The 288,358-nt window shown below is 45.3% G+C and overlaps 1 protein-coding gene across 1 annotated transcript; it reads right to left on the reverse strand.

Annotated features, from left to right (window-relative positions):
- Nucleotides 1–37,853: 37,853 nt before the first annotated feature.
- On the reverse strand, nucleotides 37,854–240,974 carry LOC144828393 (uncharacterized). Its single transcript, XM_078686508.1, is given in 4 exon segments — nucleotides 37,854–38,989; nucleotides 38,992–39,732; nucleotides 201,895–203,154; nucleotides 240,917–240,974. Coding segments are annotated over 3 exon segments (2,310 nt in total). The 5' UTR covers nucleotides 202,901–203,154; nucleotides 240,917–240,974; the 3' UTR covers nucleotides 37,854–38,426.
- Nucleotides 240,975–288,358: the final 47,384 nt, after the last annotated feature.

Consider the following 288,358-nt stretch of genomic DNA (forward strand, 5'->3'; position numbering starts at 1 on the left):
TTAGCCCTTAGATCCTTAAGATGAAATTTAAGAGTCACGCGATTATCAAACACCACCCCTAGGTATCTGTATGTCTTAAAAGTATCAATTGTACCTGCTCTTGCCTTTCAGGGATTACATTTTTTGCTACACCAACTTTCATCACTTTAGTTTTTTTGACATTCAATTCAAGGCCATTCTTTTGGGAGAAGTCGTCAAAGGCGGTAATAAGTCTTTGTTAGCCTATAGGAGTATGACTCACAAGAATGGTATCATCGGCATACTGAAGATAACTAATTCCCCCTCCCCCATCCTAGGAACATGGCCTTTTTCCACATCCAAATATTGGGAAAGATCTGTTAAGAATAAATTGAATAGACAGGGGGCAAGAACATATCCCTGCTTTAGGCCATTATATGTTCTTATTTTCCTTGTTAAGGAATTGTCATCACCCAACTTGACTAGAACTCAAGTATCGGTATGCAAAAGAATGATAGCATTCAACAATTTCCTCAAGATGCCACGATCAACCAATTTTTTCCATAACAGGTTCCGTGGCACAGAGTCGAAGGCTGCCTTAAAGTCAATAAAAGCAATGTAAAGATGTTGCTTATTTAAGACAGCCCTCTCCGCAAGTAAAGTTAAAGCCAGCAAATTTGTAATAGTGGATTGACCTTACCAGAAACCAGTCTGATTAATGGAATTATGCCCTCCTGTGTAGCCCAATCTTCCAATTCTATCAAAAGAGTTGAGGCAAACACCGTTGCATCGACATCAGTAACCGAAATCAATCGATAGTTAGCAGGATTAGCCACCGGGCCGCTCTTATAAATAGGTTGCAATATGCTGTTATGTGGGAATCTAGGACCCTAGTGTAATTTTCCAGATTCATGCCCATATATAGGTATAATTCACCCAATCCTAATATAGGCATAGGAATCACTGCCTTATTTAGTCTTAGCTTGTGCAGCCCAAATACGGCAGAGCTACTTCCACTAAACTCCGAGAATCCACAATGATGTCTTGGAAAAACCAGCCTTCAGCAGTCAGGGACTTCCCCCTGCTTGAATATTAATTTATCCAAGACTCCTGGAGTTTTCAAGGAACTGAGGCTTCAATGATGTTAGTATGTCCAATCTTACGTCAAACTCAGCACTTTCAAAGTATAAATATGCCTACATTTGCCCAGTAAAACACACAGTGGTTTAGGAGCAGATCGACTAACTACTTGCCCGACGCCCTGCTGCTGCAAGTGCCGAAGGAAGCTGACCCTCCAACTGACGCACTGAGAAGACGCTGTCTTTTCTCTTGCCGAGAAATCGAGCTCCGGTGTTTCCAGGCTGCCCTTGCGGGTTGCTGGGAGATCGAGTCCTGAGAGAGAGATACAAGACCTCTATCATTCTAAAACCAAGGTACGGAGCTGATTAGACCCTTAGAGAATTCTTGGAACAGATTATTGGCCGAAAATTACTAGACTTAAGCTACACCACACTTACTCCTCCCTCGTACTAGACTTAGGTTAGGTACACCGGGGTTGGTGTATTTTAGAAGCACCAGTTGAGTACTTTTAACCACTATTTTATCACTGTATGTATTTTATGCATTTTATGTATTCTATGTTTATGGCTTAGAAACCATATCATGCTTTTACAGTACTATTCGTATTATATGCATTGTACTTCTTAACTAGCATTTCAATTGTAGCAGTGCATTTCTGGTGAAACGAAGCATGCATATCTGACTGAGTGAAATAGCCGTCTATTGTTTCCGCGACTCTAGAGATACGTTTCATTCTGGGGAAACAACGTTGTCATGTTATATGGTTGTCAGAGACTAATCCCTTCTTGTACTTTCGAGAAAGTTTCTAGTGACCTCTGAGCTAGCTGGCACTCACAATTAAGTCTAATATATTCGGCAGAGACCTAGTCGGCATAAGTCCTATGTCTAAGCTGCAGATATATTATTCCAATGCACAGAGACTATTGGGAATATAGGAACTACACTACAATGCTGTGTGGAAAAGTAAATTTTGCCATGTTCTGTGTCCCTACGCCTCCTCCATCATATGTTATGTGTGCATGATTAATATGCATATGTATTCCCCATGTTCGATTAAAGACGCAATTATAGTTGTGTCCACCTCTAGTATGCCAGTTTCCAGTCCTCGTGAATACTACGAATATCAGGCCTATGTAAAGCTACGTTGCCACGTTTCTCAGTGTGCACGTTTCTCAGTGTGCACGTTATTTCATTATAAAGTCCCCGTTTCCAGGCCTCAAAAGGGCCCGGACACCAGATTCAGCTCCTGTCTCCTGAGCTCTCGCTGAGGAGCGACACAGCCCCCACCTGTATCCTCGACCCTTCACTTACTTCTTGCCTTGCAGTGCCCAGTTCAGCCTGGCTCTGCCTCTGAGTCTGCCAAGAGTATGTTATAGTTCCAGTTATCAGTTCAGTCCTCCTTCTCTGCATTCCTAAGCTACTGAACTGCATCAATAGTTTCCGTCATTGTCTAGCCTTTACGTCTCCATGTAAGAGAAAATACTGTATTAATGGTCATTTAATATTCTTCATCACGCACTACATGTAGAATAATGCATGCTCCAGTCTTAGAGTTTGTTAGCCTCTCCCCTCCTGACTTCTAGTTTCTATCAACATGTTCCCTAAACATCAGATACTAGATAGGGTTTAGGTACATGTCGCCCTGACTCTCCAGACTTCAGTCTCTGCTCCTAGCACAGAGTTCATAGCCCCCAGCTTCTCCTAGTAACACGTCATTGCTAGTTTGCGCGCACCATCAGGTTAGAGGTCCCGGCTCCTTAGGTAGCCCCCTCCAATGTTTCCGCCCCATTCATGACATATTCTGTTACGTTTGCATCACATGTCTATGTATACGCCCTGTTACACCCATTTTCACCCTTATCTTTCGCGACTGCTACGCGTCACACCCTTTGCTCCACCCACTGCTACGCCTATTGCAATGTAATGCTATGTGTTTGCGTTATGTATATATGCCCATGTACTGTTATTAAAAAGTTATCCAGTCCCTTCCTTCCCCTTGTCCCGATCCTGACCCCGACAGCGCTGTCGGGCCCTGCCATCCTATTCCTGTGCAGGTTGTCCTGTTCCTGTCCTTATGCTGTAATAAACCTGAAAAAACTCCTACTACCTCGAATCTTGACTCTTATTTATTGAGCTATCTGTTAATCATTCAAAAAGAGAGGTATTATTTATTTATTTACCACATAATGGCGCCCGAATAGGGACTTGCCCTTTCCCCACGCGTCGGTGAAGCCACGCCGACCCCCTGACCCTCTGCAGTCGTGACGGAACTCTTCTGCGCACCGGCAGATATTTCTGCTTCAAGTATCCCTCAGGCCCACGGAGGAGACGGAGGAGGCGGTCCAGCATCCAGACGAGACGGTGGAGGAACGCGGCGAGTCCCGACCAGAGCCCAAGCCGAGAGTCCAAGGTCCGAGGTATCCGGAGGCCCACCCGTAACTGAAGTCCGAAGTTCGTCGTCCGTCGTCGTAGCAGTCCAGTCCGATCCGAGGCTTTCCGTTCTTGCTGCCCGGTGAGTACCGTCGCTGGGGTAGTATCTAGACAGGGTCAATCTAAATTGACTCTGGTCCGTGGGTTGGTGGTACACAGACCCACAAACGAAGTGTTCACCTAGGTGGACACGGGTCTTGATGCGTCCCTTTATGGGACCGGTATGTTCCGTACTGTTTCAGCAGTGCATCCAGTAACTCTAGTCTGTTCCGTTCTCGAGAAATTCTTGTGTTTCTGTTCTCAGTATTCCAGGTAATATTCTGTCCGAACTGTTATGTTATGATGTTGTTCAATGTATTTCCAATGTCGTGGTATGCCTGAATTGTTCTCCCAATTGTTATTGTTCCTCGTCTATTGTATTGTGTTCCGATTCAAGTTTACAATGTCTCTCTTTTCGAGATTACGTCAGTTAAAAACTAGAAAGGGTTTGTTAGAAGAAGCAGTTCCTGTCCCGCCTAGGGACAGTCCAGGTCATTTTATGTATCAGAAGCATGGCATAAGCGCCATATTGTATCTAGATTTATGGGTAGAGTATACCAAGGAGTTGGAAGAAAAGTATAGATGGCCCGTATCAGGTACGTGGGATGCCGAGTGCATCATGCGAGTAGAAGAGGCATTATGGAAAAAGAAAGCCAGACAATCACAGAAAGATGCCATCGAGTTATGGCGCAAAGAAGCTCATAAAAGAACCGAAAAAGAAATCAGAAAGTCTGAATTAAGTAGAGAATCCTTAGAACGAGCCCAAGAAAAAGAATTAATCGAGATAGGTGAACGAGTTAGAACTGAACAGTCAGACAGACAGAGGAATGCCCTCATTAAGGGTATGTATCCTCTCCTTGCCGAGGGCTTGCCAAAAGCGACCCCGGAGGCATCCAGTAATTATCCGCCACCATTAGTTCCGACCAAGCTACGTCACAAACCAACCGCAGCTGATATTTTCATTTCGTCCTATTTGGACGACACAGTCCCAGAATATGCAAATCCTGTTCCCGCCCCGCCAGTCCCTGTAAATCAGGCACTTCCCGTTCCTCCAGACACCGGAGTACCTGTTACGGTCCCCCAGGTCCAGCCCGCCACACAAGTTCAGCCCGCATTTCAATTTCCCGCCACACTAGTACGAAGAGTATCAGTTGACGATTCTAGTTTAGGGGCCGCAGGAGGAGGTCCTCCTCAGACCCCGCCGCCACACAAGCGTTTAATGTCAGCCGAATTACATGCACAGCGTCACAACGTACGCCCAGATATCAGTCTGTAGCAGAAATAAGAAAAGCCCTTAATGAATGCGGCTATGATCCAGTCCCAGGCGAGGATAATATGGTTTTATATTCATTACGCGTAAGAAAGGTGGCCGAGTATCTAGTCACCCTACCGAATATGAAAGAAGATCTAGACAGAATATATCGTTTCATCCGTACAGGGGATGATCCAGAAAGCATTGGCGAAGCCATGTCTCAAAGGAAAGCTGAGATCCAGCTTATGATATTAAAGTTTCTGATCAATTGCCTAATAAGAGAACAAGATTACCCGTCCAAAGATCCGGCTGAAATGAAAATCCTGACAAAGTGGAGTGATAATATAGCCGAGGGTAAGCACAAGACCATCAGTGGTATGGAGAGTATGTACAAGAAAATCCGTAAAGAAATAATAAGGTTACACGAACAACGTAAAGCAGCACAAGTAAGCGAGAAAGAAAGTAACTCTGATCCTGAAGAGTTAGACGACGAGAATCCCGCCAGAATAGCGTATGTAGGGAAATCTAGATTTCCAGATCGCCATTTACGCCTAGAACACAAGTCAGCTCTTCATCATCCAGCACCAGAACAAGGTTCTCTAGAACAAGTATTTCAAGCTACCGACCATATTCTGAAATCACGAATCGGTTACAGTGAGTTAAGTACTATGCATGAACAAGAACTAGTCCGATCAGCAGTCCGATGGATTACTGATTCTACCACTTTTCCAGACGAAATAGTGGCACAAATGTTTCTGAAATTGCCCCCAGCCGAGCAACGACTGGTGGGTATGTATATGATCCAGCACCTCATTACTCTGTATGAGGGTCAGCACTCTGATCCAGGTCCGTTACATGATATCCTGAACGAGTTACTCCAGTATAGATGGAAAGGTCTAGGTACCGATTTAATTAGTGTCATTCTAGAACAGCGCCACAAATATAGAACGTTTCTGAACCCGCATTTTGTTCATGTCTCACCCCCAGAAAGTAAACCCTTTTACATAGACAGACAGAACCCGTTACGAGAAGTCCACCCAGTTAGAGGAACGGGTGGCGAAATGCAACGAGTGTTTGTTTACACTCCGATCACAAAGATGGAACTCTTAGAGATGAAAAAATTAATTCCCTGTCATGATAAAGATCCAGCAGGGTTCCATAGAGAATTAAAAGACATGCTCCGTATGGGAGAATACACGTATCCAGATATAATTAAAATGTTAAAAGTTTTGTTGCCCGCAGGGGTGTATGAAAAGCTCAAGGAAAAAGAATGGGAGGTGGGAGAGAAAAAGATAGATTGGGCAGTTCTAGAAGCTGAAGATAAGATACGAGTACCAGGTACCGGTCTTGGAGATAAATGTAAAGAATTACCAGAATTATTGATTCAAGTTTTGCCTAGATTATTGACAACTAAAAAGGAAGACTGGGATGCAATCTCAGCCTGTAAACAGAAGCAAGATGAGGATATCAGTGATTTTTATTCTAGATTTGAGAAATGTTTTAGCATCAACAGTGGCCTCAAGACAAGTAGTGAGTCATACCCTCACCTTTTTGTTACTAAACTACTAGAGAATTCAAGTCCACCAATTAAAAACCGAGTTTTGAAAGTCGAAAGTACCTGGCAAGCTAATACCCCGTCCCAGATGTTACAGATGCTTCAATACCACCAGAATAGAATCAGAGAAGAACAAGAACACGAGAGAAAGCGTATGAAAGACACGAAAACGAAAGTACTAGTTGCACAATCTGTTCCTCAAGACAGCCAGAAGAGGGGTCCGAATCAAGCCAGTCATCCTGCAGCTCCCGTTAAAGGGAACTGCAATTATTGTAAACAGCCAGGTCATTTTATAAACGAGTGTGCAGTTCTGAAACACAACATAGCTACCGGTAAGACTAAAGAAAGACCACGTCCGCCGAGACCAGAACAAGTTTCACAGACTCCTCAGCCACAGAATGCACCACAGACAGTTACAGTACCACAGCCTATTGCTGCAACACAGCATGTTACACAGCAGATGTACCAGTATGCTCAGTCCGAGTACCCAGAGTATCAACCGTATTCATGAAACAGCCTAGAGAGGGAGGTAGGCTTGCCTCTCATCGAGATACCTGTAGATCAAGAAGGTCCCTATGTTCACAGTCAAGTATTAGGGAAAGATAGAAAATTTCTGATTGATACAGGGGCAAGTAGGACCACAATTAGTCACGCCGAAGTTCCAGGGGCTCCGCTCTCAGGCTCTAGAAATGTTTCCCTTGGATTTTCAGGAAAGCCTATCGTAAATGAAATATCAAAGCCAGTTACTCTAGAAGTAGGTCCATTGTCCCGCACTACTGATCTGTTACTTACTAAGTCATGTCCAGAAAATCTATTAGGCATTAAAACACTGAAAGAGTTAGGTGCAGTGTTACCACGAATCAGACAGTACAGATTGCCACCTGAGGCTGTAGCAGCCTTATCCAAAATTATTGACGAGCTTATAGCTCAAGGAGTAGTTGTAGAAACTGACTCCAACGTATGCAATTCTCCGATCATTCCTGTCATGAAACGTACTGATCCAAATGCACCCCCAGTATATCGATTAGTGATTGACCTACGAGAACTTAATAAATGTATTATTCCTCAGTACCCAGTTGTCCCTGATATCTCTTCCCTATTAACAGCCATTGATTCCGAAGCCACGTTCTTTACTGTCATAGACCTCAAGAATGCGTTTTTCAGTGTCCCCATTCATCCAGACAGCCAGTTTCTTTTCGGATTTTGTTTAAATGGAAGGAGCTATATGTTCACACGAGCTCCTCAAGGTTTCACAGAAAGTCCTAGTATTTACAGTCAAGCACTTAAGAGACAACTAGACAACATTCATATGCCAACTGACACTGCCCTGCTCCAGTATGTCGATGATCTACTGATCACAGCCCGTTCTGAACGTGACTGCGAACAAGCATCCCTTACAGTCTTGTATTTCCTAGCCGAGATGGGGCACAAGGTGTCCCCTTCGAAGCTTCAATTCTGTGTCCAGCAAGTGGTCTACTTAGGACACTTACTGTCCAAGAGGGGTAGGCAGTTGACACCAGACCGTATCCAGTTAATAGCGAGTCTTCCTCAGCCCAAGACCCAGAAGGAGGTACGTGCTTTTATTGGCCTCACTTCTTATTGTAGACAATGGATTCCTGAGTATGCATTTCTAGCCAAACCACTGATACAGTTAACGACACAGGAGGCAGCCGTATCGACTGTCCTCCCTTGGACATCTGAACATACACTTAGTTTCAATGAGTTAAAGAAAGCCATATGCCAAGCTCCAGTTCTAGCTACACCGAACTACAGTAAGCCTTTTACACTTTTCGTCACTGAACGTGAAGGTACAGCATTATCTGTTCTCACACAAGATCAAGCAGGACAATACAAGCCCTGTGCTTATTTTTCGAGCACATTAGATCCTGTAGCCCAGGCTCTGCCTGCGTGCCTCAAGTCAGTTGCAGCCACAGCACTAGCTATCAGACAAAGTGATTCCATAGTATTAGGACACTCCCTGACAGTACAAGTTCCACACTCCGTGGAAGTTCTTTTAAACCGAACACAAACTCAACACTTGACGATTGCACGTTTAACAGGTTATGAATTGACACTGTTCCAGCCACACATAGAAATCAGACGCTGCAATGTTCTCAATCCTGCTACACTGTTACCATCAGCTAATCCAAATCCTGCCACACACGATTGTGTGGAAGTAGTCAACATTATGACAAAACCAAGACAAGATCTGACAGATATTCCGTTACCAGATCCCGACCTGACACTTTATGTGGATGGTTCATGCATGAGAACAAGTACAGGAGATCTAGTAGCCGCGTATGCAGTGACTACTGACACTGAAGTTATAGAGACACACCGTATTGATACCCTGTCTGCTCAAGCAGCAGAGCTAGTTGCTCTGACACAAGCCTGCATACACGCCAAGAACCTGAAAGTTAATGTTTACACAGATTCACGCTACGCATTTGGAGTTGTACACGACTTCGGAGTGCTCTGGCAGGAGAGAGGTTTCATGACTTCTCATGGAACCAAGATTCAGCATGGTCTCCTTATTCAAGCTCTGTTAGACGCAATACATTTACCGACATCCATTGCCATCATGAAATGCAAAGCACATACGAAAGTTACTGACACTATTTCTCAAGGTAACGATCTAGCAGATCGCACAGCCAAGCTTACAGCACAGACCCCTGACATTCCAGTTAACCCGACACCGACACATACTCCAGATCCAACTACATGTATGACAGTTAAGGACCCTACACAAGATGTCATAGACATACAGTTACATGCTACTCCCGAAGAAATCAAGAAATGGTCCGAACAAGGAGGGGTCCAGACAGATCAGGGATGGTTAACGAAGGGTAGAGCCACATGGTTTCTCCCCGACTCTATGGTTCAAGTCATTATTAATACCGCACATAGTCCAGCACATTTAGGGGAAAAAGCTATGTTAGACAGTATCCAGAACATTTGGTTCAACAAGCATTTACGAGCTGCAGCCAAGCAGAAAGTCCGTACCTGTATGATATGTTGCCAGTTTAATCCAGGTAAAAGTGTCCCGGTGGAACAAGGTGGATTCCAACCTCCTGACCACCCTTTTGAAGTCCTCCAGATGGATTATATTCAGATGGAGCGATGTCGAGGTTTCAAGTATGTCCTTGTAGTTGTATGCGCTTTGTCCAGGTGGACAGAAGCATATCCAGTCCCAGATTACACAGCTGCGACCACTGCCAAGCAGTTGGTTCGTGAGTTCTTCCCCCGTTATGGACTCCCTAGAGTCGTCTATTCTGATAACGGCCAGCCATTCTCATCTGAGTTGATGAAACATGTTTCCCTTCTGTTAGGATACCAATGGAAGTTCCATTGTGTACGCCATCCTGAAGCAGCCGGTCTCGTAGAAAGACACAATCAGACTCTGAAAATTCGAATTGCAAAAGTTTGTCAAGAGAAAGGTGTAGACTGGCTAGTAGCTCTGCCAGTTGCTTTGTTTTACATGCGTATGGTCGCACATTCCAGATCAGGTCTGTCCCCGTATGAGGTCGTATTCGGCCGCCCCCCTAACATGTGGGGTACTCCCAGACCCCGAAGTATTACCGATGTTTCAAGTAATATGCTGACAGATTACCTAGCTTCCTTGATGTCTGCCCTCAACTCTTGTCGTTCACAGGTTGCCGCCGCATTTCCAGACAATACCGAGGTGGCACCGCATGAAATCGTTCCCGGATCCATGGTCCTAGTGCGTAATTTCGACCGATCAAGTCCGCTGGAGCCTCGCTGGAAGGAGCCCCGACAGGTCCTCCTCGCCACCCGTACAGCCGTGAAGTTGGAGGGACGCAAAGGCTGGGTGCATCTTTCGCATATAAAGAAGTTTTATGGACTGAAACCGGTCTCAAAGAACATTTCCCAGGATTTGAAGGATTGCCAAAGTACTATTCTTAAGGACTGTCCCGCGAAGAACAATGATACTGAACCCCCCCTGTTAGAGAAAACTCCGCAACAGGAGTATAAGTTGAAACTCCGGTCTAGTAAAATAAGTCAGCCAGTTTGATTGTCTAAGTCCTCCCCTAGGTGAAACGGTTAGACTGTTTCTGACATGTATAAAATAGACCCCCATAGTGAGAGAGTTAGTCAAAACTCAATCCGATGTATCGTTTTCCTAAGTTTTATATTGTTTCTCAGCATTATGATTTCCTGCACCAGTTATGCATTTTACCTGTATCTTCCAGTTCCTCATGTAAATAAGTCTTCTAATGTTACAGTAGAGCACACGTTTAGTGATCTGCCTCCTCATGAACTCTCTTACCGCCTCGCTATGCGTAATAATTCTTTCATCCGCATGTTACATTACTCACGCCGGACCAGCAATGCCACTAATTGTTGGGTATGTGGTCGACTCCCCCCTTTCCAGACACCGAAGGGAGTTCTGCCACTCTTTCCTTATCCTTTTTCACATAATGGTTCGTGTGGAGCATGGTCCACGTTAACGTCATCCTCAACAGATACGTCTTTTCTTAACAGTACATGTTTTCCAGACAAGCAAGGTCTCCCCCACAGAACCGGGTTAGATCTAGAAAATGAAGTGTATAATTTAGGTAACTATTCTTCGAATTTCATGGTCCTGAATGTTCAGTCTGATACTACTCCAGACTTACCTACTATATCAGTACTACCAGTCAAAGGCGAATTATGTGTCCGAAATAATGGTTCCGTACATGTAGGACATAGTGATTGTAGGTAAAGAAAAGGAGGCCCCCTTAACTGTCAACTTTGGGACAGGGGAGATAGCGTAGGAAACTTAAAAACGTCCCACAAGGTTACCGCAAAATGGGTAATAAATGGAGTAGTGAACTACAATGCGTTCTGCAATACCTTGCAATACCAGAAATATACTTCTATTGTGCTTCAGGACAAAGAGTACAGCATATACTTTTGAACTTCTACCTATAAAACCACCAGAAACTGTAAATATAATTGCATACATGCACACAAAAGGATCAAATGTCAAAAAACAGATCAAACGATAATGTTTTAGAAAAATATATATATATATTTGTCAAATTATACACAACAAGTACATTATCAAAACATCATCATAACAAATCATTAAAAAACATACATGTTGCATGTTATTACATTTATTAAAAAAGTTTTTATAAAAAACAACTCATAAGCATTCAGGTTAAAAAGGTTCAAAAGAACAGGGGTCGACGCGGCGTTTCGGTTACAGTTAGATAGACAACCTTCTTCAGGACCAAGTTCTAGAAGGAAACATACAATTACTAATCATTTCAAACTCAACATTTTCCAGAATCATTTTCTAAAACAAATACATTTTCATTCACTATAACATTTGAACAGGTACTACTAGGTTTTATGCAAAAAGACAAAAAACTTTTTTTAAAATTTTTAACAAAGGTGGTCAGGTATTGCTAGAAAGCATTGCACATTGGTACTAGTACCATTTCGTGGGTCACCATGTAAATTATCATAGTGAAGAAAGCCCATAATGTGGGTCAGTGGAGCTAATATGGCCCAATCTGAAGTTTTTTAATAGGAGTGCCAAATTACTGGTGTGGGGCACTTACTGGCAGGTTGCCCTTTATGTAGTGTGAAGGGTGTTTTTAAAAAAATTTCCACCCACTTAGGAAATTACCTTAATGGTTATAGTAGCCTCCAACTAAATCCAGGAGGGCAATTTTGTGGTTGTATAATCCGGTATAGGAACTGAGAGTAATTTCTGTTATGGTTCTATAGTTCTTCACGGTATCTGCAAATGGTAGTAAGATTATATTTTAAAATTGAGCACTTTAAGTATTTAGAGAATTGCATAACAAAATTGGAAGAAAACTACCTTAAGATTTTATGAGGATAAATCTTATGCGGGTAGTAGGAGCCACCGATAAATATTTCCTGTATTGCTGCAAATAAAAGCTCCTGTTAGTTTATTAGACATAGTGATTGTACTACTATTGTCAGTTATAGTGACAGTGGGAAATCTATTTTCAAAGCTTCACGTCATTCATATTTTATTTGTGGTCAAACTGCATATGTCCGTCTGCCCCTCGATTGGGAGGGAACCTGTTACATTGCCTTCCTACTGCCACCCGTTTTCCTAGCCCCATCTGATTACCATAGAAACACGCATCTAGTACACATTAGACATAGAAGGGAGATCGAGTCCCCAATTGTCGATTATACTGAAACTGCTCTAGAACAGTATACAGATTTCAATAGAGGTTTCTTCTTCTTTATAGGACCTATCCAGAATAGTAAGCTAATCCGTAGGTTAACAAGAACCCTTGAAGCTGTAGTAAATGAGACTGCCTCTGCTCTAGGTAACTTAACCGAAGAGCAATCTGCTATGAGATTTGTAGTTTTGCAAAATCGTCTCGTCCTTGACGTCATACTGGCCGATAGGGGCGGGGCCTGTAGAGTCATCGGATCTAGTTGCTGCATTTTCATTCCTAATAACGCGCCGTCTGTTTATTCAGCTTTAACCAGACTCCATAAAATTGCCCATCTGTTACACCAAGATCCAGGCACCTGGACATGGTCCGGTTGGTTGTGGAATATAATTTCCGCCTGGGGATGGAAAGTATTGTCCTTTCTAGGTATTGCAGTAGCGATCATATTCAGCTGCTGCCTCTGTATACAATGTGGCCCTGCGATTTGCGGCATTTGTGCTACCTCTTGTATTCCTAGTCCCAAGCCCCGTTCTAAATCCCGTTCCAAGAAGATTCGAGACGAGCAAATGATACTGTATGAAATGATAGATGGTATCATGAATATTGATGTTTCCTGATGGATACGTAGTGACAAGGAGGGAATGTGGAAAAGTAAATTTTGCCATGTTCTGTGTCCCTACGCCTCCTCATATGTTATGTGTGCATGATTAATATGCATATGTATTCCCCATGTTCGATTAAAGACGCAATTATAGTTGTGTCCACCTCTAGTATGCCAGTTTCCAGTCCTCGTGAATACTACGAATATCAGGCCTATGTAAAGCTACGTTGCCACGTTTCTCAGTGTGCACGTTATTTCATTATAAAGTCCCCGTTTCCAGGCCTCAAAAGGGCCCGGACACCAGATTCAGCTCCTGTCTCCTGAGCTCTCGCTGAGGAGCGACACAGCCCCCACCTGTATCCTCGACCCTTCACTTACTTCTTGCCTTGCAGTGCCCAGTTCAGCCTGGCTCTGCCTCTGAGTCTGCCAAGAGTATGTTATAGTTCCAGTTATCAGTTCAGTCCTCCTTCTCTGCATTCCTAAGCTACTGAACTGCATCAATAGTTTCCGTCATTGTCTAGCCTTTACGTCTCCATGTAAGAGAAAATACTGTATTAATGGTCATTTAATATTCTTCATCACGCACTACATGTAGAATAATGCATGCTCCAGTCTTAGAGTCTGTTAGCCTCTCCCCTCCTGACTTCTAGTTTCTATCAACATGTTCCCTAAACATCAGATACTAGATAGGGTTTAGGTACATGTCGCCCTGACTCTCCAGACTTCAGTCTCTGCTCCTAGCACAGAGTTCATAGCCCCCAGCTTCTCCTAGTAACACGTCATTGCTAGTTTGCGCGCACCATCAGGTTAGAGGTCCCGGCTCCTTAGGTAGCCCCCTCCAATGTTTCCGCCCCATTCATGACATATTCTGTTACGTTTGCATCACATGTCTATGTATACGCCCTGTTACACCCATTTTCACCCTTATCTTTCGCGACTGCTACGCGTCACACCCTTTGCTCCACCCACTGCTACGCCTATTGCAATGTAATGCTATGTGTTTGCGTTATGTATATATGCCCATGTACTGTTATTAAAAAGTTATCCAGTCCCTTCCTTCCCCTTGTCCCGATCCTGACCCCGACAGCGCTGTCGGGCCCTGCCATCCTATTCCTGTGCAGGTTGTCCTGTTCCTGTCCTTATGCTGTAATAAACCTGAAAAAACTCCTACTACCTCGAATCTTGACTCTTATTTATTGAGCTATCTGTTAATCATTCAAAAAGAGAGGTATTATTTATTTATTTACCACAGCTGCCTTGCCAGGATTCTGGGACCATTCCCATAGTCAAAACTTCCCTTAATAGAGATGTAAAATGCCTGCTCACATATCACCATTAGCACGAAACAGGGCATTTGGTAACCCATTGGGTCCAGGGGCAACATTTGCTCGAAGCCCTCTTAGCTGGGTCAATACTTGGTCACGACTAGGGGATTCTAAATCGAGATTTAAATCAAGACTGGAATCGATAAGATGGTCAATGGAGTTCAAACCCGGACACTCACCATTCCCCACATTTTTTAATAATATATTATTCCCAATACCTCCATCCAATGTATCAATAGGTTTTTCCCTCTGGCCCGACGTATCATACAAATTAATTATAAACATAACCCAGCTGGTTTCTGGTATATTTACAGCAAAAGCCCTACAACCTCCTCTTTCAAGCTTGTTAATACCTGCCCAGAATCTTTTTGCATTCTTTTGTTTTGAGGCGGATAATAAACTATTCCAGAACCCGGTTTGGTATTTAGGTTTAGCCTTCCAGACTTCTTGTTCATAGGTCTTTTTAAGTTCCTTCAGATTTTATTTATACACAGAATGGGATTGGCAAAATCTATGTGCATATGCCTCCCAAACAGCTCTTTTGAGTAGTGTCTTTAACTTTTGTATTTTGGCGGGGAACCTTTTTTTTTTTATATTCAAATAAGTATTCATTTTCTTAGTCTTACCGGCTACAAATTTTCCCACGAGGGACATTGTAATAAAATTCCTTTTTTTTTTTTGTGAAAACTTTTTATTAATTTTAAAACAAGAAAACAAAAGAACAATACAAAACAAGGCAGTACATTAAAACGTGTCATCACGTGGCCCGTGGGGGGGGTATATAGAGGAATCAAGCAGTAGTGCAATCAATAATTGGGGGGGGAGAGGGGGGGGGGGAAAGGAGACCAAAATATATACAAAACAACTATATTCCTGCGGAGGAAACGTCAGGTTGGGAGGAAGACAAATCAGCATCAAATTCCGACATTGGGGGAGTACATATATCTCCACGGTATGCGTTCCATTGGGTCCACACTTTCCCCCACTTGCCTGGTTTGCCACGGGAAACACACACAGTTTTTTCTCGAAACATGCACCAATCCATGTTTTGTGTCCACCCCAGAAGTGTCGGAGGCTTCTGAGCGCCCCACAATTGGGCAATATCACGCTTGGCAACCATGTTGCCCAAGGTCGCCCAGCGGAGCTGCGCTTGATTGTAGTCATTCGGCTCCCAGACATTCAACAAGCATCTTCGCGCTTCAGGCATTAATCGCACTCCCGTGACCTCACTCATTACTTCATGCACGCGGTTCCAATAACGTATCACAGCAGGGCATTCCCAGATAATATGAAGGAACGTAGCCACCATACCGCATCCGCGCCTGCACAATCCATCCATCGAAAATCCCATTCGAACCAGACGTGGGCCAGTCACATACACCCTATGCAAAATTTTTAGTTGGACGAACCGAAGATGTGCCGGGATAGCCACTTCCTTCGGGGAAGAAATCGCGGACTGCCAGTCCTCATCATCGAGTTCTAGACCATCTCTGGTCCACAACCCTTAAAATTCCATTTATTGATCATATCAGCCTGGACTTCCAAGACGCATTCATTTATTAATGCCTGAGCAGTTTGCATAATTTCCTCCTCTTTGGCTAAATGCCAAACTAACCTCTTCAGGTTATATGCAGAATATGACGTATTGGGAAGATCATACGTTTTAGAGTGATGCTTCAAAGGGAAATTACATTTTACAATCTGGGGGTTGTGATCACTTTCTGGCCGGCCAATTACCTTATAATCCGACACAGTTGGTCTCAGGATATCTGATACAACATTAAAGTAATTTGCAACATTAGGCAATAATCCCCCCCATTCCCATCCCTCCCTCTCCAACTTCAGCATCCCCATCATGCTAACGACAACCCATCCTTGCAGAAGACACAAAAACAAGTAACAAGACAAACTGAGACACACTCTAGTGAATGTGTTCAAACTTGACACTATGAGATAACATCAGGGTGCCCTTGGTGGGGCACCCAGAGTACCAGGGGAACCTCAAAGTAACATGGAGGCGGCCAAACTAGTTTAATGTCCACTTGAAAGAAGAAACTGTGTCATAGGGTGGACCACCACTGCCTCAGTTAACTGCTACAACCATATGGGAAACGGCGCCGTATGAACAATAGTCAGATCAAAACTTAAGACCTCTCTGCACGTACCAAATAATTTTTTTTAAGTCTTTGTTAACTAAAAACTTTGACCAGACCCGTCGAAGGAATTACTGCCCCAACTGTTCAAGTATCACTGGTGCTGTATTAATTGTTCTCTGGAGGACGCTTAGGAGGTGTGAGTTTTTTAATAAAGCGCATGGCTGTTTTAGGTGTTCCGAAGATCTTTGTCGCACCTGGCACTCCACTCTCAGTCGGGCAGGGTATAATATCAAGTACTGAATCTCTACCCCCTGGAGTTTTTTTTTACTGGAAGTAATTCTTAGCACGCTGCTTGTATCATTGTGGTGAAATCTGGGTAGAAGGCATTGGAATTGCCTTGGTAACTGATCTGTTTGTCGCTCGACAAATGCAGCACTGCATCCCGATCACCGTAGTTCAGTGGCTTTGCAATTATTGGTCAGGGGCCCCGGGTGGCAGTCTCGTCGCCAGCGACCTGTGTGCTTGTTCAACAATGAGTAAAGAGAAATGATCCCCTCCAAATATCTCCTTCAGTAAAGTTTCAATATTACTCTCCATCTTCTCTGTGTTTGTCGGCTCATGTCCCCCCATAATGCGTATGTTGTTTCTCTGTGACTGTGCCTCTAAATCCTCATTCTTATCTTGTATGACCGCAAACACATTTTTTATCTGGAAACACTTGGTTGTTACTGCACCTACATCCTCTTCTGCTGTAGAAATGCGATGTTCAGCATCATTCAGGCGGGTGGTGTGTTTTCCCAATGTGGTGGTCAGATGATCTGTGCGACAATTCCGGTTATCTATTTTCCCTGTCTATGGAGTTCAGACCGTGCTGCATCACCGGCTGGGTTGAATCAAGGGCAGAGGTCTCCAGCAGGGCCGTCGCCATTACTCTATCCTTCGAGAGGGCTCACTTGCCCTCTCCAGGTTTTCTGCTGGCTTCTAAGTCAAGGCTGAATCTTTTCTTCTCGTCCCATTTCTGTTTGGAACCCCTCTGCCTCTCTGTCAGGGGTTATCACAATTGCAGCAGTGGTAGCGCACTGTCTCTAAGCACCTAGACAGGGCCGCAGGGCAGTGATGGGTATCGGTATCCTCCCTCCCCTAGACTTTCATGAATTAGCAGGGTCTTTGATCAATCCAGCAGGTAGGGGGGTCACAAACTATTTACCTCTGCCTCACCAATGTACAGTGACGCACCCGCACTCTCAGTGTTTGTAGCGCTATGTCTTCCAACTTCAATTGTTAATGTTCATGAAGAGCGGCACACAGTTGCTCCAAGCTGCCACAGCCCAGCTCCCCCAACTCTTTTGGGTTCAGCGGGTGTATATGCCTCCCTGGTACTGTATGTGCTCATCAGTACTACAGCCAGAAAGGGGAAGGCAGGAGCCTCAGCCATGCACTAGGTCTCTTGCACAGTGTGTCAGCAGGGCTGTGACAATCCGAGTGAAGAGGCCTACCGCCCCCAGAGCCTCCCACTTTCATAGTGCTTAGCCACTGTGCATTTTGAAAGACTTATTTCTGGATAGGGTATGCAGGCGCAAGTTTCTCCAGAGGTACTCACACTTCGTTCACTCTATTTCTCTGTCTAGTAGCGTCCAGAGAGGTCCGGCCACCGCACTGCAAGCCAGAAGATCTCCACCCGCGCCACTCACTTCAACGATCTCCGGCAGACTCTGCCATCTTGGCGCCAGCCCGCTGTCACCATCAATCTCTGTATCGCGTCCGTTGGTCTTCGGCCCAATTACTCACATATAGCCGCATGGGACCACTTCAATACGGCTCAACATGCCCGACTCCAAACAAATCAAGTGGGGACCATGAAGTTCTCCAATATCGGCACAGCCCCACCTCGGCTCTGCATACGGTGCGGTCTCAGGCAGTCATAGTGCCCACACCGTCATCCGCTCCCACCCAAAATCATACACATTTTACCCATATAATGATTACACTGGACACATTGTTTATGCGTAAGAACTGCTGCAGGTTTATTTTCATACAACAAGCGTTTGACATTTGATGGGTTATCTTACGGGCGATCCAAGGCAGGCAGCCCCTCGCTGTCCCGCCTGCCTAATGAGCCAGCCAGCACGGTGAGTCGACGCTCGGACAGTGCAGCACCTTGTAGATCCTTATCTTATACTCTCGCCCCCCCTTTCAGGGCGGAGCGGTATGGCACACCCCCGGTCGGTTCAGGACCCCCGACCGCCCGAAGGACTAATGGGGCGCCGTCGTGGTTTCCCAGAACCTCCTGCGGCTCCAGGTCCTTGGCTCAGGCACCCTTACTTTGCCAGGCAGAGGTACCCTTACTGTACCAGTCCGCCGCAGAGGTACCCTTTCTGTACCCGTCTGCCTCCAGATCGCCCTGTAACTCCGCCTGCAACACAAGAAAAAACATTAAAATATTCAACATATCCGCGCGCCTGTCCAGCCGCTGGGTACTAGGATAGGGTGGGTGCAGCGCTCAGGCGGGCAGACAGGAACAGAAGCAGGAACAGAGGCAGAGCTAGAGGTGGCCGGAGCTTAAGTAACTGGCCCGCCCCACTGGTAAGCCCTCCCCTAGCCGCGCGTCATGGAGACCCTGGGGAGGGGCAGACAAGGCTCGCCGCGACTCCTTCGAAGCCCTGGACAGGGGGGGCTATGACTAGTGGCCACTAAGGTGGCTGCCCTGCCAATGTCCCCCCGCGTGGGACGCGGGCAGCGGCATTCCCGGGACAGCGCACGGCGTCTCCTTGCGCGATCCGACATGTTTTCTCAGATGCTGTCTCTGCTGCAAGGTATTTCTTCCCTATTGTGGTGGCTTGGGAAGGTTGCTGTACATGCAGGATTATGGTAGGATTATTCCGCCTGGCCCGCAGAGCCGCACTACGATGAGGCCATTGTGTGCTGGGCATGCTGGTGCACCCAGAACAAATTGTTTTAATTACCACTGCATCCCTGAACTAATTTTTTGGGACTGCTGATAAGTAACCTGAAAACAATGCCTGTGCAAAAGAATAGCTTGGTGTGCTGGTATTAGGGCTGGGGTCCTCTGGGCCTCTCTAATTCAGAATGTGCACTGAACTGAGTCCTTGCATCATGGGTTTGAAACCCCATCCCTGCAGTTAAGGAGCAAATCTACAAAATGCATACTGTCCTGTTCTGTAGAGACAATTACACGTTTAAATGACTGAAAGCACATGTACATGCAGCTGTTACCCTTTGTTCCTTTCACTGAGGTTGATGCCTCCGAGGAGCCCAGAAAATGTTTTTGTCTGAGAGTTTATAAGTCCAGATATCAGTACCAGAGGCCAGCTCTCTTAGTAACAGTCCAGTATCAGGGTTCACCAGTGCGCATAGTAGTTCTTATGGTGGGAGGCTTTATGTTGTAGTTCTATGCGAAGACTAAGCTACTATGCACAGCCCAGTACCATGCTTTAGTGCTGGCAGCAAACCATGAATTGCCAGCTCCAATTCAACAGGTATGTCCCAATTTCAGAAAGCTTGCTTTTACCACATGCTCTGGGAAGTTGAGATATGGGAGCCAGAATGCAGTTTTGGAGGCAGAGGATGAAGTGGATGCAGGGGAGCATGTCAGACAACTCTGGTCTAGCAGGAGGTCACTGCTCCCCGGTGCTCTTAGAAGGGGATATGCTGTGCTTAAGTCCACAGCCTCTGCCCAGAGATTCACACATTATACCAGTTGTGGAACAACACCTGGTAAAATTAAGTCTGGGGTTGCCAGGCCCAAACATTTTGGGTTCAGTAACCAGGCCTCTTGTGATCAGGCAAAAAGATATTCCCCGTAGGGATACCACCTTGCTAACCATATTACTGCAGTCTTTGATTGATATTTTTGGATATTACCTTTTCTAGAACTACTGGATTAATGTCTATTCAGTTTTGGGAAGAAAGAAAAGGTTACTTAACATTTATGACTATATTTCTGATGGATAGTCTACCTATAGATTCTCACCTCATAAATCCAAAGTAGAGTAGACTACTAAGGCAACCACACAAAGTAGCAAAACCACCCAGAAGGTAATAAAAAGAGATACATACCAGACTTAAACCTCCCTGAACCAGAAGAAGGTTAAAGCAAAAAAGTAACTAAAAGTAAGTGCTGCCTCTAAATAGAAAGAACAATGCTGAAAGGGTGCCTCACTGTATAGAGAAGGCAGCCACCACCTGTATCCTAGCCAGCCAATGATGGAAGGATATAGAACACCCAACAATACTTTGGCAGATAGAAGTAAGGCCAAAAGTACAGAAATGAAAACCTATCCAATCACCAGAAAAAAACTAAGTGTAAACCAAATAATCAAACGGAGGCCCTAGGAACAAGAGAATTACTAAATGTAAGCAGAGGTGTAAGACTTTCACAACCCGAGTAATCATCAGTACCAAGATAAACCCCCCTCTAAAAAACATGCAATAGATGGATTTTCAAATGTGGGCAGAAGCAGTGAAAGGAAGATGCACTAGATTGAAAACAATCCCAAAATAGTAGAAACATGGCAAAAAGCAGAATGGGAAAACAAATACAATGCCAAGAGAATGGGATACAACATGGGTATAGCTAGTGCACCAACAGTGATGAAATAGAGCTATGTGCAAGAGTGAAAGAGGGCAGAGGGGCCCCTACACACATACCACCAATCTGCCCAATTAAGCCTAAACAATTTAAATGTGCCCTCACCAAGCTCCATCTTAGTGTATAGTGCAGTGGCATTCTAGGACACAGTAAAAAAAAAGAAGTGAGTGTGAACTGGTGAGGTAACTCAGTTGCCCTCTGAAAGCCTCAAGAAACCTCCCATTTATACTGCTACGTGCACATGGCACCAACAGAAAACTTACATTGAGTCGGGGCTGTCCGCTACGACACATAAAATGTGTCACTGCAAGAAAGAGGTGAACAACAGAGATGGATGTTGGTAGCTCCCCCTGCTCTATGTGACAAATGGGGTCACTGGTTAACTGGGGTGTGAGCAGCAACCACAATCCTTGTGAGGGTAAGTCACAAGCAAACCCCAAATTTACCTATGCCCAACTCTCTGGTAGCTTGGCACAGAGCAGTCAGGCTTACTTAGAGACAATATGTAAAGTATTTGTGCAACAACATACAATTAGTAGTTACTGCCAACTGTGGATATCTGGTTATTCCAGACCGGGACAAAGTCGCATGCTCAGGCCTACCATGATGGAGTGTGAGCCTACTACAGGGACCCAGTTAGGCCCACTGAAGAAAGAACCTTAAATCCGAGTTTGCGGAGCTGTGTGAGGATTCAAGCCAAGTTGCGTTATTCAGCCGAAGTGATGTGTCGGTCAAAGGTACAGCAAGGCTGCGGTGAAAAGGCCTGTGTCATAGTTGAGGATCCTGTTGACGGGACTTGTGATTCGAATTCCAGCATCAAGGATGTGGTGCGCTGTCAGGGCGGTGCGTCGGTTCCGGGGAGCTGTGAGGCTGCGATGTGGGGTTCGGCATTGTCACTGAGCCTGCTGTCGACAAGAGATGCCTGTGCCAAAGATGCGTTGCACAGCGGCAGTTCCAAGAGGCTGTGATGCAATGCGGGTCTTTGTGACCGGTCCAATCAATGCAGCAGCAGGGATGTGCCAGGTGTGCCCGGGTTTGCGCTATAAAGCAGAGAAGATGCGTAGATTCCTCTGGATTAACAGGCTGGCAGAGTTCCTTTGGCCCACGTCTAAAGGTCCAGGACTGAGGTGGTACCGCTTGGCAGGGTAGACTCACAGATAGCGGAGTACAGGTACAGGTGTAAGGTTGTTGGAAGCCTGTTGTGTCACTGAGGCTTCAGATCAGGAGGCCAGGCAACCTCTCCATTGGAGCCACTCTGGCTTCAAGAGATGCAGGTCCTTCTCAACCAGGAAAGAGGGCTTCAGTCATTCAGAGCAGCAGTCCTTGCAGCAGCACAGCAGTCCTTCTGATGATGTCTGAGGCCTAGTATTTAAACCCAGTTGTGCCTATGAAGAGGGGGAGGAGTTTCTAGAGGCATGCCTTTGAAGTGCTTAGGTACACTTCCTTCCTGGTCCTGGCATCAGACTAACAACAGGGGATATACAGCCCTTTGTGTGGAGACAGGACATAACATAACGTGTATTAGTGAAGAGCATATTCACTCAAGGGTATCTTGGTGCTGAACAATAGATTTTTATTGTTACCCAACTCACTGGTACTCATTTTATTGATCTCAGAAGGATGAAAGGCTGAGTGGACCCGCTAGGATTTGAACCTATGACCAGGAGGTCAAACACATGCCCCTCCAGTGGATGCATTAATCCACTAAGCCATCAGACTTGGCTAGGACACAGCCTATTCAAGTCTAAGTGGGGCTGGGTTCAGCTTCTCCCTTCCATCCTGTCAGTGAGGGGCCTTTCAATCACACCTAACCTCCCTATTGTGTGTGGTTGTCTAGGAGGAATACTCAAAGCCCAACTGTCACCCGCACCCAGTCATGCAACTTAGAGATAAGCTTCAGGCACCGACTGTCTAAAGCAGGAAAAATGCCAACTTTCTTAAAGTGGCATTTTCAGGATTCCAATTTAAAATCCAATTTTACCATAAATTAGGATTTTGAAATGTGGTTTTGTGGGGCGTCGCCAAGATGGCGATTAGTGCGAATGTGTGCTGCTGAAGCTCCGCACCGGTGCCTAATTAATCCTACACAAACTAGCCCCCAAGGCTGGCATCATTTCAGACGCAGAGCCACCGAGGCTGTGGGAAGCCGGCAGATGGAGAAGAAAGCGTCCAACAGGCTGATTAAAAGATATGGTGCCTGACTCCACGATGGGGCCTACGGCGTGGCCAGTGGCCCATAGCAAGAGGCCTTCGAGGTCACCCAGTAGGCAGAGCTGAATTCTGTGCAGCGATGGTAAAAGACAGGTCAGGTTCTGACCGCAGTGGGCTGCGGAGCCAAGACCCAGTCCGAGCTGTAAGCAATTTCAGGGCCTGGGCTGCGCCTGGGCCCCCAACAGCGACTGCGGCCACAGGCCAGAAGAGATGGATGATGTCGCAGTGGGTGGCCCGAGGTGAGACCTCTGAAATAGCCCCATACATGGACCCACTTCTTGCTAAAGTGCTGTAATTACTAAGCTGTAATACTGGAGTCATCTGTTCTTGGCTGTGATGCTTGCTGAGCAGTGAAGCGAGATCCGCTTGCAGTCCTAGACCACATTGGGCCTGAGCTGTGCCCGGAGCCCCCTGGTGTTGGCCGCAACCACGAGGGAAAGCGAGACTGTGGATGCTAGTGACAATCTCCCCCCCTGTAGACAGTGGAGCAGAGTGTGGACTAGATTGGGGGCATTGGCACTGTGAGCAACAGTGAGAGAGACTTGAGCACAAAATCGATACCAGTGCTGAGAGGAAAGGCCCCTCAGCAGAATCCCAGCTGAGCGGCTGTCCCACAGGTGTCCTCCCGTATCCTTGTTGAGGGGGAGACGTTAAGCAGGGGACTGGGGGCCTGGCAGTGAGGGTGCTAGCTGAAATCATTGGGCCTCAGCATTCCCCGTCCACCGGTCCATGCAGATGACTGACTCTTACTCCAACTGGGTCAAGGTGTGACTGCTTGACGCTCGGAAGGTGGCCACCACATGTGACTTTGGTTCTACCCTATGCCCCCATTCTTGTTGTGACTGCACTGCAAGATGGTGAAGCCCAAGAGTAGTAGGCTGCCACTGGTGGCCTTGGATGAGGGACCGGCTAGCCCTACTACATCTGCACCAGGTCTAGGCATCAGGGCCCAACTGAAGGACACTCTGAGGCTACACTCAGAGCAGTTTGCCAAGATTTAGCAGGTTATCTAAGACACTAAATCCACACTGGAGGTCAAGATAGGCTCCGTCTCCTTGGAGTTGTCCCTCTTGCGAACTGACCAGTAGAAATTTTCCTCACCGGTGGAGGACATGGAGTTGGCCCTCATTATGATGCAACCACAGGTGCAACTACTGATGGCAGATGTGAAGCGCCTCTAGCTGCGAGTAGAGGATGCAGAGCGTACGTCACACCACAATAATGTTCACCAGAAAGGGTGGAAGGACCTAGGATAGAACTGTTCCTTAAACAATGGCTAACGCCAACCATACTGGCAAGGTGGATTCCCAATTTTTCTTTTCCATCAAATGGCCTGTCTGCTGAACTATTGTGACAGGCACATAATACTTCAAGAGTTTCGCTCTAAGGGCCCGTGACACTATGAGGGAGCGGTAGTAACAGCATACCACAACTACATGGTGGAGGACCAGAGCCGCCGCATCTCTTATGTGGGGGTTAAGCAGCAGCTCCATCAAATGGGCCTGAAATATGCATTGCTCTTCCTGTCTTGCTTGCGAGTGGTGGCAGGAGAAGCCACACATTTCTTCCAGACAACTGAAGAGGCAAGGGCTTGGATCCTCACCAAGAGGGTGGCTGACCTGCCAGAGGGGACTCAATTAATGGAGTACTGGGAGGTGCAACGACAGCAGAAGAAACACACTAGTTGCGCTAGATATCGTCCCACCATGGAGCAGGTTGCATCCGAGAGGGCGAGAGTGGTGGCTGATCTCCTGCTACAAAGCCAGAACTCATACACGGTAAACGACCTTTAGTGCACGGCTGCTAGTGCGCATACCATTACTTCGTAAGCGTTACTACGCTTGCGATGTTACAACGCATACCATTAGTACGCAAATTGTTACATCGCAAGCGTTGTTACAACGCATGTGTTGTAATGGTATGCTCTATCAACATCGTTGTTTGGAAGGCGCTTCCGTTTCCAAACAACGACGTGCAGATCTGAAGACGCTGGAAGCCGGAGAAGAGAGGAACCCTGGAGGAGAGAGAGGTAAGTATAGTTTTTTGGGGTTGTGCAGTGGTAGTCTTTTAGGTTTTAGGGTTTTGTTTGCGTAGTGTAGAGTAGTGTATTTGAGTTTAGGGTAGTGTTGGGGGTCGTGAAGGGTAGTGTTGGGGAGTAGTGATGTGGTGTTTGCGTAGTGTAGGGTAGTGTTTTAAAGTTTAGAATTGTGTCAGAGGGCCGTGCAGGGTAGTGTTTCAGTGTAGGGACCTGACTGGGGGTAGGGGCAGGGTCGTGCTAGGGCTAGTGTTTTAGGGTTTAGGGTAGTGATGTGGTGTTTGTGTAGTGTAGGGTTTTAGGGTTTGGGTAGTGTTGGTGGGGTCATGCAGGGTAGTGTTTTAGTGTAGTGAATAGACTGGGGGTAGGGGCAGGGTCGGGCTGGGGGTAGTGTTTTAGGGTTTAGGGTAGTGCTGTGGTGTTAGTATAGGGGAGTGTTTTAGGGTTTAGGGTAGTGTTGGGTGTCGTGCAGGGTAGTGTTTGGGTGTAGGGACAGAACTGGGTGTCGGGGGAGGGTTGTGCAGGGTGTAGTGTTTTAGGGTTTAGGGTAGTGTTGTGGTGTTTGTGTAGTGTAGGCTAGTGTTTTAGGGTTTAGGGTAGTGTTGGGGTGTAGGGACAGAACTGGGGGTCGGGGGAGGGTTGTGCAGGGTGTAGTGTTTTATGGTTTAGGGTAGTGTTGTGGTGTTTGTGTAGTGTAGGCTAGTGTTTTAGGGTTTAGGGTAGTGTTGGGGTGTCGTACAGGGTAGTGTTGTAGTGTAGGGAGCAGACTGGGGGAAGGGTGAGGGTCGTGCAGGGGGTAGTGGTTTAGGGTAGTGGTGTGGTGTTTGTGTAGGGTAGTGTTTTAGGGTTTAGAGTTTAGAGTAGTGTTGGGGGAGTCATGAAGTGTAGTGTTAGAGTGTAGGGTCCTGGAAGGGGAAGGGTGAAGGTCGTGTTTGGGGTAGTGTATTAGGATTTAGGGTAGTGTAGTGGTGTTTAAGTAGTGTAAGGTAGTGTAATGTAGTATAGTGTAAGCATGGTTTTAGTGCGATGTTTTTAATTAGCATAAACCATAGAACATTTATAACCATTTGCTTTATAAACGCATGCGCAGTTAAAACTTGCGAAGTAATGGTTTATGCTAAGTAAAAACATCGCGATAAATTCATGCGTAGTAATGGTGTACAAAGTATCGACATACATTCCTCATACACAGCCCTGACACCGGATCAGGATCAAGAAGTCAACTTTGATTCTAACGGCTCAGATGTGCTGGGCGAAGATGGGTCGTGCGGGCCTGTAATGCTGTATGAATTCATTTGCATTCTGAGATTGTGATGACCTTTGACTATGTGTTTTAGCTGACTCCATTTTGAATGTTCACCATCATTTTTGTGCTCTTGCATGATTTAATTTCATGTTTTCTTGCAGCTTCGGAGTGGGATGTTTTCTTTCTTCTCAGCACAGAACAAACCAGTCTTGCTGGAACAGGATGTGTGTTTGAAAGCGTGAGAGAGGAATATACTTCTCTGTCTTGGGGTCAAAACATGAACGTTCAGTCGGCTTCTGTCTTGACCTTGGCCCAGACCGATACGATCAGTCTTGGTTTTGCAATAGATGAAGGTAGGAGGAATTTCTAGAAGTCTCTCTGCCTGTTAGTAAAAGGTATTAGAGAAAGATGTTTTGGCGCACATACAGAAGCTTACTCGTGAGGTAGACACACCGTCACAGGGAATGTTTTGCTGTCCCATTAAGACTCCTGGACGACTGAAAGGGCTTCCCAGTCAAGCTGACCAGAATGTTGTATTTAACACAACTGGTGATGTTTCTGGCATTTGACAGTGCTTGCTTCTTGCATTGGATGTCCATTATATTTTGCTTATGTTTTGCTTCCTTGCATTCGACTTGTGAATGTTCCATTATTATCTGCTTATGGTTTGCTTCCTTACATTTGACTTGTGAATGTTCCATTATTATCTGCTTGTGTTTTATCTCATGCATTTGATTACATGTGAGTGTTTTTATTACCTGCTTGTGAACATATATAACTATATACATTTACATGTTGTTTTACCTGTTTCCTTTGACATATGGGAAATTCTTTCTGTTAGAGAGTGTTGCATTAATAAAACCCTACGCTTTATTTTAAAACTGCCTTTAGAGTTGCCTTATTTTGTGAGTGCTGAGTCTCCTTTCAGGTGTTTTCAGCTTTACTGAGTGCCTTATTATGGGAGTGCTGAATTTCTTTTATTTAGGAGTGTAAAGCAAGACATTTTTAGGTCTCGGCTAGTAACGCCAGAGAACTATAGCTGTCGTCTCAGCCCACAACAAGTTGGAATGTGGAGACAAGACCTGGCCGCGCGCGCAGCGTTGTCCCATAGGATAACGTTGCGCGCGTGAACTTCTGCTGTTTTCAGAAATGCAGAAGGAATCGGATCCCACTGCGCGCCTCGGGAAGAGGTCACGTGACTGACTATGGAATGCAGGGGGGAGTCTGCGGTATTTGACTTGTTACAATGGCGGCCGCCGCACACAGCATTCGCAGGACCATGCCTGTCTGTGAGTTTCTGCATAGCCGGTGACATTGCATGTTTAATTAAAGACTACACCTCTTTGAGAGACAATCGCGTTAGGAACATCTCTGCCCCGCTCTGACTACCTCCCTCTTTTTCCCCCTCTCCGTGATCTGGGAGCGCTGCTCGGAGTCATGGTTCGGTTACACTCACCGTGTCTTACAGCCGGAAAGTGAAACAGTGAGAGGTAAGCCGGGGACTTATAGACGAGAACGGGTTCATTCTTAAGTGTGAAATGGCAACGGGTAAACAGTTTCTTTACTAATCTTGTTTATGGGGGCGCACATGTGGAATGTATGCTGCTGTTATGCACACAATACCCGAGACAGTGCTTTGGTTGGCAGTGCGTTTGCCTGTCGCAGATGTCGGAATTTGTAATCTCGCGATACCAATCTGCATGTAGGAAGCAGGCTTCATTCCAGGAGTTGCTGTGAGCACGCTTCAGCTGCGAGGCAGCCAGTGTTTTTAATGGATTGCTTATTTGTTGCTCTTTGGCTTGCCTGCTCAAGGAGGTTACCTATGTTCAGTCAGACCGTGTGGAGAAATGTTGTGATTGTTGTGCAAGTACGCAATCCACATGGAGCACTGTTTCTGTTTTCTACGCTCGCACCGAGTGCATAGTAATGGATGGTATCTAGAATTGCCTGTCATTTAGTTCTTCTGTCCTCTTCTGCAAGTTAGATTTTACTTATTCCTGTTTTGTTCTGCTCCAGTGTGCTCATATCAGAATCCTAATGTCACTTTTTCCTCTGCACGCAGCAAATTGTGGATTCTGCTAGTAAGACCCTGCTTGCAGATAATCATGTGTGGTGAGCCGATCTGTTAGCAGCGGGGAGACCAAAATAATGTCATTTTTTGTCGAGCCCCAAGAGGTCCATGTTAAGCAAAATCTCGTTCTGAGATAATACCATCGGGAAATTGCTTATCCCACATCCAGTAAAATTATAATAACAGTATATGGCGATTATTTATTAATGTTGAGGTAAATTTAATAAAACGCCACACGGGATTGACACCAAATTTGACTGTTCACTTCTATAACATGTAGTGGCACAGTGATGAGATTCCTGAGTGCGATCTGAAAAAGACACAGTTACTGATCTCAATTTGCTTTTGAGTGATAGTGGCACAGAGGAGGAATTAAATTGTGCACCCAAGAGCACACAGAGTGTCAAGCATTGAGCTGTAACTTGACCTTTGTGCCAAACACATATTCATGTGAAATGCATTTTAATAGAGGTCGTTAAGGTCAGCAAGATGCATTCTGAGTAGGCCAACTAGAAGCTGCAGCAGCTGCAACGTCTTTCTGGGGGATGTTTATAGGACGCAGTTAATGCAGGGCACAGAAGCATGTTTCTTGAGCAAATAACTCTTATCTGGAGTTAGTGAAAACATATGAATATGTTTTGTGTGCAGCCCAAAAATAGGCTCATGAAGGGCATTTAAAGATTATAAAGGGGGCCGAAATCCCTTGTGGCTTTATGAACCTCATCATCCAGTGTTGGTTAAATGACCAGGTTGGAGCCCAACTATTAACCGACAACTTTGGCTGGGTTGCAGCAAACCTTACCCAAAAGAAAAATACCATAGACGCATAGAGCAGCAGAGCCGGACAGGAGCAGCCCGCGCCGCACTAGGGGCGAGGGACCCCACCACTGCTCCCCCCGGAGCAGAGCACTCCGGACAGAGCCGCAACCTCCAGGATCACATCGGCACACTGCCCACATCACGCAGAGATTAGCGTCTTCTGACCATTTACACAAAATCCGGTCAGCCTACTGCCACCTTTCACTTTTCACTGTGATACAAACTCGCAGCACCAGCGTCCACTCACCATAGTGCACTGCGAGCCTGCTCTCTCAGCATCACAGTTTGAGAGATAACTTAGTGTTCGCAATATCCCAGTCCCCACACGCTCGCTCTTTGTGGTTGTGCACTCTTTTCCACGCACGCTGACACATACTATCAGTGGTTAAAATTGAATTACAGAAGTGTAGATGCACACTGTCCCATGGTACCTGTGAGCTATTGAGGAGAGCATTGAACGCCCACTAAGAAGTTTAGGCACTCTCCGTTTCAAGTGCTGTAAGAAGTGCAGGCACTCACTTTAAATAAGCATGCTTACAACAAGAAAGACTAGCACTCTATATTACTCTATATTACTGCCAACTTAGATAAGCATAAGCAACAGCTAACCATTCACAAACAATGTTTATATACCAATTGCAAATAAAAAAAAAAATAATTGCAAAGCATTGTCATTTACAATGCCAGTAACTCAAACTTTAATGCTGCGAGACCTATTGCATTGCAAATGCTTGTTATACCAGGAGTGGGGTACGATTTTAAAAGGGAAAGGGGAAAAAAGTTTTTTTTTAAAGTCAAAGGCAGTTGCAGACTCCCAAATGCCAACTTAGGTAATTGGGTGGGAATATGCCCCCTATGCAAGTCGAGCAGATGAGGGGTCAACACAGATATTTAAATGCTTGCAGAAAGTCTCCTTTGAAGAGGAAAAAGAGCTGAGCACTTCAGGGAGAAAAGGTTGGATTCTTTTGAGTGCTTTTTGTAGCATATATGAAAAATGTGCGCAGTTAGAAAAAGAATGTGTTCAGACACAATAGCAGTTGGTTGAAGTTAAAACCAATTCTAATATGTTGATGTGTGAAAATAAATAGTTAAAAGATAAACTGGAACTATACCAGACAGCATGAGAGTGAGATGCTGTGTGTGTGACGCGGTATAAATTACCAGACTTCGCAGATAGCCAGAGGGAGTCAGAAGAAAGAAATGTTGTCCACTCACAGCCAGTGCTACTACGAAAGTTACAGGTCAATTCATTTCATTTCCAAGCTTTTATTCGACATTTTGTCATAAAGCCAATACATCAAAAATACATCGAAAATGCATTTAAACATAATTCTTAAAAACATCAACTAGGTTGCTAAAAAAGCTACAATTCACAATATCCACGGGAGGTTTTAATTAATTCTCTGGAGGACTTTACTCAGCTAGAGATTAATGGCATTTTAGACAGATTTCAATAGAAACCAGGGAAGAGTTTGCTAATGTGGACTGTGCAATAGTTTGATTTAGGAGCCTCTGAAGTGATGTTTTATTGAGGAAATGCAGGAAAGTTTTGTACGCTTAGCATCGACTCCACTGTCCAGGAACGTGTTAGGAATTATAAAGAACATTACCAGATCTGTCATTGTTATGTATTAGGAGAAACTTTAGAAGCATTGAATCTGAATTCCTGAACTGTTGATATATTTGTACTTGTACATTTTTTAAATATTTCATTAGTTTTTAGCTATTCAAAAGCATCTTTTGCAGTTTGAGACAGTACCCATACGTTAGAACGAGCCTGCCATTTTGGTCAGCATACTCATTGTTTTCTGGAGGGGGGCCATAAATAAGCAGTCTGACGCTACCGTGCAGCGATGCCATTCTTATGTACCTTTTTTAATATTTAATTTGTTTGCAGCTATTCAAATGCATCTTTTGCACTTCGAGACAGTACCTGTTAGAATGGGTCTGCCATTTTGGTCGGCATACTAATTGTTTTTCGGAGGGGGGCCATAAATGAGCAGCCTCATATCACTGCGCCAAAGGCGTGCCTAAGGCAAGCCCGCCTACACCCGGATCACACCAAGGGCCGGAACACCTGGCCCTTTTTGCCCCAGAAAAAAAGCCCAGTGTTATGATACTCCAGCCAAGAGCTTCTTGCACTAGACTAAAAGGTAAGATCTCGGGCTGTGTTGCATTAAAGCCAGATTAAGGGCTAAATTTGATGAAATGCCCCAACTGTACGCTGTCTCCTGCTCAATGTAAGAATACCGAGCTAGGTTATAAACTCACATTTATAATGGACAAAGTATAGCTTCCTGTCTGAGGCCAATGTTCTTATATATGCCATGTGCTTATGGAGGTACTTTTTTTTGTAAGTTGTTGCACTCAATAGGAGTGCATGTGTTTTTATGCCATCTCCATTGCTCTGTGTCCTTGCTTTCCCCATACCCTCACCCCAGCTGATCCTGATGTTGATTGCTCCCTCCTGCCCCTATCCGTGCTTGTCCTGTCTCGCTCTCACCATTCATTGTGTTTTGCTTAGCCCCTGCCGCATCCCTCGTGCAGATTTTCTAGGCGACAGCATGCCAGCACTACCATTCCTCAGATTTTTGTCCACACCTTTAATTTCTTCCGGTGTGACAGGTTGACAAAATGTTGTGGGCTAGTCTAGCTCCAGCCATGCTAATGTGGCTTTCTCTTAGTATTTCTTATTGATATTTGATGAATATGTCTAGAATATCTTGAGACGGTGTAGTAGCTATCCCTCACTGGAAGCTATCTGAACAATAAGAGAGAATGCTGACTGTGGTCTTATTCTCACCTCTGATAGCCTTGGGATTTCCCTTCCACATAGCTCTTACAGCCTTATATTACCACAGAAATGTAATGTCTCTGCCAGCTTCTTCTCTAAATTCTTTGAGTTTAGCATGCATGTCTACTAGTGTACAGCTTCTGGTATAATGTTGCAAGCGCCTTGATTACCCTTTTTAGTTTAGTGAGTCTATTTCGTACGATTTAAGTTATTTAATTACCCTTGCCGCATGCCACTGGTATGAAGGGTTCTCTTGATTTCAAAATAAGTCTTTATTATCTCTCAAATTTCATCGCTCAATACTGTGCATAAGAGGGTCATGGCTACAGATGCCATCATTTTTTGTATAACAGTCACATGAAATTGACACAGTGAGTATAACAGGAGAGTGTTCAGACAGTGTCTAGTATCGTGGTCAAAGGTAGGAGTGATTTGGTCCAGCCAATTACATCCATAGAACCGATTCAGAAGTTGATCCTAGAAGAGGAACCTTAAAAAGTTTAGTGAAAGGTTTATTTTCTGAGTTATGGATGTCTAACTCTTCACAGACTTATACAGTTGTGTTGTTACATAATGTCTAACAGTGGCAGTGCATCCATTGCCTTATTCTTTCATCAAGGTTCCCCTCCCCACGTTTTCAGAGGATGAGGTTATGGTTACCTCTGCACATAATCGTTTGTGATTGAGAGGGGAGCAAAGTGATATTATTCGGGTTAGTAATTCTGAGCAATAATAATTGAGGCATAAAAGTTAATGAATGTAGTGTGCATGGCTCCCAGAAAGCCTTAGCCCAGACAGTGTTAACAAGCATTTACAATGCAACGGTTTCGCCTTTGCAAAAGTTAGAGCTATTGGCATTGTAAATGACAACATTTTTATTTATGTGTTGGTTTTGAAAACAGATAAATAAATGGCATTGTCATTTACATTGCCAACAGCTTAATCTCTCGCAAATGCAAGACATATTGTACCCTACTGGACGAGCTCATCAGACAGCAATTACTATCACACACACACACCCAGAGCCAGCCACACACACACACACCCACACACCCACCCAGAGCCATACCCACCCAGAGCCACACACACACCCAGAGCCACACCCAGAGCCACACACACACACACCAACACACCCAGAGCCACACACACACACCAACACACCCAGAGCCACACACACACCAACACACCCAGAGCCACACACACACCCAGAGCCACACACACACACCCAGACACCCACAGACACAGCCACACCCACAGCCACACACACACCCAGAGCCACACACACCCAGAGCCACACACACACCCAGACCCCCTGCCCCACTAGGTATGCATATACTAATGGACGAGATAAATAAAGTGACACCTCTGCCTGTTGCTAAAAGTGAGGTAATGAGCGCCCATCTGCCTCCAGAAAGGCCACTCGGACACCCACGGGGCGCTGGCAGCATCCGAACAGTAACACCACCCAAATCTGCCCCCCTACCCGCTCCAAAAAGTAGCCCACAGTTGGAACTCGCTACCTGCCCCGTTACCAATCCGAAACTGGCAAAAAAGGAAGGGGAGGCCATAGGACAGTGGCGGTTTTACCATTAGGGCATTTGGGCGTTGCCCCACCTATAATTATCAGGCAATTTATTCGGCCGGCGCGTTAGTAAAAGTTTTTTAAATTAACGCGCCGCTCGAATAAATTGCCCGATAATTATTGCCCTGCGGCCGTGGTGTGTGTCATGGACATGGACAGTATGCACTGTCTGACACTGGGTGGCGCTGGACTGACTCTGTGCCGGCACAGTGCGCACTCACTGCGCATGTGGTGTTTGCCCGGCAGGGCTTCTCCAACTAGCAAACTATGTGGTTTTAAAAAAAACCACAGATTAGGGGTTTGCCTGCCTAATGCAACAGTACCCCAGTGCTGAAAAAAAGAACTACGTTTTTTCAAGGCTCAGCCCAATCCTGATGCTACTCTCTTTAGAGAGCAGCTCTCCTCTAAAGAGAGCAGCATCAGGATTGGCTACTAATGTGTCTCAGCAAGTTGGCAGCCATCAGTCTAGGCGCCAACGGGACCCCAGAGCAGAGATGGTGCGGACCCGGTCAAGCGAAGACAAGGTAAGTTTTTATTTTATTTATCCCCACCCCCTGGCCCCCACTGTGAGCGAGCCGTGACTGCAACTTAGCAGTATGAGCGCTTATCTTGGTAGGCCAGAAATAATATGAGGCTTAGGGATGAGTAAATGGTTAAAGATAACATCAGTCTACGTGACAGATCAAACCGCACTGTTATGGAAAAAAGGCAGGCAAACAAACAATTACGTTTTTAAATAGCCAACTACTACAGGTTAACCAGACGTATGGAAACATCTTGGTTGAAGTTTGTTAAAAAAAACTCTTGCCATACTTTACAAACACACACTGCGAGACCTTCCTTAATGTTACAAGGGGGAAGTCTACAGATTTTAACCATTGCGCTTGAAAAAGAAGAGGCTGGTAATTGCGCGAGTGACACGACATGGAAATAAATCACTTCCCTAAAAATTAAAATCATGACATGCAGGGAGGCCTCGCTGCAGCCAAATGGGAGACATACCGCTGTGCTGCTGGCAGGGCCGGTGAAGCTAAAACCGTGCTCTTGCTAAATACAGGGTTTAAATACTATGAACAAACGTTACGTGCACGTTATTCACCCTGGGCCATGACAGCCAGTTTTATGACCAAATTCTTTTGGGGCAATGACACGGAGGTTGAGATGAAAAAAATCCTCCTTGTAGCTAAAATGACAAAATTGTCTGCAAAAATGCAGTGCACATTGTAATTAGACAAAGTGGCTTCACAATAATAATTTATACATATGTAAACGCTCTAGTCTAGAGAGCAAGTTTAAGACATTTTTAAAGATTAAAATGTCTACAGAAGAAAGCCTGGATGTACGTCTTGTTACATTCATGAATGTAATATAGGGTACCTTGTAGGTTCTTTCTCAAAAGGGTATCACGCGCGCGCTACGCCCCGCCACTTTCAAATGTCACCAGCCACCACTGCCATAGGAGCAGCTCCCTTTACAGGGAATTCCATTTGTGTCCGCCACCCTGCGGCGTCGCTGGCCGCAGGTTCACGCTCATGTGACCGTTGTGCCCAAAACCGGACAGGCCCAGGTGAGTACGGGTACTCTCCTCAGGCCTGGAGAAGTTCCGGTACTCACTAAAAGAAAGAAAATGTGCCTGTACTCAGTACCCGTGAGTACCGACCCATTTGAACATCATGTTCTTGCAGCGGCACAATAGTAACCCCCCCCCCCTCCGCACCCCCGCCCCAGGAGGGGGTGCAGCTGAACAGAGGGGCTCTCCTACCTGGGCAGGGTGATCCAGGAACACCTTCCGCGGGAGGCACAGGCACCCACGCAGGCCGCTTCGCCCGCACAGGCAGGCCCCGAAGACAGCCATGGTGCGGGGCGAGCGGTCAGACCTCACAATGTCAGGCGAGTGCAGGAAACGGCGCCAGAGCACACGGCACGCAGGTGATCACAGGCCGGCACTCAGGGCCCGCAGGTGTGCTAAGGCGCGCGGCCTCGAAGACCCGGGCTTATAACACTTCCGTCAATTCAAGGGCATTTCTGGCGCTTTTACCAACAAGAGACCCGTGTTCTCGCACTGTAAGTTTTATGTACCACGGATTTACTACTTCAGATTTGTAGTTTTGGTGAAGCACAGTTTCAGTTTTTTAAGCCGTGGAGTGTTATTAGCCCCTACAGACTGTCATTAATGGGTATTTAAACTGGTCCCCTGCAGGTGCGCGATATATTGCCAGTTCTGCATTCTGGTACCTCTAGTGATGCTTTTGTAAAATGAAAGTAACCCCGTAGGACCGGATTGCAATGATAAGGGAAGTACATGCAGAGCTTGAAATGGAAACAGAAGTACAAGAGCCGGTACTCTCCAATGAAACGTATTTCGTCGCTCTTGACAACTGCCGGTACTCCCCCTCGCAAATAAAAACAAGTAACATCATAACTACAAGTCAGAACTATTGGCTTTGTCATTGGTTGTTAGCTGCACAAGATAAATAAGCAGCAACTATGGCTTGTATATGATATTTAAAAAGCTTCCACATAAAGCTCTGGTGACACCAGAACAGTGTTGCTGCTCCGGAGTTTCAAAAAGAGAAGGGAAATCCAGAGAAAAAATTACTCTCTTTAAAGGATTTCCCTTCACCTACAACGCTCACCTGGTATGACGTCATGCCGTGACATGTCCACTAGCAATAAGTGAGCAGTGTGAGCGCGTGCACATCGAGGTGCCTGTGCCAGGGCACAAAACAGAGCCCAATAGAGACCCGATTCGAGCCCCCCCTTTAACGAACTACCGGTGCTCAGCTCCGGTGAGACCCAGTCCATTTAAAGCCCTTGAAGCGGGAGAAGTATTTCCCGCACGGCACGTCCACTTTCCGGTTCCGGTGATCTCAGCACCCTGCACAATTTAGTAACTCAGGAACAGGTGGCAAATTGGCTACACCGAGAGGAAAAAAATGACCTGAAAACCTGGGAAACACTATAAACATACATCAAGAGATCCCATTTCCAAACAGAATATAAACCTGCTTCTGCTCTTCAAGACAAGAAAAACAGTACGGTGGATTCACACGCGACAAAAGTTATTTATTCCTCTGGGTATTTCTGCCCCGGCGTTATCACAATACATCATGCCAAACGCTGTACTCCTACAAAAGAAACACAAGAAACCAAGGCGCCTTTGATGGCTGTGCCAAACTGCAATGAAATACGTCAAATGGGGCGCCGAGGTTTAAAATACAACTAACTACACGCTGCTATGCCTCTAAGAGCAATGGCACGTATGGGAAGCAGAGAAAAATCCCCGCCCGAAGGCAAACACGCCTGTCACTTTAATCAAAAATACTCAAATTAAACAACAGCGTTATGAGTATTCAGCGTGAGATTAATCCCTCTACTCCCCCTGCGCGGCATTAAAGACTACATAAAAGAAAGAACATTGCAGCTCCAAAACTGTTCAATTAGCTTCAGAAATAAAGTTGGTCTTTTAACACACTGCGCACCGTACTCCATAAAGCATGGCGGCTGCTTGGGGAGGCTGTGGCATAATTCACGACTAGCAGCAACCATACATACATACCTCTTTATCTGCCACAAACTTGCATTTTCTCTGTCGCTGCTAAATTAGGAGAAAACCCCCATGAATATTTTAGCAAAGGAAAAAAAAACTTACATTAAATAAATACATAAATAAACAAGTCTGGAACTGAGCAACAGGCCGATTCGGGGGCGTGTTTGTGTGCTCTCCCCTTCCCATTGGCTGGAAGGTAAAATTCCAGCCAATGGGAAGAGGAGAGGGCGGGACTTAAAAAAAGACCCAGAAACGCCTCCGAATCGCGTTTTCGCAAGAAAGCGTGATTGACAGCCTCTGTCTCCCAATGGCTAGTCTCCATTTATGGAGCTAGCCAATTGGAAACAGAGGCGGTCCAAACATCCCTACTGAAGACAAAAGTTTTCGATCTGGGAGGGGCACTGCCCCTCGCCAGGTCGAAACCTAAAAATGACAACATTATTAGGTAATACTATCATAAAATGTGCCTTTAAGATGATTAATTTGTTTTTTCTTGTAGCATAATTTACTCAACTGTGCTGCATAATTATGACCTCCCATGCGGCATAATTCAAGTGGCCCTGAATATAGTTATAAGTGGCTTTAGTCTTTGTAAATGTATCAGTGATCATACAGACATCTTACTCAAAGGAAAAAAAATCTTGCACATTGATAGAGATATCTCCCTATGGGTAGGAGGGACATTTTTGAATAGGGCACTGTTGTGTTCATATTCTGCTTTACTAACCTCTTAGGCTAAATTTAGGTTGCAGTTGGTCTTTTTAAAACATGATTAATGCCCCAAATCCATCCTCTGATCTCATCTTGGGGCCGACAACTGCATAAGCCCTTCCCAAATTTGAAACAACAAGGTGATTCACAGAATTATGAAGGGAGTAATGTTTTTATAAAACTGTTCTCCTAGTGAAGCTGATTTTGCAATCCGTACACCAGTGTGAAGATGGATTCTCAAATGACAATCCACAGCTGATGTCCGAGTGAAGCTTTTCTCGCACACACCACATTAGTGTGACTTCTCCCCAGTATGGATTCTTTGATGCCTATAAAGACTGGAGAGTAGACTGAAGCTTTGAGTGCACTCAGCACACTGGTATGGTTTTTCCCCAGTATGCATTCTCTGATGCCTATAAAGACTAGAGCGTAGACTGAAGTTTTTCGTGCACTCAGTACACTGGTATGGTTTCTCCCCAGTATGGATTCTCTGATGATGAACCAGTTGTGACCTTCGAACAAAAGTTCTCTCACACTCTGAACACTGATGAGGTGTCTTCCTAACATGAGTCATTTGATGTTTACAGAGTTCAGAGTTTTGACTGAAGCTTTTCGGGCACTCTGTACACTGGTATGGTTGCTCACCAGTATGAATCCTCTGATGCGATTGGAGATGAGAGAGTAGACTGAAGCTTTTGTCACTCTCTGTGCATTTGTTTGATTTCACCCCCGTATGAATTTTCAAATGACTTATTAAACTTGATTGATTAGTGAAGCATTTCTCACACTCCGTACATTGGTACGGTTTCTCCCCAGTATGGATTCTGTGATGTAGTACCAGATTTGACAGCATAGGAAGCTTTTTTGGCACTCCGGACATTGATATGGTTTTTCCCCCGTATGGATCCTCAGATGAGAGCATAGATTACTGCGTTGACTGAAGCTTTTTTCACACACTGAACATTTGTATGGTTTCTCTCCAGTATGAATTCTACGATGCCGGGAAAGATGTGAGGGTTGACTGAAGCTCTTATCACACATTTTACATTTGTATGGTTTCTCCTCAGAATGGATCCTTTGATGATATATCAAAACATGTTGATTAGTGAAGCTTTTTGGGCACTCTGTGCATTTGTATGGTTTCTCCCCTGTATGGATTCTTTGATGCCTCCCCAGATATGCCTTTTCAGAGAAGCATTTCCCACAGTCCGTACACTGGTATGGTTTCTCCCCAGAATGGACTCTTTGATGCTTCACCAGACCAGACTTTTCAGTGAAGGTTTTCTGGCACTCTATGCACTGGTACGGTTTCTCCCCAGTATGGATTCTTTGATGCTTCCCTAAATCTGACTTGTGAGTAAAGCTTTTCCCACAGTCCGTACACTGGTACGGTTTCTCCCCTGTATGGATTCTTTGATGCTTCCCCAGATCTGACTTTTGAGTGAAGCTTTTCCCACAGACCGAACACTGGTGCGGTTTCTCCCCTGTATGGATTCTTTGATGATTTAATAAAGAGGACTTGTTATTGAAGCTTTTCCCACAGTCCGTACACTGGTACGGTTTTTCCCCAGTATGGATTCTTTGATGCTTCCCCAGATCTGATTTTTGAATGAAGCTCTGCCCACAGTCCGTACACTGGTACGGTTTCTCACGTGTGGATTCTTTGATGATTTAATAAAGAGGACTTGCGAGTGAAGTTTTTCTCACACTCTGGACACTGAAACTGTCTCTTTGGAGTCTGGATCCTTTGGTGCTTGAATAGGTTTGGACTGTGAGTGAGACTCTCCATGCAAGCCATTTGAGTTTTCTCCCCAGCATAGATGTTTTGATATCACAAAGTCATCAACTGTGATTGTTTTCCATTGCAAAAGTATTTGGAGATAATTCTCTAACTTGTGAACTTTTTCAAGCTGGGGGTACAGGTTAACAGGCACTCTGTGCAGTGGCATGGGATTTCTCCACAACAGATCTTATGTGTATACAGATGTGATCTTGAAGTGTTTCCTCACACTCCTTGCTGTGGTACGATTTTCTTTTACCACAGTTGCTGCGGATGGTGGGCTGCATTGTTAGTGCATCATATTGTACAGCAGGTCTCTTCACCAGCAACCTTTCAGGCTGTTAAAGAGAAGAACATCATATGTAAATGAGTGGTTAAAAGGCATCTAGTGTTCACTTATGCACGAAAATATTAATGTTGCAATTTTTTAAAAAGAGTGTACGAGTATGCATCTCTGCATTGGTCAGGAGTGCTGAGACTTGTGTAAGTTTTCACCAACTGGTACGCAAAGAGAGAAGAACAACATGTCTAACTAATGATGTACCATGTCATATATGGAAGCAGGTGCAGGCATTTACCAAGAATTCAAGGTCATTGATTTAGCTCAGTTTGACGAAGTTGTTTGCACCATTCTCATGTACATGAATGGAAGACGATTGGGGGGTTGGGCCAAGGGAGAACAGCACGCCGGAGTGCAGGGCTGAGAGTGTTCTTTATATGATGGGGCTGTGAGTCCTCACAGTTTGCTTCACTTTTTATTGTTCAAATATTTCATTGATTTTATTTATTGCAAACCCCTATCATCATAGATACATTAAAGGGCAGCAGTGCAGTTAAGCCTCACACTTTATTGCAAGCGAGCGGCTTAAATCACAGTCACATTAAAAATGTATCCCACATTATTCCATATGCCATATCTGATCTTTAAGAGATCAAACTAGAAACTGTATACAGCAAAAACATTTACAAACCACCACTCCACCTTACCTCCGAGTGGCCCACGTAATTAATCAGGATTAGCACGAGAAAATATTTCATAATCTATTCAATAGATTTTCTCAGGGGATTGACTTACGCATACTCACTGTATATGTACACCAATTTACCATTTATTTTGATATGTATCCCACTCCGAAGATATATATAGTTTACTTATACAAACATTAGGCTTTCATTTATGACACTTGTGTTTGTAAAGAAGGGACATCTATGGATCATCTTTATTATTATCTTGAATAACTGTAACATTTTATTCCAGCGCTGTACTCTAGGCCGCTCCCTCAATCCCAGTCTTTTCTTTCTGTGTAGTGTAAGACTATCTGCATCTACCAAATGAATCACAATTTTCCTCCAACTAGTAGCGAGGAAGGTTTGAGGGTCTTTCATGCAAGGGTGATAGCTCTCTTACCCATTATGAAAGTCAAAACAAATTTCAAAGCCACTTCCTGAAGGGCAGTCCTATAGGATGGGTCTGAAGCCTGTGTGCATCTCACAGCAATGTGTGTTTCCTGAAGAGGGGTTAGAATTAGCTTGTTCCTTTTCTGCTGGGTGAGGGAAGTCCTCCATAACATGTTAAATTGTATAAATGTATTTATCAAGCTTGAATTATAGACCTTTAGGTAAGGCTCAATGCCCGCTCCCTCTGCAAACACCCATGGAAATCTGACACATTCACCACCCTTTCCCCCAACGTCGCCTTCATAACTGAAACGTGGCTCAGCCTTTCATCGAACCCCACCTCCCTCGATGGCTACAAGATGATATACCGAGACAGCACCAACAAAACGGTGGAGGCATCGTTCTCATCTTCAAGGAAACCATTCGATGCATCGTCACCACCGATCATGGAACACCTCAACCTCCAACTAAGACGCTAAGACCACGAAACGAGGCTCCCTCGCTTACAGTCCCTCAGAGGTCCAACCACTCCTAAAGATACCCACTGTGACCCCAGTGACCTAAAAAATTACCAAACAAGCTCCCTGTTCTCCTACCCAGCCAAAGTCCTTGAGAAAGCCATCAACCAATAGCTCACCAAATAGTTGGAACAAAACCACCTTCTCGATGCCTCACAATCAGGATTCCGTGCCAGCCACAGAACTGAGACCACGCCAACCACACCAACCTCAGCATCATCCTCGACAGCCAACTGACCATGAAGCAACAGGTCAATGCAATCGCCTCCTCCTGCTTCTACACCCTCCACATGCTCTGCAGAATTTCCAGGTGGATCCCTGCTAGCACCAGAAAGACTGTTACACACGCCCTTGTCGCCAGTCGCCTCGACTATGGCAACACTCTCTATGCCGGAATTTCCACCTAGTTCCGCAGAAACCTCCAGACCATTCAGAACACTGCAGCCATACTCATCCTGAACCTACCCACACGGGCCAACATCACTCCTCATCATAGAAACCTCCACTGGCTACCCATCCAGAAGAGGTGACAGTTTAAGTTGCTCATGCACCCATACAAAGCTCTACACAACCAAAGACCATCCTAAATCAACCTTTGACTAAGTTTCCACCTACCCCGCAAGTCAGGTGCGCTCGGCCTCACTCGCCCTTGGGAACACACGCCACATCCACCACAGCTTCTGCGGGGCCCGCTCCTTTTCCTACATCACCTTCCGGCCCTAGAACAACCTGCCCCTCTACCTCTGAATAGCATCCACGCTGGCAGACATCAAGACCTGGTCTTCACTGCCCCACCCCCCAGCACCCAGAAACCATTAGGGTTCACAGTGATACGCTATACAAATGCTGATTGATATACATTGCCATTCATGTCACTGAACCTACGCTCTAGGGCTGTTTCCCATGAGCCCCTAAGTGGGAGGAGAGGTATGCCCAAAGTTCTACTACTGCTTTATAGAACCAGACCAGAGGTCTGCCATTTCCCCTAGTCATGCCCACTGGATTTATGAAATTCAATGCCAGCTGCCCTTTTCACTTAACTATATATTTGCTGCATTTGCCACATAATTAATCTACGGCAAATCTGCAGGTTTAAAACAAAGTTACCAAAAACATGGTGATGTGTTCGTGCTCCATAGAAGGTCATTCACAAAGGTTAACTGCCCATCTTTCAGCTGCTTATTTTTGGGTTTCGCCAAGGCAGCGCATGCACTGCATGCGCAGTCTCGGAGAGATATGCTGTATCTAGGATATGGGCTTCAAAAAACACATCTTTTTCATTGGTTCCTCTTGCTGTCCTTTAGAAATGCTGGCTTTTCATTGTTGAAAACACTTTTGTAGTCCATCCTTTTGGAATTTTATATCCTCCTTTGAGGACTGTCCCCGTTACATGAATTCTTACAGTTCAGGTTATTTATACGTTGAGAGAACTCCTTTTTAGTTGGCCAGCGTCTTCGCTGGTTGTGTTCAGTTTACTTGTCCAATGAAACTTCAGTCACTTCATTTGCTTGCCATCCCTTAATCACCCTGTGCCTCTCCTCAACCCTCCCACAACACTGCTTGCAGACCCCCACCACCCTTCTGAAGCCAATACTCTAATTTTATAATTTGGTTAACTTTCACATTATTTGCAGTGCAATGCCCTCATTTAATCACTTCCTCCTCAGCCCCATCACACAACACTGTTTGCCCGCCTCCACCTCAGAGATCGCTGCATTGATTTCTTATCCTTATTTTAAATTATTTGCTTTGAATTCTTATCCTTATTTTAAATTAATAGCTTTCATTTATCTAGCACAGCTCTCCAGGCGCTTGGGGGAAATTAAAGAACCAGTCCATTATCATAGGATGTTGAGCTGACACCAGACTCGAACACAGATCCCCAGCTTCCCAGTCGGCAGCTCTCACCGCTGCACCATTTCCTTTCCCTATCCATGTTTCAGGGATCAGTACCTTATGTGAGACTTATTGATCAGTCTCCAAGTACAAGCCTGTCGCCAAGGGTGCATATGCTGTTTGCCAAGTCTTATTATATGGTGGCGAAGATGCACAGTATACATGTGAACTTATACGTAGGCATGCAAAATCAAGCGGATTGGCAGTAACAGGTCGTTTACAACTGAATTTTGCGATGAGCATTTCTTTCTAGAAAGCAGAGCATATGCACACATATATTATATTACCCAGTTCCAAGGATTTGCCAGAAAGTGCACATTCACAATCTTCTTTGAAAGCCAATGAGATCCTGCAAAGCTTTTCTTTTACAGCTCGTTTTTTGTCTACCCCGCGTTTTTCAGTTTTGACAGGGGTATATAGCTTATGGGATTTTCAGCGGTGTTTAGACCAAGCACACAAGGGTTTCAGTTATAAGAAAATAACCTGCCTGGGCTGCTCTGTGGCATCAGATGAAGCAGGCTTTAGCTGGAGAGCAGTTTGTGGCCAAATCACGGATGTCTTTTTCCCAAAATGCCAGTGGTGGTGGAAGTGACATCACATATTCTTTGACCTTAATTACATCACAAGAAGTGGCATCATATAACATTTGCTCCTGTTTTCTTCCAAGAAGGGACGTCGCATGACCCTCACATAACACTCACACTCTCTTACTCTCCTTTGCCCTCATTCTTATTCATTCTCACTCGCTTTCACTATTAATCCCACTCCTGCTCACTCATACATACTGACATGCAGGCACAGGTTTACCCTTGATTTTCACTATGTTGACGGAAGCAGTTACAAAGGTTTAGGGCGGAATTTCCTATCCAATGCAAACCCTGATTTGCGTTGGATAGTATCCTAAAGTAATGAATTATTGCGCTATGCACTGCTTTCCTTTCTTTTGGGTCAAGTGCGCGTTGGGTGTTCCCATGCAACCACCCATGGGTTTTGATGCAAATCCCGAGCTACAAACAGTGGTACAGAGGAATTTGCACCCAAATGTTACGACTTTCTCAAGACAGGCATTTCTTCTCTTTTTCCAACTTTTCATGTGTGCTGCATTGAACAGCATGCTACAAAGTACGTAAAGCCTTGAACCATAGTTTGTGTATTGGTAGTTGAGCGCCATGAAACCGTTGGTGAACGTGCGCGGTACAAATATTTTTAACGTAACGTAGTGGCCCCTCCCTGTACAAAACCTACTCTTCAGAGAATGTACGCATCCTTGCAATATGGCGCAGGCATGTGTGCATTGGCGCACGGCTGACCAAAGTGCACCAGCACACAGAGAAACAATGCACCATATTGTAAATGATAAGGTGCATAGTTTCCCTCTTCCTTTGATGCAAGACAGCGCAGGATCTTTGGTGAAGCATTGCCTTGCGTGTAAATCTGGGCAACAGCCCCGCACAATCTCACTCACTACCTGGCACACACACTCTCCTCTGCAAACAACACAGCATACATTTGAAAATATGTTTACTTACCACGACAGGAGTGCCCCATTTTTTTACAACACGAATAGTGAATAACAGAATTTTGTTCACTATTAGTATAAAGGAAAACAGGCTGAAATTAATTAATGCAGAGTTTCCCCATGTGTTTTTGGCACTGAATTTGCAATCCCTGAGGCCATGGGTCGCAAAGGCAGTGTCGGCGGATGCACGGGGCAAGCCAGGGGTGACTCCTAAATGACATCCATGGGCCAACTAGGTGGCAGTTTGCCTTCCTTATCTGTGCAAGCAGTTCAAAGATGGTGGCCATAGGGCTCAGTTTAGCTCACACCAGGCTTGGGGTACACACAGAACGTACCAAGATACTACAAGGGATATATATGCATGCATGCTCTCACTGCAGCCTGGCCTCCTATTGGGTCTATGTTCGGAACTTGGGTAACTTCCTTTTCAGGCTGCTTTAACTTAACGCTGATGACCTCAGTGGATCCGTGCTACGTAACATGGTGTGTTCCCAGCTACAAGTATCAAATGTGTCCAGCAGTCTCACAACTTTTTGAAGTTAATCTGCTTCTCAAACGCCCTGATAAGCAGCTCCTTCTTGGATCAAAACTAAACAGTGTCTTCCTAGACTACAGCAGGCCATGAGTGCAAGTTAGTATCGCTATCAGCAAGTTTTTTTAAGGTATTTCCTACCTCTTACTGTTTATTTAGGTTTTAAATTGGCCAAATTACTGTATTGCGCGCCTGTACTGTGAATATTTCATGCGTCCACAAATCTTACTATGCTCTCAAAACTGTCCGAACGTGCTGCCTCCATCTCCAGAAGTTGTAGCGTTGCCATTTCAAACTACTACTTTAAATTGTAAAACGCGTGACTCCAACTCTATTCTACCCCTTTACATACAGTTCATGGTCCGATGGTGAAATTAATAAAAAATTTGCGTCTGCTATGTTCCACCTAACACTCCATCTAGGGACCAGCAGTGGTATTGCAGGCTTTACAGCAGCTTTTAGAAGGGGCATCTATCAGTGCATTAATGCCATTACAGACTTTTCGAAGGGACATCTTCGTACCCTGAGCACACTTCGTCAGCTCCAGTATTTTAGCAATACTCCATCTACAGTGCACCTCCCAATCTGTGGGTGTGTGTGTGTGCACATCATCATATACAATGCCAATAGCTCTAACTCTCCCAAATGCGAGACCCATTGCACTGCAAATGCTCGTTATATTTGGTGGTTAAACTGGTACTACTGAGATCAAATCTTTGCCCAGACAGTACTACCATGTATAAAATAAATTAAGTAACACTATCACAAAATGTGCCGCATTATTCTCCTTGAGTTAGTCAACCCTGTCCCGTAATTTGGTGCTCCACTGCCATATAATTCCAGGGACCCTGCCCATAGTGTATTGGGCATGTGCCTGTGACTCCTCCAGTGTGGGGCCTCATTGCTGTTTTTTTGCACTAGTTCTTCTCCTATTCACTAGGAATTGGCCACAGCGCAGCCCACTTCCTGCTTCTGATAGATGGAAAGTGGAGCAACACCAAGTCTCTGTACAGATCCCTATTTGTGCAATACCTGCCATCTCCCACTGCCAACTTATGCCTTAAAAGGAATCCCATATGGCTTAACTGTACAGGTTTTGTTCAGACTTTGCTTCAAACAACCCAGCGCGGTGCACATTTGGATACGGAGGCCTATGGCAGTTAAGAATGTACAAGGAAAAAAACAGGTAGTGGCCTGTTATTGTGCAAGAGTATACCCAAACTCATCCGAGTCCGTTTTGATTGTGGATTCCTCCAAGAGATGCTTCTCCATGGATACATTGTTGGTTTAAGGAACCCTATCTATGGGAGTAGTGGGACTGCTCTCCTCTTTATAGATAATGATGTTTTAGGACATTCCATAGTGCTCTGTGCTCAGTTAGCCATGTTGAATTACATTATATAAAGAAAATTCGTATTTTTTGCACCCAGGTGGAATCATACAAAAACCCAAGCAGCCTCTAACGGAGCGCTGCCTTAAATCTGAATTAGTTTGAAATCACAGTTTTGCAGCAAATTTCGATTCAGCCACTGCTTTGCCACCTCAATTCTCTTCAATCAAAATCTGTCATAATTTGAATAGGCAGAAGAACGCAGTTGGAGAATGTTGTGCACTAAAACTGGCCTCGAAGATCATTACCGCATATTATTCCTAGTTGTCAGTCGGGAAGCTTTGAAGGTAGAGTGCGTGTACGGTATTTTCATAGGAGGGTAGAGATAAAGTCGTTGAGAGCAATATTAACTCACCAACTGGGATTAGACTTGTATTTTGCACTTTCATCACATATACACATAACTGAGCTTCACACAATGCCAGTAAATTCAATGAGAGTTCAATTTGCTAAATCGAGGGTTCAAATTGTACAACTGGAGCCCTGTTCCAAGACCCCAAAGGACATAATTGTTTCTCCTGCTGTTTTCCCCCCACATTAATCTTTGAAGACTCTGTTTAACTTACTATGTCCAATACCTACTCTTTCCTCTCCCATCCATCACCGCTCCTATGTGATAGCTCGCTTGGCATAATCGCCCAAGAAGCCGCTCATCGCAACTTACTCTTCATGCTATACTCAAGCAATAAACGTGTCCACGCTACCAGACTGTTGCCACACACTAAGAAAAATAATTAGAGGAAACTTTAATTATGACCAGTGTTTAGCTTTACTATTGATATATGGACCACCAGAGCACTCTTAGGCTAAGTTTCAAATGCTACACACACACATGAGTCACCTCGTGTCTTTCTAGAGCTTTTTTTGTGACTATTGATACTGAATGGTTGCGATCTCTCTACAAACTACAAATTAACAGCCAATATGGGGAATCATCCCTTAAGGATTAGAACCCTCACTCATCCAAGGGTGACATGCTTCATCATATGGGTCCTCCTTACCAGTGGTGAAAACCTAGTCAGCACTGGGAGCTACGACTTCTCGCTGTTTAAGGAAGGAGCTCAGAGATGTTTTGTTGGAAGGATGGAAACTAACTCCCATATGTGAGAATGGTGGGTGTCGTGAGGTAGCAGCGCTGTATAGAAAAATAAAGATAAAGTGATATTAAAACTGTCTAGAGTAGATACACTAACATTATATTTATTAAGGTGTTCTACCTGACACCACTGGTAAGGAGGACCCATATGATGAAGCATGTCACCCTTGGTGAGTGAGGGTTCTAATCCTTAAGGGATGATTCCCCCTATTGGCTGTTAATTTGTAGTTTGTAGAGAGATCGCAACCATTCAGTATCAATAGTCACAAAAAAAGCTCTAGAAAGACTCGAGGTGACTCATGTGTGTGTGGTATTTAGAACAGGGGAATTCTCACTTTGTGGTCTTTAAACTTATTCCCTTGGACCCTTAATCCACGGTAGTTTTATATACGTTTCAAATGCTTTCAAACAGTTTAAATGACTGCAAAACTGTACAGCTCCAGTCATGCGGCTCTTCATGACACCCTTACTTTTACTGTCAATACAACAAAAAGGGAAAAGAAATTCAATTAATGTTGCTTGTGGGTGACATGTACGCCAAGGTTATCTCAAGAGGCAATGCCCCAACTCTGAGAAGGTACTGATCTTATATTTCTCATTATTGAAAATCTAGACAACTTGTGACTACCCCACAACACCAAAGTGTTTGAGGGGTGGTCACCCCCGACCGCTCCGATCACTTCACACAGGTGTGAACTTGCTCCTCTACTCACCTCTGTCCTGCTACTACAGATGTTCCTCCAACAATACCCTAGATTTAACAATACCTACCCAATCCTAATCACCACCATCGCTCAAACTAGCCTTCACCTCTACCAGTGTACAAGTCTACATAAAGAGGTTCCACCTTTGGCATGTCTGCACCAGTCCACTTAAATGCAACGAGGTAGATGGAGTTCAAGGAAGTCTCTAAACTCATTTAAGTAATATTTGTTGACAAATTCAAGCGTAGCTAGTTCTTGACATCTTCTAAAATACAAATGTTTTATACTTCTGTTACTTGTCAGAGGATAGCAGTCTTATGGGGGCTGCACACTAGTAGTTTTAAACTTCCTATGGTCAAATACTTAGCAAAATGAATACCATTGACTCAGACAACCTTCATGAGGTCTTTTAGAAGGTAGAAGCTTGAATGAAATTCAAACAGAAGGACCTCATGCCTATACCAGTCACCACAAATGAATTCTGAAAGATGTAGTTCAAAGCAACCTGTTAGCTAAAATATTTTGCAGTACTCATTGACAAATTCAAGACAAGATTGAGCTGCATATCTCCCGAAATGGAGTGACGTGGAATCCAACCAGTGGTAGGTAGTGGGCGACTCTAAGACCATTTTAAGTTCCCATATTAACAATTCTCTTGTTGCTCTTATTTGTAAATTAGAGCAATTCATGGGCAGCAAGCAAGGATCACAGTAAATCGATTCAGTTATCACTTACATGAATAAATAGTACAAGTAATTGGGAGCAGCATGTGCAGAGTGACACAATCGGAGGCACCACTTAAATACACTGGCTAATCAATTCAGAAATAGCAGTCAAACACAAAATAAAATAAAACTGCACAGAGCAGCAAGAAGCCGTGTAAAGAGATACCAAGAGTTCACAGGTGGCACCTGGTGCAAAAGGAGCATTTCCCAAGTAGCAATATAAAGGACCACATAACATAATTGACGCCACTGGACTTTAGGAGAAGGAGAGCAGGGCCGAGGAGGGATCCCAAGGCTGGAGCAGGCTCAACGGACCGGGGGCTGCAGAGGTGCGCAAGGGTGAGGAGGACCGAGGCTGGGTGGATCCATGGCGTACAGAGAGGGCGCGGGAGCGACGATGGTGCGGTTAGAGAGGCCACAGAGGGAGGAGTATGGAGGTCGGACCCTGGTGCTGCCGGTTCATGAGTGAATTCGGAGCACCACTAAAGCTCTTGGAGGGGGAGTGTAGACAGGCCCGGGGGTGAAGGGGGGCGGGGGCGGGTGCGGGTAGGGGTAGTCAGGGACTGAAATACGAGCCATAAACTGACCAGAACCGGGGGCCGCGCACTGTAACTTCAACTTTTCCTCGTGTGCCTGAAGCGACTGATGGTAAACACAGTCATGGACATAGAAATGGGACTCTCTACCGAATGAAAGTGACTATTCCAAGATGGCGGCGAGCTCGCCTGCACATTCTCCCTGCGGTGCCATCTTGGAAAAGTGCTGGTCTCACGAAGAGGCCAGACCTACACAGTTAACTGACCCACTCTTCTTTCCCGAGGCCATTAGAGCCGTTGGTTTGGGTCTTTTGGACAGTTTTGCAGACGATTATGCATGCTTCGTTTGACACTGCCACTTCTTGTGATCGGCCCTGCCAAGTGGTTTCCCTTGTCCTGGCGTGATGTGCCCCTCTGGTCCTGTTTTGTCTTTGAATTTTGGGACTTGTAGTCGTGCTTATTCGATTATAAAAATAGGCCCACAATTCATAGGAAACCCCCTGGACTGGAGCACCACATAGGGTAACTTGCCACCTTTCCAAATGTAAAATACCATAAATGTATTTATGCATTTTTGTATAGCACGGACTTTACTCCCAGACTCCTGAGGCGTGAGCCGGGAGCTAATACTTGCTTGTGTAATGCATAAGGTTTTTGTGTTCTATGCAGAATATTGCTTTTGCTTACAATCACTTTTTTAATTGTCGTATTTTATCGCTATTGTAAATACCTACTCCCCACTTGCTGTTGTGTCCCTGATTGCAGTCGGGTGTATTCTGAGGGGCTTAGAGGCGGCTTGACGGACGAATAGACTCTGTCTCTATCGGGACAGGCGGAGCGAGTCCGCCGTCTTGGGGGGTGAAAGGAAGACAGGTCACACAGTCTTGAAGAGGACTTCCTTTAATCGTGTCCAGACACCAGCTCTCCCGGCAGCAACTGCCATCCAGGAGTTCTACATCTACAAGCACTGCATACATCACGAGCGCGCTCGTGCAACATCATTAAAGAGACAGTGTACATCCCAACACATCCCCCTTCCCTCAATTGATTACAATAAATAAAATGAATAATCACACAAACCCTCCCCCTCCCTAAAACAAATAAAATACATGTTTGATTAATGTCCATATAGAAACAGCCACATGACAAAATTTTAAAGTGTAAGACTAATGGTAGTCTAGTAAGTGATAAAATCTCGAAATTTACCAGGAACTACTTTGCTCCTGGTAGAACGTCTTTTAGCAACTGTGCTATTTGGTTCAGTCTTAGAGTTAGAGACAGGCAAAACTCGAAGACTGGTACTAGGAGATGATAAACTTGAGTCAGGGATGGACAATTCACTAGGCTTTGAGCCAAATTTGCTCTTAACAAACTCCACCTTGCTCTTAGGAACAATAGAAACACGAGATTTATTCAAAATTTTACCATTCTCCAGAATAACTACATGGTCCTTGACTTCCTTGACCAGAAGAGGAGGGGAAAAACGAGCCAAACCTTTGCTCAAAAGTACAGGTTTCCTGATCCTCACCCAGTCCCCCGCTCGCACTGGAGTTGACCTAAAACTGCTCTGAGCATACTTAGCTTGAGTACATGCTCTAACGTCCGCCACCCTGCCTAGTTTGACTACATCAACATCTTTCCTTGACATCCAATCCTTGTTTAACTCCGAACCTGCCACTCTACCTCTGAGTAATGTAAAAGGTGAGACACCAGTGCTAGCATTAGGGGTAACTCTCAACGCCCACAACATGTCAGAAATTACCTTCCTCCAATTCAAACCATTGATGTCGGCTGATTGTAACTGATCTTTGATTACACGGTTCAATCGTTCCACTAATCCATTACTTGAAGGATGATACAAAGAGGTGAGAATGTGTTTGATCCCATGGATTTTAAAGAAACTTTCCATTTCGCTCGACACCAATTGAGTGCCATTATCGGACACTAATTCCTCTGGCCACCCTTCCCGCAAAAAAATGTCTTTGAAGAAATTAATAACAGTAGCAGAATTCATGCATTCAACAAATTTAATCTCCGGCCACTTTGACATGTAATCAATTAAAACAAGTGCATACTTGGGAGTTGCTCCTAGATTATAGAATGGACCAGCCACATCAAACGCTAACTTATGCCAAGGTAATTCCTTAACTTGTATCGGAGTCACAGGAGAAGGGCTGGTAACTTGGGACTTGTCACTAAGAACACAAGCACTACAATCACGAACACAGTGCTCGATCGCTTTGTCTACTCCAGGCCACCAAAAATCTTCACGAACCCTTCTTTTCATTGCACGAATGCCCAAATGGCCAACATGAGCCAAATCTAAAACTTTTTTACATAGAGCATCCGGAACCACTAATAAACCACCCCTACGTAAAACACCATCAATTAAGGATAGTTCATCACAAATCCTCCTGAAAGGTACAAAATCTGAAGGCAAGGACTTGTCGTCAGGCCAACCATTGATTGAGTAGTCCATTACACAGCACAAATTCGTATCTTCAGATACAGCCAATTTCCAATCAGTTTCTGACAGTGTAATACCAGCATCAGATATAGAACTCACCGCACACACCATTTCTAAATCCTCCCTACCCTGCTCCAAATTATCATGAGGGAGAGGCAACCTGGACAAACAGTCAGCCACATTGTGGCTGTTTGGCGAGCGCTCACTCTCTTGTGCTCGTGTGCTGAGTATTTTAAATCTCCCGTTTTTGTCTTTATTTTTATTTTAATTTGAGCAGCGTTTTTCCCTGTTTTTAAAATTCCCCTGCACGCATACTTGCACAATAATTTGTGTCCCTCTCCGCTACTTTGGCGGGCCGGTCCCTCGCGCTTTAGATTTTCGGAGCGCCATCTTGGGTAGGTTGCAGGAAACGCTGGACACTCCCGCGCTCTAGCAGTCAGGAGGACTGGCTAGAGCTCCTCTTAATTGAGGGCGATGACGCGCAGCGTGTTAGCGCAGCGTGTTTGCCGCAGCCACGCCGGAGTCACGCCAGAGTCTGCGCCCGTCCGCGCTGAGGCCGGGCTGGACGGCTGGACTACTGGCCAATACAAGGTAGGCGCCCCTGTCCTGAAATATACTTCAAAGGAGGTACTGCGGCTTAAGCCCGCTCCTGCCCCATGCTCACACCGGTACAGACCTGAGGATTTTTTGACACGTCCTGGCTGTGCGTGCTTTCTGAGGGATGCGGATGAGCCTCAGCGCTCTCCCTTTTCTGCTCCCCCGGAGCCCCGCCCTTCAGTAACACCCAAAAATCCCAGCGAGTCTTGTCTTCTTCTCAATGCTCGCTCGCTCGTAAAGTATAATATTGTATTTAAGGAACTGGTTTTAGATAAAACACCTTCTTGGGTTTTTATTACGGAGACCTGGGCTAAAGATTCTTCAGGCCCTGATTTGGTCGAAGCGGTTCCTGAGGGCTACTGCCTAACTCGATATGACAGATTAGGCCGTGTTGGCGGTGGTTTGGCTATTTTGTATCAGGACAAATTCCACTGCCATACTATACCCCTTTCTGACCCCAAGGATACATTCCAGGTCTTATATTTTTCCCTCTCTGATTCTGTTAATCTTGCATTTAATGGCATCTTGGTTTATCGCCCCCCAGGCCCAAGAGCAGGATTTGGGCTGAAATTGATGCAGGTTTTGGAACCCTATTTTGGCCGACAAAATCTGACCATTTTAGGTGATTTCAATTTCCACCTTGAGCTATTGGAGGCTCACGATACTATCTCCCTGGTAGAAACAATGTCAGCCTGCGGACTCACCCAACTGGTGAACGGCCCTACCCATCGAGCGGGGCACACGCTCGATGGCATCTTTTCTAACGACCCTAGGCTGACTGTTGCCAACCCCTTCCATCTTTCTTGGTCGGACCATCTGGCCGTTCCCTTCAATATGATGTATCCCACACAGGGCTCTATTAGAAGGGTCTCGAGCACTATGGAAGTGCGAAGGAACCTCAAAAAGATCAGGGAAGACTCCTTCCATCCATGGACATCTAGTCTGTCCATTCCTCGGGAGGCAGATACCCCCACAGCGGTCTCTATATTTGAAAACACCATTGCGGAGGCCTTAGAGGAGTTGGCTCCTGCAAGGTCTTGTTATTCTGCTAGGAAACGACCTTCAGCTCCCTGGTTCTCTGAACAGCTCCGGCTTCGGAGACAGGAAGTAAGAAGGCAGGAACGCTCGTGGCATTCTAGCTGGGCCCCTAGGGACAGAGAAGCCCATAGGGTCCTGCTTAAAAATTACAAACTGGAAGTCATTAAAACCAAGCAGGAATATTTCACGGCACTCACTTCCTCACTGTCCTCTCCTAGAGAACTCTTTAGGATTGTCGATTCCCTTACGGCCCTTCAGACACCGGATCCTGTGGTTGCCTCCCAGGACCTGTGTAACAAGATAGCTGCTTTCTTTCAGTCAAAGATCGCCGATATCTATGCTGCCCTGGAGGTCCAAAAATCTCTGACCGCCGTTCCTTTGCTACCGGCTCTTCCTGAGCCTGGTGTTGTTGAATCTTCTCAACATCAGGATCTGATTTCTTTTCCTCCTCTTTCTTGTCAGGATCTTGATATCCTGCTTGATAATACCAAATCTGGCTCTCCGCTGGATGTCTGCCCGCTAAAGATCCTCAAGCAGTGCAGAGAATCTCTCCTTCCTCCTCTGGTTGACATCATGAACAGAGTGATGAAGGAAGGCATTTTTCCCCAGCAGTGGAAGAATGCTGTGGTAAAACCGTTGCTTAAAAAGCCTTCTCTGGACCCTGGGGTGTTAAAAAATTTTCGCCCCATCTCACTGCTCCCGGCTCCCGCAAAGATGCTCGAAGCCCACCTGAATAAACATCTGGCTGCATTTGTGGAGAGCTCGGGCTGTTTGGATCTCTCCCAGCATGGTTTCAGGAGGGAACATAGCACCGAGTCTGCCCTCACCATGGTGCTGGATACCATCCGCACTAGAGTTGACGAGGGTCAGACCTCCCTCCTGATCCTTTTAGATCTCACAGCGGCCTTCGATACCCTGTCTCCCGTGGTGTTAACATCTCGCCTGAGGGAGATTGGGGTCCGCGGGCCTGCTCTGGGACTTCTGTCCTCTTTTCTCGACCATAGAGAACAAAGGATAATGCTGGGATCGTTTCTATCTCCATCCCTGTCTGTGCAATGTGGGGTCCCTCAAGGGTCAGCGCTTAGTCCTACCCTTTTTAATATCTATGTGACCCCCCTTGCCAGACTCATTAGATCTTTTGGGATGGAGGTAGTTTCTTATGCGGACGACACCCAGATCCTAGTCTCTCTCTCCCAGCAAGTTACGTCAACTGCTGCCAATTTTAGATCTTGCATGGAGGCAGTTGGCCAGTGGATGATCCACAATTCACTAAAACTGAATGGGGCGAAGACAGAGGTGATGGTCTTTGGTGGAAAGGAAACGATCTGGTCGGCGGAGTGGTGGCCGAACTCGCTAGGCTTATGTCCCGAGCCCACCTCGTCAGCAAAAAACCTGGGAGTTATGATCGACCCCAACCTTAGTATGTGCCAACAGGTCAACAGGACTGTTTCGACCTGCTGGGGGATTATCCACATTCTAAGGAAAATTAGGCACTTTTTGTCACCCCAGGCAAGAAAGCAACTTGCTGTCGCTCTCTTGGGCTCGCGACTGGATTACTGCAACGCGCTGTATGCAGGACTGAACAAGAGCGATCTACAGCGCTTGCAGGTGGTCCAGAACGCGGCAGCGAGATTTGCTCTTGACCTACCGAAACGTGCCTCTGCCACCGAAGCCCGAAAACAACTCCATTGGCTTCCCGTTGAGTACCGGATCCTTTTTAAATCCATGTGCCTGGTGTATAAAGCTTTAGCTAAATCCTGCCTTACAAGCATGGGATCCATTCTTTCTCAGCATAACCCCAGTAGGAATCTTCGTTCCAGCCATAAACTTCTTCTTTCTGTACCTCGTGTCAGAAAAGCAAGATGGGGAGGTAAGGCCTTTTCCTCCCTGGCACCTAAATGGTGGAATGCCCTTCCCTTGGAAGTGAGATCCCGTCCCTCTCTGCAAACTTTTAGATCCGCGCTAAAAACTCACCTTTTCACACGTGCATACCCGTAGTGGTGCTCTGCAAATTTTGCTGATTGATTTTGATAGGCGCCTTGATACCTTCGGGTTTAGTCTGCGCGTTATAAATTGCAAAATAATAATAATTGTTCCTTATCCCCGGGACATATTCTAAATGATAATCAAATTCACTAAGTCTGTATTGCCATTTAGCAATGCGAGGAGAAGCCCTCCCGCCACCTTTTGTGGTGAAAAGATCAACAAGAGGCTTGTGGTCAGTCTTGAGTATAATGTGATTTCCCCAAAGAAAATTCCTGAAATGTTGTACACCCCACCATAAGGCCAATGCCTCTTTTTCAATGGTTGAATATGTGCTTACTGCGCCACGCAGAGTTCTGGAAGCAAAAGCAATAACTTCTACATTACCATCCAACCTTTTCTGAGACAATACTGCCCCAAGACCCACATTACTGGCATCGGTAATTACAATACATTGGTCATTGATATTGAATAATTTGAGAGGACGTGCTTGTACAATAGCATTTTTCAGTAATGAAAAATCATCAGCACATTCTTGTGACCAATCATACTTGACATTTTTCTTTAACAAATTTCTTAAAGACACAGTCCTGTCAGAAAAATTTCGAACAAACTTGGCGTAATATTCAACTAGCCCCAAAAAGGAACGCAACTGATCCTTGTTCGATGGTTCTGGTGCATTTTGAATGGCATCTAACAATTTCATTTTGGGTTCTACGCCTTTAGCTGAGATGTGACCCAAATAATCCACACTATCCTTGAGAAATTTGCACTTATCTTTTCTTAACGTTAAACCAAATTTTCTTAAAATTTCTAAAACTGTTCTCACTCTGTTGTTATGTTCGTCTATGGACTTTCCATAAATGAGAATGTCATCCTGAAAGAAGACGACTCCCGCAGTGTTTTTGAAAAGATTACCCATAAGGCGTTGAAAAACTGCGGAAGCCGACGCCAGTCCGAACGGCATTCTCAAATAACGATATGCACCCTCTGGAGTCACAAAAGATGTAAGATGTCTTGAATCCTTGCTTAACACCACTTGGTGATACGCTGAAAATATGTCCAAGGTGGTAAAATACTTGGCGCCTTCCAACGTGGATAGCATCTCATTTATGTTAGGTAATGGTTGCCTATCAACCCAAATGCAAGCATTTAAGTCACGCAAATCCACACACATCCTAAGGGACTTGTCAGCCTTACGCGCTAAGACTACAGGAGACAACCATTCTGATGCTTCAATCGGTTCAATCACACCCAAAAGACACAATCTCTCCAGTTCGTTCTTTAATTCATTTCGCATGCTCAGTGGTACTTTGCGAACCTTGTGTGCTACTGCTTTAGCTCCCTCTTTCAAAATAATTTGATGCTGGAAACCCTTGAGTTTACCCAATTTGTCGCAAAAAACTTCCGGAAATTCTTGCACCCATTCGCCATTGTAGGAAACACTCAGGGAATGCACAGGGTCTATATCAGGTAAAGAAGCATAATATTGCTTAGCTTCACGTCTAGACAAAACCATGTCTTCATGGTTAGGATCAAGAATCATACTGAGTTCACCTTGTTCATGCCAACCTAACAAATTGGTGCCATCTTTAACAACATAAATTATGGAAGATGTAACGTCACCCTTAAACTCGAGCTCACGTCTAAATTTTCCTAGTACTTCCACCCTTTTGCCCCCGTAAGCAAACATTTTGATGAAGGATTGGGACAAAGGAATATTTCCTAACATATCTAAGTTTTTGACATTTACAATGGAAAAAGGAGAACCTGAATCCGCTAAAAATCTGATACATACACCATTCACATTAATGGAACAAATCGGAGATTTTCTTCTTCGAGATCCATCAATAGATGCTATCTCAACAACTCCATTAGCATCTATGGGGGAAGAAGATAACATTAATAATTCATAACGCTCATCTTCATCATCAACATACAGGCGTTCGTTTATGCTTTTCACCACGTGTGAAGATCCTTTCTGCACTACCGTGGCCTTGCACAAACGTGCCAGATGACCCTTTTTGCCACACTTGAAACAAGATTGGTTAATTGCAAAGCAAAATTTAAAGTTTCCTAAGTGAGATCTACTACCACAGCGATAGCAAGACAATCCTTGTGCATCATTCCTGGGCCTGTTAGCAGGCACAGGAGAACGAAAGGCATTGGAATTTGATGTCTTGCGTTCAGAAGTTTTGACTGCTGCTTTGGTGGTGATGACATTGACGTCAGAAAGTTCAGCTGGAGTCACAACATTTGACGCAGGGGTACTCATTTCTTTTAAGCAGAACTGAGAATGTTCAACAGATTTGGCTAACGTCAACGCAGTCTCCAAATCAGGGTCACCAGAAGATAAAAGTTTTTCACGCACTTTTTTGTCATTAGTGCGTTCGATGAGTTGATCTCTGATAATTTCGTCTCTAAACTCTCTGTAGTTACAATTGACTGCCAATATTCTCAAAGCAGCAACAAAATCATCGATGGACTCTCCAGGCATCTGCGCACGTTGTAAAAATTTGTGACGTTCCAAAACGGTATTGCGTTTGGGACTAAATCTTTTGTCGAGAGTTTTGACAAGTGAAGCATACTCATCTAAAACTTGTGCATCACCATCATCGCTTGAAATTGATATCCTCACTTCTTCAAGGGGTAAGGTTTCCAGAATGGACCTTCCTTCAGGTCCCAAATTGTATACTAATAGCGCTTTCTTTTTTTTTGAAGTGAAAACATCGCCATCAATGGCTTCAATATAGGCGTCAAATGTAGATTTCCATTGCTTCCAGGGCATAGGAGGAGGCCCTGGAGACTGTAAAAAGGGAGGTGGCGAGGCTACCTTTTCCATTTGCGTGGGGAGTTGCTGCCACTAAATTCTTATTGAGAAAGAAAAATATTTGTGCTTTCTTCTTCCTTTTTTTTTTTTTTTTTTTTTTTGTGTCCTTAGAAATATTCACCTGCTTCCACTGATAAATTGTTGAGAAATACAAAATACTTGGTGAATTATTGTGGTTTCTCAGCTGTGCTTTGTGATGTCACAGTGGTGAAATTCTGAAGTGTGCCCAGGATGGTGATTAGACGTCACAATATAATGGAATAGTCTGCATGAGCTGAGAATTCTTGTGCGTGTTGTACAGATTCTAAAATGCGCTCAGGATGATGATTAGACGTCACAATGCCATGTAATAGCCAGCATTCTACATGTGCTGAGAATTCATGCGCGCGTTTAAAGAACGTGGATGCTGACGCGCATCAGAATTGCCAAGAAATGTCAAATCGCGCACTGAGCTCGAGCAAGAGCAAGCGCCTGCCGTTTAAATTTTCCAGGTTCGCCGTAGGCGATAATCTGTTAGGGCAAGTAGAGAGAAGGAAGCAGGGAATAATAAATCATAGAATGACTCACGGTCAATGCTACATTGTTGCCGTCTCAATGACGTGCCGTTCCGCTTTTCTTTTCTTTGGTTTCAAGTCTTTACTGAGGCTTTAGAAGAAAGGAGACGTGCTCTTTGTGCAGCACAACACAGAGCACAACACTGGGGAGGAGCGGAGCGCTGGACCTCGTCGCCAGTGAAAGGAAGACAGGTCACACAGTCTTGAAGAGGACTTCCTTTAATCGTGTCCAGACACCAGCTCTCCCGGCAGCAACTGCCATCCAGGAGTTCTACATCTACAAGCACTGCATACATCACGAGCGCGCTCGTGCAATATCATTAAAGAGACAGTGTACATCCCAACAGGGGGTAATCAGGTTAGCGGGGCAGCTGTTTCTCTGCTCTACCGGAAGCTTTAAAAGACGGTACTGTAGTAGCGTCCGTGTAGACCCCAGACTTCTGAGGCGTGAGCCGGGAGCTAATACTTGCTTGTGTAATGCACAAGGTTTTTGTGTTCTATGCAGAATATTGCTTTTGCTTACAATCACTTTTTTAATCGTCGTATTTTATCGCTGTTTTAAATACCTATTCCTCACTTGCTGCTGTGTCCCTGATTGCAGTCGGGTGTATTCCGAGGGGCTGAGAGGTGGCTTGACGGAGGAATAGGCTCTGTCTCTATCAGGACTGGCGGAGCGAGTCCGCCATCTTGGGGGTTATCAGGTTAGCGGGGCTGCTGTTTCTCTGCTATACCGGAAGCTTGAAATGACGGCACAGCAGTGTCCGCGCGCAGCGGGCACACCTAAGGCAAGCACGTCTGCGCCCGTCCGCGCCGGCTCGCAGCCAGCTGCCAGGACCCCTGCCCATTTCACGATAGATTACATCAGATGTACGCGTGAAGAGCTCTTGACCCTGGAAACTAACTGTTCTCCATTAGAACGGGCCCCACAGGAAGGCTCCTTTAAATGTGAGTATTGTACTTTCCAACTTCCCTCAAAGGAAACTGTTGTCCGTTGCGTAAACTCCTCTGACCGTAAGTTTCTCAGTCTCAACTGTCGATCACTTGTTAAACATCATGCTGAGGTCTTTGATCTTATAATGGAGGAGGCACCGGATGTTTTATTCCTGACAGAGACCTGGCTTACGCCTGACTCGGTGGCAGGGTCTTGGCTGGCCCTCCTCCAATGCTACGTGATGGAAAGTGTCAGTACAGGGGATTGAGAGGGGGCGGTATTGCTATTATTGCTAAGGATATCTTCAATTGTAGTTTTAGGAAGGAGAATATAGCAGGATGCGAAAGTGCGCTGTTTTAAATTACACTGAACTCCAACTTTACTATGACTGGCTTGCTCATTTATCGTCCCCCTGGCCCTTCCAGTCTTTGTAGGGAGGACTTACTGAACAAAGTTGCGCTTTATGCGTGCAGGGCAGCACATTTTGCCATCTTAGGGGACCTTAATCTCCACTTGGAGAACAGTGGGAAGGCCGAGATCACCAGTTTTCTGGCGGATCTGGAGGCCTAGCAGCTGGCCCAGCAGGTTTGTGCATCCACGCATGTGGCCGGCCACTTGCTCGACCCCTTATTCTCAAATCTAAGCTCCCTAACTGTCTTTCCACCGACCCCACAGGCTTTGACTGACCATTTCTTGGTTACATTCTCGCTGCGAATGCTGGGGAAAATTGATCCGATTCGCCCTACTCCTATCCTGAAACGCCCCTAGCATAAATTAGACTCGGGTCTCTTTTCAGCTTGGTTGGCTAATCACAGGCCCCTATTACCACCGGACTTTGAGGCTCCAAACTCTTGTTTTGATGAGTGGATAACGTCTAGCTTGGACAGTTGCATCCCGGCGAAACTGGGCGGGAAGATGCGCAGGCCTTCCAACCCCTGGTTCAGTGACTCTCTAATCACAGCCAAAAAGAACTGCAAGCAGCTGGAACGTGCTTGGAGATGTTCCTATGATGAGGTTGCTAAAAAAGAATATTGTGTAGCCATCAAACAGTACCACAAGCTCATTCGAAGAGCTCGAGCGGAGTTTGTGGCCGATAAGATTCTGGCTAGTTTTAACCCTGCTAAGACTATCTTTTCCTTGCTGAAGGGGATAAAGAGCAGCAGTACTACGGGGTCCTCATCGATCTCTTCAACACAGCAGTGTAACGAGCTGGCCAGGTATTTTGTTAACAAGGTCGAAAAGATTTATCTTGAGCCACCTACACCGGTTTTGTCAGCTGAGGTGGCATTTCCGGCCGCCCTGTGCTCCAATAGGGGAAACATTCTATGTTCTCTCCCTCCGTTGACATTTACGGAGTTCGAGGCCCTTTGCTCAAAGATAAAATCGGGCTTGCCAGCGGACCCTTTGACACCGGCCCATTTTCGTCAGTTTCACTCTCTGCTCTCCCCGCTGAGCATTGACTTTGTCAATCTTTCTTTGGAGACTGCTGATGTTCCGGAGCCAGGCAACTATCGCCCTATTTCCCTACTACCTTTTTTTGGAGAAGTTGACTGAATCCCATGTGAACTCCATTCTTACTAAGTTTGTTGAGCAGAACACCATCTTGGATCCATCACAGCATAGCTTCCGAGCTCGCCACAGCACTGAGTCTGCTTTGTTGGTAGTCACGGAAGCCGTCCGGGCGAAGCTGGATGTCGATGACTCAGCGGCCCTGGTCCTTTTGGACTTAAGCGCCGCTTTCTATACTATCCCCCATGCGATACTCCTTAGGCACCTTTGGGATATCGGCATTAAGGATTTGGCGCTGAAATGGTTTCGGTCATTTTTGGAGGGGAGGTCTTTCCAAGTTTTGGTACCTCCTTTCCATTCTCAGGAGTTTGCTTTGCACCAGGGGGTACCGCAGGGCTCAGTGCTGAGCCCCTTACTGTTCAATATCTATGTCCAGCCCCTAGCGGCACTAGCCAAAGAGAGGGGTCTGTCATTGGTGTCGTATGCTGACGACACCCAACTGGTGATCACTTTCTCCAAAAAATGCTGCACTAACCTGGACAAGTTTAAAGAAGATCTCTCAGCGATTGCGGACTGGATGGCGCTAAACTGCTTGCAGTTGAAGGCTAGTAAGTCCGAGATCCTTTTGTTCGGGAAGGACCAGAGTCTGTGGTCCGATCATTGTTGGCCTGACTGCCTTCAACCTGCCCCCATGCCCAAGGCGACAGTCAAAAACTTGGGCGTGTAGTTTGATAGTGGCTTGACATTTGATTCCCAATCAAAGGTAGTTGCCGGTGCATGTTTTGGGCTCCTGCGAGGCCTGAAGGCGTGTCTGGGTTTCTTTCCTCCAAAGGTACGCCAAACCATCATCCAGGCTGTTATTTTATCCAGACTGGATTATGGCAATTGCATATATTTGGGAGCCAATAAGGCCAGTGTTAAGCGTTTACAGAGAGTACAGAATGCAGCAGCTTGCATCCTGGTGGCTCTCCCGAAAGCCTGCTCAGTTGCACATGTGCTCCGCAAACTCCATTGGCTGCCAGTTGAGAAGCGTATTCAATTCAAGTCGCTGTGTGTGTCACACAAGATTTTGACGTCACAAGCGCCTCCGGGGTTTTGCTGGGGCTCTATGTGCCACGGCGTCCTTTAAGATCAGCGGATTCTGTGCTGGTATGCACTCCTCGTGTTCTGAAAGCCAGAACGGGTGGCTGTTCTTTTCGCAGCTTGGCTGCGCAACTCTGGAATTCGCTTCCGGTGTCCATCCGCTTCATCCAGGACCATCTTGCCTTTCGAAAAGCAATAAAGACCTGGCTTTTCCCTGTGTGATCGTTAGCCTATCTGGTCCTCGATTTAGAGTCTGTGGTTGCGCTGGGACGCCTCGTCGCTGGGGCAGCTATGCGCATTACAAATCCTACAAATAAATAAATAAATACCCAAACGTGTCCCCTGGTAAAAAAGGAAGATCATTCTGGTGTCATTCTGAAGTAATCTGATAACTCTGGCTGGGCTATTCCTGTAGTTATCTAGGGAAGTCATCCCAAACCATCCTGAAGTATGTCTATAGGGAGACATATTTAAATGAGATGACTCTAGAGTCATCACAAAAACTACTCTAGGATAGGATGATGTTCTTATGACTTCCACTGGCAGAGAGTGATTACCTTTTACAACTCCACGAATACCAATTGACAACTTCAGGATGAGTGAGAATTACTCCAGGATGGGCTAAGACAATTTAGGAATTACTGTGGATTACTCTAGGATGACCCTACAACAATTTCCGGATGACTGTCGATTATTCCTGGATGATCCTATTACCGCTACAGGATGGAAGTTGATTACTCTGGAATGATTGTGGGACAATTTCAGGATGAGTGTGGATTACTCTAGGATGATTTAATGACAACTCAAAAATTAGCATGGATTACTCAGGGTTATGTTAGGACAACTACTAAAGGAATGTGGATTACTAAACAATGACTACATAAGGACTTTCATATGATTGTGAAATGCTTTTGGAGGATTTTATGCTAACTTCAGGCCAAATGCAGATAACTCCCAGCTGATTTAATGAATAAATTAGAGTGGCTGTGGATCACTAGTAAATCATTAAGGATTGGATTACAACTTGACAATTCCATGTTGCAGGCACATTTGTTGAATGCCAGTATTCACTTGCAGGGTCCCACTTTTAGTTTAGGAATATGGATTTGCTGGTAGAGAAATATTTAAAGGACCACCTCCTCAATGTACTGTCCTGTCAAAAACAGGCCATTTGGATGTAATATATAATTGGGGAGAGGACTTGGCTTAACGGGTAGGTCGTCCGACCTTGAATCTGGGGAAATGGGTTCGAGTCTCAGCAATGACGCGGAACATCCTGCGATTCTGGGCAAATCACTTAATCTCCTCGAAGCCCAACAAAAATGAATGTGACCTCCTGTAATGCAACTAGTGCTATGTAAAGCGCTCTGATACCCGATTCGGGTCAAGTTCACACTATATAACACGCTGTAAAAAAAAATATTTTTAAAACATGACTTCGTTACACAATGCCATTCATTTTTTTGCAATGCCATGAGTTCTAAAGTAAAGTCCAGATTTACAAAAGTGTCAATGAATGTAGTGCACACCCAAATTTGCTGCATTGCGTAACAGAGAGAGAGAAGGAAAGTGCCATGTCTACTCCCTTGCATCACTGCACCATTAGGCAGTTGAGCACCATACACACACATTTGCACTATTGTGCAAAGGTGTCTGCGAGAGTCCTGCTTTGGTTTTGTACTGGAAGGATCAACCTTCTAGTATAAAAAATACTATGTAGAGACAAACTTGAAAACTTTTCCCATTTTGTGTGAGTGTTGTACCAAATAACAATTTGCTTTGGTTCGTAAATCCTGAAACAGATTTTGCGTCAAGTTTGCATTATAAAACTTAAGCAACCCAAACATAAAACTTCAATGGTTGTAATTATCAGATCACTATTCTCCTGCTTTGGAAAGATAACTTTTTAAAGTCTACTCTGAGAAGCGGGCACCTGTATAAAATAAATCTGAGAAATGTTCCATTTGGCTAGCTTTGTGCTGTAGAAATACTAATATGAATACAAAAGTAATGGCCTGCAACAATGTTATACTTTGCATTCAGTTCAGCTTAACAACTTGTGCTGCTACTCCCATACTCCTGACTCACTGGGACTTGCCTTACTTGGAGGTACATAGCATTATCTAAAGCTTTATTACATGGTGATCAGTGGCAAAAGACTGAACAAAACAGTGTTTAAAGGAAAAAGCATCAAAAGGGATGTGTCAACATGTAATTTTATTTATCTAAATCACAAGTACGTTACATGAGAAGATTTACATACTTACACATTACAGATACAAACTGAATAGTTAAAGAAGTAAAATCAATCACAAAAAAAACCACAAGGGTTAGGTTAGTCCTGGCATAAAATACATATTTACAACATTGTATTAAATCTGGAAGTGTCTTTGGAAAAGAAGAAATTTGAGGTCCGTTTTAAAAGTCTGGGTAGAAGTGGTGGTACGGAGTGATAGAGGAAGCGAGTTCCAGATTCTAACCGCATTGTCTGAGAAGGATTGAACCATCGATCTTTCCCTTTTGAAGGTAGGGGGCTCAAGCAGTACATTTTCAGCATTACGTGTAGGTCTAGAGACTCATGCCAACAATTTGAAACTAATAGTCGTGTACTGAGTGACGATTTACAGAGAGGGCTATGCATGACCAGAACATATGTTGCAGATCTGCTGTCGGCGAGTGACAACGGGTACATGCAGGTGTGCATCTGGAAAGTAACAATTGAGCTATTCCCCTGTTTAATAAGTGCAATCTAATATGGAAAATTGAATGTTCTGAAATATGATGTTACAGAAGCCAGCGGAGGAAATTCCAAGGCTACCTGCACTTTTGATCATGTAGTGACGCCAAATATCATCTTCCCACTTGTATCACAGTGCAGTTAGTAGAGGCCCAGTGTGTTACCTGATTGCCTTGTAGATCCATTTGATTAGGTGAAACTCTTCCCCCATGTGGAGTAACACTTGCAGAACACTATGAGTTTGAGGCTCTTCATCTTGTGTGGACCAGAGGGTCTGACAAGAACTGCATAATTGTCTGCACGAAAGGAATCGGCTCAGTGTCCTAGCATAATCAGAGATTAATTGATAATAGGTAAGTAGGTGGCCATGTAAGAGTGCGTTGATCGTATAAAATGAATGCTTGTGCCAGCACCTCAGATCCACAGTGGGGTAGGTGCCAGGGGGCCACGGGAGGCCCCACAGGAGGAGCACTAGAGCGTAGGTGGGAACATGACGGGTGATGAAATGGACTATAGCCATGCACTTTTGAGCGACCGTTGTCTGTAGGGCACATGGGGAAGCGAGTATTATTCTGGGGAGTAAAAAGCCTCTAATCATGTCCGGTATGAGGGGACCTGTTCTCTGACAAGTTTCACCCAGGTTACGTCCGGCCAGCCAGTGAAATACCCATTGCAGCTAGGCTGCTAGGTAGTATGCCTCTAAAAAATGAGCTCTCTTAGGAAGGAATCTAGTTCTTGAAAAAAGGCGCAGAAGGATGATGGGGAGGTGAGAAAAGTAGTACTGGAGTTGGGTTAGGATACCCCTTTTTTACAAGGCTAACCTTCCCGTTACTGCTAATGGAAGATGCTTCCAAAATTGTATTATTGGCTTCGGCAAGGATATGACTCTCTTTTGATTGCCATCCAAAAGATCTTCTGGCAAGTTATCGAAGTGTACGCCTAGATAGCGGACTGGGATGCCCTGCCAGCTGAGTATGGTACTCCAAGTTGGATCTCCTACATGGGGGCACTTGAGCTCAATGGATATACAAAGGATTTGGTCCAGGCGATGCGGAATCCCGTGGAGTGCGCAAACACATCCAACGTGGCATGAATGGGTGCAGAGTGTCGCGCAAATCGCAAAGGTTGAAAAGCAAGTCATCAGCATATAAGGATACTGAATGTGTCTTATCATCTAGGGGGATTCCCCAGTCTTGAGCCACTGTTCAAAATCAGATGGCGAGGGGCTCCATCTCGATTGCGAAGTGCAAGGGGAACAGTGAGCAGCTCTGTCGGGTCCCTCTTTCTACTGCAAATGACGACGAGATAAAGGATCCCAGGCGGACCTGGGAGAAGAGTTTCATTTAAAGCTGTTTAGTATATTGAAGGAGGTGGTTGGCCAGCCCATGCGGGACAGAACCTGGAAGAGGAAGCCCCAGAAGAGTTTGTCAAATGCTTTCCTCGAGGTTCAGGATCATGCAAGCTGCGTGGCAAAACTATTTTGATGGCTGGTCCTGTACGTGGAAGAGGCATTGCTGTTTGCTTCCTGCGTGGTTCATTGTCATTTTTCCTATGTTAGCATAGTTCTACACATTGTAGGCCCCTTTTGCTTTGCACACGTTACTAAGTATCACAATTGCTTTTGCAACATTGTATTTTTGCACATAGTCAGCACATGTTTGTATTATGTTCTTTTCTTAGGATTTAGGCTGAACAGCTAAGGCAAAGGTCAAACAACATCTCTCCTTGTTATTCATTGTGGTCAGACACTGGCACCCAGACATAATAGAGAATTCAGCTGCTGTTTCTGGAGCAGGCAGGTTTTGTTATATAACTCAGGACACAGGGTGAAACACAGAGGCATGAGCAAAGGTTCTGAGACGAGACACTGCACCGCCTGTGATGTAGAACAGCCGTCTACGTATACGAAGGTATGAGCTCCGCCACTAAGCCCAGAGATCTATAACCTATATTCATATAGGTTACATAGTAACAGTGGGTTTAGGCAAAACTGACAGATAATATGATAGGGCTTTTCATCATCACATACTTTATTCAGGCTTTTCGCCCATAATAGCGCAGAGACAAATACAATACAAACATATTTTTAAGAAGCACAAGGATAAAGCACATTATTCTTATGTCATTTCATAAAACAACCACTACCTAGTAATCAATGCTCTTAAGAAATAAATATCCAAATATCCCTTTAAAATTACTCAATAAAAATATGTTAACAGTTATATAAATAAAAGTGAATCAATAGAATTCCTGAAGTTCCGAGTATCGTGTTTCCAACCCAGGAATGCAGAGGCTAGAATGGGAAGCAGCAAAGTGGAGAGAAGAAAAAACAACCTTATCTGTCACTTTAAAGCCTTCCCTCTAATAGACCAACTACAATGAAGGAACTTGGATATTGCACATACAACTGCCTGCTTAGATTCTGTACAGAGGAGCCTCATGGCAACCTCAACCGGGGCAAAAAAAAAACCTATCTAAGTGCACTAATGATTCTTCTGACTGTCCTTTGACTTTGTAACTTGCAGCGTAGTAAAATCCATAAAAGGCTCCCACTAGAATTTAGGTTTAAAATTTAGGAAGAAAGAATTTAAAGACCCTTCAGAAACATTCTGGAATTCACTGTGGTGGGCATGAGCATGTGGACTTAGATAAATAAGGCATACAAGCTAAAGAAGACCAGTATTCCCCTAAACCAATTTGTGCCAACAGCTTTTTGACATATTATAGCCAAGGAATTTTGGCATAACTATCTACTAATTCCACCTCCTCCAGCGTGTGACAATAATCATCAAGATTTTGAGAATACTTCAGTCTTCTCCAATAGAGTAACAGCCTAACTTGGGCCTTATGTGATATTAAATTAAGACCTATATCTCTTCTTAGATGTTATAGTGGGGTATTATTTGGGAGATTTGTTAGAGCTCTCAAAAAATGATTCTCTGCTACTCCCAAGCTGGTCAGATTCAAAGTGCCCCACATTTCGGCCCCATACAGGGCGCTACCCCCAGCGTTATAAACCTTAAGTGCTGGAGAGATGGTCTTAGCCCTTGTTGCTCTATATCATCTCAATAGTACGCAGACTGTTGGATTAAATTTAAGCTACTCTTTCTCACCTGTGGGGCCCATGCTATAGAATTATTTAGCCTAATTCCCAGATAATCGAACTCCCTGACCCTTTCTAAGGGCAATCCCCCAGTAATATCAAACCCCTAAATGATTAACGAGGCCCAATAGTCATGAAATTGGTTTTAGCATGATTTATTAAAAGTCCACGTTTGGTGCAAAAATCTTTGAATTTGTTCACCAAACGCTATAGACCTCTAGGTATTTTTTTAATTTTTTTTTAAAAACTGGATATTTGTGTTGCGTCTTTTGAACCTCTAGGTATCTTTAAAATCAAAAGGGTATCATCGGCAAATAGCAGAAGAGAGGTTTTATGACCACCTAAGGAAGGGGCATGATTTAAGACATCCTCCACATGAACTGTCACATTGTTAAGATACAGAGAGAAGAGGGTTGGCACAAGAACACTGCCTTGTTGGACTCCGTTTTAATCCCGATCAGTTGAGCCAGCTCCCCTCCCCGACCCCATCTCACTTGGGCATACGTATCCTGTTGGAGATGAGCCAATATATCAACAATGCTGTTTGGAACCCCAGAATTCCTCAACACAGCCCACAGTTTAGTTCTAGGGACTAAGTCGAAAGCTGACTTTAGGTCAACAAAAGCCTATGCTTTCTGCATAGTAACAATTTTTCAATAAATTAATAAAAATCGACAAATCTGATCAATAGGGCTGAGCCCTTTTCCTGAAACCAGCCTGAAGTGGGGAAAGGGCTTGGTGGTCCTCTATCCAGGAGTCCAATGTTTTAAGTATTTGTCTAGTAAAAACTTTCAGCAACATCTATAAGGCCAATAGGTCTATAATTCAATGGAGAATACTGCAAGCCTTTTTGTAAATGAGAACAATTTAAGTGGCCTTCCAGCTTACTGGAATGGTTGCCCCTTCCAAAATATGGTTGGTCAATTTGTTGAGATATACGGCCCATGACTCCATATCAGCCAGAAATAGATAACCTAGAAACCATTCTGGTCCGGCTGCTTTCCCAGGGACAATGGCCTTAATCGCCTCTATTGTGCCACTCCGCTCTAACACTAGAGGGCTTAAGGAGGGGTTAGTTATATCTTATTGTTGCATGGCGTCGTCATCAGTAAGCCTTGTTGTAGACTATATATGTATGTGAAGTGGGTGTGCCAAATCTCAGCGGATATGTTAATTGACAAAAAACATAATGGGCTCTCGTTGCCATTTGCAATCAACTTCCAGAAGGATTTAGTATCTTTCAATACAGCTGCTTCATACATATTGTCCCAAAGTGTTTCATCCCAATCCCTAAGTGCTTTGAATTGGGCTGTTTTATACTCTTTTCTTGTAGATCTAATCCGAAATATATCTCCCAATTTAATGGCCTTTCGAAGTTCATTCTTTTTATAATTACAGTTTGTTGTACCAGGTATACTTGGTTCTATGATGGGCCCTATTAGACCTTAAGATTCTTGTGAAGCACCTGCCTAGAATATTAAATAAGCCTTCGTTTATCATAGATACCCTAGATGACCAAGAAGGGTCCTTAGAAAAATATAGACTTAGCCTGTCCAGCTCTAATGTTGTGTAAAAGGGCTCCATTCATACAATCTCTGGTGTTCTGATCGTGAGCAACATGACCCCATTTGATCCTACGCCTATCGTTAGAGGGGATTAAGTTAGATGTTGGAGTGATATGGGCACTTCTGATAAGTGACAAAAAAAGTGATTCAACATACAATCAAGGGCATTGTTGGACTTGGCCCTTCTGCAGGTTCACCCCTAATCTTTCTGCTTTTAATATGTGATCTGTGCTAGTGATTTTTGGGTCTCTGCGCACTTTTTCCCTGTGTCCCAGGGTAAAGTGCGTGCGTGTAGTGAGGCTGGCCTGCCCTCCCATAGGAAGCATGGGGAATGTGTGTGTCCATGTTAGTTCCTGATGTGTAGGTAGTACAGGCTCGAGTTTGGTATGTGCGAACTCGTGAGAGTGAATGCTGCGCATTGGTATGCGCGGCTTGTATGTGTCTAGTGGGGAAGTGCCACTTCTAGACATTGCTGTGTGTGTGCAGTGAGGGTGCTGGAGCGTGATTGGCTGGAGCTGGCTGGCAAGCCTGGCTCCAGGAAGTCTGTATGGGTCTGCCCAGGAGTGAGTGGAGAGATCAGCCTGAGTGATGTGAGGGAGGGCTGCACCTAGTTCCTGATGGGGCTGGGCTTTCCCGACACAATGCTGGCTCCGCCCCCTGTAGTGCGTCTAACGACCCTAGCCTCCCTAGTGAATGAAAGGGGTGGTTGGGCCATCAAGGGTGCTCCAAAACCAGCTGCAACTGGTTTCCCCCCACCCTGAACCCTGAGACAAAGGATTTAGTAGTATAAGAAGGGGCTGTGTCCCCTTACAATTGGTTCTGTTCTGTTCCAGGATCCTGCCAGAGGGGGCTGCTGCTGTTGCTGGGGCCAGGAGGACCGCCACTTGGATTGTCTCCCTGCCTGGAGACCCAGTGAGCTGGCTCTGGGCCCAGCCTTGCCCCCCTGCCTGCCTAAGGACTTTGCTGGACTTTTTGGTGCCCTTAGCGCTGGGAGCGCTTTACTTTCCCTGCTAGCGCTGAGGAGCGCTTTACTTTCCCCCTAGCGCTTGGGAGCGCTTTATTCTGCTGCTAGCGCTTACGAGCGCTTTGGGTACTTTGGCCGGTGCCCACCCGGCATCCGTGTGGTGACCGAGCAGCGCGGGTGCCACCCCGCTCATTTGCCGCCTTTAATTGCCCCGTTCTTATTATTTAATCAAGAGGGAGCCTACCCCTCGTTTGCCCGAGATCACCGCCGCAGCCCAGGAGTGTGTGCAGCCCCCGCCGGGCCGCCGCGCTGCCTGCGACGACCCGGAAGCAGCTTGCGGGCCGGCCAATCGCTGCGCGGCCCGGGAGAGGCGGCCGCAAGTCCCGCCCCCGCAGCCGGGCAGCGAGGAGAGAAGCGCCGCCAGTGAGGCCCCGAGGAGAGGAGCAGCGCGAGGAGAGCCGGCAGTGTTCCTGCCCCCGCAGCACCAGCGAGGTCCCGGTGAGTGCGGGGACAGGGTCCTTTGTGTTTATTTAGAGCGGCCCCGGTTGGCAGCGGGCCGCTCCAAGGACCCTTGGCATTTGTTCCGAGTCCTCCGTGAGGGACTCCAACAACCCCGCAGTTGTAATTAGAGCCCAGAGAGGCTCTGGGGCCATTTCCTTGCTTTGCAAGCCCAGAGAGGCTCGAGGGCCGGCACCATTGTTCACGAGCCCACGAGGCTCCCAGCCCATCATTGTTTAGAGCGCAGAAGCTCTTTAGTGCCAGTCTATTTGTTCTGCGAGCCCTGAGAGGCTCTTGGGGGACACAGGCAGTTGCTAGAGCCCCGTGGCTCCCACGCTGTGTTTCGCCCCACCTGTGTTCTTGAGCCCACAAGGCTCCAACGTTGGCCCATCAGTATTTACAACTGCCCAGCACTTTGTGGGCAGTTGCCACGTTTAGGTTTGTTCTTGGTTGCCTGCGCAGCCTGCCCTGACATTTTGGACTAAAGGCATTTCAGCCCTTGCGAGGCCAGTTGGCCTGGGGGACCTTTCTAGTGTTGTGCCATGTGCACCCTGCACATTTATGGTTTACTTGCTAATGTGATTCCTGCGCAAATGTTCTACCTGCACCTCTGAATGTGTTTTAATGCCTCATGTGCAATGTGTTTATGTTTTATTACCTTTGCTAAAAGTGACCTGCTTAGGTGATTGTTTTATGTTTCTTCCCCTTTGCTAAAAGTGACCTGCTTAGAGGATTGTTGATGTCCCATTACCTTTGACTAAATGTGACTTGCTTAGGTGATTGTTTTATGTTTCTTCCCCTTTGCTAAAAGTGACCTGCTTGGAGGATTGTTGATATCCCATTACCTTTGCTAAATGTGACCTGCTTAGGTGATTGTTTATGTTCCTATAGGTCCTGAGAATAAGGTCCTAGTTCCCTGCGTGACTTTCCTACAGTGTTTAGGGTTGCGTAGGTGGTATTTACCCTTTACCAGTAATTACTGGTTGTGTGCTACATTTACTATTTTTAATGCTACAGTCATTATATGTCTATGTGCTAAGTGTTATACCTACAAGTGCTAATTCTAAAAGTGCATACCCCTGACAGTGGACCAGGTGGCCCTGTCCTGTACATAATCCCTTGTAAATTCTGCCCGTGCCTGTTGGCACATTGTAAAGTGTGTGTTGTTATCTAATGTGTTTTTATTATAATACAAAGGCTATTTTTGATATAACCTTGTGTGGAGTTTCCTTTGTGGTGGGCCTTGGGTGTTGTTGCTGGGTGCGCTCGCAAACGCTTTGCATAACTTCTCCGAGATTAGCCTTGCTGCTCGCGCCACGTTACCTAGAGGGTGAGCAGGGGTTATCTTGGTGTGTAACTCCCTTGCCCTGACTTAGAAATGGTGATCCCTGACTGACCTTGGCGTGAGCCTTAGCCGGCCGGGGGTCCCGTTTCTAACAGGCATTATGATAATTATCATCCCTAGTTACTATCTTAAAATCGGCCAGAAACCCCCAAGTGGTATAGGAATTAAGATGTAATTGATCCTACTGGAATAACCTGGGCGATTGAAAGTATGTAATGCTTTGGAATCTGAAGGCGAAGGTGCCTTCAAAACATAAAGAGTAAAGGACAAGAGTTGATATGCGGCTCCAGTCAGCGCTTTACTGGGGTGGCATTAAGGGCTGGAATGCCCCACGCTTCATACTCTGCACCTGACAGAGATTGATCATCCGTAGCTCAAGGCTCATATGTGGTATTAAATTCGCCCACAAAAATTGCAGCATCATGGGAGTCCAACAGAGCTCTATGCTGGGCAAGAGTCCCCCTCATTACTGTGGTTTCCCCCCACCTTTGACAATCCTATTATAGACATTATACAGGTAATACGTGTCAGAGCTCAGAACAGAACTAGCCATGATCAGAGGCGTAGCAAGAGCTTGTGTTGCCCGAGGCTATCCCTCAGATTGCCGCCCCTGGAGGGGAGGGGTGCTGGGGAAAAAGGACGATGAGCACTTGAAAGAGGTTTGAGAGACACGTAGTATTGCCGCTAATAGTTACCTCAATCATGCAAGTTACATGCACATACATGATGACACGGTCCAATGCTACACAGTTTAATACACCGGTGACTGGCAGTACAAAAGAGAACACACAGACTGCATGATCTATCTGGGGACTCAGAAAAACCTCATGTGACATCCATCAGAGAGCTGCATGAACGATTACCTGGTAATCCCCTCAGCACAATGCACATACATGCACATACATGACACTGTTTAGGGATCCATCCTCTACAGCTGAAATTAAATGGCCATACCTCATGGTCCCCCCATTAAAGCAGTGGGGACCTGCACAAACGTGATGTGCTCATTTTTAAATGCACATGATTTTTCTTGCGCAAATGGGAGCCAACCCATGAACCACGGCGGCTGCTGGAGCCCGGAGCAGCAGTCTCAGCACTGACTGTGTGCAGCTGCTGCTGTTTGGTGAGCCTGAATCTCTAGAAATAAAGCCCAAGCACAGAGTTTGCGGCGGGATGATTTGCTGCGGCCACTCCACTGCCAGGGCTGCAGGTGGCCCAAAAAATGAAATGTCTAGGCTGGCGCACCCTCCACCTTGCTGCAAATATAAGTAAGTGAGACTGAGTGTGAGAGGGCACTAATCATGTCACTGATTGTAATTAAAACTGCTTAATAAATTTAGCTTGCAGTCTGCATCAGCTGCCTACCCTTCTGTTATACACTGAAGTTCTCTGCAGTCAGACACAGTGAGACAGCGAGAGTCTAATTCTGTCTGGACTCAGGTCACACACTGTGTAGTTCAGGGACGAGCCATGCAAAGACATACTTTTTGAAATATTACAGCATTTGCTGCGCTGTAGTGCCTTAGCATGAGACTTGCACAATCAATGCAGCCCGATGGTGCTGCTGTCGATTCAGTCAGCGGGTAGTTCCGACTCTGTGTGCTGACAGCTAGAGTCTTAAAACTTTCTATACTTAGGCAGCTAAGCTGAGAGCTCATCTGTGTTGCTGACTGCATGGCTGGAGCCAGACGGTGGCACACCGACCGTAACCACTTCATGTTAATAATTTGGTTGAGAGCACTACATCGCCCTGGCTGCCGGCTGTGAGCTATGTGACATGACTGTATGGCTTAGCCTAAGGTTTGCCCAATGCTCATTGTCCCCGACTAGTCAGCTGACTGTGTTGACCAACTTGGAATTTTAATTAGGCACTGCAGCTTTGAAGACAGAGAGATCCGTGCTGTTGGGGGCTCACATCCTGGGCTGCGTCCCACTTGGGACAGAGAGTGGCATGGAGTCCACTGAGTGATGCTCTGCAGCATCTGAGTTGATTGATTGATTGATTGCCACTAGGAGGATCCAGGGGCCCAGTAGGCAAAGGCAGGAATCAATGTTATTGTTTTTCTGCCAGCCTGCCCTGCAACACTACTAGAAGGCTGACACAAAAATGTTGTTGGGGCCTCAAATACTGTTTGGGCTGGGTCCCACTTGGGACAGAGAGGCCCTGGACTCCACACTGTCGCCGTGATGCTCTGCAGTTTTAAGAGTTTCTTGTTTCACAAATGGGTGTAATTTCGGATATTTGTATGTTTCCCTCGTCTTCAGTGCTTGATTTTGCTTGCGAGAAAGTATCACTCACAGTCGTTGTCACTCATAATTACACAGTTATGAAAATGTCACACATAGCAACCTGAATACTGGGCAGCTATGCTGCCACTCTGCCACTCACTAAATATCCCCTTTGAAAACATTTAGCTCTAAGCTCTTACCTCACTCAGCCTGAGTCGAGCAGCACAGCACTCCACAGTGGTGGTAGCCAGCCTGCCAGGGTCTCTATGGCAGGGTTGGTTCACGTCTGCTGCAGTAGCCAGCAAATCACCCAGCCTTGCCACTGCAGGCCTAGAATCGACTCCTCACAAGAGAGGGTATTGGTGAAGTGCGTGATGCGTCACTGCTATGTTCTCCTCCCGGGGCTGGCCAAAATGATGCCAGGGCCGTCATTGGTAGCACTCGCGCGCTACATGATTGACGGCCCTGGGACCGACCAACAACAAGCAAGCACAAACGCGACAATTGGCAGCACTGCAGGCGCACAACAAGCAGGTCAGGTGCGCTTGCACTTTCAAACAGAAATGGGGCCGCGCACTAGTGGCCCGTTGCGGCTGCCTTTATTATTTATTTGGGGACACTGACACTACTGTAATGTCAGTGACTGTCCCCAAAGAAATTATAAAGGCTGCCGCAACCGGCCACCAGTGTAGCGCGGCCTCCCCCAAAATAGTGCAGCCTGGGGCAGACCGCCCCCACTTCCCCCCCTAGCTATGCCGCTGGCCATGATGTAGAGGGAAATTGACGGAAGGGGTAGAATTTTTGCCTTAATGGTAGATTTAGCCTAGATAAGAAGGCCACCTGACGGGCGACCCTTTCCGGCTCTTTGAGCAGGTACATGGTTGGTCATAAATCCTGATCTATGAGGTGGTTCAATGGCCCAAGTTTCTTGGAAGAAACAGAGGTAAATTGATCAATGGAATCCCCCAAGGACAGGTCATCCAAATTACCCGTAATATTCCAAGAAACCATGTTAAAAGTGACTGTAAAGCAAAAAATTGAATCGGAGAGTGTGGGATTTTGATAAAGGGGAGTGTTTCGAATAGCTGTAAATCCTAGTTCTTAATCAGGGTGGTAATCCCTACTACTAGGGTTAATAATTATAGATGCTTCATTCAGTCAGTCTACCATCAATGTACTTAGTGTTGAATAATATATATGTATATCCATATAAATTCATGTTTATGCACTTCAAAAGATATCATGCTTAAATATACCACACTAACATGAGGCCTGGAGCTCCAATGGGCTTCCTTTATGACCTTGACTGGAAAAGCTTCAGCAGCATTCTGAACACCCTTAGAGGTCACTTTGCTTGTCCTTACTTCATGATAGTTCTTTATCTAGTTGTGCAAGTTGCTTACACTGTGTCGAGCCAGCCTTTCTGGTCTGCCCATATCTAGCTGTTTATAATTGGCATGGTGTGGATCTTGCACATCCCTGTTAGCCATATTTGGCTTGATATCTTATTCTAGTTCTGCTGACATGACATTTCTTAAATGCATATAGTACCCAGAAATCAGTCATTCTGGGAAGAAGCAGTCAGAGAGCCCCGAAGGCAGTAGAACTGATTTCTTCCTTGCTAATTAGCAATGATGCTTGCATTTGGAACCAATAAAATAAATTTCGCTGTGTTTCTGAGAAAACCTGCTATGTCTGGTGAGTTTCATTCATTTGCTCCTGGAAAGGTGCCAGTATTTCCCCATCAGAAGAAGGTCAACTTGATCACAAGTTTCTCATAGTTGATCATAGTTTCTCTTACCCAGAAGCAATGGGCCACAATATTCCGGTGGATTAAACTGAAACTGGATCCTGGGCACCACTGCCAAGTGTTGCCGCAATTTCATACTTACCAAACCCTCAACCAAGGCTCTGGACTTTAACTCAAGTCTAATATAGTTAAAAGAACCTGAGGAGTCAGATGGATCATGAAATCATTTTTAATCAAAGATATCAGAACGGACAATCGAGTGACATTGATGTATGGATCATATCTGATCAATCAGACCCTCCAGCTTATCGCGATTTCGCGATTTGCAAAAAAATCGCGAAATCGCGCGATCTCTGCAAATGCCGCGATATTTGGCATAAAGCCCGCGAAATTTGCTGTTTCCGCCCGTCGCCCGTTTCCGCCTTAAAAGAAGGCGCGAGGCACCCATTTTCCCATTCCCCCCAGGATTCCAGGATTCATTTGCGGGCGGTGAGAGAAGAGAAAGGACGGCGGCCGACCGAAGGGAGAAGACCAGCACCACACCAAGAGGGGGAGAGAGCACGAAGCGGCAGCGACACGAAGACTCTTCGACTCTTCCTCAGAGACCGAGACCGGGGCTCGGAGCAGGAGGAAAGCCGGCCGGCAAACAGAAGACAGGTACGTCCGTCCTACGCTGGTGGGGGCCCGCCGCACACATAGGGGAGAGAGCTGCCCTGGTGGGAGGGGTAATACTCTTCTTTGGGTTAAGTTCTGCATTATGTAGTCGTACTGCTGTACCCAAGAATTCTTTTTGATTTTGATTTGCATGCTGATTTATACAGTGTTGTTTTCTTGCGCTTCATAGATGTCAAAGCCTAACCATCTCAGGGCATCATTACCTTTTAAAACTAAATCTGCCACTACTCTTGAATAAAAGTGTACCGTAGTATTTGAGATGGTTATCGTTGGACATACATACAAAGGCAATGTCACTCGATTAAACTTTTCCACCAAGATCGCATTGGAATTTTGTCAATTCAAGATGATTTGGCTGTTCGCCTTGAATCTCTACCGGTTGTCTGCTTGGTCATTTTTTCTTTATATGAAGCCTCGTCGTTACCTGTTTCTGTTCCTTTCATTGCTTAACCGTTTACACAAGAAGTAAACATGTACTTTGTCTGGCTTTAACTTATTAACTTTTAAGTTAACACCTTAGGAGCTTCGTAAATAAACCTCCCCAGTGCTGCGCTGTCCATTATCCAGTGCTGAACTGGACGTCCAGCGGTCGCACGCAGCACTGGGGAGGTAGTGCCCGTGACGACCGTTGGCCGACGGCAGCACTTAAGGTGTTAAAGCCAGACAAAGTACATTTTTACTTTTTGTGTAAACGGAGGGAAAATGAATGTTGTGAGTGGACAGGAAAGACAGTAAAACATTAAGTGTCTAAGGCTAAATACATTTTTACATGTATTCTTAGAGTAATTATACAGGATTTTTACATGTTTCACCACGCAGCTTCCCGACTATGGCTTTCTATTTATGTTACTGTTCAATTTAAGACTTGTACTCCCACGCATTTGGCTATTCATCTTCTCTGCTAGCAAACTTTCAATCAAACATAAAACATTATTAAACCTGCTGCCAGTTCCTTACCATTTCTTTTAAAGTTACAATATAAATTCTGAATGCTTATTAAAATATGCAATGATGCAGCGACTGTTTCTGCTGTTTCAGGGACTCGAATTGCTGGGGCACTTGACTTGTGAGTTTTGAAATGAGATTTTTATTGATGTTTTATAATTGAATTATACAAAGGATTGATGTATGCTGTTAATGAAATGACCCAAGAGCATGTCTGCCTATCCTTCTAAATTTAGCACACATTTCTTTGGAACTCGAAAAGTATAAAACATTGTGATGTATGTCATTCCATTATTAAAAAAATGGGTACCTAAAAAATGAAGGCATTTGTTCATGACAAAATAGAATAAACGGGCAGCTCGAGGGGAGCCGCCCGTAAGTCTCTACAGTATACATAAACCCCAGTTCAGAGATCTGGTCCAAAATCCATCGTTTTTATTTTTGCTCACATGCCATTTCAGTTTGAACCCAGCCATATGCAAATCAGTCTTGACCCTGTGCCCCATGGGTACAGTCCAGCCCGAACTGCCAAGCCAAGTCCTCCCTGGACTGGAAACAAGCATCCAAGGACATGTTTCGGGCTTTCAGCCCTCATCAGCCTGGATAGCTTGATTCCAGTGCCATGGAGAGCACGGAACTCACGTCTGAGCATACCCGTCCCACTCGCTCAGAGACCTGTCTCTGCCTCCAGCAGTCTGAAACCTGTGGGGGCCGGGGGGCCGTACATAGTTTTGTTTATGCTTTTTGTCACAGGGTTGACCACAGATGAATGCACTATTTTACCTGTGCAGTTTTTATCTGCATTCTCCACCACTTGGAAAGTCTTGTCCTGAATCTTGACCCTTTTTCATGATTTTTTACTTGCGCTGTACTTCAGTTTCAAGAGCCATTTGGCCCAGCTGCCGCAGCGCACTGGTAAGTTTGGTGTCCTGGGCACCTGGTGAGTATCCTAACTCTTTACTTGTGTTCTTTTGCAGAGCATCACAGGGGAGAATCCGCTGTTGCAAGAGCCAGAATTGGGTCAGCTGCCGCAGCGCACTGGTAAGTTTGAGGTTGTGGGCACCTGGTGAGTTTCCTAACTCTTTACTTGGTTTCTTTTACAGAGCATCACAGGGGAGAATCCGCTGTTGCAAGAGCCAGAATTGGGTCAGCTGCTGCAGCGCACTGGTAAGTTTGGGGTTGTGGGCACCTCTGGTCTGGTTGTTTGTTTTGGTTCTGGGGAATTGTGTTCTCTTGACTATACTGCATTTTTTTCCTGAATCTTGACCCTTTGGCCTGATTTTTTACTGTCACTGTTACTGATTTTTTGTCCTGAATCTTGACCCTTTGGCATTCATTTTCACTTGCCATTGGGCCAGGTGCCGCAGCGCACTGGTGAGTTTGGGGTTGTGGGCACCTCTGGGGAATTTCATAATTGTTTGTTTTTGGTTTGGGGCAATTGCTGTTTTCTCTGTGGGGAAAGGGACTGCAGTTTCAAGACTCATTGGCCCAGTTGCCGCAGCGCACTGGTAAGTCTGGGGTTGTGGGCACCTGGTGAGTTTCCTAACTCTTTACTTGGTTTCTTTTACAGAGCATCACAGGGGAGAATCCGCTGTTGCAAGAGCCAGAATTGGGTCAGCTGCTGCAGCGCACTGGTAAGTTTGGGGTTGTGGCACCTCTGGTCTGGTTGTTTGTTTTGGTTCTGGGGAATTGTGTTCTCTTGACTGTACTGCATTTTTTTTCCTGAATCTTGACCCTTTGGCCTGATTTTTTAATGTCACTGTTACTGATTTTTTGTCCTGAATCTTGACCCTTTGGCATTAATTTTCACTTGCCATTGGGCCAGGTGCCGCAGCGCACTGGTGAGTTTGGGGTTGTGGGCACCTCTGGGGAATTTCATAATTGTTTGTTTTTGGTTTGGGGCAATTGCTGTTTTCTCTGTGGGGAAAGGGACTGCAGTTTCAAGACTCATTGGCCCAGCTGCCGCAGCGCACTGGTAAGTTTGGGGTTGTGGGCACCTGGTGAGTTTCCTAACTCTTTACTTGGTTTCTTTTACAGAGCATCACAGGGGAGAATCCGCTGTTGCAAGAGCCAGAATTGGGTCAGCTGCTGCAGCGCACTGGTAAGTTTGGGGTTGTGGCACCTCTGGTCTGGTTGTTTGTTTTGGTTCTGGGGAATTGTGTTCTCTTGACTGTACTGCATTTTTTTCCTGAATCTTGACCCTTTGGCCTGATTTTTATACTGTCACTGTTACTGATTTTTTGTCCTGAATCTTGACCCTTTGGCATTAATTTTTACTTGCCATTGGGCCAGGTGCCGCAGCGCACTGGTAAGTTTGGGGTTGTGGGCACCTGGTGAGTTTCCTAACTCTTTACTTGGTTTCTTTTACAGAGCATCACAGGGGAGAATCCGCTGTTGCAAGAGCCAGAATTGGGTCAGCTGCCGCAGCGCACTGGTAAGTTTGGGGTTGTGGGCACCTCTGGGGAATTTCATAATTGTTTGTTTTGGTTTGGGGCAATGGGGAATTTCATATTTGTTTATTTTGGGGCAATTCTTTCACTTTCCTTGCACGTGGCTTTGACATTTTACATTTTCAGGCACTTGGAGCTTTTCAACAATTTGCATGGCTTTTTCCCCCTGCGCTTTTCTCTCTGTCTGTTTGCTCAACACCGTTCGGAGACTGGCATTTACCATTGCAGTTATGGCCCAACACGTTTGTCACTTTACTTGTGCTTCAGGGTTGCATGCATTTCTTATCGTTGAGCATCGGCGCTTTATGAACTTTCCATTCAACAATTGCCTTTCCCCCCTTCCCTATCTTTGTAGGTGAGGTAACTGACAGCGCCACAACAGCGAGTTCTTCTGTCTTACAAGGGAGCAACAAGCCACCACATGAAAAGCAGAATGGATAAGTTTGTGCTGCACCCTGCAAAGGGTGTGAAGCACAGATCACATCTGCCCACCCAGATAACTGCAGCAGACCGGGCCAGAGACTACAGCACCGTGATGCACGCTGACGGTGGGGTGCTGTTTTGCAGTGTGTGCAATGTGGCGGTGGACCACATCCGGAAACACACTGTGGATATGCATGTGCGGTCCCAAAAACATTTGAAGCGCTGTTCAGATGATCCTGACCTTCAATCGTCTCCAAAACGTGCACGGCAGATGACAGTGAACTCGCTATTCACAAAGAGTACAGCTGCCGGTGCCGCAAACCATGAAATGATAAGTGAGTGGGTTAACGTCTGCACTGCATTGAACATTCCGCTCAGCAAAACCGACCACCCTGTGTTGCGCAAGTTCCTACACGAGCGAGTACGGAATGGTGGAGCGATACCTGGGAGTCATCAGCTGCAAGAACGTTATCTCCCTGAGAGATATACAAGTGCCAAGAACGAGCTGAAAGAGCTATTGAAAGATCAGAAGATCAGCGTTATCTTTGACGAAACACCAGATGTCGAAGGGCGGTGTGTTTTGAATGTGCTAGTTGCAGTAGTCTCTCCGCAGGGTGCCCGTCAGATCCATACCTACCTGGTGGACACAGTCTTCCTATCCCAGTGCAACCATGGGACTGTAGCGCAAGCTGTTGTAAAGGTGCTCACAGAGTACAGCATAGACTTCCAGAACGTTGTTTCCTTCAACACTGACAACGCGGCATACATGCTCAAGGCATTCAACACAGTGTTGAGGAATCTGTACCCAAACTCCATCCCCATCACCTGCTTGGCACACATCATGAATCTTGTTGGAGAGTCATTTAGGTAGCATTTTGTGGAGCTGAATGCTTTCCTGCTGTACTTCTCCCGCATCTTTTATATGGCCGGCAGCAGAAAGAGAAGGTACCTGCACCATCTTGCAGAGAACCATGGGATGAAGGCCCGGGTGGCACCTGACCCTTGCAGTACCCGCTGGAATTCTTGGTTCGCCGCAGTCCAGTACCACTGCAAGCACTTTGAGGCCTATGCTGGGTTTGTGGAGTCAGAGATGCAACTCAGCAAGTCTCCCCCAGATTCCCTTGAAAATCTACCGAAGATTTTTAACACCGACCAAAGGGAGTGCATTAAAGTCCAATTGGACATTGTGGCAGAAAAATGCCAAAGCATTTTAAACCTGATGGAGCTATTCCAGAGTCAGACACCAGTGACCATGAAGGTATACGATTATTTGGACATGAACTTAACCAACAATTCAGTCCTCACTGTGGAGTCACTTCAGCCGTTTGTACAGACCACTGCAGGGGCAAAATTAAGCCTGGCACAGAAAAAAAAAATTACAGCCCAGCTTAATGAAGCTTTTGAACATTCACTAGAAAAGGTGGCCAAATACATGGGGGAGGCCCAGCCAGGCATACAATTCTTGAAACAAGTGCGCCTCTTCAACCCTGCGCGACTCAGCATCCTGCCTAATGAGAAGAGTGCCTATTCAGCAATCCCTGGTTTCAGCGAAGTTCCCGATCAGGAGCTTCGCCTCTACTTTGACAATGTAGGGCCAGAAGCAGTGCAGGCGTCTGTTTCTGGACTTATTGACACCGACCTCTTTTGGCGTGGGCTGGCTGACCGCCTTCCAGCTCTTTCCCAACTTGCAGCTGTGTATAAGGACTGCGTCACAAGCTCTGCAGATGCTGAAAGGAGCAACAGTATATACAAAATTATTCTCTCTTCCAAACGACGGTCCCTTTCAGAGCAATCAATCCGGGCATTATTGTTTTTACATTACAACCAGCAGCACAATACTGGTCTTGATTTGGAGTGCTCAGAAGAACTTACCGTACGTGGCCAAGACTAACATGCCTTTTAACTAAAACAAATGGGCTGAATTGTAAATAAACAAAATGTACATAGCTCCATGTTGTCAAATAACTCAAACAGTAAGATATCTGTGTTTGGTGTTGCAAAAACCCCAAAATAAAATGCCGCTAAATGCCGCTAAATTTCCATTTTTGTGCCGCTAAATTTTCATTTTTGTGCCGCTAAATTTGCCAATCCATGCCGCTATATCCTGGGGGGTCTGCAATGCACTTATTTATAAGTGACTGTATCTTCATGGGCATATTTAGGCAGAATGGGGACGTTGGTCATATAAATCGGACCTTATGACAAATGCCTTGTATGAGCCACTCTAGATGCACTACAGGAACAACCAGAGCTGGCTCTTGGGGGAACATGAGTATGGGATTGCATCCGTCCATTCTTGATATCATTATCACCATTAAAATGCTTTCAACTAATGACTTGGTCTGGGATTTAGACAGGGCGTGCGCCATGGAATGCAGTTTTAGAAGCCAGTTTTCAGCTAGTAGATGGACAAGACTCAACAGAAGACGTAAAACAGTTTATATCTCTATTATTTTATACACTAATCTTCTCATTGATTATTGGGGTGTAGATAGCAAACAGTACAAGTTGATTAATTATAGGCTGTGTCTGTCCCATAGCTGCTCTTAGCTCTTCGTGTTGTGCAGTAAAGATACTAGTGTAGCACTTCAAATCACTCACCTCCGACTGCAAACTAAAAATGAATTCAAAAGTTTGACCATCCTCCCTACTGGTGTATGTACTAGGCTCAATATATGATGGATCTAAAATGCCATTGCATCCCTTGTTTCAGTTGTAATCGTGGGCAGACCTACGTCAGAAGTAGGGGATGCCAAAGGTGCAAATCTATTAGTACATACAGTTAGAGGGGACAGTGCTATTAATATTTTGTCACCAATAAGCACTGTAGGTCGAGAAGATGATAAGACATCTCTGGAATCACCCAGAGTACCACCGTCTAGAGTCTTAGTGGGGTTCAAACACACCTGCTGAGCTACTGGTGTTTTAAATTTTGTTCTCCGTTTCTTAAAAAATAGAAGGAACTTTCTTCAGGTTCAGGTTCATAGAAGAACACGTATCAAACCTTTTACCCTCCCCCAAAAGGGTATCGACCTCCTCAATAAGTGAATCAATATCTTTTAATGTTACATAGTTTACTAGGTCAGTGGTTCCCAAACTGTGCCGTGGCTTCTCGGGGATCCGTCAAACCTAGTCAAGGGAGACGCGAACCAAGCACTTTCTTCAGTTAAACTAATTAGACTTAAACGCATGATGTTGAGGATTTGTAAGTGATAGTATATATCAAAAGGAGAGTGAGGAACACAGGTAGCTAGCTTACTTCCCTGTAGGATATTAGTAATAATCAAAAAGAGCTAGCTGTACTAGTAATGCTCATGTAGTGCGTGACACGCACTACATGATCCTTACTAGTACAGCTAGCTCTTTTTTATTATTACTGATGATTTATAAGTGACATGCCTAAAGCTGTAAATGTATGCTTAACTGATGGCATGTGGAGAGTGATGACCTCCATATTTCACTGGATCCCCACATTCCACCACTCCCAAAGTAATCAGAAGATGCCTGATTTATTTTGTTAGACTTGTTAATAGTTTTGTTTTTTTCCAATGCAAGTTATCAGGAAAGTGCAGCCGATAAGTCTAAACAACAACAAAAAGGTAAGCTCATGGAGGTTTGCCGCCCCCGGAGTCGTCTGAGAGGAGGTATGATTTTCGTGATCACTCTAAAATCAAGACTCCAGACAGGTATCAGGTTACTGATACACACTCTCCTTGTCCCTTTCAGAAATCATCTGACCAGCAGTACGACAGAGGAGGGCGATCAGAACGCAGACAAGAAGAGTAAGTGAGGCTGAAGAGGGAGCCATCATGGTCGTCTGACGTAAAGATAAAGAAGGAGGAGAAATCTCCTTAATATAAAGAAACACTTAAGAAGAAGAAGGTTGCGGCTATAACCAGTAAATATGCCACAGACCTTGATAACCTCCTCCTGGACAGGAGTTGGGCAGTGACTCTCCCTGACAGCGTGGCAGAGGTCACGATAGTGCGCCAGAATCTCCCGGAGTTTCTGGTAGCGAAAGCAACTGATACTGTGGCTACAGTTGAAACTGCAGATAGACACTTGGCCCCTCAAGATAGATATATTTTTTTTATGTTTTTATTAGAAGGGTCTTATAAAGCGCGAACATGACAAATACGAGCTGTACACAAAGCATGCAAGATGAACAGGAAAATGTAGCACATTCAATATGTAGGTAGTCAGGTAAGTAGTAACACAAGAAGAAACAAAATAGGAAATAGAAGGTATTAAGAATTACAAATGCATAATTGAACGTTGGAAACAAAGCTGTAGCCTGGGAGTAAAAGTTTGTTTGGTGGAGTCAGGTCTATCTTTGCAGGTAATTATGTAGTTTCAGCAGCAGTTTATTAGAACTTCTTAGGGTCGGATTCAAACAAATAGCTCAAGGTTTTTTGCCAGATACACTGGGGTGTTGTAGTGAAGTGTTTTGTGCGTCAAACAGGCTATGTTGAACAAATCCTTGCTTCGAAGGGGAGCCACTTGAGTTGAATTAAGTCTGGTGTGATGTGATCTAATTTCCTTGAACCCATGATGAGTCTGGCAGCAGAGTTCAGAGTAGCCCATAGCCAGTAAGTGTTGAGCTCTGCGTTCTATTCTAGCGATGGCATGAGGATTTTATCTCCATGTCAATAGTTCTACAGACCTCCGTCACCTCCTGTAAGCAGACCATCTTGAAAGCGTCCCACTCAATGCTCGAGTGGACGCCGAGTTGTGGTTCTCATTAAAGAGTTGCTGAATGTGCAACTTCTGGGAGTTGCAGAAGACTCGGTCCCCTAAGTGGTCCCTGGGGAGGTGCCATGTGGGAGTCAGGGGAGGGGGGCCATTCACTGCATGTCCAAAACATATACATCATGGTCAGACAACATCCCCCCCAAGATAATCCACATGGTGAAAGCAGTCAAGCACAGAAGGAGATCAGAGAATGTGGTCTAGGTTCACATACAGGTTGTGAGGTGCAAAGCCGAATGAGTAGACCCTGAAGTGTGGTTGATTAGCCCTCCAGACATCTACTACTGCCCACTGTCAATCTAATCCTGCAAAGCGTACTACCTAGATATGTGGGGGAGGCCAGGGAGAGGCCAATGAGAGCTGTCTAGATGCATGTCAGGCACACAAATATAGTCCCCGCCTAGCCCCCATGGCGTATGGGTCCGGTGGACTAGGACATTTGAGAGCATCATCCCGAAGGACCCCCTGATCTGTGTCCGGAGCATACACACTTCCTCAAAGAGCTACTGCTCGAAGAGCCAGGTCTTGAGGAGTCTCTTGAAGGACTTTTGCTGGGAAGGGGAGCAGGGAGATGGGGCGGAAGTTTTTGAGGTCCTTGGGGTCCGCCTTGGGTTTCTTCAGGAGGGCGCTGATTTTGGCGTGTTTCCAGCTCTCCGGGAAAGTGGCCATCTCCAGGGAGATGTTGATGAGTTGGGGGGGCGATGGTAGTGTCAGCTTTGTTGAAGATGTGGTGTCGGTAGTGGTCTGATGTGATCCTGAGTGGATGGGGTTCATTATCTTGCGCGTTTCTTCATTGTTGACGCTGGTCCAAGAGGTCAAGCAGTTGCCGAGGGTGGTGGATGCTGGGGCAGTGGAGTCCAGTGTGCTTGGGGTGGCCGTGGTGTCAAAGCTGGCGTGGATGTCAGCGATTTTCTGGTAAAAGAAGGTGGCCAGTGAGTCGTTCAGATGTCGTTGGTGTTGGCACTGGGGTTGAGAGTTCCTTCACGATGCTGAAGAGCTCTTTGCTGTTGTGTGCGTTGTTTTCTAGGTGGCTTTTGAAGGATGATCTCTTGGCTAATCTGATGAGGTGGTGGTGTCTGCGGGAGGCGTCCTTGTGGGCTGCGTGGCTGTCTGGTGTGCGTAGCAATTTCTTCTCCAGTTTTCGGCACGCCGGTTGGAGGTCTGGAATTCTTTGGTGAACCAGCTGGCTTTCTTGTTGGTGCGACTGTTGGGTGGTTTCTTGATTGGGGCAAGGGTGTTGGCGCAGTCGTTAATCCATTGACTGAGGTTGCGTGCTGCGGTGTCTGGGTCCGTGGTGTTGATGGGTGGGTTCTGGGCAAGTGTGGTGGTCAGCTGGTCCTTGGTAACTTTGCTCCAGCACCGGCAGGCCAGCTGTTGGGTGCGGTGGTGCGAGATGGGCTTCTTATAGGTGAAGTGGACCCATCGGTGGTCGGTCCAGTGGAGTTCGGTGCTGTGGTTGAAGGTGATGTGTGGGCTTGTGGAGCAGATAGGGTCAAGCGTGTGGCTGGCGGCGTGGGTTGGGGCGGTGACGAGTTGTCTGAGGCCGAGGTTGGTGAGGTTGTCGATCAGGGTGGTGAAGTTGGTGTCGTTGTTGTTCTCGAGGTGGAAGTTAAGGTCCCCGAGGAGGATGTAGTCCGTGGAGGCGAGTGCGTGGGTGCTGGCGAGGTCGGCGATGGAGTCGGGGTCCGGGTGGTCTGTAGATGATTGTTCCTCTGAGGATGGTGTTGGGGTTGGTGTGGATCTGGAAGTGCAGGTGTTCAGCGGTACTGAGGGTGTTGTCTGAGTGGGAGGAGAGCTTGAGTGTGGACTTGTGGCTATTCCTCCTCCAGTCTTGTTGGTGTGGTCTCTGCGGGTGATCTTGTAGCCATCAGGGATAGGTATGACGATGTCGGGTGCCGAGGAGTCATTCCACCAGGTCTCTGTCAGGAAGGCGACATCTGGGGCGAAGGTGTCGAGCAGGTCCCAGAGTTCGATGGCGTGTTTGCGTGCGGAGTGGGTATTGAGGAGTATGCAGCACAAGTGGTTGGCTCTGGTCCTAGGAGGTTTGGTGGCTCTGTCGCAGGTGAAGCTGCAGGTGTGGCAGGAAAAAGGTCCGTGGCTGCGTTTTGGGGTGGCCTGGGATCAGTGGTGGTCTCGGCCGGTGTCAAGGGCGTGGAGGGTGTTGCCATCGTATCGGTGTCTGGCGTTGTGGAGTGCGCGGGTCCAGGGGTCCTGGCGCGGGGCGCGGTCCAGGCACGGATGGGCGCAGACAGGCTTGCCTCTGGTGTGCCTCCGGCCGCCATAAGTAGGGAGGAGGTAGGAAGGAGCAGCTGGGAGGAGGGTGGGAAGCAGCCAATGTGGTCGGGGGCAGGACCGCAGGGGATGCAGCAGTGGGAAACCAGGAAGGGAACAGAGGGCAAGGGGGTGGGCTGTGGGGGGGGGGCGGCAGCAGGAGGGGGATGGCGAGGGTGCCGGGAGTGGGGCAGAGTTAAAGATAAAGAAGGACACTACTGTGAGGAAATAAGAACAGCAGTAATCACAGTGAATACAGAACGGCACATTCGACAACAGTAGTAATTACAGTAAAAATACAAACGGCACTCTTGATCACCCAGGAGACAGGCAGCAGCCCAGGGGGCCTCGAACACGGGGCTAACGGGGCTCTCAGCAGCAGCAGGGACGGGCGCACTCAGGTGGAGCTGCGCAGTGTGGGGAGCGACTGGCCTGAACAATTACGCGAGGATCCATGTGATTATGAAGCAGAGGTAGAAGGAGAAGAGTTGGCAACCTAAATCCTGGAGGTTGGTTGATCAGAAACAGAAGGATTGTCAGATAAAGTACCTAGGGGGAAATGTGAACAGTCATCGTCATTTTCTGGGGAACGCTTGCAGGCAAGAATCCTGTTGCCTAGTTGCAAAATTTTTACAACAGCTCTTTTATTCCACCACCCCTTTTTCTCCATGAAAATCGAACCTTTTGAGATTTTGATAACCTGAGATGGCAAAGAAAATTTTGAGTCGCCTTTCTTACCCTTGATGGGGTTTTTGATCAAAACCCAATCTCCAATTTGAAAATCAACAATACCAGAAGATTAAGCAGAATTAAGATGTTTTTGCTGTACATTCTGTTTTGTAAGAACATTTTTCTTGAGTAACGTTTTGTCTTGACAGGCTAAGCAGGAGTTATCATTTTTCTTGAGAAGTTTAATCCAATTAGGACATATGTTACCATTTGGATCTCTTTTCGAATCTCTTTTCTTGAGAAGTCTGAAAGAAGAGATACCTGTAATAGAATGAGGAGTGACGAGATACGACCATATTTGCTTCCTTAAGAAAGGTTCAACAGGAAGATTGCAAGCTAGAGCTGACTGTATACCTTTGTTAAAAAATCTGTTCATTCTTTCAATTAATCCATTTGATGAAGAAGAATATAAACCAACTTGAGATGTTTAATATCATGTGCATTAAAAAAGTCTTGCATGGAAGAAGAACAAAAATGTGAGCCATTGTCGGTGACAATTTCTTTGGGTGATCCTTCTGATTGGAAAACTCTGCTAAGAAAATTGAGGACTGCAACGGTATTTGGTGAAATGCAGAAATCAAAATCAACCCACTTTGAATGGCAGTCAATAAGAGCAACAATGTAATATTTATCATTAGAAAGTAGGTCAAATGGACCAGCAAAGTTGATTGCAAGTTTAAACTAGGCTTCCTCAGGTACCTGTACAGAATGAAGTGGAAGTCTGCTTGTTTTCCAATGTTAATCAGAGAGTAAACAGGTATCACATGTGTCAATCCAATGTGTGACGTCTCTGTCTAAGCCAGGCCACCAAAAATGTTCCTTCTTGAAGTGGCTCTCTCCCCTAAATGTCCTTCATGTGAACTCCGAAAAAGTTTGATGCGAAGAGATGTAGGAGGAACACATTGATCTCCACGCATAATAACATTTTTAACAATTGAAAGATCACCTGATACTTGAGCAAATTACTTAATTGGAGCGGGAAGTGAATGCTCTTTTGGCCAACCAAAAATTATCATGTTTTTGACAGCTTCAAGAATGTGATCATCATGGTATGCCTGCAGGCAATCAGATTGTGAAAGGGTGAGGGATGTAATGGAGGGGTCATTAATGAATGCAACAACACATTCTATTTCGTCAAAATTTGAATTAGAAAGATTATCCTTTAATTGTAGTCTAGAAAGACAATCTGCTCTGACATTGCGTCCACCAGCGATATGGCGAATCGTAAAATTGTATTCATGTAATCTGGAAAGAATGCGTACTAGTCTTGTCGAAGCCTTGCCAGTGCCATTGCCATTAAGAAGATGCAACAGTGGTTTGTGGTCACTTAATAATATGAAGGGAGAACCCCATTTAAAACTCTTAAATGTTTCCACTGCCCAAGAACAGGCAAGGGCCTCTCTCTTTATAGTACTGTAGTTCATGTCCGCACTAGAGAGAGACATGGAGGCAAACCCTATGGTATGTTCTTTTACACCAAACCACTGACAAAGTACTGCCCCTAAACCCAATTGACAGGCATCAACAGAAATGGTACATTGAACACAAGGAAGAAACGAAGACAAAGCTGGAGCTTCAATAATTACTTTTTTTTATAAGATTAAATGAAATATCAAGTTCTGAGGACCAGACATATTTTACATTTTTTTTTAAAAGATTGCGTAACGGTTGAAAAATTTGAGAATAACCTTGGATGAATCTTGAGTAGTACTCAGTCGTTCCTAAAAAAGATTTTAGGGAGTCTTTATCCTTGGAAATTTGAACATTGGAGATTGCTTGGGTGAGAGAAAATTAGGCTTTGATACCAGATGCAGAAAAAGAGTGCCCTAAATAGTCAACTTCTATTTTGAAGAATTTACATTTATCTCTGCCCAAGGTGATACCTACATTTTTAAAACATGTAAGAACTTCCTTTAAAGTATGGATGTGTTCATTTTTGTTTCTAGAAAAAATAAAAAAATCATCTTGATAAGCTTGAACAGACTGAATATCTGCTAACAAGCATTGCATACATTTTCGGAAAACGCTGGCCGCAAAGGCCAGGCCAAATGGCAATCTTAAATATTTGAACGCTCCAAACGGAGTAATGAAAGCGGTTAGATCAGTAGATTGGGGAGATAGGGGAATTTGATGGTATGCACTGCGAAGATTGAAGGTGAAGTATGTTGAACCATTAATACCTGTGAGTAAGTCCTGTATCTTGGGGAGGGGATGCCAGTCAATTAGTATATTCTGATTTAGGGAGCGAAGATCAGCACAGAGACGGATACTAGAATCCTTTTTTCTTACAATCACAATGTGACTAACCCATTGGGATGAATCTGTGGGTTAAATGATACCTTCAGAGACCATGTTGTCTAATAGCTTTTTTAGATCTTCTCTGACACTCAATGGAGTGGATCTGAGTTTATGTGTAACAGGTACTGCATCTGGTTTGAGTTTGATCAAATGCTCGAATTTTTTGATTTTTCCTATGTTGGTACTAAAAACTTCAGGAAATTGTGAAGTTATGTCATTAATGACTAACTCAGAATTCTCTGATAAAGATGAGATTTTGACATCATTAAGTTGAACACGATTCTCAGACCCAGGAACGAATTTTAAGCCCATCTTTGCAAGATCTTGCCAACCAATGATGTTTTTACCTTTTATTGCAACATACACTTTTGTGTTGATGCATCTGCCTAGACAAGTGATATCAGTTAAAAAAGAAAACCTAGCATATCTATGTCTTTATTTCCATATGCTTTGGGGAGAATGTCTAACTTTAGGAGAGATACACAAGAAGACCAGAATTTTTCATAAATTATTTCAGAGATAATGGTCACATTAGCACCAGAGTCCGCCATCATGTCAAGTAATTTGTCACCAATTAAAACTTCACGTGTACGATCTTTGGCACGGTCATGGTTAGTCAAATCCTCACAAGAATCAAATGACAAAATTACTTTTCTGTAATATTTTTTGGAATCAACTCCACTGTATTAATGTTGAGAAGCAACATTAACGTCAGGATGTTGATGTTCATGTGAGGAGATTGAACTAACTTGAACAAAACGTTTTTACCTGCAAACTGAATTAAAATGTCCTATCTTATTACAATTCTTACATTTCTTACCCATAGCAAAACAAATGGGACTATTTCCAAGATGCGACTTTGTTCCACATATATAACAGACTGTGTTAGGTTTTCTGTGAAAAGGTTTTGCAAATTTGTTTTTAACAGCAATAGAATTAATTGCAGAATCATTTTCTATTAAATTCACAGTTGAAGTATTTTCATTTGAAATACGTCTTGAAGAGATGATGCTCCTCTCAATACTCTTTGCCTTGTCTATGACTTCAGACAAGGTGGGATCTCTACAACTGAGAATACGCTCTTGATTTTTTTTAATGAAAACAAGTATAAACAAACTGATCTCTGATGGACATGTCAAGCGAAGCACCAAAATTGCAATCCGCTGCTAAATTCCTGAGTGCTGAAATAAATTCCTCAACAGTCTCGTTCGGATCTTGTTTACATTTCATGAATTTAAATCGCTCTAGCATTACATTTGGTTGTTCCAAAAACTTCTTATTAAGTCTCTGGACAGCATCAGTATAAACGTTCCAACCATCACCATTTCCAGGAGGAAGAATAGAGTTCGGTAAGTTATCATTTCATTTCATTTCTCTATTCCATCAAGTTAAAATGATCATAAAAGTACAAATGAATACTTCATCATAAAATTGCGCAGATTTTGTTTGTAAAAAATTACGGATACTTCAACATAATTCTAGAATACAAAGATAAATGCATTAAAATCTTTAAAACAACAGAACGCATTTCATATACACGCAATCCTTTTCCTCTTCCTCATACAGGCCCATAAGAATAACTCTACTGAGTAGCACCCAAAGGGTCAGGTAATGATTTTAAACAGAGAGTGCCACCTGACACTGCGTATAATTTCTTTTCTTTAAAATTGGTTGTAAGTATTGATTTCTTTCATTCTTATATAGCCTGCAGAATAAAACTAAATGCAATTCGGTTTGGGACGACAGGTTATCACAAGGGCATGCACTAAGCTCGGAATGATTATATGTTTTTTCCAGATACCCTAGCATAAGAGGGATCAAGTAAGTACGGAACCTGAGTAATAGGAATCTATGTTAGGTCTTGTTTACATTTGATAGATAGGAGAATCCCCCTTCTATTAATGGTAGATTAAGGATGTATATACGGACGGTGTATTTCTCTTTTTGCTGTTCTCTGCGCTTCTAGTCAGACATTAGCAGGAACATGTTGGCAACCTGCTGCTTGCAGACCTTCTCACAGGTCACTGGATCTTTAAATAATTCATGGAGGCCAATCTCCCTTAGCACTGCCTCTACATAACTAAGCCCCCCAGACCTTTTCCACTTATCCATAGTTATTATTGATTGAGTAAGTGGCACTGAATCTCTTCTCCATATTGAGTGCCAAAGGAGGAGTGGGGCTAGTTGTATGTAATCTGAAATATAGGGCAAACCTAGTTCTGTGTGGATGATGCTTTTGCATTAGACGAAGTGAGGCCCACTATGGATTTAAATTTTTTATTTTCAATAGTGGTGTTGATGCCACCACAACCCAAACTCCACCTCCATAGGTCGCTGCTGACTTTACTCTTGCCCGGTATATATTTTTTTTATCTGTAATAGGGGTTTAGCACCCAGTTTTTTAGCTAAGGATTTTACAGCATTTATACCCCTCTCCATCACCATCTTCCTCCCTTCCATCAGTTTTGCCCATGTCAGATTTTTATCAAAAAGAATCCCCAGATATGGGAAAGAATCCACTACCTCTATTTTTTCCGCTTCTGCATAAAATTGCGGTATTTTTTCTCTTTTTGTTGTCCCGGATGCTATAATGAACGACTTTGTTTGATTCGCTTTCAAACAGAGTGAGTCCATAAATCTGGCATACGCGGTTATCAGCCTTTGTAACCCGAGGCCTGTTCTGGCAATTGGCACTGCATCGTCCGCATAAGCCACTATTGGTAGCATATGGTTATCTAAAAGAAGGGCATCCCGCGTGGCCATGGTGAGTGCTTCCTCAACTCCATTTGTGTATATGGAGAAGAGAAATAGGGCCAATACGCATCTCTGCCTTACTCCTTTGGAGATTTTAAAAGAACGAGTACAGCCTCCATTTTTGGTGTAGCACACTGATGTAGTCGCTTTTGCATACGACTGCCTGATGAAATGTAATATAGCTAGTTCTACCCCCACCATCTCCATTATGTTCCAAAGCTTATCCTGGACCACGCAATCAAATGTAGCGCTTAGGTCCATGAATGCCATGTAGAGTTCCCATCCTTCATTCTGGTATACTTTTCTATGGTCAATGCTAAATGCAAGCATTAATCCACAGTGCCCCTTCCCTGCTGGAATCCATATTGGGCCTGGATTAAGATGTTATTCTCCTTTGCCCATCCCTCTAATCTAGATTAGAGAAGGGGGCCCATAAGCTTTGATGTTGTATCCAGCAAGGTGATTGGTCTATAGCTCTTTGGGTTGGCCCTATCACCTTTTTTGTGAGTGGGTACAATGACCCCTGATGACCATGAGGGAGGCGGGCCTACCAGGGCTATACTGTTCAGGACGTTCGTCAGGAGTGGTATCCACAAGTCTGGGTTTTCATGTAAAAAGTCAATTGGGACACCGTCTGGTCCCGGGGCCTTTTCCAGACTACATGAATCCAGCCCTGCTTTAACTTCTAAAAAAGAGAACAATAAAGACTCTGGGCATTTTTCCTGCACTGCCACCTGTTGGGATGGGATATCATAATTAGAGGAAAAAATATTCTCAAAATGGGAGACCCAAGCCTCCTCTTCTACATTTGTATCTGTAGTTGGGTCACTAGTGGCTTTGAAAAAAGGTGCATAACTAGCTTCCAGAATTCACGGCTATTGCCTGAGATAGCTGCCTTGTCTAAGTCGGCTCATAAATCCTCCCTGATTTCCTTTTCTCTTCTTTTGCGCGTTAATTTATATGAGGCCCGCAATGTTCTTATCTGATCCTGACTTCCAGGTCTGGCCTTTAGGGCCAGACCTTTTGTGCTTTTGTGCATGGTGAGTCAAACCAGCCTCTACCTTTTTCTTTATTTTGCGTTTTTGATCTGGTAAGGGCTGATTTTATATTTCCTAGGATGTCGCAGAAAGCTCTGACAACCTCCCCTGCATCCAACTCTGGATCTAAACACAATTGTATATTATCTTGTGTATTTGATATGATTTCTGGAATCATCTTGATTTTGTCTATATGTGCCCATTTGAACTGAACCCCATTTTTCCTTACCACAATTGGTGTTTCAACAGTAATGCACCTTTGTTTCTCCCATGTTGATATTTTCAACTCTATTGAAACTATAGCATGGCTGCTAAAAGTCGTAAGGGAGTTCCTTATCTTGGTGATCCTTGCGCTAAGAGGAGGGGTTAAAAGTATGTAATCAAACCTGGACTCAGCCCCATTTCTGTAAAAGGTGTTCGGCAAAATATCTGTTGTGGGGACTGGGTCACAAATTATTTCCATGTTTGAAGGGGCCATTAGCTTATTTAAGCCATTGCCATACTCACTGTGTGTGAAATGGTGTATTGGGTTTCCCGTCATATTCTCAATTCCACAGACAGGCAGTGTGTTATGTTTGCACGGGTGAATATTAAAATCACCTAGCCATATAAAGTTTATGTTCTCATTCTTAATGTTGCAGACTGTGTCAGCAATTGCTTTATCGACCTCCCCCACGATTGAGTGCATATTTGAACCAAATCTGTTGTTACAGTAGTTTATTAATATCCATGTCCCTTCCTATTGTACCTCCAGCGTCATGATGTGAAAGTTTAAATTTAATTGGGCATTCATCTTTGTTTTTACAGGTAGGTAATTCCGGATTAATGTCAGTATGCCCCCCTTTGCCCTCCGCGAGGTATATGGATTAGCTTGGGTATGAAAAGATCGATAGCCATTAATGAATACTGGTTCCGTGGCCCATGTCTCCTGAAAACATACTATTTCATAGCCCTCCCATGTCTTTATCCAATTAAGATAATTCAGTTTGAGGGATATGCCAGCCACATTCCGGTAAATTATCAAAAACTTGACGACCAGCACTCCCTAAATGGCTATAGAAGATAGCCAATTTACGTTTAGGTGAATATTCTTCTGCATCATTGGCAATCAAGTAGCTTTCAAAGCTCCGAAACCATATCTTCCAAGATTCATTGGGTTTACCATTAACAGGAAGAAAATTATTTAGATGTACAATTTGTTGATTAGATGCCATATTGAATGATAAAACAAGTTGTTTTAAATTAGTCACTTGAAATTTATGTAAAGTTGAAAAGCACATTCAAGAAATAAATAATGATGTTTTCAAATGTTACAGAAAAGTGCTGCTTTGCTTATTCTTTTCTTTTGTTTATAAATAAATTCATTTGATGCTTTAAATTATTAGCATTTTAAATTTTACATACCGGTGAAAAATAAAGGTGATGAACAGCTGATTTCTCGATTGTAAGTTGAAACAATAGTTTTTGACTCGAAAATAAAATTAAGATGGCTGCCGAAACGTGGCAACGCGATGATGTCACTTGTAAGCTAGACCTATACAAGATTTATTGTAATTCACGGTATTAATACCTTAAAGATGGCGGCCTACTTTGCATGATGACATCATCACGTTCTTGTACATGGAGGCATGCGATTGGCTTCCACTGAAGAAATTGACCAAAACCTTCAAAATTCACTGCTGAATGAAGTGAACATCGTATTCTTTTCCGCAAAGCAGGAAACTGCATGAAGGCAAAGGGTGATAAATTCGAGACAATAGCAACACACTTAACGATGATTTATGAGATGTAAAGGCGCTTCCAACAGGGTCCAATACAGAAATCTCTTCAAAATGGTGAAATGCTGACCCACTAGTCGCCAGACGTAAAGATGGAGATGAAGCAATCTCAATCCAAGAAACAGGTCAACAAAGAAGGTAACTTTGGAATGAAGATTTAATCAGTTCACAGCATTACACAGGAGTGCTGCTGCTCTCGATGAAGTACAACTGCCGAATGGCTATTCTACAGTTGTTGGCTTCATGAGAGAACAGAACCTCGAGTGATGCACCGTCAAACATAAACATGTCTGAAGTTGCGCACGCTGAAGGTTTACAGAATGGAATTAGAACATACTGAAAAGATGCAATGAAAATAAAAGATGTACAACATAACCAGGATAAGCTCTTTACATAGCCTCCATTGTTTGTACTAGCCAATGCAGCCTTTCTCTGATTGTCAGCCCTGAGGAGGGGTCATGACGTCACTGACATGCGCAGGAGCGCCATAAAGACAGGTCAGGTGAGGGGGATAATTTCCTTGACCATACCTAAGTGCTCTATCCAGGAGACGACCTACGTTGATTGTGTGTCCCCACCTTCTTGATCGATTTTTGAACTGTGTAGGTTCCTTGTCCAACGGCTGCATTTGCCCTGTTCGCAGCTACCGATGAAAATATCTGAATGTAATAATTGTAACTGTAACTTGCTGTTCTTTTGTGCCATGCTACTGTTGTAAAGCGCTCTGTGCCTTCGGGCCATTTCCAGGCTATAAAAGATTGAAAAAAGAAATAAAATATATTAAATAGGACATTTGGAGCCTTTTCATTGGAGGATAGGCCGTCCAATCACGGTGTCCTTTCAATGGTTCCCTGTCTCCTCCGAGTATTGGGGAAACATTATATTATGTTGTGACCAAACACTTTTGAGTTGGGAGACATGGATTGAAAAGGGAATGGAAAATTTGCTAACATTCGTGCCAAGAATTTTCAATTCTATTAAGGACAGGAGGCGAGGATTATGCTTACTCAAATTTCTTTACTGACAAACAGCAGCCAATCAAAATGCAGTAAAGAAAACAACTACATTACCCAGAAACACAGGGTAACCATAGAGTATGATAAGGTATAAATAGGGTCATAGAGGTGAACACTTCCTCTTTCTTTGTCCATAGTCAATAATAAGTAAAGCAACATAAAGGTAAACAGTCCATCAAAGGAGTCCCCCGGAGAGGTCTTCGTCCGGCTGACGTGGAGAAGGAACTTCAAAGAACCAAAGGAACAGCAAGAGACCAATCAGGAGAAGAAAATCCCGGCATACCTCATTTAAGGTCGGAGCCTGAGGAAAAAAGACAGAGGCCGTAAAAACTGTTCCCCAAAAGTTGAACATAATAACCAGTACAGGGAGGGAAACATTTCATAAAGAACTAGAATTGTACAGTATAAAAAGCAATATGCATCATATAAAGACAAGCATGAAATAAGGGTGGGATAATCCTCGCCTCCTGTCCTTAATAGAATTGAAAATTCTTGGCACGAATGTTAGCAAATTTTCCATTCTATGGCAGGACGGAGGCTCCGATTATGCTTGTTTAAAGCTTCGCCACCACAACCGATGCAACATCTAGAAAGTAATAAGTCTTAAACACAGTTTCAGATGACCAATACGCAGCCTTCATGATATCCTGAAGGCTGGCACCCATGGAAAAAGCTTTAGAAGCCATGGCTCCTCTAGCAAAATGAGCACCAAACAGAGAAATGTCAATGCCTGCTTCATGCATGAGCCAACGTAACCAACGTGCCAAAGTAGCCGGAGTTACCGGTTTGAAAGGTTTCTGCAATGCAATAAGCAATTGGCCCTGTAAATCATGCCGAAAAGGCGCCGTACTTACCTCATAATCTTTAATACACTGAACCACACACAACTGAGGATTGTGGGGAAAAGAAGGGTGAGAGACTGAGGGCGTATTACACTTAGTCCTCCTTGAAATAATAAAGGTAACACCATCAGGAGAGAAAGATCGACCAGCGAGATCCAAGGCCCGCACATCAGAAACCCTTTTGCAAGAGACCAAGCACAAAAGCATAGTGAGCTTGGCTGACAGTTGTTTGCGTGTCAAAAGAGAGTTAGAAGGCCAGGCTGACAGGAAACGCAAAACAACTGAGACATCCCAAAGGGCTACATACTTGGGACAAGGAGGTTTTACCATCCGGATGCCCCTCAACAATTTAGATATCAGGGGATGTTCTCCCGCTGGTTTACCATCAAGAGGCACATGGCCTGCAGAAATTGCAGAACGAAAGTTATTAACTGTTCTGTAGGCTAGCCCAGAGGATGCTAGGGACGCCAGAAAATTAAGAATTAAAGAAAGATCCGCTGAAACGGGATCCACCGACCGCTGTGAGCACCAATCACACCAGCGCTTCGAACTTGATGCATAACGCTTGTGTGTGTTGGGTGCCCAAGCCTCATTGATAAATCTGGTAGCGTCGCCCGATAAGCCCTGGATTTGCCAGCATCCCCCGAAATTCTCCATGCTACCAGAAGGAGTTGACCGGACAGCACCAGTGGGTGAGGCTCGCAAAGCGGATCCAACAGTAGGTTCCACATGTGAGGAAGTAGAAGCGGCGTCGAGCAGCTCATCTCCAGAAGAACTGGAAACCACGCTTGAGCCCTCCAAAGAGGGGAGATTAGAATCAATTCCGACAAGAATAGACGTGCTCGGGCCAGCACCCGGGGAATCATGAGGAACGGCGGGAAGGCATAGCATAGATGGCGAGGCCAGGTCTGGAGAAATGCGTCCGTGGCTAGCGCCTCCGGATCCGGACGCCAGCTGTAGAATCGGGGAAGCTGGGTGTTGAGCCGGGAGGCAAAGAGATCCAGATGACAAGTCCCCCAAAAGCGGGACAGCTTGCGGAACACACGAGGATGGAGCCTCCAATCGCTGAAATCTCTCAGGTGACGAGAGTTCCAGTCCGCGATCAGATTGCGAGAACCCGGCAGGTCTCCGGTCCGCACATCAGTGTACATTACAGTTTATTATGACCAACATTTTTTGAGTGGGGTAGATATGGATTGGATCGAGAATTAGACGCTCAAAATCTAGAGTACACGTAAAGGGTCTTTTTATTTGGATGGAACATCTTCCAATTACAAGTAACAGAATTACACGCTCCTCCCTCAGGTTCACACTGTTTGTGAATTCGAGCAGGTATAATGGAGTGTGATTGGATAGATAATCAACCTCTGAACATACCTAAATGCTCTATCCAGGAGAGTAGCTACCTTCATTGTGTGTCCCCACCTTCCTGATCGATGTTTGAACCGTGTAGGTTCCTTGTCCAAGGGCAGCCTTTGCCCTGGTCGCACCTACCGATACAAATGTCTGAACGTAATTATTGTAACGTACTGCACCCTTATATCATGCTACTGTTGTAAATAGCGCTGAAGCTTCTAATGTATAAACTTAGGCAGTTACTATGGGAATGCCTACATGGACATTTGGAACCTTTCATTGGATGATAAACTGTCCAATCAAATGTACGTTAATGGTTACCTCTCTGGTCCGTGCTGCCGGTGAACTCTATATTCTATTATGACTAAAGATTTTTTAATGTGATCGTGCACGGAAAAGTTAACATTAGCTTTCTAGGATCTTTTTCATTTGATGGTTTGTTACCCAATCACAATGTGTATCAGCTGGTGCTCTCTCTGGTCGGTTTAAAGATGCGAACGCTGTTCCTTTTTTCTGACTGAATGTCTACGACCAGAGGTTTACAGAATGGAATTAGAACATACTGAAAAGATGCAATGAAAATAAAAGATGTACAACATAACCAGGATAAGCTCTTTACATAGCCTCCATTGTTTGTACTAGCCAATGCAGCATTTCTCTGATTGTCAGCCCTGAGGAGGGGTCATGACGTCACTGACATGCGCAGGAGCACCATAAAGACAGGTTAGGTGAGGGGGATCATTTCCTTGACCATACCTAAGTGCACTATCCAGGAGACGACCTTTGCCCTGGTCACAGCTACCGATACAAATGTCAAATGTCATAGACATTTGGAACCTTTCATTGGATGATAGACTGTCCAATCAAATGTACGTTAATGGTTCCCTCTCTGGTCCGCGCCGCCGGCGAACTCTATATTCTATTATGACTAAAAAATTTTAATTTGATCGTGCACGGAAAAGTTAACATTAGCTTTCTAGGATCTTTTTCATTTGATGATTTGTTACCCAATCATCAGCTGGTGCTCTCTCTGGTCAGCTTAAAGATGCGAACGCTGTTCCTTTTTTCTGACTGAATGTCTACAACCAGAGGACGTTGATGGATATCATAGATTAGAAATTAATAGCAACCAATGGCACACATTCTTTTTTTTAAACTTATTTCCACAAGTTGATTGTTAAACATTAGAGGTTTTCTTCATCAAATCGGATTCTCTAATTTCGTGGTCTGAAAGGAACAGATAGATCTCAAGTGGTAGATTGGGAGTGATTGCCTAATGTCACAATTTGATTTTTGGAATAATATAAATGGTGGTCAGATTTTTACTCGAATGGGAGATGGGGTTCTGGGGATATTGAACGGTACAAGAGAAGGCTCCACCGCGTGAAAGGAATATCACCGCTCTCTGTGCGCAGGTCAGTGGAGATTGGGTCTGAATGTTGTTGTAGTTGCGACCACGAGATAGTGGCTCAGGCCCTAACTGTGTTTATGGAGTAGAAAGGATGTGAGATGCTGACAAAGCATCACTCCAGTCTGTGTCTTGTTTTCGGCTGTCACGTGCCTTCGACAGTGGTGATTTTTGGGTACCGAGGCGGTAGCCTTATTAGTCCATATTCATTTTGAGTTTTTTAGTCGCTCTTTAGGTTGTCTTATTGATGTGTGACGCTTTGTCACAGTTGAAGTTGGATCACAAGGTCAGCGCTGTGATAGGCCATGGGTTGCGGTCAATTGGGTTTGCAGAAGTGTCAGCAAGTTTTATTGCAGAGTCTTGTTTTCGTCTGTCAAATTTCTTCTGACGGTGATGAGCTTTTGATGGCTGCCGCGGTGGTTGCCTTCTGACAGTGCTGAGTTTTGGGTGCATGCCGGGGCAGTTGCCGTCTGGCAGTGATGAGCTTTGGATGCCTGCCGAGATGGTTGCCTTCTGGCAGTGATGAGTTTTTGGATGCTATGTTGCTGTTTCAGTTTCACAAGGTTAGCACTTCGATGGGCCACGGAAAGCGGTCAAATGGGTTTGTAGAAATATCTGCAAGTTTCCTGATCAGTGGATTTTCATTTTGTCAGTCATAAGCTTTTATTCGATATGCAAGATATCTTATAAGCACATTTACAATATAATCATTACAGTGTACAAAAAAACATTGCTTTAAGAAGTCAGTATAAAACACATTTAAAAGGGATAAAAGGACATGAAGTGCCCATAGATAAATTAGCTAAAAAAGAGAATTAAACCGCTACTGACAATCTCTTACAACGAATGAGCCAAAACTGTTTTAAAAATTTTGCTGTTCCACACACAATAGGGGGGGAAGTGTCCGTAATTAGGATGCGCAAGGCTACTAGGTGGCTACGTGTACCCATATTTCGGAAGAGAGGTTTCAACCAGAAGCTCCTGGGCCTTGCATAGTCCGGGCATTCAAATAGGACGTGAGCAATGGATTCAACCTTGTGCGGACAACAAGCACAGTTAGGGGAAGATCGGGCCGCTGATGTCCACTTCGATACCACAGCACCTAGCGGGAGAGATCCAACTCTAAATTTAAAATAAAGAGCTCGGTCAAGGGGGAGGGTGATCAGGTCCAGGTAGGGTTCAAAGGCCACAAAGTCTTTAATTTGTAGGAAGGAGACAGTGGACTTACAGTGGTTCGAGTTTGTAATTAGGCGCTCCGCCGTCCATTTCCAGTAAAGCGTCTTGACCACTTCTTTTGGAGGGGCTGAACGCGATGACCAACAGTCCCCTAGTCCGATCTTCTCCAAGAGCTTTTTAGTTTCCCTTAACCATCTGATCTTAGCCCAACCCCCCAGACTCATTATTTCCCCCATGATTTTCATTTTGATCCAATCCTTCGTAGAATGTCCTGTTGAGTTTGCGGAGATGGTCGTCCAACATCTCCACGCCTAGGTCTCTGTGGAGGTCTGCTGTTCTCGTGAAGATAAGAGCACCTGCTGCAATCCGTAAGGCCTTGCTCTGTAGTCGCTGTAGGTGATACCGATGCTGCGGGTGGCAGCCACTCCAAACTGGTGAAGCGTACGTTATTGTTGGTCGAATTATTGCAGTGATTGCTCGCACCTTGCTCTGCATGGGCATCGACCTGGTCTTCAGTAGTGGGTACACGTTTTGTTGCTGCTTTCTGGCAGGTCTTCTCTATGTGGTTTCTCCAGCTGAGTTTAGAGTCCAGAGTCACCCCCAGGTAGGAGCGGCTGTTTTCCCATTTGATCTCCTCTCCATTGAGGAGGATCTATGGATGTTTCCTATTCAGCTTTCTGGTGAATAATGTTGCTGTGGTTTTGCTTGTGTTCAGGGTGATCTGCCAGTCGCTGTACCATTCGGAGAGTCTGCTGAGCGATGTCTCAAGGTTCTTAGCCTCTTCTTTGTCGCTGAAGGATTGTGAGAGGACTGCAACATCGGCGTAAAGGGCAAGATCAGTCTTCTTTAGGTCCATGGGGATGTCGTTTGTGAATATATTAAAGAGGAATGGTCCTAGGATTGATCCCTGAGGCACTCCAGCAAGAATTGGGCTTGACGTTGAGCATTCTTCTCGTACCGCCACATGAAAGGTCAGTCTTGACAAGTGGATGGACAGCAGCCGAACCAGGTAGCTTGGAAACTTGAGCTTGATGAGTTTGTAAAGCAGTCCCTCGTGCCATACTCGGTCAAATGCTTTGGCTACATCCAGAAAGAGTACTCCAGTAGACTTGTTGATGTTGAATCCATGGCTAATGATGTCCACAACTCTGATGAGTTGGTGATTGGTTGAGTGGTCTTTCCGGATCCCAAACTCTTCTTTGGCGATGAGGTTTTCGCTTGTCGCAAAGTCCACGAGACGGGCAAGGATAGCTTTTTAGGAGAGCTTCGTTAGGCCAGATAGCAGACTTATGGGGTGGTAATTTGCAGGATCTCGTAGTACTTTCCCAGCCTTGGGGAATACGACGACTCTTGCATCTTTCCAGACGTTAGGGAAATACTGGTGCTTCATAAACATGTTGAAAATCTCATCAAGATGACCCACTGCGGCATCTGGGAGCATCTTGATGGCTTGGTTGGCTATTCTGTCCTTTCCTGGTGCCTTGCCATTATTCAGTGTCTTTACCAGGGCCAGTACTTTGCCCGTTGAACATTCCTCAATGATTGCCAGTTCTGTTTCTGGTGGGTGCTTCCGGTGGCGCTTAGCAACCTCTTGCTCGACTTCTCCTGCCAGTTTCCTTGCCTGGTTAGGCCTGAAGGATGCCTCCAATGTGTCAACGAAGACCTCAGCCTTGTCCCTTTTGCTGCATGCCATGTGAGTCTTCCCTTGTATTGTTGGGCTTGGTTCCTTCTTCCCAGTCAAGCGTAGGGTCATTCTCCAGAGAGAGTTGTCCGAGTCCTTCAAGTCAGCTGAAGCTGCTTCCCATTTTTCACCTCTGTGCTGGCTTATTTGCATCTTCAGCTGTCTTGTCTGTTTGTTGTACTTCTTCAGCAGGTCGGGGGTGCGGTTGCTTTGCCACTCTCTCCTGTAGTGTGTTTATCTAGGTACCTGAATCGATATTCCTATTCTCTGCCCTTGTCCGGTTATAAATCAATAATATCCCTACAACGGCATAGAAACCCTTTTCATAATTCAGTCATAGCGCATGCTGTCACATTAAGCAAGCACTATTCCTCCAGCCGCCTAGAGAGCACACCGAGTTCTTAAACAAATCCAAGCCATCAGCAACCTGGGAAATCCCCGCCTGCTATTGTTTTGATTTCGTCCGAGAACTCCTGTAAAGCACTGTAAGAACGACCAGTTGTTAGTGACATCTTTATTGACGTCTTATGTCCATCCTTACGTCAAACCCGGCACCTTTCAGGTATAAATATACCAACGCTGCCTTAAGCAAACACACGGTGGTGGTGAATCTGGAGCAGCGACTACTTGCCCGAGAGCCCAGCTGATGCGAGAGCCCACGGACGCTGCCCCTCCCTTTTGACGTGCTGAGAAAGACGCTGTCTTTTCTCTTGCCGAGAAATCCAGCCTCCGGCGTTTCCAGCTTACCCTTGCAGGTGACTCGGATACCGAGTCCTGAGAGAGAGATACCAGCCCTCCTGCCTTCTATTACCCAGGTACTGAACTGACTAAACCCTTACAGAGAATTCTTGAGTCAGATTCTTGGCAAAACAAACTTAACTTAAACTGCTACTTACTTACTCCTTCCCACGTATTAGGCTTAGGTCAGGTACACCGGGGTAGGTGTAGTTAGAAGCACCAGTTGAGTACGATTAGTCAATGTATATATGTATGTATCTATTTTATCCATTTTAAAGTATCATATGGCTAAGAAACCATATCCATGCTTTTACAGTATTATTTCATAATCCTGCTTTTACTGTATGCACTTTACTTTACTACAAGTATTGCAATTGTAGCAATTCATTTCTCTTGTATGAGGAAAGAGACTGCTCAATAAATAACACCTTTTATTGAAAACGCCCGTCTCTCTTTTTCTCTGCAAATCTGGTGAAACTAAGTACGCACCTTTGACTGAGTGAAATAGCTGTCTTTTGTTTTCACACAACTCTAGAGAAACACTCTTATTCAGGGAGAGCAAAGTTGTCATGTTTTATGGTTGTCAGAAACTAAATCCCTTCTTGTCTATCCAGGGAGGTTCAACTCCTCCTCGCCTATTCGAGAAAGTTTCTAGTGAACTCTGAGCTAGCTGGCAAAAACTTAAGTCTAATATAGTCAGTAGAGACCTAGTTAACCTCTGTCCTACGTCTACACTACTGAAGATATTATTCCAATGCGCAGAGCCTATTAGGACTATAGGAACTACACTACATGGTGCCCAAACGTTTGGTAAGGCGATAAATCTAACGCAAGACATTAGAGTAACTCAGTCGTGCTTTTTCACACAGACCCTTTCTCCCGTAAATACTCCAAAGACGTCTGGAGTGGGTCAAAGGTTAAAATCCGCCGAAACTTAGTAGGAGGAGACTTCTATGTATAGTTTTTGGTTTATTCAACGTTGAAGGATACAGTGTTCCAAAATATTGTGCACCTAATCTTTGTTTCCTTGAAACTTGACATGCAACAAAAACCTTCCTGTCAGAAAAATGTCAGACGGTGAAGAAGAAAGGGAGGCAGCTAGAATAGCAGCTCAACTCCTAGCGGATGACACAACTCTGCTACAGAATGACCCGGATGCAATACTCATCCCGGTCAACATAAGAAAAACTATAACTCTTAAACTCATAGAAAATGGACTGACATCTAGAGGTGGTACAGTCATATTCGTAATTGAGGCACATGAATATCGGCAGACAGAGGTATTCTATTCATGGATAAACTTTCCAGCAGCAAACGCTGTCACACATGAGTTCCACTATTACAAAATAGAGGAACCTCCGGATGACTACACTCCTTTCGAGGAGGTGGAAATCCCATTAAAATACCAAGAGCACCTGCTCTGGTTTAAAGGCGCCATAAAACATAATAATCACATCACCAGGCTCGGTCCACTAGGTAGACCAGGAGCAACATGGCCGGTTCTAGCCAGCTACACACCACATCCTGACATTAATAAAATGTCAAGCAGAAGACTCATAGTTAAAATAAAAGAATTAACACAGGCATATAGAGACTTGGTTCAATTTGCAACTGAGGATATAACTTTCCTCCAGAAACTGAAAGAAACAGATATAGCAGAACAACCATTTGAACTTGCCAGAATCATAGAAAAATCCTATGAAGAGCTAGGAAGAGATAGTTTGGGTGGGAAACCAGTAAAACCCCAACTAACTGAAAATCCTGAAAAAATATTTATTAAAAATAATTTAAACACTCCAAAAAAGAGCTGGGATGGAAATAAACAATCCACTCCCAAAGAAAAAAGATTCCAGTCCAGAGGAATGTCTCCTCGGCGGAGAGAAAGATCTCCGGACCAAGGACACAAGTCTCCCCAGAGGGAGCCCTCTGAGAAAAGATACAATCTTAGAAATAGGGATAATTTGAAGAAACCTGATAGATATCAAGACATTGATACACGTCCCTCTCGATCTTTTCAGACTTCCTCGCAGAAATCGGAAAGAAGAGGACGGTCAGAACACAGGGAAGAGCACACCAAGTCCAAAGACAAGGAACCTGCTCATCAAAGTAAAAAATTACAATTTCCAAAAAAGAAGGTAGCCAGTATTAAAGTAATCAAACATGCCGAGGATCCTGAGGACACAGCTGAAAAACGGAGAGTGGGCTCAGACAATGCTAGACAGCGCAGCAGAAGTGAGCATAGCTCGCAAGATCCTGATGAATCATCTGGAGACAGTGGACACGAATGAATACATTCAGGTGGAAACTGCAGATACCAGAGTTAGCAAACCTCATAACATATACGAAATAACATTACGTATAGAGGGAGATAAGACTAGGAAAATAAGGGGTCTATTTTGGGATAACCTCTCCAAAGGCTATGACATCCTTTTAGCTGAAAAAGACTGGCCACCAGAGTTTGTCAGGGAGTGCCCTCATGGCGAAGAAATGATTATGCCTGCCTTCTCAAATCACATTTCAATTCATAAAAAATATACACTTGCAAGAAAGTGGGCAGTAGCCCAAGCTCCTGCATTATATAAAAACCATGTCGGATAGGATGAGGACTCTCCTCCTCACAAAATCCAGTTAAAATCTCAACCAACTGCACAGAGGCAGTACCCAATTAAGCAAGAAGCAAAAAAACAGGTCAGGGAGATCTTAGATCAACTTGAATACCAGGGGGTGATTGAAACATGCACCTCACAAATGAACAATCCTTTGTTTCCTGTCTCCAAACCAGACGAGTCATATCGTCTAGTTTTGGACTACAGACACCTTAACTCATGTTGTAAGACATTTGCAGTACAAAACTCACATAGTGCAGCACTAATGAATAACATCGTGCGCAAAAAAATACAAAACAACATTAGACATCTCTAATGGATTCTTTTGTCAAAACATAGCACCTGAAAGCAGGTATTTGACCGCTTTCTCAATAATGGGCTCGCAAGAAAAAATTCTGTCGACTCCCACAGGGGTTCAAGAACAGCCCAGGATTATTCTCAGCAAGAGTAACAGAGTTACTACAAATTTATGATGATGAGGCATTATCTTATGTCGATGACATCTATCTAACAGATGATGACTTGGATACTCACTTGAAAAGAGTGAACACCATAATACTTGGGTTCGCAGCAGAGGGTTACAAATTCAACTTTAAAAAGTCACGAATTGCCCATCTAACTGTCCTGTTTTTAGGATATGAATTATCAAGTGAAGGCAAAAGCCTGGCAGACAATTTCTTAGAGAAATGTGCTGTAATCCAAGCACCAAGAACGCTGAAAAACTTACAATCAATTCTAGATTTCCTGAATTTCGGAAGAACTTACATTCTAAATTATGCAGAGAGGGTTAAACCTCTCTATAAACTAATAAAACCAGATTTTAAAACAATCAATTGGACTCAAAAACACACAGAAATTTTGAGATCATTGCAAACAGACATGTTAGCTAAAACAAAATTGCAAACACGCGATAACACACGCAACCTTGTGATCCGGGTCATCCCAGGAAGATGCGGATTCACATACCTAACCTCTAATGAGGGAGGAACGGTACCAATAGCATACAAATCACATTTGTACACAGAAGCTGAAAAAACATTCAGTATTAAGGAAAACATTGTACATGCGGTTCAAACAGCTGTAGCAAAAGAAAGAGACCAAGCCGAAGGCAGACGGATTACTGTTATAACAGCAGAATCAGCCTTTGAGGCATTAACAAGCCATGTAATTTAACTACCGTGGCATTAAATCCAAAATGGATACAATGGGAAAATTCTCTTGCTACAGACAAAGTGAAATACTATTTTGGTCCAAATTTGAAAAGATTAAAAAATCTTTAATATGAAAGAGAATATCCTCTGCCAATCGACATTCTGCCCATACGACAGTACGCCTGTGTAATATATACAGACGGATATGCACAACCCTCAGTTTGGGGAGAACAAGCCTATAACACCACATGCGAAATTGTTAAAAACGTGTGGCGCGGAGGTAAATTGAGACCTCTGGAAACAATATCACACTCTGTAGAGAACAATTCAGAACAACAAACTGAAATAATAGCGTTAAAAATGGCGCTAGATAATGGCGATCGTGAATTCCCGACACTAATAGTGTGCGATTCGTATTACTGCGTCAAATCATACAATAACGACTTGCAGAAATGGGTTCAAAACGGTTACAAAGATGACACAGGTGCCACAATACAGCAAAAATCGCTTTGGGAACAAGTAGTTCTCTCACAGAAAGAACTACCAAAGACTCACGTGATACATTCATTGAGTCATGAACGTGATGGCGTTCACGTTTCAGGGAATTCATTGGCTGAGACAGCCACAGCGGAAGCAACTAAACCGGCTTCCGTAGCTACAAAAAAGCGTTCCGAAAATTACATAGACGGGGAAACTATGCTGGCGGTGAAAACGTCATCAAAAGGCGACTGTGCAGCGCTACCCGTCAACTATCCACTCAATTATACATACGTAATCGATGCAATCTCCGTTCCTTTTGCTCAAATCCCTGGAGTGGGTGATAGGGTAATTCCAAACACGAACAGGGGAAACTTGTTAATAGAAGACGCACATATGGGTGAGGGTCTAGGGCATCGAGGGATCTTGAAATCTCTGAAAGAATTACAATCAATATACTGGTGGCCGGGAATGAGCCTGCAAAACTACGAATTTGCATTTTACTGTCAAAACTGCAACAGAGACCGCAGTGGCGAAATGCCCGGAGTAGTACCAATGCCCTTCTTTTAGATATCATAAGAATAACAATGAAAAATACCCAGGAAAAATGCGCCCCTTTAATAACTATTTAAGACTAGATTCACTTAAAATGTAGACCCCAGCTCTCGGCTGACGCCAGAACTGTTATAAAAAGATTTGCGAGTCTATATCAGCATATACGCAATTGGCTTGCTATATTCTGACCAGGGTCCTGCTTTCAGCTTTCAAGCTTATAAGGAGGCCATGACCTGCATGGGCATTGCATTGCAGTAATCTTGTCACTTCCTTCCTGAGGGAAACGGGATGGTGGAAAGAAAAAACTGAGACATATAGCAATCTATAACGGAAAAGGTATTAGGTTCGGTGGTTGGGTGGGTCAAACATTTAACAAGTGTCCAACGTAGTCTTAATAATCTGCCAAGAAATTCTCTAAAAGGTTTCAGTCCGTACGAACTATTGTTTGGGACTAGAATGCATATCCAGGACCTCGATAGTCAAACTTCAGTGGTAGAAGGAAAATGCTTTGATATCAAAGATCGTTTGGCTATTTTACAGGACTTAAATGAAACAAGAAAAGACCTGGGCAACATAAAGTTGAAACAACAGCCAACAGCCACTGAAGAGAAACCACCTGTCCCAGCAAGGCCTGTCTGGATTCCAAAAATTGGGGATCTGGTCAGAGAAAAAATCGCGGTGAAGAAGGAATTTGGGCCTTCTTACAGAAAAGCAGTACCTGTCTTAGCTGTCAACGGAACAAGATCAGTTGTACTACCGCCCCTTGCTGGTAAAAAGGAGAACCGAGTTGTATCCATCGACCTGGTTAAACCACAATCATGTGGCCAATAATAAGTAGTAGGCCAAGTGGACTCCCAAGAAATAGCAGAACACCAAAGTTTGCTACAAATCAAGAGGTTCAAACTGAGAGACTAAACACATTTGATAAACCTACAGTGATTCAACAAGGACTATGCAACAATGCCATGGAACTTATGCCTCTTAAAACCCAAATTGCAACAATTTGTCAAGAAACACCTGTCTACAACGATGTAGCCACAAACTATGCTAATGAAACAAAGAAAAATCCAGAAGCAATTCCAACAATTGACAGAACTGCATCAGGCTACTTCATCAATTTCGATGACTTTTCTGAGGATCCGAGCGAACCTGAAGAACAGCCAACAACAAAAACTTTTAAAGACAAAGCTAAAGAACTCTTTTATCAACTACAAGAAACCTATCTTATTTCCCCATGGATTGAATTTTGGGTGGTGCTAGGTGTACTTTTCCTCCTGCTTTGGCTCATCATGGTACTATGCTTGGGACACTTCATTGAAGGAAAATACGTTACAATGGACACAGCAAGTCAGAATATCAACTTGGTCCTAAAGCCACACAAGTCTTCACACATCGAGAAAAGAGAACTTTCTTCAGTAAACTTCACAGCCAATCCGATACCCGGTGGGGTAGCTTGGGACAAAACAGATTACGATATATATGGCCCGGTCGAGCTCTTGAAATATCCTCACCAATTTAAGGTTTCATTAAGTGACTTTGTAAAACCGAGTACATTCTCTAAAGATTGGGACTTTGAAAGTATTAATGATATGATGTCAGACTTAGTTATGTCAGCAAAATTTAAAGAACATGATTATTTACAAGGTTCATCAAATTATGAACAGATGTACTGCTACAACCACTATGCTAACCATTATTTGCATAAATCTGCTCAACCTAGAAATGTTTTAAATTATAATCAATGGGAACATTGTGCAACTCCACCAAAAGGCAGTTCAAAAACATTTTATGAGAATTTCCCATAGTTCTCAGGGTTTAACACAAGTGAAGCAGAAACATTTTATTTCAAACTGCTAAATAAGACAGGAATGAAAACCATGCTGACAAATACAAAATTAATCTATTCAGAAACATTTTTGAAAACATGAACACATTTGGTTTTGATTTTTGGAACAAAAACATTGAAACAAAACCGATCTGGGGTACCAGAGACTGGCAGGTACAAGGTATAGAATCATTATTCAGAGCCTGCATGATCCAAGAACAAATTATATTTTTGAATGACACAATTCAGCAAACATCCTGTTTTGGCCTAGCCAAAATTAAAGACTTAAACAAACCGTCTATTCCAAAGCCAACACCTGACAGTAATAGCACTAAAGAGGCTGAGATAGACGTATCCCATATTTTAAACCAAATCAGAACACATCCTGATTGGAAAGAATGGTTGATCTGGCCCACAGACACAAATAACTGTCAAGATAGATTACTGAACAAAATACAGGGATTCAAATTGACCAGGCCAGACCCTAGATACTCCCAGAGACAACATCCAGGGATTGTAACAACATACAGTGTAGGAAAACTCTGCCTCAAATGGCTACATACATCCACACTGGCAGAAATTAAGCAACACTTGACTTTACTTAAAGAAGGTGCTGACTTGCGTGTTTTCCTAATGGGACCGCGCAAACAGCGTCAAAAACGTTTCATAGCGGCCTCTATATATGCAGCTTATAACGAAGCTTGGAAAGAAACACAAATTGAAACAGCAGAGAAAATACGGGAAATTGACCGTATTAATTTGGAAAAATTACTTTCTGTCGTGGACAATGGGTTAATGACTCTGTCTTCCAGAATATATTCACTGGACAGTATTGTATCATCTGCAATCGATATAATAGAGCAGGACTTGCTAATGTTACAACATGGTCAGTCCCAATTGCGTTCTATTGTACAGCTTGGCTAGACGTTCCAAAATCTGCGTTCAGGCTACGTGCCTTGGCGTTTAATCAACACAACGTCATTATTCTCTATCTTTAACCTTACTGATATACAAATCAGCTTGGCACAAAAAGGAGCAGAGTATACAATTCTGAGCATTGAAAAACTTGAGAGATTACCATTGACAATGTCAGAACAACCTGTCATTGAATGGATAATACACGGAATCATAACTATTCCGATAACAACTTTCCAATTCAGATACTGCCAAAAGTATATACAGGCAGGCCAGTATGAAAGGTTGGGTAAAGGATACATAAAGTCATCATGGAAATTACCTTACACACACACATGTTATAGTGAAAAAGGACAGAATGTATTTCTTAGTGGTAATAATTGTGAAAAATCACTAAGTGGTATACTTCTGTGTCAGGGTATAAATTTACATGGGGCCTGTGAGGGGACTTCAAATAACCTTTCATGTCACCAGCTTGGCACACCTGCAACTCGAATAGAGCCATTCTTTAGACGGCTTTCTAACGGGAGCTACATTCTAATTGTGGACCACAGATGTTGTGGCTTAGTGCCAGGAAAAGCTTATCTCGTAAGCGTTTCGTCCATGGTCACTTGTTGTATGCAAGTATTGTATCCGAACGACGCTCCAGACAGGGAGGGTAGAATTTGGCCCAGTCTGAAAATCTCTTCTATTCGAATTGATACTTTAAGCAGAATGAAGTCTGTTCTTCTACAGACGCCTGTGCCCTTGACGTCATCGAAAGAAACGTATGATCTCCAAGTTGCAAGGACAACGACAGAGATACATGCATTATTATCAACAAATTGCCCCCTACACTTCGCAGAAATGCTAAACGAAATCTTAAACATTTCTGATACGAATGGTATCGCGAGTGTATTTAAGTCAATTTTTTCGGGACTGTTGACACCCTTCAAAGCAGTCCTGGGCATTTTTCCTAATTTTGTTCATTCGATCTTTGGTGGCCTTCCACTCCTGTTAGGACTCGTAGCAGGCATTTTATTTTTGATTCTCCTGCTTCGTTATGGCAAGCCAAAACGCAGACAAGACTCCAGCAACAATGGAAGAAACGATCCTAGCTATACGCTATCGGGACCGCATAACTAAAGTCCTTGGATTAGCCCGGCTAAGAGATCTGAATATGACCTGGTTTCTTTCATTCAGACCCATCTGGCAGAATTGTATCTTACCTGTGTTAAGATGTATGCTGTACGGAGAATAATGCGTGTTAGAGGTCTGTCTCACACTACAAGCAGAAGTACCATTGGATACAGATACTTTGCTAAGTCCATTAAAGGCTCATGCATCGTGTTGTCCCCAGCGGTTACCTATCCTGATGACGGCATTCGTGGAAACTTCACCACTGCGATTAAAGGGTAGTGAAGTACAAGATGAGAGCAGCATCAACCAGGTATGACCTTCTGTAAGCAATGCTGATCAAAACATCATTGAAAGCAATCATGCTCAAGACTGCATGGTAGCGACATTTTCCAACTTGGTCGAACTCTCACCTGAAGCGGTAAACTGCTTTTTTGAAAGTCTGTCTGAAATGATGTTTTCCCCCGAACAAAAAGAATAACTTTAAGCAAACGAGCACACAGCGTTCCCTTAACTCTGAATTTGGCCTTCAGCTTTGAAAAACAAAAGCTTCTGGAAATATTTGGAACTGTTTTGGTTTTTTCCCCTGAAAAACAAAATTATTTTTTCGCCCGATTCCAAAATATTGAAATTTTTTTTTGGCACTCATCCTCTGCTTAAAGTAGAACTGTTCTTAGAGAACAGAGCTTCTATTTTTAGGAACTCTAGAGACAATATTTTACCTCAGCCTCTAGCATATTTACAAATAACTGTATTTATATGTGATGAAATGATCTCGCACTTTTCTTTTCTGTATTAAGAGACATTTCATGTGTAATTTCGCAAATCATTCATGCTAATATATATGTGCATCCTTTTAATGAATGATTACACTGCTTGAAAGCATACAGTACCTATACTCATTTTTCGTGTATTTCGCATATACCATTTCAAATGCAAAAAAAGTATTTTGGGGTGGATCGTTATACACATGCTCCGTTAGATATGTTTACTATTGCTTAGTTTAGTAATTATGGACATGAATTCGTGGAGTGGGTGTAGTGTGTTTATCTAGGTACCTGAATCGATATTCCTATTCTCTGCCCTTGTCCGGTTATAAATCAATAATATCCCTACAACGGCATAGAAACCCTTTTCATAATTCAGTCATAGCGCATGCTGTCACATTAAGCAAGCACTATTCCTCCAGCCCCCTAGAGAGCACACCGAGTTCTTAAACAAATCCAAGCAATCAGCAACCTGGGAAATCCCCGCCTGCTATTGTTTTGATTTCGTCCGAGAACTCCTGTAAAGCACTGTAAGAACGACCAGTTCTTAGTGACATCTTTATTGACGTCTTATGTCCATCCTTACGTCAAACCCGGCACCTTTCAGGTATAAATATACCAACGCTGCCTTAAGCAAACACATGGTGGTGGTGAATCTGGAGCAGCGACAACTTGCCCGAGAGCCCAGCTGATGCGAGAGCCCACGGACGCTGTTCCTCCCTTTTGACGCGCTGAGAAAGATGCTGTCTTTTCTCTTGCCGAGAAATCCAGCCTCCGGCGTTTCCAGCTTACCCTTGCGGGTGACTGGGATACCGAGTCCTGAGAGAGAGATACCAGCCCTCCTGCCTTCTATTACCCAGGTACTGAACTGACTAAACCCTTACAGAGAATTCTTGAGTCAGATTCTTGGCAAAACAAACTTAACTTAAACTGCTACTTACTTACTCCTTCCCACGTATTAGGCTTAGGTCAGGTACACCGGGGTAGGTGTAGTTAGAAGCACCAGTTGAGTACGATTAGTCAATGTATATATGTATGTATCTATTTTATCCATTTTAAAGTATCATATGGCTAAGAAACCATATCCATGCTTTTACAGTATTATTTCATAATCCTACTTTTACTGTATGCACTTTACTTTACTACAAGTATTGCAATTGTAGCAATTCATTTCTCTTGTATGAGGAAAGAGACTGCTCAATAAATAACACCTTTTATTGAAAACGCTGTCTCTCTTTTTCTCTGCAAATCTGGTGAAACTAAGTACGCACCTTTGACTGAGTGAAATAGCTGTCTTTTGTTTTCACACGACTCTAGAGATACACTCTTATTCAGGGAGAGTAAAGTTGTCATGTTTTATGGTTGTGAGAAACTAAATCCCTTCTTGTCTATCCAGGGAGGTTCAACTCCTCCTCGCCTATTCGAGAAAGTTTCTAGTGAACTCTGAGCTAGCTGGCAAAAACTTAAGTCTAATATAGTCAGTAGAGACCTAGTTAACCTCTTTCCTACGTCTACACTACTGAAGATATTATTCCAATGCGCAGAGCCTATTGGGACTATAGGAACTACACTACACTCCGAGATCTGTTCTTGTCAGCTATCGACTGCTTGATGCCCTTCGGGAGGTCGTAGATAGAGCAGCGTTGGAGTTTCTTCTCTGGAAAGCTGAGCTCAATAGCAATGTGGACTGCAGCTGTGAAGTGGTGAACCGCCTGGTCAATGTCTTCAATGCAGCGTAGGGGGCCAGGGACCAGTGTCTCCTCCAGGCTTCTCTTGTATAGGCTCCAGTCTGCCTTCTTGTAGTTGTGCATGCTGCCTTGTTGCTGGTCTTCAAGCACGTCTCCAACTGTGATCAACACTGGGTTGTGGTCGGACGTCAGCGCTATTAAGGTTTCCAGCTCCATAGACTGGGAGAGATTTTTCATGACGACGATGTCCAGAACGTCCGGTTTATGCAATGCAGAACTTGGATAGTGTGTTGGTTGAGTTGGGCCGGCCACTACAAAGTCCTCCTTCTTTGAGTGGGCAAGTAGAGCGTGTCCTTTGCTGTTTACCATCTGAGAGTTCCAGCACTGGTGCTTGGCATTAAGGTCGCCTCCAATTAACGTTGGGGTGCTGGGGTCCAATAAGGCATCCAAGTCCTTTGGGTTTAATTAACTTGCCTGGGGGTGAGTAGGTGGCAATCAGTCATAGAGGGCCTGCAGGTGTCTGGATCTGTATGCCAGTTGCTTCAATACTCCCCACTGGTGGTAGTGAGATCTCGCAGTGCTTCACTTTAGTGCTGACACTCACCGCTGTTCCTCCACCCTTGGCTCCGGTGGTGTGATCTGTGCGGTACACCCTGTGGTTTGCTAAGTTGAACTTCTGGCTTCCTTTGAGATGGGTCTCGGACTTTAGCGATATACTCACATCCATGGTTTCCATCAGGAGTTCTGCGGTTTTCCTCTGACTGCTGTTAGCATTCCACATCAAGAAGAGGGAGTTTCCTTTAGATTTTGCTGCCATTGCGGGTGTTTTCTTCATCCTGGACAGGTCCGGCGATGAGATTTGCCACCATTGTCACCACAGGGTGGATGTTCATGTCTGCAACTGTTTTCGCAATCTTTGTGATGAGTTCCTGCCAGTTGATGGCTGTACCTATGTCACAGGATGGTGCTGGGGCAGTTGTTGGTGGTGGGCTGTCCTGTTTGGGTCCTGTTGCTTCTGCGTATGTCCTTCCATCCACGCGCGTTGCTATGGCTGTTGATTTGATTGCAAGTTGGGATGCTATGTGTGAATGCGGGTTTGTAAGTCTTCCTTTGACCCTGATCTGTTGCCGTTGAGTGTAGGGAAGCCTTTTGTGCACTGGGGTAAGGAAAATTGAGGGGGCCTCCCTGCCAGGTATGTAGAGGGGCCCCCTCAGGGCTCAATTAGGAGCTCTCCGGACAGAGTGCAGTGCCGCGGGGGCCCCCTGGAGCTTCGCCCCCCCGCATCACGTGGGCTGCGGGGACCTGTGTTACGCCCCTGCTTTTGTGGTTGGGGGGTTTGCACGGTCCGGTTTTCTTTGCCTTCTGCAGGTAGGGACAGCTGCGATAGCTTGCTGGGTGGGGTCCTGTGCAGTTAGCACATATTGATGGTTCGGTTTCTCGGTTCCTTGTGCATTGGTTTGAGATATGTGCTCTCCTCCACAGCGCACGCACTTTGGCTTCTGATGGCAGAAAGCAGAGGTGTGCCCCAAGCGCTGGCAGGTGTAGCACATGACCAGTCCCCGTTTCCCTCTAGGCGCTTCTGTGGTGCCGGTGCAGCTGCAGAGCCATGTGACTGCTGAGAGGTCTGCTGGCTTCCCATCCTGGCTTGCCGACAGGCTTACAACAAAGAGGGGACATTTCTTGTTCTTGCCTGCTGGAGAGGCAATCTGTGTATGTTTTAACTGGAAGTCCAAGTTCTGATAAGTCCTGAGTGATGTGCCCAAGGGATGCGTTTTCTGGGAGTCCCCGTATTACAAAGCACTGGGCTTTTGCAGCGGTCAATGAAAAGGTGTGGTACTCCATTTTCTGATCATGAGCATGCTGGTCACACTCCTGTAGTCCTCTGGTGTTGTGAGCATGATCTTGGCGTGGTCCTGCCGGGGCTTGATTGTGAAGGTGGAGGTGCAGTGCTCCTCCAGTAGCTCCACGAGGACCTTGTGGATGGCTAAGTTCTTCAGTATAATGGGAGGGATCCGTAGTCACTTTGTGGGACCTGAAGAGGTCTCGGGTTCAGATGCCTTGTGATCCTGAGGGTGGGCGTCACTGTCCTGGGTAATTTGGAGAAGCAAAAAGCGGTTTGTGGTTGCAATTGCAGTGCTTGTGGGGGGTGCGCGGGCAAGCTTTGCTGCTTTTTCTGGTAAGTTATGGCATGATTTGCGTCCTCTCTTTGTCTTAGTGTGCCATCCCATGTCATCTTCGGTGTTGATGGATTGAGCCATGACGTCTGCCTCCATGGTTGACACTGCTTGGTGGGGGTGCAGTGTGGCGCCTTGGGGAGATATAATATAATCACTCAGGTGCTTTTACAGATACAATAGCTCAAATGCTGCTGCTATGGTCGCTGTCCCTTTAGCCGTCCCGGTCCTATAGCTGGCCGTAGCATCAACTGGAGGCCCTTCCCCTGAGGTTCCTTCCCCCTCAGCGCAGCCTTGCTCCGGGTGAGCCAGAGGACAAAGGCCCAGCTTTAGGGTTCAGTCGCACAGGGTATGGACTCTCAGCCCTTCTCCACTGCGATGCGCAGCCTGGCCCTAGTCAAGCCAGGGAGGCGCAGGTCTAGCACCTTAGAGGAGAGGGGAGAGAGAGGAGAGCGGAAGAAAAGCTCTGGTCGGAGCACGAGTCTCCTGCGAAAATCGGGGAATTAATCAATCAATTGATGCAGCTGGTTAGGGGGTTAAAGGATTAAAGCCCTTTTCCTTTCCCTCTTTGGCACACAGCCTGGCCCCGGTCAAGCCAGTGAGATGCAGACCCAGCACCTTAGAGGAGTGGGAGAGAGGGCAGAGCGGGTTGGACCGCAGGTCTCCCGGCAAAAATCGAAATGCAAAATAAATAAATCAATCAAGCAGAGCGCATCAATGATGAATTGAAATCGGAATACAAAATGAATCAAGTAGAGCGGAGGAAATACATCAAGCAATCAAGCAGAGCGGAAGGAGAGCTCCTATCAGGGTGCAAGTCTCCTGCCGAAAATCGGAATGCTTAATGAATCAAGCAGAGCGCATCAATGATGAATCGGAATACAAAATGAATCAAGCAGAGCGGAGGAAATGAATCAAGCAATCATGCAGAGCGGACAGAGAGCTCCGATCCTGGCACAAGTCTCCCGCTGAAAATTGGAATACAAAATGAATCAAGCAATGAAGCAGAGCGCATCAATGACGAAGGATAGAAAATGGCGTTTACCAGATCGACTTGCGGACTGTTTGCTTGGCACGAGCCATGGTGGGAGCGGTCTCTATCAGCAACGGTTCAATCATCGATGCCGAGCCTCTCCCCTTCTTTCCCCTGTCCAGACATGTTCTTCTCTCGGTGCTGCGAGCAGAGTTCCAAAATGAAAAATCATGTGAAAATATCATGTCAAAATGTGAAATGTACCTCTTGGCCCGAGCCCCATGCATATATAGAGAAGAGCCAGCCTCTGATTGGTCCTGAGGAGAGAGGGCTGTTCGAAACACACTCAGCCCTCTGCTCCGAACTGACTTTTGCGTTTCCTACCATCGGATTATCTATGTTTTAAAACAGAATCAGTTAAACACACGCTTCCATGTATACATTAAAAGAAGCCCAGCTTTAGCCCTCTCCCACACATATGCCTGTTTCATTTGAACCCGTCATCACTGGCTTGTAATCGGCAGTGAAACGCTGCTCTCCCCGATGGCTGACGCCTCCATGCCTGAAATCCTGAGCTCCGGGCCCCTTTTCCCCAGTCCAATCTCGCGCTCTGCGGCTGGGAGCGGCGGCCCGTGGGCGGGAGGGGGCTCCTGCAGGGAGCGGGACCAGTGGCGTCACATTGGGGCTCCGTGGGCCGCAGGGAGCACGTTCTGGAAAGGGCCGAAGTAACACAGGGTTCCACCAGCCGAGCAGGGGGGTGGAAACATCGCCAGGGAGCCCTCACTGTGCGCCTGGACCCTCGGCTATCGCACCCGTGACTCAGGGGTAGCCGGGGGACTTTTGCAAGCAGCGGGGCACGGTCCGGTCTCAAGCCTCACATACATCACAAGGGGGCTGCGTGCTGGTAGCTTCACATGCAGGCAAAGGGCATTCACTGCCAAGCGCCGAGCTAGAGGAGACGGGTGCAGAATAAATATAATAAATCCACAGTGACACAAAGAAGGCAGGCAGTCGAGTTAGGCATACATGTTTAAAGGCACCCGAAGTGAGAGCAGAGGGTGTGAATGCACCTGAAATGATGACCCCTGTACCGGCATGGTGGCACTCTGCTGAGCTGATTTTCACAGCTGGAGTTAGGTTTATATCTCAGGTGACATCTATAGACAGAGTGAGTTGCGGTATGTCAGGTGCTGAGCCTTTGACCGGAAGGAGGTCTACTGCTGAACTGAATGGCACGGTACAGAGTGAGGCCTGTGACTACCACTGTTGTATTGAGCCCGATTGCTGGAGTGGGGACCGCTCCTGAATCAAATGGTATGTCAAGAGTGCGACCTGCGACCACAAATCCGATTCTGCGCCCTGTATACTGATTGAGGTCTACTGCTAATTTTAGGTTTTCGCCTTGGATGAGGTAGGGGGAAAAATAAGACACTTCACATAGTCCAAAACCTAAATGGACAACCATTCAAGGTTTCAGATCTTACCCTTCAGGTTCTCTGGCCCATCCATAGGGTCCAGGAACCTGTTTTAGTAATATTTGTGACACTATGAGGTTTCCAGGATCAAGGGGACAAAGTCAGTCCTTCTACTTCGGGATATGGAGCTTCGCACAGGGAAAGATTTCACGTCTTCGCCTGGGATGGAGGTGTAAGAATAAAATACTTCAGATGGCCCAAAGCTTCACAAAAACTCAACCACCATATCAGAATAGAGCCTTCAGGGCACTGGGGCATTTCTAGCATCCAGGGACCTGCTTTAGTGATATTTGTGACATTATGAGGTGTTCAGATCCATGGGCACAGTCACTCCTTCTACCGAGGGATATAGAGCTCCACGCAGGGTAAGATTCAAGATTTCCCTCATGGGTTGAGGTGAAGAAAAGAAAACACTTCACCTAGCCTAAAAGGTACATAAACCCCTTTGAAGTATCAGGCCTTGGCCTGCAGAGACATGGGCACATTTCTACCCCCAAAAACCTGTTTTAGTGATAATTGTGAAATGATGACGTGCTCAGCTTCAAAGGGACAAAGGCACTCCTTCTACACAGAACTACGGAGCTCGGCATAGGGTAAGAATTCAGCCTTTCCTCTTGGATGGAGGGAAGTGTTTTATTTTTCCACCTCCTTCTAAGGGGAAAACCTGAAATCTCCCCCTGTGCGAAGCTCCATAGCCTTGGGTAGAAGGTTCAACTGTATCCCTCTGAAGAGTAACACCTCTAAATGTTACATGTGTCACAAAAACTGGTGCCCAGAGGTTAGAAATAGGCCCAAGGCCTTGCAGGCCTAGGTCTGATACTGTAAAAGGGCGTCAATACACTTTTGAATTATGTGAAGTGCTTTGTTTCCACACATCCCACCAGGGGTGAAACCTGAAATCTTACCCTGCGCGGACCTCCATAGCCCTTCGTAGAGGGAGTGACTTTGCTCCCTTTTATGCTTAACACGTCCAAATGTTGCAAATATCACTAAACCTAGTGACTGGAGAGTAGAAATGGGCCCACGGCCTTGCAGGGCTAGGTCTGATAATGTAAAGGGGTTGAATTCACTTTGGGATTGCATAAAGTGTTTAGAATTCACACCTCCAGCCAGGGGTGAAACCTGAACTTTTACACTGCGCGGAGCTCCAAAGCCCTGGTGACTTTGTCCCCTTGAAGCTGTAGGCATCAGAATGTCACAACTATCACAAAAACAGGTGCCCGGAGGCTGTAAATAGGCTCAAAAGCCTTGCAGGCCTTGTTCTGATAATGTAAAGAGGGTAAATACACGTTGTTGAGTATGTGAAGTGTTTTGTTTTCACAGTTCCAGCCAGGGGTGCAACCTGAAATCTTACCTTGCGTGGAACTCCATAACCCTGGGTAGAAGGTGCGACTTCATCCCCTTGAAGCTAAGCACTTACAAATGTCACAAGCATCAGTAAAACTGTGGCCTAGAGACTAGAAATGCACCCAAGGCCTTACAGGCCTAGGTCTGATACTGTAAAGGAGTTAAATACACTTTACTGAGTATGTGAAGGGTTTTGTTTTCACACCTCCAGCCAGGAGTGAAAACTGAAATCTTACCCTGTGCGGAGCTCCATAGCCCTGGATAGAAGGTGCAGCTTCATCCCCTTGAAGCTTAACACCTCCAAATGTCACAAGCATCAGTAAACTGGTGCCTGGAGGTTGATAGTAGGCCCAAGGCCTTGCAGGTCTTGTTCTGATACCGTAAAGGAGATAAATACACTTTGTTGAGTATGAAGTGTTTTGTTTTCACACCTCCAGCCAGGGATAAAACCTGAAATCTTACTGTGCACAAAGCACCATAACTCTGGGTAGAAGGTGCAGCTTCATCCCCTTGAAGCTTAACACCTCCAAATGTCACAAGTATCACTAAAACATGTGCCTGGAGCCTGGAAGTAGGCCCAAGGCTTTGCAGCCCTTGTTCTGATATTGTAAAGGGGTGGAATACACTTTATTGGGCATGTGCGATGTTTTATTTTCACACCTCAAGCCAGTGATGAAACCTGAACTCTAACCTTGCACGGAGCTACATAACCCTGGGAAGAAGGTGCGACTTTGTTCCCTTGAAGCTTAACACCTCCAAATGTCACAAAGTATCAGTAAAACTGGTGCCTGGGGGATGGGAACACACCCAAGGCCTAGCAGGTTTGTTCTGAATTGGACGTGACGTTGAGCATTCTTCTAGTACCGCCACGTGAAAGGTCCGTTTTGACAAGTAGCTAGACAGCAGCTTAACCAGGTAGCTTGGAAGTTTGAGCTTGATAGGTTTGTAAAACAGTCTCTCGTGCCATACTCGGTCGAATGCTTTTTGGCTACATCCAGAAAGACTACTCCAGTAGACTTGTTGACGATGAATCCATGGCTAATGATGTCCACAACTATCAGGAGTTGGTGATTGGTTGAGTGGTCTTTCCAGAACCCAAACTGTTCTTTGGCTAGGAGGTTTTCGCTTGTCGCAAAGTCCAAAAGACGGGCAAGGATAACTTTTTCGAAGAGCTTCGATAGGCCACATAGCAGACTTATGAGGCTGTAATTTTCAGGATCTTGTAGTGGTTTCCCAGGATTGGGGAATACGACGACTCTTGCTTCTTTCTAGGCATTCGGGAAATACTGGTGCTGCATACACGTGTTGAATATCTCAGCAAGATGATCCACTGCGGCATCTGGGAGCATCTTGATGGCTTTGTTGGCTATTCTGTCCTTTCCTGGTGCCTTGCCGTTTTTCAGTGTCTTTACCAGGGCCAGTACTTTGCCTGTTGAGCATTCCTAAATGATTGCCAGTTCTGTTTCTGGTGGGTGCTCCTGGTGGTGCTTAGTGACCTCTTGCTCGACTTCTGCTGCCAGTTTGCCTGCCTGGTTAGGCCTGAAGGATGCCTCCAATGTGTCAACGAAGACCTCAGCCTTGTCCCTTTTGCTGCATGTCAAGTGAGTCTTCCCTTGTATTGTTGGACTTGGTTCCTTCTTCCCAGTCAAGCGTCGGGTCATTCTCCAGAGAGAGTTGTCCGAGTCCTTCAAGTCAGCTGAAGCTGCTTCCCATTTTCACCTCTGTGCTGGCTTATTTGCATCTTCAGCTGTCTTCAGGGCCGGACTGAGAACAGAAACCGGCTCTGGCAAACTGCTTAGCTGACCCCCCTGGGGTCAGGGGGAGTGCAGTTGAGCAGTTTGCGACGGCCAGTTTCGGCTGATTTGGTTACCGGGGGCCGACATTGCTGACCCCCGGTAACAAAAACGGCCCCCCAGGGGCCCAAAACCGGCCCCCACCCTAGCGGCCTACCGGGGAAACGCCCGGTGCCCGCTATGGCCAGTCCGGCCCTGGCTGTCTTGTCAGTTCGTTGTACTTCTTCAGCAGGTCTCGGGAGCGATTCCTTTGCCACTCTCTCCGGGCTCTGTTCTTGTCAACTATCGACTGCTTGATGCCCTTCGGGAGGTCATAGCAGCGTTACAGTTTCGGCTCGGGAACGCTGCTCTCAATAACAGTGTGGACTGCAGTTGTGAAGTGGCAAAGGCCTGATAAATGTCTTCAATGCAGCGTGGGGGGCCAGGGAGCAGTGTCTCCTCCAGGCTTCTCTTGTATAGTCTCCAGTCTGCCTTCTTGTAGTTGTGCCTGGTGCCCTGTTGCTGGTCTTCAGGCACGTCTCCAAATGTGATCAACACTGGGTTGTGGTCGGACGTCAGCGCTATTAAGGTTTCCAGCTCCATAGACTGGGAGAGATTCTTCATGGCGACGTTGTCCAGAACGTCCAGTTTATGCAGTGCACAGCCTGGATAGTGTGTTGGGCCAGCCACTACAAAGTCCTCCTTCTTTGAGTGGGCAAGTAGAGCGTGTCCTTTGCTGTTCACCATCTGAGAGTTCCAGCACTGGTGCTTGGCATTAAGGTCACCTCCAATTAATGTTGGGATGCTGGGGTCCAGTAAAGTCCTTTGGGCTTAGCTTGCCTAAGGGTGAGTAGACAGCAATCAGCATTAGAGGGCCTGCAGGTGTCTGGATCTGTATGCCAGTTGCTTCAATACTCCCCGCTGGTGGTAGTGAGATCTCGTGGTGCTTCACTTTTGTGCTGACAATCACTGCTGTTTCTCCGCCCTTGGCTCCTGTGGTGCTTTCTGTGCGGTACACCCTGTAGTTTGCTAAGTTGAGCTTCCAGCTTCCTTGGAGATGGGTCTCGGAGATAAGCGCTATACTCACATCCATGGTTTCCATCAGGTGCAGGAGTTCTGCGGTTTTCTTCTGAATGCTGTTAGCATTCTACATCAAGAAGAGGGAGTGTCCTTTAGATTTTGCTGCCATTGCGGGTGTTTTCTTCACCATGGAAAAGTCCGGCGATGAGATTCGCCATAATTGTCACCACAGGGTGGATGTTCATGTCTGCAACTGTTTGTTAATCTTCGTGATGAGCTCCTGCCAGTTGATGGCTGTGCCTATTTCACAGGATGGTGCTGGGGCAGTTGTTGCTGGTGGGCTGTCCTGTTTGGGTCCTGTTGCTTCTGCGTATGTCCTTCCATCCACACACGCGTTGCTATGGCTGTTGATTGGATTGCAAGTTGGGATCATGTGTGCCAATGCGGGTTTGTATGTCTTCCTTGATCTGTTGTTGTTGAGTGTAGGGAAGCCTTTTGTGGTTGGGGGGTTTGCATGGTCCATCCTCCTTTGCCTTCTTCAGGTAGGGACTTCCGCAATAGTTTGGTGGGTGGGGTCCTGTACAGTTAGCACATATTGCTGGTTCTGTTTCTCAGTTACTTGTGCATTGGTTAGAGGTTTGCTCGCCTCCACAGCGCACGTACTTTGGCTTCTGATGGCAGTTGTAGCACATGACCGGTCCTTATTTCTCTCTAGGCGCTTCTGTGGTGACGGTGCAGCTGCAGGGCAGTATGACTGCTGAGAGGTCTGCTGACTTCCCATCCTGGCTTGCCAACAGGGTTACAACAAAGAGGGGAAATTTCTTGTTCTGAGTGTTGTGCCCAAGGGATGCGTTTGCTGGGAGTCCCCTTATTACAAAGCGTTGGGCTTTTGCAGCGGTCAATAAAAAGGTGTGGTACTCCATTTTCTGTTCTGTGAGCACGCTGATCACACTCCTGTAGTCCTCTGATGTGGTGAGTATGATCTTGGCGTGGTCCTGCCAGGGCTTGATTGTGAAGGTGGAGGTTCAGTGTTCCTCCAGTAGCTCCACAAGGACCTTGTGGGTGGATAAGTTCTTCAGAATGATGGGAGGGATCTGTAGTCACTTTGTGGGACCTGAAGAGGTCTCGGGTTCAGATGCCTTGTGGTCCTGAGGGTGGGCGTCACTGTCCTGGATACTTTGGAGAACCAGACAGCGGTTTGTGGTTAAGATTGCAATGCTTGTGGGGGGTGCGCAGGCAAGCTTTGCTGCTTTTTCTGGTGAGTTCTGGCACGAGTCGCATTCTATATTTGTCTTAGTGCGCCATTCCACGTCGTCTTCAGTGTTGCTGGATTGAGCCATGAGGTCTGCCTCCATGGTTGATGCTGCTCGGTGGGGATGCAGTGGAGCGCCTTGAGCAGATATAATATAATCGCTCAGGTGCTTCTACAGATACAATAGCTCAGATGCTGCTGCTACGGTTGCTGTCCCTTTAGACGGTCCGGTCCTATAGCTGGCCGTAGCGTCTACTGGAGGCCTTTCCCCTGAGGTTCCTTCCCCCTGAGTGCAGCCTTGCTCCGGGCGAGCCAGATGACGAAGGCCAAGCTTTGTGGTTCAGCCGCACAGTGTATGGACTCTCAGCAATTCTCCACTGCGATGCGCAGCCTGGCCCCAGTCAAGCCGGGGAGGTGCAGGCCCAGCACCATAGAGGAGCGGGGAGAGAGAGCAGAGCAGAAGAAGAGCTCTGGTCAGAGCACGAGTCCCCAGCGAAAATCAGGGAATTAATCCATCAATTGATGCAGTTGGTTAAAGGGTTTAAGCTCTTCTCCTTTCCCGCTTTGGCACGCAGCCTGTCCCCGGTCAGGCCAGGGAGACGCACGGCCATCACCTTAGTGGAGTGGGAGAGAGGGCAGAGAGGGTCGGACCACGAGTCTCCCGCTGAAAATCGGAATGCAAAATGAATCAAGCAATCAAGCAGAGCGCATCAATGATGAATCGGAATACAAAATGAATCAAGCAGAGGAACTGAATCAAGCAATCAAGCAGAGCGGAGGGAGAGCCCAGATCGGGGCGCGAGTCTCCCGCCGAAAATCGGAATACAAAATGAATCAAGCAATGGAGCAGTCAATGACAAAGTATAGAAAATGGCGTTTACCTGGTAAACTTGTGGGCTGTCTGCTTGGCACGGGTCATGGCGGGAGCGGTCTCTGTCTCAGCGACGGGTCAATCATTGATGCCGAGCCTCTCCCCTCCTTTGCCGCGTCGAGCCATGTCCTTCTCTCGGTGCTGCGATCAAGAATCAAATCCTCACCATGGCGGTCATCCGAAGAACAGGCAAAAATCAGAATCACTCCAGACGGGGCCCTGTGAACGTATAGGGAGGAGCCAGCCTCTGATTGGTCCCGAGGAGAGAGGCCTGTTCGATGCACACTCAGCTCTCTGCTCTGAGCTGACTCTGTGTTTCCTACCATTGGATTATCTACGTTTTAAAACAGAATCAGTTAAAACACGCTTCCATGTATACATTAAAAGAAGCACAGCTTCAGCCCTTTCCTATACTTGCGCCCGTTTCAGTTAAACCCATTATAATAGGCTTGTAATCAGTTGGGAAGCTCTGCACTCCCCCAATGCCTGACGACTCCATGTCAGAAAACCTTGTCTCCAAGCCCCTTTTCTCCGTTACATGCTTGCGGTCAGGGTCGGTCCTAGGATTTTCGGGGTCCTGGGCAAAAGGGAATGTGTGAGGCCCCTGAAATAAATTTACATAAGTGACACATTCTGATTTCGGGGAAGCTGCTTTATGCAGACTCCCTCTGGGCTGCAGTTCTTCCTCTCAGCCACCCATGCACCTCTTGTACAGCCCATTTCGGACTAAAGGTGTGAGAATTGCTTGGGGGCTGAGTTAAAACTGTGTTTGCTAAAGTGCTGGCAATGGGCGTCCTGCGGAGTCTCTGAATGGTCAGACTGAGAGGTGCCCCCCTTCCCTGGGCATTCAGAAACCATAACTTAGAGGCCCAGCAGGGGGGCCCCCTCCCATGAGCCCAATTGTAAGGAGACGCATTTCTTTCACTTTGATCAGCAGAGGTACACGAGGACTGGTGGGGTGTTGCCATTGTGCGGGCCCCATCCTGGTAGGCAGAGTGCGAGGCCCTGGGCAGCTGCACACACTGCCCATGCCTAGCGCCGGCCCTGCTTGTGGTTTGTAGCCAGAAAAGATGGCATATCAATGGGAGTGTGCTTCTGCCATGAAGGAGTCGTGGGGCTTCATAATGGGGCTGCGCACCTCTGATAAAACATCTTGGAACATGCAGAAATAACACAAGTCTTCGTGTGCCGAGCGAGTGGGCAAACAATGCCAGGGAACATAGGCGTCTGTGCATGAAGTTCTCATTGTGTCTGTACTTTTGCAACTCTTTGGCAGGGTCGGATTTGGATCACATTTTGGCCCGGGCACTCCCAAAAAAGTGGCCCACATTCCTGGATCACGAAACGGTATTTGGCTAGTCTCATCTGTGTCATTTTTAGAGAAATGTTTGATAAATTATGTATTTTAAAGCGCATAGAGCCAGAAACATTGGTGAAAACTAGAAGCACTACATTTTGGCTGGGCGGACGCGGTGATTTAAAGTGGCCCAATGGCCACAACTCCTTATATGGCTATGTTTGACACCTGGCTGTTTTGTTTAATCAGCATTAGCAGTATTTTAATGCCCTTTCCCGTACGAAAATGAAGAAAATCACCTAAAGCTGGTATTTTCTTCCCCGATCGATATGTACTTTAAAAGTTTGACCAGTAAACGTAAGGTGAAAGCAGTTTAAAATGAGGTCCAAAGCTTCTTAAATGACCCGTGACTGATAGTTAAAACTAAACAAAGGAAGTAAAGCCATGTTAAGAAGGAATACAGACTTTTTATTATTGAATAAAGAATCCTCTCTCATTATTAAGTTCCAGCCTTTGCAGATTCTTAAAAAATGAGCAAACAGAAGGTTATGCTTTTTATTGTAGTTTTATATAGCGTAAACCTGGCCAAAGGGCGCAATTATATGAGAACCAGTTACATTACAGAAGATCAAATTCATTTTTATTTTAGGCCTTTGCACAATTACGTCATTTGCCCAGAATCACAGGATGTTGCAGTGAGGCTGGGACTCAAACCTATGTCCATAGTTTCACATTCAGCAGCACTGACCCAAACATTACAATATCTCAATTTTCAGCTCTGGGAAAGGTGCTTCACAGCTAGGTGTATGCAAACATACACCCCCCGCCCACCACCACCACCACCACCACCATCATCAAGGCCTGAAAGACACTGTACCCAAGATGTCAACAACAGGCCCTCAGCAAGGCGATTCACTTACTCACCCCAGCCCAGCCACCTGAGCCTCAGGGTGATGGCCTGGCAGGGGAGGGGTGAACAAAAGCAGGGGAGCCGAGGTGATGATGGCTCACAACAGGGGAGTGGGACATTGCTTCTGGGTGTCTGTGCCGACCCCAAGGGAGGCCAAGATGAAGCCTGCAGCGGGCAGAACAATATTGGCCTATCGACGCTGCTGTAAGCAACCCCCTCAGAGCCTCCTTGCTGATGATGCTGCCTCCATAGCCTTGCAGTGGCCTGTTGGGGAAGACAATAAGTCTCCGTGGGCCGTTTGTCAAAAACCGGCCCACTTGTGACCCTCAGGCACCGGCCCATCGGTCAATGCCCGACTGCCCACGTTACCAATCCGATTCTGCTTTTTGGTGCAAAGTGACAACGTAGAAACGTCAATGGGATTTTTCCAAACAACCGTCCACAATCCGGGTTCAAGTCTCACATTTATAACACATTGGCTTTGTTCTGATAGCTTCAAATATTGGCAAATTGCTGAGCTGGAGAAGATGGGTGCAGATTAAATATAATAAATAAATTGTGACACAATGAAGGCAGGCGGTCGTGTAGGCCAACATGTTTAAAGACACCTGATGTGAGAGCAGAGTGTGTGAATGCACCTGAAATGGTGATGCCTGTGATCCAGCAGAGTTCTCCAACAACCCTCAATACTCATCCCACTTAACCCAGGAGCAACTTTTTTCTACTCATCGATGGGGCCCACAGCACCACGAGTCACACACACACACACTACTCCTGAATCAGCGAGTAAGAAGGCGAGCTGCTGGTTAGCGGGGTAACTAAACTCTATACTTTATACATTAGATACATTTCAAGATTTTCCGATATCAATGCCGACCTGTTATCTGTAAAACAATACATCAAGGTACTTCGCTATTTGGTCGATGGACCAACTAGTAGAAGTCAGTTGATGGCAATTAAGACCAGCTCAATCATAGTAATCCTATAACTTTTAGCATTTATTCAGTCATGACATTTATATAAAATAAAATAAACAGACTCGAGTTTACATTTTAAATAATTTTATCTACTTCATTTGAGAAAGGAAATTTAGCATTTATTTAGACAAGCAAACTTTAAGCATTGTAATTAGTACATGTTAAAGAAAATGAGAATTTAGAAAAGTATATGACCCAAAAGCTTATGACTCATCTGTCATAAGCAAATGACAGAGTCGCATAGGTTCTCAAACTGTCTCTCTATTTCTCCTCAATGCCTCGCTTCTAAAATAAAAACTCTGCATTTGATCATCTTCATTGCTCCATCAAAAGTTAAAGTCCAAAAATATTTCAAAGTCTCTGGCACCAATAAATTGTCCAAACCGACAGCATGTCATGGTGCAAAATAAAATCTGTGGAGCAACTTTTTTCTCTCTTTCGCACAGACTCTTTTATACCCTTTTTCTCCAACTATATACCTTAAAATTGAAACTTTTAGGGTCCACAGTTCTTTCTGATTGGTCCATTGGAGGAGTGGTGATGATTACCTCATGCACTCCTTGTCCAAACCAGTTTGCATTTTAGCAATGTCATCCTCAAAATCTTTCCCATGGCATTCATCTCAGATTTGTGCTTGTCATTCCCGTTTTGTAACACTTTTTGTTATTTATGTTTCAATGCAGTTCCTTTCACACGATTTTAGATGCAGGCATCCTTTGGCATGCTTCCTCACTGTAGGCCACGCTGACCATGACATCGCTCACTCCGTGTACAGGCCATTCTATTCACATAATCTACCAAACGCGCATGCGTGGAGGCCATCTTATCTCGAAGTGTTGTCAACGATTCAGTAAACAGCCATTTTCCACAGTCAGGCCGCGCAGGCCTCAATGAGAACTAATGCGAAAACAAACACAACAGAAATTAGATTTAGAATTATAGCCCTTCTGTTTACCTCCCTCCATGCTAATTTTCCCAGTTAGTTGTTACCTAGCATAAGCAAAGAGATTGCATCATTTTATTTACCAATTGTATTTTTATCCTGCCACAAAATAATTTTCTCTACTTTTACGCACAAATACACACGCTTATTTGATTAAATATATATTATTACAGCTCTATATTAATATGACTCATTTACAATTATTAATATATTATTTTTGCAAACAGCAATTAGTTTCCCACGTGTTATGTAAAAAGTTTAGGTGTATTTAGTTGATCAGTTTACATGCTTCATTCTGTTAATTCCGTTATAGTTATGAGACTTTAACTTTACAAGGGGTACACAAAGGTTCAAAAGGTTCAAAATAAGCTTAATTCGATATTCCAAAAGAAGTATCATATAAGCATACATTACAATAATTATAAAAACCAAGAAATGTCAATAATTTTTTTTTTAAATAATAAAAGAAATTTTTCACACAATCACAAACAAAGAAAGAAGTACAGATAAAACTTCGGTGTCGCCTAGATCATTAAAACAATTTTCTAAGTTTAAGCAGCAGTTTTAAAAAATGTTCCATGATGCATATCACATCTCTGTCTTCTAGCTCTAGTAAGCGTTCAAAAGCGTCTTTACAGACCCTTACACCCCATCTCTTAAGTAAGGGTCTCAATAGAGATTTCCTAGGAGACTCATAGTATCTACAGAATAAAATAATATGTATATTAGATTGTGCTGAAATTTCATTACATGGACAAGGAGGCAAATTCCGGGACCAGTCATTACAATTGGGAAATGTAACTAATCGAAAGAAGGAGCCCAATCTAAGTTTGGTGAGCATCATTCTAGTATAGCAGGAGAAGTCTGTTGAGAGGTATAGTTGAAGACCTTTGTGGGGTGTCACCCTTTGATATGCCTGGATTGTTTTATTTGATTTTTGTTTATTCCATCTTTTAAGTTCCAGGTGATCCATTAGGAGCTTTCTCAGATTTTTCCTCGAGATGTGTTCCAGTAGCGATGGATCTGTGAACAGCTCCGGACGACCGATGTCGTCTAAGAAGTTTTTGACATAGGTCATCCATTTTGAATTTTTCACAGGTTTTAACCCCTCCTTATTTAAAATATCTGATAATACTTCCCTGTTTAAACCAGACTCGGGGGTGGTCCAGATTTTATGCCAGAGAAGCGGAGGCTCCACTTTGATCAGATCTGATATGAACGGTAGATCTAATTCAATATGCATCATAAATACAGAAGTTGCTTTAGATGTAGCCAGTAGGTACCTTAGGAAGCTGTTTTCCACTTTTTGTATCAAAGAGATATTATTATCGATACCCCACAGCCCAGCTCCATAGATAGCTGTTGAGGTGCATTTAGCTTTATATATTGTGATAAGCTGTTTTACCGGCCTCCCCCCTATTTTTCCAGCAAAGTCCCGAAGGCCACCAGTTGCTCTGACAAAGGCGAGTTTCCTCTTTTCAACTGCCGACTGCCAGGATATTTTCCGATGCAGACATATACCTAGATAGGTAAAGTTCTCCACTGTCTCCAGTCTTTTGTCCTCAATAAATATAGGGCAGGGGGTTCTTTTGTTCTTTTTACTACATACCATTGAGTACGTTTTCCCTATGTTCACTTTAAGGCCCCTTTCGTTCATGAAGGCAGTGAATGCCGTAACAGCTTTTTGAAGCCCCACTCTTGTTTGGGAGAGGATAGCCGCATCATCTGCATATAGCAGGATCGGGATGGATTTACCTCCTACCTTTGGATAATCGCATTCAATGTTTTTCAGATGCTCGCCTATAGCATTTATATAGAGCGAAAAAAGCAGAGGGACTAAGATACACCCCTGCCTGACTCCTTTGTTGATGGTAAATCTAGGGGAGCATTCACCCTTTGTGCCAAATCTGACTCTGGCTCCAGCATCTTTGTACAGAGACTTGATGAAAAGGAGGATTGATGGGTCTATCCCCAGATGTTCAAGAATGTCCCAAAGCTGATCATGGAGGACACAGTCAAATGCTGAGGTTAAGTCTATGTACGTGACATACAGGCTGCCCTTCTTCATGTCCACATATTTGGTCATAATAAGATACAGGTTCAGGGTTTGTTCTACTGTACCTCTCCCGGATCGGAAACCATATTGGAGGTTTGAGAGAATGTCCTCTTCTTTGATCCACTGAGTTAATCGTTTCAGAATGATGCGGCCGGCGATCTTCATTAAAGTGTCAAGCAGGGAGATAGGCCTATAACATGATGGAGATTGCCTATCTCCCTTTTTGTAGATAGGTATTACTATTGCCTCGGCCCAAGATGGAATGTGGCCAGAGATATTTACAGAGTTTAGAGCGGAAGTCAATAAAGGGGCCCAGAAGGCTAACTCTGCTTTGTAAACATCCGCTGGGATGGCATCCGGGCCCGGTGCCTTTCCAGTAGGGCTCTCCCTAATAGCCAACTCGACCTCCTCATAGGAGAAAACGATGTTAAAATGACTATCGTCGAGAGGTCTTATACTTGGTGGAGGGATTCGCTCTGGTAAGAGGTTTTTTGAAGATGTTGGTTTGCTATAAAGCTGTTGAAAGTGAGCAGCCCAGGTCTCACCATCAATCGCAAGGTCCAATCTCCTCTCAGGGATTTTTACCCAAGGAAGCGGGGTGTTAATACATTTCCAAAACGCTGAGAGGTCCCGTTTTTCGGACGTTATCACCAAATTCTGCCAAGCTTCCACTTTTAGTGCTTTTTTCCTGTTTTTAGTAGCTAAACGATATCGGAGTCTAGCCTGGCGTATCTCCGTGAAAGGTTGTGGTGTCATGTGCAACAGGTTCTTTAGTGACTTTAAAGCCCTGGAACAGTTTTTGTCAAACCACCCTTTGGCGGCCATAGGTCTTGTCTTAAACTGACGTGTTAAAAGTTCTTTCAAACTAGCCTGTATTTTCAAGAAAGCTTCACGAATGGCATGGGCCTGTTCGGTCGTGGACAAACAGATGTTGACCTCCTTCCCCCTCAGCTTCAGTAGATTTTTGAGGAGAGTGGTTGGATTGATTTTGTCCCATTTGATGGTATAACCATTTGTAGCCCCCACTTTGATGGGTTGTTCGTACTTGACTTTAAGGTTATTTTGAAAGGTTGTTGAGGGCGGAAGCATTAAAGATAAAGACAAGAGATAATGGTCTCCGTATAGATGATCAAGAGTGTCCCACGAGGATATTAGCATGGCATGGTTCTTTGTGAAGAGTATAAAGTCTATGATGGAATTTATTTCTCTACCATGAAAAGTTGGTTTAAAAGTTTTTAAAGTGGGGGGTAAATCATTTGCAAAGTGTAAGTTGAAAGAAGCCATGAAATTATTTAGTAACTCCCCTGTTTTCGAGTGTTGAAAGTGGTTGGGTATAGCTTAATCACAATCAAACTCCTGTGTGTGGAAAATATCACACTTATCCTTCGGTGAGTTTGGGCAGATATGACAATTGAAATCGCCCATAAATGCTAAAGCGCACTCGCTCCCAGATGTTTCTTTGATAGTTATCAGAGCATGGTGTAGGTCGCCCATGATCTTTTCCAACTGCTCTAGGGGCATATTGTTGTAAAAATTTATGATTAATAATAGCAGGGAAGGGCCAATCTTCATAACAATTATTTGATATGAAACCCTAAGTACCGTTTTTATAATCCTATGCCCAACAGAAACACTGATATACGTACAAAGCCCCCCCTTGTGTCTGCCCTGCTTGCTCACTATCGCCGGTGAGTGAAAGGTCTGGTAACCAAGCAGGTGAATAGGAGAAGTCACCCACGTTTCCTGGAAGCACAGGACTGAGTAGTGGTTTATCACGTCTAACCAGTCCTGTTGTGTCACTTTCGAGGAAAGGCCTGCTAAGTTCCAGGTAAGAATCTGCAAGTTGGCTGAGGTGTTCATGTTTTCCACCTGGGTGGAAATTGTATTTAAGGTGGAATGTGACTTCAAGGGGAGTGTTGTATTCCTAATATTCATTCTATCAGTTTTTTCTGCCCCGTTTTCTAAGCCCTTTTTAATAGTCCTTTTGTGAGGATTGCCCTGTATTGGGGGTAACTTAGTGTTTATACTAGGTGATTTCTCGCTACCCCGATAATCTACTTTCTTTGGAGTGAGTCATTCTACGTCGTCTAGACCGTAGAGTGGCTCATAATAATTGTAACAGGGATAATTCCATTGTGGGGTTGAAGGTGGAAAAAGATGGCCATAACCCACAGGGTCATATCTATAGGTCGTAGGATATCTACTTTGCTGAATATATTTACCATTTTGATAGCTGTTATGAAAAGAAAAGGAAGGGAATGTATAGGGCTTTGCTACGTCCCCTAAGGGGTAATTATTTTGGGCTGGTCTTCTAGGCTGTTGGTAATGGAGCTTATCAGCATAGGGTTTTAGTTGGTGTGGCTTCAAGGGCATTAAAGCTTCAGGGTAAAAGTATGAGACTGGTTTAGGTATTATGGATCCCCTGTTTGGGTCTGAGAACCAATCAGTTATATGCGTGATAACTCTAGGGTCTTTAAATGTGACAATTATTACATCGCCCTCTATATCTTTGGGGCGAATGCCCACCCAGTTTGTTCTTCTCACCGTAATAATTTCACCATTTATATGGGAAGGTAAAGGCCTGTTATTTTTAAACCAGAAAATCGCCTTATTTTTAAGACTGGAGTGGTTTTCATAGCCCCCTGTAGCCGGTAATGATGGTACCCCCGTTAGAACAATAACGTTCTGAGATGCCGCTGGGGGTAAGTCTACATTTCTTTCAAGTGGGCGTTTTCCAGATGTAGAAACAGTTTTGATCACGTCTGTTTTGGTTTTTGTAGTGCCCATTCTTGCGGAGGCCATGAGGGAGTTTATTTGTGGGGAGTATACCCGTGTTATAGGCGGTGCTTTGGGTGGGGGTACTAGAGCTTTATTTGATGGCCTTAACGTAGTAGTACTAGTTTGCTGAATTGAACTACTCGGGTTCTTCCTAATGTTTGGATCCATGATTATTTCTCCTGAGTCTAACTTTTTCTCTCCCTCTTTAGAGCTGAGTGCCTTTGCTAGGACCTTGTTGCTAGAAAGATGGGTTTGGGTCGAGCTTCCTATAAGGGTATCCAACTGACTTCCTATACTCCTCAATCTCTCAACTATTGGTATTAGTAGAGCTTTCATTAAATGTTCCATAGCATCTATAAAGTCTTTAATAGAAGGTGGGACACTGGAGGTCAGTATATCTCTAGGTAAAGAGAGTGACCCTTCTGATGTTTGTGGCAAGTCTTTGGTAAATAAATCCTTAGCAGGTTTTTGTGCTAAGGAGTTTACTTTGGCCGGGCCTCTTTTTCTGCGCTTTTTTGGAGGTGATCGGATAATGACCTGTTTCTTTTTTGGTTGGTTTTTGTTAGACACGGGTTTGTCTACTGGTTTATCTGGTGTTTGTATAGGGGGTACTGGAAGAACCAGTGTTTGCTGGTTGGCCCCCACAGATGGTGACACTTCTGCAATTTCTGGGGTAAGATCCTCAGCAACCTTCGGTGAATTGGGAGTACGCCTATTAGGTCAATACTTGAGATATTAGTATTGATAGGGAAATCCAATTGAGGTGAGCCAGTTTTATTATTTTTTGGAGACGAATAAGATTGAAAAAGTAAGGGAATATTATCCGTGTTTAATGTATCATTGTCTATGTTATCCTGGGTAGGGTTTAAGGAATAGTCCTCAGGCGTTACTATGAGGCAAGGGTCACATATGGTGTTCTTAAGGTGCTCAATGGATAATCGGCGAGCAATGCGACGCTCAGCCAATGCCAGATCTTTGTCTATTTCAACAGTAGCTTTAAAAAAGAATTTGTCCAGAGGGCCGAGGATAGAACCCCCATCTGTTGGAGTATGAACATCTGTGGCACGCTTAGCCATGAGTAAATAAAAATATACTGGCGTTCAGATGATCGTGGCTGAGAAAAAAAGTATGCTGCTACTCACGTTGGGGGGGTTGGCCAAGCCAAGCCTTGTCTGGCCTTGGAGGGCCGTAGAGGGCCCGCCCTTTGCCCGGGCTTCGCCCCGTGCTCCGCCCTGCGCGCGTCCCGCGTCGCGGAAGGGTTGATGGTGTTTATATACGTATCGCCGGTGGGCGTGTCCGTGGGCGTGGCGCCTGGGGGAAGAGGAACCAGCTGGTCGGTGCAGGGGCCGCTGGTCCTCGCAGTCCCCCGGGCTGCGCGTGTGGTCTTTCCCTGGCCTCTCACCCTGAGGACTCCAGCTGGGAGCGCTGGACTGAGCCTGCTGACTGCAGGTCTCGCTCACACCAGCGAGTCCTCGGGGGGGCAGCACCTGGAAACACGGAGAGGGAGTTGGTCCGTCCTCCCGCGGCACCAGCAACAACTGGCTAACAGGAAACAGCCAAAGCAAAGTGAGTGGCGCCCGCGAAGCGGGTGTCACGAATTATTAACCAAATCGCCGGTGGGCGTGTCCGTGGGTGTGGCGCCTGGGGGAAGAGGAACCAGCTGGTCGGTGCAGGGGCCGCTGGTCCTCGCAGTCCCCCGGGCTGCGCGTGTGGTCTTTCCCTGGCCTCTCACCCTGAGGACTCCAGCTGGGAGCGCTGGACTGAGCCTGCCGACTGCAGGTCTCGCTCACACCAGCGAGTCCTCGGGGGGGCAGCACCTGGAAACACGGAGAGGGAGTTGGTCCGTCCTCCCGCGGCACCAGCAACAACTGGCTAACAGGAAACAGCCAAAGCAAAGTGAGTGGCGCCCGCGAAGCGGGTGTCACGAATTATTAACCAAATTGCCGGTGGGCGTGTCCGTGGGCGTGGCGCCTGGGGGAAGAGGAACCAGCTGGTCGGTGCAGGGGCCGCTGGTCCTCGCAGTCCCCTGGGCTGCGCGTGTGGTCTTTCCCTGGCCTCTCACCCTGAGGACTCCAGCTGGGAGCGCTGGACTGAGCCTGCCGACTGCAGGTCTCCCTCACACCAGCGAGTCCTCGGGGGGGCAGCACCTGGAAACACGGAGAGGGAGTTGGTCCGTCCTCCCGCGGCACCAGCAACAACTGGCTAACAGGAAACAGCCAAAGCAAAGTGAGTGGCGCCCGCGAAGCGGGTGTCACGAATTATTAACCAAATCGCCGGTGGGCGTGTCCGTGGGCGTGGCGCCTGGGGGAAGAGGAACCAGCTGGTCGGTGCAGGGGCCGCTGGTCCTCGCAGTCCCCCGGGCTGCGCGTGTGGTCTTTCCCTGGCCTCACACCCTGAGGACTCCAGCTGGGAGCGCTGGACTGAGCCTGCCGACTGCAGGTCTCGCTCACACCAGCGAGTCCTCGGGGGGGCAGCACCTGGAAACATGGAGAGGGAGTTGGTCCGTCCTCCCGCGGCACCAGCAACAACTGGCTAACAGGAAACAGCCAAAGCAAAGTGAGTGGCGCCCGCGAAGCGGGTGTCACGAATTATTAACCAAATCGCCGGTGGGCGTGTCCGTGGGCGTGGCGCCTGGGGGAAGAGGAACCAGCTGGTCGGTGCAGGGGCCGCTGGTCCTCGCAGTCCCCCGGGCTGCGCGTGTGGTCTTTCCCTGGCCTCACACCCTGAGGACTCCAGCTGGGAGCGCTGGACTGAGCCTGCCGACTGCAGGTCTCGCTCACACCAGCGAGTCCTCGGGGGGGCAGCACCTGGAAACACGGAGAGGGAGTTGGTCCGTCCTCCCGCGGCACCAGCAACAACTGGCTAACAGGAAACAGCCAAAGCAAAGTGAGTGGCCAAAAATACACAAGTACACAAAAATTGTTGTCTCTCCCCTGCTCCATCAACTCCCAAATTTGGTGATTTTATCACCACACAATCATCCCTCCTAAATTTTTCTAAGAACATGTTTCAGGTTCTTCAGTTTAGACTTTAGTATATTTAATAATTTGACCTCTTGAATGTTCATACATTTTCTTTTTTAGCTCTTCTAGCTCAATTTCACCCATTTCATGTTCTCTTTGGTTATTCTTTTCTATATTCATTTTTCTTTTTCTTTCATCTCTTCTTTTCTTAATACTAACACATCCTAGTCTTAACATTAATGCTATGATTATTACTATTGTTACTGGTACTAGTATTTTTCTAATTAATGAGCTATCTATCTCTGCGAACCATTTCTTTACATTAGAAAAACTCTTACCAAGTTTCTCTAAAACACCACCAACCTCCAGTGGAATAATTTCATTATGCAATTCAGTAATATTTTTAATATACCTTTGAATATTCTGGCTTTTATCGGGAATATAAGTACAACAATGTTGCTCTATCAATATTCCCCGCAGACTCCTCCCTCTTTTGCCAATAAAATATCAAGAGCAAGTCTATTTTGCATAGCTCTCATGGCCACCATTTCAGTATTTACCATTAAAAATCCTCCAGCTGTACTTGTTGATCAAACGATCTACAATCGTTGACAATTTTTTAATTTTGTTTGCATTAAACCATATACCCACTGCTGGTATCAATGCTCCAAAAATATCACCTACTATTTCTAGAAAACTTTCTCTTCTCCTACGCGTTAATAGTTTACTTATCTCATTCCATTAGTACCTCTATCTACATGAACATTTTGGGGAAAGACCAGACCCACGTAGCAGGTCCCGTACCAGTGATCAGGCAATCTATAGTAAGCTTTATTACCAAATAAAAAATAAAGTCCAGGAAAAAAATATAATTTCTCCCTTTAAATCCCCATCCCCCAATAATTTTGTAAGTGTCTTTGCAATCACTTGCTCCCACAAAATAATTATCATACACTGTATTATCTTCTTGAATACACAATTTGCAACATTAGTATCACCCTTTACATAATATTCTTCATTAAAATTCAATGAGGATGGTTTCAATTTACTTGCAGTAGCTTTTCTTTGATAAACTAATCCCCTGTCTTCTGCCATTTCTAAAAATTCTTTCTCTGTCTTCTTTAATTTACATGTCAAGTTATTCTTAAATGCATAATCTATAGTCAATTCATTAATTCTAAGACAAATTCACCTAAAACTTTAGCAGGTTTCACTTTATTCATTCTATGTATTACAGAAACTTTAGCAAAAATGTAATCAACATCAGAAGAGTAATATTCTAATTTACCAGTTTTGTAAAACAAACTAGCTATTACACTACAAGTCATTCCATAAGTCAAATGTAGATGGTGATAGGTTACCTACCTCCTCGGATACAGACGCAGGTAACTTCATACAGACATAGCAGTCTTGGGCATCCATAGTTTCTACATACTCTCTTAACAGTCTAGAAAATACATACTTCGAAAAGTCATTAATAGACCTATCTTTGTGTAGTTCAGTTTTATTTACCAATTCTACATTACCCTTTACATCATGTATCTTTTCACTCTTATTCTCACTCTGTTTTCCATATGGATGTTCAAAGCTTGAATGTAACGGAATTAATATTGCTAAAATGATATATATAAGCATTAATGAACCAGTGCAAATTAACCACATTCAACACCATTTGTGTAATATCCCGCATCTTGATGTATCATTTGCAGGCATTTTTTTTGTTTTAGTCTTCTCTCTATAATGTCTCTTTATTACTTTGCACATGGAAAATACGTGTCCTTTAAATCTGTTATTTAATTATGTCTCTTGCTCTTTTGTCTCATTGACTTTTCTATCAAGTTGCCATCCTTAATTTCTTAATTTAAACACAGTTCCTTTCCTTTCTTTGCCTTTTTCACTCACCAGAGTCACTTTAGTTTTCTTGGCTACTTTCAACTTCCTGTATGTCAGGCAACGAAATATATATCCAGTCAGGTGATTTGTATTTTTGATTTGGTCTCCTCACTCTTTTAGGTCTTTGCAAAATGTCTTTATTTCTTTCTTTTTGACCTTCTTGACTTGTTATTTCGTTCACTTGTTCTTTTAGATCTCCATTTACATTTATCAACTTGAATTTCAGTCCTTTAATTTCTGTAGGCCAGTTGTCTCCCTTTCTGGGCTTTTTAATCACAGGCTCTATTATTTCACGTTCAATTTTCCATGGCCTCTTTCTAGGACTCTTTCTCAAAGTTGTTTCTCCTTCACTTTCATCAGACTCAGTCTCAGATTTCTTTTCACTTCCTCTTATTTTGAACTTTATGATTTCTGGTTCAGCTTCCGAGTCTTGTTTTTCTCTTGTCAGTTCAGTTCTTTTAGAAGGAATTTCTCCATAACTGGTACTTAGATTGTGAGTTACTTCCTTTTCTCCAGTTTCAAGATCAATATTCCTTTTCTCTGAACTCTCTGCTTGATATTCAGGGTTTCCACTTTAACCAGTTCTAGCCTGTTCTTTTTCAGTGTCCAAACTGGTTTTTGCTGCTTCCAGATGTCGACTTACAGGTCGATCTTCATGATCTGGAATTTCAATTATTTCAGTCTCTGTCTCTGATGGTGAACTGTGTCTGATATCTCCAGATGTCGCCTCACAGGTTGATCTTTCTTAGCTTTGTCTGTTGTCTCTTCTGCATCAGAGTCTGAACTTGTATCTACTTCTTCCAAATGCAGATTCTTAGGTTCTGGTGCATGGATTGTGTGGCTTGCATGAACCCACCTTTTCACACCTGCACATTTTACTGCAGTAGTGCTGACCAGGATTACTTGTATTTGTTTGTCCCAGCGAGGAACCAGGCAATTTCTCCTTCTGTGTACTTTTATTTGGACCCAGTCTCTAGGACTCAAGGCATGAGTTGGATGTTTTTACCTGAGTACACGCATCAGTTCCAACCTGGTGAAACACAGAAGTGATGGTGTCAGACAGGCCTTTACAGTAATCCAATATGATGTCATCATTTATAGCTAGCAGTTTGTTGACAGGTTACAAATTCTTGTCTCATTATTCGTTCCATCAGTATCTCATGTGCACTTAAGCCTGTTCTTCTATCAGGAATGCTCCTTAAGGTCATTAGAACAAGTGGTAAAGCATCAGGCCATTTTAGTCCAGTAGCCAAACACATTTTTCCGAGTCTGTTTTTGATTGTTCCATTAACTTGCTCAACTACGCCAAACGCCTCTGGTCTGTAGGCACAATGCAATTTTTGACGAAAATCCAGTGCTTCACAAATCAACTGTATTAGTTCATTTTGGAAATGACTTCCTCTGTCTGTTTCGATTGTTACTAGAAATCCAAAATGTGGAATCACTTCTCTCAACAAGAGATTTGCTACAGTTACTCCATCACTTCTCCTGGTTGGAAACACCTCTACCCATCGTGAAAATAAACAAATGATCACAAGGACATATCTCAAATTATTACAGGGTGGCATCTCAATGAAATTCAACTGTATTCTGGTAAAAGGACCTCCCTCCCGTCCTATGGTTCCCAAACTCACAACAGTTTTTCATCCTGGATTCAATTGTTGGCAAATCAGACATCGTCGACACAAACGCCTGGAATTTACACAAAACTTGGGATTATACCAAGTCTGTCTGAAAAGTCTAATCATTGCATCCCTGCCAATATGTGCCTGTCCATGATACATTCGGTCCGTACTTGAGATCATGCTATCGGGCATAACTGGTCTTTCATCTTTATATACCCAAATTTCATCTTCCTCTATTTGTCTGCAACCTGATTTTATCCATCTATCCTTTTCCTCATCACTTGCCTCTTCCTGCAACTGTTTCACTTCTTGCCAAGTCTCAACTATGTTAGTAAGCATTTAAGGACTTGAAACATGTTCTTTTTCTCTGTCCCGATTGATAGAAGCTAAATTTATTGCACAATATTGAGCTATTGCGTCCGCAAATCGATTACCTTCAGGACATAATCATTTCCATTTTTGGAATGTAATATCACGGCTGGATTTGGTACAATTGGACAACATGGGCCAACTATTTTATTCACTTTTTGTAAATCCTGTAATATTCTAAAAGTGCCATTTGGCTTTGTCAGCCCCATAATTGGTGAATTACAATTATTTCTGGAGTCAATTTATATTGTGGGACATTTGGATATATGGCATCTTCTTTTACAGTGATTTTTAAGGGACTTACTCCTTTCATTAACCTTATTTCTTCACCTGTAAGTCCCACACCTTCTCTTTAATGGTTTCTTTTAATTCAATTGGGATCTTTTCTTTGTGAAACACAGGGCATGTTTCACTTCTTTCTGAATCAATTATTGACATGGTCATTTTATACAAAATCATCATCTACTGTTTGGAAAGCTATGCCATCTGGTGAACAATAAATGGCACAGTTCATTTTACAGAGTATGTCACGTCCAAGTAAATTTACGGGACAGCTGTCACATACCACAAATCAATGCATTTCTTTGAAAGTACCAATTTCCACTTCTACAGGTTCTGTTAGTGAAGTTTTAATCTGCCTGTTTGTCACACCTACAACTTGGATTATGTCTCCAGAGAGAGGAAAGTTTAGGGAATTTCTACTGATCGGACTGTAGAATGGGTAGCACCTGTGTCCACTAGGAATGTAACATTTACACCATTCACTTTTCCATTCACGAAAGGACCAGATTGATCTACTTCCAGAGTTGTGCCAAGCACACACTCCACTTACTCTCCCAGGCACCGTCAGAAACTCTCATCTGACTCATCTTCATCCGATCTTAGCCAATACTGCGAAACAGCAGTCACACGCGGCGATCTTTTTATCTGCTCTCCTTCGTAGAATCCTGTCTCTGCACTGTATTTCTGAAGATTAACAATCTGTGGGAGAGGTGGTAGTGGCAGGTGGTAGTGGCACCTGAATCTGCTGTGTGACTACCAGTTGCTGTGGTGGAGACGGTTGATTTACCTAATTCGGCTAATGATTTATTTTCCTGATTAACTTTTGGGGGCAATTTACACTCGTTCCTCCAATGCCCTATCTTTTCGCAACTATACATGACCATTTTATTTTAGCCTCATCTATATTCAGTTGTCCTTTTCCATTACTCATATTATTCTTAAATTTCGTTTGACTCCCATTATTAGTCTGATTAGTAAATTGTGCCTCTTGTTGTTCCGCGACCTTTACTTGTGCCCACATTGCTTTTTCTTTCAACTTACGCTGCCTAGCTTCAATATCATCACTGCAATATTTCGCATATTTCAACACATCATCTACTGAGCTGGACTGTCAGCACATCATATGTCTTATCATATCTCCTATTTCGGATCTCAAACCAAATACAAACCTGTATAGAAAATGACTCATATCTTTTTCACTTGGGTTTTCATACCCACTACATTGCTTGAAAACTAGAAGCAATCTTTCATAATACGCATGTACAGATTCCTTTGACTCTCGTATAGTTCTAGTGATTGTTAACCAATCCGTTCCTTTCTGCGGAATTTTGTTTTTCAAAAAGGTTATGACTTGGTCATATTTTCTCATTACTTCTGGACCTGGAGCACCTTTTTTTGCATCTCTTGGATATTCTTCTTTTGGCCAATCAATTGTAATATTACAATCAGCCCATAAATCCGCTGGTACATATATGTCAAATAATCCATCTAAATCTTCCCACAATACTTTTGAAACTTTTACAAACCTGCCTACTTGCCTATACCATTCTACTGGTTTTTCCCGCAATCTTGGAAAATCATATGGAAATGATAATATATCCTGTCTACTCCAGGGCACCTGTACATATCCTCCTCCTGGTATTTCTCTCATAGGGTATTCTGTTGCTACTACTGGTTCTTTTTCTTTACCAGGAAAAGCTAACGATATTTTTCCATTGGCTTCTTCCTTTTTCTTTGTCCACCTATTTCTCCATCGATCTACATCTCCCCATTTTCTCAGTAAAACAATTAATTCCTATATTTGGGTCAATCTTCCGACTGTGTTCAAATTATCTATGTCTTTCTCTGTGAAATCAACTCGGTAAGGTTTCTGCAGCATTTTTATTTTCGCAAAATCAACCCCTAGTTCATTTGCTGTTTCTTCTAATCTGTCATGTAGATTTTTAGCTCTCCATGTTATACTTTTACTCATAAATATCAACCCTTCATCTGGGTATGTTTTTAATTTTTCTGTTCCAATTGTTCCAATTATCAGTTCTTTCACATCTATGTTTAATCTGACTACATCTAAAAGTTTTGGTTCTGAATCTTTCTTTTGTAACAATTTAATCCAATCGCTTAATTCCTCAGCTGATGGTCCTACTGGTGTTTTAGTCAAATCTATGTCAGCTATACTTTTCCCGGGAGTTTCAGTTGCTGATTCTGCTCCCATAGGTATCCTATATATTGAACTCTGATTCATAGTTAAATCTGGGGGTGTTATTCTAATTGTACTCTTAGTTTCATTCAAATCTGGGTAAATCTTTTTCCTGACTTTTTGCATACTCGAGTTTAAAGGAATAGTTAATAAAAGTTCATCTATTTTCTGGTTTTCAAAAAACTGGTATTATAGGACCTATAGTTACTGGTACCGTTAATTCCTTAATTTTCGCAGCTAATTCTTTTGTTGATCTCTCTAATTCTGAGGTACTTGATTTCTCAATCTGTACTAAATCTTGCTTTTCCAAGGTATTTTTTACTTCTAAATGTCTCTTTGGGTTTTCTGTTACTCCAATCTCTATTGGCGGTGCATTTGGAGTCACCACTGCAGAAGTTGACTGAAATGGCGGAGTCTCCTGTTCAAAATGCTTTCCAGCACCTCGTCCTGGATCACTGACATAATATCGACGGACAGAATATCGACTAGCAAAAATATCGATGCCAAAATATCGACAGACAGAATATCGAGTTTGTATCTACAAAAAGGTAAGTACAAAAATATCGAGTCCAAAATATCGTTTACAAAAATATGGTTTATAAAAATATCGACTTTATTAAAAACAGTGTTAAATTAAATTAATAGTAAAAATTAATTACTAAAATATACTTTAAAATACTTAAATTAACTTATAATAATTAAATAATTAATGAAAGTTATAAAAAAAAAATTTTTACAATCATATTTGTTAAAACATATATATATAGTAACATAATATAATTAAATATTATCCAATATTATTACCGTACGATAGCAGAAGTGTAAAAAATACTATTCCCACTCCAGAGAGTGCAACAGTAGGGAAAGCGTTGGATAGCGTAGGGTTAAAAATTACTATTCCCACTCCAGTGAGTGCAACAGTAGGGAAAGCGTTGGATAGCGTAGAGGTAAAAATTACTATTTCCACTCCAGTGGGTGCAACAGTGGGGAAAGCGTTGGATAGTGTAGGGGTAAAAATTACTATTCCAACTCCAAAGAGTGCAACAGTAGGGAAAGCGTTGGATAGCGTAGGGGTAAAAATTACTATTCCCACTCCAAATAGTGCAACAGTAGGGAAAGCGTTGGATAGCGTAGGGGTTAAAATTACTATTCCCACTCCAGTGAGTGCAGCAGTAGGGAAAGCGTTGGATAGCGTAGGGGTAAAAATTACTATTCCCACTCCAAATAGTGCAACAGTAGGGAAAGCGTTGGATAGCGTAGGGGTTAAAATTACTATTCCCACTCCAAAGAGTGCAACAGTAGAGAAAGCGTTGGATAGCGTAGGGGGAAAAATTACTATTCCCACTCCAGTGGGTGCAACAGTAGGGAAAGCCTTGGATAGCGTAGGGGTAAAAATTACTATTCCCACTCCAGTGGGTGCAACAGTAGGGAATGCGTTGGATAGCGTAGGGGTAAAAATTACTATTCGAACTCCAAATAGTGCAACAGTAGGGAAAGCGTTGGATAGCGTAGGGGTAAAAATTACTATTCCCACTCCAGTGGGTGCAACAGTAGGGAAAGCGTTGGATAGCGTAGGGGTAAAAATTACTATTACAACTCCAAAGAGTGCAACAGTAGGGAAAGCGTTGGATAGCGTAGGGGTTAAAATTACTATTCCCACTCCAGAGAGTGCAATAGTAGGGAAATTAAATACTTCATATATTATTTCAATAAATATAAATTAATATCTATAAAAAATTCATTAAGAGTAATTACCAATTTATTATAATATAATAATTGATAAATTAAATTTACAAATTAAAATTAATTATTACAATTATTTACCTATTAATACAAATTAATTACAAATTAACATTTAATAATTTAACATTTAAAAATTAATTAACAATTAATTCAAATTAAATACAATTAAATACATTTATTTATTTAATTAATTATAAATAAATAACTTCCCACCCAATTCCCCTATACACCCACAACCCGCTACAGAAAATAAATTCGTAAAATTAACATAATTAGCAATTAATCAATTAATTAAAATTAATTGCCAATTACAATTTAATTAATTACCAAATATAAATTAATTAACAATGAATTAAAAATCAATACCAATAAATAAATTTACATATTTAATTAATTATAATTAAATTACTTCCCACCCTATTTCCCTATACACCCACAACCCACTACAGAAAATAATTTAGTAAAATTAACATAATTAACAATTAATCAATTGATTAAAATTAATTGCCAATTAAAATGTAAATAATTACCAAATATAAATTAATTGACAATTAATTAAAAATGAATACCAATAAATACATTTTCATATTTAATTAATTAAAATTAAATTACTTCCCACCCTATTCCCCTATAAACCCACAACCCGCTACAGAATGAAATTACGCAAAAATTAAAAAAACAAATTTCATTAATTAAAATAAATTATAACATAAATACACACTTTTCACACATATAATAACATAAAAAACACTATAAAAAATTCGATATTATTAAAAATTGGATAATTTTAATAACCTATATTATATACTTCGATATTTTAACTGTCTATATTTTTAACATTCGATATTGCATTACTTACCTTAAAAACGATATTTTTGATATCTATATTCTGTCCAGTCGATATTTTGTCCATTCTATATTTAAAACTTGATATTATGTCCATTCGATATTTTGTAATCGATATTTTGACTGTTTACCCCTCGTCCTCTGTATCACTCCTTCCACATCCACTCCTTTCCGAAACCTGATTATTTCTCTTCTCTGTGCATTTTCTTCCTACAGTTTCATCTACCAACCCACATATCAGCACACCTCCATCTTTTCATTCTACTCTCATTCGTAGTTCCTCAATATCCTTTAAAATTCCCTCGTCCTTCATTTACATCTCTGAACCTTTCTTCCTCCTTTGCGTACATTTCATCCTACAATTCCATTAGAGCCAAAAATAGAGTTGGTCTAGGTCTAGGTTCAAGTTTCATCATTTTTCTCTCAAATTTCTTAACACTGCTGTGCTAAATGAATCCGTTTCTGGGAATGCCAATATTCCATCATTTTTGGTGTATTTCGCCCAGTTTTCCAACCATATGCAAGTATGATAGCCATATTTTGTCATCTAGTATGATGCTGGCATTTTCGGTGGAGGAACCAATTTTCCCTCTCTTGTAACTGTTTGTTTCCTTGTTCTTTTTAAACAGATTCTTGATTTTCTCAAACCATGAAGGTTTCTCCCTGTCTTGTTCATAATAATAATCAATTTTTCACAAATGTTTCATTTCAAAATGATCGTTCACTTCCTTTCAATTCGTACCTCTATTCTGACCTATTCCAGTGCGTCTCACACTAACGCACCAATCAGAACTGCAAATGTCACAGTCACTTGGACCTATCCCAGCGCGACTCTTGCTTATGTTAGCTTTGCTCCTGCTGACCCCTTCTTTAAAAAATGTATCGACACAATATTTATATATTTTACAATACGTAAACTAGTTATTTACTACCTAAACACATTTCTATTGTCTGTTTCACTAAAACCAAAGAGATAGTTCATTCAAACTCACAAGAATTCTGTATTTCCAGTAGACAGCGCTTACCTCTTCTCTACCACAGAACTAAGCTTCGCCAATAAAGCAGCACTTCCCTCTACTTTACCCATATCACAAGTTGAGGGGACAAACCTGCTACTTTCCCATGAATAAGCGTAATTCCGAATACATATGACTCCTATTCTTAATGTTGAGATTTTACAAGTGGCTTTGGCTATTCATTCATCACTTTCATACGGAAAATGTCCCTAACTATAACACACGACGATGTTACCTCTTTGAAATCAGACAATGTACTGCGCAACTTCTCTTGCCACACATTTCCCCCTACCTACATAGAGGGCAACCAACTTCCTGCTTCCCGGAAGCTTCAAAATTCCGACTACATATAACGTAATACAAACTCAACATATAGTGTTAAACATAAAACATCAATAATCTCCAATCTGATTTATAGTAACCAGACCTCTGCTACCAAGAAATCTCATCCAGCGGAGCTCTCCAACAACCGTCAATACTCATCCCACTTAACCCAGGAGCAACTTATTTCTACTCATCGCTGGGGCCCACAGCACCACGAGTCACACACACACACACACACACACACACTACTCCTGAATCAGTGAGAAAGAACGCGAGCTGCTGGTTAGCGGGGTACCTAAACTATATACTTTATACATTATATACATTTCAAGATTTTCCTATATCAATGCTGACCTGTTATCTGGTAAATAATACATCAAGGTAGTCCGCTATTTGGTCGATGGACCAACTAGTAGAAGTCAGTTGATGGTGATTAAGACCAGCTCAATCATTGTAATCCTATAACTTTTAGCATTTATTCAGCCAGCAGCTGACTGCATGGACTCTTTATTCTTTTGGGGTCGCTTTATAGGCGATGTCCTTATTAAATGGACTGGTACCAAAGAAAGTTTAGATCAGTATGTGAATCATTAGAATAATAATGAGTACCATGTCCAGTTTACCATGAGTTGTGATATTCTCAGAGCAGATAGTGCTCACCCTCGGTTGGTCATTAAGGGAATATCATTTGTTGAGATGAGGAGATTACGTAGGAACTACAGCCAACATGGAGACTTTAAAAATGGATTGAGTGACTTGAAGAATAGATTGTGCAGATGGGGTTATGTAAGAGAGTTATTGGAACAAGCAGAGAAGAGAGCTCTTGGAACTGACAGATCTGTCACTCTATTCCGAAAAAATAAGAGAAAGGGAGATAATAGCAGACTAGCCCTAGTAACTACAAATAACAGTGACCATGACAAGATTTACAACATTTTATATGCAAACTGATCTTTACTCACTGCTGTACTTGGTACATTTTTATTGCTCTTTATACTGAGAGTACGGAGTACTAAATGCCAAACAGTTGTAACAAATACACAGTTGCACCAATCACCTGTACAATTACATTTTGCCAAAAGGTTTTTATACCAGTGGTGATTCTAACATCACTCCAAATGGATTGAATAGGACACAAGAATTTGGTAAAATACAAAGAATAAACACCAGATTCAGCAATTTATCAATTGTAACAGTCAGCTGGTGGTCTGTGCGACTGTATGCAATGGCTCTAAAATATATGTGGCAGCACTAAAAGAAAATTGAAATCCAGTATATTAGAACATGGGAGGGCAGTGAAACATTGTAATGTTTAATCCTCCCTGACAGAACTTATCAGAGATTGTCACCCAACAACAACAACATTTAAATTTTGTAGGTACAAAGAATAGAAAAGGATCTAGGTGGGGGCGGGGGGTGACTAGTCTTGAGACTTCACCAAGTAGAAGCAAGATGGATCAGCAAGCTAAGGGCGTTAGAGATGGGAGTGAATGTGGAAAATGAGATGCAATACATTCTGTAGATCTGCTTTCGATACAGCCCTTTGGGTGTTAACTTGATGACATATATATAGACTTTACTGTATGAATGGAAAAAGACTTTGTCCTTTTCTATCTCGGCGTGGATAGCACCGTGCTAATCCTATGCTTAAAAACTTTGAGAGAAAAACAAACATTTGATGTGAGCAGATCTAGAGTGTCACTGGTGTTGAGAGTGCTCTAACAGGAGTGAGCTGCTTTCCACCTAAACTTGAGAACTACCCAGAGTTCTCTCCTTCTTTTTTGCATAATTTATGTGTCACTCCATGCCTGAAAGGGTTTTGTTTTGACTTATACTGGGTGCTCCCTTGTGTCTGGACAAAGCTACACCTCTCTGAAGAGCTCTAATTAGAGTGAAACACAGTGTCAGGGGTTGCTTTTACTCATTTCAGGTTGGCTTGAGTTGGTATTTTACCAATTCAAAGCTGTGATACTGTTGACCCAACAAATCTCACCTCATGTTTTCTCGTGACTCCCCAGATACAGGAACAGCGAGGAAGCATTCATCCCAACAATGGCTAGAAGATCATGCGTTGTAAATTTGTATTTGTCCACCGCCTTCCGCTTCAACTCTTATTAAATTTTAACCCCTAGGCAATCTGCAACTTGTATATATGTAAATGTAACCACTAACATGTACTAACTACCACTCTTATGTGATTTTAGAGCTTATCTTTTTGTATCTTTCCTCAAGTGAATATGCAACTTGTATATATGTAACTCTAACCACTAGAATCTGTAGTAAAGTTTTCTACTTACTACCATTCTTCTGTGAATTTTGAGTTTTTCCATTTGTATCTTTTATGTAACTCATGTGCTCTAAAGTCTTTATGTAGTGTAGCTGGTCCTTCTGTAAAGCCTCTGACATCTTCCAGTAAAGTTCACACTACATAAAATCACGTTAAATAAATAAATAAAAGTATGAGGAAGTGTGCTTGGCTAGAATAAGCAGTAAGTGCGGGAATGCTGGCATGGACATTTAGAGCCTTTTAATTCGATGATAGACTATCCAATCACAGTGTAGCAATAGTATGATGGCCCCACCCCTCCCACGTCTCGAAACCCGCAGGGCAAAAACAAAGTGATAATAAAAATGTTTTATCGTTTTATTACTATTTTATTATGTCATTTGTCTCTGCTGGCTTTCACCATTGGGGGACGGGGGTGATGGTCCACTACCATAAAGTAGGAGCTGCCCCTGCTGTTTAGTGCGTATGATGGATTGGCTGGCCGTCTGGGGCTGGGCAAACTGTCATGCACACTGTAGGAGGCTGACAGTCTATAGTGCACACTTATTTAAGTGAAGCAACCTGCACTAACCCAGACAACCCTTATAGTGATTTTAGTGGTCCTAGAGAACCTTCGAAACTTAAGTGGTAGCAGGGGAGAGAAGCCTTCAGGCTTAGTCCAGAAGGAGTATTCAGCAGCTTGTTTTACTTATATTAATCATATAGTGTAGGTTAAACTAAAAAGAACCACATAGTGTAGTTATAAAAATAGTGGTATTTATTATGCACACTCAATCAATCAATCAGGGAATTGTAAGCGCGCTACTCACCCGTGAGGGTCTCAAGGTGCTGGGGGGGGGGGGAGGTCTGCAGATCTGTTTAGCCAAAGAGCCAGGTCTTGAGTGTCTTCCTGAAGGTGTTCAGGGAGGGGGCGCGTCTGATGTCTGCCAGTAGCTCGTTCCAGGTCTTGGCTGCAATGTGAGAGAAGGATCTTCCACCTGCTCTTGCTCTGTGGATGTGTGGGGTTTTGGCCAGAGCGAGGTTGGAAGATCGGAGGTTTCTTTTGGGTACGTGGAAGTTGATTCTGTTGTTGAGGTATTTGGGACCATTGTTGTATAGGCATTTGTAGGCATGAGTGAGGATTTTGAAAGTGACTCTTTTCTCCACGGGGAGCCAGTGGAGACTTCGTAGGTGTTGACAGATGGTGTTCTGTATTGTCTGGAGTTTGCTGAGTAGAGACTTGTTGATGCCGGCATAGAGTGCGTTTCCATAGTCCAGTTCGCTGGTGATGAGTGTGTGGGTGACTGTCTTCCTTGACTCAGATGGGATCCACTTGAAGGTCTTGTGGAGGATGCAGAGGGAGTGAAAGCAGCTGGAGGTGACAGCATTGACCTGTCGATTCATTGTGAGTGATTAGCTGAGTACGATGCTGAGGTTCTTGGTGTGGTTTGAGGGGTAGGTGGGCTTCCGAGGGTGGTCGGCCATCAGGTGCTGTCCCCTGCAGAAGGTGTGATCCCGAGGACTTCTGTCTTCTCGGCGTTGAGCTTCAGGCAGCTGTTGGTCATCCAGACTGCAACATCTTGCATTCTTTTCTGGAAGTTGAGTTTGGAAGTGGTGGGGTCTTTGGTGAGGGAGAGGATGAGCTGGGTGTTGTTGGAGTAGGATACAATTTTGAGGCTGTGTTGTCGGACGAAGGCTGCGAGGGGGGCCATGTAGATGTTGAAGAGGGGGGCTCATGGAGGATTTTGGTGGGGTCGGAGAGGAGGGTGGGAGTTTGATCCTTTGGCTTCTTCCAGTGAGGAATGATCGGAACCAGTCCAGGACTGTTCCTTGTATGCATGCGTCTTGTAGTCTGGTGACTAGTGTGCTGTGGGCGACGGTGTCGAAGGCCGCTGATAGGTCGAGTAGGATGAGGGCTGCGTAGTGGCCTTGGTCGAGGAGGGTGCGGATGTCATCTGTGGCAGCCAGTAGAGGGGTGTCTTTGCTGTGGTTGCGTCGGAATTCGGATTGGGATGGGTCAAGGACGGCGTTCTCTTCAATGAATTGTGTCAGTTTCCTGTTGACTGTTTTCTCTGCAACTTTGGCTGCGAAGGGGAGAAGCGAGATGGGCCGATAGTTCTTGAGGTCGGTGGGGTCAGCTGTGGGCTTCTTGTGCAGAGGTCTGACTTCTGCGCACTTCCAGTCATCTGGGAAGGTGCCTGTTATGAAGATGGTGTTTATGGTGCAGTGTAGTTCGGGTGCATTGGTGGCCGCGGCTCTGCTGAAGATATGAGGGGGCAGGGGTCGGTGGGGGCCCCCGAGTGGATGCTTTTCATGGTCGAGGCGGTGTCTTCGGCCATGATCGGTGTCCAGTTGGAGATGGTGGGCTGGCTGGTGTTTCTGGGGGGCTGTGACACCTGGTAGATGGTCAATAAAGTTGTCATAGAGGTTTTTGATCTTGAGGTGGAAGTAGGTTCCAAGCTTGTCACAGAGGTCTTGGGATGAGGTGATGTCTGTGGCTGCGCTGCGTGGGCTGGTGAATTCTTGAATGACACTGAAAAGTTCCTTGGAGTTGGTGGAGTTGGCCAGGATTTTATTGTGGATGAAGTTCCTCTTGGTGGCTCTGTTCTGGTTGTGGTAGTCCGTCATTGCGCCCTTGTAGGTGGTGTGGTTTCAGTTGTCTTAGTGTTTCTCCAGTTCTTCTCCAGGCATCTGCTGCTGCGTCAGGCTTCTGGAAGAGCGGTGGTGAACCAGGCGGCTTTCCTGGGGCGTTGTCTGTCAGGGTTGCGCAGCGGGGATCCAGGTGTGAAGTGCTCTGGCTGCATCGTTTGCCCAGGTGTGGTTGTCTCGGGTGAGGGTGGAGTTAAGTTGCTAATTGGTATCCTTGCTCCAGTTCCTTCGTGGGGGACGTGGGGCTGGTTTGGGTGCCTTGGGTTTGTTAATGGTGAAGTGTACACAGTGGTGGTCGTTCCATGACGGCTGCGTTGTGTGGCTGAATTGGGTGCTGTTTCCTGCTGTGGAGATGGGGTTGAGAGTGTGTCCTGCTCTGTGGGTCGGTGTGTTGACGAGTTGTTTAAGTCCAATGCTGGCAAGGTTGTCACGAAGGATAGTGGAGTTGGGGTTGCTGGGGTTGTCGAGGTGGAAGTTCAGGTCTACAATGAGTATGTAGTTTGTTGAGGCGATGGCGTGGGGTGTGATGAAGCCGGTGTTGGTGGTGGCGAAGGGTGTTCAGGGCCAGGGGTCTGTAGACAAGGGTTCCTCAGAGAGTGGCTTTGGGGGTGGTCTGGATCTGGAAGTGCAGGTGTTTGGCAGAGGGGAAGGTTTTGCTGGAGGTGATGAGGCGGAGGGTGCTCTTGTGGGCGGTGGCGAGGCCCCCTCCTGGGTGGTTGGGCGGTCTTTCTCTGGATCTTGTATCCATCTGGGATGGTGGTGCTGATGTCAGGTGCGGAGGATGCGTTGGTTCAGGTCTCTGTCTGTGAAGAAGGTGATGTTGGGCGAGAGAGATTCGAGTAGGTTTCTATGGTGTGTTTGTGTACGGGGCGTACATTGAGGAGGATGCATTTTAGGGTGGTGCCAGTGCTGGCGTCGGCGGGGTTGGATCCGGGGGTGGCAATGAGGGTCTGGCGGCAGTGGAGGCAGGAGAACTGGTCGTGGGTCATGTTCAGCTAGGCCTGTTGGCATTCTCTAAGTCTTCCAGGGTTGAGTGCGAGAAGGGTGGTGGTTTCGTAGCGATGGGTAATGGGAGGTCCAGGGTTCCTGGTGCTGGCCGCAGTTGGGCCGTGGACTGCCTCAGACGGGCTTGCCTTTGGCGCGCCAGCAGCGCGACCGCGCAGCGGCCACCATTAAGTAGGGGAGGCGAGAGGGAGGAGAGGCTGGGAAGCCGGAGCGGGTGAATTCCGGAGGGGGAATTCCAGGGGGAGGAGACACAGGGGCAGCAGCCGAGAAAGGCGAAAGGCGAAAGGAACAGGCAGGCATGAGAAAATAAAAACAGTGGTGGAATTAGGGCAAGACACAGATGGTCACAATAACAGTGGCACAACAGGGAACAATTCAGTAGAAAAATGGCTGAGAAAGATTACGGTGGTTGCAGGCGGTCTGGTCCCTGTTGGAGCGGGCAGTAGGCACAGGAGCGGGCAGCAGCCTCGAACCTCCCAAGGAGGAGGTTGGGTCTAGAGGCAAGGGACGGCACAGCAGATCTGCAGGGAGTGAGTGGACATCGACCAAAGGTCGGAGGTCTTACTCGCGCTCCCCTACAGCGGGGGGGGGGAGGGGTCGCAGGGGCAGCAGCGGCGAAAAGTGAAAAGAACAGGTAGGCACAAGAAAATTAAAACAGTGGTGGAATTAGAGCAAGACACAAATGGACACAATAACAGTGGCACAGTAGGGAAAAGTTAAGAAAAAAAGACGTCTGAGAAAGGTTACAGTGGTTGCAGGCAGTCTGGTCTCAGTTGGGGCGGGCAGCAGGCGCAGGAGTGGGTGGCAGTCTCGAACCTTCCAAGGAGGAGGTCGGGGTCTGGAGGCAAGAGACAGCACAGCAGAGCTGCGGGGAGAGAGCGGACCTAGACAAACTCACTAACATATTGGCATATATCTCCTACCCAGAAATATAAACACAATACACACAATATTTTAAAAAGAGAACAGGAAATAAGCACAAATACACAGTAGCCTCAGGGGTACACCAAACCATATGCTAATAAAGTGGTATGTGAACTGTGACTAAAATAGAGCCTTGATGCAGAAGATTTAGAAGAGCTGGACACCCAAGGAACAACCCAAGGTAAGTACCCAGGAACCCCAGAAAGGAGGTTTGCAGAGTGAAAACAAAGTTGTGTACTCTATGCAAGTCAATGGAGATGTCACAGTTGCAGTTTTGCAGAAGGAGGACCCTTCCCAGCGGGCCCTGAATAAACCCTATGTAAGATGGAAGGTTGGAGAGTCTCACCCCCACCCCTGTGAATACCCCAGGAACCAAGATACCTATGCCAGGCAAGCCGGGTGCATAGGTGCGAAGTGACGTCAGAAACTGCTGTAGACCACAATGGAGGACTTAAGTGAAGATGCAGCTGGCAAAGTAGTTTAAAGAGTCTGGTGGAGTCCAAGGGTGAATTCTTGAAGAGGAGTACCTGCACGCGGAGGAACAGAGTCTATGCCACTTGGGAGTGGCCAGGAGGCATGAAAGACCAATGCCCATCAATGAAGGGAGATGCAGGAGGGTTGACAGTGAAATTGTTGCTGCTGCTGTGAGGATAGGGCAATGCTCAACCCATTTACAAGCACATCAGAAGTAAAGAACCAGGGGGTCAGTGTCCGTCAGGAGCACCAATAATCCTTGGCAGCAGCAACAAATGTGGAAAACAAGGAAGGTGTAGTGTGAGACCAGCAAGGTCCAAGGTACTCACTAAGTGAAGAAAAATCTCAGAGCAGGCACTGAGCAAGCAGGGGATCCCAATGGAGCCAAAGAAGCCCACCAAAAGGACCCACAGGCTGAAAGCACAAGAGTCGCAAGTGAACTTCAAACAGCTCACCAAAAATGCAAGCCCACAGTGCAGAGGATGTGGTGAGGACAAAGATCATGGCAGGAAGAGATGCTGGAGGCTTAAGCTTTTTGGAGTCTGAAGATCTCTGGAGAAGTGAGTCTACAAGCCTTGACAAAAGCAAGTCAAGGCTACTCATAAGGGTGCCCTTGCAGCAGTTCCAACAATGGATACTAGCCTCAAACTCAGTGAGAATACTGTGTAGGCCTTGAGGGAGTTGCAGAATCACCAACTGTATTGCTGGGCCTTTCAAAGTCCGGAGGACACCAGGAGCAGCAGAACGGTCAGCTTTGTTGCCATCCCTGCACATACACTGAAGTGAAATTCCTTCGGTGTCTTTGATGCCCACAGGCCTGTTATGTTATGTTATGTTATATTGATTTATTGTGCGCACAGCTACTCCAGCCAAGGAGCGTCCCGGCGCATAGACAAGGAGAAACATAACACAACAAGGAAAAGGTAGGACAAATTGGGGACTGGAGAAGAACCTGAATGAAGCACGGGCACAGACCATGCAGTGGATGTTTTGTAGTAATCAGGACTTTACAGAATGAGAGCAGTGCACAAAGCCTGCTTCAGGTCATCAAATGCCCTTTAATATGTAACTGTTCATCAAACTTTCTTAGGCATCTTTTTGGAGATGAGATCATTAAGGGGAGTCACAATGGATCCATACCCCTTAACAAACCTGGTTAGTACCCAGTCAGACCCAAGAAAGCTCTGACCTGAGTCTATGTAGCTGGAGCAATCCAGTCCTTGATGGTCTGGATTTTGCTCTCCAGAGGTTGAACTTGGCCTCCACCTACCAGGTGACCCAAGTATACAACCTTACTGTGCCCTATCTGGCACTTTGTGGCCCTGATAGTGAGGCCTGCCAATGCAATGCCTCTAGAACATTTCTGAGGTGGATCAGGTAATCCTCCCAGGTGGAGCTAAAGACATCTAGATATGCTGCACCATAAGCTTCCAGACCTGTTAGAACTTTGTTCACCAGCCTCTGAAATGTGACAGGTCAATTTTCCAGACCAAATACATTACAATACATTGATAGCCCCCACTAGGAGTTGAAAATGCTGTTTTAGGCTTGCCATCCTTAGAGATTCTGATTTGCCAATAGCCAGCAGTCAGGTCAAATTTACTCAGATACTTGGCTGAGACCATATTATCAATAAGCTCATCTGCCTTTGGAATTGGATGGGCATCAGTCCTAGTGACTGTATTGAGGCCCCTGTAATCTACACAAAACCTCATCTCTCTCTTACCATCTTTGGTGTGAGGTTTTGCTACCAGAAGTACTGGACTAGCCCAAGGGATATCCGAAGGCTCAATGACCCGCATATCTAGAATCTTTTGGACCTCGGTCCTGATGCAATCTCTGACATGGCCAGGCTGTCGGTAAATTTTGTTTTTCACGGGCAGACTGTCACCTATGTCCACTTCATGGGTACACCAGGTGGCTTGATTGTGAGTCAGAGAAAACATGTGGGCAAATTGATTGAGGTTTTTCCTGCAATCAGCTTGCTGCTGGTCAGTGAGGATGCCTAACCAAGGCTACTACATCAGCAGACCCATCAACAGTCTCCTGAGAGAGGACATCAATGAAAGGGTCACTCTCTTCCTCCTGTTCCTCATCAGTGGCCATGATCAAGCTCTTGTCAGCCCTGTCAACAAAAGGCTTTAGGTAATTCACTTGAAGTACCCTGGGGGACTTCTAGGAGTATCTAGGTCAACCAACCTGTTTGCTCAAGAATTATGTGGGGCCACTCCACTTGTCTTGGAGAGCTGCTGGGGCCACAGGCTACAACACCTACGCTTCCTGTCCTGGCTGGTAAACAGTCAGTATAGCCTTTTGGTCATGCCAAGCATTCTTAAGCCCCTGGCTCGCCTCAAGGTTTTTGCTTGCATTCTTCGTATACTCCGCCATATGTAAACGCAGGCCAAGGACATAGTCCAGAATATCCTGTTTAAGAGGTTTGAGAGGCTGCTCCCAGCCCACCTTAACAAGATACAATGGACCCCTAACTGGATGCCCACACAAAAGTTCAAATGGGCTGTGACCAACCCCTTCTGTGGGACGTCACTGTAGGCAAAGAGAAGTCAGAGTAGTAAGACATCCCATTTTTACCTAAGCTTTTGTGGGAGCCCCTTGTTCATACCCTTGAGGATCTTGTTGAATCTTTCAACAAGCCCATTGCACTGTGCATAGTAGGGTGTGGTGAACTTGTAGTTCACTCCACACTCTTTACACATTGCAGTGATATAACTAGACATGCGTATCCCTGTCTGTTACCATAAAATGTCCAAGAATCCTATTAATAAAGCCACATCTATAATATTTGAAAAATTATATGCATGGAAGTAAATTAGACTCTTGTACGAAGCGAAATATAAGTATCTGAAAGTAACAGACCCTCAATAACCTTTCATCAATATACTGACTAAAATGTGGAAGTCTAGTAGTTCGCCACCAGATAAACCAATAATTTCAGGAATTGGAAGTTTAATAGAACAATTGTCTGAATTTGTTGATCTGTATTTCAATCAATCAAACATTTCTAAAGTGCACTACTCACCCCAGAGGGTCTCAAGATGCTGGGGGGAAGGTGGGGGGAGGGGGGGTTAGCTGCTATCTGGTACCATCAGGTCACTTTATAGGTGATGTCCTTATCATATGGACTGGTACAAGGGAAAGTCTAGATCAGTTTGTGAATCATTTGAATATTAATGTGTACCATGTCTATTTTACCATGGGTTGTGACTCCAAGAGGATACATTGTTTTATGTGAAACTGTACATAGCTAATGGAACCATTCAAAGTAAATTATTTTGGGAGGCTTCTGCCACAAATAATAATTTCAGAGCAGACAGCGCTCACTTTATCTCGCTCATAAAGGGAATACAATTTGGTTAGATGACGAGATTGCTTAGGAACTACAGCCAACATGGAGACTTCAAAAAGGGATTGAGTGACTTGGAGAATAGATTGTGCAGATGGGGTTATGAGAGAGAGTTATTGGCACAAGTAGAGAAGAGAGCTATTGGAACTGACAGATCTATCACTCTAGTCCTAAAAAATAAGAGAAAGGGAGATATTAGCAGGCACGCCCTGGTAACTATATATAACAGTGACCATGACAAGATTTACAACATTTTATATACAAACTGATCTTTACTCACTGCTGTACTTGGTTATATAGGAATCACAGATACACCGACTATTACCTGTCAAAGGAACCATACAGTAAGGGTTATGGTTACTGAACATTTTCTTGAACCCATTACAGAGAATAGTGGTACTTAGCTACAAGGGCTGCCAGAAGGTTTTTATACCTGCAGTGATTGTAGTACCTGTCCAAATGGATTGAATAGGACACGAGAACTTTGCTATTATACAAAGAATAAACACCACATTTATCAGTTTATCAATCGAGTCAGTCAGCTGGTGGTCTGTGCGATTGTATGCAGCTGCTCTAAAATATATGAGGCAGCACTAAGAGAACATTGAAATCCAGGATATTCGAACATAGTTGGGCAGTGAAACATTGTAATGTTAAATCCCCACTGACAGAACTAATCAGATAATGTTACCTAACACCACCAGAACGTAAATGTCATGGGTTACAAATAATAAAAAAGGATCCATGTCTGCTGGTGGGGGCGGGGGGGGGTCTAATATTGAGACTTCACCAAGTAGAAGCAAGATGGATCAGCAAGCTAAGGGCATTAGAGATTGGAGTGAATGTGTAAAATGAAATGCAATACATTCTGTGGATCTGCTTTAAATACCGACCTTTTGGTGTTAAATTGATGACATGTAAGTAATTCAGATTGGCACAGCGTGATAGTTTAGGGAATTATAACCGTATGCCTTGCAAGTTTATTCTCTGGGCCTGAATGGGCTTTTAATACAGGGTAATTAGAAAAAGAATATGGGGCCTTTGATCGGATAGTACGGTAGTACCCCATTATAACTTCATTTTTTATATTTCCCCGTATGTGTGCATGACAGGTGAGTTCATTTTCACCTGAATACTTTATATCAACATATACAATCAATCAATCAATCAGAGTACTTTTAAAACGCGTTACTTACCCGTGATAGTCTCAAGGCCTGAGGGGAGGGGTTGCCGCTACTGCTCAAAGAGCCAGGTCTTGAGGAGTCTTCTGAAGGCAAGTATGTCTAGGAGAACTTACTAGTATGTTTGTGTATTTGGACTCACTCAACTCCATCTTTTGGTGAGAGGTGGTGGATGAATATGGTTGTATCAATAGGAAGCCTGCAGTGCTTCTCTGTTTGCAATTGTCACAATTTGGGAATTTGTGCTATTTTATCGCATGGTGCTGGGTCTGAATTTAAAGCAAACGCGGGAAAGACAGCATTGATATTTAGCGCCGTTTCATTGGATGGTGGGTTATTCTATCAGGGCGCTCTTGTAACTATGTTCTGTCTGGTCGGCAGAACGTGTGCACACTAAATTTGTTTTATGACCTAACGTTTATGTTTTTGTGATGTTTGGAGCTGTTACAGACTAGAAAAAAATAAACAGATATAGATTGACTAGGGAATTTGAAGTTAGCACGGACGTACAGGGTCTTTTTTATTGGATGGTAGGTCTTCAATTACAAGTGAAACGATTGTACGGTCCTCCCTCTGGTCCGCACTATTTGTGAATTCGAGCAAGTATGTCGAAGTGTGCTTGTGTGGAATAGCAATGAGTACGGAAATGCCGGTATGATTAGAACGCTGGCTTCGACGTTTAGAACCTTTTCATTGGAGGACAGACTATCCAAGCACGCTGTACTGTAATGGTTCCCTCTCTGGTCCACAGATGAAGCGAACTGTACATTTTATTGTGCCCGAATACTTTTGAATGTGGGAGATATGAGTTGAACAGTGATGCTCAAAGTTAGCATACTCCTAAAGTGTCTTTTTATTGGATGGTAGGTCTTGAATTACGAGGTGACACGATCACGGTCCTCCCTCACTTCCGCACCATTTGTGATTTCGAACAGGTATAATGATGTGTGCTTCGATAAGCAGTGAGCCGACATTGACATTTGGAGCCTTTTCATTGGAAGGTAGACTACCCAATCACGATGTACTTTGTGGGGGCCCTCTCTGGTCCGCACAGAGAGTGAATATTGTATTTGATTGTGATTAAATACTTTTGAATTAGATCGCTACGGACAAGCTGGCGAGTCGCATTTAGAGTCGTTTTAATTGGATAGTTTGTTCTCCAATAAGATTATGAATCAGATGTTGCTCTATCTGGTAGGCTGAAGATGAGAACGTTTGCAAGAGGAAGGAATAGCGCGGGTCTCTTTGCAACATTCACTGGTCCGTGGAGAGTGGTTCTGAATATTGCCAGGCTGAAGTATCTTAAAGTCTAGAATCAGGGCGGGCTAGTGAGGAGCTTGATTATCTATGCATATATTATTTAATATTTTGAGGTTGAGTGCAGTTAGTTCCTCCGTTATGCCGCAGGAGCGTTGCCCCCCTTGCCGAGAGACCGAAGAGGCAAACAAGAAAAATAAACTGATAATAAAACAATTTTATTATAATTTTATTTTTTGTCCAGTGGGCTGCTAGGCTGCGAGGGGTGGTGCGCTCCATACTGACACTGCAGCTGCAGCAACGAGGTGGAGGGGGGAGTGGTGGGCACTGCTAAGCAGTCGTGGTCTGTTGTATTGCGAAGTGGTGGGATGATACAAACAAAAAAAAACTATAAATATCTAAAATTGAAGTTCCCTGCTCCGTCAGCTGTCCCCTTATTCATGATCCTGGCCTCCCAGATGTCGGGAAACTGCTACAAGCTCCAAAGGTTCTCAGCTGCCAATCCCAGTGATTATCTTATGCTGGAAACATGGGCGTCCGCAGGGGGGGGCAAGGAGGGGCGCTTGCCCCCCCCCCCCGGAGCACCCCTCATTGCCCCCCTGCCAGGGCCAGCTCTAGGACGGTGTGACAGGTGCCATCGCACCGGGTCCTGGCTTCCTGGGGGCGCCGTCTTTACATCTTAATTATGATTTTAAAAGCACCTGCTGCACGGTCCTTTCCTCCTGCAATTAAGGGGCCCCACAAAAATGTCAAGATAACTCCTGTGATTAATGTTCTTCTTGGCCAGATATCAGAGTTTTGTGTAGTTGAGGTTTTTGACTTATGTGAAGGTAGTACAGAGGGTTAATATGCCTGCTGCAAAGAACGTGTACCAAGTAGATTAAAGAGTGCATTTAATGTAAATAGATCAGCAGGTTACTGCTTTTAAAGGAGCTATCCTTTTCTTGCAATTTATAACTTAAAGTCCTAATATAGAATAGTGAGGTATTACCTTTCATCATAGAAGTGCATACACTCTGCTCAGTATAGAATATTGATTAATGTTGCAAAAAGGGTTAATTTAGGTAGAAATGGATTCTTATTATTAAAGAAAACTCCCAACTATACTGTTTCTTTTTCGACTCTGAGTTTGTGCTTCTCCACACCAAGCACTCCTAAACTATACTGCCTACCAGTATGGATGACATGTGACTCCTACACTTTTAGGGGCATATCATCAACGGCCAGCGATAATTATCGCTGGCCGTGGGTAGCGTGCAAAAAATTAACTCACATATCGCATTATTCTATCGCCTGGTGAGCGCACTATCAGCAATGCGCATCGCCCAGGCGATAGAAATCCAGGCAAAAGAGGCGGAAAGAGTCGAAATTGCCGGAATTCCAGCGATAGAGAACCGCGTTAGGGAAAACCTAATCCATAATGGGAAACATGGACTCAGCATAACAATCCATATCCCATTATAGATATGGCTTAGTAGGGAAAATAGCAGGCATTACAAACCGGCGAAAAACCCGGTTAGCGATGATTATAATATCGCTATGTGTGTTAGCGATACACTTGAAAATAGAGATAATCAGGGTTAGTGATGATATCCCATGTTGTTTCACGGGACACGCCTCCCTTGCATCTCATTAGCGATGCAAGGCGATGCGATGTTGAAACCAGCACTAATGGGTGTGAGAAAAGGAGGTATCCCCAAACTAGAGTTCCTAAATTGGGATCAATGGATGTGTGAAAGGACGATTATTTAGGAACTAGGATTTAAAAATGGGTGGACTTTGTCAGTCCACCCATTTTTAAATCCTAGTTCCTAAATAATCGTCCTTTCACACACACAGAAACCAGCACTAATCCCATTGAACACGCGTTAGCGTGCTCTTGTAAATAAAGCGATATTTTTATTGTCGCATTTCGTCCGAAAACGGACGCAAACGCGGCGATACAAATATCGCTAGGCCTTGATAATATGCCCCTTTGCCCTTTGGCTTATGTAAAATTTCCTATACACTGATTTACACAAGTATGATTGATTGTCAGTGTAATGTGTGTGTAATGCAAAGTGCTCTGACATACTTTAATGGTATGAGGAGCGCTATATAACCAATTCAATGCATCTGAGAGAGAGTGGTTATGGAGACTTGGTCACTGCTAAAGGGTGCTAGTGAGAGAATCCGTGGTGGAGGTGGTCATTTGGGGCGCCATCTAACATTGTTGCGCTGGGTACCACCAGCGCTAAAGCCGGCCCTGCCCCCTGCAGACGCCCCTGCCACTATGCATTACACATGGTGCTCCAGCCACGGTTCCTCTCCAGCTCGCACTGTCTGTTCTATTCTGAAGCTCCTCTGCATTTGAGGGCTCAGTAGGACATGATGCGGGCTTCATTTTCCTGCACCGTCCCTTTGGCACTCTCTTTTAAGTGAACTCCTGTGCATCTCATCGCATGTCACATCTAGACAACACCTGGGGACTCTGCTCTTTTCTAGATCCTTCTGAGTACCCTCTGCTCCCCCTCCATCTTATAATTTAGTCAGAAGCGCCAGGAGACCTCGGACTTTATAGCGCGCTCTGACACAATACCAAGATAGAGGCAAAGTATTTTCAAATAATTATTGGATTATAGTGATTGACTGCCTAGAACAGTTGGTGTGAAGTATATTACTAAGCAGAAAGAATAGTCACATTTGAATAAAAGAGTAGTGTCTGCCTCTTGCTCTGGTGTTGTTTTTGTCCTCTGGCTGCTACCCGCCCCGTCTCACCTCTCTGAGAGCCAGTGCCCCCTTTAACCCTCTACCTGCCGCCCACCCCCTGCCCCGCCTCTTCTCCTGGTTCACACCTTGGTGCTTTCACACTTAACGTCACCTCCAGCTACCAATTTCAGAGAGGGCCCCGGGCTCCCTATCACCGACGTGAGGAGGAGGAAGAGAGAGGCAGGACAGAGGAAGACTTGGTGGGGTCGGGGAGAAATATACGGTGGGGGTGAGAGTGAACGAAGAGAGGGGAGAGAAAGAGAGAGAGAGAAGCAGTGGGGAAAGAGAGACCGAGAATTAGGGAGGAAGGAAGATGAGAGAGCATGTGGAGGGGGAGTGGGGGGTCTGGTTGAGGGAGAGCAGTCTCAGAGAAGTGAGACCTGTGTCCTAACTCCGCCAGTGAAGACAGCAGGTCCAAAGGAGAAAGAACCAGGCCAGACAGAGTAGGTCCAGGCAGTGCACGGAAGCAGGCGCAGTGGGTCCGGAAGAGGGACAGGGCAGGCAGAACAGCTCCAGAGAAGGGCAAGCAGAACTGGACCAGGGCGAGCCGATCCAGACCAGCAGATCCTCCTTGAGCAGGGAGACGGCGCGATACACAATCAGAATGTAGTGTTCAGCTTTTGTGGTGCCAGGGTGTAACTTGCGGGTTCAGGGTGAGTGTGGGTTTTAAGGTGCCAGGGAGTAATTTTAAGGTTCACGGTGGGTTAGGGATTGGGGTGCCAGGGGGATAATTTTAGGGTTGAGGGTGGGTATGGGTTTTGGGGTACCAGGGGGAGTAATTTTAGGGTTCAGGGTGGGTACGGGTTTTGGGGTGCAAGGGGGGGGAATTTTAGGGTTCAGGGCGGGTATGGGTTTTGGGGTGCCAGGGGGACAATGTTAGGGGTCAGGGCGGTATGGGTTATGGGGTGCCAGGGGGGCAATTTTAGGGTTCAGGGTGGGTATGAGTTTTGGGGTGCCAGGGGGAAAATTTTAGGGGTCAGTGTGAGTATGGGTTATGGATGCCAGGGGGGTAATTTTAGGGTTTGGGGCAGGTATGAGTTTTGGGGGGGCAGGGGTAATTTTAAGGTTCAGGGTGGGTATGGGTTTTGGGGTGTTAGGGGGTAATTTTAGGGTTCAGGGTGGGTATGGGTTTTGGGGTACCAGGGGCGTAATTTTCGGATTCAGGGAGGGTATGAGTTTAGGGGGGTGGGGTAATTTTAGGGTTCAGGGTGGGTATGGGTTTTGGGGTGCGAGGGGGTAATTTTCGGGACCAGGGCAGGTATGGATTTTGGGGTGCCACAAAAGAAATAGATGGCTGTGGCACAACAACCCTATGGTGTATGAGATCATATGCGGCCTGCTTCCTGCCCCCCATGGCTCCTCCTGCGCCCCAGTGTTTCTTGTGCCACACCTGGCACACATGATGTTGGAGGATGGTGATGATGTTAACATTCCCCCCCCCCCCTCCCCCTGGAAAAAGTTCTGCGGACGCCCATGGCTGGAAATACTATTGGATTGGGAATGGTTTGAGTGCAGTGGTTTGGTGCTCAGACATGGACTGGGAGGAATGTATGGCATTACTCCGCAGCAAAACACTCCGCATACAATCACAACACAATTTTTTTCTCCGCAGATACAATGACTTCCCATGTTTTTATAACGATGCAAAGATAACAAAAAATGCATGTAAACATGAAAAAGTACATTTACAACGCTGTTTTTAACGTTTCCTTTTGCCACGAAAATAATACGCATTGTAAATAAATGTTACCATTAAATACAGAAATGTTAAAAATGTATTAATTGAACAATGAATACAAGTATAATCCACTCTACTTTTAAATGTTCAATAAAGTAATTTAAAAAAATATATATTTCCATTATTTGATACCTTACTCTTTTACTTTCTATCTCTCTATATCAATTAGTTAAAAGAAAATCAAACTTACCTTCCAGCAGATCTCTCCTGCATCTGTTCCCATTTAACTCACTTTGTATAGTAAAAGTATTAAAAAATGGATTCCCGCTTTCGTCAAAAAGAATACTAAAGATAAAAAAGAGACTCATTTTAGCGTCAATAGCCTACGCTTACCTTCTAAACCGCTTCATCATGGGTAATATTCTGCAGCCTCTCTACATCCTTTGAGCATTGCGCCATCAATTTTTTAAAATAAAGTATGTTTCTACAATTTAATTCTGCATGGAGAGGGACATCAACATTTTCATTGTCTCGTGTACACCTACACGCTCGAGTGTTGTGTTTCGAGTATGTAGTGCAGGTCAGCAATTGATAGTAAGTCTGTTTTTTTATTTTCAAATGCTTTAATTTTCCACCTTTCTTTTCGCACTGTTGTTTTTTAATAAATATATCTCTCCTTAATATAAATGCAATGTTTAAATCACTGTGCCTTTATTTTCTTGCTTTGTCATATTTACTCTGCTTTCCATCTCATTTTCGTTGTCATAGTATTTGCGGAATGAAAGTATTTGCGGAATGAAAGTATTTGCTGAATGAAAGTATTTGCGGGATGAAAGTACGCAAAGTGAAAATATTTGCGGAGTGAAAGTAAGCGGGGTTAAAGTCTTTGTTATAACAAATTCGTTGTGAAGGAGGTTTACCGACGGGGAGTAGTACAGTTGGGTGGGCAATGGATAAGTGCACATGACGGTTTGGTCGGCCCCTGAGGGCCATCCAAACTGTCCTGGCACTTATCAGTGCCCGCCACTCCCCCCCTCCTCCCTGGTACTGCAGCATTAGTATGGATGGCCCCACCCCTCCTTAGGCTCACAGCCTGCAGGGCAAAAATTAAGTGATAAAATAAAAATGTTTTATCATTTTATTATCATTTTATTTTCGTCATTTGCCTGTGCAGGCTTTCAGCAGTGCGAGGTGATTCTACTCCGCCATAATGGAGGAGCCGCACCTGCTGCTAAGTGCACATGATGGTTTGGCTAGCCTAGTATATGGTGCACACTTATTTAAGCAGAGCACCCTGCACTAATCCAGACAACCCTTATGGTGATTTTAGTAGTCTTAGACAACTATAGAAACGTCTCTAAGTGGTAGCAGTGGAGTGCAGCCTTCAGGCTTAGCCCAGAAGGAGTGTTAAGTGGCTTGTTTTAACAGTACTAATCATATAGTGTAGGTTAAACAAGAAAGAACCACACAGTGTAGTTATCAAAATTGCAATATTTATTGTACACACTCACAAAGAATTGGTATATCTCCTACCCGGAGATATAAACACAATATACAGAATATTTCAAAAGGAGGACAGGTCAGTAGCACAAATACACAGTGGTCTCCAGGGGGAGACCAAACCAAATACTAATAAAGTGGAATGCAAACCTCAACTAAAGTCAAGACATGACCCAGAAGACGTAGAAGAGCTGGGGACCCAAGGAGGCACCCAAGGTAAGTACCCAGGAACCCCAGTAAGGCCATGTTCAGAGTGGAAGCAAAGCAGTGTACTCAATACAAGTCAACGGGTAAGTTGCGGTTACAGTTTTGTAGAAGGAGGACCCGTCCCAGAGGAACCTGAAGAAACACTGTGGAAAATGGAAGGTTGGAGAGTCACCCCACACATGGATACCCCAGGAACCAGGATACCTACTCCAGGCAAGCTGGGTGCATAGGTGTAATGTGTCATCGGAAACTTCTGTATACCACAATGGAAGACTTCACTGAAGAAGCCGCTGGCGAAGAAGGTGAAAGAGTCTGCTGGAATCCAAAGGTGCATTCCTGAAGAGGAGTACCTTCAATGAGAGGAACAGACTCTATGCTACTGGGGAGTAACCAGGAGGCACAGAAGACCAATGCCCACCGATGAGGGACGATGCAGGAGGGTGGATGATGGCCTTGTTGCTGCAGCTGTGAGGACAAGGCTATGCTTTGAAATACCAGGAGCCTTTCACAACCTGTACTATGTCAGATATCAAGAACCTGGGGACAGTGTCTGGCGGTAGCACCAACAATCCTTAGCAGCAGCAACAAACGTGGAAAATAAAAGTATGTCTAGTGTCGGAACCAACAAGGTCAAAGGGACTCACCAAGTGCAGTAGAGTCAGAGTAGGCACCAAGCAAGCAGGGGAGCACACTAGAGCCAAACGGAACCCATAGTTTGAAGGCACAGGAGTCGCAAGAGGACCTGAAGCAGCTAGCCAAAGATGCAGGCCCAAGGTGCAGAGGATGTGGTCAGGACAAAGATCTTGGCAGGAAAATATCCTGTCACGTTCAGCTTCTTGGAGCACGAAGATCTCTGGAGAAGAGTCAACAACCTTGGCAATGGCAAGTTGATGCGGTGCTTAGAGGTGCTGTTCCAGTTGTTCGTAGGAGGGCTTCAAACTCGGTGAGAAGACAGTGCAGGCTTCGAGAGTTGCAGAACCACCACCTGTATTGCTGACCCTTTCAAAGTCCAGAGGACACCTGGAGCTGCAGACCGGTCAGCTTAGTTGAGGTGCCTGCAGATGCAGTGAAGTGACTCCTTCACTCCAAGGGAGATTCCTTCAGGTGTTTATGATGCCCACAGGCCTGGAGAAGAACCTGAATGAAGCACGGGCACAGATTATGCAAAGGATATTTTGGAGTAATCCGGACTTTTCAGATTGGGAGCAGTGCACATGGCCTGTTTCAAGACATCAAATGCCTTTTGAGAGCTAACTGTCCACTAAACTTTCTTAGGCATCCTTTTGATGATGAGATCATTAAGGGAAGTTACAAAGGACCAATACCCCTTAACAAACCTGTAATACCCAGGCAGGCCCAAGAAAGCTCTGACCGGAGTCTGGGTAGTTGGAGCAATTCAGTCCTCAATGGTCTGGATTTTGCTTTCCAATGGTTGAACTTGACCTCCACCTACCAGGAAACCCAAGTATACAACCTTAGTCTGCCCTATCTGGCACTTTGTGGCCTTTACAGTGAGGCCTGCCTTTTGCAGGGCCTCTAGAACATTTCTGAGGTGGATCAGGTGATCCTCCCAGGTGGAACTAAAGACAGCAATACCATCAAGATATGCTGCACTGTATGCTTCCAGATCTGTTAGGACTTTGTTCACCAGCCTCTGAAATGTGATAGTTGCATTTTTCAGACCAAAGGCATCACAATAAATTGATAATGCCCACTAGGGGTTGAAAATGTTGTTTTAGGCTTGCATCCCTTAGAGAGTCTGATTTGCCAGCAGTCAGGTAAAATGTACTCAGATACTTGGCTGACTCTAGAGTATCAATAAGCTTGGAATTGGTTGGGTGTCAGTTCTAGTGACTGCATTGAGGCCCCTGTAATCCAGACAAAACATCACCTCTCTTACCATATTTGGTGTGAGGTTTTGCTACCAGGAGCATTGGACTGACTAAAGGGCCATTTGAAGGCTAAATGACCCCCAAATCGAGCATTTTTGGACCTCGGTCATGATGGAGTCTCTGACATGGTCAGGCTGACTGTAAATTGTGTTATTCACAGGCAGACTGTACCCTGTGTCCACTTCATGGGTACACCAGGTGGTTTGACTGGGAGTGAAAGAAAACTTGTGGGCAAACTGAGGACAATTGGCTTGCTGGTCATCAGCAAGACTGCCCGCCAAGGCTACTCCATCAACAGACCCATCAACAGGTTCCTAAGAGAGTAGATCAGGGAGAGGCTCACTTTCTTCCTCCTGTTCCTCATCAGTGGCCCTGAGCAAGCTAATGCCAGCCCTGTCAACAAAAGGCTTTAGGTGATTCACAGGAAGTACCCAGTGGGGACTTGTAGGAGTACCTAGGTCAACCAAATAGGTACCTCACCTTTTTTCTCAAGAATGGTGTGGGACTACTCCACTTGTCTTGGAGAGCTGCTGGGGCCACAGGCTCCAACACCCACACTTTGTGTCCTGGCTGGTAAACAGTCAGTACAGACTTTTGCCTATGCCAAGCTTTCTAATGCTCCTGGCTGGCCTCAAGGTGTTTGCTTGCATTCTTGATGTACTCTGCCAGACGTGAATGCAGTCCAAGGACATAGTCCACAATAACACTACCGTGGATTGGGGGTCTAAAGGGAATGTTTATAGACATGTGGGTGTATTTTCCCTCATAAATACTCTGAAAAACCACTATATACACCTACAGTCTCTTGCATGTGTGTACAATGTTTGAAGAATAGCCCTTGTTTCTCTCTCAACTATCAAAATGTGTTATAACACAGGGGAGAGCATCCCTTAAGGATAAGACCCCTCACTCACCCGAAGGTGACATGCTTCATCATATGGGTCCTCCTTACCAGTGGGGAAAACCTAGTCACCACTGGGAGCTACTACTTCAGGGTTTAAGGAAGGAGCTCAGAGATGTTTTGAGTTTCTAGGGAGTAGGATGGTAATCCCATATGTGTGATGATGGGTTGTAGTGAGGTTTTTTGCAGCGCTGTGTGAAGGAAGGGTGCGAGTTAAAACTGCCTAGATAGAATCATCAATTGACTTTATTAATGTGTTCTACCTGAAAGGATTAAAATGTAACAGCACAGTGGTATGGATATAAACCACTGTTAATAATAGGTCGACATGTTTCAGCCTGTTGATCAATTTATGTATCAGCGGCTTTCTTCAGGACCAGATATTTTACAATGCTGCTGCAGTTAGTGTGAAAATAATAATAGAAATGAATTTTAATACACCACCAGTATTCCTGCTCAATTCTTTTGCTTGTGTCAGGCCATACTCTGGGTATCTGTGGAAAAAACACAAGAGGCAGAGGCGGTTTTTAGGAGAGAAGGAGAGAAGAGAGAATGAAGGATAGGGCAGTTCAAACCATTTGTAATTTGATCACATGTTAAACTGTACATTGTGCGTTGTCACTATGTCACAATTATGTATTTCCTTATAACTGTTTATAAGCATTATGGACTTACCCACAATAGTTGGATAACCCAGCCTCACCTCTACCTGTCAGGCTGCTCAGGAGGGAGGCCCCGCTCTGCGGGAAGAAAGAAGGCACAGTAGTAATTTCTAACTACCCTGCCTTTTATCCAAAAATCTAAATTCTCTATTTCACAGAAGGACATATACACCATAAGGCTATGAAAAAGCGAGGTCTCTGTATACATTCAGGGCAGGGAGTATTCTTAAGATGACAGTTTGTACAAATAAAGAGAATTCTTTCTGCCAAAGGTTTGGAAAAAGTTAGCTTGATTCTGGTCTTTGTGGCAATAAAGCAAGGCTATGCTCCATTTGAGTTGAGTTACTGTTAAGCCCATGTTTATCTAAAAGAAGTAATCAAGGAGGCAGACTTTCCTGGGCTAAGTGACTTAAGTCACTTAGCCCAGGAAAGTCTGCCTCCTTGATTAAGTCACTTAGCCCAGGAAAGTCTGCCTCCTTGATTACTTCTTTTAGATAAACATGGGCTTAACAGTAGCTCAACTCAAATGGAGCATAACCTTGCTTTATTGCCACAAAGACCAGAATCAAGCTAACTTTTTCCAAACCTTTGGCAGAAAGAATTCTCTTTATTTTTACAAACTGTCATCTTAAGAATACTCCCTGCCCTGAATGTATACGCAGACCTCGCTTTTTTCATAGCCTTATGGTGTATATGTCCTTCTGTGAAATACAGAATTTAGATTTTTAGATAAAAGGCAGTGTAGTTAGAAATTACTACTGTGCCTTCTTTCTTCCCGCAGAGCGGGGCCTCCCTCCTGAGCAGCCTGACAGGTAGAGGTGAGGCTGGGTTATCCAACTATTGTGGGTAAGTCCATAATGCTTATAAACAGTTATAAGGAAATACATAATTGTGACATAGTGACAACGCACAATGTACAGTTTAACATGTGATCAAATTACAAATGGTTTGAACTGCCCTATCCTTCATTCTCTCTTCTCTCCTTCTCTCCTAAAAACCGCCTCTGCCTCTTGTGTTTTTTCCACAGATACCCAGAGTATGGCCTGACACAAGCAAAAGAATTGAGCAGGAATACTGGTGGTGTATTAAAATTAATTTCTATTATTATTTTCACACTAACTGCAGCAGCATTGTAAAATATCTGGTCCTGAAGAAAGCCGCTGATACATAAATTGATCAACAGGCTGAAACATGTCGACCTATTATTAACAGTGGTTTATATCCATACCACTGTGCTGTTACATTTTAATCCTGTCAGGTAGAACACATTAATAAAGTCAATTGGTGATTCTATCTAGGCAGTTTTAACTCACACCCTTCCTTCACACAGCGCTGCAAAAAACCTCACTGCAACCCATCATCACACATATGGGATTACCATCCTACTCCCTAGAAACTCAAAACATCTCTGAGCTCCTTCCTTAAACCCTGAAGTAGTAGCTCCCAGTGGCGACTAGGTTTTCCCCACTGGTAAGGAGGACCCATATGATGAAGCATGTCACCTTCGGGTGAGTGAGGAGTCTTATCCTTAAGGGATGCTCTCCCCTGTGTTATAACACATTTTGATAGTTGAGAGAGAAACAAGGGCTATTCTTCAAACATTGTACACACATGCAAGAGACTGTAGGTGTATATAGTGGTTTTTCATAGTCCACAATAACCTGTTTAGGAGGCTGCTCCAAGCCCTCCTTAATCAGACACAAAAGATCCCTAACTGGATACCCAAACAGAAGTTCAAATATGCTGTAACCAACCCCCTTCTGCAGAACCTCTCTGTAGGCATAGAGAAGTCAGGGTAGTAAGAAATCCCATTTTTGCCTGAGATTTTCTGGGAGCCCCATGATCATACCTGTGAGTGTGTTGTTGAATCTTTCAACAAGCCTGTTGCACTAAAGCTAGTAGGGTGTGGTTAACTTGTATTTCACACCACACTCTTTCCACATTGCAGTGATATAACTAGGCATGAAGTTTGTACCTCTGTCTTTTTCCATAAAATGTCTAAGAATTCTAATTATAATGCCTCATCTATATTATTTGAGAAATGATATGCATGGAAGAAAATTGGACTCTTGGACGAGGTGGAATATAAGTATCTGAAAGTCACCGGCCATCAATAACCTTTGATCTATATACTGACTAAAATTCATAAGTCTAGTAGTTCACCACCAGAGAAACCAATAATTTCAGTAATTGTAAGTTTAACAAAACATTTGTCTGAATTTGTTGGTTTATTTTTGAAACCTTCAGAAATCTACTGTCATACATAAGGGACACCATGGATGTATCAAACTCACTGAATGATGTATTTTGGGATTAAGGTATGATGCTTGTTTCACTGGATGTAGTTGGATTATTTACATGTATGAGTATGAGTTTGGAATCAGAGCTATAGACTATTTTCTTTCAAGTAGAAGTGTGAGCTTCAGTGAGAATCCCGTAATGCTTGTGGATGTGACTAATAACTATTTCTTGTTGGAAATGACTTGTACCATCACGTGCAGGGAACAGTGATGTAGTCCAGGGTTGCTGCCTATTATGCCAATCGGTATGCTGTTGGTTTGAGAGGATGCATGCCTGGGACCAGCAGCAGGTGACTGCATGGACTTGATTTTTTTTTAAAGTCGCTTTATAGGCGATGTCCTTATCATATGGACTGGTACCAGAGAAAGTCTAGATCAGTATGTGAATCATTTGAATAATATTGAGTACCATGTCCGGTTTACCACGAGTTGTGATTTCAAGAGTATACGTTTTTTGGATGTTGAACTGTACATAGATAATGGAACCATTCAAAGTGAATTATTTAGGAAGGCTACTGCCACAAATAATATTCTCAGAGCAGATAGTGCTCATTAAGGGAATACCATTTGGTGAGATGATGAGATTAAGTAGGAACTACAGCCAACATGGAGACTTTAAAGAGGGATTGAGTGACTTGAAGAATAGATTGTGCAGAAAGGGTTATGAACGAGTTATTGGAACAAGCAGAGAGGAGAGTTCTTGGAACCGACAGATCTAACACTATTCCTAAAGAATAAGAAGGGAGATAATAGCAGACTAGCCCTGGTAACTACATACAACAGTGACCATTACAAGATTTAGAACATTTTACATACAAACTGGTCTTCACTTACTGCTGTTCCTGATTTGATAGAAAACATCACTGATAAACGACTATTACCTGTCAAAGAAACCATACAATAAGGTATATGGTTACTAAACCTGTTCTTGAACCCATTACAGAGAATAGTGGTCCTTGGCAGCCAGGGCTGGCAAAAGATGTGTTATACCTGTAGTGATTGTAGCATCTGTCCAAAGGGATTGAATAGGACATGAGAATTTTGCTATGATACAAAGAATAAATACCAGATTCGCCAGATTCAGCAATTTATTAATTGTAGCAGTCAGCTGGTGGTCTGTGCGATTGTATGCAACTACTCTAAAATATATGTGCAGCACTTAGAGAACATTGAAATCTAGGATATTAGAACTTAGATAGGCAGTGACACATTGTAATGTTAAATCCCCACAGGCAGAACTTATCAGAAAATGTCACCCAACAACAACGGAATTTGAATTTCATGGGGTACAAAGAATAGAAAAGGATCGGGGGTGTAGCTAGTCTTGAGACTTCACCGAGTAGAAGCAAGATGGATCAGCAAGCTAAGGGCGGTAGAGATGGGACAGAATGTGAAAAATGAGATGCAATACTTTCTGTAGATCTGCTTTAGATACAGACCTTTTGGTGTTAACTTGATGACACATATGTAACTCAGTTTGGCACAGCTTGAAAGTTTAGCTAATTATTACCTTTTGCCTTATAAGTTTACGGCCTGGGTCTGATTTGGCTTTGAATGCAGGGTGATTAGAAAAAGAATATCGGGCCTTTGATCGGACAGTACCCCATTATGACTTCATGTTTTATATTTTCCCCATATGCACATGGCAGGTGAGTTCATTTTCACCTGAATGTTTGTATCAATTCAATTCAATAAACTTTATTTGGTATATTTGAAACAACCACAAAAGTATGCATAAAAACAAATACGTTCAAATGATTAGTAGTGGATAAAAACATGTTGAATGGCACTAGTTAGACAACACAGGATCAATGTTAATCACATCATAAGAAGAACATAAAATATCAATTTATAAAAGCAATTCAGTTTCATCAAATCATCATGGGCTCAGTGCTATATTGGGATATTATTCTTTTTATGTATATCAAGTGCATTTATAATTAAAAGCGCCACGTTGAGACAGACCTTGGCATCAGAGCACAGTGCTCTGTTCACTCCGCCCATCGCATGGCCAAGGGAACCCGTCCGAAGGACAGGTTTTCATTGTGGGAAAGGCAACTAAATGATGGACAATTTCCAATATGAATCTGACTAGGACAAAACGATGCATAAGGTTTGTCATATAAATTAGATAATCCTGACAGCCGGCTGCTAAAGTAAGTGTTAAATAAAACATGACCCAACATAGCCCCTGGCATATGGCAGGAGCATTACCAATCCCTATACGCAATGGATGATGCATTCCAGAGCATCCCCCATTGCACCTCTCCGAGTAACCAGGAGGGTGAACCCTTCACGGAAAAAGAAGTCCGTGCTGCAATGGCGGGGTTGGCAGGAGGAAAAGCACCAGGGCTGGACGTGGTCCCAGGAGACCTTTATAAACAGGAACCAGGGATATGGGCCCCGTACCTCCTGTTGATATTTAACGCAGTTCTCAAGGGTATGGAGGTCCCCGATACTTGGCTGGGCGCAGAGGTGGTCCCAATTTTTAAAAAGGGATCCCCTCTGCTCCCAGCCAACTATCGTCCAATAAGCCTTATCGATGTTTCTCAGAAGCTCTTCGGCAGGCTAATATTGGATTGTTGCAGTGTTGGTTGGAGGAGACAGACACTCTGTGTCCATACCAGGCAGGATTTAGGAGGGGGGTCTCCACAATCGACCAAATCCTTAGATTAAACCTTATGTACTGGAGGACTGCACTTATCGAGGGCGGCACGCTTTACACGGTTTTCGTGGACTTACATGCCGCCTTCGATTTAGTACCAAGATCAAAACTGTGGGAGGTAATGGCAGAGCTAGGCGTCCCAAAAGACATCCTTGCAATTCTGATCAAATTACATCACAACAACTTTGCAAGGGTCAGGTGTGGGAGAAGTGGCAAACTAACCGAAAGATTCCCCGTCTGCAGAGGGGTGAGGCAGGGATGCGTGCTTGCACCAACCCTGTTCTGCCTCTTTGTGAACGGGTAATCGCACACCTGACCGGGATTGCCAATACTGATGCCCCAAAACTGACTGGCAGCAGGGTGCCCGCAATTATGTTTGCGGATGACACCCTGCTGCGGTCCAAAACCCCGATGGGCATACAGAGGGTCCTCGATGGCTTCCTGGAGTTCTGCACAGAAAGGGGTCTTGAAATTAACCCACACAAAACAAAATTCATGATCTTAAATCCCAAGTCCCCAAAGCGCCCAAATCCCTTGCTTGGCACAGTACGATTAGAAAGGGTTCTTACAATAGAGTATCTGGGGATAACTCTAAACCAAAACCATACGTGGGGGGCTCACCAGACCAAAGCGAATATAAAGTTGGCCCAGAGGTGGGTGGCATCATGAGAATTGCGACTAAGTCTACTTACCGCCCTCTGACCCCCGCCATTCAGATATATAAAGCCCAGGCGAGTGCGGGAGTAACTTATGGGGGAGAGATGTGGGGCTACACCTCATCCTCCACCTTGCAGACTACGGAAAACAAATTCCTAAGGCAGTTGACCGCTCTCCCGCCAAGCACCCCACTCCTGCCTCTGAGATTGGACCTGGGTCTGAGGCCCATCACGGAGGAATTAGGGCTCAAGCCCTTATTATTCTGGCGTCGCATTTGGAGTAGCCAAGATCTTACCTCCTATCGATCAGAGCTACAGGAATTTTTATTGCTACCTAATGCGACTAAGACTCCTTGGTTAAAATACATCAAGAGAACATGCGAGACTGTTAGAAATGGGATCCCTGGTTGGCCGAGGCTTGTGCCAAGGCCAGGCAGAAATCACCACTTCCAGTTAGGGTAGGGAAGTCACCCGCCAAGACAACCCCTGCTCACCCCCCTTGGTAGCTTGGCACGAGCAGTCAGGCCTATCTCGGAGGTCATGTGTAAAGCATTTGCGCACGCACCCCCAGCAACAACCTTCCGGGCCCCCCACAAAAGGACTCCACACAAGATATATATGAAAATAGCTTTTGTATTAAAAAGGACACATAGGAACACATACCTTACAGGGTGCCAGAGGCACGGGCAGGATTTACAAGGGAAAATATACAGGACAGGGCCATGGGACCACTGCCAGGGATATGCACATGATGGAGTTGGCATTTAGAACATATCACACCTGGGAGTTTCCTCGAACTAGGACTAGAACACATAATCACCAGGAGCTTAGCATTAGAATACGTCACGCCCCGGGGTTTCATGGGACTAGCAATAGAACTCACTCTAACCAGTATCAACATACATGAGGCAAGGTTATACAGGAGGGAAGGAATGGCACTGTACATAACACCACAGACGTACCTGTAGGAAGGAAACACAGAATAACTCTCAAGAAGCAAAGTTAACATTAGCCAATACTTTCAACAGGCCAGCTGGCCTCCTGGGGCTAGGACGCCCAGAGTCTCAATGTTCAGGACAGGCTGTAAGCAGCCCAGCGCACACCTACACGTAGCAGCTGCCCACGAAGTGCTGGGCAGCTGGGGACCAAGGATGGGGCCAACACGTGGGAGCCTCACAGACTCGGAACAATGGGCTAGGGTGGAGCCTCTCAGGCTCAGGAGGAATGCGCCAAATGGGGGAGCCTCTTTGGGCTCGAGAAGCAAGGGCCACGTGGGAGCCATCTCGGGGCTCGAGAACAAAATGGTGGGCGGAGCCTTGCAGGCTCATAGGGACAAGGGCCACGTGGTGGAGCCTCTCGGGGCTCTGGACGTTGGGACGCGGTGGAGCCTCCTCGGGGCTCAGGGGCTGAGATACAGATGGAGCCTCTCGGGGCTCAGGGGCTGAGATACCGATGGAGCCTCTCGGGGCTCAGGGGCGGAAATACAGGTGGAGCCTCTCGGGCTCGAGAAATGATGCAGGGGGGCGAGCCTCTCAGGCTCGCTAGGACACTGCCCTGGGGGGAGCCTCTCGGGGCTCAGGAGGCAAGGTATGGGCAGGCGGGATCCCCCTCGGGGGACCCGGCATCACTGGGGGCCCCACGGGCCTCGGGGCACAACAGAAGGATCATTGGAGGGGAGGGGCGGGCACCGGCAATGTGCCCTGACGCCCCTCCCCTTCGCTGCACTCACCGGCCGGTGGACGTGCCGGTCTCTCCTCGCTCTCCGGGGCTCCCTCTGACTCCTGGGGGCCCTGGGCGGGAAGCGGCAGTCGTCTTGGGGGACGCAGGGGTGCGGAGTCGGCTCCCGCCGCTCCCTGCATTCTCGGCTCTCCTCTCGTCCCCCTCCTCAGTTCCTTGGGCCGCCGGCCAATCAGAGCGCGGCCCGGGGAGACGTCATCCGCCCAGCCCGGGCCGGCAGCCAATCCCAGGCGGGCCGGGGGAGGGCCTCACGAGGGTCCCGGGCGGCGGCGGTGAGCTCAAGGGAAATTGACGAGGGCCAGGCTCCCTCGATAAATATAGCGATGACGGAGGCAAGCGAGGTAGGCACTCGCTGGGGGCTCGGGCCCTTCACACGAACGGGCAAATGCCGGGTGGGCACCGGCTGGAGAATATAGCGCTCCCAGTGCTAGAAACACGAGTGAGCGCCCCAAGGCGCTAGGACAGCAGGAAAGCGCTCCCAGGCGCTAGGGCCATAGAAAGCAGGGTCCAGAGGAAGTCCAGGACTTCAGGGGGAGCACAGCAGCTCCTAGAAGGGGAAAAGGGCCATCAGCAGTCCAGGAGCAGGGCAGGGCCCAGGGAGGCAAGCCAACCCTGAGCCCACACAGCAGCACGCCCCTGGCAGGGTTCCAGTCAGGACAAGCAGGAAAAGAGAGAGAGAAGAGGGCACACCCTCCTTTTATACAGGAGACCCCTTTGTCTAAAAAGGGGCAGGCAGGATGAGAACCAGCTAGAACTGGTTATAAGGAATTTCTTGTTACTGGCCAGGCTAGGACACCAGACGCACCCCAGGTGGGTGGAGCCAGCATTGTGGGGGAAAGCCCAGACCCATACAGGACACAGGCACAGCCCCTCCCTCACATCAGCATGTTAATCTCTCCATTCACAGCCGGGGCAGACCCACACAGACTCCTGGAGTCAGGCTCCCCAGCTGGCTTCAGCCAATCACACGCCAGCATACTTACTGCACACACACACCGATGTCTAGAAGTGGCACTTCCCTTCTAGACACACCCACGCCGCTCACATCATCTTGCAGCATTCAATTACACGAGTCCACACATACCAGACTCGAGCCTATACCCCCCACGCACCAGGAACTATCAGGGACACACCCATTCCCCATGCAGTCCTATGGGAGTGCAGGCTTCTCTCATCTACACGCACTCAGAGGGGGAATCACCATCCCCAGGTCACATGTAACAAGCACAACTTCAGGGGTGGACCTGCCAGAAGGGCCCAGTCCATCAGAGACCATTGGAATACCAGAATTGTGGTCCCATCCAGAAAGCACAAGTACCAGGATCCCAAGGAAAGTGCTCTCCAGAGTATACTATGCTAAAATGCTTTGGAGAGTCCTGGACAGTGCACGAGAGGGGTCTTTGACACATCGTTTTATCACAACCAAAGATTCATACAATCTTGAAAGCGTTTTGGATGGAATGACACCTGTTCTAACAAGAAAATTATTCCTGCAATGGAGGTATGGGACCCTTCCTCTAATGTCCTTCACCACAGCATGGTCTGGGCGGTCCCCTACAGAGTCGTGCCCTGCTTGTGCCCACACTAAGGAGAACGAAGTACATGTTATTTTCTTCTGGCGAGGCTATCGAAAAAGCAGGCAATTTTGGCTCGTCCCCCTGCTTAGAAACTTGGGATTTACAACATTTCTCCCTGCATTCAGAGTTCTAAAAACAGACTTATCACCGCCAACTGTGTTTGCCCTAGCCAAATTTTTAACAGCAATGTGGCACGCTCGAATTCGTTACTTAAAGATGGCAGGTGACTCTTGAGAAAAAAAAACTCCTTTCACTCGATACATTGTTATTCATGTTTTAGCATTCTTTTTAACTCATGCACTCAATACAAATGAAATATTGATGCTTGGAATTTTAAATGATGTTTTATTGTATATCTTTTATGATCACTCGATCGAAATAAAGATTTGAAATTGAAAATTGTTAAATAAAACATGACAGTTGGTTTCCTGCTTTTACTAGCAAGCCCTATTTCCCGCTTACTATTGATAAAAGTTTCTTTGATAGACAGCTTACTCAATGATAAAACTTGTAGGGGGGAGTACGGACAGACATATTAAACAATTTACTACACAGAATTAATATACCTTAGCCTGGGGATCATCATGGCATTTTCCAGGGAAAAGCAGTCTTGTATAATTGCTTTTGTAAAATTAGTTTCTTCCTTGGTCCATATAGAGTGCCATAGCAATATGGGGCGTGATGCGACTATATCTGCGAGGTACTGGAGCCCTACTTCTCTGTGACTAATCTCAGATGAAGCCAAAATGGGCAGACTTAGAAGACGATTGAGAGAACCATTTTCCTTTGTCTGCAATGCTTTACTACAGTAGTGGCCCCACACACCAGCCCATATGTTGCTGTGGATAAAACCCTTTGCCCTATAAATAGCAGACATCTCCTTGACTAGCCTAGAACCCAGCTTGGCTGAAAATCTAAAAATACCATGGGTACTTCTGTCCATTTTGCTCCTGACATTGGTAATTTCACAAGTCCATGAACCATTACCAGAGAAGGTAATGCCCAGGTAGCAGAATAAATCAACAGAAGTTACAGGTGACTTGTCCATCAAAAAGTTCTTCGATTTTTAACCCTGGGCCCTCATACCGTTGTAAACGTTTTACTTTTATTAATAACCAATTTCCGGGCGGCAATAAAGTCATCAAAGGCATCCATTAAACGTTGCGAACCCACAGGGGTCCTGGCCAGCAGGACCGTATCACCTGCGCCCAGCCGCTTGGGGAAATCAGCATAGACGGTTTGTAAGATCTGATCCACCCCATTAATAAATACGGAGAATAAAAGAGGCTAATACACAGCCTTGCGAATGCATCGTTTGACTGCAAAATTGTTGGTACATTCCCCATGGGGTCCGTAACTTACTTTGCTCGCCAAGCTCTCATACAGTCTAGCCAGGAAATAGATATTTCCCCCGTATGTGCGCATGACAGGTGAGTTCATTTTCACCTGAATGCTTGTATCAAGGTATACAACCAGGAGAACTTACGTTGCTGCACTATGTTCAGCGCGGGGACACGCCGGGATGGCGCAGCCATAGCGCTCTATAAACTTCTTTATTATTATTATTATTATTAGTTGGACTCACTCAATTCCAGCTTTTGGTGAGAGGTGGTGGATGAATATGATTATTTCAATAGGAAGCCTGAAGTGCTTCTGTGTTTACAATTTTCACAATTTGGGAATTTGTGCTATTATACCGCTGGTGCTAGGTCTGAATTTAAAGCAAAGAGGGCGAAGACAACGTTGATATTTAGCGCCTTTTCATTGGATAGAGGGTTATCCTATCAGAACGCTACGCTATTGTAACGATGTTCTCTCTGGTCCGCAAAACGTGCGAACACTATATTTGTGTATGACTTAAGGTTTATGTGTTTGTGATGTTTGGTGTTACGAACTGGGAGTGTAATTAAACAGATATGGGTTGAATAGGGAGTTAGAGGTTCGAAAGTTAGCATAGACGTACAGGGTCTTTTTATTGAACGGAGGTCTTCAACTTGAAGTGACACGATCACTGTCCTCCCGCAGGTCCGCACTATTTGTGCAAGTGTGTCGAAGTGTGCATGGGTGGAATAAGTAGTAAGTACGGGAATGCCGAATGCAGGTATGATTAGAACACCGGCATAGACATTTGGAGCCTTTTCATTGGAGGATACACTAGCCAATCACTATGTATTGTAATGGTTCCCTCTCTGGTCCACAGATCGGCGGACATTACATTTTCTTGTCTAAATATATTTAAGTGGGGGAGATGTGGATTGAATATAGACACTCAAAAGTTATCATAGGAGTAAAGGGTCTTTTTATTGAATGGTAGGTCATTCAATGACGAGGGAAACGATTGCACGGTTCTCCCTCAGGTCCGCACTATTAGTGAATTCGAGGAAGAATAACACAGTGCGCTTGGCAGCTGGCTAGAACATGAGGAAGTACGGGAACGCCCGCCTGCACGTTTGGAGCCTTTTAATTGGAAGATAGATTATCCAATCATGATGTACTTCAGTTCTACCCTCTCCGGTCCGCTCGTTGGGCGATTATTACAATCTATTGTAATGAAATAGTTTTAGATCATGCCGATATGGATTGAATAGGGAATTAGACGCTCAAAAGTTAGCATGCACGTAAAGTGTCTTTTTATTGGATGTTAAGTCATTCAATTACGAGGTGACACGATCACGGTCCGCCCTCACTTTCGCACCATTTGTGAATTCGAACAAGTATAATGATGTGTGCTTCGATAAGCAGTGAGCCGACATTGACATTTGGAGCCTTTTCATTGGAAGGCAGACTCTCAATCATCAATGTACTTTAATGGTTTCCTCTTTGGACCGCCGATCCGGTGAACATAGTATTCTAATGTGACCAAAAACGTTTTAATCGGATCGGTACCGGGAAGGTGTTTGATAGCATGTAGAGTCTTTTTGATTGCATAGTTTATTATCCAATTACAATGTGAATCAGATGGTGTTCTATCTGACTCACTTTGCCACTGGATTCAAGCTAGCTTGACTGATCACGGCTGATTAGCCAGAAACCGGTCCCAGGATGCTTCGTTCCGGTTCAGGGAAGACATGGCTTGGCAGTTTGGGCTGGACTGTTTCCATGAAGCACAGGGTCAGACTGATTTGCATATGGCAATGTCTGCACTGTGGTGGTGGAGTGAGCTAAAGAATGATAATGGATTAAACCCAGATCAGTTGACTGGTGGTGGGTGTTTGATTTGCTCAAATGCTCCGTCCATCATCCCCTTTGGTATCGCTTTGTTCGCCCTAAGTTGGCAGAGTATGCCCAGACATGGATCCCTTGCTCACTTTGCCACTGGATTCAAGCTAGTCCCCTTTGGTATCGCTTTGTTCACCCTAAGTTGGCAGGGTATGCCCAGACGTGGGTCCCTTGCTCACTTTGCCACTGGTTTCAAGCTAGTGGGTCCCTTGCTCACTTTGCCACTGGTTTTAAGCTAGCCTGGCTGATGACGGCTGATTAGCCAGAAACTGGTCCCAGGATGCTTGCTTCCGGTCCAGGGAAGACATGGCTTGGCAGTCTGGGCTGGACTGTTCCCATGAGGCACAGGGTCAGACTGATTTGCAGATGGCCATGTCTGAACTGGGGTAGTGGAGTGAGCTAAAGAATGATGATGGATTAAACCCAGATCAGTTGACTGGGGGGTGGGTGTTTCATTTGCTCAAACGCTCCGTCCATCATCCCCTTTGGTATCGCTCTATCTGGTCCACTCAAGATGTGAACAATATTCTCTTTTTTTCTGACTGAATGTTCACCACCAGATGAAGTTTATGGATATCATGGATTGGAAATAAATAGCTGCCAATTGTCACACTGTTTTTTCACTTACACGAAACGTTGATTGTAATGCATTGGAAATTTTCTTCACCCAATCGGATTCTTTAATTTCGTGGTTTCCTTTCTGGTCTGAAAGGAACAGAGATCTCAGTTGGTCGATTTGAGTGATTGTCTGATTGGACAATTTGAATTGTGGAGTAATATGAGTGGTCAGATTTTTACTCAAAAAGAAGTTGGGGATATTGAACGGTACAGAAGAAGGCTCCGAGTGGAAGGAATAGCGCGGGTCATTGGAGACTGGGTCTCAATATTGTCAGGCTGAAATATCTTAAAGTCTAGAACTAGGGTTCCCTAGTGGGGAGCTTGATTATCTATACATATATTTTTTAATAATTTGAGGTTGAGTGCAGAAGTTGTTCCTTCCTTGTGGTGGAGGAGTGTCGCTCCCCTGCTGAAAGTTCTGGAGACACCCTGTTTTCAGCTGCACCTCTGATTGGGCACTGGTGCTCCCCAGCTTTGCTGATGTTGAGAAAGATGGGGTGCCTGATGGTACCACTGGCAGACTAGACTTACAGGTGCCTTTAACCTGTGGGATGGTGCTACGCCTCCCTCCCAACCCATCCCCCATGTTGGAGAGGATTGACTCCGAGTACTGTAAGGAGCACATTTTGAACTCATTACTCTATCACCTTAAGTGCCTGGGGCCGGACGCTCTTGCCTAGAACTGGTGCTGAGCCTACCGTGGGCTTGTACATTTGGGGCCAGAACATGCGTAGGAACTGCATCCCCAGACGTTATGATATTAGCTGCATCATGGGTAAGCATTCTAGATGGTGGAATGCCTTAGGGGAGTGCAGGGACACCCAGCACTGGAGAAACCAGAGGACTTGGCTGGGGATGCAACAATGTCTTGGGCCTCTGAGCTAGACGCGGCGGCCACTATTGAGTCTATTCATTTAGCTATTAAGGACACTAAAGAAGTGATGGAGTTTAAAATAGACACTGAACTAGCAGGCATTCAAATTGTCGACGGCCACTGCTAGATGGCAGAGGAAATGGCTACCAGTGAAAGGGCTGTAGCTGAACGGGGGCCTGCTACTGGGGTAGTAATGAACCAAGTACTAGCACTGGAAGACTGGTTGTGCAACCTGGATTATAAAGTAGAGGATGCTGAGGTGAGGGCCTGTCAAAAATAACATTCACCAGGTGGGTCTGCAAGAACACATTGAGGCACGGCCTGGGTAAGTGATAATGTTGCATCAGAGCCTGCCTACCTTCTTCTTTGCACTGGACAGGGCACGTAGTTGCCACCAGAGGCCCCTTCTAGACCAGTGGTGGGTAAACCGTTACACTACTGGGACCGAGACAACATCATGAGATGAGCATGGATGGTGGGGGATTTGCAAGTGGACAATCACAGTGATGCTATTTCTGGACTTTGCTTTGGCTGTGCAGAAACAGAGTGCTTCCTGCCTGGAGGTAAAGAAATCGCCTTAGGCAGATGGAGGTCCAATATGCCATGCTGTTCCCAGAAAAACTCCAGGTTCATCACAGATTCAGGTGCACAGTTTTTTACAGAACTGCAGTATGCGTGGGGTTGGATCAATCTGGAGTCACAGGACGCTGCAGCTCCAACTCATGAATGGCAGCCAGGGCACTCGAGATGACAGAGCACGCACCAATCAACTTGGAGGCGCATCCCCCTCCAAGGCCCAGTGACAACGAGACCAACAGAGGGTGGTAATGGTGGCTGCGACTGTAGCAGGATCTGTGGGAGAGCCCATACAGATGGAGCCCTCGGACGTACAATGCCCTGTCTCTCAGGACTGTGGGTCCGACTCTGTGACACAGCCGGAGCCTGACCAGCAACTGTCTCGTGTCACCCCAAGGTCAGCAGATGACCTTATTAGCACTACCTGAATGTGCTTATTCAGTGTGCATCCACAAGGGACCATAGGGGGTGTTCTGTTTTATTCTGGGGGACACCTTCTATTTGGCGGTAGCAAGGTGAACATTGTTTGTGTGAGCCAGTTGGTGAGTAAAGAGGGCTGCGGGTGCTAGTAACTATGGCTCCAGCTTACCCCACCGTTGTCTTAGGTGAAAATTTTCCCCCAACTGCTTTTGAATGTTTGTCTGCTTTTGTTTGGATGGGGGATGTGGCCTTCCTGTCCTAGGGGTGGGAGGGGAGCTACTTTTGGGTATTATGTTGTGTAAGGCTTGGTCTGGGGTGTGGTAGATACTTTTGGCTGGGACTGTGTGGGCGGTTGATATCAAGCTCTAGCTACTGCCCTGTTGTGCATAAAGTGACCATCATCTCTTCTCATGGCTGGGGATAATATCCATTATACGTTCATAATCTAGAATGCTCAGGGCCTCAATATTATGGCAAGATGGTGCAATAGGCATGCTTATTTGAAGGCAGGGGTTTAGATGTAGCCTTAGTGCAGGAGACCCATCTGACTGAGGGGGTGGCCCTCAAGAAGCACTGGTGGGGACACAGTTACCTCATAGCCTACTCTGCATTTGCCAGGGGCCACCTGGGGTCCTTTTCCTGCTTCTGCACAGGTCCATTGACCCAGCGGAGCATTTTGTACTCCTTAAAGGGTGCCTGGGAGGTAGGAACATTACCTTTGTCAATGTATATAGGCTCCCAGTTGTGACAAGGAACACTTCCTAGACAAAGGAAACACAAGGAGATGATGGAGGGAGCGCTGAAACTTTTTAGACACACCCCTGTCACAGATCTGGGTTGAATCCATCATCATTCTGTAGCTCACTTCGCCACTTCAGTTCAGATCCAGCTATATGCAAATCAGTCTTGACCCTGTGCCTCATGGGAACAGTCCAGTCCTAGAGAAGCTTTCTCACATATATGCTGTGTGTGTGTGTATTATTGTTGGGGATTTAAATGGAGTTGTCAATCTACGACTGGACTGCTCCCACTATACTTTGCCTGGTGCATTATCTGAGCACCTGGAAAAGAAGTTTGGAGACTGGCAAAGGCATTGGGGTCTGGTGGACACATGGAGAGTGACCCACCAGCAGACCCATGATTACTCTTATTTCTCTGTACTCCATGAGCTCTATGTTCAACTTAATACCTTCCTCTGTACGCCAGATATGCATGCAGCAGTTGTACACTCTCAATATTTGGCTGGAACAATTTCAGATCACAACCCTATCAACATGACACTGACTTGTGTTCGTTCTCACACCACTATCCCGAGTTGGCACTTGAACGTTGACTTCCTGGAAGATCAGGCATTTCGCCATGATATGGGTGAGAACATTCAGACTTAGTAGAGGACAATACTGGCTCTGCTAACTCTGTTTTTCTAGAATGGGATGCTTTAAAGACCGTGATTAGAGGACAGTGTATAGCAACAGTGGTCGGTATGCGCCACACACTGGTGTACGAGGTTAACATGCAGGAAAATATATAAGGGATGTTGAGAGGGTTAGATTGGCCGCCCGGACATGCAGGACTGATTTCTTGATGAGAAAGATAAGCTGGAGGAGCAGGTGGAACACCTGCAGTGCTTTGACAGCGAAGAAAATGCACACCGAAAGGGATACATTGGGCGGCATTGTTGGCTGATGCCACTAGAGGGGTCTTGGACATATTGTAAATCGGTGATGCGGAAGCATCCAGAGTTTATGGGCAGGAGGCCACCAATGAGGTTTTTAGGCGCTATTATGCTGGTCCTGCTCAAGAAGCAGAATCGGGGGTCCCGGACTTTCTGTAGCGTTTGCCATTGCCAACACTCACTCGGGAAGAGGGAATTAACTTGGGGGGAGGGGGTGGGGGGCCAACATGACACCACAAGAAATTGCAGTGGCAGTTAAGAGCATTGTCCGTGGAAGGTTGCTGGCAGCAACGGGCTCTCGGTGGAGTTCCATGCAGTGTATATGGCGCTCCTGACAGCACATATGTCTGAGGTTTACAGAGTGGCACCATGTGGCGGTTCATTGTCGACATTATGTAGTGAGGCACTGATAGTGTTGCTATTGTAGCCCGGATGTAGTCTGCATGATGTTAAAGCGTTAAATGTGGCCTACAAGGTCTTTAGTAGAGTGTTGGTGACTCGCCTATTGCCATATATGCCCCGCCTAATACATATGGACCAGGCCAGTTTATCATTCCGGGTTGCAATGTGGCGTTGAACGTTCAGCAGTTAGTTGTTTCCGGATGCTCCAAAATTCACCACAGATGCACTGGCCATAGCCATTGACATAGAGAAGGCCTTAAACAGTCTGAACTGGTCATATTTGTACACTGTACTGGAACGGATGGGCCTGGGCTCTGGAATTGAAGCCTGGACATGGTTGCTGTGTTGCAACCTTGTGGTGCGGATTAAAACGGGGGGAGTGATTTCTGATCCCCAGAGGGTGGAGCGGGGCACTTGGCAGGGGTGCCCGCTGTTTGCCATATTGTTGGAGCTTTTGGCGAGTGCAGCGTGGATGGGCCATTCATATGAGTGTATAAGAACTATTATATTGCATTGTATGCGGTCAATATATTACTTTTCCTCTGGGATAAGTGTGTGGATCCAGGCAAGGCCATACAACTCCTTGATCACTTTGGGTCCCTGTCCTCTGGGTTAACTGGCAGAAGACTAGCTTGTTCTCAGTTCATGTGGATTGGGATGGACCCCACCATGGCTCAGGAGGAAGCAAGGGAGCTCACTACAAATTCCTGGGTGTCTGTGCATACGGAACAGTGACTGGCCTGATAGTGGGTGATGTAGGAGCAGTAGTGACGTCACTGCGAGTGATGGTACTTTCTGGAAGACTCTTCCGGTGTCAGTAGCTGAGAGTAGTGATTGCTAAAGTAGGGGGATTGTTGCAATTCCTTTACTTATTGGCTACCCTCCCGATCATTGTCCTTGGGGTGTTTGTTTTTTTATTCTGGACTTGTACTCCGTTCTCGATGATCTTATCCTGCTGGCAATGGCTTGCTCAATTGCTTCCAGGAACCCTGTTGAGTACAAGCGTCACCAAAAGAACTATGATAGTGACTATGCACTGTTTTACCTGAAGGCCTGTGTTTGCCTAATATGCCTTTGAGGGGGCTATCTCCCCTTTTGCCACTGCACTACTCCATTACTGCAGCAGCCTGACCGCATCGGTGGAGAGGGATGTGATTGAACTGGGGGTCTTGTATAGCGCTGTGGTGTTGTTAACCTTTGAAGAGTTGCAGGCGGATTTCAGTATTCCGCCGGGTCACTTCTTATTGTTTGGAGCTCTGAGGCAGGGTGATCTGATCGAACCTAGGAATCATCTGGGTTGCCATTGTGTTTGTAACTATTCGGGGGAGAGTAAGCCTGTCTCAAACCTTTACAGGACCTTGAACTGACATACTCCACTGACTACCCTGTCTGCATTGACTGGCCCGTGGGAGGCCGATATGGGGCACCCATGGTGGATGAAGCTTGGGAGAACGTACAGGAGCATATGCCGAAAGAATCCCAAAATGTGAGATTCAAATTGATCAGTGTCAGCTTCTAGGCTGCTCACAACTGAGAGATTATTGAACTGTTCTCTCCACAGTATATTTATTGAACCTATAGAGGATTCTCTTCTCTCTTCCTTCCAGGTTCTACGTTCACAGTCATTGTCACCGATCATCTTGGTACACAAGAGAACAAAGCAGATAAGTTATCTGTTGGGAAGTATTCTTCCACCACTTAATAACACCTGGGATAGTGAGTATTTGGGGAAATAGTGTTCACATTCCATACGTGTTTGTCTTTTTAACTTGGGCCCAGAAATGGCCTCCTTTCCTTGGCTTTGAAGAAATGCCCAGAGAAGTTTAGCAATAAGGTGCACACAAGTATGAAACACAGCCCCTTCTCCCCGAGCTGTCACCTGTGCCCGTGAGGCTTTCCTACCTCCTGCCCAAGCCCGGGGCCGTGCACGCACCTGCATTAGCCACGAGTCTCCAGGAGCATGGCTGGGACCCTCAGCACACCGGAGGCCTACTATGTTTCCCTTCTCCTCATTGGGCATCTCCCACTGCAAGTAAGTGGCTTCCAGGCGCATGCGGAGAGCAGGCTGCATTCCCAGGCGATCCTGGTTTGGTGACAGCACTGCATCTTCTGGCAGTGTTTTGGTGTCCATGTGACAGTTTTCCATGGGCCTCTCCCCAAGTGTATCTTTTCTCGGTGTCAGCGTGTCTTCCTGGTTGACGGGCCTTATCATAAACAAGTGACTCCTATGCAGCCAATGACTAGTTATTTGTAAAGTTGAGAGGGGGAGAGCTAGGATACCGCCAGTGGCATAACGAAACTTGAGCCCCCCCCGCAAAGCACATGGAGGGCCCCCCGCCCAACCCCTGCGGCCCGTCCCACCACTTACCACTTTGCCTCACCTCTGTCCACGTGGGACCCGACCCAACAGGATGTGAGGCAGCCTTTACATGAACAGTTACAACACACATCCATCTCGGCTGCCTAAGTGTGACACAGACTTGGGCACGGACTGGCACCAAACTTCATTATCCTCAGGCTGAGGCAGGAGCTGTGCAGTAATCTCACAGCAAAACCAACAGCTAGTATGACTGTCAGAAGAGACCCACCAGTTTTAAATTACCCCCAAGACACAATTCAAGCACAGCAGCCACAAAGCCTGCGGCATTTGCCATTAAGCGCTTGAAATAATGTGCGCAGGTACCTGCCAAGTTTTTTAGATTGCTTATGTGCGACATACATTTCAATTGCAAATGCGATTGCAATCGCAGAGCCCACGAGGTACCAAAGGCCTTTCTTATTAGGTATCTAAAATATAGAGCAATATTACCGTAACTTAAGTACTATTCATTAAGATGTGATGAAGGCTACACTACAGGAACCTCTTTAGTGGAGCTGGATTCATGGTCTTCGTTACGGTTCCAAACTACAGCAGGCACCGTCAGCCGGGCATGATTTTGGGCAAGGCGGCCTCCGCTCTGTAGGCCCGAGGCATATTGTGTATCTTTAATGAGACCAGAACATTTTCCGACTGTGGTGTTAAAACGAAATCAAAAAACTAAAAAATAGGCATTGAAGAGTCAAATTACAAACATTTCTTATTAGGACTGTTATAATTATTTGTGTTGGCATACAGTACAGTGGCTTCACAGGAATGTCACCAGTAAGAGGACATGTTGCAGCTGGATAAGTACCCACAATGCTTTTAATCTAATTGTGGATATATACATATATATATTGTTCTTCTATTGTCATACAGCCATTTCCAAGTGCTTGAAGAGATTGTCAGTAACCAGGGCCAAGGCATTTAAAGAGCTCTCATTGTTTAACATATATAGGCCCGGGAATCGAGAAAAGGGAAGGTATGTAGACTAGGTTGGGTGCAAAGACAAACATTTTCGGGCACACATTCAGGGACAATACATTACAGTTTACTGTTTGGTTTATTTTTAGATTTACCTAGATTTGGAAAGATATATTTGGGGCACCTCCTAAAACAAGTGGAAATTAAAACTCCTCTCCACATCTCATCCGTCAGGAGCTTCACTGAACTCACCGGACCATGTGACAAGTTTCAGGTGACGCGAAAAAGCAAGAGGCTGAAATAACGGAGATAATTATAAACATATATCTGGAAGGAGGTGGAACCCAATGCAAATTTGAAAAGAAAAAATGGTCTACTCCTTGGCAGCATAAGGCTTCATTGGATTGGCACAGCATGAAAGAATAAAACATTTAATACGTGTTCTATGAGAGCTTATGGCTTTGGAGCGAACTTGTGAAAATGTTGCTGCAAAATGTACTATTAGACCGCATCTTTTTAAAACATTCTCCAGAGGAGAACCACAAATCCACCTAGAAAAAGTCAAACTTGCTGGAATTTGGGTCAACACTTTCAAAGGTCTCCGGCTGTGGAGTATGTTAATGGTAGGGGATTAATTACCAGAACAGTCATAGCACAGCCACAAGGATTGACACTGGTACATCCAAACTCTCAGAATTAGCCCCAATCAGTCTCAGTGGTCGAGTCTAAACCTGCGTAATGAAGGTAAAAGGCCAATGCTAATTCATATTGATCTACTCTTGTTCACCTACATGCCTTAATTGCTTCTTCTTTTTGATCTTCCTTTTAGACTGTAAGGCTTCCTGTCAGCAGTCTTGGAATTTTATAAAATTTTGTTAGTCAAAAAAATATCCAGTGAGTGGAACATGCATTCACCATTGTCCCCAGGCTTTGTCCACCAGCTCCAAATAACTCATTCCTTTACAGAACTGTTTTAAGGCATAGCGAAAGTAGCCAATTGCTTAAGGTCCACACTGCCGCAAGGGGGCCCCTGGGCACACACTTGGTTGCAGCCTGTAGCTGACCAAACCTACTGCCAAGGCTGGAATCCACACACACCAGATAGAACACACTAAGGTACTATGGGAGATAGTGAAGGTCGGAACACTAAGAAAGGACTACAGACACCAAGTAGTCATATTGAACCAGGTAAGAATATACAACACAGCCCACCTGCACCCTCAAGCCTGCAGCCCAGGGTAGACTGAACTTCGGGCTCAGTAAGCAGGCAGCTGATCGTGCGCTGCTGCTTACACGAAAAAATTAATTGTTAACACGATGTTTGTAGGACTGACTGTTGTCTAAAAAGACCATTTCTTTAGAGGGATATCCTGTAAGGAAAGTGCTTTTATAAAGAAGAGTACTGTAAAATTTAAAAAATTTAAATTGATACTTGTATAGCGCTCTACTCACCCGCAAGGGTCTCAAGGCGCTTGTACGAATACCGCTGTGGAACCCATCCTGGCTTTCCCTGTGAGGTGTCCACTCCTGGGCACCTCCAAGGTGGAGGCCAGGCATTCTTAGCGTTGTGGGGGCCGTTGTGGAGATTAAGCAAGCTATTGCCCAGAGTTGCAGAGTGGGACTCCATGATTGGAATAGGCACCGAGGCGAGAATTATCAGGTCCGTGGAATTTTTGAGCTCAAGACCCGCCGAGGCGGGGAATTGAACCCTGGTCCAGGGCTAGACCTCTGCATCAGGGTCTGCCGCTCTAACCATTGAGCCATTGGGCCTGGGGGAAAATTTCCGAGTAATTCATATAATTTTTTTCTTTTAAGTGTTTATGATTTTTTGCATTATTTTTTATCCTCTGGGAAGATTGTTTCAAGTGGTAAATACCTCATAGGAGCTGAGTACTTCATTTAAGCCCCGGTCTCGAGCCATTTCCTGCTTGAAGTTATGTAGGAAAGGTAATCTCTCAGTCAGTTATTACCGGAGACCAGACAACTGCCTTTCACACAAAACGCTTAATGTTCGCAAACAAAATGCCTATTTTGTTATTTTGCCCAACCTTAACTAAAGTGTTTCTTTATTGGTGTTACTGTTAGTTAACGTTCGATAGCAACACAATCTGCCATCAGAGACACTGTAAGGGAGCACTCCGGTAGCAGAAAACCGCTTGTAAAGTGGAAATTCCTGTAGAAGAACTTTCTGCTTTGAGTAAGGCGGGTTTTCCTATTTACAGAGCGAATGCAAGGACAGTGCTTGTATAGTGAGAACTATATCCTATACAAAGTGCTCCTTTAAACGGTGCTGTTATGAAGGGTACTCATATTCCAATCTATATGTTCTGATGGGGCAACAGTGCTGCCCTCCGGGGTGATGCAATGGCTCCGCTTTTCATCATCTGGTCAGTGGTGACACTTTTTCTGTTTTTAGCTTGGTCTCACCTACACGCTTACATCATATTTCTGTCCTGCTCTATTTCGGGCTCCTTAGCCCCTACTCTGACACCTACTGCAGCTTGCCAGGCCGCGAGCTGTGGCAATGGGTTAATTATCGCGGGGGTGGGTTGACCGGGCCCGGTCGCCTGCCGATTCCAGTGCTGACCTGCAGCAATAGGTCACTCCCTCTGCAATTCGATGCGGTGGGGGTGCAGTTTGTGAGAGTGAGGATGATGGTTGCGGCTTGCTGCGCACCATCGGGTGGCTGCAATAAATCCACATTTTTAATAATGATGATTGTCAGCGTTGTCACGGTGACAATCACCTGTCATGATTACATTTTTGATTTATTGAAGCCACGCGACGGCGCAAGGTGCTACCACCGTCCACCTAGCTCTCACAAACTGGAGCAAATCATCGCCATCATCAGGGTCTTGACTCCACTGCGCAGAACCGTGCCCGGGCCTGTAGTACCTTTTACTTCTACCACCCGCCCCATGATGCAATTGCACTGTGCGCACTGTCGCGTGGCTGCAATAAAGCAAAAATTTGAATCATGATGATTGTCACGGTGACAATCATCATCAGAATTAAAATTTCGTATTTTGCAGCCAGCAACGGTGACGGCCCATGATGGTGCTCAAGCCGCAACCATTAGCCACCTCGCTCCCCTCTCAAAAAGTGGAGGAGACTCCGCACTCCGCTGTGCAGAACTGGGCCCCTGGTCTATACCTTTTAGCTTTTAATCCCGGCCCCGGGGCCATGATGCATTCCATTCCACCCAAACTGGGCGGACAGAGTCTCAGACTCACCTGAGGGCTAGAAATAATTAAATTATGCCGGCAGCCGCACTGTGCCTCAGTCACCTCTGGGATGCCTCCTTACCTCTCCTCCAGTCACACACACTTTTAATTGCTTGAGCCGCGATGCGCATGACAATTGGTCATTAGCCCCACCCTAAGGGTGAAGTGTAAGACCGCACAGACATCTGTGTGGCCATTACCATGATTAACCATTTAATGTATGAACTTTTAAGCTTATCTAGAGCGAGCTTATGTATATTTTATTGTAAATTACGTAACCTTACTACCTAATAATTAATTACCTATCACAAAATCCCAGACAGTCACAGATGTCTAGTGCTTGCTGGCTCCGCCCTGAGGGCGCCCCTGGAGCGCAGGCCCTCATGCTACGCGGGGGCCAGTGTTATGCCCCTGGATACATCATGATGCAGGTGTTCTTCCATGTCACAATCTTTTTATATTTTACACAGAGTGTACTTCACACTGAAGTGCATTAATAGATTCTTCCCAACTGCCCAGGTTGTGTGTCCCAGGTTTAGTGCACTTGGGTGGGATTACTCCATATACTGTAAGACTTCCTCTGCCTCATGGCATACTGTGGTACTGTGATTGACTTTCTCAGCAATGTCACGGACCACAGCTTTCCCCTGTCCCAACTGGTGTGTCTCCTGGGGCTCTTCATCACCAAGCTAAAATCAAGGTGATGACCAGGTTCTGGAGTTAGACATTATCCTTGCCAAGGGCAGATTATCCTCAATTGAAAATATGTGTTGGGTCACATGTCCAATGCAGAATCGGCTAAAAACGTCTTTTAAACCTCAAATTCAGGTGAAAAAAATCAAATTTGTCTCAAATGTTTGTATGGGTAAGTTGCAGGATCACCGGGCTGACACAAATGTCCTACCACCCAGCTTTCCCCCAAGTCAAAATGGTACCTCACTCGTACCCGCAACAGGCAAGGGCCCTAAACATATTATGGATACTGTACATTTACCTATCATAAACCAACATGGTTTTGCAGGAGGGGCACCTGGGTTTTTGTTCCTGGGCTCAGCGGCCATCTAGGGAAACCTACCAAACCACACATTTCTGAAAAATAGACAACTGGGGGAGCACAGTGAGGTTATGGCTTGCGTGGATCCCCCAACGTTTTCCTACCCAGAATTGTGTAGGATCACTGTGCCAGCACAAATGTCCTACCACCCAGCGTTCCCCTTTGTCTCCGGAGTAAAATGATACTGTAGTAATTGAGTCCACGCTAGTAGGTAGTTCTCAAGTAGATTTATTGAGCAGTTAGATTATGACAAGTACAAGCTCAATAGGAGACCCCACCAGGAGCTTCCATCTAGGTGCTCAGCCCATCCAACTGTCACTACCTAGGCAGAACACCAACATTCTGACAGCTGCTCCAATGAACATTCCATTGGTGGTAGAAAGGCATCTTTTTGAGAATAGCAGGATACTACAGATACCTCACTTGTGTGGGTGGGTCAAAGGCCTGTGACTTTGAAGGGCCAAAAACATATGGATTAAGGGTACAGCACAGTGAATTCTAGGCGCTACATTTTTTTAAAAAATACGTTTTTAATTCATTCTGCATTGCAGAGCCAAACACTGAACTTCTAGCACTTTGCAGACTTCTCCCCAGTTGTTCCTAAAGCCATGCTGATGTCCTTACACAGGTTTAAATCTCCCAAAATGGTTCCTTCAGCTGTGCTCCTCCTCTGCCTCTCTCAGTGCACTGGTTTCAGCATGGGCTGCATCACTTCCTGGTTGTGATGTCATCATGCTACACTCAAAATACTGATTCGCTATTAGAGATTCGGTATTAGCAGATTCACAATTTAGCGATTTGGCAACTGGTAATCACAAATAGAGTAGGGTGATTTGGAGTGGGGTGACGTGGAATGGATTACACTGGAGAGGTGTGGATTGTTTTGGAGTGAGGTGGATTGGAGGGGGTGCATAAGTTTGGAGTGGGGTGTATAGGATTGGAGTGGGGTAGATGAATTGGAGTGGAGTCATTCGAATGATGAATAACAGAAGCAATGGGCAGCTTAAGAGTGAATACAGCAGGTCTCGAAGAGACCGTGCAAGTGCTGCCTAGGCTCGACCTAAAAATCTCACCTAGTTCCTAAAAGGTTAGGTGCTGAGTGGCCAGGTCGCTATTATCAGGAACAGATATATACCGTTGATGGAACAAATTCTTGGCATGGCTGTGAGTGTGGCTGACCCATTTTCCATAATATGGCTTTCATTCATAGTAAATCGTACTTGTAAATGTGATCCAAAGGAGTCTTCAGCTGCTGGTCTCCTGTTATCTTGATCAAGGCATTCATGCCCATTTAAAATGTTGCTTGAACATTGGCACAAACCAGTGGCAACTTGCTTGATTCTACACAGTATGAATCACTGGGAAATAGTAGCATGAGCTACTAAGCATCACCGTAACATTACATTTTGGGATGGCTGGAGTTGTAGCATTCTGGCACCTTCTTAGAGATATTCTTGCTTTCATACTCAGATTGCATTGCCTTACAGGGGACTCTTGAATTGTTCAGGTTGTTTGTACTCTCCTAACCATTCTTTGGAAAAGAGCTAATCAATGGCTGAGTTGAGGTGGAAGGGAGCACTAACTTTAATTTGTCCTACAGTATCAAACACATTATTTGCTCATGGTATTGCAAATTATGTGCATTATGCTGGCCTCCCGCTGCTGTCTGCCACAAATAGATAATACCTTGTAAGGGCACTCTGCAGGAATTTTTGATAGTATAAGGGGGTCTTCGCCCTGCACTCTGATGGCACACAGGCTTTACAGCTGCTGCATCAGAATTGCTGCTGTACACAGTAAAAGGCAGCAGAATCCAGAAGGAATACTGAAGAACTAATGCTTAATGCCCTCAGTACCAGCAACGTATTGTGACGGGGAAGAAGGGGAACCAGACACACCTCGCCCCTCAGCAGTCTGTTGTATTTCATACAGCGAAAGGGGTAAAGAAAGGTATAGCGCCATCTCTACATTGAATAGGCAGAACTGGTGCAACACAAAAGGCGCACTAAAGTCTTACTGCCGACTGCTCAAAGCAGCAGCCCATAAGGGTCGAAGTAGCCCCCATTACAGTATGCAGCATAAACACAGTTGTAGTGCAGGGTTAGCATTGCCACACTGAATTTGGTAGACATTGCTGCACCCAAATGGTGCACTAGTGCCTATGCCTACAACAGCACAGGCGTACTGTGGCTCAGATGGACTTGCCCCAAGCTCGAGATCAAGGATATAGGATCATAGGCAGTATGTGATAATTTCAATGTTATAAACAATGGCCAATGCTAAACAAAAAACAGACTGAGTTAGTTTGGATAGCTGCAGTTTATTCCTTTCGTAAATGTCATTCACCCTATGTATACTAGCAGCACAAGTATCAAGTTTCATTTTAGCATGAGCAGGCAAATCAAAGTAAAGTGTAAGTGCAGTTTGTGCTGGTGCATTTGTACCAACTGAACATGGTCTGCCTTATGTCTGATAAACGGTTCAGCTATCCATCAATAGACAGTGACCAGACAGATCATCCGCATTGGGCATATATAAAAGTAGTGTTTTAAAATGATATGTATTAAGAACTGTTCATAGAAAAAACAATTTCATGGAATACCTTTAAGAAGCCACTTTATTTTAACTGTTAATGGAAATTTCCTGACTTAATGATATTTGCCATTTCATAGAAACCAATTCATAGAATGTCTTTTTTCAAAGTTGGCCTTTGCATTCTTATTTTAAAATATAAATACAATGGTTGCATGTCTTACTTTTAGAAACATTTTTGTTGGAGGAATTTACTTCAGTGCTTTACTTCAAGGAGCATAATTTTAGAATTATATATTTTACATTGTCAAATAATTGCTTCCTTTTAATTTGCTGACCCCTAACCAACCTTACCCCCTTTCTTAACTCCTTTCCAGACAAATAAACATCATCCATCCCTGGCCACTCAAAAACCGCTCACCACACCTAAACTACACTCTCCCCTAAAGCCTAAAAGCCCTCATCACCCTAAATTCCACCCATTCCTGAACCCTAAAAACCCCACTGTACTGTTAAACTCAACTCATCACTGAACCTTAAACACCTACACCAGACCCTCAACACCCCTAAATTCCACACATCCATGAACCCTACAAATCCCTCTTCAACCCTCAAACTCCACTCATCTGTGATACCTACAATCCCCTCACCACCACTAAACTCCACCTATTCTTGACCCCTAAAAGGAAACCCTCGCCACAGCTAAACTCCACTCATTCCTGACCCCTAAAACCTCCTTATCACCCTTAAACATCACCCATCCCTGAACCCACAAACCTCTCCCTACCACTGAATTCCACCCCCTTTTGTTGTAATGTTGGTTTTCCTCAAAATTAGTTCCTTTAAAATGTATTCTTTTATTTCTGATCTATGTGTATTGCCTTACAATTGTCCTTCCTTAAAATTGGTTTTCCATGATTTGGTTTCCTACAGTGTGATTTCTAAATTTTCGTTTTTCCAATAATTAATATACATTAATTAAGGGAGCTATCATTTAAAGCATCTTAAACATAGAATTGCAATGGAACACAAATGGCATAGGATAATTGTCAAAATTGATTAGTTTCAATGTTGTTCTCAGTAGGAGTATTAGATTGAATCTTGCACCGAGATGGAGGTTTTTTGCTAATGGTCTGTGTCTCCAGCACCAAGGAGTAAACATGTTCACACAGAGAACTGCAATATGTGGTGAATGATCAGAACTACTTGTTAGTCATATTCTGGGCTGCTTTTGCAGAATGGGTAATGCGGTTTCCCAGTTGGCGTCTGTCAGACCAAGCGCAACTTTAGTTTGACACTTTAATAACTGATTGTTTGAAGAACTTATATATACTCAGGTGGATATGCTTTAAACGATCTGCACACCAAAGTGTCTCCTTTATGTGACAATCAAACAACAAAACATTATGTCAAATCTCAGGTGCCTAACTGAGTTTGAACTCTAATCCACAACTAGCAGAACTTATCTTGCGTCTTCTGCACAGAGGCTTAAAAGGTGGCTCATCTAGAATTATCCGGAATCAGGTACCTGTAAGGCAGACAAACAGTGAGCATTTGTGAAATATACTGGGTAATCACCCAGGAAAAACTCAAAGTCCTGATATTTTAAGCGAGAATGTCAAGATAAAGAACAATTGAGCAAATTATGGTTTGATTAAATTATCTGTATTGAGTATTGGTTAAGCTTTTTTACCCAATCAGAGTATGTTCTTCTGGTACCAACGTCTCCTTTGTAACTTTGTTAAAATAAAAAAATTAAAAAGAAATAAAGCCAAGTTGCAAGTGAACTGGTTATGCCAGTCTGGCTTGAAGAGTCCCCAGAGTCCAAGCCTCCTCCTGCCCACCTACAAAAAAGCAGTTATACGTCTTTGTCGAAGTAGTCTTTGTAAACGTATCAATCATAATACCGGAATCTTCCTCAAAGGAATACAAGTCTTGTAAGTTGATAGAGAAATCTTCTTATGGGCAGGAGGCAGTTTCTTGGGTAAGGGCATGTTGTGTTCACATTTTGCACTACTAATCTCTTAGGCTAATTGCAAGTTGCAGCTGGTCTTTGTAACAACTGTTAATCGTGCCCTAATTAGGTTCTCCTAGCTTATCTCAACACCGACTACTGCGTAAGCACTTTTCAATTTTTGAACAGGGTGATTCCCAGAAGTATGACTGCATGTAGGTTTTAATGAAACTGTCCTCCTAGTGAAGCTGATCTTGCAATCTGTACCATTGCGTTTTTTCTCCAGTATGGATCATTTGATGCCCGTAGAGATCTGTAAGGAATGACTTCAAGTTTTATTGCATTCAGTACACAAGTAAGGCTTCTCCCCAGAATGGATTGTCTGATGACTAACCAGAGCTGATGTGGAAGATAAGCTTTTTTCGCACCCACTACACTGGGGTGGTTTCTCCCGAGTGTGGATTCTCTGATGCCGATAAAGACTTGAGCATCGACTAAAACTTTTCTTGCACTCAGTACACTGGTATGGTTTCTCCCCAGTATGGATTCTCTGATGACAAACTAGATGTGAACTTTGAACAAAAGTTCTTTCACACTCTGAACACTGATAAGGCTTCTCCCTAGTATGGGCCATCTGATGCGTGTAGAGTTCCGAGTTTAGACTAAAGCTTTTTTGGCACACTGTACATTGGAATGGGTGTTCCCCAGTATGAATCTTCTGATGTGACTGTAGTTGAGAGAGTAGACTGAAGCTTTTGTCACACTCACTACACTTGTGTGATTTCACCCCAGTATGAATTTTCCAATGATTTAATAAGCCTGAGTTATCAGTGAAGCATTTGTCACACTCAGTACATTGGTACGGTTTCTCCCCGGTATGAATTCTATGATGCAGTACCAGAGATGACAGAAAAGAGAAGCTTTTCTGGCACTCTGGGCACTGATATGGTTTTTCCCCCGTATGAATCCTCTGATGAGAGTATAGATTACCCCTTTGACTGAAGTTTCTTTCACACACTGTACATTTGAATGGTTTTTCTCCAGTATGGATTTTACGATGCCGGGAAAGAAGCGCGCTATCACTGAAGCTCTTCTCACACATTTTACATTGGTATGGTTTCTCCCCAGAATGGATTCTTTGATGATATAACAAAGCTTTTCGGTAAGTGAAGCTTTTTTGGCAATCTGTGCACTGGTATGGTTTCTCCCCAGTATGGATTCTTTGATGCTTCTTCAGGTATGACTTTTCGGTGTAGCTTTTCCCACAGTCTGTACACTGGTAAGGTTTCTCACCAGAGTGGATTCTTTGATGATTCAACAAAGATGACTTGTGGGTGAAGTTTTTCTCACACACTGTACACAGGTACAGTCTCTTCGGGGCCTGAATGTTCTGGTGCTTGAATATATTTGAACTTTGAGTGAAACTCTCCATGCAATCCATATGCGTTTTCTCACCAGTATAAAGGTTTTGATATAACAAAGCCATCATCAGTGATGTTTAAAGATAATGCTCCAATATGTGGACTTATTCAACCTGGTGGTAAACGTTGGGACTGGCAGTCTGTACACTTGCATGGAATTTCACCAAAACAGACCAGATGTGTTGAAAGGTCCAATCTTCTAGTGTTTCCTTCCACTCCTTGCTGTGGTATGATTCTTTTTTTACTACTATTGCTGCGGAAAGATATGCTGCTGTGTTCACATATCATACTGTACAGCAGGTCCGTTCAGCAAACATTCAGGCTGTGAAAGAGAAGAAAAGCAATTGTATCGGAGAGGTTAAAATATATTTAGTGTTCACTTACTATGCACCAAAAACATTAATATCTGCAATTTCTTTAAAAGAGTGTACAAGTATACATATCAGCATTGGTTGGGAGTGCTGAGACTTACGTTTATTTTCACCTCCTGGTACGGAAGGAGATGTAAGTAACATGTATAAAGAGTGTTGATGTACGGTGTCATATATGAATGCAGATGGGGGCACTTTTAGAGAGTTCAGGGTCATTGTTGCTGCTTAGTTTGTACAAGTTGTTAGCCAACATTTTCATGTATATGAACGGGAGACGATGGATAGGTAGAGCCAAGAAGAAGAGAGTAGACTACGCTCCACATGTATGAACCTATTTTGCATTCGCAAACAGGCCAAGTCGCAAAATCTGCCCATTTGCAAATGCAAAAAAGGCTTTTCTTATGTGTCAAACCCTATTTTGTAATTTGGTAACCTGTTGCCAAATTTCAAAATAGGTTTGCGATTCTGTATTTGGAAGAGGCGTGTTTACAAATACCGAATCGCAGCGGTATGTATGGATGTTTTGTGACCATGAATGCGGTTGCAAAACACTCACATTTTACAACCAACTTCAAGGTGGTGGTAACCCATTTGTAAATAGGAATGGGTCCTAAAGAGACCCCTTCGGGAATGGTGGAGAAAAGTTTTTTAAGAGCAGGCACTGTTATTAAAAAATGAAGAAAAAAAACCTTTTCATTTCTTTCTTTGAAACACAACCCGTTTTCCTGTAAGGAAAATGGGATGCATTTAAAAAACAATCATTGTAAATACAACAGGTCTTGCATTTATTGGAGATGGATCTATTGGCATTGTAAATGGTAATGTTTTTTACTTATGCAATAGGCCTTGTATTTGTTGGAGCTATTGGTATTGTAAATGGCAATACTTTTTATTTGTGTTATGGAGTGTATGTATGAGGTGTGTTGTGGAATTATGTGCGTTGGATTGAAATAGTTATTGTGTGGGGTGGAATTGTGTGAAGTGGATTTTGTATTGGAATTATGTGTCATGTGCTGTGGAATGTGTATAGTAATTATGTGGTATTGGGAGTATTGGAATTATGTGGAGTGGGATTGTGTGTTTTAGAGAGTAATTATGTGAAGGGGTATTTTGTGTTGTGGAGTGGTATGTAGTGGAGTTTACTCTTGTCGGCTGCTGTTGAGGGCTGCCTTCCATGTCACACAAACGTCTATAGATAATACTTTTAAAATGACATAATACATTATGTAACCGGCCAAACATTCATGCACTTCGTAAGGATATGCCCTCCCCACCTTAATAAAACAAATAACTCTGTTGTGTGTCTTTTTCTCTAGAACTTTGTGCAGCATGCTCATTACTTAGCGAGTCATGAAGCGTCGCTTATAAAATCATCAAGTCGCTAAGCTATCATGTGACCCGAAGTCACAAGAACAGTCCGCATGGAGTGACAGGCTGCTCTGGGCAGTAGATCTTAGTTCTCGGATCGGTTGACACAGGGTCACATTTTTATACCAACAAGTGGTACATGGCTGTGTGGTGTTTTAAAGATGAAACATTGGGCCTTGTACTCCATGCTTTGGCTTACTAGATGCTCATTGAGTGACACTCAACAGTGTGTGATGTGGTTGTACATTAAAAAAGGCATGAGGCAGGCAGTTGTAATTGTCCACACTATTCCAGGTTGGGATTTAGTTAGGAAGCCCAAACAGATGTCATAGCTCTCGTCAAGAGGAGAGCAGAGAAGATCAGGGCAGTCTGACTGTGTCACAGCAGAAGGGGCAGGATCGTAGAGACCGAGGGCAGGTGGTAAAGCAATGCTCTACTCATGCTGTTTAAAATAGTTTTAAGGGCAGTTGTATGCATTGGGCTCTTCTATAAACTCAGCATTGCATGTGATGGCAAGGAATGGTTGGTAAACCCATAGACTTAGGCAAGTCCGAAGGTGGTAGAATGGGTCCCATGGCTCCAAGATGCAGAAAGTTGTACTCTGACACACTTAGACTCATCCTCTTGTCCTCCTGCCACTGGTGGTCATGTATAAGGGGGTGAATGAGCAGGACAAAAATAAATACACTATGATAACACAAAAAGGAACTACATTTTGTACTGTCTTATTTGTTAACTGCACAGCCCCTATTGCTGTTTTTGGTGTTACTTCTAATTTCCCCATACTTCATGCTGTGGGAATTCTTTGTAATTTACAGCTGCAAGAATGCAAACGTGTCACTCAGCCACTGATTATGATTGCTTCGAAGCAGAGACTATCAATAAAATAGTTCCAAAATCGTTTTTTAAATTACTTCTGATGACAATCAGCCAAGTGCGCTCTGAAAATAGCGCAACAGTTTTTGCGAATGCAATCACAACTGCAGCATTATAACAATGTTTATCGATGAAAAATACTGTCAATATGTGTCATCCTTACGACGGCTCACTTTGACTTCTGTGACAACCTCAGCTGTTCCTTCCTTCTGAGCAAACAAACACACCACTGTAACATCTTATTGTCCTTCAAGGCGTTTAGGTTATGTTCATTCTCTGGCTTCTTTACCACTGTTCCGCAGAAGTGGTGATAAAAACGTTATAGTGTTGAAAAAGTAACGGCGTGCAAGGCTTCCTTGAAGCAGCTCTTCGCAAATTAAAGCTTGAATTTCTAGAAAAAGATGTTGAATAATCTAGATTATATTTTGGATGCCTCAGAGGGGATTCCCTTTGTTATTTCTGCAGGTCGAGAAAACACTAGGAGTAACAAGCATAAGCAACCCAAATTTATTTTGCAGCACGGTAAGAATAGGCTTGATGAAAACACACGCCACCCAGCATTCGTGCAAAGAAAAGACTTGCACACTGTTGACAAAGCAAAGAAGCTGCAGCCGATGATAGTATGAACTGGACTAGTTTATAGAATCCTCCTTTGAAACCACCTATACCGCACTCAACACTGAATGGGGAAAAGGGTAATTCGGCTTAACAGATGAAAACGTGAAATCCTTATTCTAAGAGTACCAGGCACTGCCTCTTCTCCGTTCGTTTTTTGGGGCCAGAGCCTCAGAACTGCCCGGAATGCCACTCAGAATGTTCCAGTATCTTAGCCAGTGGAAGGCTCCAGGTAAATAACGAGCCCTGCATTGTGTTTCTTTAGCAAATACCATGATGGGAGGGAGGGGGTGCGAGCAAGGAGGAAACAGATGGCCATCAAAAAACTGTGCAGGGAAACTCCCTTTGAAAAAATGCAGTGGTGCAGGAAGGATGGCAGGAATGTTGGGAGGTAGGGGGTGCAAGCAAAGAGGCGAGGGACCCAAGCACCCAAAGGTGGAACAGATGGACACTTGACCAACCAGAGTAAAGGAATTTCGAAAGGCAGGCCAACCAACCAACCAACCAACCAGAAGGGCTGGTTGTGTTGAAAGCCCAAAGACTGAATACAGCAAGTCTTGCAGAGCAGCGGGTGAGCGGCCCAAGCTCGACCTAAAAAGCTGGTGGGTCAAATACAGAAAAGATCAAATAGTTACAAGGTAACTAACTGATACTGACATGAAAGGTATTCAATCTGGAGCAAGGATTTGCTCTGTGGAGTACTGTACACAATCCTGTCTCCTGTACAGACAGCTGGAGGGTGTCTGAAGCAAGACCACAAAAAAGGGGCTTCGAAATTCAGTATAGAACCTACAAAGTGTCCATCAAATAAGCTGTCTAAGGGCTCTCACTACATGCATTGCCAAATATCCAAGAAAAGCGCTCATCAATAAAGCTGCTAAACTCCATAACAGACTGGCACCAACTCAAATACCTAGGTGTAGTGTAGAGGGGAGTAGAATGTCGTGGAGTGGTATGGAATAGAGTTTTATGGAGTGGTGTAGAGTAGAGTGGCATAGATGGTGTTGTGTAGAATAGAGTTGAGTAGTTCAGCGTAGAGTGCATTGGCTTTGAGTACAGTGGTGTAGAGTGCAGTAGCAACGAGTAGAGAGGTGCAGATTAGACTGCAATGGTGTAGGATAGAGTGGAGTGGTGCAAGGTAGAGTGGTGTACAGTGCAGTGGCATCAGTCACCATGCATCCCGTACCTTGTTCCTGCCTACCACTTCAACCATTCCATACATTTCCTGATGCATCTCCTTCCCGCACACCAGAAGCCCTACCTACCGCCCACACGTTTCTCAACCTCCTGGGACTTAATGGCAGCCATTGTGTGAAAGGCAAGTCTACCTCTGGACTGTGCCAGTACAAGGAAATCGGGTCCAATAACTCTCAGTAAAACTCAGCAGCATACCTCTGGTCACTCAATACTGCTACCCCTGCGCTGCACCACACACAATGGTAGGAGACTTCATCTGCGCCTACTACCAGTACGCCTGCAATCACCTACCCAAACACCCCAATCAAGCACCAGTAACACCCCCCAGCCAACACCACATATCACAAAAATCCCTTCCACCAACACTCCCTCGCGTACATGCTAGTCAACACACAATCCCTCAGCTAACAAGCAACCTAAATCTGGGACCTTCTGAGCAGCAACAAACCATACCTCCTCTTCCTCCCATGTGCTCAACATCCACCGTGAGTGCCACCCCATTCAAAGAACATCTGCACTTCAAGCAGAAAATCTCAGAGAAATTCACCCTGAATGGACCCCTTGCCTACTGATGCCTGGACCTCGAGCCACCTTGACCAGCCTCTTCAGAGATTTAATTACCCTCCACCATCGACTTTAGGGCCTACATATTCCTCAGTGACCTCAACTTCCACCTGGAAGACAGAACCAAACCCGGCCCCCAAAAGCACTCCTCAAAAGCCTATACTACATTGGACTTACCCAGCTAGTTATTGGACTAAAAGACGCAGAAGGACACACACTGGATTCCATCATTACCTCCAGCGACAGCATTAAATAGAACTCTGTGTTCCTACTCACTTGGCCTGACCACTCCATCATCCACTTACAAATCAACAAACTACTAGTCAAAGCACCCACCAGTGTCAGCCTACTGAACCGCAGCTGGGGCAAAATCTCAAAAACAGTCTAGCTCAACACCCTCAGTACAAATCAACCCAAGCCCAACAAGGACATCACCAACTTCAAAACTGCATCAAGAAATGTGCCAACTCCCTCATACCCATCAAATCTAACAAGCAGAGTAAAAAAACAAGCCAGCTGGTACACCGAGGATCTTCAAAATGCCAAGCAACACTGCAAACAGCCAAAAAGAAAACTACTATACCACAGATGGAACCACCTATAAGGCGTTACTGAGACGCTACCACCAGCAACAGAAAAATAATAAGAAAAGAGCGCTAGCTGAAAACACTGAAGAGAGCTCCAACAGCTGCAAGGAGATCTTCTTGTACGTCCAAGACTTTACCACCCCCTTGGTCTCCTGCAACATCACTCGCGCCCAAGAACTTTGCGACAACCTATCAAACTTCTTCCACAGAAAAATCATAAACATCTACAGGAACTTCACACAATAACTAGACTCCAGCAATCTCATAGCCAACCTACCCAACACAAACAAAATCAGCGACCTGACTGAATGGACATCCCTCACCAGAGACAACACAACCACGATCATGCTGACCATCCACTTAGCAGCCCAAAAGGATCCATGTACCTACCACGTCTGCCACCTGGGAGCATCATCAATCAGCACCACTCTCACTCACATCATCAACTCCTCCATTACAAGCGCCACATTCACAGAAGACAGGAAGCATGCAGGAAAACACCCTCCTCAAGGAGTTGAACTTCCGACCCATCTCCTTGCTACCCTACCCAGCCACAGTGATAGAGAAGCCATCTACAGCTACTCACAGCCCACCTTGAGCTACACTACCCACTGGATTCCACTCAATCATCGGTCAGAAAGAATCACAGCATCAAAATAACACTCATTTCAGCCATTGATGACATCCAGAGCATCCTGGGCTAAGGAGAAACAGTGGCCCTCATCCTGCTAGACCTCTCCACGACATTCAACACTGTCTCCCACTGTAGACAAATCAAAAGACACCACGAGGTCAGCATCCAAGGGCCCACACTCAACTGGGTCTGTTCCTTCCTAATGAGAAGAACCAAAAGAATCAGATGACAAGCTTTCAAATCAGCCATCAAGAACTTCATCTATTTAGTTTCCCGGGATCACCGCCCAACCCTGCTCCACATCTACATGACACCACTCGCCAACATCATCCGATCCCAAGGCATCACTATCAACTCCTATGCTGATGACACACAATTCATCCTCTCGCTAACGGACAAGCCAACCACTCCCAGAACCATCTTCACCAACTAAGTTACCATGGTTGCAGAATGGATGAAACCTACTGCTTGAAGCTCAGCTCCGCCAAAATAGAAGTACTGGTCTTCGGTAACAAGACCTCCCCATGGGACGCACCTGGTGGCTGACAGAGCTAGGACCAACATCCTGAACCCTGCTAGGAATCATCCTGGACGACAAGCTTAGCATGACGGCATAAGTGAACACAGTAAGCACCCCCTGTTTTCACATCCTACATATCTTACAGTAAATCTTCCAGTGACCACTACAGAATACCAGACTGTCATGCAATCGCTCATCACAAGCAAGCCAGACTATAGCAATGCACTCTACATCGGAATTCCCAAGCAGCTCCTAGATAAACTTTAGACCATCCAGAATGTTGCAGCGAGACTATCCCATGTCACACCCACATCTCACTCCACCTCGGAAAGCTCCACTGGCTCCTAATGCACACCACGGGTCCGGCATACCTTAACAATCACAAACACTTTCACCAGTCTGCAAAGCACCTAGACTCAGCCTCATTCTCACCTGCACACTGTTAGACCTGGCTTTTACAGCAGGTTTATCCCCAGATTTTTTGCTTTGTGGCCTTCCGTTTTGGACCTGTTTTTGTTGGTTTTAAGACTCTGGGCATTTTACCACTGCTGATCAGTGCTAAAGTGCATATGCTTTCCCAGTAAATTATATGTATGGATTGGTGTTTCCATAATTGGCTTATTTGATTTACTGTCAGTCCCTAGTACAGTGCACTGTGTGTGCCCAGGACTAGTAAATCAAATGCTGCTAGTGGGTCTGCAGCACTGCACATAAGCAGCCTGTAAATGTAACGCAGGCCTGTCATTGCAGTGCCTGTGTGCAGTCTAATACTGCCATGCTGACTTGGCAAGTGCACCCAATTGCCAGGCCCTAACCTTCCCTTTTCCTACATGTTAGTCACCCCTAAGGTAGGCACAAGGTACCCCCTTTGGGCAGGGTGCAGTATATGTGAAAGGTAGGACATGCCCTAATGTGTGTGGCAAGTCCTGATAGTGAAATACTGCCAATTTCGTTTTTCACTATTGCAAGGCTATTTGTTTCCATAGGATAGAGGGGGAGTTTGCTTATAATATGTCATAAGCCTAACTACCCCTGGGAACAAGGTAGTAATATAAAGTTTGGTATGTCTGAACTCAGAATGTAAAATGCATCTTTTAGTGAGGGTGATTTTTACATTCTGTGTTTGAAAATACCACTTTTAGAAAGTAGGTATTTTCTTGCTTAGTCATCCAGTGTGTGTCTGCTAGGATGTGTATAAACTGTCTAGCTTTGGAGTGACAGGGGCTGGGGATGTGCAGTGCCTTCAGAGAGTCTGGATGAGTCAGCGCTAGGCTGAATAGGCATGGTCTGCATTGGAGTGGTGGGAAGAGTAGCACCTGCACCTGAATAGGGCTTCTGCCTGCCTTCCACAATGATGGCTTTGCCCCCCATGTGGTGTGTCTGGAGCGAGGGCTCACACAATGGAGGTGTTGTGCACTTGCAAAGTGCCCCCCAGAACTAGTTTGGACTAGGCTCAGAGCCCTGGACCGGGTGCAACAAAGATTTAGTGTATAAAAAGAGGGGCCCAGATCCCGGACTTTTAGATCATTTCTGGGAATCAAGAGGAACCTTTGCCAAGGAGAAGAGCCGTAGAAGCTGATGAGGAATACTGTCCCTGTGCTGTTTGATGTCTGGGGTTGGCCTGCAGTGGCTACTTTCTGGCCAGGAGCGGGAAAAGGACTTTGCTGTTTGCTGTGTCCCCTGCTTGAGGAAGATCTCCAAGGACTTGAAATTGAGCTTGCCTCCTGTTCGGAAGTCTCGGGGACGCAAAGATTTCACCACCAGCTCCCATGAACTTCCTTGCTGGGTATTCTGACCGGCTAAGAGGTGCCTGCTGTTGTTTTGGACCTCTGGAGGCTGTCTGCTGCTAGGAGCTGGAAAAGTAATGCAACTTCGAGAAGCGCGACGCACCCCCACCTGTTTCTGATGCATCACTGACGAAATCGTTGCAGCACCTACCAGCGGCTTGAGAAATCGCTGCATGCCGCATCTAGTGCACCAATCTCGGAAGACCGAGATCACTGCACCGATTCTAGTGCAAGGCCAGTTGTGCGGCAGCAGGAAGGAACACATCGTCCCGCATCGTATCGAGGCGCCAACTCTTTTGCATCATTGGGGACGCAGTAAGAAACCGAGACATCACCTCCCCACACAGTAAGAAACTGCCACATCCCCTCCTCTCCGGTAAGGAACCGAGACATCACCTCCCCAGTGCAGCTGTAAAGAACACACGCATCACCTTCCCCGTGCAGCTGTAAGGAACAGATGCATCACCTTCCCTGAGTGTAAGGAACTGACGCATCATCTTCCCTGCGACCCTTTTTGTTTGTGTGCGTAACGCATTCAAGGTACTTTGTGTGAAAAGTGTTGCATATGCAATTTGCTTTGATCTGAACTATTTCTATCATTTGAAAGTCTTATTTTCTTTACTGTACTGTGGATTTCTGTAGTTTTGGTCTTGTTTGGTTTAGATAAAGATTACTTGCAGTGTTTTCACTGTATTACTGTATGTGTTCACAAATGGTTTACACACTGCCTCTGAGATAAGCCTGCCTGCTCATGCCAAGCTACCAAGGGTGAGCAGGGGTTAATTTGGACGTGTAACACACACATACCCCACATTCACAAAAGAAGAAGAGCAGGAGGTAATTTGTTCTCATATATTGCTCCAAAAATATGGAACAACCTACCACGAGACATCAGGCCCTCCTCCTCACTTCTTAAGTTCCACAAAAAGAGAAGACATGGCTCTACGAATAATTCTGCAGGGACCACTCGCTTACACACCTGCTCAAGTGCCTAGTTACCCTCGGGGGTTAGCAGTGTGTATACAAAACAACATAACAAGGGTATAGAATAGCCCTGGGCTCTATGCAGCATGAATCATAAAGATCTTTCAATACAATCCTGCCTTGCATCATACACTGATGACATTTATATTACAGATGTTATGATGACTTAAAAGAACACCTGGAGATGGTGAACCGAATTGTGACTTTGCTAGTTCGACACTGGTATAAAATAAACTTTGACTAATCAAAAATTGCACATTTTAATGTGATATCCCTTGGATATGAATCATCCAGGGAGGGTAAAGGTTTAACATCGGACTTCCAACAGAGGTGTATTACCTTACACTTACAAAAGCACTGAGAAAGTTACAAGATCTGATATACTTTTTTAACATTGGGTGCGGTTACCTGCAACATATGGTGAAGCCCTTATATGATTTAGTGATGACTACAGCTTCTGAAAAGAATTTGAAATCTATACATACATACTTGGACTGAAAAGCAGACATGTTAAGAGACAAAACGTCTCCAAATGCAGCATAAGAAGAAAAGCTTAGTCGCTAGGGTGGTTCCTCGCACTTCATACTACACATACGTAGGTGTAAGGAGGGACAGATGAGCTCCTTAGCATACAAATCAAATTTGCATTCAACTTCGGATTCACTTTTTACTTAAGAGAAAATTATCATGACTTTCCAGACAGACATTTTGAAAGAATGCCCTTTTGTGCAGAGAAAGCAAATGACTGCGGTTTATCTTCCTCAAAAGCAGCAAACTAAGCAGGTATACCTAGTGCATGTGCACTACACATGCATTCAGTGCATTGGGCGATGATAGGAAATTCTAATGACTATTTTATTTTAACGTTTTTATTCATTTTATAGCTCACAACAGGTTTGAGTTTACAATAGAAAGTACCTGGGAATTACAGCAGGCATGTGTCCCCCAGCATACAATCTCTCTTTCAGGTAGAAAGAGTGTACCAAGTTTGTTAGAGTAATCCAGGCTTGAACCCCAAGGTGACTGCATCACTGGGAGTCATGTTGATGATTCACCTCTGAGGTGAGTACAGTTCACACAATCGGGGTCTTTTAAGTCATGGTAACTTGCATTTTCCCAGGGGCCAAAAAGCTTGGTCTGTGGTGTGACCAAATGCCACACTGATGCCAGAAAGGTGGCAGCTGGTGGAGTGGGGGGCAGGGATGGTGGGGGTAGTAAGGTGGGGAAAACATAGCATGTGCATCTAGTACCTGGATTGCCCAATGTGAAACTAGAAAACCTGCGATGCACCCTGGCTCCCCCACTTTACCAAATTTTGTGATCCTAAACAATTGTTTGATTTCTCTTTTGCTCCTTTGTCTTCGTTATCACCTACAAGAGGACCTTGAAATACAGGGCTCGACAAATCCACTCGCCGGCTCGCATTTGCGAGGAAGAATGGATGAGGACGAGCTATTTTTAGGTCCTACTCGCCCTTTCTGGCGAGTAGCAAATCGAACTAACTTTTGTGTTCGGTCTTTAAAAACAGAGCAAAAGTGACAAGATAACACGATTTAAAGGCATTTTTATTATTCACAAAGGAAATGAGCAATAAACATGCCTTTAAATCTTGTTATCTTGTCACTTTTGCTCTGTTTTCAGAGACGGAGGTCAAGTGGGTTGGAGTCAGGTCGAGGGGATTTTTCATGGTACTAGACCTGCAGGACTAGTACCATTTTTCGGATTTGTCGAGCCCTGAAATACACGACTTCTGGATGAGCACTGTAAAAACCCTCTCCTGTACTTGAATTAATGAACTATAATGTTGTTCTGTATAATTGCAACTCAGACCACCCAAAGGGTACACATAACTGATTTGCCTCGTAGTTCACTAGGCATTGTTTTCAAGTAGGGGGCATGCTTTTCTCTAAATTCATGTTTGAAAACTATCACTTTTAAGAAAAGAAAATACTTCTCAATGCACTGATATAATAATAATAATAATTCTGAAGTTTATATAGCGCGGCAGCTACCTCTCACTGAGGTGTCCCGGCGCTTAGTGAACAGAGGGGGGGGGGGGGGAGGTGCAGTGTATCAGGTGAAAGAAAAAAGTTAGTGACTAAAAAGCCACGTTTTTAGCTGTTTCCTGAAACATATAATCTTATGTACTAACGTGAAACAGTTCTGCATGTTAATTAAATAAGATTTTTAAATTTTGGAGAAAATGTAGCATATTTTTACACAAACATATATGCTGCAAGATGTCTTTACAAATGTTAGGGTCCCAAGATGCCTGACCCTAGCATGGCCGCCAGTGATGACTGGTTTTCCCCCTCCTGATCTTCTTCCGGACATAACCCCTACCAGGACTACGCCTGACCTCAAGATGACGCCCGCAATTCTCTGGACCATGGCTCCCCCACGAACTAAGCTGCCTACCACTGAGTCCCGAGTGCACTTTAGCTCTATCTCGACTGCGGAGTCGGAGCACCATGCCCGACGCCCGGTGGAGCTGCTCTGCTCAGCTAAAGAGGAGATTGGCCTTGGTTCACCCCCTGACCGTCACCTACCCAGCCGGACCGTGGGCACAGTTTCTCTCTGTCTCCCTGTCTCACACACCCCCCTTCCTCTTTGTTTTTCTGCAATTTTCCTTTTATCCTCTCTGTCTATCCCTCGGCCTGACGACCGTTGGAGCCACTTGGCGAGCTTTAGGGGAGACTGGCAGTCGATTACCTCCTCGTGCCATCGCCTACCCACTTGGTTTCTGAGCGGTCTCCCCCCTCCCCCCCCATGTCTCTCATTCTTGCTTCCCCGGTCTTGTCCCCTTTCACTCCTACTCTTTCCAACTTCTGTCCTTTGCCCTCACCTGCCCTGGCCCTTTGTCCCCACCCTGTTTGTTTTTTTGGGAACTTCTTCCCTCGCCACTTGAGACTGAACTATTTTGTCTGATGCCCGATGGAGCTACCTGGTTTAGCTATAGGAGAGATGGGCCGTGGATTCCCTCCTTGGTCGTCACCTACCCAGTCGGTCTTTAGACAGACTTCCTTTCGTCTCTCCTTGCTGTCTCTTCCTTTATCCTCCCTTTCTCACCTCTTCTGCCCCCTCCACTACTTTTCTCTCTCCTTTCTCTCCTCTCCTAATGTATTGCCTATTTTGTTATGTAATGTGTAATTGTTGATCTTTTTCTGTTACATTGTTGATTCTCATGTAAAGCGCTCTGATACCTTTGGGTCTAACCAGCGCTATATAAAACTCTTTAAATAAAATAAATGAATAAATAAATAAATAAATAAATAAAGAAGGTGTTAATTCGGTAAAGAGGTACAGCAAACCCTAGCTACTTCCTTTTTTAACTTCAACTAACCTTTAAATAAATGCTTGGTCTTTTATTTCTCATCTTTTTAGGTCTCGCCTGATCCAGCGCATGCGCTGGCATGGCCGAGACATTTAGTGGACGGGTTTTCAAAGTGCTGCCACAGGCTTTTGGTGGCCTAAAGCTTGCTTGCACGTGAGCGTGCACCCGCGCAGCCACCATGTGTCTTTCCTCCGCCGCACTTAATCGCGATTACTATCACTTTCGCAAGCCACGCGGCCGTAACACTTTCACGGACGCGCAGCCAATGCTTGTTTGTATAGCGCTCAAATTCGCATTTCTCCCGCGTCTAGGAGCTGCGACTTAACAATATGGGAAGAAGGAACTAAATTAACAATCCAGCTAGAAAGCAGCGCTGTGGCAGTGGGAGCTTAATGCGTAGCCTTTTCTGTATCCCAAACGAGCACAGAAACCCAAGGCGGCTGTATATTTAAGGTGCGGCTTTTGATCCGAATGCCCGTTTGAATAAGCACGCCCTGCGGTTACAGTACTCCGTCCGATTTAAGTTTTACTTCAGAGGAGGCCGCCCCAGAATCATGCTTAATGCTTAGCAAGAATCAGGGACACAGGGCGTAACCCGAAGCTCTGCTCCGTAAATCAGAGATCTTACCCACGGCTTGACATCCAGCGTTGGGCAAACACTGACAATATTATAACTGTACTCACCTTTGACCTGCCTCACCTGATTTACTCAAATGACCAATTTGAATAAAACGCTATCAATTCAGTTAAAAACCAGAAAGTTACTTTCGCATGAAATAGACATTCTCTAATCCGTATTATTTCTGTGTTTTAATTGCCTTCTCGGGCTTCCATCGCCCTGTTCTAAAGTGAGGACTCCCTCCTCCATCCAAGGGGCCCTCGTACCCTTTCTACTCTCAAGTGATGGCGTGCCCATCGTTTCCGAGCTCCCTGCATGCGCTACATTTCCGATCTCCAAGCCCCAGGACACTCCAGCCGTTTTGAATCTGCGACACAAATAACGATACTTATTTTCCTCTAAGTGCGGTTCGTCACTGTTTTTATTTGAAAGGCGAACCCCCAAGTGTGTATTTTTTATTTTGTTTGCTCATCAATTTTATTTGCACATTATTTGAATAAACAAATACATTGTCCGAGATAATGATTTAAACGCCAGAACAGTGTAAAAAAAATAAAACGACCCAGTAAATCAAGTTAAATAAAATAATGGTCACTTTGACCTTCAGAGATGCATTTCACAAACTTCCCGCCCAAAGCTGTGATTACGACGTGGAGAAGGGCTAAGCCACAGTGATGGGGACTGGAGATCTGGGTCAAAATACGCAGGTTCGAGGAGCAACATTTCATCTTTTTGGCATAGATAGAAGTGGTGCACTGAGCTGTGTAGCAGTGGTTATTTATGGCGCTTAAATAGGGAGAGTCTTGCACCAGCGTTATATGTAAATAAATTATTATTTCTATAATGCTTAGTTACCGCCGACTTCCTTCGTTAACACAGAGCACACTGTCTGCTCGTCTGCAATGGAATAATTACCAACTCTCATCTCATGTAAACATAGCGTTAAATTCCCTTTCATCAACACATAGAAGCTGCTTTTATAGAAAGTGCCTAGGAAGCAATTTTATCCATGCAAACTCTGTTTCAAAACACACCGTATTTTAGATTGTTGTTGCTGCCTCCGGGCGCTAGCAGGCGAAAGGAGATAAACTGATCTCTCTACCTTCTCCCAACCTTCCTTATATCCATATGTTGACGAGTCGGAAAAAGAGGCTAAGGTTGTCTTTAAGGCGGTTTGGTGAAGAGCGCTTCTGTAGTGCATAGTTCTTCAAGGGTTTACGTGTCACTGTGCGGGGGAGCACACCCGCCTGGCAACATCTCCCATGCAAATATGATTCGATCTGTAAAGGGCTCTTTTACAGCCCCGAGCAGCGCTTGGAAGGCCTGCCAGATTACGGGGAATTATGGGGGAGGTTAAAAGCGGGTGTTGATAAACGCGTGAATGAATCGGATATCTTTTAAGGTGTGTATTATACTCTCTGAAAAGGCAACCCCTTAAATGTATTTATTCACCTATAAAGTAAAATACAGTAACAGATGTTCATACAGCCGCAAACATACAATAGGTACGTTTGTTGTATTTCCTTATGTATTCCAATGTTCAAAACATAAATGCCCAAGTACTTGGCAGTATTTGAACCATGTCATCACTAATAAACCGTTGGTTGAGTTATGATAAGACAATTTGTATTTTCTAAATACTGAATAAGCAAATATTTCTGGTAAAGATGAGCATGAGTTACTTTCTGAATCGTCTACACCTTGGCAATAGCATCTTAAACATTTTGCAACACTCTGGGGTCAGGTGCCGCACTCCTGCTCTCCTTGTCACCTCGGCCCTGCTAGAGCGCTGCACGGAGGGGAGACAGGTCTTCCTGGTGCCTGGCAGCAGTGACTGCTATCTGCGCAGTAGATCTTGTCTTTAAGGGCCAAAGTAACAACGTTCACATCTTCTCTTCAAGTGTTTTCATCCCTAAAGTGTCACTCAAGCACTCCCCGGGAGACCCTCCCCCCCAACACACACTTCCACCAGGTCGCCTGTTGTTGTGCAGATTTCCCGTCTCCAGGCAAGATGTCCGTCAGTCTGTGTGGTACTGCAGCCCCCTCCCCCCCCCCCCCACTGGTGCGAAAGGGCAGCCAGAGGCCGAGAAACCAAAGGGGACAGAAACACAAAAACAATCAAGCATTGGCATAGCCAATAGGTCTCGCTTTTGGAACCTTATAAGTGTTTAGTTATGCAGCACAATATCCTTGGTGCAATAAAATCAACTGTTGCATGGCTAAAAACGTATAAGGTCCCAAATGCGAGACTATTGGCTATGCCAATGCTTGTTAATGTTAGTGCTGAATCATGTAAACACCAGCCCGGTGGTGTTGTTGACCAGCGGGGCACAGGTAAAAGTCAGGAGGGCCGGAGTACATTTGACATAACTGCCGGGTCACCGCTTAAGATTTGCGACGTCTTCATGTGTGTAATAAATAGAAGCCACACCCAGTAAAACATATAGACCCTGTGCGGGACTACAGATGATATTTTCTCCATTGCATAAAATTGCCCTGATCTAACTCCACTACATATAAGTGGCGAAGTCATTGGTTGTTTTCACAACTGGGCCACTGACAATAATGCCGCAAGCAAAATGTGCAATTATTTTTGCAAGGGGTGTGGTGAGAGGAGGAGGAAGCTATCCTGACCCGGGTCTCCTGCTAATAAGACCTGTGGCTGGAGGAGTAAGACCATTCCTGTTATGAATATAAAACGGGATAGGACCTCTCTCCAAAATGCCTATGTATGCATGACCACCATACATGAATTAGTGTGCCCTTTTCTCAATAGCCCATTCAACAGACATCGTGGCCCTCAAACATTGCTTTTAGTATAATATGTGTATTGGCTGTCTAGCTTTGAAGTGACAGGGGCTGGGGATGTGCAGTGCCTCCAGAGAGTCTGGATGAGTCAGCGCTAGGCTGAATAGGCATGGTCTGCATTGGAGTGGTGGGAAGAGTAGCACCTGCACCTGAATAGGGCTTCTGCCTGCCTTCCACAATGATGGCTTTGCCCCCCATGTGGTGTGCCTGGAGCGAGGGCTCACACAATGGAGGTTGTTGTGCACTTGCAAAGTGCCCCCTAGAACTGGTTTGGACTAGGTTCAGAGCCCTGGACCGGGAGGAACAAAGATTTAGTGTATAAAAAGATGGGCCCAGATCCCAGACTTATAGATCATTTCTGGGAATCAAGAGGAACCTTTGCCAAGGAGAAGAGTCGTAGAAGCTGAGGAGGAATACTGTCCCTGTGCTGTTTGATGTCTGGGGTTGGCCTGCAGTGGCTACTTTCTGCCCAGGAGAGGGAAAAGGACTTTGCTGTTTGCTGTGTCCCCTGCTTGAGGAAGATCTCCAAGGGCTTGAAACTGAGCTTGCCTCCTGTTCGGAAGTCTCGGGGACGCAAAGACTTCACCACCAGCTCCCATGAACTTCCTTGCTGGGTATTCTGACCGGCTAAGAGGTGCCTGCTGTTGTTTGTGACCTCTGGAGGCTGTCTGCTGCTAGGAGCTGGAAAAGTAATGCAACTTCGAGAAGCGCGACGCACCCCCACCTGTTTCTGATGCATCACTGACGAAATCGTTGCAGCACCTACCAGCGGCTTGAGAAATTGCTGCATGCCGCATCTAATGCACCAATCTCGGAAGACCGAGATCACTGCACCGATTCTAGTGCAAGGCCAGTTGTGCGGCAGCAGGAAGGCACACATCGTCCTGCATCGTATCGAGGCGCCAACTCTTTTGCATCATTGGGGACGCAGTAAGAAACCGAGACATCACCTCCCCACACAGTAAGAAACTACCACATTCCCTCCTCTCCGGTAAGGTACCGAGACATCACCTCCCCAGTGCAGCTGTAAGGAACAGATGCATCACCTTCCCTGAGTGTAAGGAACTGACGCATCATCTTCCCTGCGACCCTTTTTGTTTGTGTGCATAACGCATTCAAGGTACTTTGTGTGAAAAGTGTTGCATATGCAATTTGCTTTGATCTGAACTATTTCTATCATTTGAAAGTCTTATTTTTATTACTGTACTGTGGATTTCTGTAGTTTTGGTCTTGTTTGGTTTAGATAAAGATTACTTGTTTTTCTAAACTGGTGTGGTGTCCATTTGCAGTGTTTTCACTGTATTACTGTATGTGTTCACAAATGGTTTACACACTGCCTCTGAGATAAGCCTGCCTGCTCATGCCAAGCTACCAAGGGTGAGCAGGGGTTAATTTGGACGTGTATCCCCCTTACCCCGACTAGAAGCAAGGGTCCCTATTTGGGCAAACGTACCTACCTCTGCCAACTAAAGACCCCCATTTCTAACACACACATACCCCACATTCACAAAAGAAGAAGAGCAGGAGGTAATTTGTTCTCATATATTGCTCTACAAATATGGAACAACCTACCACGAGACATCAGGCCCTCCTCCTCACTTCTTAAGTTCCACAAAAAGAGAAAACATGGCTCTACGAATAATTCTGCAGGGACCACTCGCTCACACACCTGCTCAAGCGCCTAGTTACCCTCGGGGGTTAGCAGGGTGTATACAAAACAACATAACAAGGGTATAGAATAGCCCTGGGCTCTATGCAGCATGTATCATAAAGATCTTTCAATACAATCCTGCCTTGCATCATACACTGATGACATTTATATTACAGATGTTATGATGACTTAAAAGAACACCTGGAGATGGTGAACCGAATTGTGACTTTGCTAGTTCGACACTGGTATGAAATAAACTTTGACTAATCAAAAATTGCACATTTTTATGTGATATCCCTTGGATATGAATCATTCAGGGAGGGTAAAGGTTTAACATCGGACTTCCAACAGAGGTGTATTACCTTACACTTACAAAAACACTGAGAAAGTTACAAGATCTGATATATTTTTTTAACATTGGGTGCGCTTACCTGCAACATATGGTGAAGCCCTTATGTGATTTAGTGAGGACTACAGCTTCTGAAAAGAATTTGAAATCTATAAATACATACTTGGACTGAAAGCAGACATGTTAAGAGACAAAACGTCTCCAAATGCAGCATAAGAAGAAAAGCTTAGTCGCTAGGGTGGTTCCTCGCACTTCATACTACACATACGTAGGTGTAAGGAGCGACAGATGAGCTCCTTAGCATACAAATCAAATGTGCATTCAACTTCGGATTCACTTTTTACTTAAGAGAAAATTATCATGACTTTCCAGACAGACATTTTGAAAGAATGCCCTTTTGTGCAGAGAAAGCAAAATACTGCGGTTTATCTTCCTCAAAAGCAGCAAACTAAGCAGGTATACATAGTGCATGTGCACTACACATGCGTTCAGTGCATTGGGCGACGATAGGAAATTCTAATGACTATTTTATTTTAACGTTTTTATTCATTTTATAGCTCACAACAGGTTTGAGTTTACAATAGAACGTATCTTGGAATTACAGCAGGCATGTGCTACCATAGGAGTCCTGGGCCCCCAGCATACAATCTCTCTTTCAGGTAGAAAGAGTGTACCAAGTTTGTTAGAGTAATCCAGGCTTGAACCCCAAGGTGACTGCATCACTGGGAGTCATGTTGATGATTCACCTCTGAGGTGAGTACAGTTCACACAATTGGGGTCTTTTAAGTCATGGGAACTTGCATTTTCCCAGGGGCCAAAAAGCTTGGTCTGTGGTGTGACCAAATGCCACACTGATGCCAGAAAGGTGGCAGCTGGTGGAGTGGGGGGCAGTGATGGTGGGGGCAGTAAGGTGGGGAAAACATAGCATGTGCATCTAGTACCTGGATTGCCCAATGTGAAACTAGAAAACCTGCGATGAACCCTGGCTTCCCCACTTTACCAAATTTTGTGATCCTAAACAATTGTTTTATTTCTCTTTTGCTCCATTGTCATCACCTACAAGAGGACCTTGAAATACACGACTTCTGGATGAGCACTGTAAAAACCCTCTCCTGTACTTGAATTAATGAACTATAATGTTGTTCAGTATAATTGCAACTCAGACCACCCAAAGGGTGCACATAACTGATTTGCCTCTTAGTTCACTAGGCATTGTTTTCAGGTAGGGGGCATGCTTTTCTCTAAATTCATGTTTGAAAACTATCACTTTTTAAAAAAGAAAATACTTCTCAATGCACTGATATAATAATAATAATAATAATAATAATAATAATAATTCTGAAGTTTATATAGCGCGACAGCTACCTCTCACTGAGGTGTCCCGGCGCTTAGTGAACAGGGGGGGGGGGACAGTGTATCAGGTGAAAGAAAAAAAGTTAGTGATTAAATAGCCACGTTTTTAGCCGTTTCCTGAAACATATAATCTTATGTACTAACGTGAAACAGTTCTGCATGTTAATTAAATACGATTTTTAAATTTTGGAGAAAATGTAGCATATTTTTACACAAACATATATGCTGCAAGATGTCTTTACAAATGTTAGGGTCCCAAGATGCCTGACCCTAACATGGCCACCAGTGAGGACTGTTTTTACCCCTCCTGATCTTCTTCCTGACATAACCCCTACCAGGACTACGCCTGACCTCAAGATGACGCCCGCAATTCTCTGGACCATGGCTCCCCCACGAACTAAGCTGCCTACCACTGAGTCCCGAGTGCACCTTAGCTCTATCTCGACTGCGCGAGTGCACCTTAGCTCTATCTCGACTGCGGAGTCAGAGCACCATGCCGAAAGCCTGGTGGAGCTACTCTGCTCAGCTAAAGAGGAGATTGGTCTTGGTTCACCCCCTGACCGTCACCTATCCATCCGGACCATGGGCACAGTTTCTCTCCGTCTCCCTGTCTCACACACCCCCCTTCCTCTTTGTTTTTCTGCAATTTTCCTTTGATCCTCTCTGTCTATCCCTCGGCCCGACGACCGTTGGAGCCACTTGGCGAGCTTTAGGGGAGACTGGCAGTCGATTACCTCCTCGTGCCATCACCTACCCACTTGGTTTCTGAGCTGTCTCCCCCCCCCCCAGTCTCTCATTCTTGCTTTCCCCGGTCTTGTCCCCTTTCACTCCTACTCTTTCCAACTTCTGTCCTTTGCCCTCACCTGCCCTGGCGCTTTGTCCCCACCCTTTTTGTTTTTTTGGGAACTTCTTCCCTCGCCACTTGAGACTGAACTATTTTGTCTGATGCCCGATCGAGCTACCTGGTTTAGCTATAGGAGAGATGGGCCGTGGATTCCCTCCTTGGTCGTCACCTACCCAGTCGGTCTTTAGACAGACTTCCTTTCGTCTCTCCTTGCTGTCTCTTCCTTTATCCTCCCTTTCTCACCTCTTCTGCCCCCTCCACTACTTTCCTCTTTCCTTTCTCTCCTCTCCTAATGTATTGCCTATTTTGTTATGTAATGTGTAATTGTTGATCTTTTTCTGTTACATTGTTGATTCTCATGTAAAGCGCTCTGATACCGTTGGGTCTAACCAGCGCTATATAAAACTCTTTAAATAAAATAAATGAATAAATAAATACATAAATAAATAAATAAAGAAGGTGTTAATTCAGTAAAGAGGTACAGCAAACCCAGCTACTTCCTTTTTTTAACTTCAACTAACCTTTAAATAAATGCTTGGTCTTTTATTTCTCATCTTTTTAGGTCTCGCCTGATCCAGCGCATGTTCTGGCATGGCCGAGACATTTAGTGTATGGTTTTCAAAGTGCTGCCACAGGCTTTTGGTGGCCTAAAGCTTGCTTGCACGTGAGCGTGCACGCGCGCAGCCACCATGTGTCTTTCCTCCGCCGCACTTGATCGCGATCACTATCCCTTTCGCGGGCCACGCGGCCGGAACACCTTCACGGCCGCACGGCCAATGCTTGTTTATATAGCGCTCAAATTCGCATATCTCCCGCGTCTAGGAGCTGCGACCTAACAATATGGGCAGAAGGAATTAAATTAACAATCCAGATAGAAAGCAGCCGGTGGCAGGAGGAGCTTAATGCGTAGCCTTTTCTGTATCCCAAAATAAGCACAGAAACCCAAGGAGGCTGTATATTTAAGGTGCGGCTTTTGATCCGAATGCCCGTTTGAATAAGCGCGCCCTGCGGTTACAGTACTCCATCTGATTTAAGTGTTACTTCAGAGGAGGCCGCACCAGAATCATGTTTAATGCTTAGCAAGAATCAGGGACACAGGGCGTAACCCAAAGCTCTGCTCCGTAAATCAGAGATCTTACCCACGGCTTGACATCCAGCGTTGGGCAAACACTGACAATATTATAACTGTACTCTCCTTTGACCTGCCTCACCCGATTTACTCAAATGACCAATTGGAATAAAACGCTATCGAATCAGTTGAAAACCAGAAAGTTACTTTCGCATGGAATCGACATTCTCTAATCCGTATTATTTCTGTGTTTTAATTTCCCTTCGGGATTCCATCGCCCTGTTCTAAAGTGAGCACTCTCTCCTCTTTCCAAGGGGCCCTCGTACCCTTTCTACACTCAAGTGATGATGTGCCCATCGTTTCCGAGCTCCCTGCATGCGCTACATTTCTGATCTCCAAGCCCCAGGACACTCCAGCCGTTTTGAATCTGTGACACAAATAAAGATACTTATTTTCCTCTACGTGTGGTTCATCACTGTTTGTATATGAAAGGCGAACCCCCAAATGTGTATTTTTTATTTTGTTTGCTCATCAATTTTATTTGCACATTATTTGAATAAACAAATACATTGTCCGAGATAATAATTTAAATGTCGGAACAGTGTAAAAAAAATAAAACGACCCAGTAGATCAAGTTAAATAAAATAATGGTCACTTTGACCTTCAGAGATGCAACCCCCCACCTTCCCGCCCAAAGCTGTGATTACGACGTGGAGAAGGGCTAAGCCACAGTGATGGGGACTGGAGATCTGGGTCAAAATACGCAGGTTCGAGGAGCAACATTTCATCTTTTTGGCATACATAGAAGTGGTGCACTGAGCTGGGTAGCAGTGGTTATTTATGGCGCTTAAATAGGGAGAGTCTTGCACCAGCGTTATATGTAAATAAATTATTATTTCTATAATGCTTAGTTACCGCCGACTTCCTTCGTTAACACAGAGCACACTGTCTGCTCGTCTGCAATGGAATAATTACCAACTCTCATCTCATGTAAACATAGCGTTAAATTCCCTTTCATCAACACATAGAAGCTGCTTTTATAGGAAGTCCCTAGTAAGCAATTTTATCCATGCAAACTCTGTTTCAAAACACACCGTATTTTAGATTGTTGTTGCTGCCTCCGGGCGCTAGCAGGCAAAAGGCCTTCCTTATATCCATATGTTGACGAGTCGGAAAAAGCGCCTAAGGTTGTCTTTAAGGCGGTTTGGTGAAGAGCGCTTCTGTAGTGCATAGTTCTTCAAGGGTTTACGTATCACTGTGCGGGGGAGCACACCCGCCTAGCAACATCTCCCATGCAAATATGATTCGATCTGTAAGGGGCTCTTTTACAGCCCCGAGCAGCACTTGGAAGGCCTGCCAGATTACGAGGAATTATGGGGGAGGTTAAAAGCGGGTGTTGATAAACGCATGAATGAATCGGATATCTTTTAAGGTGTGTATTATACTCTACGAAAAGGCGACCCCTTAAATGTATTTATTCACCTATAAAGTAAAATACAGTAACAGAGGTTCATACAGCCGCAAAACATAAAATAGGTATGTTTGTTGTATTTCCTCATGTATTCCAATGTTCAAAACATAAATGCCCAAGTACTTAGCAGTATTCAAACCAGGTCATCACTAATAAACCGTTGGTTGAGTTATGATAAGACAATTTGTAATTTCTAAATACTGAATAAGCAAATATTTTTGGTAAAGATGAGCATGAGTTACTTTCTGAATCGTCTACACCTTGGCAATAGCATCTTAAACATTTTGCAACACTCTGGGGTCAGGTGCCGCACTCCTGCTCTCCTTGTCACCTCGGCCCTGCTAGAGCGCTGCACGGAGGGGAGACAGGTCTTCCTGGTGCCTGGCAGCAGTGACTGCTATCTGCGCAGTAGATCTTGTCTTTAAGGGCCAAAGTGACAACGTTCACATCTTCTCTTCAAGTGTTTTCATCCCTAAAGTGTCACTCAAGCCCTCCCCGGGAGACCCTCACCCCCAACACACACTTCCACCAGGTCTTCTGTTGTTGTGCAGATTTCCCGTCTCCAGGCAAGATGTCCGTCAGTCTGCGTGGTACTGCAGCCCCCTCCCCTCCTTAGCCTCACTGGCAGGAGGTGCGAAAGGGCAGTCAGAGGCCGAGAAACAAAAGGGGACAGAAACACCTGAAAAAACAAGCATTGGCATAGCCAATAGGTCTCGCTTTTGGAACCTTATAAGTGTTTAGTTATGCAGCACAATATCCTTGGTGCAATAAAATCAACTGTTGCATGGCTAAAAACTTATACGGTCCCAAATGCGAGACCTATTGGCTATGACAATGCTTATTAATGTTAGTGCTGAATCAAGTAAACACCAGCCCGGTGGTGTTGTTGACCAGCGGGGCACAGGTAAAAGTCAGGAGGGCCGGAGTACATTTGACATAACTGCCGGGTCACCGCTTAAGATTTGCGACGTCTTCATGTGTGTAATAAATAGAAGCCACACCCAGTAAAACATATAGACCCTGTGCGGGACTACAGATGATATTTTCTCCACTGCATAAAATTGCCCTGATCTAACGCCTCTACAAGTAAGTGGCGAAGTCATTGGTTGTTTTCACAACTGGGCCACTGACAATCATGCCGCAAGCAACATGTGCCATTATTTTTGCAAGGGGTGTGGTGAGAGGAGGAGGAAGCTATCCTCACCCAGGTCTCCTGCTAATAAGACCTGTGGCTGGAGGAGTAAGACCATTCCTGTTATGGATATAAAATGGGATAGGACCTCTCTCCAAAATGCCTATGTATGCATGACCCTGAGTAGTTGGGATGTGAGGAGCACTCCTAATTTATCATGAATCTGATTACTAATCAATAGGTGCTGCAACTATTTAGGGTTGTCACGCCTGTTTATTAATATTTGGTTGGGGAACACATCTAGTTGCGCACTGTATACTTGGTGTTTTCCTACACCTTAAACATTGTTACTCATCAACCAATTTTGTGTTCTGTTACTCATCAGTTATTTATTTGCATAATCTGATTATTTTTAGACACAATAAACATATTTTTTACTTATGCAATTACTCACTATCAAACACATATTTACAATACATGATTTGTTGATGCCAAAATTTTTACAACATATTTCAATTGTTGCATTTCACAATTTTCTTTGCCATGCCCAATGCATTTCGGTACCACACGGTACCTTCATCAGGGGATGATCTGTAAAGATATAAAATGAACTGTATAAGTGTTATGTACTTTGTTACTCATGGGTGTGTCTTTTCTCGAGTGTTGTGGTGTCCTACCTGTTTCTCGTATGTTTGAGACGTCAACGTGTGTGCTCTTTGAACTGAGGCTTGTTTTTTTTTTTTTTTGCTGTAACTTTTTATTGCATAAAACAGAGAAAAAAAAACACATCAACAAACAGTCAAGGCAATATGGCAATAGTACATCCATTAGGCCTGTGCTCGAGGAGGACGGGAGACACATGTCAATAGGAGAAAAATACTTGGAAGACCGATAGGGGGGGGGGGGGGCCAAAGGCGAATTGCACAAAAACAGCTTAATGTAACACAGCTAGAAGGAATGCAGGTCAGGGTGACCGAGAAGGACCAGGAATTTCTGCCAGTGGGGGCGTACAGATATCTCCCCGATACGAGTTCCACTGGTTCCAAATCCTTCCCCATTTTCCGGGTCTACCTCTTGCGATATACACTGTCTTCTCTCTGAACATGCACCAGTCCACACTCTGTTTCCAAGCAGTCACTGTAGGCGGCCTCGGGGACCCCCACAATTGTGCAATATCTCGTTTGGCTACCATATTAGCAAGAGTCACCCACCGAAACTGCGACACATTATAATCATTCGGACCCCATACATTTAACAAACATTGCCGGGCTTCTGGCATCATCACAACACCCGTCACTTCACTCATCACATCATGTATACGGTTCCAAAAAAGCACCACCTCAGGGCATTCCCATTTTATATGTAGATAGGTGCCGAGGAGACCGCAGCCACGCCTACACAGGCCATTGGTAGAGTAGCCCATATCGATCAGACGGGGGCCAGTAAGATAGATTCTGTGGAGGATCTTGAGTTGGACAAGACGGAGGCGGGCCGGAATCGCAACCTCCCTGGGAGAGGAGATCGCGGATTGCCAGTCCTCATCATCCAGTTCAATACCATCAGCGATCCAGGCTGCACGAAGGCGATCAAGCAAACCCGATCGGTCATTAATCATCTTTTTATAAAACAATGAGATAGTACTATCCGGCACATGACCATCTAATATACGATCTTCAAGGGGGGAGGACTCCGGAATATCACTACCCACAGGGAACACAGAAGTCAAAGCATGGCGTACTTGAACATAACGAAAAATGTCCCTGTCACTCAGCTTATATTCCGCTTGTAAATCCGAAAAAGTCTTCACCCCACCTTTAACCCAGAGATCACGCACTTTACTGATACCGATCGTGTCCCATTTATCAAATCCCTTAGTCTTCCATAGACAACCCAATTTCGCGGAGGCGTAAAGCGGAGTTGCGCCGGTTAGTCTATCGCCCCAGCCCGTAGCCGCAGTCGCGCTATGCCATACCCGCACGGCTATAGCGGTAGGTCCCGAAAGTTGTAAACAGGAGGACCCCGAGTAAAGCGCCCTGTAGTAGTCACCACCCGGGAGCAGCAACCTATCCATTTCAAAAGCCGGATTCAGTGCCGGACCGTACATCCCATGGTTGATGGCAGCAAGTTGGGAAGCCCAATAATACCTACGAATATCCGGGAGCGCAATGCCGCCATCATACCAGGGGAGTGTTAATTTTGGAAGAGCGATGCGCGAACGTCCGCCCCATTTCAACTGCCTCTGCAACGATTCTACCTCCCGAAAATATGTCGACGGGATCACATCAAAACTATTCTGAAGTGCATATAGAAATCGCGGTAAGGATATCATTTTAAAAAGGGCCGCACGCCCCAAGGGAGACAACGGTAATTTACGCCAGCGCACTACATCCGAGCGCAGCCTTTGGAGTGGGGGGGGGGGAGTAAATTTCGTTTGTAGCGAACCGTTGGATCCAGCGTAATAAACACACCCAAGTATTTAAAACCGGACTGCGACAACTGGATGGGACAGCCCCGCGGTAAACGAGGGACATCACCCGCGAGCACGTAGATATAGGATTTTGACCAGTTGATAACAAGGCCCGAGTTCCTCCCGAAGGAGGTAAGCACGTCGAACAATACGTTAAGCGATTTTTGGGGAGAAGTGAGGTATAACAAAATATCATCCGCACACAAGGAGATACGATCTTCGAATTCCGGTGTCCAACGTATGCCTCTCAGTGAAGGCTCCCACCGCAGCCAAGCGGCGAGAGGCTCCAACGCAAGAGCAAAGAGAAGCGGATATAATGGACAGCCCTGCCGCGTGCCCCTCCCGAGAGCAAAAGGCATGGAAACCCGACCATTAACCACCACCTGCGCCAGTGGCGTTTCATACAGGAGTTTGACCCAACCAATAAAGCCGGCGCCAAATCCGAACTTGGCGAGCGCGGCCCAAAGATACGACCATTCAATAGTGTCAAAGGCCATCGTGGCGTCCAAGGACGCCAAGATGGCCGGTTCACGCAACGTCGGGGCCCTCGCGAGAACACCATGCAAACGTCGCAAATTTAATGCCGTGTTACGATGAGGGATAAACCCCGACTGATCCGGATGGATCAGGTCGCTGATCACCGTAATCAGACGATTAGCGAGTAGCTTGGCGAGAATCTTAGGCTCCGCATTCAAGAGCGAGATAGGCCTATAAGACGAGCAGCGATCCCTAGGCTTGCCCTCCTTGTGGATCACCACAATAGTCGCAAGAGGCTGATCCCTAGGGAGGGAGCAATTTTCTCGCGCAGCCAAACACATATCTCGGAGATAGGGAGCCAGGGTATCAGGGCGTAATTTGTATAATTCTATAGGAAGGCCATTGGGACCCGGAGCCCTGCCGGAACGAACGGAGCGCAACGCGAGAGCCACCTCATCCACCGAGGGTGCGGCATCCAAATAATCCCGATCTGATTCTGACAAACACGGCAGTGTTATATCTTTAAGCAACAAGTGAGAGTCCTCCTCGGGCCTATCGGACACCGAGGTATATACCTCTCGGAAATAATCAGCAAAACATTCAACAATTTCAACAGGGTCCGTCACGCGTACACCATCCAATTTCTCAATCACAGGAACCACACGACTCGCTCCCTCCCTTCTATCCAGCTAGGCAATCAATTTTCCTGCTTTATCGCCTACATCATATAACCGTCCCTGCTGTTGCCTACTCATCATCCTGGCCGCATCAGTAACCACAGTTTTATATTCCAATTGTTTAAGGTGGAGAACATGCAATGCTTCTCGAGTCACATCTCGCTCCAATGCAGTCTCTAAGTCTGTAATTTCAGTCTCGAGATGAACAATTGCCTCATTCTTACATTTCTTGGCACACCCAATCAAAGACAATGCCTGGCCCCTGATAACAGTTTTGAAAGCTTCCCACAACGAAACAGGTGAGGACACAGAACCCACGTTTTCAGCAAAATACAGATCAAATGATTTAATCAATTCAGTGCGGGTTTTGGGGTTAAGAAGATACCAGGGGTTAATCGGGGATACCCTCCCTGCAGCGCCTGTGTTAAGATGAAAATGAAACCAGATAGGGGAATGGTCTGATATACCCCGAGCCACGTGTTTAATCTCTCCAATCGAAGGGGACAGGGCAGCCGGTATCAGGATATAATCCAGTCTACAAAGACTACCATGTGCTCCCGAGTGGAAGGTAAACTGAGTCTGCTCAGGATGAATTAGCCTCCAACAATCTACAAGCCCAAATGTCTCCAGAAAGTCACCCAACCAGGATTGCGCAGCAGGAAGGTCTCTGGGCGGATAGCGATCCGCTCTGCCAGAAACGACAGAGTTAAAGTCACCACCCAATATCAAAACACACTCCGGGAGACCCAAAACCACCCGCCCCAAGTCAGCAAATGTCGTGGATTGCAGGCCAGGAGGAACATACACCGACACCAACAAGACCGTCTTTCCCTCCCACCGTCCGACAAGTGCAACATATCGACCCCTGGCATCGAGGACCACATCATCAACTTCGAAAGGGAGGGAAGTCCTAAGCAATATGCCCACCCCTCTAGAACTAGATGTAAATCCAGAATGGGCAACAAGACGGAAACCCTGTCTATTAAGGGCGTGGCAAGTATTCCCACTCAAGTGCGTCTCTTGTAGCAAAACAACGTCAGGCGAGAGGCGCCGCAAAAGCTACGCAACTACCCCCCTCTTTATCCGGTCACCCAACCAATTCACATTCCAGCACAGTACCTTCAACCCCCTACCCCCCATCCGAATCCACTATGAACTCCCATCTCAAAACGAGCACCACACCAATGTCAGAAATAGTGAAAGTTCTTTGCCTTGAAAAAGAAAAAACAAACAACCCCAACACATTTCCCTCCCTCCCCTCAATGTTCCCAACACAACTCCCCCCCCACCCTGCACCCCTGCACAGACTCAGAAGCCACCCCAATTTGCAGTGTGCCTGTCGCCCTAACAAATACAAACAAACAACTAATCTACACAAAGAAGCCCCAGAGGAGGAAAGGGACCCGCCATCCCCGCTACCTTCCAGGATACGAAGGGAATGATCAAAGAAGTCAGTGAGCCTCAGCTGTTCATAAGGAATAGTATTCCGGACACGGACGTCATAGTCATTCCTGGTCCATTAGGCCCCCCTCAGCGCCACCAGTATGGTCCTGGCCAGCACGGCGAGCCGGTAAAGTGTCCAACCAATCACTTGCGTCCTCAGGCCAGACAAAAAAGAATGTTCGATTGTCGTACTCAACACGCAGTCGGGCCGGGAACAAAATCGCGTATTTTAACTCCATGTCTCTAAGCCGCCGTTTCACCCCTTGAAAACCCATTCGTTGTTTCTGGACCGATTGAGAAAAATCCAGATAAAAGTGCACAGCAGCGTTCTCGAACTGCGTAGGACCGCCCGTCCGTGCCGCCTGCAAAATGGCGTCGCGATCTCTGAAGTTGAAGATCCGTACGATAATCGGACGGGGGGGGGGGCAAATCGGGCTTCGCCTACCCCCCGGCACCCTATGTGCACGTTCAATGGCGAGAAGAATTTGCTCAGGCCCTTGGGAGCAAGATGATTGAGGATAAGGTCCTCCACTCGAAGATCAGTGGAGAGTGGACTAGAGTCTTCTGGGACCCCAATAATACGTACGTTGTTGCGCCGTGCACGGCCCTCAAAATCCTCCAAGCGACGAGCAAAGAAGTCATTGGCAGTTCTGAGGTTCCGCACTTCTGTTTGCAAGTCGGAAACATCCGTTGTGAGGCTGGATGTCTTTATGTCAAGTGACTTCACCCTCTCGTTCGTCTTGGCCAAATCGGTTCGAATGAGGTTGACATCAATAGCCACCGTGTCCAGCTTCAGAGCCAGGGCTTCATATTGTTGGCCGATAGAGGATGGCGCCCATCACGTCCTGTAGCGTTAAGTCCGCCGATACAGCGGGATCGTCGACAGCCTCCTCCCGGGTCCTAGGCGTGCCACCGGGGGATCCTTTAGAAAGTGTGTAGCGGTCCATGACATTCGTCTGGGTTGAGCCTCCTCGGAAGTTGGTCTTGACTTTCCGATTTTCACCCTCGGGCTTGCCCGTCATGGCGAGCCGGGTGTCCCAAAGGGAGACTTGGGATCTGGTCCAAATGGCGACTTAGAATTCACCCACTAGAACACCAGAGCCTCATATGTACATTATAAGACGTGCGCCTATGATGCACGATGCCTATTTATGCTGAAGGGTATTTGGGTCTGCATACAACAACCAACATGTTTATAAATTCTGTCCACCCCACACCGACACAATTACTACACACGGGAACGTGCAGACTCAAATACCCTTCAGCATAAATAGGCATTGTGCATCATAGGCGCACCGTCTTATAATGTACATATGAGGCATCACACACCAGTGAGTATAAATGCCGGCATAAACAACATGAGCATAATACTCAGCGTATTCGGTAATTAACTTCTTGAACCGCGATGTTATTGTCGCGATCAATTGGTTGATAAAATGGGCGGTTTATCACGAATACACAAGGGCACAACTCGACATATTCGGAATAGGGTCCAAAAACCTTTACGCCAATGGTTGGAGACACACTGCAATATGGCGGCGGTAGAAAGACGTTTAGCATGATTCATCTAGTTGGTGGGACATCGTTTGTCTTTACAACACGGCGGGAGCGATCATATGGAAACGCTGAGCATGGCACCAGTTCAGCGTTTTACCAACACGGCGGTAACACGTTTTTTATGAACAGCGACGGAACTTCAAACAGGTATTTATATTTAACCTGTGGAATAACGGAAAGCGCAATTCTGGTGTTTAAAACGACCTAATATAGTACCTGTCATACGTTTTTTGTCGGTTTAGGCCGACTACATAATACTCAAAGGTATGTCGTATCAACATTTAAGCTGGGACACGCTTAATAATGTGATCTCGAGTGAATTTTGAAGTATCCCATTATATATTGACAGGTCATATGAACTACAGAAGATCAGGTAGGACCTCAGCTTCTAAATGTCGTAGTTTCGAGTTTTTTCGCCGGTATATACTGGGTAGACAGGAACATATGTAACTAACCACAATACCCTTGTGGATTGTTTTGACAGATTAACAAGCCTCAGTTCAAAGAGCACACACGTTGACGTCTCATAAACATACGAGAAACAGGTAGGACACCACAACACTCGAGAAAAGACACACCCATGGGTAACAAAGTACATAACACTTATACAGTTCATTTTATATCTTTACAGATCAGCCCCTGATGAAGGTACCGTGTGGTACCGAAATGCATTGGGCATGGCAAAGAAAATTGTGAAATGCAACAATTGAAATATGATGTAAAAATGTTGGCATCAACAAATCATGTATTGTAAATATGTGTTTGATAGTGAGTAATTGCATAAGTAAAAATATGTTTATTGTGTCTAAAAATAATCAGATTATGCAAATAAATAACTGATGAGTAACAGAACACAAAATTGGTTGATGAGTAACAATGTTTAAGGTGTAGGAAAACACCAAGTGTAGAGTGCGCAACTAGATGTGTTCCCCAACCCATCATAACCAAATATGTATGCATGACCACCATATATAAATTAGTGTGCCCGTTTCTCAATAGCCCATTCTACAGACATCATGGCTCTCAAACATTGCTTTTAGTATAATATGTGGGAGATACCATAGACTCATGATTTTATAGGTGCTTTATTATGCTGAACACAGCTAGAAGACTTGGTCGCCCTTCAACATATTGCCGATCACGTGCCCGCTTGGATTTCAATCCAAGTCTCTCCCACTACAGAATGTACTTGTGTTCGGAATGAATAGTAAGATTTTGGAAGGTTTTATAAAGCCAACTAATGCCCTTTTTCCTGATCCTGTTGAAGAACAGTTTATAAAGGGGAGTATTCCCTACAGATTTATCCCTTCAGAGCTCTGGTTGATATCCCATGCCATAGTAGATTTGGATACCCCGAACAACACAGTCATTGATAACCTTCAAGTAGGCCCTCAGAAGCCTAGTGCCACTTTACCCCACCACCACCTGCTCGACCAGAATGGAGGCACCTGCTACTTCCATGTTAGAAACCCTGCTCCGTGCTGAATAAACTGATGCACAGAAAAAGTGAATTAACAACGGCAACCCAAGTGGGTCCCCCAAAATGAAGGTCCTTCAATAATGTGTTAAGTTTCATAAGTGGTTGAATCTACTAGCTCATGGTGGGACTAGCTCCACGGATTGGGGTAGTTTGCCTCCACCCCAAAAAGCTTCATGTAAATTGAGCCAAAGTTTTGGTTGTCTAAACATATCCCCCAATGTTGTTGAATTGGAGAAGTAGTGATTTTGAGAATCCGGTTCAGTGATTAACTGAAGATGGTAAGCGGGTTTCTATCTCGTTGGCGGCAGAGCTCTTTCTTCCACAGCACTGCAGTCCTTGGTTGATGCCACTGAGCATCCTCTCCTCTTCTTCAGGTAGGCTGGTTGCTGTATCTAGTGCTTGTGGTCCAGGTAAGCTTAGTAGCTCTTGAGCTTCATGTAGATCCTGGACGGTAAGGCAAGAAGAATAAGCAAAAGGGGTAGCCCGATCTGTAATCACTTTTTTCCGCTGGAGGTTAATCACAATGTCTTTAAATTTTCTTTACTGTGAAGGGGGTAGGGTCATACAAATATTTTGGTGGACTTGTGGAATGCATTACGATTCAGGTTCCATTTTTGTGGCACTTAACAGGAAATAAAAGAGCATATGAAGCCTGCAGGCATGTAGTTGAACTTGCTATGCCGTTGCTATAACCTCAAGGTTTTTTACAAGTACATGACCCCACCTGGCCAACACAGTCCGATCGCACTGACTCAGCATCATCTCCCATACCGATGACACCCAGCTAATCTTCTAGCTGTACCAAGACCCCTCCACCACCAGAACCAACTCCCACAGATGTATAATGAACATCGCCGACTGGATGAAGGACCACTGTCTCAAGCTTATCTCTGACAAGACGGAAGCCCTCGTCTTTGGGAACTACACCTTGCCATGGGACATACCTTGGTGGCCTGCTGAACTCACCCCCCCCTCCCTCCAACCCACACAGACCATGCCCGCAACCTCTGCATCCTCTTGGACAGCAAGTTATCTATGCAGAAACAGGTAAACGGAGTCTCGTTTGCCTGCCTCCATACCCTACGCATGCTTCATAGGTTTGCAAGGTGGCTCTCAATAGACACCAGAAGGGCCATTACTCAAGCCCTCGTCACCAGCAGGCAGGATTACGGTAACACTCTTTACGTAGGAATCACTGCATGCCTTCTGAAGAGACTACAGACGATACAAAACGCAGCAGCAAGACTTATCCTTGACCTCCCCCGACGGACTCACATCAGCCCCCATCTCAAGCAGCTACACTGGCTCCCAAACCAGAAGAGATGGCAGTTCAAGATGCTGACCCACGCATACAAAGGCCTGCACGATGAAGGACCAGCTTACATCAACAAAAGAATGACCTTCCACCAACCAAACACCTGCAATCTACCTCTGTTTTACTCGCAGACACCTCCTGGATCCGTCGATCCAATAGCAGAGGACGCGCCTTCTCTAACCTAGCAGCCAATGCCTGGAACAACCTTCTCCTCTACTCAGGAACAGAATTCAGAAAAGGACTCAAGAAATGCTTGTTTGAAAGAACAGAGCTCCTCGAAGCAGCAACAAGGTCCAGCGCCTTCAAACCATCATGTGTGATTTGCCATGCATTATAAATAGTCATTGATTGAAGGTCTTGAGAAATGGTAAAGTCACAAGTGTATGTGACAAGTTGTGCCTATGCTTCATTTGGTAGTTTCATAAATCATTGCTCATATATGGCCAAATATATGAGTATAATTAATGAATATAGAAATGATTGAAAAACCCCAATTGTTTCGCTGAGCAATTGGCTTTACAGCATTTCTGTTACTCAAGTCATAAACTTTATTCGACAATTAAGTCATAAAAGCATACATAAAACATTTTTTTAATATGAAAAAACCAATACAAACAATGCAATAAATATTTAAAACAGGATTAAACTACTATAGACTAATGTCGAATCTCAATCTTAACGATTTCATAAAATTCTAAAATCAATAGGAAATCCATAGTTTTTATACAGAACAGGGAATATTGCACATAGCTCAGATATTTTTTTATTTTTTTTAAGTACCACGTATTTACACATAGTTAATGCTCTCTGTTTTTAAGAGATGACCTGTAGCTCAAAGAGGGATCCTAAGCCATGCATCTCAGAGAAAGAGACAGGCTTTTGGTGCGGAGAGACAATTTGCACATCAGAGCGAGAAAGAGGAAGTAACTGGCAGTGGGCTGTGTACTGCTAGGAGACAGAGTGTGTGAGTGAGAGAGAGGAAAAGGGAGTGTGTTTGGGATATAAAGGTGTGTGTGTGCAAGAGAAAGAGACTTTCTTCTACATACCCTGGAGTCAGACTGCACCTTAGGGAAGGTGGCCTGCAAACAAGAGTGTTTTTCAAGAGTTTTTAAACAGCACTGCGCAGGCCTGTCACACCGCATATGATGGTGCCACTTTTGTCCTCACTGTTTTTTCCTTTCCCATTTTATTGAGATCCCAAATAGTGCAGCAGGGACGTGACTACTGTCTTCGTTCGACCCAATATGTTACAACTTTCTAAATATGTTGTCAATATGAGGAAATATTGTGCATTTGTATTTATCCTTAAGAAATCCGCTAGGTCCAGACTAAAGCCAAAGTTTTTTTTCTCATACGTTTACAACTTTAGCAATAGTGAAAAGAAAGCATGCTTATCGCCATCACTCTCTGGACCCACTTTAAACCAGATTTGAAGTCTGGTAAACATAGCCCCTGAGGCTCAAAACAGCAACGTGGCACAGGCTGGTTTGGGGTGCACAAAATTACTGAAAGCTGGAGGAGAAACAGGACGCGGAAGCAACAGGGGCGTGGGGGATAACAAGCCACAGCATGGACGGTTGGAGGGCGGCAAAAGGAGCAAGCAACACCAGGTAGAGTGAGATGATGGTGGATGGGGTAAGGGACAAGAAAGGACCTGGAGCAAGGTAGAAGGACTGAAAACACATGCACTCTTAATGGGTGCGACTTTTTTTCCTTTTTAAAGTACCCCCAGAAACGCTCAGCCAGTGGAAGGGCACTGGTTCCTGATAGGAAGCTGTACGTGGTCCACGCTCCATGAGTAGGCAAACACAGGAACAAAAAGTGTAAGCAGGGAGTGCAGACCAATGAGAAGCAAGGAAATTAATGTGACGTCAAAGCCAACCAAAGGCCCTTAGCCCATTACACAGTGTATTTTTATTTACATGAGATCTCGCAAGCGGCATCGCATAAGCTGTCTTAGGCGAGACTTAAAAAGGTGCTACCGTCAGGATTTGACACAGCATAACATGTAAAACAGTTGGACACCAGATTTGAATAAAGGACTTAAGATACAAACACAAGCCAGCGTCAGGCAAGTAGAGCAAGGATATCTATGAGGTAGCGGCAACAGAGGAGTGGCAATAGTAGTGATGGAAGCTGGATGAATGTGTAAGGGCCATTACTGTGGGACAAAGATGTACTGCACCTGAGTGGACTTTAAGGGGGAGGAGTAATGTTATTACGGTACATAGTCTGAGTGGGCAAAGTTAGTACTGTTCTCGAGAATGAATAACACACTGAGGAAGAAAAGTGCACCATTAGTTGTAACAATCTTTAAAAGTTGCAAGAAGCCAGCCAGTGGATAAAAACTAAAGAAGTCACAGGTGGCACGAAGATGAAGAGCAACCACCTCCCATGTTAACCAATCTCTTGCTGCAGCATTAAGTAAGAACAATTTGTGGGTAGCGAGTAGGGTTTACGGTAAATCGATTCAGAGATATCGCCCAGTTGGATAATTAGTACAAGTAATAGCGAGCAAGGTGTTAAGAGTATGGCAATCAAGGGCAGCACCACAATGAACTGGACTACTGCAATTATTTTCTTACTGGCCTCCCCAAATCCCACCTGTCCCCCCTTAAGTCTGTACTCCATTCAGCAGCTCGTTTCATTTATGGGGCCAAAAGAAGCGACCACATCACACCCATGTTATCCACCCTCCACTGGCTTCCCATCGAGGCAAGATCTATCTACAGGACTGCCTGCAGTACCCACAAAGCCTTGCACTCCTCCTCTCCTCGCTACCTGGCGAATAAACTGAAACTCTCTGGAGGCTCTAGACCATCACGAAATGCGGAAAATCTACTGCTTGAACCTCCCACTTTCAAGAAGGAAAGATCGATGGCCCAATCCTTTTCAGGCAACGCAGTGAGAATCTGGAACTCACTTCGTCCTCAGCTCCGGATCACCACCACCTCCCAGGCCATCAAAACTGACCTCAAAGTTCTCTGTCCCCCCTTAAGTCTGTACTCCATTCAGCAGCTCGTTTAATTTATGGGGCCAAAAGAAGCGACCACATCACACCCATGTTATCCACCCTCCACTGGCTTCCTATCGAGGCAAGATCTATCTACAAGACTGCCTGCAGTACCCACAAAGCCTTGCACTCCTCCTCTCCTCGCTACCTGGCGAATAAACTGAAACTCTCTGGAGGCTCTACACCATCACAAAATGCGGAAAATCTACTGCTTGAACCTCCCACTTTCAAGAAGGAAAGATCGATGGCCCAATCCTTTTCAGGCAACGCAGTGAGAATCTGGAACTCATTTCTGCCTCAGCTCCGGATCACCACCACCTCCCAGGCCATCAAAACTGACCTCAAAGTTCTCCTCCTTCAAAGACACTTCCAAAGTTAATTCATGCCCTCTCTATTATCTGAAGGAAGACCTTTTAGTATAGAAAATGTCTATTTTCCATGACTATGGAAGGGCCTTCCCAGTGTGTTCTTGTGGTCTGAGATTCTGCCATTTATTGCAGTATTACCCTTTTACCTGTGTTTGGGACTCATTTGTAACATGCACACGTCACTTTTCTCTTGTAACACACTGTTTGCTACCTCTTACATTTTGTTTGCTTTCGATACTTGCACAAGTGCCACCATTGCCTACGTAACGTTTGTTCTTGTGTTTGAGTGTCCTCCATTTATTGCAGTATTATACCTCTTCTTGTACTTTGTACGCTTTTGTAACCTGCACACGTCACTTTTTCCTCCTGTAATGCACCATTTGCTACCTCATGTATTTTGTTTGCTCACGATTGTCACTTTTGCCTCATGTAACTTAGCGTTTGCTTTTGTAATTTGTTCTCCTTGTAATGTTCTCATGTATCAGTTCTGTTCCTATTGTGAAGCGCTCTGACACCTTCGGGTAAATTAAGTCCGCGCTATATAAAAACGCATAAATAAATAAATAAAATGAACTCTAAAAGCAATTCAGAAGTATCTGTAAAACAAGAAATATAACCGCACAGAACAGCAGGGATCAATGTGAAGGGATACCAAGAGTTCACAAGAGGAACGTGATGCAAAGTGAAGCATTTCTCAAATGGCAACAAAAGGCCGCATAATGCAATTGATGCCGCTGATCCTGCAAGGGCCTCAGAGCAGCCCTGGGGATACGGGAGGCTTGGGGTGGGGGCCTCAGGGAACCCTGAGACTACAGAAGGGTGAAAGGTGTACCGAGGCTGCAGGAGAGGCCATCAGAGGGGCTCGGGGGATAAGCAGAGGCTTGAAGGAGTCAATGATGAGATGACGGGAGGCCGAAAAAGCGATTCCAAAACAGCACTGATCCTGGGTGGGTCCGTGGAGCAGGGGTGCGGTTGGAGGAGCCTTGAAGCTGGGTGGGGTGATGTAGGGAGGTCGGACCCTGATGCTGCTGGTTCATAATCATAGCGGGGTGAGAGGCATAACAAGGCTGCTGCGGACTCGGAGCGCCAATGTAGCTATTGCAGAGGAAGTACAGACCGGCGGAAGGGATCCATACAGACAGACAGATACTGACCAGAACCAGCGGCGGCAAAGTTCATCCTCAACTCTCTCCTGTGCGTCTGAAGCAACTGATGGGAAAACAGATAGTCATGGACACAGAGGGAGGACTATTCGTTAACTAATGAAAGTGACTATCCCATTCCAAAATGGCGGATGGATCGGCCAAAACCAATTTCTCTTATGCGGCGGCCATCTTAGAAATGTGCAGGTCACACGGAGAGGTGAGGCCGACGTCACGTACCAAGCCGAACCACAAAATATTCTCGTTTCCCGCGACCGTTAGAGCCGTTGCTTTGGGTCTTTTAGTCACGACAAACTGTTTTGCAGACGTTAATACAGGCTTCGTGTATTACTGACGCTTCTTGTTGTACTCAATGAATTTAGCACGAATGCAACTTATGCATACAGCCCTAGATCCTTTGGCGTTCCAAACATCCTAAATCAACCGAGACAAGTAAAAATAAATAATCTAGAAATTATTAAATGAACAAAAATAAAGTACCTTGGTTGAAGAAATGGCTACTCCATGTAACAGCAATCCTAAATTAGGTCAGGCTCAATTAGTGCCTTTAAATCACACTCCCAATTTAGTTGAACTCAACTTGCTCAACTGTATTGATACAAGTGATCTCAGGATATCAGAGTTGTGTGTTTTTCAAACCAAAAACTGAATTTTGAGCAGCAGAGTACTTTCATACTAAAGCCAAGCATAGCTGGAAAGCCTCCCATTAAATTATGTGTGACATTTCTGTGTAAATAGTGTGCATAAGTGAAGTAAGTAATTCAGGAGGACATTGTTGTGTTCTAGTCTTTTATGCCTGTGGCGCAACAGGCGTGTAAGCGTAAACCCACGTGACCTGTATAATAAAAGAGGGCACGCACGGACGTATGCCAGTCGGGCGACGGAGTGCGGAGCCAGTAACCTGCTATCTGTGTCGGCGTACTTATTACTTCAGTGCCCCTCACCTCATGTGTATCTGTGACCCCCCATAGTGCCCCCTCCGACACAACAGCTGGCGACGAGGGTGGGATCGCCCTCGCTGTGTGTCCGTCACCTCCCACAAGGCGGCCACGAGCAATACCATCAGCTCCGCGGTGCTCGTGCCCTGTCCCTGCACACGCGGTGGACTCGTGTGCGTGGCGAAGGATTACGGAACAGCGTGGCCGCGTCGGCGGTCCGCGCAAGAGGTGAGGCGCTGTGCCCCGTGTCCCACTGCAGAAGCGCGCAGCCCCGGCAAGGAGATCGCTGGACCCGGAATAGCAGGTCAAGCCCCGAACAACGCGCAGCAGGCCGCGAACTCCGCCTCCAGCCAGGCCCAGGGTGCAGAACGGGGAATCAAGGCAAAGACGCTCTAGGGCCCGGAACACTCCCTGATCAAACAAAAAAAAAACGACACGACCCAACAGAACAGGAAAACCCCGTCCCGAGGCCCAGGAAGACCGATGCCACGTGGTCACACGCAGCGTCCCAGCACTGAAAAAAGGCTCAATAAGGCCCCTACCTCAGCGCAGAAGTCCAAGGGATCGCTGCAGGGCACCACACACTGCCACGCTGCAGAGACACGAGCAGCCAACAAGCATTGGCAACACCAACTGGAGGACACTGGTACCCAATAAGTATTGGCAACACCAATCAGGGGAGGCTCTTCAGTGGGTAGCCTTGAGGGGAAAGTGTCCATCACACACCTCCAGCTGCCACACGCAACCCCCCGCCCCTGAACGTCGACATGGCCACGATACCACCCATCGAACTATTTCTGGTGGAAGGATCACCGTCATCGCTCGCCCCAAAATGGAAAGACTGGGTGGATAGACTGGTGATCTTCTTTGAAGCCACGAAAGTACACAAGGATCAGAAACGAGCCATGGTGCTTCATCTAGGAGGGAAGGATGTCCACAACACTATCACTATATCTCAGGTGATATCTGTTTATTTCTTTCCTTTTTCCACTGATTTCTTGTCAAGCAGTAGCGTTAATGGTCCTGAGGAAGCAGCTAGATACCACGTGGATCTTATTAGTCTGCAGAAACATGTCGACCTCCCATCTCCAACAGTGGTTATTTGTTTAGACCACTACGCACTCATTTTTAATTTTTAGGATTGAAGTGAACCTCAATAAATAATTTTTTCACTTCTCTACCTAATTTTATAGTTCTTTCCACAACTTCACTTTGCACTTCACTTAGCACTGCTTTTAGTCACCATAATACATCTAGTGTTCCCCTCACACTGGACACCACAGGTAGGATTAGGCTTTCAACATCTGCCAGTCCACTGCGGGTCCCACAATTTATCTCCGAGGGTGAAGGATCCCAGATGATGAAGGGCGGATCCGAGTGGTGACTGATGGGAATCTTCTCTCAAGTAGATAGGAGACCCTATGTGTGATTCGCACCACACACAAGTAGTTCATTTCCTTTTTCTTTTCAGTCACTGTGTAGGGATGTAACTGAGTTTGTGTTTGCCTTTGACCCCTTGCTACCTTTTGTTGAAGTAACTGTCCACAGCATAGCCAAGACCCTAGTGGAAGTTACACCAAAGAACCACCACACGCTCATAAATGCACTGAATGCTGACTTCGAGCCTATGGCTAATCAGGACTACGAGTAATTCATATTCCGGCAAGCCAGACAACTACCAGAGGAGTCCCTGGACACGTACCATGCCCGTCTGAAGAACATATCATTGACCTGCGGATTTGCCGACCCCACAGAGGAGATACGCGGTCAAATCATCCAGGGCTGTGCATCTGCGAAGCTCAGAGAACGCATCCTAGAAGAGTCTGGCAAATTGCTGATGGACATCCTGACCCTAGGACGCACAAAAGAACTGTCAAAAGCTCAAGCAGCCCACATGGAGGCCGCCCCCCAAGTGCCGGTCAAAGCTGAACCGGTCAACAAGGTGACGGTCAAGTCCCCAGCAAAATGGACTAAGAAGGCAACTGGAACAACCTCGGCTGGAACACCCAAGTCATGCGGCTACTGTGGAGTCCTGCCCCATCCGGCGACGGAATGCCCTGCCAAAGGAAAACGGTGCTCAGGGTGTGGTCGGTTCAACCACTTCGAAAAAGTGTGTCGTTCTAAGAGATTTCGCAGACCCAGACAAGTGGTGAATGCCATACCGGAAGGGGACCCTGGTCAAAGCGACATGGACGACGACGAAGAGGAGGAGAGGATGGTGCACAAAGTGCACATGATAGGCAACACAACTCCGAGAGCCAGGCGGCTACCTCAATGTGGTATCCAAGTAGGTGCGCAAGAAGTCATGGCCGTGGTAGATACTGGCTATTTTAGAGGAACAAGGGGACCCAAGGCGCAATAAGCTAAGGACCATGGGTAGGTACTATATTGTCAAAAACAGGGGTCCTTAGAGTAACAAACCAATGAAGGAAAAAATAAATATAAACCAAATGGAAATATATTTAGGGGAATTGTCCAGCCGGACGATTTATTTCCCTGATACAAACATAATACTATAACCAATATAACACTGGGTGTGATAGAAACGGGGCACCGTCCGGTGTCCGACTAACACACTGAAAGGACATACAACATACACAATAACAGGCAATAGCAAGACATCTGATTGGAGTAAGACATACACCAGACAATCTAAAGTATACACATATGCAAGAAAAATTATATACACATTTGATGCATTTAGTGTAATGTGTCGACGACGTTTCGAACCATACTTAATAAAGGTTCATCCTCAGGACAGAGGGTAATTGCCTTAAAGTTACACATTTGCGAATATATCACTGGTAGGGAGATAAATACCATGTAAAAAGAAAAGGAGACATAAAAAGATAGAGACATGTCATTAAAACATTGCCAAAACTGCGTGCATAGATTGCATGACTCATACCATGCCAAGGTGCAGCCGGCAACGAGATGTGGATCATGCAGAATATGGGCAGTGGAGAACAGTAACGAGGAACAGGGCTAGTGGCGCCGAGTGTCTATGGTCCAGAAAGTGACTGTGGCTGGTGCAAAAAATAGGCACATACGGAGTGAAGTGGCAGCGAGCTGACGTGCCAAACAAACAGTGCACTCTGACATAGTGAGTCAAATGTGAGGATGCGCTTATGTGAGGATGCGCTTACCAATAGTGTGGCACTCTGAAAGGAAAATTCCTTAAACTTGATAGTTTTGCTTAAAAGCAGATGCCAGAATAAATCTAGTGGGAAGATAAATAATGAAACTGTAGTAGCGAAAAGTACTTCCCAATTTGAAGTTATTTCCAGAAAATACTCATACCGTAAAAGAGTGCCCTCGGTACTATGGTCTGTGGAGGGAAGGGCGACATGTGATTGACTATAGCAATAGAGTCGAAGTGAGCATAAACAACACATGTTGTGGGAAGTTTATCTTACCCGAAAAAGGTGGTCACGGTACCATGGTCTGGAAGAAAGAACACGGGCGGCATAAGTGCCAATGGTGTCATCAACCTTACTTCTAACAAGTATGCAAGTTGCCCTGGGCCGATCTTACCTGGAAAAACAGGAAGCAAAGCCTCAATGGGGGTTCTTGCTTGCACCGGTGATCAGCGCGGCGTCTCCGTGCAATGCGGGACGCAGTATGGAGTTCAGGGAAGTCACATGGGCAGGGGGACCAATGAGATTGCGCCGAAACTTGGCGGCCATTTTGGATTGGGAAAATGAACCCATGACGCGGTGTGGTGACGCCGGTAGTCACGTGAGGACTAGTCACGTGAGGACTAAGGCAAAGCTATGATGTCGCGGGGGTAACCTGCAACAAATCATGAACAAAGAGGAACTGAGATGGATTTTGAAGACCAAAAGTCTTCATACAGGGTTGAATCGGACTGAGGATTGGACTTCCCTGATTTAACACAATCTGTTTCTCCCTCTGCATGGATTCTAACTGAAGCCTGAAACATAATTGTACAAAATGGTTCTGAATAATTTCTTCACCTAATTCGGTGCACGTGTAAATGAAAAATGTAAGAAATGTGCAGGAAATTCATTTATTATGGAAAATTAGCGTTGTGGTATGTCCTGAGTGAACGTGACTCACTGGCATGCAATTCTTCGCCCTCCACTCGAATTTATTATCACTTGTTATCACTCACCCAGTTATTACCCTATATATTGTTTAATGGGCCGGGTGCCACTCTAAGATGGCCGACACCCGGCTGACGCATCATAGCTTTGCCTTAGTCCTCACGTGACTACCGGCGTCACCACACCGCGTCATGGGTTCATTTTCCCAATCCAAAATGGCCGCCAAGTTTCGGCGCAATCTCATTGGTCCCCCTGCCCATGTGACTTCCCTGAACTCCATACCGCGTCCCGCATTGCACGGAGACGCCGCGCTGATCACCGGTGCAAGCAAGAACCCCCATTGAGGCTTTGCTTCCTGTTTTTCCAGGTAAGATCGGCCCAGGGCAACTTGCATACTTGTTAGAAGTAAGGTTGAGGACACCATTGGCACTTATGCCGCCCGTGTTCTTTCTTCCAGACCATGGTACCGTGACCATCTTTTTCGGGTAAGATAAACTTCCCGCAACATGTGTTGTTTATGCTCACTTCGACTCTATTGCTATATTTATTTTTATTTTTTATTTAAGAGGTTTTATATAGCGCTAGCCAGACCCGAAGGTATCAGAGCGCTTTACAGCGAGTAGAAAAAACACATAAAAGAGGAACAAGAAAGCGTAAGTGCTCAAAAGTTCCAGTGTGCTGTGCGTCCCTCGGAGCACATTGAGGTAGAGTGGTTCCGATGTAGTTTCGATCCGAGGGTAAAGTCCTGAGCTCCGTTTCCCTCCGTGAGTGGAGGAGAGTAGGGGGTTAAGGGGCGTGGATGAGGATGGGAATGTTGGAGCAATTGTCTGTTGGCAGCAAGGTGTCAGCTTGTGCACTTCGGATTTCAGTTTGGGAAGGTACGGTTGAGGTATAAGTCTTTTAGGAGTCTTTTGAATTTTATGAAGGAGGGAGTAGTCCTGATGTCAACCGGGATGGAGTTCTATATTTTGGGTGCGTTTCCTGCGAAAGAACGAGCTGCAGTTTTTTGCTTGCGTGTTTTCAGAGGGATTAGTAGGAGGGTGTTGGAACTCCTAAGGTTTCTTGACTGGCCGGCTTTCTTGAGCTTGGAGGCCAGGTATTCTGGTTTCCCTGTGTGTAAGGCTTTGTGAGTAAGGCAGGCGGTTCTGAAGTTGGCACGCAATTCCACTGGGAGCCATTTTAGTTCTCTGAGTGCGGGAGATAAGTGGTCGTACTTTTTTACTCCGGTGACCATTCTGGCAGCCGCGTTGAGAGTTGTTTTGAGTGGGGCTAGGCGGGAGAGAGCTGTACCGGAGAGAACTGCATTCCCATAGTCCAGTCTAGATAACACCAGTGATTGGGTGGCTTGCTTGAGGTCCGTGGGTGGGATGAAAGGTTTGATTTTGTTGAGGAGCTTCAAATTAAGGAAGGCACTCTTGGCAGAGGTCATGATGTGATTTGTCATGGTTAGTTTTTGGTCGAGGGTGATTCCTAGAGATTTTACTGAGTTAGCCAGGGTGAGATTGCCATTGAGAGCATCTATAGCTTTCACCCACTCTCTGATTTGCGGGTTTTCATCTTTGTTGGAGATAAGGAGGATTTCGGTTTTTTCATGATTAAGTTTAAGGTGGTTTGTGGCAAGCCATTGTTGAACTTCTTTGAGAGTGTTGTTGAGTCTTAGGATGTCATTAATGGAGGAGGTTTCCAGGTAGATCTGGGTGTCGTCAGCATATAGGTGGAAGGGTATGTTGGCTCTTTGTAGGATGGTTGTGAGGGGTTCCATGTATATGTTGAACAGTTGAGGAGAGAGTACTGAGCCTTGGGGGACGCCTCTGTTGACGGGGAGTGGGTCGGACGTAAAGGATTTGATTTTTATCCTTTGGGAGCGACCATGAAAGAAGGAAGAGAACCATTGAAGGACCACCTCGTCTGCACCTACTCGGTCTTTGAGAGCCTTGATGAGAAGATTGTGATCCACAGTGTCGAAGGCTGCCGAGAGGTCTAGGAGAATGAGTAGGCAACATTGGTCAGAGTCAAGGGATTTGAGGATGTCATCCACGATGTTAAGGATCGCAGTTTCAGTGCTACATCCTTTTCTGAAGCCTGATTGGTGTTGGTCTAGCAGGTTGATATTGTCCAGGTGCCGATTCAGTTGCTGGAGAACGCATTTTTCGAGGAGTTTGGCTAGGAAGGGGAGATTGGAAACCGGTCTGAAGTTGTTCAGGTCGTTGGGGTCTAGGCCAGGCTTTTTGAGTAAAGGTGTGACTTGTCCGACTTTGAGACAATCTGGTATGATGCCAGTTTTTAAGGAACTGTTTATGATTTCGCACCATCGTGGTGCGAGGGAGAGTTTCAGCTTTTTGGTCAGTTGAGAGGGTACAGGGTCGAGGATGTGTGAAGAGAGTTTGGAGGAGGAGATTAGATTGAGAATCTCAGCTACAGGTACGAGGTCGAAGGTTCTCCAGGTTTTAGTGGGACGCAAGCTAGAGGTGGTTTCAATTGCTGGGGCTGAGTTTTTAGAGGCGTGATTGAGGATGGTGCCGAGTGATTGCTCGATCTTGTTGATTTTTTCGTTGAAGAAGGTTGCGAAGTTGTCGCATAGAACTTTGGAGGCCTGCACTGGGGTTGAAGAGGGTTTGGAGGTTTGCTGCTTGATGATGTTAAAGAGTTCTTTTGGCCTGTTTTTCGCATTGTCGAGGGCGGTGCAGAAGAAACTGTTTTTTTCCTTAATGATATGTTTTTTGTACACTCTTCTTGCAGTTTTGAGTTTTTCGCAGAGGTTAGCAGAGGGATCCTTTCTCCATAGACGTTCTGTGGATCTAAGCTGCCTCCTTTTGTCGTTAATGTCCTTGTTGAACCAGGATCTGGAGGGGATGTTCCTGGATTTTTTCAGTTTCAGGGGGGCAAGTTGGTCTAGGATAGAGGACATGGTTGTGTTGTAGTGGGATGTGAGGTCTGTTGTGGAGAGACCAACCTGGGGGGTGGGGAGGAGAGTGGTTATTTTTTCTTCCAGGTCATCCATGTTGATCTCTGTTAGGTTTCTTGTCCATGTGGGAGGGTCTTGGATGGGAGGTTGGCGCATGATCGGTTGGGAGATGCGGAATAAGATTAAGTGGTGGTCTGACCAGTCGACAGGTAGGATGCGGTCTAATGTGATTACGTTATGTTGGGCGATGATGGCATCCAGAATTGCACCTTTGTTGTGGGTTTCTTCTGAGCAGTACTGGGTGAGGTCATTGCTCTGTAATAGTTCGTTCAGGTTTTTTATTGGTGCGCTGTTTAAATCATTCCAGTGCATGTTGAGGTCTCCGAGAATTAGGTTGTTGCTGTCTCGTAGAGAGCAGTGGGCGACCAGGTCTGAGAAGTGTTCCATGAACGAGGGGGTGTTGCCAGGAGGGTGGTATAGGAGATGACAGAGTAGTGAATTATTGTTACTGGTGATAATGTTGGTGGCTAGGCATTCGAAGGAGTTGTACTTGAACGTGTCAATTTCCGTCACAGATAGGTTGTTGTTGTGAATGATTGCTAGTCCCCCACCTTTCTGGTCTGGCCTATCTTTGTTGATTATAGAGAAGCCCGGGGGTACAAGCATATCCATGATTGGAGGAGAGGTGTCGTTCAGCCAAGTCTCTGTGATGAAGGCTATATCAATGCCATGTTTGAGGATGGATTCCGCTAACTCTGTGGCATGTTTAGTAGCTGACCTGCAGTTAATGAGCATGCAGTTGGTCAGGGGTGACTCTTCTTTTGGTTCGTTCATGAGGGGGATAGTTGGGATGTTGATGAGGGAGGGTGGGGGTCTAGGGGGTTTCCGGATGGGGTGATCACTTCTGAGTCCAGTGATTACTTGGATCGAGGACTGGGGGGGGTGCGAAGATGGGGTGGTGTACGAGGAGGCCAGCTCGGTCGCTTCGACAGGCGACATGGCTTCCATAGTTCTATTGGGTCTTGTAGTTCAGTTCGAGAGGGGGGGGTGAGGTACAGCTGGGCCGCGGAACCTTCGGAGTGGTTTGGTGAGAGAGGTTGGGGGTGATAGGGGTCAAGTGGGGGTTTAAGGACGGCATATGACATGTGGCGAGGTTGCTTAGGATGACTTTCAGGTCCTGTATTATAGTAGCCACTTGGCTTTCAATCAGGGAAAGTCGGCGCCCTGTCTCTTCTTGGGGAGGAGTGGGGGGGATTTTGGTGAGGTCTTCACGGAGGGGCGAAGATCTGAGAGTGTTTGGCTTACTTTTGGTGGTTGTTGTGTTGTCGGTCGGGGTTGTGGTATTGGAGGGAGGGTGGGTGGGGTCATGATGTGGTGGTTGCTTTCTTATAAGGGTGGGGGGGTGCTTGGGAGACTTAGCTTGGGTGTTGTGGTCGCCCGGTAATGCTCGAAGTCGAGACGGAGCGTGAGTGTTGGTGGGGGCGGGTGGGGGTATGGCGTGGATGTTCTGGTGGGGGGACTGGTTGTCGAGGAAGGGGGGGACCGATGGGAGGGGAGGCTGCGTGCGGGTGAGGGTAGTCCTCAGAGAGGGAAAGAGGAGATCGAATGACTCCAGGTTGATATTGTTGGCTTGAATCAAGACTGTGCCATTGGAGTAAATGGTCACAAAGGTGTTCCCACAGCGCGCCTTCCGGTTAGGGGTGGAGAAAGATAGTTTGCAGCTATGGGGAGTACTGATGGTTTTGGAGATGTGGAGTTGTGCTCTCAAGATGGAATTCCACCTGTCGGGGCTTTCCGTGTGAAAGATGAGGTCCATTTTTACTTGGCCTTTGGTGGAACAATGGTAAAGGTCAGCAAAGAGTGATTCGGGGAATTGCCTGATCAGTTTGTGTTTGAGGTTTTTTTTCACTTTGGGAGAGAGGTTGGGGGGGAGACTGATCAGGAAGGAGTTCGGGCCGTACGGTTTAACGTAGGGTGAGGTGAGGGGGTTGGGGGAGAATGACATGGTGAAAGGTGGGTCGTTTAAGACGTCGGTTGGGCTGATTATTGTCGGGGTCTTTGCGGACTAGGTGCGTTATGGTAGTACCTGGGACAAGTGGTTGTAGTGGGGGACGGGACTACTAGCGAGGTCGGACCGCTTCTGTAAGGGTTGTGTTGGGTGGATGCTCAATATGAGGCCTGAGGGGGTAGGGAGAGAGGGAATGGAGAGGCATAGGATGATCTGGTTTCTGACGTTGGAGTCTGAAATTAAGGGCACCACCAGCCTTTGATAGGTGAGTGGAAGAGAACTGAGCTGCAGTGGGGGGATGCAGCGGCTGCTTTAATATCAATGCTGGCACTAGTGTTAGATGATTATGCGTCTGGCCGCAGTTAGGGGTTGGTCGGTGGCATGTCTGAGGGGTTTACATGGACGGTGGGAGGTGCGATGTCTGAGTGGAAAGAAGTATCAGACAGGGGGGGGCAATTTTGGGAGAAAGCGTAACTCTGGAGCGGCTTGCACTCCAGTTTTCTGGTAGCTATTCCAAATTGTTGGCCACTAGGAGGGGAATGATTTGTGTCTGGGGCTGTCTGGATACTCAGAGGCTGAGAGGTTACCTTAGGGAGTGAGCCTTTCGAATCCTTGGTTTCCTTGTTCATGAACTCAGAGGCTGTGTCTGCGGAGTGGCCAATTTTAAGGGGAAGCAGTGCAGAGCTCTGAGGTGACTCCCATCCAAATGGCAGCGGTCACCGTCATGCCAGCTTATGGGTTCTGGCCTGAAGCAGGATGTTCTTGAGTTAGATTGCAGGCTGTTCACCGTGGGGGTATCTTCCCCTCAGGCGGCCATTTTAGGGGCAGGCAGTGAATAACTCAGTGGTGTCTCTTATTCCGCTGCATGCGGACCCCTTAATGTCAGCGATTGTGTCCTGGTGGGTTGGGGCTCTTACTGGCCTGCAGCAGGATGCCTTTGCGCTCTCTGGAGAACGTTTGTAGAGAGTTATCTCCAGCTCTGTCCTGAGTGTGTGACCATTTCAGGGTCAGGCACTACGTGGCTTCGGTCCAAGCGGGGCAGCCATTTCAAGGGCAGGCAGAGCTGAGCTCTGCAGTGGCTCCGATAGAGCTGCCTGCGGTGTCCATTATGGCAGAATGAATATTAGGAGGGGTCGAGGCCTTCTCTGGAGCATTGCAGGGAGATCCTGAGGATGTCTGGAGGCCGTTAACAGCAGCTTCCCATTAGCGATGTCTCGAAAGGTCGGCCATTTTGGGGTCAGGCACTACGGAGCTTTCGTGAGGGCTCCCGCTCCGTTTTTGGGTGGCAGACTTTGCAATGATCTGGTGCAGTGAGCGGTCCGAGTCTGGGGGTAGGCTGTACCTGCTTGATGGTCCCCAGTTGCATCCCTCGGGTTCCTTGAGGGTTTGGGCGCTGCTTGCGCCTGTTGGCACGTAATGGAGATGAGTGCAGTCTTTGCAGTCCGGTCGAGAGGGGCCGGTTTCTGGAGTTTAGTGAAGCCTGTGAATAGGCTGCGATCCCTCAGCGTGGTCCAAGATGGGTGACCTGGGATTGCTTGAGGTCTGCAGGCCGCCGAACATCCCTTTGGCGTCTATAGTCCATCACATGTCGCCCTTCCCTCCACAGACCATAGTACCGAGGGCACTCTTTTACGGTATGAGTATTTTCTGGAAATAACTTCAAATTGGGAAGTACTTTTCGCTACTACAGTTTCATTATTTATCTTCCCACTAGATTTATTCTGGCATCTGCTTTTAAGCAAAACTATCAAGTTTAAGGAATTTTCCTTTCAGAGTGCCACACTATTGGTAAGCGCATCCTCACATAAGCGCATCCTCACATTTGACTCACTATGTCAGAGTGCACTGTTTGTTTGGCACGTCAGCTCGCTGCCACTTCACTCCGTATGTGCCTATTTTTTGCACCAGCCACAGTCACTTTCTGGACCATAGACACTCGGCGCCACTAGCCCTGTTCCTCGTTACTGTTCTCCACTGCCCATATTCTGCATGATCCACATCTCGTTGCCGGCTGCACCTTGGCATGGTATGAGTCATGCAATCTATGCACGCAGTTTTGGCATTGTTTTAATGACATGTCTCTATCTTTTTATGTCTCCTTTTCTTTTTACATGGTATTTATCTCCCTACCAGTGATATATTCGCAAATGTGTAACTTTAAGGCAATTACCCTCTGTCCTGAGGATGAACCTTTATTAAGTATGGTTCGAAACGTCGTCGACACATTACACTAAATGCATCAAATGTGTATATAATTTTTCTTGCATATGTGTATACTTTAGATTGTCTGGTGTATGTCTTACTCCAATCAGATGTCTTGCTATTGCCTGTTATTGTGTATGTTGTATGTCCTTTCAGTGTGTTAGTCGGACACCGGACGGTGCCCCGTTTCTATCACACCCAGTGTTATATTGGTTATAGTATTATGTTTGTATCAGGGAAATAAATCGTCCGGCTGGACAATTCCCCTAAATATATTTGCATTTGGTTTATATTTATTTTTTCCTTCATTGGTTTGTTACTCTAAGGACCCCTGTTTTTGACAATGTGGTAGATACTGGGGCAACCATAAATCTCATGGCCTCCGCCCTACATCAAACACTAGACCCGCCACCAGTGCTGACCCCGTCCACCATTACCGTATTTGCGTATGGGCAAGACACGCCCCTGAAAATCCATGGAAAGTTCAAGACATCCATCTCGCATGGAGGCAAGTCCATCACCACCAACGTCTTCGTATCTGAGGATGGACAAGGAATGCTCTTAGGATGCCGAGCGGCTGAGGATCTAGGTGTAGTCACGTTCGCTTTTGGGGTGCACCAAGAGTCAATCCAACAACTACTAGTGGAATTCTCCGACGTGTTTCAGGGCATTGGAAGGTTCAAGGGGAAGGAGATACACCTCCACATTGACCAGACTGTTCAACCTGTGGCCCTACGACAACGCAGGATTGCATTTCACCTAAGGCCCTTAGTCGAGGAAGAGCTTAAGAAACTTGAAACAGCCGGAATAATAGAGAAAGTAACTGGTCCCACCCCCTGGGTTTCACCCATAGTTGTCACCAGGAAGCCCAAACAACGTGCGGATCTGTGTGGACTTGCGCCTCCCCAACGTAGCCATCAAGGGGCAGCGCCACATAACACCCACCATTGATGATCTCATAGGCGAAATGGCAGGGGCTAGCTGGTTCTCCAAACTAGACTTGCAATCAGGCTATCACCAGTTAATGCTTGATGAAGAATCTCGCAACATCACGACCTTCTCTACGCACCTGGGACTCCGCCGATACACCCGTCTTAGTTTTGGAGTGTCCAGTGCGGCAGAAGTAATGCAAAATGTCATCCAAGAGCTCATCGCAGACATACCTGGTGTGATCAATGTCAGTGATGACATTATGATACACGCACGAACAATCCCGGAGCACAACAGCCGACTAACCCAAGTATTCCGGAGACTACAGGAGGCTGGTCTCACACTGCACAGGGAAAAGTGCGAATTCCTGAAGCGGAAGCTGCAATTCTTTGGATACACCTTCTCCATCGATGGCGTCAATCCGGATCCGGAAAAGGTGAAGGACATCAAAGAAGCGGTGCCCCCACAACCGCCACAGAGGTCCGGAGTTTCCTCGGAATGGTAAATTACTGTGGGAGGTTCATCCGAGACCTGGCTAATCTCACATTGCCGCTAAGAGAGTTGACCAAAGACGCCATGCCCTGGAAGTCGGGTCCAGAACAGTCCAAAGCCTTTCAAGAGATCAAGGAAGCACTCTCCGAAGCCACCACATTGGTTTTTTTTTACCCAAGGAAGCTAACGCTTGTGGCTGTAGATACAGGCCCTGTAGGGCTGGGTGCCGTGCTTATGCAGAAGCAGAGGGTGGACGAGGACTGGGCCCCAGTGGCCTTTGCCAGTCGATCCCTCACTGAGATGGAGCAAAGGTACTCCCAGATAGAGAAGGAAGCGATAGCCATACATTGGGGATGCCGACACTTTCATCTGTACGTATATGGCAAACCTTTTGTTGTCGTGACTGACCATAAACCGTTGGTTGCTCTGTTCTCGGGAATCTCCACCAAGCCCCCACCATGCATCGAAAAGTGGATGCTACAACTTCAAAACTATAACTGCAAAGTGGAGTATCAGCCGGGATCAAAGAATCCGGCCGACTATTTATCCCGACACCCTCGGGCAGCCACCCGGGAAGAGATGGAGGACGCGGCGGACACGGAAGAATATGTGAGATGTGTCACGGCCAGGTCATGCCCATTGCCATTATCCCTGGAGAACATCGCTGAAGCCACTTGAGGGGATAGCTGCATCCAAAGAGTTAGAACAGCTCTTCAGAGTGGGAACTGGCACAAAGCCAAGGAGGAGTGGAAGACTCTGACCCCCGAGGCGCAACGCATAATGTACAGCCTATATCACGTACGAGAGGAGCTTAACGAAGATGACACTGGATGCCTGCTCTGAGGACATCGGCTCATCATACCGTCATCGCTGACGAATCAGGTGGTGCAACTGGCCCATGTAGGCCATCAAGGAATGGTCAAAACAAAATCTCGCCTACGAACCAAGGTATGGTTCCCACTGATGGACGATATGGTGGAAGCTGCAGTGAGATCCTGCCATGCCTGCCAGACAACCAGAGAAACACTGCGACCGGCTCCAATCCTGGTGGAACCTCGACCGAACTCTCCCTGGGAATGCGTCAGCCTTGATTTTGGCAGCCTCCCCGATGGGCAGCACACAATGGTAGCCATTGACGACCACTCCAAGTACCCGGAAGTAGAAATAATATCTACAACTAGCGCTGCGGAAGTGATTCCCAAACTGGAGAAAATCACGGCTGCACATGGGCTCATGAAGGAGCTAAAGACGGACAACGGTCCACCCTTTCAAGGACAGGAACTAGCCGATTAGCTCAGAGCCATGGGCATTCAACATCGCAGGATAACCCCTAGATGGCCCCAGACCAATGGCGAAGTAGAGAGGTTCATGAGAACACTCAACAAGGTAATCCGAATCGCACATGAAAAGGGGCAGTCCATGGAGCTGGCCATATTCACATTCTTGAGAAGCTATCGCCAGACACCCCATACCACCACTGGCATTGCTCCTGGACACAATCTAACGGGACGAGTAATCATAGACTCCATACCCCATCATCCACAATGGCGACCTGACACATCCAGAGACCGTCAAGTGGATGCCCGTCGACAGAAGGCCTATGCCCAAGTCAGCCAGCGAAGGAGAGCTAAAGTACCAAAAATCGTCAGAGGAGACGTGGTATTGCTCAAAACTCTAGCCACTGGTGGGAAGTTCAGACTGCCATATGAACCAAGTCCCTGGACAGTGATTAATGTGAGAGGAACACGAGTCATCGCAGTCAGAGGTAGAGAGACTGTGACTCGTAATGTATCTCATTTCAAAAAGTACCACCAGGGTGGTGGTGGCGTGTCTCCAGCAGCCCCTCAGGAAGCCCCGTCGTCACTGGACACTGAAGGTGCTCTTTCCCCGGCGCGAATGGAGACATCTAGCGGTGATAACAGTTGTGAGCCAGTGCCTTGTGAGAATCCTTGCCCCGCTGAACCAGGAAGCACATGCCAGGGCACCAGTGGCCAGAGTCCCGAAGCAAGGAGCAGCGAGTCGCCATCCCCGGCTGGGGCTGGTGAGGAGCCGAGCCGAGGAGCGTCCCAATATCAGCTGCGGAGAAACCCAGTGCCATCCTGCCGATTGAAAGACTATTTCACGTAAGACTGTTTGAATTTATATGTGCATGCTGTGGTTCCAGAGTCAGCTAGGACCTAGGTGACGAAGAAAGACTCTAAACTGCCTAGCCAGTGACTTTTGTTGTGCCGATTGTGTGTGTTTTTTTTTTTTGGTTGGGGAGGAATGTTGTGTTCTAGTCTTTTATGCCTGTGGCGCAACAGGCATGTAAGCGTAAACCCACGTGACCTGTATAATAAAAGAGGGCACGGACGTACGCCAATCGGGCGACGGAGTGCGGAGCCAGTAACCTGCTATCTGTGTCGGCGTACTTATTACTTCAGTGCCCCTCACCTCATGTGTATCTGTGACCCCCATAGTGCCCCCTCCGACACAACAGACATCATAACTAGACGTTTTCTCCTTAGAGTTGACCATACATAATGACTCCTCTTGCTCCATGTCTGTACAGGACACAACGTTGACGCCAGTGGCAGATTCTGCATGCATGACCTTGGTTGCTATATTGCAGACCTTTCAATACTAAGAGCTAAATTAATGACTTCAGGTAGTGACAGGTTTTTACAACTAAGTCATCTCTCTTTGATCTTGCTTGGCACACAGTTGAAAACAAATGGTCCAGGATATAATTATCCAGATTCGGGCCAAATTCACAAGTAGTTGCCAATACTCTGACAGCTGAAATATACTCCTTCAAATCCGGCTTTTCTAAAAGTGATAGCTTTCCAATATGCTTGGTTCATCAGAGAACTGCTTTCCTAATCTTGCTATGGCTTCTAAATACTTATTCCACTATGCATCACCCTGAGGGGGAAGTATTGGCGGCAAACTATCAAAAATATGCTGAGCTGCTCGCCCCATACTTCCAAACAACAGTGCAAATTTACATATAGGAGTATATCCATTCACATCAATGGCCACAAAATGTTTTCTCAAAATACCTAAACCATTGCACCCTTTTAATGGCTGGTTTACCTGGTTTGCCAATGAATAGTGGTGGTTCAGTAACTTGATAAGCATTGGCCAGGATGAAGAATACAAATAAATGGCAGAAAGTAAATACTACATTATGGATATAGCTGGTAGTTGAAAGTATAAGGTTAACCAGCTGTCACAATGTGTGCTGCACAACCAAAACATAATGCTGTAAGGTTCAATATAAAAATAAATGAAATGCAGTAAAGCAGAGGCTCTTTTTTTACCTCAGTGTCCAGAAAAGTCAGTAGGCTGTAATCGGAAACGCTGCACCTAAAAAATAAACACTGGTGCAGAGCAGCGCATGCAATGTGGCTTAAATGAGTAAAAATCGGTGGCAACCACACCATATATGGCCACTATGCGCTTCCCAATTCAGCTTGTTCCAATATTGCAGGAAAATGCTTCAAGAAAGGTGCCGCAGCGTGGGTATGCTGGTCGGTGACATCCGTGTGTCGCCAAATGCAGTAAGTAATTCAGGAAGACCCAAGCAGGCTTACAACGTTTATTGTGTCTATTTTTGTCACCCATAGCATGTCAAATCCACCAAGCATGGAGTCCGACTGCAACTGCTTGGTTGCAGTTTGAATCCCCGCTAGTGTATGCTCCATGCATGTGTGAAGATACAAATCAAAACAGTGAGGAGTGCCTCGACGGTTACCTCGCGACACACCACATACATCACAGGAAGGGTGACTCTTCACCGCTTTGTGTGTGAAGTTTTGGATTGATTCTATTCACAAGAAATGAAAAATTAATTAAAATAATCTAATTAGAATATGTTAATAAATTAGCTAATTTGGATCGTGGTATAAAGGAGGCTTGACGAAGGGGGCAGAAGGGGCCTTATTCGTGCTCTTGGTATGCACGGATGTGGACTTGGATAGCTATTGAAAGTTTTACCACTGTGGATTTCTCAGCTGCACGAGCAGATGAGCAAAATTCATAAAGGCAATTAAGTGTGATACATCGAAGAAGTGTAGGAGAGGACACAGGTTGTGTAACGACACTATATCTTATGATCACCAATCAATTCATGAAAATAAAAGCACCCATGGAGGTATCACAGGACTGCTTTGTAGACCTTGGCCTTTCTCACAGGACACAGTATTTAGGAGCCTCAGTTGCTCTAACAGGACAGCTCTCATAGGAGACAGAACTGATGGAACTGAGACATTCTTGCAGGACACAGCCTCTGAGGGACTCCGCTTCTCCCAAAGCACCACTTTGAAAGGACTTGACTGTTCCCAAATGCACTTCAAAGGTGCTGGAAGAGATCTTCATTGCAAGCAGTGTCTGCCTGTGACAATCAGCCTCGTATCACAGGCCAGTGAAAGGCCACCTAATGGTGATGCAGTGGATCCCAGGTGAAAAAGCTTCCCTGAGGCTCAGCTGCTAAGGATCAGTCACATGTTCATCAGAGTCAGTGACCGATTCGTGTTGTCCCCTATCTAGTGTCTGTTCTGTTCTCTTATTGATCATTCCTTTCTGCTGGTGTGGAGTCAGACACCTTGGACAGAACACAGCAACATTTACTCATGCTCTGGGTAGGTTTATGCACAGGGGCACTCATTACTGTTGTGCGATGACTGACAACTGGGTTTACCATTCTTTGCTGATGAGCACAGGATGACACTAAATGTGTGCAATAAATAAAAATGAGCAGTCATAGAGTTGTTACCTTCAGATTTTTAAACCATTTAATATGCGTGGGGCACACTAAGGTGATGGGCTATTGTTTCATGTCTCTAAATATATAATATTCCATGGGTCCCTTTAGACTGAATTGCTGCCTTTGTGGAAGAGTCCACGCTACACTTATGACAGTTAAGCAGCTCTTGCTGATTGGATTTAATGGATTTTATCTGAAATGGGCACTGACACTTCTGTGTTTGATGCCTATTCTGTCAGAGGAACAATGGCCTCAAAATCGCGATTGGAGGACATCATCCGCATGTGGATTGGTCATCCGATTCAATGTTTAAGGAATTCTATTACAAACCAGTAAGTACTCTGTTCTCCATGATTGTTGATAAGCTTTGAATATGCAGCCTCGGGTCCTGGCATAGATTCGAAGATATTGTAGCATTTGTGAACAAGAAGTTTCAATTCTATTTAGGGTTCTGAAACGAGGACCATCCCACAATTGAGCTAAACTGATTTACCCTTTTTTACAGTGGTGGCTGGTTCTACGGGGATGGGAGTCTGGGGGGGCAGGCATGATATAAAAAAGAAAAATTGACTTACCTTTTTCGCCGCTGCTGCACGTCTCTTCTGTAGTCCTGCATAGCACCGGAAGCACCCAGTATTCGGGCTCTACTAGCCAATTACGACGCTGAAGGAGCAGCGTTGTGATTGGTCTGAGCGGCCGAAAAGGATGCTCATGCAGTAACTGGGAGGCTGGGTATGTTCCCCACTGTGCTGCAACACAGCCCAGTGGAGGTCATGGCAAGTGTGAATGACAGTTTGGACGGCCCCAGAGGCCTGACCAAGCTGTCATGCGCATTTAGGGAGGGGGTGTAAACCACTCCTGCTCCCTCTGATGTGAGGGATCCCATCCCGCCCCGCCCGACCTGGCTGGAGTTAGAGTCCTGCCAAGAAAAATAAAATGATAACAACTATTTGTTATTATCATTTTATTTTTATTTTGCACTGCTCAGCGAGCAGTGAGGAGACTCTCCTGTGCCTTAGGAGCTGCCACTTCTTTTTTATATAACTGAATTGTCTGTTTGCCTGTCCCAAGATTACTGAGCTGGCAGTTTTTTAATGAATGGTCACTTAGATCGTTGTATTTTCTTCAGTTTTTGAGCAAAAGCAAGAGTAACTTTCTCAGCTGGTTCATATTATGGATGGTTTACTTGCAGCAAGAAGAGGTTGATTACATAAGTCTACAACAGTTTAAATAGATGCTAGCATTGTGATTGGTGGATGTGTTTCATGGAACTTGTAGTGTTTTTCTCTTTGGTTTCTGGGTACTGTAGTCTATAAACTACTGTACCCCTTATTTTTCCATGGATGTCTTACATGGCTGCCATGGTAAATAAAGCAGATTAGAGAATGCATAATCCATGCATCCGTGTCCTTAATAAAATTGAAAAAAAAATTGTTGTTCATTTATACCATATTTTCAGTTGTTTCATAAACCTCAAATTGCACTATGCATGTGAGTAAAAAGGGGCTGTAAATCTTTCAGAATTGTGTAGTGAATGAGCCACTTTTGTGGTCTGACATCCTATTGAGAGAGCGCAAACTGACCTAAATGTATGAGTGCATCACACTTACCTGTAGTAAGCACAAATCATGAGGAGAAATGCCATGAGTGCTAGTAGTATCTGCAATTATATTCTGAATGTATAGCTAATGTAGAGATTTAAGTAGAAGTGGAACTAATACAGAAATGTGTGACACTATATGATTTTATTAGATGTGATTATTCCTGAATCCATGTCGTGTAGCTGCTAAAATGTAAGATGGCATGTGGTTAAACGCAGAATGTGGTAGGCCTCAGGGCCAGAGCTAGAAGGGAAGGGGAAGGTGTTTCTTTTCACGACATAGATTGAAATAATGTTTTGGCCATTGCATTAATGGGCCATGATTTATAGATGTGTTTACTGAATAATAGAATAAGAGTATTAACATGCTTTAATTAATGAAGAAGTTGAATGCTATAATCATTATGAGAAATGCTGTAGGCCTGAAATGTTTTAACATTGATTTACACGTACATGTCTGGGCCGAGAAATGTTGCGAACCTTTTTGGAAGTCTATGAGAGTTGGGTTCTTGGCTGCAGATGTCTGTCTGCAAGAGAAAGGGAGGATCCGATTATAAATAATATGAATAGAGGTCTGTTCAGTAGACGGCCCAGACATGGAGGAGGGTTCTGGAATGTTTAAGGGGTATCAGCGGGCCGGAGAAGAGTCTGAGAAGCAAGGTCAACTCCAACGTATGAGGCCCAATACAAAGCAGCATGGAAAAAGCCAGAAGCTACACCACGTGAGGGGCGTCTCACGAGGGGCGTCTCAAATGTTGTTGACTGTTTTGTATTAGGGACAGCACCCCTGGGTGGAGTTAGAGCAGATACCTGAGGACCCTTTAGAGAGCGGATGGGTAGGCAGAGAGGGGTCATGACTGGAGAACTATAGGTTTTCACCAAGAGACTAAGAGTGAGTGACTTCCTTTGGGGGTCATTCACTGCTGACACCTTTGTTAGGTTGGGATTTGGTTAAGTAGGGATACCATCTAGAGCAGGGTAGGGACAGCCTAACCTGTGTGTTTTCCTCCAACTTAAATGAAGGAGAGATATGCGTCAATGCTGATAGCTTTATTATTCTTAGAACTTGTGTTAGTAATTTCCGTTGCTCGTCTGAGGGCTTTCAGAGACCACATGTATGTAGTTGGACCTGTGTATCTCGTGAATCTCATTCTGAGATGCCTGTATTTGCAGCTTATCCTATCCTTACAATAAACTTTTGAAAGCTAGAAGTTGTTTGTGATCTTTTGGAGCGGGGTCCTTTATTGGGTGAACTAGCTTGGTAACAGAGGCACTTTCTTCCTTCAATGACAGGCAACAAAGGTTCAGTCGACCAGATCGGGGTTTAGATCCATAGTGATAAGGTATCGATCAAAATCTCGCCCTTCCAGTTGGTAGCTATAGAGGATGGTTGCCTTCTTGAGGACGGTGACCTAGGCCAGGTTAGCTTACCCCAAGGCCCCTAGAAATCGATGATCGGAAGAACCGCCCGCTGAAGAAGATCCGGATGACGTGAGACAGAAAAAGCAGCAGTATCGGTCGAGAGTGAGTATAAAGGGTCATGCGTGTAAGATTGCGGTGTTTTTGTATTGTATCTATGTTGTAATGTCTGGCGGAGTTGAATGTCTGTAGAGTGACTGTGGAACAGGTTGTGAGCGCGTGCAACCGGTGGAAATCTTAAGTGAGAGCTTAAGTGGTTCGGGTGTATCGGACACCCAGAGTAATTGTCAAACAGTGTGAAGGGGGTCATGAGGTACCATTGATCACCCGAAAGACCGAGATAGGGGGAACGTAAGAGTGAGTGCGTGAGTAACGGACGCTGGTCGGAGGTTACTGTGTGTGTAAGCAACCTATCAGAGAGACGATAGACATTTCGTCAGTTGTGTTGACAATTACATATAGACTGTGGACGTACAGTCGAGGGAAGTGACCGCTTGGTCGGAAGTAGTCATTTTTCGGTGTATGAATGGGACGCATGCATGACCGGGAGACGAGTTGAGAAAGGAGGGGTGCTGCTGCGAAGCGGAGAAAAGAGACGTCAGAAAGTGTCGCGACGTGATTGGCCGACAGGAGAAAGACCGCGCTGTGATAGGCCAGCTAGCAAAGACGTCAGAAAGTGTCGCTCTGTGATTGGCCGACCGGAGAAAGACCGCGCTGCGATAGGCCAAGTTAGCAAAGCCGCGACAGGATTGGTGGATTGTCATCAGGAAGTAAACAGAGTAGCGAGGCTGGATATTGTGCGTATAATTATGAAGTGTTTTAAATGGCTGAGAGCGGTGTTTAAAAAAGAGAAGCGGGGATCGTATGAAGGGGAAGAAGCCCCGCCGGAGGGTACGCCGGCTCGTTACATGGCAGTGAATGTTGGGTTGCATACGATCCTTTGGATATCAGAGTGGAGTAAGATTACTGAAGGAAATGAGGAACTGACGTTCCCGAAGTACGGGACGTTCAGATTAGAGGTGTTACATCGATTAAAATCAGTCATGACCTCAATGAGACCCTTGCCTAGACCGACCCAGTTTGAAGCCCTTGATGCATGGATTAGGGCAGCGCATGAAAAGAATATGAACAGACGACAAGAAAGGGTGAAACGATCGGTAAGGGCAGTGCAGGATGCCAGGTGGGATGCGGATGCTAAAAGATGGAGAGTGCATAACATGGAAGTAAATAAACTGTACCCAGTGTTAGAGGTGCCTGGAAATAAAAGCCCCCTAGAAGAAGATGATGAGAGCGAAACAGAGGACAGCCTGATAAACAGATTATTGACAGACAGGCCACCCCCGTATAATAGAGCAGGGGGAGAGGTCGAGCATAGTGAAGGAGAAAAGGGGGGCAATGCAGGAGAGCATAGACCGCTTCCCAGTTCAGAGTGGGATCCTGAGGCAAAGAAAGAGCTGTCCCAGCCTAGTCAGGTGCAACAGGTAGTCGGGAGGTTTGTGGTACAAAGAGCGCCGGAAACGGAGTGCGCCACATCCTACGGATTACCAGATGCACTACAGGTACCTGTTACCATAGGTCCTATAATATCGATATATGACCAAGAGAGAGCAAGAGGGGAAGAACGGGTACGGAAGGACAGAGAAAGAGCAGGGACGGCAAGGAGGAACGATACGATTAATTCCCCAAGTCAGATGCCGATACCGAGAGAGTGGAGCACCCCGATGCACACAGCAGGGGATCCAGGAGGGGATCCTGGGGGCCCTAGATGGCCAGCGGATCTGAGGGGAACTGGACGAAAATCCTTTCAAGAGCTAAATGAGTACATGAAGAAGTGGGATGAGGCAGTGGAGGCTCACAAGAGCATCATAGCTGCAGAAGCTGAAAGGGAAAGTCAGGACAGCAGAGCTCGGACTCACTGCGGGGCTGGGGAGAGCAGCCCGGAGTGGGACTGTAGAGAGAGAGATAGTAGGGGAGTCACCCATTGGGCCCGGACTGGGAATAGAACAGACCTGGAAAACGGGGGCCCCGGGAGTGGAGGGGTGGCGTGCCCAATACTCAGTGAAGGGGAGAGGAGAGCGCAAGAGTACAGAAACAGCTTTAAGTGTCCACACTGTGTGCCCGGCACCAGAGAACTGAATGGGAGTTGTGAGAGGTCGCATCATAGTCCCTGTGATGACGGAAATGAGCGCAGCCCAGGGAATATGGGGAACCAGGAAGGATCGTATCGGATACTGAGCGATACTAGGCAAAGGGAGAGTAGCGACCAGAGGGAAAATAACAGAGAGGCGTACGGTGAAAGGAGAGAAGAAGAAGAGAGTGGGCAGAGCAAGAGTGGGGGTAACAGGCCCGTGTTCCATCACCTTCCAAGATCGGATGGCCGAGCATGGGACCTGGAGAGATGGGAGCAAGGGAGAGCACTCATTAACTCTCCCGAGCCCAAACGTAGAGCTCGGAGTTGGGATGGTAGGGAGACCAGTGAGCCCCCTTCGAAAGACATATTGCGAGCTGAGATAAAAGCTAAGAGACTCGATGTCGCCAGCTTAAGGTCAGACCTGGATGACATGATAGATGGTACCCTGCCTTTAGAAAGAATGGAAATGTATGAGCAGGATGAAATACTGTATATGGCAAAGGACATCACTCGAAAAGCGAGAGCAATCCATGAGAAGTTAGTCGAACTAGCAGGCAAATATATGGTGGACCTGTCAAGAACCAAAGCATTACAGGGTAACCATAGGCTACATTACACAGATCGAGACCTAGATGAGAGGAGAACGATTGGGCTGAAAACGCACATAAGGGAACTGATCACTGGAATAAGGACATGGAGGGCACTAGATAAGTGGGAAGAGAGGTGGTCCAAGAAAGGGACCGTCAGGAGAAGCACGCTTGGTATGACACCAGGAAGGCTGCAGGGAATGGAAGCATACCCTTTGCGTGAAGTCGCCAATGGGAACTATGTGCATGTCCCTTGGAGTAGGGGAGATTTAGCTGCTTTTACCACCTCCTTCCCCAAATTGCGGGAAAACCCAGTGGAGTGGTACAAGCAAGTCGAGAGATTTGTAAAAATCTCAAAGGTCCTATGGATAGATCTGAACACGCTGTTCGACATTGTAGTACCAGGAGATCTGTGGACAGCATGCAAGGTTAGCGCTGAGTGGCCCACAACGGAGCCGGAGAGAGATGCTAAGACTAATGGGCCGTCCGAGATTGTGATGGCAAAATTCGAGAGAGTGATGACTTGGCTGAAAGAGAAAGTGCCAATGCAAGACATAGATTGGGTCAGAATAGACCGAACCAGACAGGAACCCAAAGAGACCGTCCACGAATATTACGAGAGATTGCTGAAGGCGTTTAAACAGTATAGCGGCTTGGATGTAATGGATCCAAAAGACATAGGGCAATTCGTGTCCAAGTTCGTCCTGGGACTGAGACCGGATATTAGTTTAATGATTCAGCAACACTCGATTTGTTGGCAAAGTAAACCCCTAGACGAAATACTGAGATATGCCAGGTACTGCTGTGATGAGATAGACTCCAAGGCTAAGAAACTAAAAGAAAAGTTGATGGTGGTACAGATGCAGGCAGCAGGGAAGGGGGGACAGCAGCAACAGCAGCAAGGAACAGGTACAGGAGGAAAGAAGCAGTACAGTCAGAACAAGGGCAATGAGGAGAGTTCCACCTTTAGACCCAGAATAGACATAGCTGCCTTGAAGAAAACGACTAGGTGCCACCAGTGTAACGAGGTGGGGCATTGGAAACGCGAGTGTCCCTACAATGTAGAGATAGGAGAACAAGAGATAGAGGAGGAAGAGGTCCAGCGCGCGCCTACAAGAGGGGTGACGCCATACCAGGGAAAGGTGCTCAAAGGGGGGGGGGCTCCTCCCCGAGCCCAGTTCCCGCAACCTCCTCGAGTAGGGACTATGGGTAAGACCTATAGACAGATGCCCCTGTTTGTAGAAGGAGAAGAGTGCTATTATGTGGACCCATTAACCGGACAGAGAGTGGAAAGAGAAGACTGCACCCTCGGGGCAGCCTTGGAGGTGGACCAGAGGGGACCCTATGTCGAAGCAGAAGTAGCAGGGTGCCCTACGACATTTCTGGTGGACACAGGAGCCACTAGATCCACGATCAGATCAGCTGCAGTTCCAGACCTGCCCATGTCTGGAGAGACCATACAAGTGGTGGGGGTCGCAAACAGGAGAATAACCAGTCAATTGACAGAACCAGTACAGGTGAAAATAGGGAAGTACAGCGATGAACACCAGTTTGTGGTTTGCGATTCAAGTCCTGTGTGTCTGCTAGGTAGAGACCTGTTGTGTAAATTGAATTGTACAATATACTGTACACCTCAGGGAGTGGAGGTATTGACCAATGATGATGACGCAGACTTCAAAGTTGCAAACTCAAGAATATGCGTGGAGCTGTACCCTACTTTGACAGTAGATGAGCTCCCCTGGGACTTGAGAGAGACAGTGGCACCAGAAGTATGGGATTTCACTGGGGAAGAGATAGGATTGGTCAAAGGGGTGGACCCAGTGAAAATTGTAGTGAAACCGCATGCTGAGTTCCCAAGAACACCCCAATATAAATTGACTCCAGAAACGATTGCAGGCATAAAACCCGTGATCGAGTCCATGATTAAACAGGGAATACTGAAAGAAATCGTGGGTAGTCCATGCAACTCCCCGATTATGGGTCTGCAGAAACCAAATGGGAAATTTCGGATAGTACAGGACCTTCGAAAGATTAATAACATAGTCGTTTCGTGTTGTCCAGTGGTACCGAATCCATCAGTGATACTGTTTCAGATTCCATTCCAAGCTGAGTGGTTCACTGTGATTGATCTTTGTCAGGCTTTCTTTTCGATCCCTCTGGACGAAGAAAGCCATTTTCTTTTCGCATTTAAGCTGGAAGGTCGCGTCCTAACATGGTGTCGTATTCCTCAGGGGTATACAGAGAGCCCATCGATCTTTAACCAGCTTTTGAAGAAAAATCTTGAAAGTCTAGTGCTGCCCCAGAAGTCAGTTCTGGTCCAGTACATAGACGACCTCCTCGTGGCGTCAGAAACAGAAGAAGCTTGCAGGGAGGACTCCATTGCTTTGTTAAATCACCTAGCTGCCAATGGGCACAAGGTGTCCCCGGGAAAGTTGCAGTACTGCCTGACAGAGGTGCAGTACTTGGGACACAGAATAGAGAAAGGCAAACGAAAGGTGTCACCAGACAGGATAGAGGCGATCATGAAAATGAATGCGCCTAAGACACAGAGAGAGGTCAGGATGTTCCTAGGGATGGTGGGTTATTGCCGACAGTGGATCGCGAACTTTTCACTGAAAGCAAAGCCCTTGCAAAAACTGACGCATAAGGAGGTGAGCGATCCGGTACCATGGGACAAAGACTGTTTGATGGCATTCCTACAGCTGCGAGAGGACCTGTGTCGTGCTCCGGCATTGGGAATGCCTGATTACAATAAACCATTTTTGCTTTACTGTTGTGAGAGAGAAGGTTGCGCGTTGTCTGTGTTAGTCCAAATCCATGGGAATGCCCGCAGACCAGTTGCTTATTTCTCGGCTACTTTAGACCCAGTAGCCGCAGCGTTGCCCGGATGTCTCAAATCCGTTGCTGCAACGGGTGTCAGCATTGAAAGATGTGAAAATATCGTCATGGGGCACCCGTTAGAGGTGTGCGTGCCCCATTCTGTTGAACTGTTGATGACCAGGACCAAAACACAGCATCTGACCAATAGCAGGCTCACGCGCTATGAGCAAGTTATTCTTGCTGCAGAGAATGTGACCCTCAGGAGATGCTCTGTTTTGAACCCTGCCACCTTGATGCCACTCCCAAATGATATCGAGGATGATGATGAATGTACAGACCATGACTGCCTCGATGTGACTGAACTATGCACCAAACCCAGACCCGACATCGTAGATGAGCCACTGACCGACCCAGATGAAATTTTCTTTGTCGATGGCTCATGTGTAAGAGACGAAGTTGGGCAGTTGAGAGCAGCTTATGCTGTTTGTACAATTACTGGAGTTGTGGAAGCTGGGTGCCTGGAAGGAGTACACTCCGCTCAGGTAGCCGAGATTATTGCCTTGACACGTGCTTGCTTGGCAAGCAATCAAATTCGAGTCACCATATACACCGACAGCCAATATGGTTATGGGGTGGTTCATGATTACGGGCAGTTATGGTCTCAAAGAGGGTTCATGACCTCTTCAGGCTCTCCCATTCGCAATGGAGAGTTTGTGCGCCTGTTGTTAGAGGCGTTGCAATGCCCAGCAGGTATCGCAGTTGTAAAGTGCACCGCACATACCAGAAATGAGGACTTCGTTTCGAAAGGCAATAGATATGCTGATGAAGTTGCGCGGTATTGCGCGGAACAAGGGTACTCTTTCACAGAGGTGGAAGTGGGTGGAATAAATGTAAGGACTGAATTAGCCATGATATTGGAAACTGTTGATACTTGGGACGAACTGGCAAACATGCAAGAAAATGCTCCTGATTTTGAAAAAGAAACATGGGAAAAGGCAGGATGTGTAGTGGGTGAGTCCCATTTTTGGGTCTCAGCAGACGGCAGAGCAGTGTTGCCCAATGAGATGGTGAGTCCAATGGCCAGACTCATACATGGTCCCGTACACTTAGGGAGAGATGCTATGCTGAGAGTGTTTAGACAGACCTGGTACAATCCTAAGTTTAGAATAGCAGCAGAAGCAGTGTGCCAGCGTTGTGTGACCTGTCAGCAGCTGAACGTAGGGAAAAGAACACCAGTTGCACTGAGTCACATAGGAAGGTCTGGAGGTCCATTCAATCGAATGCAGATAGATTTCATTGAAATGCCGAGGTGCAACCGCCTCCGCTATGTCCTGGTGGTTGTTTGTGTGTTCTCCAGATGGGTTGAGGCATACCCTACACGTAGGTGCGACACCCTCACAGTGGCCAAGTTACTGCTTAGGGAACTCATTCCGCGCTTCGGGGTGCCGGCCTCTTTGGAATCAGATAGGGGAACGCATTTTAACAGCGAGCTTGTGAAAATGATTTGTGTAGCTCTGAATATCGATCAGAAGTTGCATTGCAGTTACCGACCAGAAGCCTCAGGAATTGTGGAGCAGATCAATGGCACGATCAAAGCCCGAATTGCAAAAGTGTGCTCCTCAACGACCCTGAGTTGGCCTGACGCCCTGCCATTGGTCCTCATGAGCCTTCGTAGTACCCCAGACAGAAGAACGGGGTTGTCACCACATGAGGTGTTAATGGGGAGAGCAATGAGGCTGCCATCTGTCCCAACTACTGCACTGTTAAATATCACAGATGATATGATCCTGGACTATTGTAAGGGGCTGTCTGACGCCATTCGTTCTGTGTCCCTTCAGGTGCAGGCTGCCGAGGTTCCATCGTGCCAGGGCCCGTGCCATGACCTGTATCCTGGGGACTGGGTCCTGGTGAAAAAACATGTGAGAAGAAGCTGCTTGGATGTTCGTTGGCGTGGGCCCTTCCAGATCATCCTGATCGCGAATACGGCTGTGAAGGTGGGAGGCCTGCCCAATTGGATCCACGCGTCACATACGCGAAGGGTTCCAGCACCTCGGGAAGAAACAGCTCCTCTCTCGGATAGACGTCCAGCAGAGGACCGAGAAGCCATAGAGGGGGCTAGCCAAGCTGTAGAGGTGCCAGCGGAAGCAGGGAACGAGTCTGACCAAGCTGAGGACGGTCAGTACAACAGCGAAACAGACGACGCTACAGAAGGAGAAAGTAGCTGGGAGTACGAGTCAGACACTGACAGGTCTGACAGAGAGCGAGAACAGACAAGAAGGAGAAGGAGTAGAAGGGCACGTGGAGAAGCTAATTGGCCGCAAAGAAGGAGCTCTAGCCTGAGGTCAACTCCAGAGATAACCCTCCCTCCGATATCAGAAGACTCAGACCCGGAAGAAGGTGCTCAGGGCGCTGAAGCACCGGACCGAAGAAGGTCAAGAAGAGTGCGTGTGCCTAGCAGAAGATACTCCACCCCTGAGTGGACATATCTGGCGACAAATGTCTGTGAAACAGGAGACAGGGAGGATCCGAGCGGTGGTGGTGTCCAGTTCTGAGCCCATCGTCACCGTGGAAATACGACTGTTGGTACCCGGAGTCGAACAAGAAGGGTCACTAACATTCATGCTCCCCAGACCTCCCCGCCTCAGCAAGTTAAAACATATGTTTCTTTCAGAATTGCAATTCCCCGACTTTGGTACAACGATAACAGCCCATGAAGAGCACAATCTTCGTTTGGAAATACTGAACTTTGCTATCGAAGCTGCAGGCACAAACTTGATAGTAGATGCTTAAAGGACTTTGTAAATAAAGCGAGCAGAAAAAGAAGATTACCTAGCGCCCAGGAAGCAGAGAATATTAGGGAACTTCCCTTGAGTTGATGGAGAAGGGCTAGGGTTGTCTTTATTGAACTGTTAAAGGACTTTTGCGAAGAAGGTTGTCAGCTTCCAGTTGTGTGGATTCTAAAGACAAAAGGATTAAAAAGGAGACTGTAAAGGAACGAGAAGAAAAGAACTTTTTGCTAAGATAAGAGAGAGCCATATTGTCTGACGAAATGGAAGCCGGCACCCAGAACCGCAGAGCTAAATGTATAATAGGTACACTAATAGTAGGAGTGATAATATTGATAGCTTTAGTGGTAACAATTTCTTATGTAAAGGGACATGAGGAAGAGGCGAAGGTAACTGATGTGAAATCTGTAGAAACGCTTACACCCACTGTTGCTGGTGAGAAAAGGGAAAACACTCAAGAGAAAGCGTTATTAGCTGCAGAAGCCCGCAGGTTACACGTAGATGAGTCCCAAGGAGACTTTAGGTCAAATGCTTATGCTAAACTCTTATATGAATACGTGGATGCCATGGAGGTTAAGGATTGTTACGTCTGCATGCAGTTGCCGGCGTCTGTAGATGAAGGCATTAGATATCATCACCTCCCGCTGACATATGGCATTACATGTAGCTTATTGCTTAGTATATTTTATGAGAGAGATAGTTTTGAATACTATTTCTCCAACTATGATTCAGTGTTGCCAGAAGTCCCAAATTATAAGTAGATGAACAAATGGGACTACTGGAAGAGTGAAGACAGGTTGGCCAAGTTCTTCATTCCTTGGATTACCTTAGATACTTCACATGCCCGTAGAAATAACCTGACATGCAAAGTGTCAGAAGTCGAGAAGAAGTTCATAGGGCAGGTGGATGATCGTTACAGGAGACAAAAGATTTTGAAAAAATCAGGACAATGGAAAACAGATTGGACCGAGGAAGAGAAGGCACACAAGAGAAAGGGTAGTAGTGGTCCAATAGCTTTAGATAAGACGCAGAGAGGAAAGCTATGTCTTCACCGAGCCAAAACGTATTATGAAAATGTATACGTGGGAGAAGTCGACTGTGAACATGCTTTCAATATAGAGTACTATACTAAGGATTTCCTGAAGGGAATGCAAGTGATTCCAAATGTGTATTTTGTATGTGGAAGAAATGCCTATGTGAGACTACCTGACAACTGGTATGGATCATGTTACCTAGCAATTGTCTTCCCCAAAATATATCATGCACAAGACTTAGTGATCATCGAGGGCAAGACATCATCGAGGGGAAGGAGAGATGTAGGAGATGCAGAAATGGTTGGAGATGTCTTTGGAGCTATGTTCCCTCTTTTGGGACTAATCCTTAATGATGTTAAAATTAGACGACTGGCAACAGTCGTCGACAGGTTGTCTGCCAGCACTGCTCAGTCCTTAATGCTGGTAGAAGGAGAGATGCAATCGATAAGGGCTATGGTTCTTCAGAACCGTCTTGCGTTAGATGTCCTACTAGCAAAAGAGGGCGGAGTCTGTAAGGCTTTGAAGGTCCAGGAATGTTGTACTTACATTCCAGACAATTCGAAGCCCCTTGAGAAAGTTATTAGGAACATAACTGATATTCACAAGGAGATCGAAGACTTGAGTAGAGAAAATGTCTGGGAAAAGGTGGGCCACGGAATGAGTGAAGTTGGAGGGTGGATCTCCACCTTAGGCAAAAGCTTTGTGTGGTATATACTAAAACCTATCATCATAATATTGATCTGTGGGATCATATTGTGGGGATTGGTGAGGGTATTCAAATGGTACAGAGCAAGAAGGTCAGAAAGGGCCCAAAGAGAGCAGCTGCAGAGATTGGCTGCCATACAAGATAATCAGTACAGGAGTCTGAGGGCTCTGGAAGCGCAGAGACAAGTTATGCTAGCAATAACTGCAGTTTAAATGTTAGTGATGACCCCGAGAGGTCATCAAAGGGGGGAACTGAGAGAGCGCAAACTGACCTAAATGTATGAGTGCATCACACTTACCTGTAGTAAGCACAAATCATGAGGAGAAATGCCATGAGTGCTAGCAGTATCTGCAATTATATTCTGAATGTATAGCTAATGTAGAGATTTAAGTAGAAGTGGAACTAATACAGAAATGTGTGACACTATATGATTTTATTAGATGTGATTATTCCTGAATCCATGTCGTGTAGCTGCTAAAATGTAAGATGGCATGTGGTTAAACGCAGAATGTGGTAGGCCTCAGGGCCAGAGCTAGAAGGGAAGGGGAAGGTGTTTCTTTTCACGACATAGATTGAAATAATGTTTTGGCCATTGCATTAATGGGCCATGATTTATAGATGTGTTTACTGAATAATAGAATAAGAGTATTAACATGCTTTAATTAATGAAGAAGTTGAATGCTATAATCATTATGAGAAATGCTGTAGGCCTGAAATGTTTTAACATTGATTTACACGTACATGTCTGGGCCGAGAAATGTTGCGAACCTTTTTGGAAGTCTATGAGAGTTGGGTTCTTGGCTGCAGATGTCTGTCTGCAAGAGAAAGGGAGGATCCGATTATAAATAATATGAATAGAGGTCTGTTCAGTAGACGGCCCAGACATGGAGGAGGGTTCTGGAATGTTTAAGGGGTATCAGCGGGCCGGAGAAGAGTCTGAGAAGCAAGGTCAACTCCAACGTATGAGGCCCAATACAAAGCAGCATGGAAAAAGCCAGAAGCTACACCACGTGAGGGGCGTCTCACGAGGGGCGTCTCAAATGTTGTTGACTGTTTTGTATTAGGGACAGCACCCCTGGGTGGAGTTAGAGCAGATACCTGAGGACCCTTTAGAGAGCGGATGGGTAGGCAGAGAGGGGTCATGACTGGAGAACTATAGGTTTTCACCAAGAGACTAAGAGTGAGTGACTTCCTTTGGGGGTCATTCACTGCTGACACCTTTGTTAGGTTGGGATTTGGTTAAGTAGGGATACCATCTAGAGCAGGGTAGGGACAGCCTAACCTGTGTGTTTTCCTCCAACTTAAATGAAGGAGAGATATGCGTCAATGCTGATAGCTTTATTATTCTTAGAACTTGTGTTAGTAATTTCCGTTGCTCGTCTGAGGGCTTTCAGAGACCACATGTATGTAGTTGGACCTGTGTATCTCGTGAATCTCATTCTGAGATGCCTGTATTTGCAGCTTATCCTATCCTTACAATAAACTTTTGAAAGCTAGAAGTTGTTTGTGATCTTTTGGAGCGGGGTCCTTTATTGGGTGAACTAGCTTGGTAACAGAGGCACTTTCTTCCTTCAATGACAGGCAACAAAGGTTCAGTCGACCAGATCGGGGTTTAGATCCATAGTGATAAGGTATCGATCAAAATCTCGCCCTTCCACTATGATGACCCTCAATCACCACCATTTTGTACTGACTTTAGTGTGTTATGTCATCCTAGCCTTAATGTAGGATGGTCTTTCATATGCCTACTTCTCTTCTGTTCCATAATCATGTGGTCTTTCAGTAGAATAGTCTTACCAAGAATAAAAGGTGAGATGTTGAGGTGCAGTGTTGTTGGTGATGGTGCACACATGTGCTCCATGTTGGATACTGCAGGATTAACTGTATAATGTTATTTGGGTTAGGTGAATTATGACTTTGACCTATTGGCTTTGACGTGGTCTAATGTCATTCTGTTTTCTGACATTACCTTGCTTTATGGCAGTGCTTGCCTATTGCCTTTGCCATGCTCTCATGTCATCTTGCATACTAATTTAGCTCTTTTGCGTGAATAGAGGGTAATGCTTGAGTGACTCGATTTTCTGAGCTGTCGCCATTTTCTGAGCCCTCTAGGTAAGAAGACCATGTTTTCCTTTTCACTTGTTTTTCGCACTTTACAGACTAGAGAAAACTGGTTCTTGTCAGAGGAATGTGCTCACTCTGCTCAGAAGCCATAACAGACGCCTGGCCAGCTGAAGCTGTGGCCTTGGTGTGGAGTGGTACGGACTCTGATGGGAAAAGGGGGCTAGGCTCTCAGGAGCATCGTCTTATGTTTCCACTGGTACTAAAGGAGGTGTCTGGGTTCTGTTCAGTGGAAGTTCAGCACAGGGCAGACGTGCAGCTGTGGCGATGGGGCGTGTAGTGTTGCCATTGTCTCCTGGTTCGGCCCAAGAACTGGACTCCCCTCTGGCGAAGTGAAAACAGGATGAACAGACAGTGGTGAGGTGTTCCACTAATCTCTAATTTTCCTACTGTTCTTGCTTACTATCTCCTTCTGTTTTCAGGTACCATACATATACATATACTTCTACATATGTTTTCCTGATTGTGTTTAGCAATTGCCTAATTGTTAGTTAGTTGTTGGCTAGAAATGGTACAGATTGGCCTACCGTGTATCATGTACTAATAAATGTATATATATATATATATACCCCAGAAATACCAATCAGCCTTTTCCTTGTAGCAGGAGGTGTGGACTCTTCTTGGCCAAATGCTTATGTTGTAGAAGGATGGGTGAATCCCCTTCTAGAAGGTAATTGTGTTATAGGAAGTTGTTCTACTCCTGGCAAGTGATGTGCAAATTCTAAGTATTTCACCTCCAGGATATACCAATTGGTTCCTTTCTCTTGTGGTGAGAGGTATTGTGTTTGTTGTATGTGGTTCTTCCTAGGCTAGTATTCTGTAGCAGAGAGGATCGGCTAATTGCCTCATGCACTGCGCCTGTCGCTAGGAAGATTGTTGTTGTAGAAATCCTCTCAGCAAGAGATAGGGTATAAGTGGTATTCCTACCTTGGGTAAGTATTGTAGAGTATTGTAGAGTGTGGTATTTTTGGGTCCCAAGGGTGGATATGTCTGCATGACCTGATCATTGGCAAAAATCGGGTCATTACAGATTGGCAGTCTAGTGTTGTGGCGTGAGAGTGAAAAGCGGTGGATGGAATCCTACCAGCAAGTGAAAGGCCAAGTAACAGACAGAGCACATCAATTCAAAAGACAGACAATTGAAGTGGAGCACTGTGATTGAAATCCGACTCCTGCCACCCCTGGAAGGAACATGCATGCCAACCCTACCAATTCAGACGGGATACTACCAATTTCAAGGCTAGTTTCCCGCCTCCTAATTCCTGCATGCAAAAACCCGATTCCTCAGCGGGCTTCGAATGGCAGGGGCTGGTCTTGTGTGACTCAGAATATGTACTGTCAGTAACCTGCTCCTGCAAGCAAGTGCACACTACTTTTGTCATGCTTTTTCTACCTGCCATAGTGATTTCTCGGTGCTCCTGACAGGTATGGAAAAACATATATTTGAATTTCTGATACCTGAGCCTGCAGAAGCATACTTGCAAGTTCTATACACACCAATATACCCGATGTAGGACACAATAGAAGTAAATGGGAAAAATGTTTTTAAAATCTCCCACTTTCCTCTACCAAAATGTTGACATGTATGCAGGAAGGAAACTGACAGTGAGCACAGCAAAAGACCAATATTGTTTTAAGGGCTACAGGTAGGGGTCACTGGGCTCTAAAACAAGTGTCTGATGTCCTACAGCCTGCAGTCATAGTCGTACAGCCTCTCTGACAACCTTTTTTTTAAAACAGCTGTATCTGGAACACAATAAATTGTGTCACTTAACCTATATTCCTCCTTACGTAGCCCAAAGTGGCTCCCTAAGCTGACCAAATAATTAATAAATCTATACCATTAAATCATTGTTTCCTTATGTCAATTTCCTTTTCTTTCTTTTATGATTATCAACAATGTCATTTATTTTATATTTTTATACTTTTTTATATACTGAACTTTACTTGATAGAAAAAAAGACCAATAAATAGAAACAGTATATTCAAAATTGTGCAATTATGTTCAGTGCTATACAATATAATACATTCAATAATACCAATACATTTGTTTCATATATATATAGTCTCTAATACTCGATCTTTGCGACACAAGGAACTGTTCCCATGTGTATACTCTTTTTATATTGACCACATGTTTATAACAATATTTAAACCCCACCCAGACAACACTCATTCTTCATACTCACACAAATTAATTCCCTCATTTCAGCCATTTTTTTCCTTATTTCAACTATGAGGTTTAATCATTATCTAAAACAACGGGGAAGTTACTATTTTCTCTGTTGTTGTAATGTTGTAGGTCAGAATCTGCAATAGTCCAGTCTACAATAGTTTCAGTGGATAGTGCGTAGAAGACTCCACCTTCTTCAAACTCATAATATGGCGGTTGGGTTTGGGGTTTAGTTTTTCTTCGTTTTTTTTGTTTTTTGGCTCATGTAGTTGTACGAGGTCTCCAGGGTTCCAAAATATGAAAATCCAGGAAGGGAGACTGGATCCTCATATGAGGGAGGGCTGTACTGCTTGGAATTTTTATTTTTTCTGTACTTCCTATATGTGTCGAATTTCATACATATTCCTCATTGTTTGTTATTAAGCCAGCAAATGGTCCTTCCAACGCAATACAGCTGGCTCCCGGGCATTTCAATCTGTTCAGCAGGCTCTTACCCAAGAAACATATCCATGCTCAGCCCCTCTGTCCTTTCGGCGAACCCCACCTGTCGTGTGTTATTGCACCAGGATTGCCCATATCCATCATCCAACTTTGCTTCAGGATAGTGATCTGCCCTGAGAATACCCACATCTAAGGCTACTCCATCAATCTTTAATTTCAACGCCGTCTTAGTACCTTGCATGGCAGCCAAAATCACAGCTCTGTGAGTCTCTAAGTTCTGGTAAATGGCTTCCTGAATTTTACTTTCCTTTTCCACCATTTGGCTGGCTATTGTGTGCCTGTTTAACAGCTTTGGGTCAAACCATTATTAGGCCTGAATCCTCAGGGGTCAGATCCACATTCCCTTCGCCCATCCACACAACACTGCAATTGATTAAAGTCCCATCGGTTCCCCTGCATCCGACACCTTGAGATTCTGATCAACAGCGCAAGGTGTCATAACAATGAAGCCAGAATTCAGCCCAAATTGGCATGTATAACACACAAAGCCCTACACCTCAAGTCACCAAGATATCTAGCACAGAAATTGGAGATTTGGGGGGAAGTAGACAATCCAGGAGCGCCAGAGACCTAGTGTTGAAGCCACCGATTTTCCTAAAAAAAAAAAAAACTTATGACAGACCGTCCTCAGGTGCTGCACCGAGAATATGGAACTTCTTACCTCCGGGCATCAGAAGGTTACCCAACCATGCAAGATTCAAGAAAGAAACCAAGATCTTTCTAATGAGCAAATTCCTACCATAACCATTACAGAGCATCCACACAAGATTCACCCAAATTCTCTCGCTTAAAGGCACAAGCTATTTTTGCTAAGAACTCATTTAATTTGTTCATTACAGGTTCTTGCTTCCCCTGATGACATGGTTCCTCTAGTCTTACATTCTGCAAATGTGCTAAAGTATTTATCAAGAGAAGTGGCTGTGACAACTTTGAACTGGACTTTAATATAATAAATGCTATACAGAGTATTGTACTACGGGGCCAAATTCGCGCTATACAAAACACTGAATAAATTAATTAAATAAATAAATAAACAATGCAATCACTAAAGGCCCAAAGTCACTCCTATTTGCAACAGGTCACACCGGGGCAGCCACACACAAAGTCTGCCACTGCCCACACGAGAATTGGGAACCCCGCTTTCTGGGCATCAACTGTAACTCCCAACCCCTTACCCCCCAAGCAAGCCCAGGCAGAGAGACAAACCAGCCCAAGGCAGGTCACCACACCCCTGTCTGGGGCGCGATTCCCCCATTCACATCTCTGCCATCCGTGTACCTCTCTGGGGTTTTTGGAGACCCACACCCATCTCAACCAGACACTTTCACTTTCCCTTTCACGAGGTCTCGAAGCAGATTGAAGGCAGCAGCGTACTCGCTAAGACACCCGTGTTGGGGCACTAACCGGGAGCCATAAATTTGTGTGGAGAGAGAGTTTTGAGATAGAAATTGACGCAATACTCGGCATATTGACACCATCAAAAAGATTCCATTGCTAGAACCGAGGAGAAACCTGCACAAAACACTGGGAAGCATTTTAAAGTCAGCCGGGACGGAAGCAGAACCCGTGGAGAGAACGTGAAGAGCAGCATTTCTTACCAGAAAGCCCTGAAGAAGTCGAATGGGTAATTCTCCACTACAAAACACGTGTTGGCTGGACAAATCCTTTGAATAAAAGAATAAAAGAACACCAAACAACTGTGATTACTTTAAAGAGCTTGAATTGCTGTGTTTCTCAATTTTACTTGTACCACTTACTGTATACTTATTGCAAGTAGAGATAAGGATAGCGTGTGCATAGGCTAGCATAAACAAGATATAGATACGGTTGGAAGCCTCAAAACAATAGTGTTGAATTAAGCACCATAGAAATACAGCTTATTTGGTTTCATTTCACTACTTTTCTTTTTGACCTGAAGCTGCTCGTTTTTGTTTCAATAGACAATTTATTAGAAGAAAAATCATATAATAGTCAGCAAATGTAGCCTTTAGATAGGCTGAAGAATATTCTTGCATTAAAAAAACAGAAATTAAAAAAATAAAATATATTGAATAAAGGGGACGTGACTTACCAAGATGGCCACCTAGATGTGTCCTGCGGTGGCTCTGGCAAGGCCTAGCTAAATTGGTTCATGTGCTACAGCCCCATTACCTGGTCGAGATGTAAAATGGCTGCCCTTTTGGGGGAGGTGGGCCCATTCTAAGCAGGGGCATTCTCTAGAGGAGTGTGGGGGTCCAGCCCATCACTGGTACGGATGAAGCGGAGTTCTGGGTTGTACTGAAATGGCCTGCTAAACAGACACAGGGCAATGTGATGGGGCTGTGGAGGAGGATGCTAGAGCCTCCTGTTTAAAGGCCCTCTGGGGCCCCGACAGATCTGTCTAGCCATTCTCACCCTGTGATGAGGGGCCTCAGCCTGATGGATGTACTGCCTCTGGTCTGCAGTAGTTGCTACTGTGGAGCTGAGTGTGCATGCAGATTGAAGGAGCAACTGGCGAGGAGCACCATTGTGCTGGGGGCACCAGCTGATGCCTTTGTGACCCATCTGGTGAGCAAGATAACAGCGGGAGTGGGAAAACAGTGTTAGGAGCCCTGGCAGACCTTGGAACCACAAGATCAACAGGCCCGTGTGTAGTAAACTGAGTTGCACTGAGATTGGTGTTACCACTCTGAACATAGATGATCAGTGCATACTCTTGTCCAACTGGGGATGGCTGTACCTGCTCCTACACAACCTACAGCCATCTAATGAGACTATACCAGACCTTCAGGCCTTCAATGATCCAGTAGCCACTCTTCGTTTCGTGCCAAAGCCTCCATTTTGATGCAAACTGTTGGAACTGCTCATTGGGCAAATATTAATGCCTGCAAGGAAAGCAAACACACAAAACTGGGACTACTTTTTCACTGGCTCTGAGACACCCAAGTGCTCTGAGGAGACAGAACAAGGCAGGCCAGGCTCACCTACACACACAGGAATCACCCAATTACGTACCAGTAATCTTCATTACCCTGAGCCATTGTCCCACCCCGGAAAGAGGTTTTTACCAAACTAAAAAATAATAATCATATTGGTTGCCTTTGTTTCCCTTCCCCATTGGTTATCTACAAATGCCACTTATGTATCTCCTGTATTGCCAAGTTCATTCATGAATGGCGGTGCATCCCGGCAGGAGGGAGGGATGTAGTCTGGGACGAGGAGGACAATGACTCAGGAATGAAGATTACCAGTATCTACTGTGGGAGGGAGGGGTTCCACGCGTGGCCCTCAGTAAATGCTTTCAGTCCACATATTGTGGGTGTATTGCGGCAGCAGATGTTGAGTCCTATTACCGGATGGCCCACCTTCAGTTAATAAATGCGGGGTGATACCCAGGGAGACCCTGCATATGCACTCGACAAAAAAGCATTAGGTGCAGCTTTGCTTCAAATATATAAATATAGACGGGAGTAGTGCCTCACTTCCTCCGACAACAAAAATGGTTCTTGATTTGTTGCGATTGACCCTCCAAGAAATGAAATGGTGGGGCAGATTGATTGGACAAACCACACTCTGGTGTGGAGCCTTGCGCCCCCAGGCCGCAGCGTTGGAAGGGTTCCGGAAATGGGACCTTATTGGGATCTTTACCCTCAGAGATGTCATGCAGGGCATGACCCTGAAGTCCTACAAGACAGATTACAGACTGAGTTCCAGCTGGTCAGCAGCCAGTTCCATAAGTTTCTGCAGCTCTGCCGTGCTTTGGGCCCATATATAAGGGAGTTGCCTGGGCTTCCAGAATTTAATCCACTAGAGGGTAAATTACTGATGGGAGACCTGCAACTATAAAATTGCTAAAGTCTACCAGACCTTGATCTCTAACCAACCAGATCCCATTGGAGACCTGCTCACGGCTTGGGAGGCAGATGTAGGTACATTGGAAAATGTAGACTGGACTGAGACCCTGGGTCCCCCCAGTAGAGCCACAATTGCGGCAAGGCTTCGGCTAATTCAATTTAAGTACCTCCACAGAGTATATCTGACATGACACAGACTTTGGCGTATGGGTGTGATTGCCACTCCCACATGTCTCCGATGTGGTGCAGAGGAAGGCACATTCTTTCATACCGTGTGGAGCTGCCCTGTGCTGGAGAGGTTTTGGCGGGGTGGTTGCATGCCTGGGCTGGGTTGTGTCCTGGCAAATCTTATTTAATCAGCCACTGCTCCTACTTCACCTTATGGAGGATGTGGGAGGGAATAAGTACAAGTTTGCTCTCCTCAGTCTAGTACTGACGCTTGCTAGATGCAACATAGCTAATGAATGGAAGGCAGATAACCCTTCCTCACTGTGATGTGGAAAAAGGGTATGGAAATTGCGGCATACAAGGCCAGGGGGTTCTACCAAAAAACACCTGAAAATACGGAAGAGATGGACAGAATATGGGGAAATTAACCTAGAGCCAATCTATCGGAATCGCCAGCCTCTGAACGATGAAATGCGGACCTTTTGCGACCCAAGAGAGACTGATCTACACTGAACTATTGATGAAGGGGTGCTATGTGATTGGGATGTATTCCATAATCTTTCAGGACCATTTTGCGGGTGGGTGGTAGGCGGGGAGGTGAGGAGAGACTAGCAGGGGTGTTCTATTTTATGTTTACTGAATTTTTGTTGCACTTATTGGTTTTTAGGTCTCGCATGTGAATGCAGCGCACGCGCTACTTCGCCTGCGAGCTCTATTGTCGTCGCTCTCCTTTCCAGAGGGAGACAAACCATGTGCGCGCCCGCCGCCGGACAGGCAATGTGCGCGCGCCTGGCGTCTCCCACCACGCGCCTTGATTTATTATGGCTCAGCCGCTCGCTCCCTCTCTGCAGGCGGCCAGCTATAGAATCAGGAACTCCCACAATGCTTGTTTCCAGGAGTGGACAGTTCCTTCATTTTCATTTATAGCAAGCACACATTTTTCTCGATGCAGAATCCATAATTTTTTAGGAGTTTGCCAGGAAACAGCTGCAGTTTATAGTATGCACGAAAAGCAAATCAAATAGCTAATTACGATTAGCCAGACGGTATTTTGACAGCAAAAATAATATAACAATCAAATTTTTAAGAAAAATAAATATGCATGAGCGTTTTATGTTGACAGTATTTTGCGCAGTCATTTAAAAGAGGGTTGCCTTATTGTTTCATGTGCTCATTAACGAGATCTACGTAATCCTTCCCTGTATGTTTATTTCTGTGGTTCCTTGGATTGCTAGTGGTGGGATTGAGTTTGTTGTTCTAACCTTTTTCTTTTGGTCCCACGTGCAAGCAATAGTAAATTAGGACTATGACAATGACCTCTGACCAGTGCTTCAAGAGAAATAGATAACAGTCTTATGGAAATTATGTCTTCCTCTTTCTTTTTCTCCCTCTGTTTCTCTCTGTTTCTGCCTTTCTCTTGTTCGCTCCATTTCTGTCTTTCGCCAACTTTCTCAGTTTCCCTTTCTCCCCCCCTCTCTTGTTCTCGCTTGTTCTCTTTTCCTGTTTCGCCAAGTCTCCCCCTCTTTCTTTAACTCTCTCTTTAAATGAAAGCTTATAGGCCTGCGAGTGCGAGTCCATCTTTCTTTGTGACGGGTTCAATATAGACAATAGCAATGTGGCGATGACAGACCAAATTATGCGGTAGAGTGGACTACATTAGTCAGTAAGCAAAACCAAGCTGTGTGGTGTTGTGCGGTCCATTCTGTGGCAGTACTGTTTGACTAGTTATTTTAACACGAAATTAATGATGCTGCACACAAGTTTCACATTGTTAGTACTGTTTTTTCATCTTAAAAAGATGCACCAGGTGGTAGGTTATGTGTAGAATGTGGTGAATCCATAATACCACGGTGGCCGCAGAGGCCCATAATTGTAATGCCTTTCATGGTTTACCCAGCTCCATTATGTAGTCTCGGGTGGGGCAGTAAAAGGGTTTCTGGAGTGAAGGTGCTTAACCTCAGCAGCTAACCCCTTGTTTCTGGAAAAATTTATTGGTGTTGATTGTGTTCCTTATGGAGTTTACATTGCGCAAATGGAACTGTTCATGATGGTGACTTTTATTTTGAATGAGTCACTAATCTCCCAACGCTACGTTCCTGTTTGCCTGGACATTGAGCTCACCTAATTGAGATCTGGCTGTTGAGATCTGTACGTGAGCTGCAGGTCCCAAGTTTGATTCCTGGCCGAGTCAATTTAGCCTTTCATCCTTCCAAGGTTGATAAAAGGAGTACCAATTCCAACGGGGTTATAGTAAATGGAGGTATTTTTTGTGTGTAGCGTTTAGGCAAAAGCATCACATATATAACAAAGTATTAATACATTGTAGTTTTATGGGGCAATGCAATAGGTCCCGCAGTTGTGAGAGTTTGAGCTTTTGGCATTGTAAATAGCAATGCCTTTTATTTACGTGTTGGTTTTTAAAACATAAATAAAAGGCATTGTCATTTACAATGACAATAGCTTAAACTCTCGCAAATGCGAGACCTATTGCATTGCAAATGTTTGTTTTTTAAGCCGCACCAGCTTTGTTGGATTTATGCAAGTATCTCAATAAAATATATTCTAAAAAAAGAGTACCAGTATGTTATTGGGTCATTACCCCTTCCTTTTATGCCCTCCTCATCCCAGTCCTGAAGCTTCAGGATGTACCAAGCACACAAAAAGCACTGACAACCATGATGCTAAAAGCAGCTGTAGGAAAGAAAGTGTTCCTTTTGACATGGTTACCTTTCACTTTTTTCCTTGTATCTGATGCAACTTTGACTAAAAGTGTACTGGGTTCCTGCAAACCAGGTCACCAGTTCCAGTGTTCTTTCCCCAAACTGTACCATTGTTATCAGTTTTTAGGGAGCTGTAATTTGCGAAATAGCGCTATTGCAGTTTCATATCCCCTGGAGGGGAATACTGCAGTTTTACCATAGGAACCCTTTACTTACTGAGATCTTTTATGCTGGGACATGTTGCTCTGTGTCTGCTGGAGAGGTTCATAGGTTACTGTCAAAAGTGACAAGGGCCATGGGACTCCTCCGTCTCCACTTCAAGTATGCACTGCATGCAGATTGATGCTAAGGAGCTGCCCTGGAAGGTACTGGACTGGGCAGATTGAATAGTAATGCTGTAAAGAGATTAGGCCTCAGGCAGCTGTGATGTGATGCATGATATGGGACACACAAAATAAGGCCCAGATCTTGGGGTTTCCTACAGACGTCAGGTCCATATATCCTTGCCATAAATTAAGTTAGTGATGGTCTCCGAAACACGAGTCCATGCATAAATACAGAGCTACGCTGAGATTCTACTTCTTAATTGTAGAACTTCTTTGGTTTCTGAGCACTGTAAACGTGTTATTGTTACTCACTTTATTGGTACACAATGTCAACCTCAAAAAGAAGGGGGCAGTTGAGTCGTTATTTGAACCCATGACAAACAGTTTGTGCTTGTCAAGGTATCGAGCATTCACTTTGCTGAGCAGCCTTGGTTTGTTTTAAGTCTTGCCTAACAGTGCGCTTCTGCTGTTGCTGCATGGGGTATTGTATACATTAAAGGGCTTGGAACCTGCCTATTACTTGCCACTTGCTGACTTAATTGTCATTCTTTTCAGCTGCCTCCTAATTGGTCAACATATGCCTCATCTCACTTTCTTTTATTTCTCCAGAGCATGCACCAAGTACTAATTGATTTCATTTTATTTGTGTGCTTCCGATGCTCTCGCAGTGATTCCGGGTACTTTTTTTCAAATTTTTTAAGAAAAACAGTTTTCCTTTTCAATGTTTTTTTTGTGGGGGGGGGGGGGGTTTGTTATATTTAGCCTGTCTCTTTTCTGTCTGTGGGTTTTCATTGTCACCCACATGATGTCACCATTAGAACCTTTGGTGACATCATGGAGTGTTGGGGGCTTGCCCTGGTCTCTACTGACAGTAGGCACCAGGCAGGCTGAGTGACAAGGAGGTCACTTCTGGTGGGTTCTTCATCTTTCCATCTTGATGACTTGACTTGCAACTATATTAATAAAGAAACCATAATAATACATCCGGGCTTTGGACTTCTATTTACAACATTTTTGGTGACGAGGGTGGGTAATGTTTTGTTTAAGGAAGAGAGAAGGTGGTGTGAATGTTATTTATTAATTTGCGTGATTGGTTTGTGATGATGTTAAATTGCTAATCTTATCTGATTTTACATTTATGTTGAAATTGCGTGATGTGACTTGTTAGCTCACTTACACTCCGCAATTTCTATTCATATCTCTCGTTCGTCAAATTAACCCCTCCCATGCTCATGACGAGCTGAGCTCGTCATGAGCCGTGGAACGCTCAGGTGCTGGGAGAATTTCTCTCCTGTGCTGAACGTTCCACTGAGCCAATGCACCTGTGACGAGCTGAGTTCAGCTCGTCATGAGCATGCGGGCGCTGTGCGCGCCCCCTCCCCCCCAGCACAGTGGGGGAATACCCCCACACCGAAGGGGTTAAAGAAGGGAGATGTGTGGTACTTGTCCCTGCTGCCCAGCATAGAATGTATGATGCAAGAGCCTGTTAGAATGTCCTGTGTGGATGCAGTTGAATGAGGGCTGAGTGGCAGGAGGCCGCTCCTGGTGGGGGTTCTCTTTCGTATACTTGACTTACCATCTTACTTGAATAAAGGAGCTTCAAGAAACTACATGGACTATGTTACATTTATTTACAACAGATTTGTTGATTCCTTTTACAGCAACAAGCAAATGCCACAGACTCTTGAAGCAGTCTGTGACTTTGTTCTACAGTTTGGCGCTTCCTTTTACTAACACCTTCTTTGAGATGCTTTTAACTTATGACCCGTCCTTCCAATCCCACTCCATTCTACCCCACCCCATGCCTCTACCCTACTCCAATCTACCGTACTCCAATCTACCACACCCCATTCCAATCTACCCCAATTTACCCACTTCAATCTACACCACTCCCAGCTATGCCTATCTACCACACTCTACCTAACCCCAATCTACAACACTCAACTGCACCTCAATCCACCCCACTCCACTCCACCTCAATCTACTCCACGCCAACACAATCTACCCACTCCACTCCAATCTACCTCACTCCACCCCACTGAAATCCACTGCAACCTACCCCACTTTACCCCACTCCAATCTTCCCTACTCCACCCTAACCTACCCCACTCTGATCTACTCCAATCTACCCCTCCAATCTACTCCACAGCAATCTACCCACCCCAGTTTTACCCTACTCTAATATACTCCACTTTAATCTACCCCACTCCAATCTTCCCCACTCCAGTCCTGTCAGTAAAGCAGACTCCCGTCGACTCACCGACTCACTGGTTCGCTTTACTAGTTCGCCGCCCTCCGTCCTCAGTTCTCTGACTCCACCACCCCCTCCACTGCGGGGAGCGGCCGCACTGCCCAGGAGTGGCCCGGGGAAACCCGGAGGGGTCTGGGAAGGCCCAGCGTGGTCCGCCGAAGGAGGTGCTGCGGGACGGCTGTTGTGGCTTCCCCTTTCCGGCGGGAGCTGCCCGAACTGGAGGATCGGCAGAGAGCCAACCGGAGCTGCCTGGGTCCTCTCTCGCCCACCCGCTTCCGTTCCGCCGTGGTCCGAGTAGAGCAGATCGGTCGGGAGCCGGCTGGGAGCTCTTGTTTCATCCCTTCTGCCACCGCCCTCACCATCGTTTGCAGCGCTGCTCTCGCCCTTCGGGACCCAGTGCCTCGATCTCCCTCGGCCCCGCCCTGCTACCGTGGTCCTGGAGAGTGGACTGAGCGGAAAGAGCGGAGCTGCAGCACCTGCCTCGGGAGCTCCCAGGACATCCAGGAAGATCCACAGAAAGCAGGTAGAACGCCGGCAACAATGGGGCGGAGGGGCAGAGGGGCAGTGGAGCAGCGGCTTTGCAGGAGACTGTTGGGCAGGGAGCACTGCAGGTGAGAGTGGCGGGCAGCAAGTGGGGGGGCTTTGCGACTTTGTGACTTTGTGCTACGTGAGCTGCCAGCCTCTGTTAGTGGGCACAGGGGGCTCACCGTGGACCACTACAACTATCGACATCAAGCATTAGGCATCAATTCCAAGACTGTGGCCAAGCGTCTCTCAGCAAACGTACCGGAACCCTCCTGTTACGAGCTGTTAGAAACTTCGGGCCAAAACTTAACTCACGTAACCCAACTTAAACCAACAGCAACAATTCGACATCCAAATCAAGTTAACTGACAATAACAAAGATTGGCACAGGGAGACAAAACTAGTCGCCAAAGCCAGCACTTAATCCGAGCATACCAATTGGGGAAACATGAGGTCCGGCAGAGTGAGAAAAAACCCACCCATTCCTAAGTCTACGCAAAAAACAACGAAACCAACAAAAAGGAAAAAAAGTCTGACAATGGGAGCAACGGGAGCAGGGTCAAGGACTCCCTCGGCTCTGATTCAGACACTCAGAAAGTCAAATGTGGTAAGCTCGAGGAAAATAGCGACATATTATCGCTTGAAGAGCGTTACAGTGCCGTAACAACCACCTCAGCTGATAGTCCAGTAAATTACAGCCCACGTCGAACTCCTTACAATGTCTTTCCAATGCAGGCCAGGACACCACTAAAAGTAACGACTAAAGCAACCAAGTTAAATCCAGTGGCCACCCTAAGGCAGAGTCCAGGAACTAAAAACTTAATTACAATAGAGGGCTCCTCCAAACGGAAGAGCCCACATTCCTTCCAACCCAAGATCTACACCAAATTTGCGTTTTTGAAAGACCCAGGCACAATAATATGGTGCCAAAAACTACCAAAAACTAGCGGCATTAAAGGATTGCAAACTCCTCTGCAACCAAGCAATTTTAATTTTCCCTCTGAGACTGACACAAAATCAAACTTAAAACAAACAGTGGTACAAATCCACACAACGGAGCCACAAAAAATACATCAAAAACAACAACCAGAATTAAATGGATCAAGCAACAGGTACTTAATTAACACCATGGCCACTAAAGAGCACAAACTAAATGACAACTGAGAAAGGACAATGGACTCAGACTTGGACCTAGAAAACGCAGCGGAACCCGACCCCACTAATCAAAAAGTGGAACTGGGGGACCCCACTAAGCATATTGATATAGAAAACATACGAATACAATACCCAACACTTTTATACTCACAGGCAGGTAGAGGGCCCATTAAGTCCCCCCCAACAAATCTGCCCAACTCCCTCAGATCACGGCAAGCAGAGAATTCGAGCTAGCCATGCAACTATCACTACAGCAAGAACCACCAGTAAAGGTTGCAACAACTATAC

This window comes from Lissotriton helveticus, chromosome 4_1, assembly GCF_964261635.1.
Source record: "Lissotriton helveticus chromosome 4_1, aLisHel1.1, whole genome shotgun sequence".
NCBI lineage: Eukaryota > Metazoa > Chordata > Amphibia > Caudata > Salamandridae > Lissotriton > Lissotriton helveticus.